At 37.3% G+C, this 288,358-nt stretch overlaps 1 long non-coding RNA gene and 3 pseudogenes across 1 annotated transcript; all 4 read right to left on the reverse strand.

Annotated features, from left to right (window-relative positions):
- Positions 1 to 8,672: 8,672 nt before the first annotated feature.
- On the reverse strand, positions 8,673 to 156,695 carry LOC121487200. Its single transcript, XR_005986790.1, has 4 exons — positions 156,575 to 156,695; positions 104,944 to 105,084; positions 43,725 to 43,841; positions 8,673 to 9,185 (listed from the first exon to the last, which is right to left on the reverse strand). It is a non-coding gene; the product is annotated as an uncharacterized LOC121487200 (long non-coding RNA).
- LOC121488409 lies at positions 110,424 to 110,548 on the reverse strand (annotated as a pseudogene).
- Positions 156,696 to 164,318: 7,623 nt separating the features above from the next.
- Positions 164,319 to 165,532, reverse strand: LOC121487196 (annotated as a pseudogene).
- Positions 165,533 to 214,584: 49,052 nt separating this feature from the next.
- On the reverse strand, positions 214,585 to 221,264 carry LOC121486956 (annotated as a pseudogene).
- Positions 221,265 to 288,358: the final 67,094 nt, after the last annotated feature.

Here is a 288,358-nt window from a genome sequence, read left to right on the forward strand (position 1 = left end):
CAGTGAAGTCCCTGGATAGCACCACAAATGCCATTCACACTGGGTGCCCCTGTTTGCCAAGACTGAGCAGGATGTGATTCCCAGCTGGAGGTGGGAGTGGGGGTTGGGAGAGGGGTCAGGGAGGGCCTGCCAGGAATGAAGGGTGGGGTGGGGTCAGGAAACCTTCAGGAAACACAGGCTGTCTCAGCCCATCTGGGCTGCCATACCAGAATGCCACAGACTGGGGGTCTTAACCAACAGAAATTAATTTCTCACAGTTTTGGAAAGTTTTCTCACAGGCTGGAAGTCCAAGATCAATATGCCTGCCAGTTTGGCTCCTAGTGAGAGCTTTCCTCTTGGCTTATAGAAGGCTGCCTTCTTGCTATTCCCTCACTTGTCCTTTCCTGGGTGCATGCTTGTGCAGAGAGAGACAGAGACAGAGATAGAGGTATGTGTTGGAAAGATGGGGCTAGTGTACTGAATTAACAACAGGCAGAGTACAATCTTATGAGTGAGAAACACAAGGCACCCACACAGGTTGGCAGGTAGCTCCCTTGGCATTGGAGTTGCCACTTTGGGGAAGTAAAAACTCTGGGGTTCTTTGGATTGAAGGCACAATTTCAATATATTTACACAAAGGAAGTCAAGTCACAAGATATATTACTTACAAGTCCCAGAAACAGGTGTGTATGTGTGGGGCAGGAAATGCAATGAGGGTGTAGGGTGGGAGGAAGGCAATCCTCTGACCCAGGTCATGAGTCAGCATGAGATAGACGTCAAGGTAGCAAGCACCTGTTATTTATAAGGCAGTAGGGGCAGAAGTCACTAACTTTTCACAGGCTTAACTCCCAAGTGGTTATTTTATAGAGTGCCCTGTGAAAAACAAAGCAGGAACTTATGGCAGGATTCCTAAAGTCCTTGTCTAAATGTCTGTGGATGTAAGGTTACCATACTGTAAAATGCCTAGGCAACAACAGAAAACAAAAGTTATTTTTCTCATCACAAGATAGAGATAGACAAGTAGAGGAGGGGGGGCCTCTTGTGTCTCTTCTTATGAGGACACTAATCCTATTAGATCAGGGCCCCACCCTTGTGACCCCATTTAACTTAATTACTTCCTTAGTGGCCCCATTTCCGCATAGAACCACACTGGAGGGTTTGGACTTCAACATATGGATTTGAGGGGGGGGGCACAAACATTCAGTCCATAATGTACAGGGTATTCCTACTACTTTCTCATATCACCTTAGGGACCACAGCCTCCTCGATTCTTTCCATCCCACATCTTACCTCCTCATCTCTCTCTGAACTTCCTCGTTCATACGCAACATTCATAACAGGCCAAAGATGCCTCATCACTGTGGCTAGTGGGAACTATGTTCCCTGGAGGAGCCCTAGAGAGCTCCACTGATTCGGGCCCTTCCCTAACTCTAAATCATGGGCTTCTGGAGTTGACATATTGACAACTATTAGGAGAGGTATCAAGGACTGTGTAAAAAAATAGTCATTTAATAAACCATCTATTGGCACCAAACTGGAACTAAGAAAAATAATTTTTCAGGTTTTGTGCATCCCTCTCTATCATTAGCTGTTGAAGCTCTACCATTGCCATTTCAGAGATGAGGACACTCTTGGAGCTGGGTCATAAACCTGTGCAGAAGTGGAGGTTACTGTAGTCCTAAGCTCACTAGGCTGATGTGAGGACTTCAGACTTAGAATCCTGCCTGGCACATAGTGAAGCATTCACTAGGTTGATTATTATACTCTCCTGTTTCCTTGGATAAGGAGACAAAGCCCAGTTGATCATTTTTGATGACCTTCAAGATAATTTGACTTGATGACAAGTAGCCCTGCCCTCTTGTAGGATGAGATGAGAGGCAACGAGGAGGAAGAGGTCCCTTTTCTGTACATCGGCCCCTCCTGAAGGGTCCAGACAAGGGCCAAGAGTGGGACAGTGATGACCACATCGCCTCTGAAGCCCTCAGGGGGTCTGAGCAGTTTCATTCAGATCTGTTTTCTCCTTGGGTGGAGGTCCCACTGTGGGTCTGATCAGCACTGCTGCGCACCTGCTTTCTTGTCCTGGCTGATATGGCCCTAAGAACCACTCCCTGACCTCATTACTGTGGGGCAACCAGGCTAGCAGTTGTGATTGGTCAGAGCAATGCCTCCTCCTCTCCCAACATAAAGGACCCTCATAGGTCCTAAAGAACATCTTTCTTACCAGTGGCTGTGCTCAATCCAGGTGTCTCCTAGGAATGCTGGGATTTTGTCCTAAATGCAACAGTGGCACCTCATAAGGCTATTAGTGGGTGGGTGGGGAGTTGCTTAGTGCAGACAAAAGGGGTTCTTATTCCACTGCTACTCCAATGAGTCAAGGGAGACCAGGCATCAGACAGGCCGGTGGGAGATGATGGCATCAAAGCCCTGAAGTTCAGTGTATACAGGGGCACCTCCCAGGCCCTGGGACACCAGAGACCAGGAGAGAGACAACACTGTTCTTTCAAGAGGGCCTCTGATAGTTCAGAATGAGAGTCAGGTAAGGCAGGTCTGGGAGGCTGCATTCCAGGCTGTGTCACCCGCTCCTCACCGCTTAGTGTGGTGGCCAGTGCTGGCTACCATCCACCGAGTGCTTGAAAGGAACCAGCCATGCATGAAAGATCTGTGCTCCTCCAGCAGGAGCGTCTTGGGTGGTGCCAAAGGTATTTTATACTTTCAGGCAAAAATCCAACCAAATATTGTATCTAAATGGAACTTGTCACCTGGTGTCTTAATTGTATACCCCTCATGACCATTCTCAGCACTGTAAAGTGAAGAGTGAGCAAGAGTGTGTGCTGGCTATTGAGAGCTCACCACACTCCAGACTTCTGAAGCATTATATGGTTATCCATATGCCAAGCTGAATAGGGCCATGGTCACCTTGAAAGTGTATAAACAGAGGCACAGAGGTTAAGCAACTTGCCCAAGGCCTCCCACCTACCAAGTGGCAGAGCTGGGGTTTGGAGTCCGGCTGCTTTTCCAGACAATGACTAGGCCAAACCACTTAGCCCAGTAGAATAGTCATTTTCAGTCCAAGTAGAGCTCGCTTCCTTTGCATCACCTTCCCTGTCCAGGCATGTTCCCATCCATCTCTCCTCATCCATCTTCCCTGCCACCGAACAAGTCCTTTATTACCTGAGCCCCAACGTAGTGGGGAGCAGCCTCCTACCTCGGGCTCCCCTCTTCTCCTCATTCTTCTCACTACTGCCGTGTCAGTCTTCCTAAGACATTGCTTTGATGGCATCACTCTCTTGCTCAGTAACCTCTAATGACTCCCGTTCCTCCAGGTTGGATTCCATACCCTGTGCCTGGCGTTCACAGCCCTGTGCCCCGAGTCTTGCTTTACTGCCTCATTAGTCCCTAGTCCTTGGTTCAATCACGTTGTGCTGAATGGGACTTACTTAAACTGGTTTGCTTGTCACGTGCTAAATATTCCCCACACTTTCCTGATTGCAGCTTTCTATTCCCTCTGTTCCTCCTGCTTGGAAAACCCTTTGCTTTCTAGTCGGGTCCATCCTTTATCTGCAGTTCACATCCCAGTTCCTCCATGGACTTCCCTGTCCACCCTGGCTTCGGATGAGCTCTCCCTTATTTTGTGGCATTTATTGTCTCAGGGGCTATGAATGCATGGTCTGCAGATGCATTCTGTTGGGCCAGCTAGTGCTTAGAGAAAGAAAAAAGGAATTTTAATACCTCCAGTGGGGCCAATACTCTCCAATTCCCCAGAAGCCCTATACTCCTTGATGTTTTTATGTCCAATTTTCTCTACCAATTCACAATAGGTTCTGGGGCTTGCAAACCCTGTCTGTTTTGAACAATCATGTGGAGCTTTGTACTCTCTCTTCTGCGGCCACTTTACTTATCCTCTTAACGTCATAAGGTCCATGCTGTTGGCCTTCAAAGAATATACTCACATCTTTCTCTCCTTTTAGCTTCTTGGTCAAGTACTAAGTATTCTAAAATAAAATATTTCCTGCATTAGGGGAATTATTACCCAAATAGTTTTTTTTTTTAAGATTGTTTATTTGAGAGAGAAGGGAGAGACAGAGAGAGAGAGAGAGAGAGAGAGAGAGAGATGCTCTTTCTCCCCTCTGAGCAGGGAGCTGGACCTGAGGCTCCATCCCAGGACCCAAAGATCATGACCTGAGCCACTCAGGTGCCCCATCCATATAGTTTTTGTAACACTGATACTCTATAGTGTTTCTGCTTTGTGAAAATTTTTAAAAACTGAGATATTCTTAAATGGCTTGTTTAAATCTTTTTTTTTTTTTTTTTAAAGGTGTGGGGTCTCAGCAAACCACAGGCCTTTGTTAACCTCCGTTTCATCCTTCATACAAGCAGGAGGATTAAAACTACTTTGAAGGGTTCAAGTGGTTCCTGAAATGCAGTAGCAGCTCAAATGGGGGTTATTACTCTTTTCACGAGGTAACCTTAGCGCCTTAGGTTCTCAGGCTCTTGGGGTGAAGACTGGCCCATAAATGTGGTCCTGGGGTCTTCGTCGTACGTGACCTTGTGTTAGACTCTCTCTAACAGGACCCTCCAGGGCTGAAGTCCCTCACGCAGTCCCTGCCGCAGGCCTGTGCAGCTGGCACCGCCACCACCACCTCCGAGACACAGAGTGCTTCCACACTTTGCCCTGGTCCCCCAGCCAGGGAATGACAGAGCCAGGCCTGAGAGGTGGTAGCGGCCGCTGCAGCAATGCCGGGAGCCTCTCCTGCCTTTAATTCCATTGCTCACCGCCCTGTCAGATACCAGCCGGGGCGATAAGGAAAAGGTGGTGCCCTTCCAGAATTTAAGGCCTCGGCTCAGAGGTTCCCACGCACTATTTGCAGGCCGGTTGCCAACCCGGGGAATGTTACCAGTTCGTGCTTTAATAAGGAGAATAAGGACAACAATAGGGAAGTGTTCATAAACACGAATTGATTTAATATGTAATAGTTTGGCTTTTTTTTTTTTTTCCTGAGATTACTGCTGTGATTTTGTGTCCGAGCTGTGAGAATACTTTTTCTGTCATTAAATGGTAGTGATAAGAGTGTTTTTGTTTTTGTTTTTTCCTTTTAGGTCTTTACTTGACAGAATTAAATTTTGGTGATTTCAGCTTTTATAGCTGAAATTCATGAAATCCATCAGTCTAGAGACATTATTAGTCTGTTGTGGCGATAGGATTACATAATGTCTGCTTGTTTATTCACGGTGACATGAGAAGAGATCCTGTCTTCTGGGCCAGCCTTCCCCCTTGTTGTCTCTCAGTGGCTTAGAGATACCCATCTGTTCAGTAAATCCTTGTTGGCTGATTCTTTTAAAGGCCACATGAGACCTCTGCCCAGCCCAGATTCCTAATAGTTTATCCTTGTTCTCCTTGAGAGATCTCTCACATTCTCCCTAGTTGAGTGATTCGTGGATCATCTTAAAACCAAAACTGTTGGCAAAACAAACATCTCAGACCCCTGCTCTTTCCTTCAAAGATTTTCCTGTTTCTTAGAACCAGCCTCCAGGGTTGAACATTCAGTTACATTTACAAGCAGCTCCTGTGGTGAAACAGAGCACCACTTAATCAGATTATAACCACGACAGTGATAACAATGTGACAATACACTCACAAATGATCACGTTAAAACATTTTTTTCTTACTTTATTAAGCCTTTTCTAGCTGCTTAAATTTTTTTCCTTAAAAAATTTGAGTACAGTTGACACACAATGTTCCATTAGTTTTAGGCGTACAGCAGAGTGATCCCACATCTCTGTCCCTTCTGCTATGCTCAGCCTAAGTATAGTCACTGTGTCACAACCCTATCACAGTGTCACTGACTAGATTCCCTATGCTGTGCCTTTTATTCCTTACTTACTCCTTCAGTAGCTGGAAGCTTGTCTCCCCCCATCCTCTTCACTCATTTTGTCCACCCTGCACCCCACCCCGTGGCAACCATCAGTTTGTTCTCTGTATTTACAGGTCTGATAATGTTTTTTGTTTATTCATTTATTTTGTTTTTTAGATTCCACATGAGTGAAATCACATGGCATTCGTCTTCCTTACTTGTTGTATACTTGCAGATAATCACACTGAAACATTTTTTTCTTACTTTAAGCTTTTTATAGCTGCTTTGACTTAAGAGAAAAAAACAAAAGCTACTGATGCCAAAACCCTGCATATCAGTGTGGATACTTTTTTGCATTTTATTCTTAATTTCTACCCATCCAAGATCCTATATCTTCTCATTGAAGTAATAAGCCTTGTCCCAAAGGCTTTCTCAGATTTTATTTAAGAATTAATTATCTATTATTCGCTGGTTCGTTTGTCATATTAAAAAAAAAAAATCAACCCACTAGTGGTTTGTTAGAGTTCTTTGTACTGGCTTGTGAGAATAATTTTTTAAAATTTCAGAAACTTTCTGAGCTGATTAACAACATTCTTAAAAGCTAAGTTATATAAGCTTATGATTAAATACATTTTATTTTATTATTATTAATTTTTTTCCTTTTTTAGATTTCATTTATTTATTTGAGAGAGAGCCTGAGTAGAAGGAGCCGGGAGGAGTAGAGAGGGAGGGTGAGGGAGAGAAAGAATCTCTCAAGTAGCCTCTGAGCTGAGCACAGAGCCCGATGCAAGGCTCAATCTCACAACCCTGAGATCATGACCTGACCCAAAACCAAGAGTCAGACACTCAGCCAACTGAGCCATTCAGGTACCCCTAAATAAATTTTATTAAAAACAAAGGTAATAAATACTCAAAACATTACTTTCAAGTTATTTCACTACATTTTACTATTATCCATGCATTTGAGGTTATTTTCATCTACTTTATCTGTAAGGAAATGCAAAATAATCATGCACTACTGTATATCTCTTCTTAGTTCCACATCCAGTGAAATCAAGTTGATAGCTTGACATTGGCCATGTTATGAGTATTTACACCATGGACATCAACAAATGCTACAAATCATGGCACTTTCTCTCCAGAGACCTATGCCTCCCAACATACCAACTGTCTACCATTCTCTTCTTCTTACTAGGTGAACCCAGAACACAACCCATCAGTGATGTTTCTCTTTCTCAGAAAAAGAAATTGATATTCTGAGAAGTTAAATGATCTGTTCAAAGTCTCAGTTGATAAACAGTAAACCCAGCACTAAAGCCCAGGGCTTCAAAAGCCTATCTAGTGTTCTTTTTACACTAGAGAATGAAGGACACCTCAGACCAAAAGAACTTTGAGTATTAGGATAAACTTCCCAGCTTAATAATGGCTCCAGAGAAAGTTTTGTCCTGAAGGCATCCCAAGAGATCAAAGATTTGATTCTGGTGACAGAAATCCTTAAAAACAAAAAATGCTATTGGCCATAGCTAATAGTCCCAAATTGTTTTACAAGAAATCCCTGGTATTTTAGTAAGGTTTGTATAACCAGTGGAAGTTGGAGAATGGGAAAGGGAGGTGCTGGAAGGAAGAGCCCTTTAGGAATCTGATAATTGGAAGCTTTTCTTTTGCTGAGTCTTTTAGAACATCCATCTCCTCCAACATTTACAGCTCTCACCCCCACATACCACATATCCATACATGGCACATATGGTAAAGTTAGAAACATGATTAAAAATATAGAAAATAGTAGGTCTTCCAAGGAAGACATCAGTCCATGCATTTGCATAATACCATATCTTGTGGCATTTTCAATACTACATTTATAATGTAGAACCAATCTAAGCATGCTCATAGTACAGCAGAGAAATATTACAGGCTTCCTCAAGAGTAATGAATATAATTTCAGCCTCCTAAATACAAACTCTCAGAGACCCACTGCTATTTTTTAAATCACTTATAGAACAGTGTTTTTAATATACTTAGTTTTTTTCCCATAAAATTGATAAAATGAATGTAATAACAGTTAATAAATTAATGCTTGCCTCATTGTTTCAGGATGTTATTTGCATGGCCCAGCTACTGCACTCTAAGGATCAGTGTTTTCTTTTTCTACTCTCACTGGCCAAGCATGTTCAGTTCCTCTGTAAGCACCATATCTATATTTCTGTGATGGTATTTCTCCCATTCAAGTACTAATCAGGCCCGACCCTGCTTAGCTTCCGAGATTAGACGAGATTGGGCACATTCAGGGTGATATGGCTGTAGACTGTGATGGTATTTCTGACTCAACATTTGACTTTAAATTTCATACCCAATTTTATTGGTATCCCATCCCTCAAATTTTATTTTCTATCATAGGAACTCAGACACATTATAAATATTTCCCTTGACAACCACAATATATACTGTTAATTAAGTATTTGTTTAGATGCAATGTTATTCTAAGTAAAAATGGGCAGGGAATATTCTCCATGTCAAACCTTAGACCTAGGTATTCAAATTATAATGATCCCTTGAAAATTTTAAGTATGAGTGATGCTTTCTGGTATATAATGAAGGACTGTGAATAAGCAGGAAATAGATACTGAGTACATCTACTGGCCTTCTGGAAAGTTGGGAATCACTGAGATGTTCACGTGATTCTCCTCTTCACTATTGTTGCATTCAAGCAGAATACTGAGAGGTGTAGGAAGCTTATGCTGTTTAGCTTAACACAGAACTTTGTTTTAAAAAAGATTTTATTTATTTATTTGACAGAGAGAGAGAGAAGAGAGAGAGAGCACAAACAAGGGGAGTAGCAGAGAGAGGGAGAGGGAGAAGTAGGCTCCCGGATGCAGGGTTCGATCCCCAGGACCCTGGGATCATGACCTCAGCTGAAGGCAGATGATTAACTGACTAAGCCACCCAGGAACCCCTAACACAGAACTCTCAATGACAAAGGGGGATCTGGGTAACCTTGACAGATTTTATATTGCGGTGTTCATATGTCATGTAGAAGATACAGAGTCCAGGCATGCTGTACCTCAATTAAAGTCAGTCTCTAATTGCTTCACTGCATTTGGCGAAGAAGACTCCTGATGCGATCCGGACTTCTCACCCTTTGCTTGGGAAGCCCATGGTAACTCAACGGTACTGATAGGTCCCCAGGAGCTTCATTCCTTAAATCCCTTTCAAACATGTACAGGAGACATTCCTGCAGCCTACTTAGGAAACTATTTCTTGAGGTATGGTCATCACATTTCTGAAAAATTATGGTGGCAGCTGATCCAAAATCTTGGCCTTGAACTCCAGCCAATGTTTTCTTGACTCCAAAGTGTCCTGCCAAAACAAAGTAATTGCACAGCTGACAGGACCTCTCTTGTTACCTCTTAGGAATGACCATAATTTATAGCCAGCAATGCCAATGGGGGTCTCCCAGTGAGTATACAGCCATCTGGGTACATTTCAGTGTCATCTCAGGGCTAACGATCTTCTCATACTTACCTTCTCAGGAAAGCACAAAATTCCTTGTCTGAGGCGAATGAACATCCCTGATAAGGAGTTCTGTTTCTACTGTAACTGTGCGCTCCTTTTTTCTCTCTTGACGTCTATTGGTTTCCTGACCTGACAGTTTGCTACCACTTCCTGAGACCTCCAATTCTTCACCTAGGTGCTGGTTTCAGGCTTGAGGTGGCCATGACCAAAGCTGTCACTGGTGAAACTTGTTAAAGGAAAGACATCTTATTTGGCTTTAAAAACAGGTAGGCAGGTGAGGTGGTTGTCAGAGGGGAGACGGTTAGAGGGCTGGACAGAACAGATGAAGAATATCAAGAGGTACAAACTTCCAGTTATAAAATAAATAAGTCACAGAGATGAAAAGTATAGCATAGGGAATGTAGTCAGTAATATTTTAATAATGTTATAGGGTGACAGATGGTGACTACAGTTATCATGGTGAGCACTGAGTAGTGTCTAGAATTATCACAGCACCAGTAAAGTATAGAATTGTTGAAGCACTATGTTGAGTAATGTATAGAATTGAAGTAGTAGTTTCAGTGCCCCTGAAACAAATATAACCCTGTAAGTTAATTATACTTCAATAGATTAAAAAAAACTAAGCTCATACAAAATTCAACTTAGCTATTTGACTTGAAGCTTGCAAAGCAGGAGGAAGCCAGAACGAGGAGAAAAAAGAAAGTGAGAAAGGCTATGAAGCAGAGAAAGGCTGGGAGACTGGTCAATAGGGCAGGAAAAAGCCATCCCCTGAGTGTGGGATTTCCCTTGCTGTGCAGGGGAAGACATCACCCAGTCTGTTAATGTTCTAAGTAACAACGGAGATCGCAATCCACAAAAGACTCCCTTCTGTGCTGAAAGACTGATTACATGATGTATAAAGGGCTGCGATATTTCATTGGTCATTCAATAAATTTTTTTTAATAGAGAATGTGTGTGTGCTCATGAATGTGAGGGGTGGAATTAGAAGGGAGGGAGCGGGCGGGGGGAAGGGCCAGAAAGAGAGGGAGAGAGGATCTCAAGCACGTTCTGTGCTCAGTGTGAGGCCCAACATGGGGCTTGATCCCGACCCTGAGATCATAATCTGAGCCAAAATCAAGAGTCAGATGTTTAATCGACTGAGCCACCCAGGCGCCCCTTTTCAATAAACATTTTGCTAGCTGTTGGGGACATAATGATGAAAAAATAAAAAAAAAGGAAACTTAACTAAACACAAAACATGGAAGCTTCCTTCTTCTAGAAGGAATAATTGTTGAATTTTTCTGAAAGAACATTCTAGGCTTAACTGTAGGGTCTGGGCTCAGGATCCTCTGGGCTATAGATTCTAAAATCTAGGAGCCTTGTAATGGGGCAGGAAGGAAGATGTATCCCTAAACCTTGTGAACCAGGGTGAGAAGATGAGAAACTAAAAGCCCATGGATGCCTAAATGGTGCCCAAGCTAGAAGACTCTGAGGGTCTCCAGGGTTTGTTATTGTACTTAAGAAGCTTGAATGTCCTCTGCTTTCTGATAGAGATAAATACATACAGAAGAAGCACTGAAGAAAGTTCATTATGTTCATCTTCAGGACCAGTCAATGGGAAGAAAGACTTGGGGACTGGTTCTGACAAGGAGGCCTGTAGTCCACCAAAGGTCACCAAAGAGAGACACCTAGTCATGGCAGATTTCTCCAAAACCTTCATTCTCTATCCCAGCATGGCTATTAAAACCCAAGTCCTCGATTCTGTAAAATGACTTCCCCTTCATGCCAAGGACAGTGGCACTTAGGCTCATGCTCTTACTGCTCTGAAGTTCATTCAGTTCCTTCTGCACTGGGGGCCCTGGAGCTTTCCATTGATTTTTTTTTTTTTTTAGAGGAATGTTTGATTCTTTCTCTCTCTTTCTCTCTTTCACTGTTTCCACTATTCCGTAGTGGGCTGTTTCCCAGGTAATCATATTTTCCATACTGGCAGAAATAAAGTCTTTGCAATCCGATGAAAGGTAATGGAAAACTAGACACAGTGGGTGCCTTTTCTCACTCTTAGTTGGGAGGGTCAAGAATTGGTGAAGTCCTCAATCAAGGTCTTTGAGGTGAGATGAGTTTCTGTGTGGAATGGTTTGCATTTCTCCCAAGAAGAGCTTTCTGAGAGGGCATCAGTTACATTTGCTGCAGGATTCCTGGGTGTGCTGCCTGGACCACCTGAAGTCCCTAAACCTCCGTTAGTTATACTTAACCACCTGGGGAATGGAGGCTCCTATTCATGCCTATGGTCTGGACTGCTGGTCTCTGCTTCTTAGGCTCTGACCCACTGGCTAGCCTTGTGTTTAGTTCTTTGTTACCCTGTGATTTCTCACTGCCTGAATGTTTTGAATCAATGCCTTGCTCCAAACTAAATAACTATGCATGTATATCCACCCTTAGCTCACTCACCCGATTCCCAGGTTTCCCCCAAGCCCGGTCCACTCTTGTGTTTTAGCTCCCAGGATATAAATACTTTCTTTTAGCCTATTCCCAGGATGGATGGGGCAAATCTTATGAAGATACTGCCTTGACAGTTCAGGTAGTACAGGTTCTAAGGAGGAGACAGAAATTGGGTGTGTGGCCTCAAAAGATGTGGATCTATCAAGACATCTAGAATTGGGGAGACCTGAAGTTAGCAGAAAGGAGGTCTTGCATAAACCTCTTGAATCCCTTTTGTATTCTGAGATTATTATCTCAGCTCTATCTTCATTTACACTCAATACTTCCCAAGTTACTGGGAAGGACAGACAAGTCCAGACCCCTTAAAACTTTGTATTCTTTCTCCCATCCATCTTCCTGTTGTCTGTGAAGAAGTCTATCACCAGAACTTTACTGAAGTTCATTGCCAACAAGAGAATTTGAGGTCTCTTATTGTGGTAAAAAGTACATAACATAAAATTTACCATCTTAGCCATTTTTTAAAAGATTTTATTTATTTATTAATGAGAGAAACAGAGGTGGGGGGCCAGAGACAGAGGGAGAAGGGGAGGGAGAAGCAGGCTCCATACAGGGAGCCTGACATGGGACTCCATCCCGGGTCTCCAGGATCACGCTCTGGGCTGAAGGCGGTGCTAAACCACTGAGCCACCTGGGCTGCCCCATCTTAGCCATTTTTAAGCCCAGTAACGTTAGGTATATTCACAGTGTTGTGAAACAGATCTTCAGAACTTTTCTATCCTGCAAATCTAAAACTCTATACCCATTAAACAACAACTCCTCCTTTCCCTGGTAACCCCAATTCTTCTATTTCTGTGAATCTGATGACTAGATACCTCGTATAAGTGGAATTATATAATATTTGTCTTTTTGTGACTCGCTTATTTCACTTAGCATAGTGACCTCAAGGTTCATCCATGTTGTACCATGTGGCAAGACTTCCTTCCTTTTTAAGGCCTAATAATAGTCTGTGTATGTATTCACATTTTGTTTTTATATTCATCTGTCACTGGACATTTGGGTTGCTTCCATGTCTTGGCTATTGTTAATAGTGCTGCTATAAACATGGGTATGCAAATAACTCTTTGAGACCCTAATTTAAATTCTTTTGGGTATTTACCCAGAAGTCAGATTTCTGGATTATGTGGTAGTCCTATTTTTAATTTTTTGAGGAACCTCCATACTGTTTTCCATAGCAGCTGCATTTTACATTCCTGCCAACAGTTCACAATGGTCCAGTTTCTCCACATCCTTGCTAATACTTATTATTTTCTGTTTTTTTTGATAGTAGCTATTTTTGATAGAGTGAGGCTGGCAATGTCTTTCTTGTACTTCTTCATAAAATCACTGGAATTATGGATGTTTTGAAAATATCTGATAAGCTAACTTCTGGTAGCTCAGTTAAACTTTCAGTAGCAGATGAGGATTCAAATGATCTTCAAAATTCAAAGAAACTGCAACAAATTAAGTTTTCTGATCAAGAGTGGAAAACATCCAGAACATTCATGTTTGTTTTCTATCCAAAATTATCACTCAATTAATGTTCACCACCAAATTCCACCTGGTTTCGTTACATAAACTTTACAGTGCTCTCCTTACAAGACTTCTGTGTGTTTTCCTAATGATGGAAAGACCACTTCATCTTGGCTTCTGCTTTTCTCCTGTGAGCTCATGCTAAGGTCATTGTGTCATGTCTTTTATACGTTTGAACTAGGCTAGAACTCCAATCCTTTTAATTCTAAGTCTTGGTCTCTCTTCAAACTGGGGCAGTTGGCTTCTACTGGAGGTCACAAAGGTCACCTTGGCTACTTCTAAGTAATGACCACAAGCAACATATTTTCATTGTAAATGACTTTCTTGTTCATCACATTTTATTTGAAGTTGATATTGGATCAAAACCTGGTATACTCAGCTCGGCAGCCTGCATTCCTAAGAGCATCAAGCCATTCCCAAGGAGGGATCTCATGGTATCTTTCTGCCTGGTGTGCCTCTCCTCTAAAGCATGGCTCTAAAATAAAAAATCATACCTCTTATATTACCTTTCATTTCCTTATTATCTCTTGAGGTACAGCCCTCCCCACATTCAGCACAGCAAAGTACATGGCAAGGAGAGAATTTATGACTCACAATTGAATATTTCATTTCACTGGGAGGTAGACTAAGGGCAACACAGTGTGCCAAACTGTGCTTGACGAAATACCATTAAACATTTCAGCCCAATACAACTGAATGCTTCTGCCCTTGAAACTCATTGGCTATTGGTGCTAATTACAAATAAGTTGGTATGGAACCATGATATTTTTGGTCATGTGACCAAGGTGGTGGTTCTCAAACCAGGCACACTGTTGAGGCAACAGATCCTATGAACCCTATTTACTCATACTTGAAAATACTTTGCAAAAGTACTCTCATCATAATTAAAGGACACAGTAAAGTGTGTAAGGGACTGGTACGGAAAGGAAATTTTTTTCATGATCAAGACTACGGTGAGCACAAACCAGAAATCTTTAAAAAAAAATTCAGTGGCAGAGAAGAAAGATTGGAAGAAACCGGGTCTCTGATGATGTTGATGATCCACCTGGAGCCACTATTTTAAGACTTACTGTTAAGTGACATAATTATTATGTAAGATAGGTGAGTGAGGGCTCTCTGTTATTTGCAACCCAAAGCATCCAAAACTATGAAGCCATGTGTAGGGTTATAACAAATGAACAATGGGAAGTTGCTAAAGGGTTTTAACAAAAATATAAAATGGTCAGGTATTAATTGCAAAAAAATGGTCCAGTTTTAGTGTTGAATGTGGTGTCATATGGGTTTAAGGAAAATTGCATGGGGTAAGTACAGAAGAGGACCAGATTTGAGGGGGAAGATCATGAGATATATCTCAGACATGCTGACTGTAATCTGCCTTTAAGTTTTCCTAGTGAAGATGCCAAGTAGGTAGTGAAATATATGGAACTTAGAAATGAAATCCTGTTTGGAGGGATAAATTTAGGAGTCATTAATATATATAGCTATTGAAGTCCTACATATGGATGGATGGGCTTGGGATGAATCCTTGAGGCACTTCAATATTTAATGCCAGGATAGAAGAGGATGAGTCTCCAAAGAAGACAGAGAAGGATATGCAAGGTCTGAATATCTTAGTCTATGAATTTCTACCTAAGAACCCATGGACTAAGGCCTGGACTTGATGATTTCTCAGAATTCTCCTACTTCTGAGATCTTTGATTCTAGGATAATTATGATTGCTCTGTATTGTGGCATCAATGATAAATATTGTTGAATCTTTCTTTGAATCCTGCCAATCTCAAATAATCCTGCCTTTGGACTCATATTACATATTATCTGTATTCCTGTTAGGGCACATACTACATTGTATTGTGGTTGTCTGTGACTATGTCTCATTTCTTTCCTTAAAGGCCAGAAATTACTTCTTATTTATGTTTTTATCTTTCTTCCCAAGTTGCTCAACCTAACTGGCAAGGTGTTGTGAATATAATAGGACCCCAATACATTCTTTGGTGAAATGAGTATTTAGTAGGTAATTTTTATATGGAAATTTTTTAATTGGAGTTCGATTTGCCAACATATAGTATAAGACCCAGTGTTCATCCCGTCAAGTGTCCCCCTCAGTGCCCATCACCCAGTCACCCCATCCCCCTGCCCACCTCCCTTTCCACTACCTCTTGTTCATTTCCCAGAGTTAGGAGTCTCTCATGTTTTGTCACCCTCTCTGATTTTTCCCACTAATTTTCTCTCCTTTCCCCTTTATTCACCTTCATTATTTTTTTTTATATTCTCCGAATGAATGAAACCATATAATGACTGTTCTTCTCCGATTGACTTACTTCACTCAGCATAATACCCTCCAGTTCTATCCACGTTGGAGAAAATGGTGGATATTTGTCGTTTCTAATGGCTGAGTGATATTCAACTGTACACATAAACCACATCTTCTTTATCCATTCATCTTTTGATGGACACCAAGGCTCCTTCCAGTTTGGCTATTGTGGACATTGCTGCTATAAACATTGGGATGCAGGTGTCTTGGCTTTTCACTGCATTTGTATCTTTGGGGTAAATCCCCAGCAGTGCAATTGCTGGGTGGTAGGGTAGCTCTATTTTTAACTCTTTGAGGAACCCCCACACAGTTTTCCAGAGTGGCTGCACCAGTTCACATTCCCACCAACAGTGCAAGAGGGTTCCCCTTTCTCCACATCCTCTCCAACATTTGTGGTTTCCTGTATTGTTAATGTTCCCCATTCTCACTGGTGTGAGGTGGGATCTCATTGTGGTTTTGATTTGTATTTCTCTGATGGCAAGTGATGTGGAGCATTTTCTCATGTGCTTGTTGGTCATGTCTATGTCTTCTTTGGTGAAATTTCTGTTCATGTCTTTTTCCCATTTCATGATTGGATTGTTTGTCTCATTGCTGTTGAGTTTAATAAGTTCTTTATAGATCTTGGATACTAGCCCTTTATCTGATATGTCATTTGCAAATATCTTCTCCCATTCTGTACGTTGTCTTTGAGTTTTGTTGACTGTTTCTTTTGCTGTGCAGAAGCTTTTCATCTTGATTAAGTCCCAATAATTCTTTTTGCTTTGTTTCCCTTGCCTTCATAGATGTATCTTGCAAGAAGTTACTGTGGCCAAGTTCAAAAAGGGTGTTGCCTGTGTTCTCCTCTAGGATTTTGATGGTTTCTTGTCTCACATTTAGATCTTTCATCCATTTTGAGTTTATCTTTGTGTATGGTGTAAGAGAATGGTCCAGTCGGTAATTAAAAATACTGAGTGAATTGTTAATTTTTTATACTGAATGCTTGAATGTGAACTAGAAAGTCTGATTGAACACAAAAGTAAATAAAAATCGCATCCTGGAGAGATCTAAGGGTTATGGGACATTTGCCTGAAGCCTTTTACCCAGTAAGCATCCAGCTGTCTATTTAAGATGGTAAGATCATTACTAATCACCAACTTCCAGATTTCTGATTCAATCTAATGATCAAAACAGAGCATAAAATAATTCTTATTCTAACCATCACTCTTATGTCCCCAAAGTTGATCATTTTCCTATTTCCTGTAATGCTACCAAGTTGGATCCTTCCTCAGCTGAGGAAGAAAGGAATGTTGCATTTGGCCAAAGCAGACTTCAAAAATGAATTCAGCATCAGAGACTGGTATAACCTTCAAGATAGTCAATATTATTAGCTCAGTCTTACTATAGTACAGTTTCATGACTGTTTTTAACTACTGTCTACTCAAAACAACACACTTAACATTCAGCTGAGTTCATTACAAAATTTAAGAGTTGGCACAAAATTGGTCTATTGTTATAGGGAAATTGGATAAAGCATAGAATGAAAGATTAAATGAGACATAAATTTATTGATAGCTTCTGTTTGCTAGGCTCTTTACATTGTTATTTCATTTGACAAGAAAAAGAAAAGTGTACTTGCACTTGTTTTCAGGTCTTACCTATATATTCTTAAGTAATTAAGAATTTGAAGTATTATTACACCATTCATAATAATCAATTTAAGATAAATTAATTAAATGACTTCCATGTCCCAGGTTTTAAAGAAATCTGGATAGGCCCTTCTGCTTTCACATATTGTATAGTCCCTCAAAAATTCCCTCTTTTTAAAGCCAGCAACCATTAAGTTACTCTTAAACCCACACTAAGTACTATTTAACACAGGGGACAGAAAGCCAGATAGGTCTGGTTTCTGGTATCAGTAGTGTCTTTGTTGTGGAGAGATGTCAGTTTCTAAATTCTTACTACACTGTACAGACCTGTGTACCTCAGGCAACTTTATAGCCCAAACCCCACTCCCTGGGGACTTATAGCAACTTGTAAATCCGTGAGGAATTTTTCAGCAAAGTTCTATTTCTTAGTTTATTCATGGATTAGACTTATAAGAGTAGATTCATTCTAAGACTCTAATGAGCAGGGATTTTTTTTCTTCACACTGAAAAGAACACTTGCTTCTCTTTTTCCAACATTCAGCTTATGATGGTTTTAGAATTTATGTTCTCAGTTATATCCCCCATTGACTTTGAAATCTTAGAAAATACTCACCGTGGTTCTTCCCAGAATCCAGCACTATTCAAAGCCTTTCTTTATGTAGTATTAGAAAATGGAGACCCACAAAACTATTTCACATGAGTTTGTTGCTCTGGTTTACTTCTAAGAACATTGGCTCTGCTCTTCCGACTAACCAGAAGTCATGACAGCGGTCTAATAACTGAGCAATGTCTGTTATTAGGGGTGGAGAACACGAAGAGGATTTCCATATTAAGTTTCTCAGAGCTGGGCTGAGGGTAAGTTCTTTTTTCTTTCACTGGAGAAGATCTGAGCTAGAATTTTTTTTAAAAGACAATATAAGTCTCCAGAATGAAGTCCATAAAACCAATCTGAGAAGTACTAACAGCCCCATTGCTCACTTGGTTAGATGTGCTAACATTACATCTGTGACTGGTCTGGGTTATTTCATTTCATTGACTTCTATGAGGCTATCAGTACATGGGCTTTAAAAAAATTTTTATTCAGAGCTGAATTTCCTTTTAGTTTTCAAGAGTTGCTCATTTCTGTCCCAATATTTCCAAATTTCATTCCTTTCTGTTTCACCTCACTTCAAATGCATTTCAAGGCTATCTTTTTCTTTTTGGATGATAGGACATAACATTTTTGAGTTTAAAGGTCCCTTAAAGTTCACTCATTATGATGCTCTTATTTTACAGATGAGAAAAATGAGGCACAGAGAAGGGAAGGGACTTGCTTGCCATGATTTAGTGGGATTTATCTTAGATCTTAGTTCTTCTGAGTACTGATTTAGCCACCTGCTTAAAGAGGCAATATAATCTGAAGCAGGGATCAGAACCAAAGCACATATATGAACAGTTTTTTCCCTCATGATATGACTCTATATTAGTTTTCTATGCTATGTGACAAGTTGCCGCAAACATAATTTCTTAAAACAATACACATCTATTATCTATTATACCATGACTATGTGTCCTTAGCTCCTAGAGGCTATCTTGCCCTCTTGACATGGGGCCCTTCCAACATGCCCATTTCCTTCTTTAAAGCCAGCAAGAGAGAAAATCTCTAACAAGATTGTGTCTTATATAACTTAACATAATCAAGGAGAGACATTGCATCACCATTGTCATATTCTATTGGTTAGAAGTAACTGACAAGTAGTGCCCAGACTCAAGGCAAAGAGATGACAGAAAAACATGAATACCAGAAGATGAGGATCTTTGAGGATCACTTTAGGGTCTGCACACTACAACCTTAAACAAATGATTTACTTGGCCTAACATCAGAATAAATTCAAAGCAAGCAGTATTTTCACTGTGGATCATGGTCAATTTGCAAATATATTTCTAGAGGTGTGTCTCCAAGATCCTCTACCTTGTTTAATAATTGTATCCTTTTTACCAATGACTCCATGAAGATACAAAAGATGAATTTTCCAAATTTATGGGTGAATGACATCAGTAGTAACAAATAATTTGGATGACACAATTAGGTTCCATTTTTATTTCCATGCTAATGTAATGGGGATAATATTTTTTATTTATACAAAATGATCTTCATATTTAATTTCCTTGTGTGTGACCTTCTAGACAGCCAGGGGCACCAATTTACCTTGTAAAAATTAAGATTTTTGCAGCAAGAATGCAAGGACAAAGATAATGCTGAACTTTAAATTCCAAAATGGAAGCTTTGCATTCACAGACTGAAAATATTTTGAAAGACAGGCTTTGGTAGGGGAGAATAGATTTTTCTAAACTTCTTTAGCTCTGAGTAACAGTTTTGATTATTGAGGACAGAGGGGACTTAGGTATGATGTCACAGAAGCCACTAAGGAAGGAAGGAAAAGTCACCCCTTGCAATCTCAGAGAGCTGTGGGAAGGAGAAAGGAGACAGAGTAGGATATGGAGGTCTAATGCTAGGGCCCTTAGGGTCCTTTTTCAAGGCTTCCAAAATTCAAGGGTGCAGAAGTATCCAGATATGTTTATGGAAACCCAGTAATATTGGAATAATTGGTCAGTTTCCATAGGTATAGCCTGTGGTAACCTGTAAACTTCTGGACTTGGTCTCACAATGGGCTGGGCATCCATAGCTTTCAGTATGGTGTATCACTGACAGACAGATGGACCTAAGGCACCACTTCCAGATTCCCGTGATCCATTTGTGTCACTCGCAGAGCCCAGAAATTCTCACATGCCCTGGCGAGGGCACATGGAAATGCTGAGAGGACTTGGGGTGGAAACCAAGGTTCATAGTGACAATGTTGGGCTCTTACCTGAACTCTGTGATCCTGGGGGAAAAAACCCTCATCCTTTTGTGATCTAGGAAAGGGTTCACTCCAAAGAACCATCACCCCCCCCCCCCCATGTGACCTAGATAAGATTCTCCCACGGTGCCTGGTTTATTTACAACAAGGCCATACACACACCCTCCAAATTCCCATTTTGGCTCATAAATGATTACATGAACTGCTTGTGTCTATTGACTAACCAGAAAAAAAAAAACTTTTTAATTGAACTTCATTTATTCATTTTCTTTTTTTAAGTTGGCTTTTTTATTTTATTTTTTTATTTAAGTAGGCTCATGCCCGGTTCAGAGCCTTGAACTCATGACTCTGAGATCAAGACCTAGCTGAGATCAAGAGTTAGACACTTAACTGACTGAACCATCCAGGTGTCCTCTAACTGAACTTTAGTTAGTTAGGACTCTCTTTATCCTTTGGTCCACCTTCAGCTCTCCTACGAATAGGCTGGCCTCAGGATGAAATATTCTCTCGTCTACTATTCCATCATACCACCCTATCATCCCACTTGCTCACAACCAGTTCTTTTTAGCCTTGTTTACTCCTCTATATAAAAGAAAATCTCTATTTGCTGATTTCTTTAGATGTTTCCAGGCAGACATTATACTCAAGATGTCCTCCCTATAATGATAGTCCCTACTCCTATTGCTTTTTTCCCTTTTGCAACAATCCTTCTGAATAAAATATTTCCTTAGTAAGTCTGGATTTGTTTCTATCTGATAACAGCATACTAAGTTTGTAACAAGAGTGAAATGATCAGGGCCACCACTTAGTTGCAGAGGCCAGTATGAGGACCCAAATGCTTAGGTGAGGTCATCAACATCTCTGGGATGAGACCAGACAAATTGTTCCACTGTACAGACCAGGGAGAAGGACCAGAGGGAAGACACTCGGATTTGAGGTCCCATTTCCATCATTGTGAAATCTCATGATTCTTTCCTCTAGCCAGTCATCATCTTGAAGAAGAGGGGCTGAAGTGTTCCAAAGGACTGAAAATTTACTCAAAAGAATCGAGTCAATTTCTTCAGGCTTAAGAGTCTTTTTTGAGACACTGTTACCGGAAAATTTATTTTTTTCTTGCCACTCAGCAGGGTCTTATGAGGGTGACTAGCAATGTTACCCAAAGTTTACAAAAGCCACTTTTTCTTAGCACAACTGACAGTAGTGTGTACAAATTTGTGACCAGCTACACTAGAATTATGAATCAAATAAAACAAGATGATGTTCCACAGCAGTAAATGTAAGATCCTGCCTTTGAGTTGAAAAACATGTGAGTACAGGATGCGAATATTTGGTTTAGGAACAGCACGGCAACACTCAGGAAGAAAAAATTAGGGGTTGTATTAGTCAGGAATTTTTTGGTTGCAACTTACAGAAACTCAACTGGAATTAGGCAAAGGGGCAAAAAAGAGAATTTATTGGCTCTCAGAATCCAAGAACAACCAGACGGAGGGAAGGAATATTGCTGCTGGGTTTTAGGGATAAATGGGGCAAGGGATACAAAAGCCCTGGGGCTCTCCATTCTAGTCTTGGCCTCTCTTTGGGTGGCATTCTCCTTTGGGTTTTATTCTCTCTCAGTACAGGCCATCTTTCCATGCTAGGCAGCATTATGACCCTTAAATGCTTGTGAATCTTACCTCTTCTGACTTTTGCTACTATACTTGAAAGAGGCTCAGAAAATTCTGTTGAAGAATTCTGATAGGACACCAGGAAAGGGCTCCTCTGTAGCCAGGGAACATAATCATGTAGGAAAGGGAAGCTTTCAAAATAGCCATTTAAATGTGCTTATGGGGAGGGGGAAAGAGGAGGACCATTCCAAAATTTCAAGAAGTAAAGGGAATTTCTGGATAAATAACCCCATACAGTCTAAGTGTAAGTGTGCAGCCAACATTAATATTAAGTCAGTGAGAGAATGTGTTTTTCAGAGAAGCTGATATAGCAGGAGGTTGGGTCTGTAGATGTGGAGTTTGGGGTGCAGCAACAGTTAGCACACCTGGAGGCTGGGGTTTTGTCATGGTGGTCATATTTATAGGAGATTACAGACCACATGGAAGGTGTTTCTAGGAAAGCAAGTAGACGGGTGAGGGAACTCAAATCATTCCACGGTTATTGCTGATGCAGCTATCCTAAGGACTCCTGAAAGCACTGAGGATGTTTAGGTTGGAGAGGAGAAAGCCAAGAGACATAGCAGCTGTTGTCAGCTGCTCCTATTCTTTATGGACTAATACATAGAAGCTTCAGGGCAACACACTGATTCAATATAAGGACTTCCTCACAATTAAAGCTGTCCTGGGATGGATGGGTGTACATGATGAAGTGGTGAGGTAACAATACATGGCAGTATGGGGTTCATTCATTTACTCTTCCATCTCTTCATTCACTCAGCAAATATTTATTCATTAACAAGTAGACAACACTGACAAATAGACAACATACTCTGTGAGAATAGCTCATCTCCATACTACTTACATCACTGTATTGGCACTAAACTAGTATTTTTTTTTTTTAAAGATTTTATTTCTTTATTCATGAGAGACACACAGAGAGACCAGAGACATAAGCAGAGGGAGAAGCAGGCTCCTGTGGGGAGCCTGATGCAGGACGCAATCCCAGGACCCCGGGATCACAACCTGAGCTAAGGGCAGATGCTCAACTGCTGAGCCACCCAGGTGCCTGGCACTATGTTAGTATTTGTTAAATGAATGAAAGATATGAATGAGTGAGGGGCATGGTCATTGTCTTGGGTATTAGAGAGGACCATAGGTCCTTCAAGGAACTGATAAACTAATAATTGAGGCAGCCAACCAAACAGTGATGATGCCCTGTGTATGGTGCTCTGATGCACAAATTGCTCTGAAAGGACGGAGGAGTGGTATTGGCAGAAAGTACTCCTGGGGCTCAGAGCAGGGCTAGCACAGTTAGAAACTTCTTATTGGAAAAGGTGAGCAAGGTGGAGAGGAATGGGAAGGACATTCCCAGGGGCAGAAAGAGTATAGGGAACAGGAAGAGGTGGGGCTAGGTGGGGCCTCCTGCTTCTGGGTTGTTCCCTTGCCTAATGGAAGCCCCACTGCAGGTCCTATGGTGGTGGGTTCTGTTCCTTCCATTTCTGCATTGCATTTCTTATTCCTGCCCTGTGATATGTGCTGAACTGGAGGGGGACAGCCAGGGAACTCGAGGCATGCTAAGGAGGCCTTAGGGTGGGGAGAAAGAGGATTTGGCTATCTTAGAAAGTGAGTAAAAAAGCTAGGGTATGTGTTCATCTTGGAAATGTTCTATTTAACAACTGGGTCATGCACATCTGTAACTTTTTTTTTTTTTTTACCATAAGTGACACTAATAAATGTTTTAAAAATGTTATTTAAAAAAAGTCTCTACCTTCACACAGGGAAAGAACAAAGATCTAGGATGCCAAGGTGCCCTAACCTCCGTAGAAGCCCTTCACTCAGTCCTTCCTCAGAGCATTCCTTCCACTGTCACCCCCTCCCTTATTTAAGCTGACCTTTTTTCTCTGTTGTGATGTGACGTCATGCAATATTTTCAGTCTCATAAAGGTGTAAATGATAGAACAAGTTTAATTTCTTACCCATTCAGGGCTCATTTACATTTTATTTTTTATTTATTTATTTTTTTAATTTTTATTTATTTATGATAGTCACACAGAGAGAGAGAGAGAGAGGCAGAGACACAGGCAGAGGGAGAAGCAGGCTCCATGCACCGGGAGCCCGACGTGGGATTCGATCCCACGTCGGGTGCCCTGGGCCAAAGGCAGGCGCTAAACCGCTGTGCCACCCAGGGATCCCTCATTTACATTTTAATAACAGAGTTAGCCAAAGCAATGTCATCCTCAATGGGAAATTTAAGTATCTTCAATAGAAGTGGGAAGATTTAGAGGATTTATGATAAAATTAACTTCTTTCCCTCTTGTTCCCAAGAGTCTTTTTTTTTTTAAAGATTTTATTTATTCATTCATGAGAGAGACAGAAAGAGAGGCAGAGACATAGGCAGAGGGAGAAGCAGGCTCCCTGTAGGGAGCCCGATGTGGGACTCGATCCCAGGACCCGGGATCATGACCTGAGCCAAAGGCAGATGCTCAACCACTGAGCCACCCAGTTGTCCCCCAGAAGTTTTTTTCACACTGTATATCATGGATTGGGAAACCAATTTTGTGAGTTACAGCTAGTATTTTAAAAAGAATGAAATAGAATTGAATAGGATAAAATAGATGAAAATATCAGAGTTCATAGCATGTGGTATGAATAATTGATGTTTCACAAAATGTTATTTATTTATTTATTTAAAATTTTATTTATTTATTCACGAGAGACATGGAGAGAGAGGCAGAGACATAGCAGAGGGAGAAGTAGGCTCCCTGCAGAGAGCCTGATGCGGGACTTGATCCCAGGACCCCAGGATCACAACCTGAGCCAAAGGCAGATGCTCAACCACTGAGCCACCCAGGGGCCCCAGAAAAGTACAATTTGATTTTGCCCAAATGAGTTGGCTTTTCTTAGACTAGGGAACAATCTTCGCTAGTCCATCTTGCGTGGTGGTAGGTTCTAAGCAGAATATTTTAATTTACTTTTTTATGTCTCATATCAGAGGAGTGAAAGTCTGTTTTTCCAAGTTTGCTCAGGGAAAGAAACAAAATGAAAGGCCTAACAATCTCCTGCATATCTAAGCAAATAGTTTTTTTGCCTGAGATATCCCCAAGGGAGCATTATAAGAGATGAAAACTTAATGTTTGTTAAGTGTGCCTTTGAGGATTAGAGTCATTAATAATGCATATCTGCTATCCATAAGAGTAAATGTGGATTTCCTATTGGACTTTTCTTTTTGTTGAAAGCAAGAGAACCGACATGGCTTGTTTAAATCAAATAAGGTCACTGAATAACTAATCTTGAGGAAGAAAAGCTAGATCTATTACCAGTATTGAAAAACATTCCCCTATTCCCAAAGGCCAGCTCTATCCTTGAGTTTACAACACCAGATAATGAGGCAGAAGAAGGCACAAAAGTGTTTTTAATGATTATTCCATTTTAGGATAACTGTACATGAAAATGATAGTCTGTACAAACATTTTTTCCCCCAGAAAATCTTCCTGTGCTCTGAAGAGCTGCACGGAGGATTCCATTTTACCAAGAGGATGACTGAAAATGTCAATTAAGGTGAAATAGATCCCACTGGAAATTCAGAAGGACAAGTGGGAGAGTTTTTGCCCCAGGGAAACCACCCAGAATTGTAAACTAGTTATTTATATGATAAAGTTTGCCCAGGGTCTGTGCCACCCAGATGCAAAAAAAAATAAACCTACAATTCTTTGGCCAAATTGATAATGAGTAATGATTAACAAAATGTTCTCTTCCTTGGCTAGACTCCCAGGAGAGAGATTCTGTTTTTCCCAGGTGGCTTAAAGACGAGTTTGCCTTTGTGTGTTCACCATGTTCCAGGAAGAGGGAGTGCAGAGTGAATACCTCTCCTGCAGGTGAAGTTCCTTGCCTTAGGTGGCCTTTATGGATCAGGCTGCCTAATTACATCATGATCATTTTGAAAGTAAAACTCCAGGAAGCAGTGGGCCAGTGAGAAATTCCTCTGACTTTTCGGAATGCTCAGACACACAGGAGTAAGTGGTTACCTTAATGTTCTAATATTTCACAAGCTTTACAACATAGCCTGGATGCTCTCCATATTATATCATCCCCAAGGAAACTGCAACGTGCTGAAAGAAGTCACCTCCAAGCCTTATATGTTATCTAATTTTAGGATGAAAAATTTTTTACTTAAAAGGAATGATAATTTGGGGGAAGGCTGGGAATATTCAATACTATTAGTATTTCTCTCACATTTGGCCCCACAGAATTTGAACAGACTTATTCATAATTTAATAAATAAATGTCTATAAGGAAGCAATGAAATTAAAATGGCATGCAGGGTCCCAAGTACGCATTGTATTAGGGAAATACAGACCACCATGATTATCAGAATGGAGGAGGATGGCACTCTTAACAATGCTGACTGAGAAATGGCAAACATGATCTTTTAAAATAGAGAGCTTTGCTTAGAAATAAATGGTCTGTCTTACATTCTTGCAAAGTTACAGGAATTATATCCAGTATGATCCAAGTTTCAATGGAAATGGTTTATGGACCAGAGAAGTATGTTTGGAGAGACAGTTGAAGAAAATTCAGTAAAAGCTATGAAATGTAAATGAAGTCTAAGAGGCTGGAGCCTTCTATGAATGCCTGTAAAGAGTTTTTTCCAAGAGGAGTTTTTTTGGTTCTCGATTCCTGTTTTCATTATTTGCAGCCTAATATATGCATTTCTCCTCTGTGTGAGCTGAGCATGTGTTTACTTGATTCTCCCTTGATTCTCTATACCACTTAGCAGAATGCAAGAGTTTCACAGATAAAGGTTGAAAAGAAGGATGAAAGAGAAGAAAAATGAAAGGATATAATGGGGAAAATGGAATGAGGGAAAAGAAAAAAGGAAAAAGAAACAAGTGCTTTTAGAGCCCAGAAAACAGAAGGAAGACAGAAATAGAGGGAGGCCTCATTTATCCTGTTTCAGTCTTGCTGTAGCCAGGACTGCTGTCTTCTTCCTCATCCTGGGAGAAGAGGTGGAGTCTCTTCTGTCTGGGCTTGGGATATGACCAGGAGTGGGGTTCTAGAATAAGCTGTACCCACAAGGTCTCCTAGGAGGGCCAGTCAGGTTGAATGAATTTTAGAGAAGAGAAAGAACAAAGGAGAAGAGAAAGAGGGAGCCCAGAGGCAGTATGTGGGAAAGAACTGGGCAAGTGAGTTTATTGCTGACGCAGAGCAAAGGCTTTGTAGGGTGTGCAAACTAACAGTAGATACATGAGGTTGGTCTTGGCACCGAATAGGTACCCAATAAATAGTCTCTGAGTGAGGTCTGATAATGGAATCTGGGGGTGGAGATGTAGGTGCTAAAAGCTTTAAGGGAATAAATGATTTTTGAGCATATTGGAAGAATTTATATTTCAAATTAATGTGCCAATTATACATCATTTTATTTTCTTCGGTGAAACAATTCCCCTAAGGATCTTGTTGGCAACATGTGTTTTTCGTGTGTGTGTGGTGCGTGTGTGTGTGCATGTGTGTGGTGTGTTCCACTGTGATCATCAAATGGACCACTTCTTAATTCAAGACAAGTATTTTCTTCTTGTGAACCGAAGGCCAAGCCAGCAGCTTATCTCCCTGCAGGCATCGCTGCTTCTGTGAGGGGCCACCTTTTCCTTCCTCCTCCTGTTTCCTTACTCCCCATTTCTACCATCACTGTCACTTAGCAAGGACTGGGACCGCCTTGTAAACTGTGGACACCCACCACTGCTTGCTGATGGTCACTGAAGGCCTAGACTTCTGTTGCTGCCATCACCTCATCTCCCCCCAGGATCCCCTTTCTGCTTTCTGAGATCCCCATCTCATTGTTGGGAGTTCTGCAGATTACTCTGGCTGGAACAGAAGGGAATGAATGAGAGTCTCAGCATAACTCCCTAACATCCTCAGTGGGAATTTGGGAGGTTTTAGTTTCAAAAGTAGATTGTTGAAAGTGGTAATGAGATCTCACCGTACTATTAGAGCAGTACTATGCTTCAGGAGAAAAATGGGTTAAGGAAGCATCTGGGGATTGGCTCAGAAACTAACCACAATATTTCTATGGCAAATTGGCTACTAATTTGTGAATTATCAACTTAGAAATGACTCTTAGAATCAAGACATATTCACTGAGAACTAACAGAACTAATATGGTCTAACTATTTCAGATTTTGTATAAAACTCAGACGGATCTAACTTGTCTGAATTACGGTTTCAAATAAAGTAGATTGAATACATCCTATTCTAGTAGGCTTGCCTTCATTACGGGCCAATTTGCCCATCGGGAAAGCAGCAATAAAGTCTGATACTCTGGTGGTACTAACACCTTCTGGATGTTTGTAGAAGGAACAACTTTGGGCCAAGTGAACAAGAAAAAAGGAAGTTCCTGAACCACTTGCAAAGGGTTGAGGCTGAAGAACAGATGTCTCTGGGCTGCCCAGACGTCTGCCACATGACCCAGCAGTACTACCGCTGCCGAAACCCCAAGTCTACAACTCAGGGTGGTCTGGAAGTGGAGGATTGTTTTCTTGAGAGTGGTTTCAAGAATGTAGCTCCTCACCTAATAAAAGGAATGTGCAATGATTAACTGAGTCTAATATTAGCATCTGCAAAATAAAGAGCAATTGGGCCTGCTATGAAAGAGAACAAACGTTGCACGCACCCGCTGCCAGGTAAAATCTGTTCTTTTTTGGTCATAAATCTTTCTTGGAAGCCAGAGAAAAATTTGACTTCCGTCAGAAACACTAGATGAACCAAAGAGAAAGAACATGCTGTTTTGGAGATGAAAGCATCTTGAGTTTAAAGCTCTCAGTGTCTTTATTGCCTGTTTTGCTGGCTTCTTTCAGATGGTGTCCTTGACTTGACCATGCCTTGCATTATTTTTCATAGGATGAGGCAGCAGTGGGGGAAAGGTAAGGATGGGACATTTGCTTCAGGCTTTAGCTTTAGTCAGAGAACTAGCATCTGACATTGAACTGCACTGTTCTCTAGGGGGGACCCTTGGTTACACTTTGTACAAAAAAACTTTGATAATTCTGAAGCATACATTGATTTTATGGCTTTCTTAAAGTCAAGGACATCACTAGTTGAGTTGCAGAAGTTGATTTGACTTGTTCATTAAATAATGTTAGCACTCTTGCTGAACCACAGATTCAAATTAGCAGAAGCCACCTTACCTATATTATCTCCTTTGTCTTTATGAAATCCTCTGAGGTAGGGCAGTGGTTCTCAGAGTATGAGCCTCACAATATTAGCATTACTTGGGAACTTCCTAAAAATGTACATTCTTGGGCCCTACCCTGGACTTACTGGGGTGACAATTCATGTTTTAGTTAAGTCTTCTAAGTGCTTCTGATGCACAATATAGTTTGGGATCCACCTTTGTAGGAAGCATTATTACCAAAGAATTTATTATATGCCATCTTATCCTGGATCTTTGAAGTCCCTTATAGTTAAAACTTTCAATGTTAAATCCTAGATTTCCAAGGATCTTTGGTATTATGCATGTAGTTGGCAGTCAATAAATGTTCCCTATGTGGCCTCTCTGAGGTACTAAGTAATTTTCTAATTTCCTCCCTTCCTCACTCCCTCCCTCTTCCTCTATCCTTCTTTCCTGCCTTCTTTCCTTCTCCTTATTTATTTTTTTAGTCTTGCCTTATATGACTTTAGGGAGCATTCTCTTCCCTTTTACATATATTTTAGATGGGGCTGACAATCAACTGGATCTTATCTCACCTGTTGCTTGGTGAGCCACTAAGTGGCTAAGCCACTTAACCCAGGCTCGCCATTCAAAATGCTCCACTTTCTGGACAGAGTGATTGGTTCAGAGGTTCTACTAGGGCTACTGAGAGTCTCTGGAGTAGGAGAGATCACCGTAAACTCTATGAAGGAGAGATTCCCTATCTGTGGCTTTGTGAAGACCAAGAAATCAGGTGACCTTGGAACTTTTGGAGGCACATTTGCTTCCATATGGAAAGAGTCTGCCTGGGAATGAAGCCAACTAAGAGGAAGACAAAGCCAAGGTCTGTATGGAGAGAGGGCAGGGAGCTGATGTCACCTTTGAAACTTCATGCCTTAAAGCTGGAGTCTGCTCTCTTCCCAAGGAGAGATTCATAATTAATTCAGCATTCCTTTTGAATACCTTAGCTTAGGATCTTGGGGACATTCATATCAATGCTTGTTTTCCTTATCACAAAAGTAAGTAGACATCCAAATTTTATCTTAGGTCTTAGATCTTAGAATTGTATCATGTAGAAAGTTAAAGTCCCTTGTTATCATTTCCATTTCCTGAAAATCATTGTATATAGTTTTGTGCATATTCCTTTAGATATTTCCATCAATATAATAATGAAATGGGATTTAATTAAGAATTTTATTAATGTGTATTTTGCCAGAGGCCCATAAAATTAAGCATAAAACAATAGGTATCAATACCTACATTCTAGAGTGAGGTTATCAGACTGTTTATGTAGGATTTGCAAAGTAAGTAATTCAAGTCTTCCATTATTAGCTCATATAAAAAGTTCTATTTTTGCGAAGGCTATGAATTAATGAGGAGATTGACAAGGCCAATAGAAGCACATTTCTGGAGAACATTTTTGGCATGGCGGGTATAACCCCCATGGGTCCCTTTAACCCTAAGTCAAGTGGGAGAGCAGACCTCAAGAAATCACTTTTATACATCCCTGGAATTTGGGGGGATATGGTACCTGGTAGCTCATTCATCATCCCTCATTCCTACTTGTAGGGCAGCAGAGGGAACAGATGAGACTGAACTCATAATGTGATTTGATTTGACTGTCTGCCAACTGTTTCTAATTTGGAATCATTGCAAAACATGAAATCATCCAAGTAGAATGCAACTATCTGGTTTGGTTGACACTTGAGAAACTTTCCTCCATCACATCCAATCACAGATTTCTCCTCCAAAACCACAACCTTTCTTTTACACTCTCCTGAGTCACTGCTCATATCCTGGGTTGTCTCCACTCAGTAGACTCAGGCACAGAACAAATGAAGTTGTTACTGTGTGAAGAGATTTTGTAAGAACCACTTATATGTATAATGACTTTAGTTATGAGTGTACAGACAACAGAAATCTTTACAATAATTTCCAGGTCTATGTACCAATTAACATCAGAATTTCTGGAACTCTAATTCATCTTCTGGACTGTGTATCTACCTTTCCAACCCCAGTTTTTTCTTCCTGTACCCAAATGAACTCTACTGTATAAACTTCTTGAATTCTGCCTATGGTATCTTCCTTCATTGAGTTTTCTCTTTCCTGAGCATCTAGCTTTTAGCTTCTACTCCTTTATAAATACTGTAAGAATATTGTTTATAACAACCACTTATTAACTTTAAAAAAGTGCATTTTTTTTTGCCACATTACCTCATTTTCTCCTCACAATATCCCTGTGACGTATTACTGTCTCTGTTTTGAAAATGGGAAGACAGAGGCTTGGAGGGATTGAATGATTTGCCCAATGTCACAGCAAATTAGTAGTGGACATAGGGCAAGAATTCAGATTTTCCTGCCTTGCATGGTCTATATCCTTTTACTTACAACCCCATCTCCTCAGCTGCCTGCTGTATGAAGCCACAAGATTACACTTATTTTTTTACCAGCTTCAGCTTTTTCTCTCTGCTCTATAACTCCATCATTTTCCTTCAAACTCCCTAAAGTTTCTTCAAATTCTTTCAGGAGTTTCTAGTAGTAGAGTTGTATTTCAAGTATTCTGACCCTGGTCAGACTGACAGTTGTCAGTTTACAAAGGAATTTTGGGGAACCAATTGCTTCAGCTAATCAATCCAACTTGAATATTTGAGACTTCAATTAATATTTCCTCAGAGGTGTTTTCTTTTTTTAAAGAAAAATGTTTCCCTTTGTAAAGAAAAGAGTTGAAATTCTCATTTAAGGAGATTTCTAAAAAAAAAAAACAAAAAACAAAAAAATCAAGACTTTTCTAAAAAAGCAAGTACTTGAGCAAATATCTGAAAAATGTTGGTAAATTAAAATTTACTTCAAAAATCATTATTTCATTATTATCCTGTATGTATGTAGCATTTATTTTTCTTCTTCCCATATTACTTTTGGTTCCTAGCAGGGTTTTTTAAAGATTTTTTTTTTTTAAATATTTTTTCATGAGAGATACACAGAGAGGCAGAGACAGGCAGAGAAAGAAGCAGGCTCCATGCAGGGAGCCCGATGCGGGACTCGATCCCGGGACTCTATCATAGGACTCCAGGACTACACCCTGGGCCGAAGGCCGGCACTAAACCACTGAGCCATCCAGGGATCCCGGTTACTAGCAGATTTTATTAAATCTTTGTTCTATGTAACTATGTCTTGGTCACTTTTCAGCTAAAAGGAGAAAAAAGGATAACCTTTAATATTATGACTTGCTTTTGATATTGTATCATTTAAAAATAGTTGACACCAAATAATAATGAAAATAAGGAATGAAAAAGATTAGTTTTACTTGTATATGGCTGCTTGAACAGACACTAAGTGACTTTTTATAGCTGATTTCAAAATTTAAATCTTTCTTTTTTTAAAAAATACAGTTTCAAGTATGTTAGTCTTTATCTTAATCTGTTTAAATATTAAGCTTCCTAGTTTATATGTGTACTGAAAGTGGCTTGGATTAACAACATTTATTCTTAGTTCTTGGAAAAAAATGACATCTTAATTTTATATGTCCAAAAACACAAATCCTCAAGCAGCATTTACAGTAAATGTTTACATAAAAAACCTCACTTGACCTTCAAAACAACCCAGGGAAATGTTATCATTATTTACAAGGTGAGAAGTATAAAGGTCAAAAGGCCCTTATTCTGTAAATATTGATTAAGATTTACATGGCTTATGAGAGGAAGGGTTCGATGGAGCTATTTGGCCCAATCTGCAAGTTTAAGAGGGATTTTCACTTTTGTTGCTACGAAGTGGAGATTTTATCTATGGAGACAGGATTTGCCTTTGTCTCTGATGCCAACTTTAACCTGGATTTATTCTATCTTTTTCAAAAAGCCACTTTGCTGTCATTTAAGAAAATGTGATAGTCACTCAGAGGAACTGGGCATCCCCAGATAAATTTGAATTACAGATAAACAATGAAACATTTTAAAATATAAGTATGTTACATGCAGTATTGGGACATATTTACACTAAAAAATGTATTATTTTTCTGAAGTTCGATTTTAACTGGACATCCTATATTTTTAATTTGCTAAATCTGGTAACCCTGCAAACTGACTTCCTAAGCAAGGAGCAGCTGGTGGCCTGGTCCAAGCTTTAAGGATAATGAATCCATTAATAACACTATGGGAGGGGACAAACGTAGAAGCTAACACTGGATTGTTTGCTTCTTACGAGTGTACTGAGTCTCGGTTCTCTCCTCTGCAAAACAGCAGATAACAGTGTCTATTTCCTTAGGATTGTTGTGAGAATTACATAAAGTAACCCAGAATACCTTTCACATGATGAATGCTCACTAGGCTTTGTTTTTATGTTAGTATTCTATATAGTGTCTCCCTGCCCTGAGAATGCAGTGATGATAGTACTTTGAATTATTCGTAATATATATTTATATCTGTCTATATCTAGATCTATAGCTATATGTAGAGTTTCATACTGGCCAGGATGCTTATATTTAGTAACTGCATTGTCTGATGAATCTACTTTAAAAATATTTGTTTCCATTTGTAGTGTGTTTTGTATTAAGTTGCCTACATTTACTATTATTGGTTTCAACTCTGGTTTAAGAAAAAGGGTAGTATTCAATTTAAAAATATTTGGTGATATATTTAACTTCATTTTTTTGTTAGCTTCATTATAGTATTTGTAGACTTTTAATGTATAATGTATTGTAAACTTATATATATATATATAGTTTTATTGTCAGTTGGAAACTATTTTTCCATTACATCTTAAATGTCTTGAATTTTGATATTAATTAGGAAATAATTTAGGGAAAAATGCAACTATTGTATGCTCTGAATAGTGCAGGTATTGCAGGTTTACCTAAGTCATTTTCTTGTATGTGTGTGTCTGCATACCTATACCTACACATATATCTAGGCATATATACAATAAATGTTTTTGGATTTGACTCTTTATCTTTTAGGTCATGGTTACCATATGATTCTACCTAGAACTCATAAATCTAGTAATAGCTACGCACGAGGGACAAAGGACCTCAGCATGATGCTTTTAGAAAGTCTTGTGAGGACTCTGTACTTATCAGTGTGCTAAGTGTTGTGGGATCATGCAGAACTGCATCAAATTTGTGGGGTTTATGATTTGTTTGAGAATGGAAGAATGGGGGATAAAACATACATAAAAGTAACCACAGTAAAAGCAGCAAGTGGTAAAGGACTTCAGATAAGTACTGATAATGTCTGCTATGGGACTAGATGTGTTTGTTTGTCCTATTGCAATGACAAGAGATAAATCCAACTGCCACATATGACATGACTTTAAGGTAAAACACTTTCCCACTGAGGGTTAATTTTCCCTTTTCTTATCTTTTCTTTTTCTCTTCTCCTCTCCTTTTCTGCTAGACACAAACTTGCCCATTAAGATCAACATGAAAGGTGATACTTTACAATACTGTCTGTTGCATGACATCCCTAAAGAGCATGCTTTAGTTTTTAAAAATTTTGATGGTTTTCAAAGCTTTCAAAATATTTCAGACTTAAAGTACATAAAATAATATTTTAATGTAAATGAAAATAAAATTAGATTGACTTTTCTATACAAAAATGAACAAAACTGTACTGAGACATTTACCCTCCAGTGCCTAAATGGATGTATTCAACTTGTTCTGCTGAGGTCTGTTGATGGTAGTGGAAGTCACCACACCCTTCAGCAAAGTAGTCTGTCAACAGGCATCAAGAGTCCCAACAATGTCTATATTTTTGTCTCAGTAATCCTGCATCTGAGCAACTAGCTTAAGAAAACAATAAAGGGAAGAGCTGGTCACACACATGTAAACATATAGATTTAAACCTATATGTTTGAAGAAACTTATAATTTTTTACCTTCATATTCATATTTGCAGTATTAGAAGAAAACAGGGCTGGCACCCACAGGGCAACCAGTGCAGTTGCATAGGGTCCCATAGCTCAGATAGGGTTTCTTGCTTGGGGTTTAATGCTCTGTGGTTGTCATTTTGAAGTTCTACATACTTTTATCTTCAAACTTGTGCTCTGTGAATGAACTCCAAAGGGACAATGAAGCAGGCACAGGGGGTTTGGAGCCTTGATTTACCTGTGCTCCTGTTTCCCACCACCTCTGTTGGATGGGTTCTCTGCCTCCCACTCCCTGAGAGTGCCCAGTTACTGCCGTTGTCTTCTAACCCTGGTGGGGGCACGGAGGTGGATAGAAAGAGGCTTGGGGTCAATTATATGTACCCTACACTGTGGGGCAAGGCCCCAGACACCTGTGAGCTCACCTGGAAGTTCCCTGTTGCAACATTAAATAGCGAATAAAAAACCCCTTATCTTGACCAGCTGAAAGATCACAATAGAAAAACTTTTTTTCTTGCTTTTGTGGACAAGGATCTCATATTTGTGTATATATTTGCACAGGGCCCTGTAAGTTATGTAGCTTCCTCTGGGAGAAAATGCTAGTAGGTGAAATTTTAGGAGGCTTGGGGTTCCAGTCCAGTTCTAGCAAGAAGCTATTCTAGATAAAATGGGACAAAGGCAAACAAACTCTTCCCCTTAGCCTCAGACCCAGGCTTCAGGAATGAAGCCAGGAAGGGAGAGAATGCAGACAGCCCATGTCATTCTCTTGAACAGGGTGAATGGCTTTTCCCACACTGGTAAGAAAAAGTCTTCAACTCTTGGCCCTGAGAATTATTGCCCTTCTGGGCTGTGTGTGTGTGTGTGTGTGTGTGTGTGTGTGTATAGGAGGGAGGTGTGGAAGGCAGTGCTTCCTGAGTTACTTTCTGTAATATTTCTTGTGACTTTGCTCTTTGTTTCCTTTTTCCCTCCATTTAAAGAAATCATCCCATTATTTGCGATGAGAATTGTCCCAGGTTTTCAGTTCTTGTGTGTGAAGATTTTTGTTCAGAGTAAGAAAAAAGAACTAAGGTAGATTCAGCACTCAAGGAAGACTCATCAATCTTGTCTGTAATTGGGTCTGCCATTGGTGAGTAGCCACTTGGGAGGAAATTGCTCACCCATGTGGAGTGAATGAACTCTTTCAGGCTGCCGGGCCTCCACAGAGGGCCGCACCATGGCCTCCAGCCAGACAGTATCCTCGTGGTGCCTGGCTCAGCTGCAGACTCAGGTTCAGACCAGAGAGCAGTTTGTTCCTCTGGTCCTGCAGATAAGCATCTGTTTGCTCTCCCTTTTCCTGATTCAGTAGGGCTGAGGTCCCTTTAGAGAGGCATTGACATTTAAATGCATGATGGCTGTGGTGATGGGAATAGGGATATGGACTCACCAAGAGCTTTGAGTCCCTTTGTTTGAAGGAGAGAAGAGCAAGTAATAGTAGTTTTTGTGACGTCAAGGTGAAAGCTGATGAGGTCATTCCTGCTTCCAGTCCATTAATCTCTGGACCATTTGAAGCCAACTGTTTATAAAGAAATGCCAGCTCCATTGGCAGTTTCTCCATAATTGTTCTAAAGAGCTGGCATTACATTTTCTCCCCTCTAACATATTCCAAATAATGCCTTGTTGCAAGAGAGCTCAAGTAAAATAGTTATCCAACCAAATCAACAATGTGAGATCACTTCTTTTAGCCATCAGAGGCATTGGAGATAAATAAATTGATAAGGAAGTGGAATTCCTGTGTTTATGCTTTTAGATGATTTAACTGAAAGAACATTTAGCTGCTGCTCCTTCCTGTTTTGAAAGAACTCTCTGCTTGAGAGGCCAGTGACTGAATTCACATCTTCAATATTTTGCATAAAATCCTTCAAAAAAGAAGGCCTCTTGAATGAATTTCATGGCACAAAAGCCCAAGTGCTTCTTAGCTATTATTGGGAATGGCATGGTACCTTGGAGAAGAGGGTCAAAAATCTCCCAGTAACCTTGGGCTATAGCGGAGCTATAACAGAATAAAGAATTAATGGCTTTGTATAAAACAGACTTTCTAGGCCCATCCGTTAGGAAAAATAGAGAACAATGCTCTTCTAGAAAGATCCAATCTAGATGAGAAATATTTACATTTGGGGCATAGTGAAGAGTCTAAGAAGGCAAAATCATGGTGATGAGTCCGTAATTTAGTTGAGGACAAGACTGTTGAAAAATATTCCAAAAGCACTTTGTTCTAAATCTCTTAGCAATAATCACCTTGGATTATGGTTGTGTGTTGACTTGTTGATCTCTCCCACTTACCTAAGTCCTCCAGGCTTAGTATTTGGAACAAATGCAATCCTTAAAGGCTTAGCAAATGGAAGAATGAATGAAAAGACTCATTTCTATGTGCTGAGGTATAGAATAAGGAGGAGCAGTCAGGGTGTGGTGATACCCAGAGCAAAACACTTGATGTGTTTTTAAGGCCTTTGCCTCAAACAAGCCATGATGAAAACTTTCAAGGGAAAAATGCTCCCTGAAGGGAAGACTATATTAGCAACACCCACAGTATCTTAAGCAACACTAAACACAGCTCTTGATAGATGAGCTTGGAATTTGGAGCATATATGCCCCTGGGAAATCAGCCAAAAACACTGCATGGCTATATATTTTAAATCTATAGTAACAGCTCAGACAAATTGAGGTTGTTCTCAACTCTGACCCTCACAGGGCTCCTCCTTGGTGAAAGCTGCTTTCCTTTCCCCCTGGTGTTCTCATTTTACACTCTAAAAGAGAGCAAAATGTTCTGCATGGAATTTTATCTTTAAATTTCTGTGGTCAGTGAGGAGAGCCCAAGGGCATGTCTCAGGAAAATGGAAGGACCCAGGTGTGCGGTCTCATCTTCACAGCATGTTATATTTAACACTTTAATAGTCTAAATCAAACACACTGAACTTGGAGCCTTTTTCTAACTTGGGGAAAAAAATCATGGTTTGACAAATTCCATACAGTTCATACTGAAATCAAGTCTGTTTACCAGAATCAAAGGCCATCGGCAACTGTCGTTAATATTTCTAAACTGTTGTCTAAATAGGCTCCTGAGATGACATGGTTGTCCAGAGTAATGTTCTTTCACAGGCCAACCTGACATGACAGGAACGTTCCTCAAAGAATGAAATTCACGTCAGGCATGAACATGTTCAGCTGTCTCCTTCATTGCTGTGATTGAATCTGTTGTAACGCAGGACTGTGCTTGCATACCTGGTTTACCCAGAGATCTTTTTGTGTTTGACAGTTGTTACTGTAGGAGCCTAACATCCTGCTTGCTCAGAAGAAGGCTAAATTGTCTTTCTCCAGTTTTGCATCATAGAGGCAAGAGTATAACTTGCTGGGTGTGGCTAGTGTTGTAGAAAAACAAAAGCATGAGAATCAGGAATCCTTTCCTTGCTGGCATCTTAGGTGGCATTGAGTTACAACCATGACACTGAACAGAATGGAATAGTAGTTTCTTTAGATCAATCAATTCTTCCAAGCCTCCAGTAGCCTCTATTTGTGCCTCATCCTGAATCCACTCCCTGGGGCTGAAACTAGATCCGCCTCTGGAGATGGGATATTTAGTGAACAGCCCTCTGTTGAGCAGCTACTTCTCAGTGAGGACATCCTTCAAGGTAGAGAAGAAGGAGCTAAGCAGAGGGGAAGGGTTGCATGTGATCATAGCATCAACATGGACCAGGCTGAGGAGAACTGGAAGCCCACCTTAACCAGGGCCTTCTCGGCCACTGCAAACCCCTAAAGGAAGGAATATTCGGGAGAAGGGTCTTCTCCCCTTGGCCTCTAGGCTAAAGCCCTAGTCCCTTGATACAACTTTCAAAGCCTTCCTCATATGGTTTTGCTTACTTTCCCAGCTTAATTTCTTGCCTTTCCAGCCTCAAACTTTACAAACTGACAACCCCCTTCTTCTGTACATACCATGCCACATTCAGGCTTTGCCATACTGCATCTCCTTTGTTTGCCTATTTTTTTCTTTACCTATTAGGATTCAAGTTAAGCATCATCCTGTTCAAGAAGTTCTTCAAGACCTCCAAGACTGGATTAAGTTCCTTTTTTGGGTCTCCATAATACTCCATGCCTGACCTAATGACATTTTTGTGTAATTATTTGTCTCTTCTCCTTTCTCTAACACAAGAGGTACCAATCCTTCTTCTGGAAAAAAGAACATATTCCCTCAGATGCTGGAAGTGCCACTGGAGATAGCCCTCAAATGTCAGCTTCCTATGGGGATTGCCTTTGTTGAAAAGAGCCACCTAAGCCAAGTTCGGTCCCTTTTTTGGGGTGGTCAGCATCCAGTGACGACCCAACATAGAGGTTAAAGGCTTGGCCCTTACACCTAGGTGGGTTCAAGTCTGAAGCTCACTAGAATTTCAGGACTCTGTAGAGAGAGTCCACTGATAACGCATCACAGTTCAACTTCTCCTTGTGCCTAATCCTGCTTCATTCTTGCCTTTCTATGGGTGTTGAACTCCCATATTAATTTTCTGCATGCTGTTCTCTACCTCAGAATTGGCTTCCAGTGATCTCAGTGTGTGACACCTACCTTCATTTGATCTGAGAAAGTTGAGGACAGAGATGCCTTGTTCATTTTTGTAATTCTAGCACACAGCAAGGTGTCTGGCACAGAGTATGCTTTCAACAAATGCTGGTGGGCAGGTTGAATAAATGAAATTCAAAGTGAGAGAAGCATTTGGTGTTGTTAAAAAAAAGAATGAAGCAGTCAATCAGGTTTCCTCTAGAAGGTTTCATCATACTGATAGCCTTGACAATTAAATAGGAGAAGCCTATTTAATTCTCCAAGCCTGGACTTGGAGTTAACATATTTGGGTGCAAGTCTTATTTTTCTCCGTACTTATTAAGCATGTGCATTGTTGGGTTCTAGCACCAAACAGAGGGCACCCTCAAACCTGGTGATTTGAGAAGAATTTAATAAGGGGACTACTTACAAAATGAAGGCCTGGTAAGAAGGGAGTTGGGGAAATAAAGGCCTAGCGCTTATTCTCCATTGCCCTCCTCTCTCCTGCTAGTGAGAAGGTTGGTCATTGGCCAAGCCTAGTGAGAAGCCAGAAGCCCAGGGGGCCCTTGCTGTGGTCCAGTGGCTTCGCAGGCACAGAGGATAGAGAAGAGGGAGAGAGTGAAGAAAGGAAGAGAATGAGTTTGGAGTGACAAACAAGATACTCGGCACAGGGACTACAGAGACTCGAGACTTTAACTGATTTGCCTCTTACCTGGGGAAGGGAGCTCCACCTAGCCCACTGGACAGGTAAGATAGGTGAACGTGCTTTGTTAACTTTAAACTGAAATACCGATATTACATATGGTTTAATTGAAAATATCCACTTAGTGTTTTCAAGAATAGGTCTTCACACAATCCAAATCTAAGAAAAGTTGCAGCAGACAGTGCTACTGATTCAGTAGCAGGAAATCAGTCCCATGCCTGCTGGCTATACTGCATTTGGATTCATGGGGACTGGGGTTTGGAAAGGCTAACTTTCTGAATCGTGACCTTGTGCCCTGAAATTTTAGTTCTTCAGTTCATACATAAGCATGTAGCATGTTTCCTTCTGTGAGTGGCTTCAGAATTATGAGCCACCAAGTGCTGCTGGTACAGTTCAGCATTATTTGGGAGAATGGTACCACTTGATTTATTTGGTCAATATTCATAAAAAAATGTATATCATACCTTCTGTAACTCCTGCCATAGCTTTCATCTTCCATCTAGTGGAAACTGGCAGGATTTCAAATCTTCTGGAGTAAAGAAAACGTGTCCAGACTCAATGTCATTTGTGGGAAGGGAATTCACAACAGTTGCATTTAGTTTTTAAAAACTGACAATTCTTTCATTTGATTTTGATTTATATTTTATTACTTTAAAATTCCATTTTATTATTTTGTTTGTGGATATGTGTGTGGCTATGAGACCTAAAAAGTTTGAATTTCCTGTGTCCCTTAGCAAAGGGCATTGTGGAATGTGTGCTCACAAAGCAGTTTCAGTTTCATCATTTAATCTCCTTCCCCCCTCCCCCTCCCTCTCTCCTTCTGCCTCCCTTCCTTCTCTCTTTCTTTCTTCCAAACATTCATGCTTGTGTTCACTTCATACATATTTACTGAAACCCTGCCATGTACCAGTCACTATTCTAGGGAGCAGAGATACAGAAATGAATAAACTGAGAAAAACTGCTGCTTATATTCTAGTGGAGGAGACAGACAATAAACAAGATATGTAAGTAAAATACATAGCATGTGAGATGTTGGTTTGGGAGAAAAATCAACTAAAAAAGGGAAATAGGGGGAGCTAAACTAATTTTTCAGTGATAAAGGAATGTATTTAACAATACAGGTTGCTCTAAATCAACATAAAATAAAGTTATACTCTGTATTATGAACAAAAAATTTTTGGTTCTAAATCTTTTAATGTAAAGACTGGATAACTCAGTGGGATTCTCTGAGTCCCACATATTTCTCCTGCAAAGTAACAGAATAGGGTGGGGCAGAGAAGGTAGAAACGCTCTAACTGTAGTGAAGTGATTTGGTATAATATAGAAATATAATACTCAAAATCATTCTTGACTCCTCTCATTCTTTCAGTCTGTTAGTAAATTCTCTTGGCTCTGCTGTCAACATATGTCCAGAATCAGAGCACATCTTTCACTTCCCCTGCTATCCCCTTGATCTGAACCACTATTATATCTTGTCTGGTTTATTGCAATGAACACCTCACGGCCTCCCAGCTCCTAACTCTACACACATCAGTTGGAGTGAGCCTTTAAAAAGTCGAGTCTTGTCACTCTTTTGTTCAAACCCTGCATTGGCTTCCAATTCATACACAGTAACTGTCAAAATCCTTACAGTGGTCTTCAAGGCCCACTTTGACCTTTCCTACAGCTCTTGCCCTTACTCACTTCCCTCTGGCCACAGTGGCATCTTCATTCTTTGCTGAATGTCAAGAATTTTCTGCCTTTAGGCCTTTGTTTTATCTTCTTCTATCTGGAATGCTTTCCCCAACTTATCCATTTCACTAACTCCCTCAAGTCTTTGTTCAGTTCTCTTACCAGTGAGGCCTATGTGGACTACCCTCATGAAACTTCTCAACCTCTCCCCTTTACCATTTGTACCCCTGACCCTCATCTTCTGCTCTACTTTCTTATTTCCATAGTACACATCACTTTTACATCACATTTACACATTTGATAACTAAAACAATTGACTTATTATGTTTGTGTGTTTCTCTGCCTGCTAGAAGTAACTCCATGAGGGCAGGTTATGTGCCAGGAACACTGCCTGGTCCAGAGCAGGCACTCAATAAGTATTTGTTTTTTTTTTTTTTAATTTTTATTTATTTATGATAGTCACAGAGAGAGAGAGAGAGAGAGAGAGGCAGAGACACAGGCAGAGGGAGAAGCAGTATCCATGCACCGGGAGCCCTACGTGGGACTCGATCCCGGGTCTCCAGGATCATGCCCTGGGCCAAAGGCAGGCGCTAAACTGCTGCGCCACCCAGGGATCCCTCAATAAGTATTTGTTAAGAGATACTTAATGTTCTCTCATGTGTGTGCGCATGCATGTGCACACATGCGCATACACACACAAATATACACACAGACCTCATATATACATTTTCTATGTCCTCATCTTCTCTCATGTTGTCCTTGGTCCAAACCACTTTCTCACATACTTTTTGGTCATATATCCTACAGTTATGGACTGAATGCTTGTGTTCCCTGCGAGGTTCATATGCTGAAGCCCTAACACTCTGTGTGGCCATATTTGGAGATAGGGCCTTGAAGGAAGTAATTAAGTAAAGTTTTTTGAGAGAGAGATTGGGGGAGGGGCAGAGGTAGAGGGAGAGAGACTCCCATGCAGGTTTTACGCCCAGTGCAGACCCTGATGTGGGGCTTGATCTTACAACCCTCAGATCATGACCTGAAAAGAAATCAAGAGCTTGACACTTAACCAATTGAACCACCCAGGCACTCCACTGTCTGTCAGTAATTAATAATTAATAGTAATTAGTAATTAAATGAGGTCCTAAAGGTGAGACCCTGATCCCATAGGATTAGTCCTTTGTAAGAAGAGACAACAGAGAGCTCACTCTATTTCTCTATTCTCACTCATGCACTGAGGAAAGTCCTGTAAACACACTTGAGAAGGCAGCCATGTAGAAGTCAGGAAGAGACTTCTCACCAGGAACTAAATTGGCCATGGCCTTGATCTTAGAATTTCAGTTTTCAGATCTGTGAGAAATAAACTCTTATTGTTAGGCTACTTAGTAGTTGGTGTTTTGTTATGGCAGTCCTAGCAGACTAATACACCTATCCATGTGTTTAGACTCACCTTAAAGCTCTCTTCCTCCATTAAGTCATTGCATATATTAATCCATAGGGACATCCCTTTACTGACTTTTGATAGCATTTTGAGGTAAATGACAAATTTTAGAGTTTGAATACAGTTTGTATTGACTCATTTTGTTTTACGTATATGTATCTGGTCTTCTCACAAAAGTATAAGCTGCTTTATGAGGGCAGAGGCTGAAACAAATACAAGTCCACGGTGCCAAGTTCCTTTGAGGAAAGCAACTGTGTTGTATTCACAGAGAGGATTATAGGATTATTTTATTGCCCAAGGTCACATAAATGGTCCTGAAACATAACTGGATACCATTGTCATAAATCCTAGACCAGGATTTCATTTTTGAGCAAGGGTCATTTTTGATAGATGTTGAATTCATAAATAAATGAAAGCTTTATAAAAAATATATGTGTGACAAAATGTAGTTCCTAAGGACACCAAAGCATGTCTTCCTGACAACAAACTAAAGAATATGAGGCAGGGTGTCAGAAATGAAATCCTGGATCTTATCTCATCTCTCAATTATCTATGACATCGTATACCCTCACCTTCATGCTGTGCAGGCAAGCTCATCAGTGACACCATGGGGCTGAAATAATGAGGAAGAGCAGGAAACTGGGGGAAGGAGCATGGACTATGCATTCATTGACCAAACAAGCAGGCAGCTGAAAGGAATAAGAGGATAAACACATTTAGATAATTACCCTTGTGGAAAAAAACAAGCAACAATCCTTTGGTGTGTATGATTATGGGAAAGGGAAGGCTGCTGTCCTGACTTAAATAGGAGCTTGCACAGACTTTGACTGGAGACGTTATACATATACTTTTCCATAATATACATTTCTAAAACTAAACAAACTATTACCAACTAAGATGGGGTTTTAAAAATTCCTTTTCTTAAGTTACCATAGTATGTTTGGTGGTTGGGTTCCCAAGTCAGCCCGCAAAATTCTCTTTGACCTGAAATATTGCAATTTTGGTGTAAAAACTACACCAAACTGAAAATAATATAATTTACTGCTGATGGTTAAGTTAAAAATATTTCATCTGAGAAAAAGGAGAAAGTGGATGCACATTTCTGTAGAAATTCTGGAGGAATTTTGAGTATCTCTCAGTCTTTGAATAGTGCTGTTGTTTACTACATTTATTTTTAGTTGTAAAGGCACAATTTTAGTTTTCTTTAATAGGTACCTGTCTAGTACTACTTTTTCACATATAGAAGTCAAGTAAGAGTGAATGAAAAAAACAAGACAGGAATTTTTATTAGTAAGTGAAGCAAGAAGAAGCAAAGAGAAAGGGGTTAAGGGAAAGTGTGATTGAATGTTCAAAAGAGCGTGCAAATGAGAGTGGGCTGGAGGGGTGTAAAATAAAGGTGGAGGCTGAGCAAGTGAATAGTCCTGCGCAAGCTGATGGAAAGAGCAATGTTTTGGAGTCCACCGTGACTTGGACTTGCATTTTGGACATACTATAATTTTGGACGAATTACTCCTTAACATCTCTGCCTTAATTTCTTCATCTGTAAAATGGATTAAATGAAGGATTAAATGAAGGAATGTAGAGAAAACTGAGAGTAGAGGAATCCCAAAATAAGAGTCATAAGAGTAGGAGTGGTGCTGCAGACCAGCAGGGTGGGAGTGTGCACAGAGGCAACAGGGGCAATGCAGGCTGGCTATGGTCTGGAATGCACTGGCACGGGAAAGTGAGATGGGAGAGGGTGCATGCTAGGAGCACTAAGGGAGGAGAAGAGTGTGTGCGTGTTGGGACTATTCTTACATGCCCACAGTGGAGGGAATAAATGCATAATGGAATGTATTATACTGTGTTCTGTTCTGCAGTGGAGTTTAGCATAGCCTCAATTCTTCTTTTTCATTGAGGAAATAGCACAATATCTCTGTAGTCTTTATCTGCAAGCAGAATTGGGTTGCTTGTGAATGTGAAAAATAAATTAGGGTTACAGCCCCAGGGCATCATTTCTGAGTAGTCTTGTGCAGCAGGGGAACAATAGTTGCATTGCTCTGTAAAGCATTATATCTATTTATTATCTCCCCAGGGGAATGTTAGAAGGCAACGGAGTCACAGTGAGGTTGCAGTTAACAGTAAGGACCTTTTCACTGTCTTCCCTAGGAAGGAGTGACTTCACTCTTTGTTTTCTGTCCAGCTTGGCCAATCTGCAGCCTTGCTTTCTCAGGATGTCTTCTTCATTTCTCTTTTCTTTTACCAAAGGGATTCTCAGTTGGGCTTTGGTGGAGGTCGTGCGGGGAGAGGATATAAAAAATACCAGAGAAGTTTTTTAAAAATCACATGCCAGCAGCCTGTCTGGGTGAGCATTAGTACCTGGTGCCCCCTTGAGAGAAAGAGTGAATCACATCCAGGTCCAACTCACAACTTGCAGTCAAATTTCTCAGTCACATGGCTCTTTTCTTATACCTGGACCTGTGCAAACTTCTTTGCAGTCCTCTTCATCTCATACCGTCTAAATTCTAAATAATCTCAGAAAGCCAGTTGCATTCAAGGAAGGATAAGCTTATTGGTTAGCTACTTAGATTTTCTAGGAGTAATTGTAAGTTTTATTTACTTATTTGAAAGAGAGAGAGAGAGAGCACACGCATGTGAGCAGGGTAAGAGGTAGAGGGGGAGGAAAAAGGAAAGGGAAGGAATCTCAAGTAGACTCTGTGCTGAGCACGGAGTCCAATGTGGGGCTCAATCTCAGGACCCTGAGATCATGACCTGAGCCAAAACCAAGAGTTGGACACTTAAATGAATGAGCCACCCAGGCACCCCTAGAAGTAATTGTAACTAACTTGGCAACTGTCTTAAAACTTCTTGGAAAAACTTCAGATTCACTATATGACAACAGTCAATCTTCCAATTTCTCCAGAATTAAAAATTTATAGGAAAGAATGGAGAACTGACTTGAGACTTGGTGTGACCAGCACTCTTCCCCGAGAAGGGAAAAAGAGATCAAAGGATGAGGAATCTGAAGGAACCTTCCAGGCCCCAGGAAACTGCTTAGGGGTCTACAGTTAGTCATGACAATCTTCCTACACACGCTTATGGATGTCCCACAGTTCAAGGCATGGCCTAGATATATTGTTTCCAGGCAAAGAAAAACTCCACTAGGATATTGAATAGAATATTCTAAGAATCTTTTAAATCAACAGCTCTGCTACTTGACCATGAGGAATGTGCCCTCCCTGGGGATGCCTGGAGGAGTTGGAATGTGCACCAACAGTGGGGCCTTACCTCATCCTCCTCCAGTCTCTGTGGGCTCTTGTTCTGCAACATGATAGCTGGACCTCCCTGCCCTCTGTGTCTGCACTCTGGGCAAAACTGTCAAGTGGACTAAACTTGCCTTTCAGTTCATCCATTTCATCCTCAATGACACTTTATACTCTCATGCTGCCCCCTGGCTGTTCAAAACTTATTTGGGGGGATGGAATATATATTAAACTAAATAGATAGCCTATTCAGAGATGTTTTATCTCAAGTCTTTTTAATTTTTAAAAAAGATTTTATTTATTTATTCATGAGAGACACACACACAGAGAGGCAGAGACACAGGCAGAGGGAGAAGCAGGCTCCATGAGGGAGCCTGATGCAGGACTCGATCCTGGGACTCCAGGATCATGCCCTGGGCCAAAGGCAGGTGCTAAATCACTGAGCCACCCAGGGATCCCTTAAATTTTTATGTAGAACTAGTTACCAACATTTGAGTCAAGAAACAAAATCCTAGATTCTCAGTCTTTCACGAAAAAAATTAAGTTTTAGCTTCAATAAAGCTATCCCCTTTAGATGGAGTTTGTGCTCTTGAGTTTGCTATAGTACTCAGGCCTCCCTCTTAATTTAAATGGAGATATTTTGCTCTAGTTTTAAAAAATGTATAGGCTCATAAATATTGTGGTTTGCTACTTCATAGTGTAGGAATATGCTGTGTAAGTAAAATAAGCATTTATCAGATTTGAACCCCAGCTTGCATGATGGAGGGCACATTGCTTAACTCCTGACATCTTTTTCTCATCTGTGATATGGGGGTAATAATACTTCATAAGTTGTCAAGAGTATTATATAAAATATTTCTATACAGCACCTAGAATGATGCTTACTCATAGAAAATTCTCAATTAAGGGCAACTATTTGGGGAATTCTTCTCAAAAAGTATTTCATGTGTTATACTTTTCCTAACCCTTTCATTTCTCCTTTATCTATGCTTGTTTTTTTTCAACTCATACACATAAATATTTTCGCCACTCATTCAACAAATACGGAATTCTATGTCAACTAGGGGCCAGTCAATGTGCTAGGTACTGGAAAAAGTAGGGTGCAAGGAGATGGGTTTTCAAAACAAGACACAGTCTTATGTCCCAAAGAATTTATGACCTATTATATAATAATGTTACATTGTGATCAATGCTACAATTGAGCTATACATTAGGCCATGATAACATAAAGGAGGCACAACAATAAATACAGCTGTAATAATCACTTCCATTTGTAAGTAAATGGTGTGCTCACAAATAGGCTCTCCTAAAAAAGGAAAATAAAAGCTCCTTGTAGTATTTGTCAATTTCCACGGTGTAAATATTCCCACCATGGGTGATTTCAAGCTATCAATGGTTTAACAATTGGCTATTTGTACAGAACTTTCACCATACAAAGCCTCTTCCTGTGTATCCTCTAAGCAAGCACAGTTTGGATTATTATCCATTTTAGAAAGAGAATTTGAGGCTCAGAGAATTCTGTGATTTTCCCAAGTTCATAGAGATAGTGAATATAATAACAGAGAATAAGGTTTCTGACTCAAGTCCAGAATTTTTGCTAACATATTTTCTTGCACAATATCCCTTAAACTTTTTCAGACATTCAAGGATTAAAAAAATTTACTACTTATCACCTTGTCAGGAAGCTAAAAGGGAGTATGTTCTACTAAAATGTGGGTGTAACTAAGATGAAGAATGTGATGCAGGGAATAGGGATCCTATATAAGAAAGAGGTGAAGGTAATCCCAAGGGAATCTTAACATATTCTAATAACTTGATGTCATATATAGGCTATAGCAGAGAGTCTAAGGTCATTCTAATATCCCTGATGTTTGGTGATTATGCATTTGTGTAATTCCCTTTCCTTGAGTGTCGCAGAAACTGTGATTTCTTTCTAACAAAGTCTGACAAAAGTGAGTGGATGCTACTCCTATAATTATATTACATTATATAGGACTCTGTCTTACTAGTAGACTCTCTCTAGACATTCTTGCTGCTGACCTAATGAAGTGAGTGACCATGTTGGAAAGCTCCATTGGGGAAGGACTTGTGGATAGCCTATAGGAACCAGAGGCAGCCTCCATCAGTGGAGGGCCCTTTACCTGACAGCCCAGTGAGAAGCCAAGCCCCCAGTTCCACAACCATGTGGAAATGAGTTCTGTCAACTTGAGTGAGATTAGATGCAGATTCTTCTCCAGTTAAGCCTCCAGATGAGAATGCAACCTGGCTGACTGACACCTTGATTACAGTCTTATGAGACGTTTGATATTATCCTCAATCTAGAAAACCCAAGATAATTAACAAACAGAATTAATAAGGGAATATAGTGAGTTTGTCAGAAATCAAGTTAAACATATAAAAAACAACATGGACCAGCAACAATCAACTAGAAAATAATAGAAAAATCTCATTTAAGAGCAACAACTTTAAATTGCTGAGGAATAAGTCTAAAAATAAGTTTGCAGGACCTTACGGAAAGAATTACCAAACTTTATTGAAGGACAAAAAAGAAGAACTGAAATAAAAAGCTAATATGTCATGTTTTTGATGATTTATAATACCTTAAAGGTATCAATTTTTCTCAAATTAAAAAAATAAATCAATGGGATCCAAGCCAAAATCCCCTTAAAAATTTTTATGCTACTTGAAAAACTGATTCTAAAAATTATGATTTTTTTCTCTACTGCTTAGGAAAATATAAAGACTTAATAAAACTATGTGATATAGTACCAAAAAAAGGACACCTATATTAATGGAACCATTAGGAAATTCACAAATAATTAAAAAAACATTTGTGGGATGTGGAGAAAAGGGAACCCTTGTGTACTATTGCTGGAAATGTAAATTGGTGCAACCACTGTGATCTTAGTAATTCCACTATTGGGTATTTACCCAAGGAAAGTGAAAACTTTAATTTGAAAAGATATGTGCACCCTTATGTTTATTGCAATATTATTTACAATAGCCAAGATATGGAAGCAACCTAAGTATCCATCAATAGATGAATGGATAAAGAAGATATGTATACATATACATATATATGTACATTCACATAACACATTTACATACATATACAATGGAATACTACTCAGCCATAAAAAGAATGATATATTGCCATTTATGACAACATGGATGGACCTAGAGGACATTATGTTAAGTGAAATAAGTCAGACAGAGAAAGACAAATACCACGTGATTTTACTTATCTGTGGAATCTAAAAAACAAAACAAACAAACAAAAATAGAAACAGATTCATAAATACAAAGAACAAACTGGTGGTTGCCAGAGGAGAGGTGGCTGTGGGGGGGGGGCATAGGTGAAACAGGTAAAGGGGATTAAGAAGTACAAACTTCCAGTTATAAAATAATCAAGTTATGGAGATGAAAAGTACAGCATAGGGAATATAGTCAATAATACTGTAATAATGTATGCTGATAGATGGTGACTACACTTATTCTGGTGAGCAATGAGCAATGTATAGAATTGTCAAATCATTATGTTGTACACTTGGAACTAATATGACATTGTATATAAACTATACTTTTAAAAATCTGTAAGAATTTATGATATAATCAACATGGCATTTCAAATTGGTAAAGAAAGGAAAAGCTAGTTATTAGCTGATTTTTGGAGACTGGGATATACATTTGGAAAAAATAAATTAGATCTCCAACTATATAATTCATAAAAATAAATTCCAGATCCATTAAAGATGTAAATATGAAAAAAAAATCTGACATCACAAGGAGAAAATACAAGAGAATATATTTTTTCCTAGGTGTAGAAAGGATTTTCTTAAACAAGACACAAAATAAACTAATTAGAAGAAAATATGATAAGAAAGTCAAAAAACCACAGAAAGACTGGGAGAAAATATCCAAAACATATAGAGAATTCTTAAAACTCAACAGCAAAAAAGCCAAATAACTCAATTCAAAAATGGGCAATGGGACTTGAATAGACATTCCCCCGCACCACCCCCCCAAAAAATCCCAAAACACTTCATTCCTGCTTTCCTGTTCAATAAGAAGATATCACTTAAGATAACGAGTCTTATTAACTTCATGGGGAAAGACAATACCAAGAGCTTGTATAGTCACCCTAATCACCTTACTGGCAATGTATGGCTTTAAGAATTTTAGAGATTTTCAGCCTTAGTCTGCAAATTGGTATTTCAGATTTATCAAGACAAAAATCCCCATGTGTCTGTTGAATATATATGTGCTCAATGTGGCTTTAGATTCTGTCCTTGGGGCTTAACATTGCCAGCAGTGACAGAATGGGGGAAGTCCTGTGAATTCAGTGAGCAGCTGGCCTGGGTCATAGTGGCTTAAAATTTCTCCAAAAAAGATCAATGAATGGCAAATAAACACATAGAAAGATATTCAGCATCACTAATCATTAGAGAAATGGAAATTAAACCTACAGTGATATACTATGTCACATCCATTAGTATGACTATTATCTAAAAAAAACAGAAAACAACAAGTTGATGAGAATGTGGAGAAATTGGAACCTTACCTTGCACACTGCTGGTGGAAATGTAAAATGGTTGAAATTTTCGGCTGCTATGAAAAACAGTATGATGATTCCTTAAAAAATTAAAAATAGAATTACATCTGATGCAGTAATTCCACTTCTGGGTATATTGGAAGTAGGGTCTCAAAGAGATACCTGTATACTCATTCAAAATATAGTCACAACAGCTAAAATATAGAAGCAATCCAAATGCCATCAGTAGATGAATGGATAAGCAAAATGTGGCACATATATAAAATGGAATATTATTCAACCTTAAAAAAGAATAAAATTCTGACATGTCACAACATGTATGAAACTTGAGGACATTATGCTAAGTGAAATAAGCCAGTCACAAAAAGTAAAAGTCAAATATTGTGTGAGGTACTTTGTGTAGTCAAAACCATAAAGACTGAAAGTATAATGGTGATTACTAGGAAATGCGATGAGGGGAAAATGGGACTTACTGTTAAATTGACAGAGTTTCAGTTTTACAAGATCAAAAGAGTCGTGGGGAGGGATAGTGTTGATAGTTGCTCAACAAAGTGAATATATTTACTACCACTAAACCACACACATAAAAGTGTTTAAAATAATAAATTCTATGTTATGTGTTTTTTTCCCACAATAAAAAAAAAAAAAAAAGAAAGGAAATTCATACGGGCAGAGTCAAAGGAAAGAGAAAAATTCGGAGAAAAAAATCTGCCACACATTTAACAGATAAAGAATTAACTTCTAGAACATATTAAAAAATGTTTATAGGTCAATAAGAAAAAAAAACAAGTAGAAAATAATGGGCAAAGATTGTGGGCAGGAAATACAGAGAAGAGCTATGAATGGTCAATAAACATGTAAAAAGATACTTAGCTTCACTAGAGAAGCAACAAGAAAGCTTTCCATTTATCAGATTGGTAGCAATCTAAAAACTATATTTCATTATCATTAATTTTTTTTTGCTTCATCTATTAAATGATAGTTCTTTTTGTGTGTGTGACTGAATTATTTTACTTACAATGCTGTCCTTGAAGCTCATTTGTATTCCAGCATGTGACAGGATTTCCTTCCTTTTTCAGGCTGGATAATATTCCATCGTATTCACATTTTGTTTCTCTGTAATCTGTTGATGGACACTTGGGTTGCTTCTGCCTCTTGGCTACAGTGAACAGTGCTGCTATGAATAAGTGTGCAACTATCTCTTCAAGACCATGCTTTCAATTCTTTTGGTTATATACCCAGAAGTAAGATGGCCAGATCATCTGGTAGTTCTATTTTTAAAGTTTTGAGGAAATTCCATGCTGTTTCCATAGTAGCTGAACCATTTTACATTCTGACCAAAGGTACACAGCGTTCCAGTTTCTCCACATCCTAATCAAATCTTGTTATTTTCTGTTTTTTTTTTCTTGTTTTATAAAGTAATAACCGTTCTATGGGAGTGAGTCAATATCTCATTGTGGTTTTGTTTGCAGTTCTCTGATGATTAGTGATATTGAACATCTTTTCAATCTTATCACATGCTTATCTGTCATCTGTATAATTAAAAATGTCTGTTCAAGTCCTTTCCCTAACCCTCCTTTCATTTTGTTGAAATACACATAATATAGAGTTTACCATTTTAAATGTATAGTCCAACAGTGAAAAGTACATTCATATTGTGTGGCACGATCGCCACCTTCCATATTCAAAACTCTTTTCATTTTGAAAATCTGAAACTCTATATCCATTAAACCATAACTCTACATTCTTTCCTCCTCTACTCCTTGGAAACTACCATTCTATTTTTTTTATTCTCTAGGATTTTGACCTACTGTAAGTGCTTCATAGAAAGGGAATCATATTGCCATTTTCAAACTGGATGATTTGATCTTTTGTTGTTGAGTTGTAGGAGTTAGTTATGTAGTCTGTATATTAATTCTTTATGTGGCATATGATTTGTAATTATTTTCTTCCCTTTTGTAAGTTGCTTTCTTTACTCTGCTGATTGTGTCCTTTGATGCATAATGTTTTTAAGTTGATGTAGTCCCATTTGTCTATTTTTGCTTTTGTTGCATGTGCTTTTGTTATTATATCTAAGAAATCATTGCCATGTCCAGTGTTATGAGGATCTTCCCCTACATCTTTTTATACAAATTTTATAACTTAGGTCTTATGTTTAGTTCTTTACTGCTTTGAGTTAATTTTTATATATGGTTTAAGATAAGGGTCCATTGGTTGAAGAGACTGTTCTGCCATCAAAAAGAATGAAATCTTGCCATTTGCAATGACATGGATGGAACTAGACGGTATTATGCTAAATAAAGTAAGCCATCATAGAAAGACAAATACCATATGATTTTCCTCATATGTGGAATTTAAGAAATAAAACAGACGAGCATAGGGGAAGAGAATGAAAAATAAGATGAAAATTAAGAGGGAGGCAAACCATGAGAGATGCTGAACTCTAGGAAACAAACTAAGGGTTGCTGTAGGGGAGGTTGTGGGGAGCGATAATTGGGCGATGGACACTTGATGTAATGAGCACTGAGTGTCATATGCAAATGATGAATCACTAAATTCTATCTCTGAAACTTAAAAAAAATAAAAATAAAAAGATAAATCCAATTTCATCCTTTTGCATATGGATATTCAATTTTCCTAAAACCATTTGTTGAAGAGATTGTCATTTCCTCATTAAGTGCTCTTGGCACTTTGGTCAAAGATTATTCAACCATATGAGAGAGTTTATTTCTGGGCTCTATATTCTATTCTATTGGTCTATTTTTATGCCAGTACCACACTGTTTTGATTACTGTAGTTTTGTTATGTGCTTTGAAATTAGAAATATAAGTCTTCCCACTTTGTTTTTCTTTGTCAAATTTTTTTTTTTTACTATCCCAGGTCCCTTGATACTCCATATGAATTTTAGGATGAATTTTTCCATTTCTGCACAAAGTGTCATTGGGATTTGGATAGATATTGCATTGACTCTGTGAATTGCTTTGGGTAGTATGAACATCTTAAAATTACAAAATTTTCCAATCTGTGAACACAAGATGTCTTTCCATTTATTTGTATGTTCTTTAATTTTTTTCAGCAATGTTTTATACTTTTCAGGGTATAAAAGTCTTTCACCAACTTGATTACATTTATTTCTAAATATTTTCTTCTTTTTGATGCTATCATAATGGAATTATTTTCTCGATTTCCTTTTTAGATTATCCATTGTTAGTGTATAGAAGCGAAATTAATTTTTTTGTGTATTGACTTTGTATCCTGAAACTTTGCTGAATTTGCTTATTAGTTTTTTTTTTTTTTTTTATGTGTGTGTGTGGAATTTTTAGTTTTTTTTTTTCAGGATTATTTAGGGTTTTCTACATAACATCATATCAAATGTGAACAGAGATAATTTTACTTCTTCCTTTCCAATTTGGATGCCCTTTACTTCTAATGGAAAGATCCTTGCCTTGCTTTTTTAGAGGAAAAGTTTTAGTCTTTTGCTGTTGAGTATGATATTAGCTGTGGGCTTTTCAGAAATGGCTTTTATTATGTTGAGGTACCTTCCTTCTATTCCTGGTCTGTTGAATGCTCAGTGTAAGAACTTTTGATAATTTTATGGTATCTGACACATTGTAAAGATGAGGTGAAGTTAATTTTTGGAGAGTGTTTCTGAAAATAATTTGGTATTATTTACTGAAACTAAAAATGTGCATACCTTACATCTCAGAAATTTACTTGTTGTCATCTACCCTAGTAAATGCTAGGACAAATATGCAAGGGAATATGTATAAAAAGTTCATTGCATTATTGTCAGAATAGCAAAAATATTGGCAGCAACCTAAATGGCTGTGCTTAGGGAAACAGCCAAAATTAAAGGTGAAAGCAAAAACATAAACACAAAAAACCCCACTGTGGAGCATTTATACAAAGAAATATTTTATGGCACTTTAAAAGACCAATCTCTTTCTTACCAGTATACCTAGAATTCAAAAATATATGTTTGAGTAAAAAAAGCCACACTGCTTGAAGCCAGTGTATATATTGACCAAATTCACATGTAGATAAGGTACAACTAAATCTCAGCATCAGCAGATGCAGTCCCTGTTACCAATCACTTTCCCTTGTCTAACTCTGTTGGTGTTACATGGGATAAGCAATACCATTCTTACTTGTTTATAATGAGAAAACTGAGCTCAAAAATGTTAAAATATGTGCTTAAGTTCACACTAGTCAGAGGGATTACCTCAGTTTTCCTGTAAAGCCTGTGCCCCTAACCCATTATTGTGTGTTGTTTTTATAATTTACAGAACTTTATTGTGGTCAGATGAGACAATATGTGGACAATCACTGTATGCTTATAAAAAGGACAGACATGGAGTGATGTCACTGAGATGGTGAAATAGGCTGTTCCTCACAAGAACAGATTAACAACTATTCAAGAACAAGACACCACTAAGAGAATTCTAGAACAAAGAATTAAGATGGAAATACTCCCCTGCACCATAAAGACCAAGGCAGACTGGTAAGAGAAGAAGTCTCCTCTGAGCCTCTGGGTCCTCCAGTGGGAAAAAAATCTGGGGTGGTGGAGGACAATCACTCCCCCTCTCCCAGCATTGGGGCCATTTTGTGGGAGTCCCTATTCTGATCTCACACCATGAAGATTGCAGGAAAATCTGTGGGGCCCAACCACTGGGAATGTAACTGATAGAGAAGGAGAAAGGACTTGCAACTAGCATACAGATCTTGGTAGACCAAATTAATATGTGCAGTGCCCAAGTAATAAACCTAACCAGCAGTTTTGCTCACCTGCAGAAGCAGTTGGGGATAAATTATAATCAGGGAACTTGGCAGGGTACGGATGTGCCTGATTCGAATCCTCAAATGTGGAGCTTTGCTGGCCCCAGAACCCAGTTTGCCTACACCCAGGCAAGGAGTAGAAACACAGTTTCATCCACTGTGGAGAATGTTTTCCAGCCACATCTGACCAGAAGGGCTTACAATTGGAAGCTGTGTAGCCCAGTGGTGCTGCAGCTGAGTAGAAGGGCAAAGGTGATTGCCCCCAAAACAAAGCCAATATGGGGTGTGGAGGTTTGTCATGCCATACACAGGCAAGTGGATTAGTTCATAGCTAAGGCTGAGGGAAGCACTTGTCCCCATCTCAACCAGAAAGATGGTCTGGGAAATTGAGCATAGTCTGGAGCAGCCCTGACCTTTCTTGCTTAGGCAAGGGAGCTGACACAGCCTCATCCACTGTGGAGATTCTTCTTGTCCCACCTGACCAGGAGCACTGGCAACAACTCCTGGAAGCTATGCAGCCCAGTGGCTCTCCAGCTGAGTGTCAGGAGAGGAGAAGTAGTTGCCCCCAGAGCAAAGCCAATACTGAGTGTGGAGGGTACCCATACTATGTAGAGACAGGGGAATAAATTCATAGTCAAGGCAGAGGGAAGCTCTTGGTCTCTCTCAACTGGAGAGACTATTTGGGAAATTTAAAATAGTCTGGAACAGTCCCTTCACCTCCCTTTCAGGCAAGGGGGCTGAAACATAGCTCCACTCACTGTGGGTAGTGTCTTCTGGCCCCATTTGACAAGAGAGTAGGGCTAGTCTCAACTTCTGGAAGTGGTGCAGCCCAGAGGTGCTTGAACCTAAAGAAGGGCAGGCAGAGCCAAAGCTCTGTTTGCAAAGCAAAGCTGGTGGCTCTGTTCAGTCATGGAGCTTAGAATATGAGCTGGCTTGAGTTAAGACAATAAAGAGGTTTACTGGCTTTAGAGCTGCTTCTCTTTCTGTACCTGGGCAGGGAACGTAATTCATAGCCCCATTCATTGCTGAATATTGCCTTCAACCTGTTTAACCAGAAAAACTAACTAGAGCATATGGGAAGCTGCGTAGCCCATTCAACAGCCTTACATACAATGGCACTTGAACAGAGGGTAGAGCATGTGACTAACTTGTCTGCATAGCAAAACCAATGGCCTCACTTGACTCAGGAAATTCAGTGCACACTCTGGCCTGATTCAGGTCCCCAAACAGCAAGCTACATAGGCCCTGGATCCCATTCTGTTGCCTGCCAGGTTAGTGAAGCTACTAATTCATAGTTTTATCTATTACTGAATATAGTACTTAGTCTCAGTTGTCTAGTAAGTCTGACTAGAGAATCCAAACAACCATGGAACCTATTTCACAGCCTCACTTGAGTAGGGAACCAAGCTAACAGCCCTATCCAATTGTTCTGAGCCAGAGGCACACCCCCCATTCCTGTCCTCTGAGTTCAAACAGTTGCCTCCTCCAAAAATAGACCATAATAGTAGGTTTCACCTGCCCAAGGACGTTATCAGCAGACATACCCAGAAACCCAACTGAGCTGACTGCTAAAAAAGAGTCTCTGCCAAAGGAAACCTGTAACTTTTGGAGGAGTCATCCAATTACTCACATGTGCAGATACCAATGTCAGGAATCAAGGATGATGAAAAATCAGGTAAAATATGACACCACCAAAGGAATCTAGTAAAGCGGCAATAATGTATCCCAAAGAAATGGAGATCTATGAACTATTAGACAAAGAATTCAGAATAATCCCCCCTTTTTTTCCAGAATAATCCTCTTAAGGAAGTTTAGTAAACTACAAGAAAGCATAGCCAGACAACAAAATGAAATTAGGAAAGCAATTCGCATAACAAAATGAGAAGATTGACAAGGAAATAGCAACCATCAAGCGAACAAAAAGCTCAGAAATCCTAGAGCAGAAAAATATAATAACCTAACTGAAGAATTCAATAGAGGGTTTCAAAAGTCGGTGACCATGCAGAAGAAAGAATCACCAGCAACCTGGAGAAATGGTCATTGGAAATTACCCATTCAGAGGAGAAAAAAAAAAAAAGGAATGAAAGAGTGAAGAAAGCCAATGGCAATAGTAGAAGATAATGAAAAGAAACAATATTTACATTATGGGAATTCCAGAAAAAGAAAGTGACAGAAATCATGTTTAAAGTAATAATGGGGAAAAAATGTAATAATGGCTGCAGACTTCCTGAACCTGAAGAGAAAAATGGACATCCAGATCCATGAGGCCCAAAAGACCCCAAATAGGTTGAACTTGAATACAGCTACACCAAGGCAAATTATAATTAAATTGTTAAAAGTCAAAGACCAAGAAAAGAAATTTGAGAGTAGCAAGAAAAAAAAAGTTACATTCAAGACCACCCTCCACTCCATAACACTATAGGTGGATTTCTTACCAAAAATATTTTAGGCTAGAAGAGAATGAGATGACATATTCAAAATACTGAAAAAAAAAAAAACAACTGTCAACCAAGAATTCTATACCTGGTGAAGTTGTCCTTCAGAAACTACCAGGTAGATCCACCAGATCTACCTTTAAAGAAGTGTCAAAGAGAACATTTTGAGTAGAAGTAAAATAATGCTAATTAAGATCACAGAAACATAAAACAGTAGGATAAATCTCCCTAGAAATGCTAAATCTATAGTCATATATTCTCCAGTATAGGAGTGTTATCCAGCTATAGCAGAATATACATTCACTTACAACTTTAGTTTAAAAGTTAAAAAAGAATATATGTAGTAAAAATCACCATAACTACAATAATCTGTTAATTAAGACCATATTAAAAACATGTTAAAAAAAACATGTAAAATGTAACAGCAATAACCTAAGATGTGAGGGAGAGGAGAAGTAAAAGTGTAAAATTTATGAATTCTATTAAAATTAAATTGTTATAAATTTAAAATAAGGTATAATAAGTTTAAGATATTTTATGTAAGCTTAATGGTAACCCCAAGGGAACATCCTGTAGTAATGAGACAAAAGAATATGATAAAGAAGTTAAAGTATGCTGACATCAAGAGACATCAAAACACACAAAAAAGATATCAGAATAAGAAACAAGAAACAGTGAATCAACAAGATGGTAGAAGATGATTAACGAAATGGCAAAAGTAAGCCCTTACCTATCAATAATTAATACAAACAGATTAAATTCTCCAATTAAAAGACACAGAATGTCCAAATGGATTAAAAAAGATGATCTGACAATATGCTGTTTAAAAGAGATTCACGTTAGCCTGAAAGACATACATAGACTTAAAGTAAAGGATGGAAAAAAAATCCAAAACATTTCAAGCAAATGGTAATCTCAGAAAGCCAGGGTAATTCTACTTACATTGGACTTTAAACTAAAACTGGCAAAAGGGGACAAAGAAGGTCATTATAAAATGATAAGGTGATTAATACATAAAGAAAGAAAAACAATTATAAATATTAATGCACTTAACATCAGAGCACCCAAGTATATTAAACAAAACTAACAGAGCTAAAAGGAGAAATAAGCTGTAATATAATATTTTTTTGAGGACTTTAATACCTCACTTCAAAAGTGAATAGATCATTAATATGGAAATAGTGAATCTGAGCACCACTATAGATCAAATGGACCTAACAGACATACATAGAACATTCTATCCCACAATAGCGGGGTATACATTCTTCTCAAGAACACATGAAAAGTTTTCTAGGGTAGACCATATGGTAGGCTGCAAAACAAGTCTTAGCAAAAATAAGAGGAATGAAATCATACCAAGCATTTCTCTGACCACAATGGCATGAAATTAGAAATCAACAAGAGGAAAACTGAAAAATGTATGAACATATGGAAATTAACACTCTCCTAAACAACCAATAGATCAAAAAAGAAACTAAAAGGGAAATATAGTTTCTTTTTTAAAAAGATTTTATTTATTTATTTATTTATTTATTTATTTATTTATTAGAGAGAAAGAGAGAGGGAGAGAGAAAGAGAACAGAGGGAGAGGGAGAAGCAGGCTCCCCGCTGAGCAGGAAGTCTGATGTGGGGCTCCATCCCAGGACCCTGGTATCCTGACCTGAGCTGAAGGAAGACTCTTAACTGACAGAGACACCTAGGTGCTTTGGGAAATAAAGTTTCTTCAGATAAATGAAAATGAAAACACAACATACCAGAACTTGTGGGATGCAACAAAAGCAATTCTAAGAGGGAAATTCATAGTAATAAACACTGACCTTAAAAACCAAAAAAAGATCCCAAATAAACAACATAACTCTACACTTTAAGAGAGTAGAAAGAGAAGAACAAACTGAACCTAAGGTTAGCAGAAGAAAGAAAATAATAAAGATTAAAACATAAATAAATGAAATAGAGGACAGCAAAATAATAGGAAATATTAACAAACTAAGAGTTGGTTCTTTGAAAAGATCAACAAAATTGGCAAACCCTTACCTAGGCTAACCAAGTGAAAAAATATAGGACCCAGGGGTTCCTGGGTGGCTCAGTCAGTTAAGCATCTGCCTTCATCTCAGGTCATGATCCCAGGGTCCTGGGCTCACATCAGGCTCTCTCTCAGCAGAGTCTGCTTCTCCCTCTCCTTCTGCCTGCCTCTATGCATACTTGTGCTCTCTTTCTGTCAAATAAATAAATAAATAAATAAATAAATAAATAAATAAATAAATAAAATATTTTTTTAAAAAAGATAAGACCCAAATCAACAAAATTGTAAATGAAAAAAGAAACATTACAACTAATATCACAGAAATTCAAAGGATCATGAGAGGCTACTATGTAAAACTATATGCCAACAAACTGGACAATCTAGAAGAAAGGGAAAAATTCTTGGAAACATAGATATTACCAAGACTGAATCAGGAAGAAACAGAAAATCTGAAGAGACCAATTACTAGTAAGGAGTGTGAATTAGTAACCAAAAACTTCCTGATGATAAAAAGCTGGGACCAGATGGTTTACTAGTGAATTTTACCGAACATTTAAGAATAATTAACACCAATCCTTTTCAACTTCTTCCAAAAATATCAAAGAGGAGGGAACATTCCCAAACTCATTTTACAAGGCCAGCATTGCTCTGATGCTAAAACCAGAAAGGACATCCTAGAAAAATTTATGAGGCAATATATCTGATGAATAGAGGTGAAAAAATTCTCAGTAAGATACTAGCAAACTGTATTTAGCAGTACATTCTAAGGACCATACACATAAGCAAGGGAGATTTATCCTGGGGAATGTAAGGATGGTTCAACATACACAAATCAATCAATGTGATATATCATAGAATGAAAGAAAAAAATCATGTGATCATCTGAATTAAGAAAAATCATTTGACAAAATTCTATATCTATTCATGGTAAAAACTCTTAACAAACTATACATAGAAGGGACATATCTCAGCACAATAAATGACAAGCCCACAGCTAACACCATAGTCAGGGTGAAAGGTTGAAAGCTTTTCCTCTAAGGTCAGGAAGAAGACAAGAATGCCCACTCTCCTCACTCCTATTTGACATAGTATTGAAAGTCTTAGCTAGAGAAATCAGGCAAGAAAGAGAAATAAAAAGTATCAGAATTGGAAAGGAAGAAGTAATATTGTTAAAATGTCAATACTACCAAAAGCCATCTATAGATTCAGTTTAATTCCAATGGCATTTTTACAGAAGTAGAAAAAACACTCTTAAAATCTGTGTGGAACACAAAAGACCCTGAATAGACAAATTCTGAGAAAGAAGAACAAAGCAAGAGGCATCATACGTCCTGATTTCAAACTATATTATAAAGCTATGGTCATCAAAGCAGTATGGTACTGGCCTAAAAACAGACAAATAGACCATGGAACAGAACTGAAAGCCCAGAGGAAACCCATGGATATATGGTCAGCTAGTATTTGACAAGAGAGCTAAGACTACTCAATGGAGAAAAATAGTCTATTCAATAAATGGCATTGGGATAGTTGGATATTTACTTGTAAAAGAGTAAAACTGGATCATATCTTACACCACTTAACAAAAGTTAACTCAAAATAGATTGAAGACTCAACTGTAAGGCCTGATATCATGAAATTCCTAGAAGAAAACATAAGAACAAAGCCCCTTGGCATGGGTTTTAGCAATATATGACATCCAAAGCACAAGCAACAAAATAAAAAAAAGCAGTGGTACTACATCAAACTAAGAAGCTTCTGCACAGTAAAAGCAACTATCAACAAAGTGAAGACAACCTGTTGAATGGGAAAAAATATCTGCAAACTATATATCTTAAATGGGGTCAATATCCACAATATATAAAGGACTCATATAACTCAATAGCAAAAACCCCAAATAACTCAATAGCAAAAACCCCAAATAACTCAATTAAAAAATGGGCAAAGGAGCTGAATGGACATTTCTTCGAACATTACATGCAAAAGGTTTATGACAAAATTCTCAACATCACTAGTCATCAGGTAAATTCAAATTAAAACCACAACGAGATCACCTCACATCTGTCAGAACTGCCATCATATAAAAGACAAGAGACAATAAATGCTCATGTGGATGTGGAGAAAAGGGAATCGTTGTGCACTATTGGTGGGATTGGAAATTGATACAGTCAAATAGAAAACAGTATGGAGGATCCTCAAAAACTAAAAAATAAAACTATTGTATGATCCAGCAATTCTACTTCTGGGACTATTTCCCAGAAGAAACAAAAACACTAACTTGAAAAGATATCTGCACCTCTATGTACATAGCAGCGTCACTTACAACTGCCAAGATATGAAAATGACTTAAATGTCCATGGATGAATGAATGGATCAAGGAGTCGTGGTACAAGGGGCAGGGCTGGATGGTGGAGGAGTAGGGTCCCCAAGTCACCTGGCCCCACCAACTTACCTAGATAACTTTCAGATCATCCTGAAAACCTACTAATTTGACCTGAGACGTAAAGAAAGAATAGCCGGGGCGCTACAGTAAGGGTTTGTGCCTCTAACAAGGTAGGAAGGTGGAAAAAAAAAAAAAAAACAAACAGAATCCAGTGGGGGAGGGGCCCCGTGAGGAGCCGGGCTAAGGGGGGCGGCGGGAGCCTCGGGGACAGGAAAGCCCGACCCCCGGAGACACGGGGACTTTGCAATCCGCCCCGGATCCTTCCCAACGGAAAGGCGCCCAGCAGGGAATTCGGACAGGACCGCAGGGTGGGGGGCCTCCAGGTTCCCGGGGTCACTAACAGAGGAGGGGTGTGGGGGGGTGAGGGGGGCTGAGTTTGGTAAAGGGTGGGAGCACCGGCGGGGCCTGGGAGCAGCTCAGGTGGCGGCTCCGGGGGAAGGGGCCGCACCCTGCTGCCTTGGGGGCTCCCGGGAGCGGGATTCCAGGGGCACAGGCCCAGATCCCCGGGCGCCGGGGGACACAGCCCCGATCCTGTGCTCCCTGGGGGACAGGCGGGGAGGGCCCAGGACTGCGAGGACCCTCCTGCTGGGGCGCCCCCGGGGGAGGTGGGGAGGGCCCAGGACGCGAGGACCCTCCTGCTGGGCCCCCCAAGCTGTGCGCATCAGCGCCCCGTCCCCGGAGCATCCAGGCCAGTGCGGACTGGACGCTTACTGGGGAAGCTGATTCCAGGGCTGGAGAGCTGGCTGCCAGGGTGGCCAGTGTGGTTGTTCCTCCTGGTGTCACCTTGTGCCTGGGACGCAGTGGGGCCACCAGGGAACAGAGGCCTCACAGGATAAACAGCTCTCACTGAGCCGTGCACCTGGCAGAATCAGCACAGCAGCCCCTCCCCCAGAAGACTAGCTGGAAGGACAGGGGAAGAGCAAGTTCTTGATTGAGCAGCACTAGAAAGCTCCAGGGAAGTTGAGGGATTTGCAGTATATAGAACCAGAGGATACCCCTCCTTTTTTTTTTTTTCTTCCTTTTTCCATTTTTCCAGTACAACTAGTTTTTTTTTTTATCAGACTGTAAATTTCCAACTTTTTTCTGTTTTCCCACCTTAACTACAATATTTTACCACCTCTTCATTTTTAAGATTCTTCCTTTTTGCCTTTCATATTTCTACAATTATAGGTCCTAGTATATTTTCCACTTCTAGACTCCCTTCAACATACTCAACTTAATTTTGGAAGATATACAAGATATGGGGGTTTTTTGTTTTGTGTTTATTTTCTCTGCCTCATTTTATTCTACAATGGTGGAAATTAATACCTTCTAAAACATGACCAGGATGCAACCCAGAACCAAGTTACCACTTGTGGTAACTGTGCCGGTTCATTCTGTGAGATTCCTCATTCCCATTCTGCCCCCCTCTTTTATCTCATTTATGTTTGGTGGTCAATGTTGGGGCCCTCTACAAGTATTTCTGGCTTATATAAATTTGGGACTGAGCATCTTCTAATATACAGAACTTAATATACTCAGAAACAAGAGAATCACCCTCTAGAACCACTCAGGTAGAATACATTCTCCCTCCACTACAACTTCTTCACTACCACCACCTGCCAGTCCGCCCCCTTTTTTCTTCTTTTCTTTTTTTTTTTCTCTTCTTCTTTAGGATTCCTGGCCTTTTATTTTTTAATACTTTGTTTTAATTTTTTTTCCATTTTAATGGCCCTTTTGTTTTATTTCATTCTGGTCTTTGTTTTCAATTTCTGGTCTCTGACCTCAGCAGAATCATCTAGGGTGAAATTTATGTAGGTTGTGGTTGATATTCTTGATGCAGTCTGCTCATACAGCCACACTGCACTGAGCAAAATGACTAGAAAGAAGAACTCATGACAAAAGAAAGAATCAGAAACAGTACTCTCCACCACAGAGTTACAGAATTTGGACAACAATATGATGTCAGAAAGCCAATTCAGAAGCACAATTATAAAGCTACTGGTGGCTCTGCAAAGAAGCATAAAGGGTTCGAGAGACTTCATGACTGCAGAATTTAGATCTAATCAGGCCGAAATTAAAAATCAATTAAATGAGATGCAATCCAAACTGGAGGTCCTAACAATGAGGGTTAATGAAGTAGAAGAAAGAGTGAGTAACATAGAAGACAAGTTGATGGCAAGGAAGGAAGGTGAGAAAAAAGAGAAAAACAATGAAAAGACCATGAGGAAAGGTTAAGGGAAATAAATGACAGCCTCAGAAGGAAAAATCTATATATAATTGGGGTTCCTGAGGGCGCCGAGAGTGACAGAGGGCCAGAAAGCATATTTGAACAAATCATAGCTGAGAACTTCCCTAATTTGGGGAGGGAAACAGGCATTCAGATCCAGGAGATAGAGATGTCCCCCCTAAAATCAATAAAAACCAGTCAGCACCTCGACATTTAATAGTGGAACTTGCAAATTCCAAAGATAAAGAGAAAATCCTTAAAGCAGCAACTTATATGGGGAGAAATATTAGATTAACAGCAGATCTCTACAGAGACCTCACAGGCCAGAAAGGGCTGGCAGGATATATTCAGGGTCCTAAATTAGAAAAACCTGCAGCCAAGAATACTCTATCCAGCAGGCTCTCATACAGAACAGGAGAGATAAAGAGCTTCCAAGATAGGCAGAAACTGAAAGAATATGTGACCACCAAACCAGCTCTGCAAGAAATATTTAGGGGGACTCTGTAAAAGAAAGAGGAAGCCCAAAGAAATAATCCACAAAAAACAGGGACTGAATAGGTATTATGATGACACTAAATTAATATCTTTCAGTAGTAACTCTGAATGTGAATGGGCTAAATGATCCCATCAAAAGATGCAGGGTTTCAGACTGGATAAAAAAGCAAGACCCATCTGTTTGCTGTCTGCAAGAGACTCATTTTAGACCTAAGTACACCTCCAGCCTGAAAATGAAAGGTTGGAGAACAATTTACCATTCAAAAGGTCCTCAAAAGAAAGCAGGGATAGTAATCCTCATATCAGATAAATTAAAGTTTACCCCAAAGATTGTAGCAAGAGATGAAGAGGGACACTACATCATGCTTAAAAGATCTATCCAACAAGAAGACCTAACAGTCATGAATATTTATGCCCCTAATGTGGGAGCTGCCAAGTATATCAATCAATTAATAACCAAAGATATACTTAGATAATAATACACTAATAGTAGGAGACTTCAACATGGCACTTTCCGCGAGTGACAGATATTCTAAGCACAACATCTTCAAAGAAACAACAGCTTTTTTTTTTTTTTTTTTGCTTTTTTTTTTTTTAAATTTTTATTTATTTATGATAGGAACACAGTGAGAGAGAGAGGCAGAGACACAGGCAGAGGGAGAAGCAGGCTCCATGCACCGGGAGCCCGACGTGGGATTCGATCCCGGATCTCCAGGATCACGCCCTGGGCCAAAGGCAGGCGCCAAACCGCTGCGCCACCCAGGGATCCCCAAAGAAACAACAGCTTTAAATGATACACTGGACCAGATGGATTTCACAGATATTTACAGAACTTTACATCCAAACATAACTGAATACACATTCTTCTCAAGTGCACATGGAACTTTCTCCAGAATAGACCACACACTGGGTCACAAATCAGTACTCAACTGATACCAAAAGATAGGGATTGTCCCCTGCATATTTTCAGACCATAAGGCTTTGAAACTTGAACTCAATCACAAGAAGACATTTGGAAGAAACTCAAACACATGGAGGTTAAAGAGCATCCTGATAAAAGATGAATGGGTCAACCTGGAAATTAGAAAAGAATGAAAAAGACTCATGGAAACTAATGAAAATGAAGATACACCATTCAAAATTTTGGGATACGGCAAAAGCAGTCCTAAGGTTGAAATACATTGCAATACAAGCATCCCTCAAAAACCTGGAAAAAAACAAGTACACAAACTAACCTCACACCTAAAGGAGCTGGAGAAAGAACAGCAAATAAAACTTACACCAAGCAGAAGAAGAGAGTTAATAAAGATTTAAGCAGAACTCAATGAAATAGAGACCAGAAGAACTGTAGAACAGATAAACAAAACCAGGAGTTGGTTCTTTGAAAGAATTAATAAGATAGATAAGCCACTAGCCAACCTTATTAAAAAAAAAAGACTCAAATTAATAAAATCATGAATGAAAGAGGAGAGACCACAAACAATACCAAGGAAAAACATATTACAGGCAGCTATATGCCAATAAATTAGGCAATCTAGAAGAAATGGACACATTTCTGTAAAACCACAAACTACCAAAACTGGAACAGGAAGAAATAGAAAACCCAAACAGGCCAATAACCAGGGATGAAATTGAAGCAGTCATTAAAAACCTCCCAAGACACAAAAGTCCAGGGCCAGATGGCTTCCCAGGGGAATACTATCAAACATTTAAAGAAGAAACAATACTTATTCTACTAAAACTGTTCCACAATATAGAAAGGGATGGAATACTTCCAAACTCATTTAATGAGACCAGCATCACCTTAATTCCAAAACCAGACAAAGACCCCATCAAAAAGGAGAATTATAGGGGATCCCTGGGTGGCGCAGCGGTTTGGCGCCTGCCTTTGGCCCAGGGCGCGATCCTGGAGACCCGGGATCGAATCCCACGTCGGGCTCCCGGTGCATGGAGCCTGCTTCTCCCTCTGCCTGTGTCTCTGCCTCTCTCTCTCTCTGACTATCATAAATAAATAAAAAAAAAAAATTCTTTAAAAAAAAAAAAAAAAAAAAAAAAAAAAAAAGGAGAATTATAGACCAATATCCCTGATGAACACAGATGCAAAAGTTCTCAACAAGATACTAGCCACTAGGATCCAATAGTACATTAAGAAGATTATTCACCATGACCAAGTGGGATATATCTCCAGGATGCAAGGCTAGTTCAACACTTGTAAAGCAAACACCATGATAGATCACATCAACAAGAGAAAAAACAAAAACCATAGGGCCCTCTCAATAGACGCAGAGAAAGCATTTGACAAAATACAGCATCCATGCCTGACCAAAACTCTTCAGAGTGTAGGGATAGAGGGAACATTCCTCAGAATCTTAAAAGCCATCTATGAAAAGCCCACAGCAAATATAATTCTCAATGGGGAAACACTGGGAGCCTTTCCCCTAAGATCAGGTTCAAGACAAGGATGTCCACTCTCACCACTGCTATTCAACACAGTACTAGAAGTCCTAGCCTCAGCAATCAGGGAGCAAAAAGAAATAAAAGGCATTCAAATTGGCAAAGAAGAAGTCAAACTCTCTCTCTTTGCAGATGACATGATACTGTACATAGAAAACCCAAAAGACTCCACCCCAAGATTGCTAGAACTCCTACAGCAATTCGGCAGTGTGGCAGGATACAAAATCAATGCCCAGAAATCAGTGGCATTTCTATACACTAGCACTGAGACTGAAGAAAGAGAAATTGAGTCAATCCCATTTACAATTGCACCCAAAAGCATAAGATGCCTAGGACTATACCTAACCAAAGAGGTAAAGGATCTCTACCCTAAAAACTACAGAACACTTCTGAAAGAAATTGAGAAAGACACAAAGAGATGGAAAAATATTCCATGCTCATGAATTGTTAGAATTAACATTGTGAAAATGTCAATGCTACCTGGGGCAATTTACACATATAATGCAATCCCTAACAAAATACCATGGACTTTCTTCAGAGAGTTGGAACAAATAATCTTAAGATTTGTGTGGAATCAGAAAAGAGCCCGCATAGCCAGGGGAATATTGAAAAAGAAACCCAGAGCTAGGGGCATCACAATGCCGTATTTCAAGTTTTACTATAAAGCTGTGATCATCAAGACAGTGTGGTCCTGGCACAAAAACATACACATAGATCAATGGAACAGAATAGAGAACCCAGAAATGTGCCCTCAACTCTAGGTCAACTAATATTCACAAAGCAGGAAAGACTATCCACTGGAAAAAGGACAGTATCTTCAATAAATGGTGCTGGGAAAATTGGACAGCCACGTTCAGACGAATGAAACAAGATGATTCTCTTACACCATACAAAAAGATAAACTCGAAATGGATGAAAGATCTAAATGTGAGACAAGAATCCATCAAAATCCTGGAGAAGAACACAGGCAACACCCTTTTTGAACTTGGCCACAGTAACTTCTTGCAAGATACAGCCACGAAGGCAAGAGAAACAAAAGCAAAAATGAACTATTGGGACTTAATCAAGATAAAAAGCTTCTGCACAGCAAAAGAATCAGTTAACAAAACTAAAAGACAACCTACAGAATGGGAGAAGATATTGCAAATGACATATCAGATAAAGGGCTAGTATTGAAGATCTATAAAGAACTTTTTAAACTCAACAGCAATGAGACAAACAATCCAATCATGAAATGGGCAAAAGACATGAACAGAAATTTCACCAAAGAAGACATAGACGTGGCCAACAAGCACATGAGAAAATGTTCCACATCACTTGCCATCAGGGAAATGCAAACCACAATGAGATCCCACCTCACACCAGTGAGAATAGTGAAAATTAACAAGACAGGAAACAAATGTTGGAGAGGATGTGGAGAAAGGGGAACCCTCTTGCACTGTTGGTGGGAATGTGAACTGGTATAGCCACTCTGGAAAATGTGGAGGTTCCTCAAAGAGTTAAAAATAGAGCTACTCTACGACCCAGCAATTGCACTGCTGGGGATTTACCCCAAAGATACAGATACTGTGAAAAGCTAAGACACCTTCACCCTGATGTTTCTAGCAGCAATGTCCACAATAGCCAAACTGTGGGAGGAGCCTCATGGTCCTTCGAAAGATGAATGCTTAAAGAAGATGTGGTCTATGTATACAATGGAATATTATTCAGCCATTAGAAATGATGAATACCCAGTATTTGCTGCAACGTGGATAGAACTGGAGGGTATTATGCTGAGTAAAATAAGTCAATCAGAGAAGGACAAACATTATATGATCTCATTCATTTGGGGAATATAAAAAATAGTGAAGGTGAATAAAGGGGAAAGGAGAGAAAATGAGTGGGAAAAATCAGAGAAGGTGACAAAACATGAGATACTCCTAACTCTGGGAAATGAACAAGTGGTAGTGGAAAGGAAGGTGGGTGGGGGGATGGGGTGACTTGGTGACAGGCAGTGAGGGGGGCACTTGACAGGATGAGCACTGGGTATTATGCTATATGTTGGCAAATCGAACTCCAATAAAAAATTTACAAAAAAAATTTTTTTAAAGAAATTGTGGTACAAAAATAAAATGAACTATTATTCAGCCATAAAAAATGAGGAAATAGAATCATTTGCAACAACATGGATAAACTCTGAAGGCATTATGCTAAGTGTAATAGCAGACAAAGAAAGACAAGTACTATATGGCTTCACTTACATGTGGAATTGTAAAACAGAAAACAACAAAAAAACCAAACTAGGTAAAATTGTAGTTATCAGAGGCAGAGGGTGGGGAGAAGGAGAATTGGAGGAAGGTGGTCATAAGGTACAAACTTCCGGTTATAAGATAAATAACACTAAGGATGTAATGACACATGATAACTATACATGATAACATGATAACTATTGCTAACACTGTTGTATGATATATAGGAAAATTATTAAGAGTTCTCATCACAAGGAGAAACATTTTAATTTTTTTCTTCTTCTCTGCTTGTTGTACCTATATGAGGATATAGGTACATTATGTTAGCTGAATCTATTATGATAATCATTTCATAATATATGTAAATTGAACTATTGTGCTAAGTGCCTTAAACTTATATGGTGATATATGTCAATTATTTCTCAATAAAACTGGAAAAAGTTAAAAGGCCAAGAAAAAAGGAATGTAAGATACAGGAAAGGAAGATGGAGGTGGAGTTGAAGGACCCTCAAAAACAACTGGATAACTATCAAATCATTCTAATTAAATATCCTAGAAATCAACCTGAAGACTGACAGAGCAAACTCCACAACTGAAGAGAGAGAGGCCACACTGAGAAGGTAGGCAGTGCGGAGATGTGGTTTAGGGGAGAAATGGATCATGGGTGCTGCAGAGGGGAGAAAGCCACGGCCTCAGAGAAAGGTGAGAGAGAGAGAGGTGCACAGAGAAGAATGCACAGGGAGAATGTTTCCCCAAAGCCCCTGGTTTGGAAAATGAGAGGGACTGGATTTTGTGAGTTCTTGCAACCAGCGAGGCTTCAAGCCTAGTGTTTTAAAGGTCAGCAGGCTTGGCTGGGATAGAACATGGGAGGCACTGTATTGCTCCTGGAGAGAAGGCAGGCAAAAACCTGGGGGCAGACAGCATAGAAATAGTGATATGAAAAATGCCTAGGGCACACCATGGGGAAATTATTCACTCTTCTCAGAGTGTATCCCCGAAGGCAGCATTCATGAAGAAGCCTCTATGGAAACAACGTGTCTGGTGTCATTTCCCGTTTCTGACCCTCAGCATAAACACAGAGCCACCTGTGGGAAGCAGCTCACTGTGGACACTGCTGCCTAACTTGCTTATACCAAGCTCCACCCCTCTGTGCTCTAGTGGGTCTGTCCTTCTCAGTCAAGGGGGTATTTCAGTCCCAGAGCAGTGGGTTTCTCCCTCAGAAGACCAGCACAAATGCCTGTCCACACCATGTGTCCCAAACAGAATTCTGCAGGGCCTCAGTTCTGGTGGAATTGGTGTCAGATCTCATTTCACAAGCAGACCAGAGCACATTAAAACTCACCATGTTCAGGCCAGCGACTAAACACTGTCCACAGCAGGCAAGGAGAACCTCTGCAGGTGACTGGCCTGAAGAATAGAGAAGCCATAAGACAACAGCATCACACATGCAGCACACATCAGAGATACTCCCTGAAGCCCTAAGCTCTAGAAACTACATGACTTCTTCATAAGGCTATTATTTTCAGGAGCAGGATATATAACTGTGTTTTCTAACATAGAGAAAAAAGCAGAGACTTAGACAAAATTCTAATATAGAGGCATTTATCCCAAATGAAAGAACTAGATAAGGTTATAGCCAGAGATCTAAGTGAAACAGGTGTAAGTTATATGGGTGATGGAGAACTGAAATCAACAATCATAAGGCTACCCACTGGGCTTAAGAAAAGAATAGAAGACACCAGGGAGATGCTTATCACAGAGATAAAAGTATTCAAAAATAATTAATTAGAAATGAAGAATGGAACAAATGAGATTGGAAACAAGCCTGACGCAATTAACAGCAGGCTGGAAGAAACAGAGCAATGAATGAGTGATACAAAACACAAAATAATGGAAAATAATGGAACTGAACAAAAGAGAGAAAGAATTATGGAACATGAGAATAGAGTCCAAGGAACTCAGTGACTCCATCAAATGTAATAACATTCATATTATGGGAGTCCCAGTAGAGGAGGGAAAAATGGGGCAAACATTTATTTTGAGTAGTAATAATACTACTACTTTCCCTAACCTGGGAAAGGAACAGACATCCAGATCCAGGAGGCACAGAGAACTCCCATCAAAATCAACAAAAACAGGCCAACATCATGACATACTGTAATTAAATTTGCAGAGTATAGTGATAAAAAACAATCTTAAAAGCAGCAAGACTGGGACACCTGGATGTCTCAGGGCATGATCCCAGGTCCTGGGATCGAATCTCACATCTGGCTCCCTGCAGGGAGCCTGCTTTTCCCTCTGCCTATGTCTCTGCCTCTCTCTCTCTCTCTCTCTCTCTGTGTGTGTGTGTCTCATGAATAAATAAATAATCTTCAAAAAAAAAAAAAAAAAAGAGCAGCAAGACAAAAGAAGCCCTTAATGTACAAGGGAAAACTCATAAGGCTAACTGGTGATTTCTCAACATAATTTTGGCAAGCCAGAAGGAAGTGGCATGGTATATTTAAAGTGTTAAATGGGAAAAATCTGCAGCAAAGAATACTCTATCCAGAAAGGCTATCATTCAGAATAGAAGGAGAGATAAAGAGTTTCCTAAAAAAAACTAAAAGAGTTATGAGCACTAAAGTAGTCCTGCAAAATTATTAAAGGGAACTCTTCAAATGCAAAGGAGACAATAAATGTGACAAAGGTGAGAGAGGGTCAGAGAGAATCTCCAGAAACAATGACAAAATAAATAATAAAATGGCAACAAATACACACCTACTAATAATTACTTTGAATGTAAATGGACTAAATTCTCCAATCAAAAGACATAAGGTGTCAGGATGGATGAAAAAAGAAGACCCATCTATATGCTGCCTACAAAAGACTCATTTGATACCTAAAGACACCTACAGATTGAAAGTGAGGGGATGAAGAAACATTTATCGTGCAAATGGATGTCAAAAGAAAGCTGAAGTAGCAATATTTATATTGGATAAAATAGACTTTAAAACATAGGCTGTAAAAAGACATAGAAAGGTATTATGTAATCATAAACAGGACAATCTTAAAAGAAGACATAACAATTGTAAATATTTATGCACTGAACATGGGAGCATCCAAATATATAAAACAATTAGTAACAAACATAAAGGAACAAATTGGTAATAACACAATAATAGAAGAGGACTTTAGCATCCCACTTACAGCAATGCACAGATAATCCAAGCAGAAAATCAACAAAGAAACGATGGATTTGAACAAGCTGGACCAGATGGACTTAACAGATACTTCATTCTAAAACAGCAAAATACATTCTTTTCAAGTGCACGTGGAATATTTCCAGAATAGATCACGTTTTAGGTCACAAAATAGGCATGAACAAATACAAAAAGGTTGAAATCACACCATGCAACTTTTCTGACCACAATGCCATGAAATTAGAAGTTAACCACAAGAAAAAAATCGGAATGACCACAAACACATAGAGGTTAAACAACATGCTACCAAATAATGAATGGGTCATTCATTCATTCATTCAAAAATAATAGAACAGATTCATTCATTCATTCATTCATTCATTCATTCAAAAATAATAAAACAGATCAACGAAACCAGGAGCTAGTTCTTTGAAAAAATTAATAACATTGATAAACCTTTAGCCATACTTCTCAAAAAGAAAATGAAAAGGAACCAAAACAACAAAATCACAAATGAGACAGGAGAAATCACAAACAACATCACAGAAATAGAAACCGTTATAAGAGAATATTATGAAAAACTATATGCCAACAAACTGGACAAAATGGAAGAAATGGAACAATTCCTAGACACATATAAACTACCAAAACTGAAACAGGGAGAAATAGAAAGCTTGAACAGACTAATAACCAGCCAAGAAATTGAATCAGTGATAAAAAAAAAAACTCTCAACAAAAGTCAAGCTAAATGGCTTCATAGGCAAATTCTACCAAACATTTAAAGAAGAGTTAAAGCTATTCTTCTCAAACTGTTCCAAAAAACAGAAAAGAAAGGAAAATTTCCAAACTCATTTGATGAGGCCAGAATTACCCTGATACCAAAACCAGATAAAGACTCTACTAAAAAAGAGAAACACAGGCCAATATCCCCAATGAACATGGGTGCAAAAATTCTCAATAGTTACTAGCAAACTGAATCTAAAAATACATTAAAAAATCATTCACCATGATCAAATGGGATTTATTCCCATTTTTATTTGATGCAAGAGTGGTTCAGTATTCAGAAATCAGTCTGATACACTTCATTAATAAAAAACATAATAAGAACTATATGGTCATTTCAACAAATGCAGAAAAAAGTATTTGACAAAGTAGAATAACCATTCATGATAAAAGCCTTCAACAAAGTGGGTTTAGAGGGAAATACCTCCACATAATAAAGGCCATATATGAAAAACCCAGAGCTCATATAATCCTCAATGGGAAAGAACTAAGAGCTTTTCCTATATGGTCAGGAAAAAGACAGGGAAGTCCACTCTATCATTGTTACTTAAATAGTACTTGAAGTCCTGGCCACAGCAATCATACAATAAAAAGAAATAAAAGGCATCTAAATCAGCAAGGAAGAGGTAGAACTTTAACTCTTCACAGATGACATAATACTCTAAATAGAAAACTCTAAAGACTCCATCCCAAAACAAGCCAGAACTAATTAACAATTTTAGTAAAGTCACAGGATGCAAAATCAACTTTCCTTTGCTGTTCAGAAGCTTTTTATCTTGATGAAGTCTCAACAGTTCGTTTTTGCCTTTGTTTCCCTTGCCTTTGAAGACGTGTCCAGCAAGGAATTGCTGAGGCCAAGGACAAAGAGGTTGCTACCTGTGCTCTTCTCTAGGATTTTGATGGATTCCTGTCTCACATTTAGATCTTTCATCCATTTTGTGATTATTATTATGTATGGTGTAAGATAATGGTCCAATTTCATTCTTCTGCATGTGACTGTCCAATTTTCCCAACACCAGGTGTTGAGACTGTCTTCTTTTCATTGGATATTCTTTCCTGCTTTGTGGAAGATTAGTTGGCTATAGAGTTGAAGGTCAATTTCTGGGTTCTCTATTCTTCTCTGTTCTGTGTCTCTGTTTTTGTGCCAGTACCATACTGCCTTAATGATTATACCCTTGTAATATAGCTTGAAGTCTGGAGTTGTGATGCCACCAGGTTTGGTTTTCTTTTTCAACATACCTTTGGCTATTCGGGATCTTTTCTGGTTCCATAAAAATTTTAGGATTGGTTGTTCTTGTTCTATTAAAAGTATTGATGGTATTTTGATAGGGATTGCACTGAATGTGGAGATTGCTCAAGGTAGCATAAACATTTTCACAATATTTATTCTTCCAATCCATGAGCATGGAAGGTTTTTCCATCTCTTTGTGTCTTCTTCAACTTCTTTCATAAGTGTTCTATAGTTTTCAAAGTACAGATCCTTTACCTCTTTGGTTAGGTTTATTTTATTTCCAGGTATCTTATAGGTTTTGGTACAATTATAAATGGGATTGATTCCTTAATTTCTATTTCTTCTGTCTCACTGTTAATGTACAGAACTGAAACTGATTTCTGTGCATTGATTTTATATCCCGTCACTTTGCTGAATTGCTATATGAGTTCTATCAATTTTGGGGTGGAATCTTCTGGGTTTTCAACATAGAATATCATGTCATCTGAAAATAGTGAAAATTTGACTTCTTCCTTGCTGATTTGGATGCCTTTTATTTCTTTTTATTGTCTGATTGCTGAGATAAGGACTTCTAGTACTTTGTTGAACAATAGTAGTGAGTGTGGACATCCCTGTCGTGTTCTTGACCTTAGGGGAAAAGCTCCCAGTTTTTCACCATTGAGCAGGATATTCACTGTGGGTTTTTTTTTTTTTGCATATGGCTTTAATATTTAGGTATGTTCCCTCTATCTCTACACTCAGAGAGTTTTAATGAAGAAAGGATGTTATATTTTGTTGAATGCTTTTGCTGCATCTATTGAGAGGATCATATTGTTCTTGTCCTTTCTTTAATCAGTGTGGTGTATTACATTGATTTATTTGGAGTTGTTAAACCACTCTTGCATACCAGGTATAAATTCCACTTGGTTGTGATGAGTTATCTTTTTAATGTATTGTGAGATCCTATTAGCTAGTATCTTGATGAGAATTTTCGCATCCATATTCATCAGGGATATTGGTCTTTAACACTCATTTTTGGTGAGGTCTTTGTCTGGTTTTAGGATCAAGGTAATGCTGGCCTCACAGAAGGAGTTTGGAAGTTTTCTCCCCATTTCTATTTTTTGAAATAGCTTCAGAAGAAGAGGTACTAATTCTTTAAATCTTTTTCTTACATGGTATGTCCATTGCTATAAGTGGGGCATTAAAGTCCCCTACTATTACTATATTATTATCAATGTGTGTCTTTAATTTTGTTATTAATTGGTTCATATAATTGGTTGCTCCTACATTAGGGGGATATTTATACTTGTTAGATCTTCTTGTTGGATAGACCTTGTTATTATGAAATAGTGTCTTCATCTCTTATTGCAGCTTTTGGCTTAAAATCTAGTTTGTCTGATAAAGGGATTACTTGCTCAGCTTTCTTTTGATGTCCATTAGCATGATAAATGGTTCTCTATCCCCTCACTGTCAATCTTGAGGTGTCCTTGGGTCTAAATGAGTCTCTTGTAGACAGCAAATGGATGGGTCTTGCTTTGTTATCCAATCTGATACCCTATGTCTTTTGATTGGAGTATTTAGGTCATTTACATTCAGAGTAATTACTGAAAGGTATGACTTTAGTGCCATTGCATTACTTGTAAACTCACTGTTTCTGTAGATTGTCTCTGCTCCTTTTGGTTTTTGTTACTTTGGGCTCTCTCTTTCCTCAATGGATCCCCTTCAATATTTCTTGCAGGGCTGATTATCACATATTCTTTTGGTTTCTGTCTGTCCTGGGAGCTCTTTATCTCTCCTCTCATTTTGAATGACAGCATTGCTGGATAAAGTATTCTTGGCTCACATTTTTCTCATTTAGCATCCTAATATATCATGCCAGTCCTTTACAGCCTGCCAGATTTCCATGGACAGCTTTGCTGCCAGCCTAATGTTTCTACCCTTGTAGGTTAAGGACCTCTTATCTCAAGCTGCTTTTAGGATTTTCTCTTTATCTTTCAAATTTGCAAGCTTCACTATCATATATTGAGATGTTGACCTTTTTTTTTTTTTTTTTTTTTTATAATTTGAGGGGTGTTCTCTATGTTTCCTGGACTTAAATGCTTGTTTCCTTCCCCAGATTAGGTTCTCAGCTCTAAATTGTTCAAATAACTGTTTGCCTCTCTTTTTCTCTTTTCTCTTCCTCTGGGACCCCAATCATTCTAATATTGTTTTGCTTTATGGTATCACTGATCTCTTGAATCCTCCCTTTATGATCTTTGTTTATCTCTCTTTTTCTCAGCTTCCTTATTTTCCATTATTTTGTCTTCTTTATCACTGACTCTCTTCTGCCTCATTTATCCTAGTAGTTAGTGCTTCCATTTTTTTTCAAAAAAGATTTTTTTATTCATGAGATACACACATTTTGAGAGAGGCAGAGATATAGGCAGAGGGAGAAGCATGCTCCATGCAGGGAGTCCAATGCAGGACTCAATCCCAGGACTCCAGGATCATGACCTGAGCTGTGGCAGATGCTCAACCACTGAGATACCCAGGTGTCCCAGTGCCTCCATTTTTTTTTTTAATTGTATCTCAGTAATAGCCTTCATGATTTCAGCCTGATTAGATTTTAGTTCTTTTATTTCTTCAGTAGGAGAGTCTCTAGTGCCTTCAATCCTTTTTTCAAGACCAGCTAATACATTTATAATCTTTCATTTTTTTTTGTTTTTTAAAAAATATTTATTTATTTATTCATGAGAGACAGATAGAGAGAGAGAGAGGGGTGGGCAGAGACATAGGCAGAAGGAGAAGCAGGCTCCTCATAGGGAGCCCGATGTGGGACTGGATCCTGGATCCCAGGATCACGCCCTGAGCGGAAGGCAGACGCCCAACTGCTGAGCCACCCAGGCATCCCTATAATCTTTCTTTTGAATTCTAGTTCAACATCTTATATCCATATTGAATAAATCCCTGACAATGAGTGCTGCCTCCTGTTCTTTCTTCTGAGGTGAGTTTTTCCATTTTGTCATTATGTCCAGAAAAGAATAGGTGAAAGAAAGAGAAAATACAAAAACAGCAACAATAACACCAGAAAAAATACATGTTAAACAAATCAGAAGAAAACAGAAACCAAACCAAACAAACAAACAAAAAAAAAAAAAAGAGAGAGAGAGAGAGAGAGAGAGAGAGAGAGAGAGAGAGAAATCAAATAAGAAATAGAAAAGAACACAGCAATAAACCAAATCCTGGGTGCATTTTGGCCTATTTGTTAGAGGAAACTAGATCCCAAAATAGGAAAGAAAGTAAAGCATAAATATAAAAAAGTAAAACTGAAATACAATGAAAACCAAAAATGAAAAAATATATAATGTAAATGTAAAAATGAAAATTAAAAATGACTTTAAAAAGAATTGATAAAAAAAGAAAAGAGCTGAAAAGGAAAAAGATATAAAATGGAAAGACTAAGGAATAATAAGAAAAAACTACAAATGCTATATACTGTTTTCCCCAAGAGCTGAAGTTCTGTAGCTCTTTGTGATTGGTAAACTCAGGATTAGTTGAAGTTCCTGCTGGTCTTGTGGAAGAGGGGCCTGTTGTGCTGATTCTCAGATGTCCTTGCCAGGGCAGAATTGTGTTCCCCTTTCCAGGAGACCAGTTCAGTGTATGACACTCTGGATTTCACTATGTGTCACTGTTTAGCTCCCTGAAGGCTTTCAGCACCAATGGGGGTGGGATGGGGACGAAAATGGTGATGCTCCAATCTCTAGCATGGGAGCTAAAAGTTCATTCCCCCCGCCCCCCCTCCTCAGTGAGCCCTCACAGATAAGCAGTAAATCTCTCCTGTCTCCCTGATTTACATTGGAACTCTGTGTTCACACAGCCTGTGACTGAGCTTTTTTTTTTTTTTTTTAATTTTTTAAAATTTATTTATGATAGTCACAGAGAGAGAGGAGAGAGAGAGAGAGAGAGAGAGAGAGAGAGAGAGAGAGGCAGAGACATAGGCAGAGGGAGAAGCAGGCTCCTTGCAGGGGGCCCGACGTGGGATTCCATCCCAGGTCTCCAGGATCACGCCCTGGGCCAAAGGCAGGCGCTAAACCGCTGCGCCACCCAGGGATCCCCTGACTGAGCTTTTTTATCTCAGGCATGTGACCCCATTTCGAGTCTCCAAACTTAATGGACTCCTATGGCTCAGGCCCATACTGTTCCTCCCCGGGGGGAGGGAGGGAGGGAGGTCTTGGCACGCTTCTGCCTTTTGCTGGACCCATACATGAAGAGCAGTTGCCTGACCCTGTAGAGGTTCGAAGTTTATTGCAACATTGTGCAGAAAGGTGGTGCGTCGACTTGCTGTTTGCAGCTGGCTTTCCTACTCTGATGCGTGGGAACTCTGCAACACTGAGGCATCCCCATTCTTTTTGTGACCCTAGAGATCCTGAAATCATGCTGCCCCACCTGGGATTCTGTCCCACTTCATCATTTGAGTACCTTTCAGGTAGACTTCGAAAAGTTCCGGTGTTGTGCTCTGCTTCTCATAACACTTTCCCATAGCTGGCTTATGGAGGCTCTTTCCCCCTGTGGTTTATCTTCTATATATTGCCTAGAGTTCATGTCTTTGCACCTTGCAAAAAGTGTTCACTTTTCTATTTGTAGAATTGCAGCAATTCTTTTCTCAGATCTCCAGCTAATTTCACAGGTGTTCAGAATGATTTGATAACTATCTAGCTAAGTTCCAGGGACCAGATGAAATTAGGGTCCCCTAGGCCTCCGCCATCTCAACCCCTCCATAACTTCTTGTTTGGATATGTCTCCAAAGGTAAGGGAAACAAAAGCAGAAATTGGGACATCAAAATAAAAAACTTCTGCACAGCAGAGGAAACAATCAACAAAACTAAAAGGCAACCTATGGAATGGAAGAAGATATTTGCAAATGACATAATCTGATAAAGGGTTAGTATCCAAAATCTATAAAGAACTTGTCAAACTCAACACACAAAAAGCAAATAATCCAATTTAAAAATAGGCATAAGACATAACTAGATATTTTCCCAAAGAAGACATCCAGATGGCCAACAGACACATGAAAAGATGCTCAGAATCACTCATCACAAGGGAAATACAAATCAAAATTACAATGAGATATCATCTCACATCTATCAGAATGGCTAAAATCAACAATACAGGAAACAAAAGTGCTAGTGAGGATATGGTGAAAGGGGAACTCTTGTGCACTCTTGGTAGGAATGCAAACTGATGCAGGTACTTTGGAAAACAGTGTGGAGACTCTTCAAGAAGTTAAATATAGAAATATCCTATGATCCAGCAATTGCACTACTAGGTGTTTTCCCAAAGAATACAAAAATGATAATTCAAAGGAATGCATGTACCCTGATTTATACCAGCATTGGTATAAACACGGTACCCTGTTTATACCAGCATTATCTACAGGAGCCAAACTATGGAAGCAGTCCAATGTCCATCAACTGATGAATGGGTGAAGAGGTTGTATGTGTGTGTGTATATATATGAATTGTTATGTGATATGTTATATATTATATATATATTATATATTTATATAAATTGACTCTTCAATTACTCTTCAGTAATTTTTATTTATAAAATAAATACAAATATTTATATATAAAGTATTATATAAAATAAAATAATTTTATATATATATTTTAATAACTTATTTATTTATTTTTTATTTATTTATGATAGTCACAGAGAGAGAGAGAGAGAGAGGCAGAGACACAGGCAGAGGGAGAAGCAGGCTCCATGCACCGGGAGCCCGATGTGGGATTCCATCCCAGGTCTCCAGGATCGCGCCCTGGGCCAAAGGCAGGCGCCAAACTGCTGCGCCACCCAGGGATCCCAATTTTATATATATATAAATAAAGGACTATTACCCAGCCATACAAAAGAATGAAGTCTTGCCATTTGCAATGACATGCTTGAGCTTGAGAGTATTATGTTAAGTGAAATAGGTCAGAGAAAGAAAAGTACCACATGACTTCAGTCATATGTGGAATTTAAGAAACAAAACAAATGAACAAAGTGAAAAAAGACAGAGACAAACCAAGAAACAGACCCTTAACTGTAGAGAACAAACTGATGACTACCAGAGGGGTTTGTGGGGGGGATGGATAAAATGTGATGGGGAATAAGGAATGTACTTGCTGTGATGAGCACTGGGTGTGGTATGGAAATGTTGAATCACTATATTGTACATCTGAAAGTAATATTACACTGTATGCTAACTAAGTAGAATTCATTTATTTTTAAAAGATTTATTTATTTTAGAGAAAGAGAGTGAGCAAGTGTGAGTGGGGGGAGGGGCAGAGGGAGAGTCCCAAGCCAACTCCCCACTGAACATGGAGCCTGACTTGGGACTTAATTCCATGAGCTCAAGATCATGACCCAAGCCAAAAGCAAGAGTTGGATGCTCAACAGATTGAGCTACCCAGGTGCCCCTTAACTAACTGGAATTTAAATAAAAACTTAAGTAAATACAGAAATAAAGAAAAAATTAAGCATTCTGTTTATGTGCTGGGAAAGGACAGAATAAAGAATATAAACAAAAGAAATGTAAAAAAAAAGAATGTAAGACAGCAAGAAGGGTCAGTTAAAAAAAAAAAGTTGAGTCTGCAAGTTGGAATATAGGAAGCCATCGTATTATTTGAGAAAATATTGTAAAATATCTTCTTAGTGCTTTGTTAAAACTCTGATTCTTTCTAGGTTAAATAAAGATCCTTGTGTATTGTGGGCTGACTCAATATTGCTTTTATTTGGGCCATTGACATGTGAGATTCATAAAGATTAGGATTTTCCTGAAAGATATAGTATATGTAGAAGATAGCAGAATTTAGAAGAGCTAACATCTAGAATCTGAATCCTTCCCAAAGAGAGGCAATTCCACTTCTCATTGGGAATAAAATCACCCTCAGAGTTATGGTAACTATTGATAGAAAAAGTAGTTTTGAAAATATTTATATTCACCAGAAATAAGAAATGCCTTGAATGCCAATGGCTGAAGGTGTAAGGAGATAGTAGCAGAAACATTTTATTCTAAGAGTCAAGAGTTTAACTTTATACTGTAGGGTAATTTTGACAGCACTTATAGAAGAGTCTACCACAGGGCAGTCTTGGTGGCTCAGCGGTTTAGTGCCACCTTCGGCCCAGGGCGTGATCCTGGACACTCAGGATCGAGGCCTGCATCCGGCTCCTTGCATGGTGCCTGCTTCTCCCTCTGCCTGTCTCTCATGAATAAATAAATAAAATCTTAAAAAAAAAAAGTCCACCACAAAGGGTGATCATTGATAGCAATAATCGTTCTTTGGTCTTTTTGATTTGTTAATCCAGAAATTTGAATTACAAAAATATGAACGGATGTAAAAAAGTAATTTCTTTTGTGATTTCTTTTAGTTATGACTTCACACTTCTAAAGGGAACAAAAATGTTCTATTAAACATTTTTATAGTTCTTACATCCTTTCACTGATTTGCACAACTCATTGGGAGGGGAAAATACAATTTTTACTTATCTTATGAGAAAATATGTTAAGAGATCAGCTGTGGGCAAAATACCATATAGCAATTCATAAACACTGAATGAAAAAAGGTCTCCTAGTTGTAGGAGTCACTGCAATGATACTGGACCCTCTAATCCAATTAATATATTCAATTGATATATCATTACTGAATAGTAATATTAATTTAGAGACAGTCCCTAGGAATAATAAGGAAATTTAGATTACTATTCCTGTGATTTACCTACGTTTCTCTAATTCTCATGTAAAAGCTAAATTTTGAATTTTGAGAATAAAACAATATATGTCCAATGCATTCATTCATTCAGTCACTCTTCAGTCAATTACCCAAGAGAGGGCAGCCCCGGGTGGCGCAGCGGTTTAGCGCCGCCTGCAGTCCAGGGTGTGATCCTGGAGACCCGGGATCGAGTCCCACATCAGGCTCCTTGCATGGAGCCTGCTTCTCCCTCTGCCTGTGTCTCTGCCTCTCTCTCTCTCTCTCTCTCTCTCTGTGTGTGTGTGTGTGTTTCTCATGAATAAAAAAATAAATAAATCCTTAAAAAAAAAGAAAGTTTAAAAAATTACCCAAGAGATTAATATGGTATCTATCATACGTCAGACACTGTTCTAGGCATTGAGGATACAGTGGTGAAGAGACAGAAAAGAACTTCATCTGTTATAGCTTAGAGCTGATGATACTGGACAATTAAATCTGAATAATGTAGAGTAAAGGCTATGGTAAAACAGATTTGTGAAACATGTTTTAGAGGTTTTTGGAAATAGTAGTGGAGAGGACTAAATATTTAAAATCACACAGGAAGATGATTTAGACTTGGTTATTGGTCATTCGTATGAAGACTGTTTCTCCTGAGGTAGAAATTGAAAATATCCATTACACTTATTTTAGAAGAAAGAAGGAAACATTCCCATCAATCCAGTGAGACTTCTGATTTAAGGGAAGAGAATTGAGATAGCTTCAAACTTGCACTATGCTGGTGTAAGCCTATGACACTAACCCAACATCAAGCAATTTTTTTTAACATCAAGCAATTTTGCATGCTAGATTTAAAAATTCCCTGCTCAGTACCTGAATGGTTATTAATGTTTAATACCAGGCAATGGGCACTTAAAAATACATTATAAAGAAATCTGGAAAACTCTGTTAATGTTTAACTATCAGTTATATATCCTTTTAAAAATCTTATGATCATATTTAGCTTGGAAAAAACAGACTCCTAGCTCTTCTTAAAAGAAGATGAATGTTGTAACTGCTTTCTTATGTTGGCAGTGCAGTGACAAAGTACTACATAAAGAAGCACTGACTGTCAAAAAACTGATACTAATTGCAAAATACTTAGAAATTGAGCAATGATGAAGAATTCTATTGACTTTATCTCACCAAAGTACTTCTGCATAAAATCTAGGAATTCTTAAAATTCAAAATTGGGGAATAAAAATGGAGATGTGGACTACCATGCAAAAATAAATACCATTACACAATTCTCTTTAAACTTGATCATCCTTTCCTTCAAATATATGTCTTGAAAATAAATCTGCATCATATCTAGGCGGGATAAAGTAAAATTTCAGGATTTGTGTCTTTCATATTTTTAACCTCCTATAACAACCATATTAATCTAAATCTCTAAGATGCCAATAACTGGGTTTAAGAGACATCATCACACTGAAAAGGTGGACTCTGTTGTAACTGCTTATTAAAAACAAACCAAGCCAAACTTGTGGTTTAAAAATTGGGACCAGATGATGCTTAATAAGCATGAAATGCTTTCGGTGTTACAAACGAGAACCAGGTGTGGAGAAAAGCAGCTTGGAGCTGAGCATGGCCACCTACAAGCAGAGCTCACCTTCCTCCCAAAGGGTGAGAGTCAGACAACTACATAGCCTGGCTACTGCCTTGTCTTCCTTAGGTGAGATGTCAAACTTCAAAGGAAAAACTGAGCATTCAGAAGTAGAGAACATGCGACGTGGATGGAACTGGAGGGTATTATGCTGAGTGAAATAAGCCAATCAGAGAAGGACAAACATTATATGGTCTCATTCATTTGGGGAATATAAAAAATAGTGAAAGGGAATAAAGGAGAAAGGAGAAAAAATGAGTGGGAAATATCAGAAAGGGAGACAGAACATGAAAGACTCCTAACTCTGGGAAAAGAACTAGGGGTGGTGGAAGGGTAGGTGGGCGGGGGGTGGGGGGGTGACTGGATGATGGGCACTGAAGTGGGCACTTGATGGGATGAGCACTGGGTGTTATTCTGTATGTTGGCAAATTGAACACCAATAAAAAATAAATTTATAAAAAAAAAGTAGAGAACATGAAGGCTGTCTTTTAAAAAATAGTATGTGTTCTGAAATCAAACTATCTAAAAGCAACAGAATGGAAATGAATGCTCAATGGCAATGCAATTCATAGAGATTCTGGATAGGGTGGCTGCTTCTAAGTGTCCAGGCATGAAGGGCATCAAATGATCAGCAAAAGATTCTGACTTTTACCTTCATAAACCTTTTTCTTTTAGTGAATGCCTAAATGAAAACTGAGTGATCTCTGGAAAGTTAATTCATTTCTCTGGGCCCTAATTTTCTCATCTAAGATCAATCTTCAGCAATAAGACTCTATGGTGTTGTCTCCAAAATGTGTCTGTTTGAGAGAACAATTAAAAGAAGTTTTCTCTTTTTCACTCAGATGTCAAGTCAAACCGTTCTATTTTATTGGTTCTGACTTTAAAGGAGCAGGATAAACAAATCTGTTGCCAAAAGAAAAATGTTTTGCTGTTTCCCCTTTATTCATACAAACTCATTCAAAGGTTTTCTTTTATTTATTTCTTTTTTTAAAAATCTTTATCTATTTATTTTGAAAGAGAGCATGTGCATGGCTTGGGGGGGAGGGGCAAAGGGAGAGAATCTTCAAGCGGAATGCCCTCTGATTGTGGAGTCAGACTGGGGGCTCAATCTCAAGAGAGATTGAGATCATGAGATCATGAGATCTCATGACCTGAGCTGAAACCAAGAGTCAGATGCCCCACCAACTGAGCCATCCAGGTGCCCCTAAAACAAAGTTTTCTAAGCTAAAATATCTCCCAGTTGTCCTTCAGCAGGTCTATAATAAATAATCCCCACCTGACTGAGAAACAGTAGGAGACAGACTGTGTTCTCAACAGGCTGTCAGTGCCACAACCTTGTGGTTGCCAATTTTCAGCATATACCAGAATCATCGAGAGGGCTTGTTAAAACACAGATAACAGGATCCTGCCTTTAGAATGTCTGATTCAGTAAGTTTGGGGTGGGGTCCAATCATCTGCATTTCTAAGAAATTTCCAGGTGATTCTCATGCTGCTGATGGGGTCTCACCCTTTAAGAACCATTGCCATACTGAACCTAAAGATGGCAGTAGGTTAGGTGAACAAACATGACATTATTATCTTAGAGCCATTGTTATTTCTATTGGATCTTAATACATAGCACTGTTAGGCACAACAGAGTATAAATAACTTCAAATATAAAGATATCTTTCAAACTATGTCCCTGCTATTTTCTGCATTTGAGCAGGAGTAATGACATACTGAAGAGGAGCCTATTGGCAAACTGATGGTGTTGACATTAAAGTTATAGTGGCTGCTATCCCCCAACTCCGTTTTCAGAACAGATTATGTAATTGGTGGGGTTCTTTGTTAAAAATTATTGAGAATTTCAAGATGATAACAGCAGAGCATTAAACCAAGGACAGGGCCCATCTAAGCACAGGTCCCTGTGTGACTGCATGTGTGATACCCAAGAAGTTGGCCTTATCTATTCTTGTCCTGAGGATTAGGCACTCTGGTTCTTTAAGAGCCAGCTGCTAGGAGTAAGAGAAAGGTTTTGAAAGGAAGTGGAGAAGGCTGGGACAACTATCACTTCCACCTGAGAGTCACCAGGAATATTTGTTATAAATTGCAAAAATTAAGCATCTACTGAATAATAACTCCCTTTCAATAATCATACTCAGTTTCTGCCAATAGGACTTTGATGGAAAAACAGACTATATGTTTAAGGACAAATATTTTAAGTCCTATGAGCACAAGAAAATATTGGGTTTATTTACCACTGTATGCCTAGGATCTAGCATGGTGCTTAAAGTAGATGCTCATTGTGTATTAAGTGAAGGAGAGAATTTATCTACAGTGGCTGTCCTCTGTATGGGCAGTGCATCCAGTCAAAGAATGAGAACTCTCAAAAATGAATGAGGATGTTTACTGACATCAGGTTAGAGAGCAGTGAGTTCCATTACCATATTCAGCACTCAATAAATATTTATGGAATTAAGTTGGATTGAATTGCAGAAGACAGCACAAACTGGTAGAGAAAGATGAATGAGGTATTTCAGACAGTTGAAACAGCATGAACAAAGACATAAATGCTAATGGAAAATATTTATAGGAAATATTGGAAATTCCATTTGGCTGAATATAGGATGGCCAGTGGCCAGATCCTGGAGTGATCTTAATTTGAGGATAAAGAGTTTCAGATTTTATTGTATTGGCAGTGGGGCCATTGATTTTGGGGGTGAGGAGTAATATAATAAATACTGTGTTGTGAGATAATCTCAGTGTCATGCATAGGATGAAATGGAAGATAATTGGAAGAGAGCCATAAAATTCTGAGAGTCTAGTAATACTCTTGGTGAAAATAAAAGCGTGATCAGTGTAGTGGCAGAGTGAATGGAGAAGAAAAAAATTACACAAGAAATTTAAGGCACCAGTTAGATTCATTAACTGTTCTTTATGAAGGGAGAATGGGAGAGAGAATTGAGGATGATTCTGGGGTTTTAAGCTTGGGTGGTCACACAGATGCTGGTGACCCAAATCAAATAGGGAAAGAATGCAAGAGCAGGAGAAGGAAGCTAGGATTAGGAGAGTTGGGTGGATAAACACAAATTCTATTTTGCAGCTGCTGAATTTAAGATACCAGCATGATATATAGGTTGAGGTGAGAAAGTAATAAAATTTGAGAGCAGAGGCAGGGCCAGAGATATATACTTGGGAATCATTCATATCAGGGCAACATTTACAACCTTGGGAGGGAATAGAGTTCCTCAAGAGAGACTAGAAAAAGAAGAGAAGACAGATGAGGACATGACTATGGGGGTGGGGGGAATTCTGCTGTTTTGTGAGCAAAAGAGAATGAGGACCTGGGAAAGAGTGGTCAGAGAGATCAGAAAGAATCATGGTGATGCAGGGTTTTGTATGCCCTTGCGAAAAAGAGTTTCAAGAAAGACGAGCAATGATCAATGGTATCAAATGATACCAGAACATCGAGGAGAATGAGGATTGAGATGTGGCCACTGGATTTGGCAATTAGGAAATCACTGATGACTTTTGAGAGGATTACCAGCAGAGACTGAATTGCAATATTTTTCTTAAATTATGGAGAAATTCTGCTTTAACTGCCTCCTACTTTCATGGGTATGTATGTGTGCATTCACATAAGAAACCCAGTTCATATGCATAACAGACTCAATATCAATGCACAAGGCAGACAGACACTTGCAAATATTTTATACAATTTTTCTTCTTACCATAGACAAGAGGGACACACAGTGCTCTTGAGTTAAAAGACTGAACGATAGCATTTAACACCTTAACCAGTAAACAGTTAAAAATTCTTTCAGTTCCATTCTAATTCAGAACGTCTATACAACTGAAACTGCTAGGCAGAAGCTGCCTTAAATGTAGGACCCTCAGCTTGAACAATCAGTCAGTGAGCGGCCTTTTTTTGTGAGCTGTCTGGCAGCCAAACATGTTTATGAGCTTTTAAAAAAGAACTGTGAAGGTGTAAAGGCCGAGGGCATACAGAGAGGATGTGTACTTGCTCTGTAATGCCATCATGGAGATCTCACTCACGTCCTAGGCTGCACTGCTATGGGACAGGAAAATCCTAATCAATTGTAGTTGCAAACACAATCGCTGAGCTTTTTTTTTTTGCACAAAGCTTTGTGTTCAAACACTGCTGAAAGTGTCCATGTAGTCGAAGGTTGCCAACTCGACGGGGTGAAATCTGTGCCAGGAGAGAGGGATTGGAGGGCCTTTTATGCACTTAGTAATTATACAGAAATGGGTATTTCATGCATTTTTAGAAATGGAGAGTGGGGTGAGGAGAGAAAGGCAGGCACTTAGTGCAGTGACAGCTCTGGTCACATGTCTTGGCCTCATAGGCACCACCACAGTCTCTTTGGGGGCAGCCTGTCCAGCACTGGCCCTGGTTGGCAGCAGGTATGAGAAGAAATGAGAGGGCAATCTGGCATTTTCATATTTGTTTATTTTAACCTCTCAGGCCTGCTGAAAACAACTGGAATCTTCTGAGTTGCTGAAAGCACATAGGCTTCTTTGATGGAGCTCTTGGCCCCTGCCACTCTAAAGCCAAAGAGGCTCATTGATTAAGTTGTCGGGTGACCATGCCCTCTGTGAATTCAGGTCAGACCAGAAGCAATGGTTAATAGCTGGCAGGTAACTGTCCCTAATACAATCTTTCTATAGCCTTCAAAACTTCATATAAAAGAGTATTCCATTGAAATCCAAGCCAAAAATTGGGAAAGGTTTGGGTCTGGGCATCTGCCTGTTATTTAGCAAAGGAAATGCTGGGAAAGTAAAGATAAAAAAGAAAGGAATGATTCAGCACAGCTATAGAGAATCCATGTAGATAGCCAAGGACAAGGGTCAAAGGTAAACCCAGAACCTTTTTTTTTTGTTTGTTTTTTAAAGATCAGAGTTTGGAGGATGATGGCCTGGGAGAACTGGTTCACTTCAAATTCAGGCTATTGATTGTTACCCTTGGTGATGGTCCCATCAAATAAGCTTGTGGGCCAGCTAGCCTTCACTGGACTGCCTTTTGTGTATCCACTTTTATTCCAGGGGAAAAGGGCCTGGGGTGGATTGTTAACTTGTAGCTTAGTGTGGCTTTGACTGAATCCAAAGACCAGTGAAAGATTTATGAGCAGGTCTGCTCCTTCAGTTCTCTAAGGTTTTTTTGTGATTTTCATTGACAAATTCCCATTGAAGAACTCATCAGGGTCCTAACAAATTTACTCTAAATCAGATCAAGTTTGTCACTATCAGAAAAAATTTACTGGGCTTGGATTTGGGGGAAATCTAAGAGTTTCAGTACCCAAAGGCCCTGGAAATCTGGAATTACCAACATTTAGTTTAGCAATGTGATCCAGACTAGACCAATGTACTTGGCCTTTCTCAATGATAAGGAGCTATATTATATTAAGCACTTGCTACTAGGCAGTGTGCTAAATGCTCTAGGGCATTACCCAAGTTTTTCTTCACAATATCTCTATGACAAAGGTATTTGGTTATCCTCCAGTTCTCTCTTTACAGAAATGGCTATTTGTGTGAATTTGAGACTCCTTTCTCTTCTGTAAAATAAAGACTTAGAATGATTAAAAAATATCTTTCAATTTTGATATTTAACTGGGTTTCAGGCTTTAGATGGTTAGAAACAAATTACTTTCTGGAAGTTGGAAAGAATCAGTTGAGAGGGGAAAAAGAGTGATCTCAAAAGCTTGAAACCATTTTCCAAATGTAGATAAAATCTGCCCTACTCTCAAAAGAAATTTCTTATACATCTCTAGTAACTAATAATATTAATAGAGGGCTTTGGCATTGTATTGAGAAATTAATTTTCTCACAGTTCTTGGGAGTCCAAGATCAAGGTATTGCCAGGTTTGGTTTTTCCTACTTTCTCTCTTTGGGTTATACAGATAGTTGCCTTCTTACTGTGTCCCCATTTAGTCTTTCCCCTATGTGCATGTATTTCTGGTAGTTTTTGCACAATGTTTTGCACAATGTTCAAGTTTCCTCTTCTTATGAATACCAGTCAGATTGGATCAGGGCTCACCCTAATCACCTCATTTTAACTTAATAACCTTTTTAAAGACTCTATTTCTAAAGACAGTCTCATTTTGAAGTAGTAGGAATAATGTTTCAACATAAATTTTGAGGCATACAATCCAAACTATAACAGGCACGTTGATCATCAAAATAACACCATGTATCAGCAACCCAAAAAGTACTTTTATACTTATTTACTGTGAGAAAATGGAAACTCAGAAATTTTAAGTAACAAGTCTAAAGTTATATAGCCAGTAAGTGGCAGAGCTGAGGTTGGACCAGGTTTTCAAATCCAATGCTAGTGGTTTTTGCATAAGACCACACTTCTTCTTGAATATAATTTAGGGGGTCTCTCTTACTTGAGAAGATGGCTAAAAAATTTCTCCTTCTGCATATGAAGTGATAAACTTCTGGCTGTTTAGTAGTCACTTACAGCTTGGACATTAATGAACAAGTTAAATAACATCTGCTTCTCATAGACTAGAATCACTGTTAATACAAAAGCCCTATATGATGGGATCAAGAAAGTAATATTATTTCCTATTTTCCCCTGAGGTCTATGATACCCTTCTTATGTGTGTTTCTAACTTTTTTTTTTTTAAAAATTATTTGATATAAAGAGAGAGCACAAGCAGGGGAAGTGACAGGGAGAAGGAGAAACAGGTATCCTACTGAGCAGAGAGGCAGAGAGCCCAATGATCCCAGGAACCTGGAATCATGATTTGAGCTGAGTGCAGTTGCTTAACCAACTGAGCCACCCAGGTACCCCCTCCCTGTGTTTTATATGAGCATAGAAATATTTTCCCCAAACTATTAAAAGTTGTCTGAATTTTGGATGCTAAATGTGGCCAAGTATATAGTCCAATTTATATTTTAATTCTTGGACTCCAATGAAGAAAAATAATTTAAGTAAAAAGTTACATCAAAAGAAGTGATGGGAAGAGAAAAGAAAAACGATCATTTGTTGATACAAGATCATTTCCCCCTACAACATAAGTATATTGCAGCATTTTTTAACCTTTTTGGGGATTATGGAAGCCCTTTGATAATTTTTTTCAGAAAAAATGCACATATACAACATTTTACTTATAATTTCTGGAAGTTCATGGACGTTTTAAGCTCATCCATGGATCTTGAATTTGAAATTTGGTGATGTTTCTTCTCACTTTTAAAATAATACAAAAATTGGGAGGAAAAAAAAAACTATAGTAGTGGAAAAGCAAGAAAATTAGGTTCCAGTTCAAGTTCTGTTAGAACTATTATGTTGTGTGATCCTCAACATTTTAGTTTTCAGTTTTCTCATTTATAAAAGGAGAAAGGATGATCTCTCAGGCCATGACAATTATAAAACTTGCATGAATCTAGATTGAATGTATTTCAAAGTTCAGCCTTGATATCTCTCCAGTCAATATGATTGAAAGGGGGTGGGGGCACATAAAGTTTTGCTTTGCTTCATGTTCCTAGAAGTGGGAGAAGATAAATAATTCACAATAAAATATTAAGTATATTACACCAGCAGATATTTGGGCCTGGTAGATGTAATATGCACATAGTTACAAATTCTTAGCGGAAAGCTTTGAATGTCAAGTGATAATCCTATTCCAAACCCCCCTTTTGCCATATAGCTTTCCCTTTGAGAATACCACAGAGTATTTCTTTCTCTTTTCCAATAAGGAAGAAAGAGTCTTGCTAATTCCCAACTGAGGGAAAGAATACCTAGGAAATTTCAATAGTTTTGGCTGGTTAAAATCCTGAGAGGACTGTGGCCCCTGGATGCAGCATCTCTGAAGTTGAAACTGCTGAGGCCACTAAAGGACATCTTAGATCTTCTCTTCATAAATCACAGAAAATCTCTCTTTCCAAATAACTCAGAAAACTCCCTGAAGTCTATTAAGCACCAAGTGTTCTCTACGGAGCCTGGGTAAGTTGACTCATCAAACCATCCCTTTGCTTCTCTCCAGCTACAAAATATGTCTTTCTATATCTGAATCATAGAAAGTAATTCCACACTACTTTAGTGAAATTTATCTCTAAAACTCTAAACCTGATCCTATTAGTTCTTCTGTAGAAAGTACTATAGAATAAATGACTTTAGAAATTTCTCACAGTTCTGGAGGCTAGGAAGTCCAAGATCAAGCTGTAGTTCCTTTTTTCTGACTTGCAGATAGTTGCATTCTCATTGTATCCTAAGTGTGACCACCAGCTGCCATATGGCAGAGACAGTAAGAGGGAGTTCTTGGGTATCTTTTCTTATAAAGGCGCTAATGCCATCATGAAGGCCCCACCCTTATGACCTCATCCAAACTTAACTTACCTCCCAAAGACTCCATCACCAAATACCATCACACTGGGGTTAGATCATCAACATGTGGATTTTGTGAGGACACATTCAGTCCTTAACAATGCTTGCATATGGTTTGAGGTATGGGTTCAGCTTCATTCCTTTGGCACGCAGATATCCAGTTGCCTCAGCACCATTTGCTGAAGAGAATATTCTTCCCCCCATTGAGCAGTCTTGGCACTCTTACTGAAAATCAAATGACTATAGAGGTTTAAGTTTTTTTCTGGACTCAAAATTCTATTCCAATGATTTATGGATCTAGCTAGCTGTATGCTAGTACTACCCTGTTTATTGTAGCTTTGTAGTTAGTTTTGAAATTGGAAAGTGTGAGTCTTCTGGGCAGCCTGGGTAGCTCAGCAGTTTAGCACTACCTTCAGCCCAGAACCTGATCCTGGAGTCCCACATCAGGCTCCCTGCATGGAGCCCGCTTCTCCCTCTGCCTGTGTCTCTGCCTCTCTCTCTCTCTCTCTCTGTGTGTCTCTCATGAATAAATAAATAAAATCTTTTTTTTTTTAAGTGTGAGTCTCCCAACTTTGTTAATGTTTTTAAAGATGTTTTTGGCTACTGACAATTGCATATAAATTTTAGGATCAACCTTCCCATTTCTGAGAAAAAAAAAAAAGCGCCATTGGGATTTTTATGTGTTGAATCTTCAAATTGCTTTGGTGAGTATTGCCATCGTAGCAATAAGTCTTCCAGTCCATGAACATGAAGTATTTTTCTATTTATGTAAGTCTTAAATTTCTTTATAGTTTTCAGTGTGCAAATCTTGCATCTTCCTAGTTACATTTATTCCTAAATATTTTATTCTTTTTTGATGTTATAGTAACTGGATTTTTTTCTTAGTTTCCTTTTTGTTTTTATTTTTTCAGCTTTACTGTTAATTTCCTTTTTGGATTGTTCATTACTAGTATGTAGCAACTCCTACTTTAAAAAAGGCTTTCAACATACATGAAAAGATTTGTAAATAAACATTCATTATACTTTAGTTAAAATAAATGTTTTAGGTAAGTAAATATAATGTTAAATGAGTATCTGTACTAAGTTGATTTTTAATTAACCAGTCAACTATCCTAACTGATCACATTGGATGAGAATGCTATTGTATATTTTAATAGCTTACATTTTAAAAAGGATTTAATTGATTATTTATTTATTTATTTATTTATTTATTTATTTATTTATTTGAGAGAGAGAGAGAGAGTCAGAGTGGGAGGGAGAGAGAGGGAAAGTGTGCAAGCACAAGTAAGGGGTGGGGGGAAGGGGTAGAAGGAGAGGCAGACTGTCTGCTGAGCAGAGAGCCCAATGCAGGGCTCAATCCCAGAACCCTGAGATCATGACCTGAGCCAAAGGCAGGCGCTTAACTGACTGAGCCACCCAGGTGCCCCAATGCCTTACATTTTTTTAAATACATTTATATTTTCAAAAAATATAACCAATACATTATTTAGGAATGTTATCTTTAACACTATTGATATGAGTAGACAATCAAAACTTGACTGGACTAAATAGTATTTACTCTAAGAACTCACAAGGTAAATGACTGGGAAGTAGTCTTTACACTGCATTTGTTGCCTTTGATAATTAAGGATACTCTTTAGATGATAACTGTGCCTTCTTCTCCTTTCCAGGCTTTAAGAAGGGAAGAGGCTCAGGATCTGGGTTCAGGTTCTAACTCTGAACTACATCTCAGCAAGTAGGTAATTTCATGATTCTGAACTTTAGTTTTTCTCATCTGGTAAATGGGAAAACACCAAAATGCTCTACGTAGTTGTGAAAATTAAATATGAGCAATCTTTTAGGAAATTACCTGGTATATAGGATGTCCTCAATATGAAAGTAATGGTTTTGAAAGATTTATTCAGTTATTATATATTTATTTCACCTATTCATTATCTCAGGTCCATCTTGGGGGCCCACAGCAAGTGTGCTAGGTCATAAAAGGCATTGCAGGCAGCTTCAGCTTTGCTCTCTTGTATCACCTGTTATGGGGAAAGCCAGATTCCAATGCCATGAAGATACTCAAGCAGCCCTATGAAGATGTCCACATCGAGAGGAACTGAGGCCCCAGGCAAAGGCCAGTACCAACTTGCCAGCAAACTATGTGAGCTACCTTGAATGTATCTACTAGACCTAGTCAAGCCTTCAAATGACTGCAACCTCACAAGAGACCCTGAGCCAGAATCGCTTAACAGCATATTCTGAATTTCCGATCTATAAAAACTGTGAGAAGAAATTATTATTATTATGTTAAGCCACTACATTTTAGGATAATTTCTTATATAGCCATACTAACTGGAACATTGGAATTTATTAAAATTCCAGGATTCTTTTTTTTTCCTCTCAAGGATATTCACTTTCTTTGAATGAGAATGGGGTAGAAATATAGAGGTAAGGGATGAAGTATCATGAACCTAGCCAGTCAGATGGGCCAAATCATCTCTGCCCATTAACAAAGTGACAGATATTTCAGACAGATATCATATATCCTCACATTTTGTGGCCGTGAAAAGCTATAAAGCTGTATTAAAAATAATAATTTGACTCAGTAAAGAATATATCTAATTAGTAGGTGTGTCAATACAACTGGCTGACAATGAAAATTTCAATTTAGAACCAATTGACCAACGTGGCTGAAAATGTAAATTTCACTTTAGAACCAATTGACCAGGGATCCCTGGGTGGCGCAGTGGTTTGGCGCTTGCCTTTGGCCCAGGGCGCGATCCTGGAGACCCGGGATCGAATCCCACATCGGGCTCCCAGTGCATGGAGCCTGCTTCTCCCTCTGCCTCTCTCTCTCTCTCTGTGACTATCATAAATAATAAAAATTAAAAAAAAAAAAAAAGAACCAATTGACCAATGTGTAGGAAGTTCTTATGCTCAAATTTTAAGCTCAAACCCTTAAACTAAGTTTTTTGGTTTGGGGTGAAGAGATCCCAGTTTCATATTTTATGTTTGGGTTTTTAGAAGTGCAGTTCTTAATGAGTTCTGTTGACTTTAATGAGACATATGATTACAGGATCTGGAAACAGGAGCACAGTGTATCACTTTTGGATGGTAAATTTCTGATGTCTTTCTTGAAGATTTTCCTATCACTGGAAAAGCTGACCTATTATGTATATACAAGAATGCCTGACTTCTTGCCTTCTATGAAGTGTTTATAAAATATTGTTCTGCTCCCAGATTTTAGGGGTTTGAGTCTCTGAAGTTCTGAACTTCATGCTCACCTTTGACTCTTCCCTCTCTGATGTGACATGCTTATCTGAGCGTATTTCTGAAAGGCCTTTTGGATATCAGTATAAAGGAGGAGACTCTTGAGTCTCTACTGTCTTCATTAGTAGAGTATTATTCTTCTTTATTGTTTTTCCCTATGGCTTTGAACATAGCTTGCAACTGAGTGATCCAGCTATAGAATCAGAATGCCTCCACTGGCATTTTTCAAGCCATTTATTATATTCCAATAACATCTTAATAAAACCATTCTTTATTGCACAGGAGCTCCTTTGACCTCTTTTGGGAACCTACTCTAATACTCCGTGGCTCTTGTTCATAAGAACATTCTTTTTCCTAATATCTAGTCTAAACTTTTCCTTCCTTAGCTGAAGGCTTTTTGTCTCCCATTTTTTTTTTGAAACTACAAGTGATTCCCTTTCCTCACTGAAGACTAAACTTTGTACCTAATGGCTAGAATGTCAAACAAACATTAATCTTGTCTCCTGCCTCTTTACAGATGGAGGAATGCCCAAAAGCAATTTAGCTTTAGACAGCAGAAGTATTTGTGTAGTGTTCTTTACCCTCTGATTCATCTCAAATCATCTTGGATTAAGCTTTATTTCTCAAAGATGCCAACAGCATAAGAATCTACCTTGAAACTTAATAATCACTCCATACTCCTACATTTCATTTTAAATTATGTCTCTCTCTTACATAAGCTACCTACTGTAAAAAGGATACTTATACATTTGCAAAGAACCATTTATATGCCTCAGCAATACATGTATCATTTGAAATTTTCTCTTCATAGATAGGGCCTACTCTAAGACCACTTAATATGCAAAAAATTCATACTTTCCAAAGAGCTATGTAAGGGGCAATTGTTCACATCCAGGCAAACCTCCCCACTTCCCCCACCACTCTAAACACACATACACATGGGCCAGTCACACTGAAATTCCACCTTTGGGAATGTAGCCCTTAGGGATAACTAGTTCAAGATTTCCATGTAGATCTCCTAGGAGGAGGACGACACTGGCATTTCTTGATATTCTCTCTTTATACTTTTATTTCCAAACTAAGGGGGAAGGAATTTCAATATAAAGAGCTGAAAATAGAATGAGCTAGTGCACTGAGGCAGGAGTCATTTATTCCTTTTAGTGTGAACTAGTTTGATCTATTCTTCACTCTTAAGGTATCATTGACATCATATTTTGAGCTAATGGGAATTTTAATGGGGAGGCATAATGGTGGAGGATGTAGGCAGGGGTAGTGATGATAATTAAAGAAAATTTTCAAGTAAGTGGGAGGATGGACCAGTGAAAATGTTTTAATAAGGAGTTGAAGGCATTTAGAGGGCAGAAGAGAAGGGCATCCATCTGCTCTCCATTTCAAGTTGACCTGATTGCATTCTCCTTTATTCTTCTACTACATCCACTAGAAAAATTCTAAAAGCTATGTCGAGGTTACTGGTTTGTTTGTTTGTTACCCTGACTGGACTCCTTGAGGACAGGAAACCAGAAGCAAGGCCTATGGGGAATACAATATGGAATGGGGCAACGGGAACATAATTTCATAATATCAGCTGCATAAACCAAAGCCAAATAAAAATTAAAAAGAAAGAATGCATTACTTAAGATTTCCAATGATTTATGGTAGCCTATCAGAATGTGGAGTGTACTGCATGCAGTTTTATGCTTATACAAATGGAGTTAAAAGGGATTGAGGAACATTGCTCTAATTTTGGGATGCAAAACTTATGGAAGAAAATAAAAGGTGTTAAATGGTCCAGAAAAGATAAAGTTTAAATACTCTTTTGAAAGAAATGGTGATGATGATGATGATGACAGCGGTGGCAGTCAAGATTTACTAATAAGTATTTGTTGTGTGCTAGGAACTGTGTAGAATTCTGTTCATAAATCATTATTTAATCCTCACAACACTCTTTGAGATTGGTGCTATTTTTATTCTTGCCTTTCAGATTAAAAAAAAAAAAAAAAACAACCCTGAGGTTTAGCGAGGTGAAGTAAGCTTGGAAATAGAGGAGGCAGAAATTGAACCTGGCATCTTAACTTGAGGAAAGGATTCAATTCCCCATGTAAGTGGAAATGAACCTATGTAGTTATTCTCTACCAGAAGACCTTGCTTTTTGGCTATTTTTCCAAAAGTAATACCATCAATACTCCTCTGTAAAATCTCTTTGTAGACAACATCAAATCTTGTGGAATGGCTGCCCACAGTTAACAAATGTATAGATTTCAAGTACCGGTGTTTTTAACATTAGCTTGCAACAGCAGGCTGCCACATTGGGAATTTATGTCACAGTTCTCTATTTATTACAGTCATCTGAGCTAGTGAATTTCATATTCTCAGCTCTTTATCTGGCAGATATAAGCATATTACCACTTGTCAAGGGTTATGATAAGTAGACAGATAATTTTGAGGAAAAAATTTAAAACACTGGAACAAACGTTTAACAACTAATTCTTTTTTTGTATATATTTTTTTGGAGTTCAATTTGCCAACATATAGTATAACAGCCAGTGCTCATCCCATTAAGTGCCCCCATCAGTGCCCATCATCCAGTCACCCCATCCCCCCCCCACCTCCCCTTCCACTACCCCTTGTTCATTTCCCAGAGTTAGGAGTCTCTCATGAACAACTGATTCTTAAGCCTGTGTTGCCACATAAAAAAACTTGAAAAAAAAAAAAAAAGAAAAGCACAAAAGCAGGAATCCTAACATTCCTGGATCAAATCTCAACTGCCATTAAAAATGGTTTGGCATTTCCTCATGAATATCTGTCAGAGTTTCATCACATTAGGTATTCTAATATGTTAAATAAAATTGAGGGAGGAGTCACAAAAATAAGAAAGAATTTTGTACAGTTTGATAATCTAAGTTGTTATATTAAATGTTTTCTATTTTGTTTACTATTTTGGCCACGGCTATAACGTTTGCTTAAAAATACTTTCAGAAAAAATGGCATCTGGTCCTTGAACCCAAAGAGCTAGTTACACTGTTTTTAGAAAAATCAGTTTGGTTCATATAATTTTTACTTATGGTATATTTTCCAGTAAAATAGCCTATTATGAGATTAAGGACTGTTTATACTTACTATCAGGAACCAAACGGTATTTGACCTATGGTAAGAAGGCAGTCATGCGGGATGCCTGGGTGGCTCAGTGGTTTAGCATCTGCTTTTGGCCCACGGTGTGATCCTGGGCTCCTGGGATCAGGTCCGTCATTGGGCTCCCTGTGTGGAGCCTGCTTCTCCTTCTGCCTATGTCTCTGCCTCCCTCTGTGTGTATCTCATGAATAAATAAATAAAATCTTAAAAAAAATAGTACAATCATGCTTTTTAAGAATCATGGTATAGCCTGGGCTCCTCTGAAAACAGCATGAAACTAAGGCTTGCATGTCGGTAATTTATTTGGGAAGCGATTCTGAAGAAAGATGGAATGTGAAACAGGGAAGGAGGAAAAGCCAAAACAGGGATGCATTATTGATTTGAAAACCATTGTAGGAAAAGCAGTATAGGTACTTGATCCTGTTGGGAACTTATGATGAGCCTTTTGAAATGTCTCTCATACTGTTGCCTTAAGTAAGAGTTGGCTAATGATGGCTTCTGGGGCAAAATCTGCCTGGGCAGCTATTTATGTAAATAAAGTTTTATTAGAACACAGCTACATCATTCATTTCTTTATTTCCTATGGTGTATTCAGGTTATGATGGCAGAGTCAAGTAGTTGTGAAAGAGACTGTATGGCTTGTAAGTCTAAATTATTTTCCATCTGGCCCTTTACCAAAAAAAAAAAAAAAATGCTTACCTTTGCCTTAGAAGATTAAAGGAGGATGAATTTATCCATTAGCTTTTCTCCCCCAGTGATCAAGGATCTTTTCAATGGAATTAGCTGTCCCACTCTTTTGGGTTGTTCTCATGTAGGAAGTAGACTCCTACACTTTGGCATTAGAGAAAGCCTGAATGCAAGAAGCGAAAGATGCCTTACATGGTCCAAGATGAGTCACTATCACATTAAAGACAGGACAATCTGGACAAAGTCTGTATGGAATTGGATGCTATAGGATGGTTGGAATAAGAGACTGGGTGAGAGAATATGAAGCATGCACAAAAGGTGTTCAATATTTAGTGAAAATGTTATGAGGATGGTTTATTCATTCATTCATTGCAAAATATTTGTTGAGCACCTATCATATGTCAGACTCTTCTAGATGCTAAGGATATGATGATGGATAAAACTGACACAAATGTCTGCCCTCATTGAGCTTACAGTCAGGTGTGTAGGAGCCCAATAATAAATACTCCATAAAATCATGCTATGTTAATAGCAATGAGTATACAAAGAGCCTTTGAGGGAAAGGCAATGACCCTGAGACCAGAAGAACACCTGATATATTTCAGAAATATCAGGATGAAGCATTATGGGAACTGGTGGGGAGGTAGATTGTGTAGGCAGACTATATTAAACAGAAAGGATTTGGGATTTTCTGAAGAGTGAGATGGGAAGCCAGCCATTGGAAGGTTTAAACAGAGAAGTGACATGATTGGACTTTTTTTCCCCTATAAAGTAGTAAAAAAATTGAGATGTAACTTACACATTGGTAGACTTAAACACAAGTGCACAAACCTTAAGTGTGTAGCTCAGTAAAATTTTATATACGTATCCACCCATGCAGCCAACACCTGGATTAAGATATGGAAGATTGCCATGAACTGAAAAGATTCCTTGCTCCTTTCAGTCCATGTTCCACTTCTTCAATGAGGTAATCAGTCTTCTGTCTTCTAATACCACTGATTAGTTTTGTTTGTCCTTTGAACCACATTTAAGGGGAACTATGCAATATTTTTTTTATCTGGCTTTTTGTGCTCAACTTTATATTTTGAAATTCATTCATGTTATTGCACATATCAGTGGTTTACTCTCTTTCATTGTGGTGTACTATTCCATTGTATGGATGAATATACTATCATTTATCCATTCTCCTACTGATGGGCATTTGGGTTGCTTTGGGGCTTTGGCTATTAGGAATAAAGATGTTATGAACATTTTATATATATTTTTGGTGAATACATGCACTAGTTTATCTTGGGTATGAACAGGCATGCTGAGTCATAGGGTGGGCATATGTTTGGCTTTAATACATATGGCCAAAAATTTTTGCTAAATGGTTGAACAAATACATTCTATGAAATACATTCTATCGACAATATATGAGAGAGAGTTCCAGTTACTAGACATCCTTGCTAATGCTTGATACTGTCAGTCTTTTTAAAAGACATTCTGGTAGGTTTGTAATGGTACCACAAAGTGGTCTTAGCTTGCATTTTCCTGATAGGTAATAATATTGAGCATTTTTAAAAAAGATTTTTAAAAATTTATTCATGAGAGACACAGAGAGAGGCAGAGACATAGCCAGAGGGAGAAGCAGAGTCCCTACGGGGAGCCTGATGCAGGACTTGATCCCAGGACCCTGGGATCGTGACCTGAGCCAAAGCAGATGCTCAACCACTGAGCCAACCAGGTGCCCCAATATTGAGCATTTTTAAACATACTTTTTGACCATCTAGAAATGAAGTAGCTGTTCAAGTTCTGTCCGTTTTAATGTTTTTTTCTTACTGATTTATAGCTCTTGATATATTTTATATCCAAAATATTTTTTAGCTACATGTGTTGAAATATAGTTTTCTAGTTTGGAGCCTGCTGTTTACCTCCCTAATGATTCATTTTAATGAACAGAAGTTATTTATTTTAATGAAATCCAATTTATCATTTTAAAAAATAGTTACTGCTTTATGTGTCCCACTAAGGAAATCTTTGCCTCATACAGAAGCAAAATCCTATGTTTTCTTCTAGAAATTTGGTTTATCTGTTATAGTTAAATTGATGGTCCATCTTGAATGAATTTCTATATATGATTTGAGGCTGGGAATATACATATTGTCCCCATTTTGATACTTTACTCTTCTAATACTATTTATTAAACATATTATTCTTCCCACACTAGATTATAATAGTGCCTTTGCTGTATATCATGTGGTAATATATACGAGTTTATTTCCAGAGTCTAACATTGCTCTATTTATCTAAGCTTTCACTAGTACCATATTCTCTTAATTTTTGTAGATTTGAAAGAAATCTTAAAATATGATAATGTAAATTCTCCAACTTTATCTTTCTTTAAAGTTGTCTTATTCTTGGTTCTTTGCATGTCCTTATAATTTTTAGAATCAAGTTGTCCATATTTTGTGATATTGTTCTTTTAGTGATTAATCTAGAAATTTTAAAATGTATTTCTTATAGCCCATAATCTTTTTGTGATGTCAACATAGAGTATTCATCAAAACCTGTCTTCTCTAACTAAACAAGATATCTACCTTCTCCCAAACACTGTGGCTTTGGAAATCTTTCTCCAACTTTCAGCATCCTAGAAGCTGTTCTCCAATAGGCCCCATGGAATCTTTCCTTGCACACATGTAGCTCAACACTCAGTTAAAGTCCCAGAATTTCCATGTATCTCTTGGGGGTTCCTTCTCTGTGATTCCTTTATTTCTGGCAAGGCCCTCTCTTAAATCCCAGCCACTTTAGCATTCCTGAACTCTCACTTTGGTTTCTTCAGCCCACCAAACTGCTACTCTTTGAAAAGTGTTAAAGAAAAGGTAGAAATCACCTCATGTAAGTCCCTTCTCTTAAAGTTTGTAGCACTGTGTTGATTTCGGTCCAATTTCTTAATATATATATATTTTATCAAGTTTTATAGTTGGATAGGTTCAATACCAGCTGCTTTATCATGGTCTGAACAGGAAGCCCTGATTTGGGTATTGAAGAGATTGCTTTGGCTTCTTTCTGGAGAAAAGATTGGGGGTGGTGGTACCAGAAAAGACTAGTGAGGTAAGTAAGGTAATTTTTGCAGTAATCCAGGTGAGAGATGATAGTGGCTTGTCCAGAGTGTTATCAGTGATGTGGTAAGAAGTGGTCAAATTTGGAATATATTTTGAAGGTAAAGATGGCAGGATTTTCTGATGGATCTGGTGAAGAATGTGAGAAAAATAATGGGGTCCATGGTGGCACAAAGGATTTTAGTCTATGGTACTGGAGAAAAAGGTTTTCATTTATTGAGATGGGAAGACTGCAAGCGTTGGAGGTTTGGGAGATACCTACTAGACAGGAAGAGTCAAATGGACAATTGTATATATGGCTCAGGAATTCAAGAGAGAGAGGAGGGACTAGTGAGACAGGAGATACAGATTATATTTAGTTATGAGACGAGATATAATCACCAAGGAAGCAAGCAGAGATATAAGATAAAACAAGTTCAAAGATTAAGTCTTGAAAAAACACATTAATAACTTAATTATAGCTTTATAAGCCTAATTTAATTTAGTAAAAATCATTTTATAGGCAGCCTAATGGGGAATGGTGGTAAATATTTAATGAGAGTTAATGGAGTATTTGAGACTCCATTAACTTTTATGTAAATTTAGGCATTACATGCTAATTGGGTGTTTGAACAAATTATTCACTGGTTCTAGGTCTCCATAGATGCATGAGAATACAATCAGAATATAGTTTTAATATATTTATAAAACTTGTTTTGTAGAACCTGTTTTGTGAATCACAGGGATATATACACACACATTAAAAAGAGTAAAAATCACTTATGTTTACTGATGCCAGTGGGGCATACAATATGACAGTAGGACTTAAGGGACTCCATGTAGTTCCCTTCAGACCAATTTTTATAAAGAGCTGCTATACAGGTCAAATGCACAATATGGTCTTTCTGAATATCAAGACATTTTATCTTTTGGAAGGGCATTTTATGGCTCAGTTGAACTACATTTTTAAAAATAATACATAGAATGAGAAGTGCTATTTTAATAATTTGAAAAGCTGAGTTTTTGTCTTTTAATTTATGAAATCAATCCAGTTCCCTGCATATTTCAGAGTGTAACTCCTTCCATTCTTTGTTCTGTCTTTTATCTCTGTTTCTTAAGAGACAATAATCTAAAACCATAGACAAAAGCCTGATACAGCCCATAATAAAAATGGCTTGAGTTTTTCCTCAGATATATTATCCAATTTTTCTCTAATGATAATGGGATGGATTTCAGATCAAACACTTTAACTGGGCAAATGAAGTAAAAATTTTTAGTGACCGCCTTACGTTCTATATTATCGTAGCCCAATTATTAGAGGTGGTCTGATAAAGGGGAGAAGGTGAACACAGCAGAGATAATAAGAGCTTGTAGGAAAAACCTGGTGTAATAGTGAAGTGTTTTCACAACTGTAAATTACACTGAAAATTGCTTATCAATCAAAATGTGAGAGCAACACCAAAAATATTAATCAAGTAGGAAGTGGTCATCTTAATGGTGAAACAAAGCCAAGAGAAATTAGGAAGCTTAATGTTACAGTAACTGTGGTTTTATAAGAGAATGTTCATACTCCTAAAAATACACCCTGAAATATATAGAGGTAAAGTGGCTTGATGTAGGACTCTCAAATGGTTCAAAAATTAATTTTATATATTTGTGTAAATATATATAAATACAGACAGAGAGGGAGAAAGAATAAGGAAGTGAGAGAGAGAAGTCTATAATTGATAAATGGGAGTAATATATTAACAATAGGTGACATTCTTACAGCTTTTCTAAATGTTTGAAATTATTTCCACATCCAAAGGTACAAAAATGGATACACACATGAACGCATAAATACAAGCACATACACACAAAGGGAAGTTAATCGTAACATTGCTACCTAAGCCATACTGCTTCATTATCATTCTTCCTTATGCTTAAATTACCTCAAGAATGTCTTTGGTATTTTTCAAATGACCAAGCTTCTCATGCTTCATCTCAGGCATTAAAGGATATTAGTCTTCCTTTGTCAGTCCGTGTTCTTTTCTCTGAAAGGCACAACTCCCATGACTTCAGAGAGGATGGATCTGGAAGACAGAGGCCACAGAACACAGCTGCTCAATGTGCTACTTGTCAAAGCTTTGATGGGGACTGGGCCCTTATGCATTCACACCTCCAAACTCTTAGGTCTGACTGAATTTTCCTTAGTCTGGTCCAGGTATCTCTGCTAATGGTCTAGCGGGTGAAAGTGGCTCTCTGCCTCCTGTATTGAAGTGATAGCTTTGAATGCTATGTGAGGAGTCCTCTTTCTGTGTTTTCTAGCAGGAGAAAATTTGTGCCAGATTTTAAGTTCTAAGGTTTATTTCCCAGTACATAGATGTTCAAATTATATTTGTTAATTTTTTTAAAAAATATTTTATTTATTTATTTATTCATGAGAGACATATACAGAGAGAAGCAGAGACACAGGCAGAGGGAGAAGCAGGCTCTATGCAGGGAGCCCGATGTGGGACTCAATTTGGAACTCTAGGATCACACCCTGGGCTAAGCCACTGAGCCACTCAGGCATCCCCATATTTGTTAATTGACTCTAAATTTGCTTTGAAAGAGCTGTAGAACTATAAAAATATTTACATAAGGTGTAATCCATCTGAAAATCAAACAATTCAATGCAATAAAGCAAGCAATGCTACTAAAGCAGAGTGGAAGTCAAAGGGGGATCAGCCAGCTGGCAGACAGCAGGATCTCTCAAACGTAAATGTGTATACAGTTCCCTTGGTTTTCTTGATAAAACACAGCTTCTCATTGGTAGTCTGAGTGCAGCTTGAGCTTTTGCATTTCTAAACAGCTCCTAGAAGATGCTGGTCCATGGACTGCACTGAATAGTGAAGTGCTATGAGGGCACAGAAAGAGGAAGGGCTCATGGTGGCCTGGAAGGCTTCATGAAGAGGAAGGTTCTAGATGGCTGTGGAAGGAGCAGAATTTAAGTAGATGAGGAGGGGATCCCTGGGTGGCTCAGCAGAGCATTTCAGGTGCAAAGATTTTCTTAACAAAGGCACAAGAGTGGGAATGAACTTAATTTGCTAGGAGAGCTCCTAGCCTGAATTTGGCTGCAAGAGAGAGTTTATGTAGTGGAGAGGAGGAAGTAAGTTTAGATTGGAAGTTTTGAATATTGGGCTAAAAATCATTGGCTTTATATTATAGGCAGCAGACAAGATGTTAGGGAAGAAGAGGGTGTGAGCATCCACATGATCCTCTTGAACAAAGAGGATGAACAAAGGCAGAACATGATTAGCTGTGTGCCACAAAGGTGGGTTAAAGGGAGCTTATAGGCACTCTACTGCAGAGCATCTGAGATAAGCTGAACTGTATCCTCTAAAAATTTCATGTGTTGAAGCCTTAAACCCCAGTACTTCAAAGTGGGATTCAAGAAATGATTGAGTTAAAATGGGGTTAATAGGGTGGGCCCTAACATAATACAACTGGTGTCCTTCTAAGAAAAGGAAATTTGAACATAGTTATATAGGAAAGAGAATGTGAAGATACAGAAAAAAAGACATCTATAAGCCAAGGAGAGAGGCCTAGAAGAAAAGGTACCTTGATCTTGGACTTCTAGCCACTAGAATAGTGAGAAAATAAGTTTCAGCTATTCAAGCCACTCAGTCTCTGCTTTGTTATGGCAACCCTAGCAAACTAATATAGCACCATTTTCTCTTCCTTCCTTTCCTTAATCAATCAACTAAATGTATGGCCCATCTGCCATACACAAAATACTGTTATGGGCACAGAGGGAAATAGAGAAAAGTACAGGATAAACAGAAACATAAGGCATAGATTTGCTCTCAAGAAGGTGCCATTCCTAGAGGACTTCTGGGGAAGACGGCAGAGTAGGAAGACCCTAAGCTCACCTTGTCCCATGGATACAACCAGATGACACTTACATCAGTGTTTACAACCCAGAAAACAACCTGAAGATTGGCAGGATAAACTCCACAACTGAATATAAAGAGGCCACAAAGAGGACAGGAGGGCAGAGAAGTGGTTGCAAACTAAATGAACTTGAGGGACTGTCTACAGGAGGGAGGGACACAATGGGAACAGAGAGGGAGAGCAACAAACGCCCACACTGGGGATCCCACACAGGGAAGATGAATTCCTGTAATAGTTGGCTTTGAAAACCAAAGGGGTTGAATTTCATGAGTTCTTACAACTAGTGGGATTTAAAACCTGGAATTGTAAAGAAATCAGTGGCTCAGCTCTGGGAAAGCTGGTAGGCTAGAGGAATCGGAGTTTCTGTCCCTAAAGAGAAAACACAACAGCCTGTGGAGATACAGCCATAGAAGCAACAGTCTGAAAAGTGCCTGTGGCATATGGGAAGAAGAGTTATTTACTAATATCAGAGCATGTCCCAGAAGGACAGAAATCCCTGGGGAACTCCTCTGGGAGCAAAGGAACTGGCAGGTGCCATTTCCCTGCCCCGCAGCCCAGGATAAACACACGGACACCTCCAGGACTTGCTATCTAACTAGTGAGCATTGCTGCCCTATACCCCCATGTTGTGCTTTTGCCAATCTACCTCTCCAGACAGCTTGCCTCAGTCCAGGTGCTGCAGGGCCCTCCCATAGAGGAAAGGAGACAGGCAAAGCTTGCTAACATTGTTGCACCTGCCTCACTCTTGTGCTTGGGTGGATCTGCCCTCTTCAGAACTGTCTTGGCCAGAACCCATACAAGGCAGTGTCACAGGCCTGGCAGTGTGCAAGCAACCCCTATAGTGGCCAGCACCTGGAGAGTGGGAAAGATAAACACAAACACAAGTCCGATGGAGGCCCCAGGAGTGGGCTGGAGGCAGACAACTGGTCTGACTGCAGGCCCTGCCTACCACTGAAAGCTTTTCAGGGGACAATACAGTGAAAGTGCCCTGCAGTTTGGTGCTACTACATCTCTGGCAAATTCCTGGTCTGACTCAATTCAAGTCCAAGGTGTCCTCAGTCTGTCTCACCAACACTGTAAGGATCAAACACTGCCCACAGCAGGCAAAGAGAGCCACTGGAGATGGCTGGACTGAAGGAAAAGGCAGCCAGATACAACAGCAGGGTGTAGGCATCACAGATAGGAGATACCCCCAAAGTGCCAGGTTCTAGTGAACAGGGGACTGCACAGCAGGGTACTATAGGATCTCTTCTGGGGAAGCGCATTATTTTCAAGTGCGGGAGATATAGCTGTCCTTCCTAACACAGAGAAACAGAAACAAAGAGTTAGACAGACTGAAAAGACAGAAAAATATGTCACAAATGAAAGAACAGGACAATATCACAGCAAGAGACCTAAGTGAAATGGTGATAAGTAGTATGCCTGATAGAGAATTTAAAGTAATGGTCATAAAAATACTCACTGGACTTGAGAAAAGAATGGAAGACATCAGTTAGACCCTTAGCAATGAGATTTAAAAAAACTAATCAAAGATGAAGAACACAATAAATGAAATTTAAAATACACTAAGTGGTAGTAGACTAGACAAAGCAAAAGGAATCAATGGCCTGGAGGACAGTAATGGAAAGCAATCAAACTGATCAGGTGTGAGAAAAAAATATGCAAACTGAGAATAGACTTAGGAAGTCAGCAACACTAGATCCCAAAAGGAGAAAAGAAAGAAAAGAGGGGATCCCTGGGTGGCTCAGCAGTTTAGCACCTGTCTTTGGCCCAGGGCACGGTCCTGGAGTCCCAGATTGAGTTCCGCCTCAGGCTCCCTTCATGGAGCCTGCTCCTCCCTCTGCCTGTGTCTCTGCCTCTCTCTCTGCGAATCCCAGATTGAGTCCCGCGACAGGCTCTCTTCATGGAGCCTGCTTCTCCCTCTGCCTGTGTCTCTGCCTCTCTCTCTGCGTCTATCATGAATAAATAAATAAAATATTTAGAAATAAAAAAGAAAGAAAAGAGAACAGAATTTTTAAAAATATTTTTTTTAAAATTTATTTGACAGAGTGAGAGAGAGTGCACAAGCAGGGGGAGCAGTAGGCAGAGAGAGAGGGAGAAGCAGGCCCCTCCCCCAGTAGGGAACAGAGCGCGGGGCCCAATCTTAGGACCTTGAGATCATGAGCTGAACTGAAGGCAGACACTTAACTGACTGAGCCACCCAGGTGCCCCAGGAGCAGAAAGTTTATTTGAAGAAATAATAACTGCAAACTTCTTGAATTTAGGGAAGGAAACAGAAATCCAGATCCAGGAGGCAGAGATTCCCCCAACAAAATAAACCCAAGGAGGTCCACACCAAGACATAGTAATTAAGATGGCAAAAAGTAAGGACAAACATTATATGTTCTCATTCATTTGGGTAATATAAATAATAGTGAAAGGGAATAGAAGGGAAGGGAGAAGAAATGGGTAGGAAATATCAGAAAGGGAGACAGAACATAAAGACTCCTAACTCTGGGAAATGAACTAGGAGTGGTGGAAGGGGAGGAGGGCAGGGCGGGGGGTGGTGTGAATGGGTGACGGGCACTTGACGGGATGAGCACTGGGTGTTATTCTGTATGTTGGCAAATTGAACACCAATAAAAAATAAATTTATTATTAAAAAAATAAAAATAAAATGAAAGTGAAAAAAATAAAAAGATGGCAAAAAGTAGTAATAAAGAGATAATTTTAAAAGCAGAGAGAGAGAGAGAGAGAGAGAGAGAGAGAGAGAGAGAGAAAACAGTTACATACAAGGGAACCCCTTAAGGCCATCAGATGATTTTTCAGCAGAAACTGCAGGCCAGAAGGGAGTGTCATGATATATTCAAGTGCTAAAAGGAAAAAAAAATCTGCATCCAAGAATATTCTAACCAGCAAGACTATTATTATTCAGAATAGAAGGAGAGGTAAAAGGATGCCTGGGTGGCTCAGCAGTTGAGTGTCTGCCTTTGGCTCAGGGCCTGATCCTAGGATCTAGGATCGAGGCCCACCGCAGGCTCCTCACAGGGAGCCTGCTTCTCCCTCCTCCTATGTCTCTGTCTCTTTGTCTCTGTGCCTCTCATGAATAAAGAAATAAATCTTTTTTAAAAAAATAAAGTAAAATAAAGGAGAGGTAAAGAGTTTCCTAAATAAAAATTAAGGGAATTCAAAACCATTAAATTCTCTAAGAAATGTTAAAGGGAACTCTCTGAGTAGAAAGAAAAACTATGCAATAGTAAGGAAAGTAGGAAGCACAAAAGCAGTAAAAATAAATTTATCTGTAAAAACCAGTCAAGGGACTCACAAAACAAATGGGTGTGAAGTAAGACACCATATACCTAAAATGTGGGGAGGAGAGGAGTAAACAATGGGTTCTATCTTAAGCAACCATCAGCTTAATACAAGACTGCTATATATAGAAGATATTATATACAAACCAAATGGTAAACACAAATCAAAAATGAGTAAAAGATATGCAAAAAATAGAGAGAAAGGAATCTAAATATATCACTAAAGAAAGCCAGCAAACCACGAAAGAGAGCAATGGAAGAAAGTTTTTAATTAGCAATAATTGTGCCTTGGATAAACCTCATTGGCTAGAATACTGCCATGCACAAAGCTGGCAATGGAAGAAAGGAATGGAGAAAAACTACAAAAACAACCATAAAACAAGTAACAAAATGGCAGTAAATACACATCAATAATTATTGTGTAGTGCCTGGTTGGCCCAGTCAATAGATCATCCAACTCTAGATCTTGGAGTCATGAGTTTAAGCCCCACTTTGGGTGTAGAGATTACTTAAACAAAACAAAACAAACCCCCAAGGAACTGGGAGGCAAGGTCATGTCCTAAAAACAAGAAAAAATTACTTTAAATATAAATGGACTAAACACTCCACTCAAAAGGCACAGGATGACAGAGTAGATTAAAAAAAACAAGACTCATATATAGGTTGCCTATAAGAGACTCATTTTAGACCTAAAGACACATGCAGATTGAAAGTGAGGGTTAGAGAAGCATTTTTCATGCGAATGGACATCAAATGAAAGCCAGAGTAGCAATACGTATACTGAACAAGATAGACTTTAAAAGTAAGACTGTAGGGATGCCTGGGTGGCTCAGAAGTTGAGCGTCTGCCTTTGGCTCAGGTGGTGATCCTGGAGTTCCAGGATCAAGTCCCACGTTGGGCTCCCTGCATGGAGCCTGCTTCTCCCTCTGCCTATATCTCTGCCTCTCTCTACTCTGTGTCTCTCATGAATAAATAAATAAAATCTTAAAAAAGAAAACTAAGACTGTAACAAGAGACAGAGAAGGACACTGTATAATAATAAAGGGGGCAATCCAACAAGAAGATATACCAATTATAAATATTCATGCACCCAACATGGGAGTACCCAAATTAGCAAACATAAATACTCTTGTATTCAAGAGTAATACAATAATAGTAGGGGATTTTAACACCCTACTTACATCAATGGACAGATCATCCAAAAAAGAGAATCAACAAGGAAAACAGTGGCCTTGAATGGTTCATTGGACTAGATGGACCTAACCAATATATTTAGAATATTCCATCTTAAAACAGCAGAATACACATTCTTTTCAAATGCACAGGGAACATTTTCCAGGATAGATCACATGTTAGGCCACAAAGAAGTCTCAACAAGTTCAGAAAGACTGAGGTCATAGTATGCATCTTTTCCAACTACAACACTATGAAACTAGAAATCAACTACAAGAAAAAATTGGGAAAGACCACAAATACATAAGGTTAAATAACATGCTACTAAACAATGAATGGGTCAATTAAAATCAAAGAGGAAATAAAAACACATGGAAACAAATAAAATTGAAAACACGGTGGTCTAAAATCTTTGGGATGCAGCAAAATCTGTTCTAAGAGAAGTTTATAGCAATACAAGCCTACCTCAAGAAGGAAGAAAAATCTCAAATAAACAACCTAACCTTACACGTAAAGGAGTTTAAAAAAAACCAAAACCCAAAACACATGGAAAGAGAGAACTAATAAACATTAGAGCAGAAAAAAATGAATAAAAACTTAAAAGCAATAGAACAGATCAAAGAAATCAAGAGTTGTTTCCCTTAAAGATCAACAAAACTGATAAATTTTAGCCAGACTCATAAAAAAAGAAGACTCGAGTATACAAACTTAAAAGTGAAAAGAGGAGAAATAATAACCAACACCACAGAAATACAAAGAATTATAAGAGAATGCTATGGAAAAATTATATGCTGACAAATTGGACAACTGGAAGAAATCCATAAACTCCTAGAAATGTATAACCTCCCAAAACTGAATCAGGAAGAAATAGAAAATTTGAACAGACCCATTACCAGCAATGAAATTGAATAAAAAATCTCCAAACAACCAAAAGTCCAAGGCCAGATGGCTTCACAGGCAAAATCTACTAAATATTTAAAGAAGAGTTAATACCTATTGTCTCAAACTATTCCAAAAAGTAGAAGAGAAAGAAAAGCTTCCAAATTTATTCTGTGAGGCCAATTTTATCCTGATATTAAAACTAGATAAAGATACCACAAAAAAGAGAATAGGCCAATATCCCTAATGGACAGAGATGCAAAAAATCCTAAACAAAATATTAGCAAACTGAATCCAATACATTAAAAAATAATTCACCACAATTAAGTGGGATTTATTCCTGGGATGCAAGAGTGCTTCAATATTTACAAATTAATCAACATGATATCTCAAGATAGAAGAGGAAAGAAAAAAATCATATGATCACTCAATACATGCAGGAAAACATTTGACAAAGTACTACATCCATTCATGATAAAAACTCTCAACAAGGTAGGTTTAGAGGAAACATACTTCAAAATAATAAAGACCATATGTGAAAAATGAATAATATCACACTCAATGGTGAAAAAGAGCTTTTCCTCTAAGATCAAGAACAAGACAAGGACGTCCACTCTCACTACTATTATTCACCATATTATTAGAAGTCCCAGCTATAGCAATCAGAAAAGAAAAAGAAATAAAAGACATCCAAATTGGTAAGAAGAAGTAAAACTGTCACTAAAGACTCTGCCAAGAAACTGCTAGAACTAATAAATGAATTTAGTAAGATTGCAGGACACATAATCAATATACAGAAATCCATTGCATTTCTATACAGTAATAAGAAGCAGCACAAAGAGAAATTAAGAAAATAACCCCATTTACAATTGCACCAAAAATAATAAAATACCTAGGGATGAACTTAAGCTTGGCTGAATAACATAAAACACTGAAAGAAATTGAAGATGACACAAATGGAAAGTTATTCCATGCTCATGTATTGGAAGAATAAATATTAAAATGTCCATACCTCCCAAGGAATCTACAGATTTAATGCAATCCCCATCAAAATACCAATAGCATTTTTCAAAGAAATAGAACAAATAACCCTAAAATTTGAAAGGAACCACAAAAAAACCTTAAATAGACAAAGCAATCTTGAAAAAGAACAAAACTGGATGCGTTACAATTCCAGATTTCAAGATCTACTACAAAGCTGTAGTAATCAAAACAGCGCTGTACTGGCATAAAAACAGATACACAGATCACTGGAACAGAATAGAAAGCCCAAAAGCAAACCCATAGTTACATTGTCAATTAATCTTTGACAAAGTAGATAAGAATAGGCAATGAGAAAAAGAACATCTCTTCAGCAAATGGTGTTGGGAAAACTGTATAGCTACATGTAAAAGAATGGAACTGGACCACTTCCTCACATTATACACAATAGTAAGCTCAAAATGGATCACAGACCTAAATGTGAGACCGGACACCATAAAAATCCTAGAAGAAAGCACAGGCAGTAATATCTCTAACATCAACTGTAGCATCATTTTCTAGATACGTCTTCTGAGGCAAGGGAAACAAAAGCAAAAATAAACTAGTGAGAATACATTAAAATAAAAAGATTCTGTACAGCAAAGGAAACATTAAAAAAAAAACTAAAAGGGAACCTGCTGAAAGAGAGAAATTTACAAATGACATAACTGATAAAGGGTTAGTATCCTAAATAAATAAAGAACTTATATAACTCAACACACAAAAAGCCAAATGATCCAACTGAAAAATGGCCAGAAGATATGAATAGACATTTCTCCAAAAAAGACATCCAGATGGCCAGCAGATGCATGAAAAGATGCTCATCACTCCTCATCAGGGAAATGAAAATCAAAACCATGAGATATCACCTTACATCTATTATAATGGCAAAAATAAAAGAAATAAATGTTTGTGAGGATGTGGAGAAATCAAAATAAAAAACAAGTGTTGGTGAGGATGTGGAAAAAAAGGAACCCTTGTGTACTGTTGGTGGGAATGTAAACTGGTGCAGTCACTGGGGTAGACAAAATGAAAGTTCCTCAAAAAATTAAAAAATAGAGTTACCATATGATCCAGTAATTCCTACTACTGGATATTTACCCAAAGAATACAAAACACTAAATTAAAAGGATATATGCACCCCTTGTTTTTTGCAGAATTATTTATAGCAGCCAAATTATGGAAGCAGCCCAAGTGTCCATGTATTGATGAATGGATAAAGAAATGAGGTGTATATATATATTTTTTTTTTTAAAATTTTTTATTTATTTATGATAGTCACAGAGAGATAGAGAGAGAGGCAGAGACACAGGCAGAGACACAGGCAGAGGGAGAAGCAGGCTCCATGCACCGGGAGCCCGACGTGGGACTCGATCCCAGGTCTCCAGGATCGCGCCCTGGGCCAAAGGCAGGCGCCAAACCGCTGCGCCACCCAGGGATCCCAGAAATGAGGTGTATATATAATGGAATTATCCAGTTACAAAAAAGAATGAAATCTTGCCAATTGCAACAACATGGATAGAGCTAGAGAGTACAATGCTAAGTGAAATAAGTTAGTCAAAGACAAATACCATATGAATTTACTCACATTTAGAATTTAAGAAACAAATAAGAAAACAGAGAGTCAGAAACCAATCAAGGAACAGACTTAATTATAGAGAACAAAAAGATGGTTACAGGGGGAGGTGGGTGGAGGGAAGGGTGAAATAGGTGAGGGGAATTAAGAGTACACTTATTATGATGAGCACTGAGTCATGTGTAGAATTGTTGAATCACTGTATTGTACACTCAGAACTAATATAACATCTTACGTTAGCTATACTGGAATTAAAAGGAAAAATTTAATAAAATAGAAAAAAAAAAGAAAAGAAAAAATACATTTGCAAAAGAGAGAGAGAGAGAGAGAGAAAGAAAGAAACCAGGATACAGATGCATTTCAATTTATAGGAAAAATGAAAATATAGAACCAGTAAGTTCCTCCAGCACTGAAATTATAGTTCTTCAGACACACTGCCATCATAGGGAAGTATGGAGGTAGACCGGGCAAATTTAAAGCAGCCTAAATAATTAAATAATATAGCCAGGTTCAAGAACAACAACAACAAGGTGCCATTTCAGTGAGTCACACATATATTTTAATATGAATATCTTTTTAATGCTAATAGTATATACTCATATTTGCTCATTTTATTCATCTACCACTTCAACAAATGTTTAATGAGTACCAATTTAAATGCCCAGCACTATTCTAGAATTATATATATATATATATATATGTATATGTACACACATCCCTCCAGAATATAGGCCCCTTTTATGTGTGTGTGTATATATATATATTCACACATCCATATACAAATATATGTGTATATGCACATACACATATATAATATTATAGACATTTTATATATACATTATATATAACATACATAATTTATCACGTGGTTACAAGTGCTATGGGGAAAAAGTAGCTTTGGGATATAGAGGGAGACAGGGTGAAATAGGTATGATTTTAGGCTGGATGGTCAGCAAAGACCTCTTTAATAATGTGGCATTTGATCAGAGACCTGTGGATTTATGGGAAAATCAAGCATATATTATGTTCCAACTTCTGTGTAGGATCAGAGCACCCAAGGAAGAACCCACAGTCTATGGGAAAGTAGACATTTAGACTGAGAATTCCAATATAATTAGATAAGCATTATATCAGGCCATACATAATTAAGTCCCAGATATTCACAGCTAATACTCAATAAATATTTGCTAAATGAATGAATGAATGTATGAATGAATGAATGAATGAATAAATAAATAAATAAATAAGGGGAACAGTGAATAAAATAGGAGTGCAGAGGAAGGAAGGAAATACTTTTGAGTAGGATAATAGTTTTCAACCTGAGTTCTGCCCACCCTGTGAGTTCCAAGAGTCTGGTTTATGGGCAACTGTGAGGTGATGGGGAAAAGTGAAGCTAGGTCAAGTGGGGCTCTGAGCTCTCTATCTGCATTTCAACAGATGCTTACCCGCTTTGCCTACTGGGTGCCCTTGGAAGATTATGTCTATGCAAAGAGAACTGCAACTTGTAAACATTTGAAAAGCCCTGGTCTGGCAAATCAGTACATGCTTTCTCAGAGCACTGAAAGAGGATAGAGTTTGAAAAATCAGCATTCTGGTGTTCCAATGCAAAGTGGGAGTTCACCCACATGACTTACCATTTAACCAAAGCAGAACCTAAAAAGAGCAAGGTTTTGGGAAGGTTGAGAGCAGAAAAGAGTTAAACTGCACATTGTTTACTTGTCTAAAACCTCATAAACCCAACAAATCCTGACTACGATTTAGGGGTTAGAAGAGCCTAGGTGAGCTTAAAGTTACTTGCTTTCCTGCCATAAGCCATCAAGACTTCTATTAGGGTTGCAGGGAATGTAAATTATTGAAGGCCTGTAAACATTCCTTCCATAACTTTTCACTTTATTTTATTTTTTATAGTTAACTGATCTTTTAAATTAAAATGAATTTTTTTTATTTGGAAATTTAGTTTTTATTGCAAATTTCTGGTAAAGGAAAGAGCATGTAGGCTGATCCTCATTTACACTTTGGTATCAAGAGAACTCTGTAGCTCAGTGGCCTACAACTTCAGCAGCCTTTGAATCACCCAGGGAGGCCTTTGATACCTAGAGTTGTTTGTATCCCACCTCCTAGAAGTTCTGGCTTAATTGGTCTAGGATGCAGCCCAGGCATCAGTAGCTTTTGGAACTCCCCAGGTGATTCCAACATGTTGATACACTGGATCCTATAAAAATTTTATGGACAAAATAGAAGGCATGACAATACATCTGAATTATGATGTAAAAATGCGATCCTATGTCATTAAAAAATAATTTATTTATTTATTTTAGAGAGACTGCATAAGTAGGGAGAAGTAGAAGAGGGAGAAGTAGACTCTGCTAAGCAGTGAGCTCCATGTGGAACTTGATCCTAGGACTCTGAGATCATGACCTGAGTCAAAGGCAGATGCTTAACCAACTAAGCCACCCAGGCACCCCAGGATCCTATGTCATTTTTAAATGCTCTTAACACTTTATCTCTGTTGAGACATTAATAATTCGGTATTATTAATGGGATGGAAATTCATACTTTTGTATGGACAGAGAATCTAATGTAATTTAAATTCTGGTGTAGTTAATATACTGTACTGTACTGGTTTTAGGTGTACAATATAGTGATCCAACAGTTCCATACTCAATGCTCATCAAGTGTGTTCCTAATCCCCTTCACCTGTTTCACCCATCCACTCAACTCACCTCCCCTCTGGTAACCATCTGTTTGTTCTCTATAGTTAAGAGTATGTTCCTTGGTTTGTCTCTTTTTTCCCCTTTGCTAATTTGTTTTGTTTCTTAAATTCCACATATGAGTGAAATCATATGGCATTTGTCTTTCTCTCATTGGTTCATTTGGCTTAGCATTATACTCTCTAGGTCCATTCATATTGTTGCAAATGGCAAGATTTCATTCCTTTTTATAGTTGAATAATATTCCATTGTGTATATGTATACCACGTCTTTATCCATTCATCAATCCATGGATGCTTGGGCTGCTTTCACAGCTTGGCTACAGTAAATAATGCTTCAATAAACACAGGGGTGTATATATCCTTTTGAATTAGTGTTTTTGTATTCTTTGGGTAAATACCCAGTAGTATGATTACAGGATGATAGGGTAGTTCTATTTTTTAATTTTTTGAGGAACCCCCATATTGTCTTCCACAGTGGCTGTACCAGTTTGCATTCCCACCAACAGTGCACAACGGTTCCTTTTTCTCCACATCCTTGTCAACACTTGTTTTTTCTTGAGTTTTAATTTAGCCGAAAATAAACACATAGAACAATGGAACAAAATAGAAAGCCCAGAAGTAAAGCCAGAATTATATGGTCAATTAATCTTGGACAATGGAGGCAAGAATATGCAATGGGAAAATGACAGTCTCTTCAACAAATAGTGCTAGGAAAACTGGACAGCTATATGCAACAGAATGAAACTGGACCACTTTCTTAGACCTTACATAAAAATAAATTCAAAATGGATTAAGGACCTAAATGTGAGATCTGAAACCATAAAAATCTTAGAAGAGAGTACAGGTGGTAATTTCTCTGACACGGGCTGTAGCAACATCTTTTTTAGACATAACTTTTCATTTTAAAGGAAAATGGCTTGTTTTGCAAAATAGGAAAAAGGGGCCAAAAGGGAAGTTAACTGTGGACAGTGTTAGTATGAGTTCTGAGAAACCTGGAATGAACCCATTATCCAAGCAATAACAACTTACATATCCCTTTAGTTTTACTTTATAGGTGCATTTTTAGATTCTGTCAAATATCCTTTTTATTATAGTGTCTGTAAGAGAGAAGATGCCACAAAACTCTTAACAGGTAGTCATTAACAAATCTGAAATCACTTGTGCTTATGTGATTGGTCTGTTTTTCAGATATATCAGTATCCAACCATATTTGGATCAAATCCTTTGGCTAAATGTGGATTTCTGGAAGTCAGAACAGAATATCTTTTGTCTGCCTATCTTCTCATTAAATAATAATAATAAAAAACATAGGCAGGATGAACCTTAACCAACACTAATCAGCGACCTCATGGTTCCTGAGAGCACAAATCTATGTAACAGGAGGGAAATGTATTATGTCACTATGAACAGGATGGTGTCAATTACCCAGGATAGGACTCTGAGATATGTATGCTCCCTTAGGAGAAATACTGTTTAGTGATCAATTCAAATTCTTTACAGATGCAAAAAATTTTTCCTGAAAAGAGAACACACCACATACAAAGTACAGCTTGTGTTGACTTAGCAATATACTGCCCAAGACTAACGAATATTTGGCAAAACAACAACAACAACAAAACAAAACCACACACAACAACCAAAAAACATCTTTTGCTATCAATGAAATATGCACCTTCACTTTGCCTTGCAAGTTCTGGTCATTCTTACCTGAGTTGAGTGGCAGGATTTGCATGACATACATTCCTGGAACTGACATTCATTCCTAGACTCTTCTAACTCTGTTTTCTCTTTGTCCGCAAAAACTGAGATTTGACCACAGAATTCTAGGTAGCCATGGAAATGATGAGTAATTTAAAGTACACTATGAAATATACTAACTCCATGGACACTCCTGGCCAAAGATTAGGTTTATACACTGTTGCAGTGTGTTACAGTGGTCTTGCAATAGTGAGAAGAAAAATCAGAGAAAGTCAAAGGTGGACAGGTACATCTAACCCAGTTGGGGTGTCTTTTCATATAGATTATAGTTTTAGGATAAATTATTTTGAAGAAGCAACTCTGGCTAGAAGCAATTTCAGGTGGAGGAACATTTACTCACAAACAGGGTTTCAGAATCATGATGGTTAGGTTAATCTGATTGCAGTCATTTGTTTTACAGAGAATGGAATTGGAGGTATAGAAAGATTACACAAAATCATATAGTCTGATAGAGACCAGGGAAGAAGTAGAAACCAATGTCTCCATGACCAATGTTTCTGTGTGTTTTACTACAGTGCTCATTTAAAATCCTTTCTCTGTAGCTTTACTGAGGAATCCCCAAATAGATGTATTAAAAAATGCTATTTATTTTATGTGTAGGCCATGATGTATTATGTTTGCTTGATAGATAAGACTAGTGGTCATTCTTCCAGGACCATTGAAAGCCCAAGATAGTCTCTTTGTAATTTAGATTCATTGCTATGTTTGAGTCTTCTGTTTTAGAAACACATAGAAAAATAAAAATGCTTATTTGCAAGGGATATGTCCAAAAGTACCTATGCTATAGTTAGAGAATATCTTATCTTAACCAGGAAAACTTACAAGTGAGAATCTAGCATAGTCGTGCAGCTGTGTCTTTATCATTTAGTGTCTTTGCTCACGTAGTACAGAGCTCCTGAGAACTTTATCACCAACTTGCTATGTGACCTTGCTCAAATCAGAAGATACCTTTATGCTTTATTTCCTCCCATCTACAAAATTGAATACCAAGTGCAGTAATGGTATGGGGAAGTTTATATAGATTTGAGAATGACATAAACTGATCTATGTTTGTGACTACAATATGCATAATTTAGGATATAAATGATCTAATCCAACCATCTTTAAGACGGCCTTAAAAATTTAGAGCAGCTCTTCCACCTCTGTCCCTGAATGCTCCATCCATAGGCTACATTCCATTTATAGTTCCAATTCCTTTCATTTTTTCTTCTCTTGCTCACAGATTTTTACATCCTTGTTAAGGCAATGCATTGCAAAGGAATGGTCCTTCAAGAAGCTTTGTTTCAATAGACCCAATAATAAGCAGCCAAGTGTTCTTCATTTCTTTACCTCCTAGAGTTCTCCTATTTTAGGGAGACAAGCTGAATGCTGCCCTACAGGGTAAGGCAGAAAGAGCACCAGTGCCACCACCTGGAGGCAGGGAGAATGAGGCACCGCATAGAAAAGAGAAGTCCCTACATGTCCAAGGGTGAGCATGTTTGCCTGATTCTTTGCCCTTTTCCTTGTTGCAATATCTTTCTCTATTTTTCTTCACTTCTTTTTGCCGTTCCTACACACATTTGTTAATGCTTTCTCAGTTTCACCACCACACTATTTTAGGAAAAGGTCCAGGGAATAGTAAAGGCCCTACCTTAAATTGGGAGATGAGGGAAATCAGAATAAGATTACTTTCCCTTTGGAGAACTTATCCAACAGGCTTCTTGCTTGGATGCAGGTTTATGTATTCTCCTGAATATAGAGGAAATGCCTCCCTGTGAAGATCTTTATGCTACCTGAGGTTTAGTTAAGCCCTATCAAATCATTAGCTCTGAAATCAGGGGGATAGGGTCACAAATTTTCTTATTCTGCGCTGAAAGAAAGACAATCTAAAATTCAGTTCCTGTCTGCCTTGTAACATGAGTTACGTAATGATACAGGGTTCTATACTATATGATATGGTTCTATAGACTACTTTAACCAGGGATGTAGGGTAATTGACTACAAATGTTCATTAGAGTAAGAAATAGAGACAAAAGCCTTCCCAAGTGGACCTTCTTGACTTCCTTAGAGACTTTCCTTTAGTTTCTAGTTCTACTATAGAACTAGGAGTTGTGTAGTGTCCTCAGCTCCTCAGCACCAGATTAGAAGTAAAAAAGAAGAAACCAACCCAATTTTCTGAATCAAGATTAGTTTTTATTTTAGTAGTTTAGATAGTCGTTACTGATGCAGAATATTCATTTTTAGTAAGTTGTTTTGGGAATGCATGGATCCCAAGGGTGCCCTGGAGATAACTCAGCTATTGGTTGTGGCAGAGAGAGGGTGGGGCAGATTGGAGAGGAAGTCTTACCGTTAATTAGAGGAGCTTTACTTCTATGTGCTTTCTACATTGATATTCTGAGATATATTTATTTTGAAGAAAAATTTTCTAAAGATTTTAAAAGACAAAGTATAGACAATTATGCCTATTAAAATCAATCCTAAGAATGACTGAAATATCTACCAGAAGTTGTATGATTGGTCTAATGCTTCAGCTTTGACACCCAGTGGTGATCCATTTTCAGCATCAGACAATGTACATGACTCTTATATCCCCTAGATATTTTAAATGGTTTGTTGGGATATGTTTTTTGTTTTTATTTTTGCTCAGTTTTTTTTTTTTAATTTCTTGATTGTATTAAGGGTTAACTTCTGTTAGGCTTAAGGCATTTAGAAGGAATTTAGTTGTCTCTTTTGTGGAGAAATTATAGTAAAATCTGAGATTCAGTACTCTTCTTAATCCTCATAGTTCAAAGCTTAAAAATAAAAATAATAAACGAGCTCTGAATATTTTCATTTTGATTTAGGCTCTCTCTTCCGAACCCTTCACAATACCTACTACAATGTTGGGTACATAGTAGATGTTTAACAGATAATATTGGGTTGGGCTGAATTTTTTAGATTCTAAAATTGGGAAATACTGAACTCAAGATTTCAGAAATAGTACTACATAAACCAACAATGTCCACTTTCATATCATAAACCTGTTTAAAGCATTCCTGATTATGGAAATTCCCTCTCTCTTCTTTTCATTAGCTTCTCCCTCCCTCCTCCTTCCCTTTTCTTCTTTCCTTCTTTGCCTCTCTCCCTCTCCTTCTCTTTTCCCTTACTCCCTCATAACAAGGAAATCAATGAACTTTTGGAGAATAAATCAGTAAGGAAAGACTTGTTTTACAGTTTATGAAGCTGTATTATAAAGCCCTAGAACCTGTCAGTGTGTTATTGTCAGAAGAGATAAATAGATCAGAAGATCTATTTGAACAGAAGGCTTACAGAAGAGACCCATATAAAGAGACTTAACTCATGCAAAAGTTGGCATTGTAGAGCACTGAGGAAAGCACAGCCTTCACTATTGTTGCTGAGACAACTGAATGTTCATATGGAAAAGAGAGAAATTTGATCCTGTAACATATCATACAGAAAACCTAAATTAGGTGATAAGCAAAACAATAAACATTTTAGAAATAGTAAGAAGAGATTTCTTAAATAGGATGCAAAAAATACTAACCAGAAATGGAAAAACTGCTCATGGAAAATCTCATATATAACTAGTGAGAAGAAATTGATAAAAACAATTTGGAAAACTAGTATTATCTACTAGAGATGAAGATGCACACACATTATGATCCTAGGAGCAGAATTGCTGGGTTATAATGTATGTGTGTCTTCAACAGAAACAGATATATAGTTACATGAGGATGCATGAAAAAAACCCGGCCATTATTCATAGTATCCTTAATTTCGAATTGATAATGTTTTATTGCTTGATCTGGTTGGTAGTTACACACACCTCTATTTTATAATAACCCATTAAGCTGTATCTTTATGCTTTACACATATTTATGTATCTGTATCATTTCTTGCAAAGTCAAGAAATAAAACAAATCACTAAAAAAAAAATTGTTCCAGCATCCAGTTTATATTGGTTTTATAAAAGCACGAAGATAAAATACTTTGTCAAGGGATCCCTGGGTGGCGCAGCGGTTTGGCGCCTGCCTTTGGCCCAGGGCGCGATCCTGGAGACCCGGGATCGAATCCCACGTCGGGCTCCCGGTGCATGGAGCCTGCTTCTCCCTCTGCCTGTGTCTCTGCCTCTCTCTCTCTCTCTGTGTGACTATCATAAATAAATAAAAATTAAAAAAAAAATACTTTGTCAAGTATTTTGTTTAAGTCTAGATATATTACATATATACACATTATCCTGATCTTAGTAATTTGGCAAAAGTGGAAATATATTTCCTTAACATGTTACTCTTAATGAACCATAGAACAGATCCACTTGAGGCAGTACATTGTTAAAAATGGAAGTCAAAATGCTGCTTTGGTTAGCTAAAACACCTTGGTAAATCAATTGGTTGCTTTCCTCTTCTTTAAAAAGAGACTTTGATATAGATGATCACTCAGGCTTCTCTGGCTCTAAATGTTTTAAGATTTAGTAATTGCATGAATAAAGAAACTCTAAAATATCTTGAATTCCTGTTCTAAAAGGCTTCTGTGATAATGAATTAATAACCACCTGGTAAAATACAAAGGAACATTACAAGTCATGCATTCCAAATTATATTCAGGGATAACTGATTTAAAAAACTAGAAAACTTATGGCTAGAACATGTAAAATCTTTAAGCAAAGTTTGTTAAGCAGTGCCAGTGCATAGTTCATGCTGGTGTTAAAAGGTGGCTTACGGATCCAGAACAGCAGAGAACTAGTTTAAAAGTTATTCTATTTTTGCTCGAGATTCCTCAGTATAGTACATTCTACTTCTAGAAGACAAGTAATAAGTACTGAGGTTATCCGCCTACTGCTCAGGTCTTGATTCCTGGAAATATTATTATTGTTGTTGTTGTTATTATTGTCTTTATTATTATTATTGAGAGAGACAAAGAAAAAAGTGCTGGAGAAAGGGAAGAGGGGGAGAGAGAGAGAGAGAGACTCTTAAGCAGGCTACTTCCAGCACAGAGCCTGCCTGACTCGGAGCTTGATCTTACAATCTTGAGAACATGACCTGAGCTGAAATCAAGAGTCTGATGATTAACCAGTTGAGCCACCCAGGTGCCCCATCCTGAAAATATCATCAAATGATCATCATTCATTCAATCTACGAATGCCTATTTAATTCCTACTATATGTTCTACTGTGGAGAATTCAAAGATGGAGAAAATATTATCCTTGCCCTCAGGTTACTCATAATCTGCCTATTATTTTGAACAAATGTTACCCAATTTTGATTAACATAGAACTTGAAAAAAAAGCTGTTGACAAACACTGCTTTATTAATGGATGTAACAGGAAAATGATTATCAACTGAAAGTTGGTAGAATAGTTTGACCAATTCGAAAATAAAGGAGCAATAATTATTAGGCATAGTCTGCATTAGAAAGTGGTTCTAATAGTGTCAAAAAATTCTTATACTATAATATTATGTTAAAAAGGGTGAAGAAAACTTGAGTATGCAGCATGATATCAACTATAGAACAGAACAGAAGAAAAGCACGTTTCAATCTCAATAGTGGGGATGCTTGGGTGGCTCTGCATTTGAGCGCCTGCCTTCAGATGGCCCGGGGCGTGTTCCTGGAGTCACGGGATTGAGTCCCCACATCGGACCCCCTGTAGGTAGCCTGCTTCTCTCTCTGCCTATGTCTCTGCCCCTCTCTGTGTCTCTCATGAATAAATAAATAAAATATTAAAAAAATAAAACTCAATAGTGCTTATCTTGGATTAAATTTATTTATCCCAAAGGGATATATTTCCTTTATTTTTTTTTTAATTTTTATTTATTTATGATAGTCACAGAGAGAGAGAGAGAGAGAGAGAGAGAGAGGCACAGACACAGGCAGAGGGAGAAGCAGGCTCCATGCACCGGGAGCCCGATGTGGGATTCGATCCCAGGTCTCCAGCATCACGCCTTGGGCCAAAGGCAGGCGCCAAACCGCTGCGCCACCCAGGGATCCCTATATTTCCTTTATAATCAGAAAATAGCCAGGGGAATTTTAAAAAAAGAAAACCATATCTGGGGGCATCACAATGCCAGATTTCAGGTTGTACTACAAAGCTGTGGTCATCAAGACAGTGTGGTACTGGCACAAAAACAGACACATAGATCAATGGAACAGAATAGAGAACCCAGAAGCGGACCCTGAACTTTATGGTCAACTAATATTCGATAAAGGAGGAAAGACTATACATTGGAAGAAAGTCTCTTCAATAAATGGTGCTGGGAAAATTGGACATCCACGTGCAGAAGAATGAAACTAGACCACTCTCTTTCACCATACACAAAGATAAACTCAAAATGGATGAATGATCTAAATGTGAGACAAGATTCCATCAAAATCCTAGAGGAGAACACAGGCAACACCCTCTTTGAACTCAGCCACAGTAACTTCTTGCAAGATACATCCACGAAGGCAAGAGAAACAAAAGCAAAAATGAACTATTGGGACTTCATCAAGATAAGAAGCTTTTGCACAGCAAAGGATACAGTCAACAAAACTAAAAGACAACCTACAGAATGGGAGAAGATATTTGCAAATGACGTATCAGATAAAGGGCTAGTTTCCAAGATCTATAAAGAACTTATTAAACTCAACAGCAAAGAAACAATCCAATCATGAAATGGCAAAAGACATGAAGAGAAATCTCACAGAGGAAGACATAGACATGGCCAATAAGCACATGAGAAAATGCTCCGCATCACTTGCCATCAGGGAAATACAAATCAAAACCACAATGAGATCCCACCTCACACCAGTGAGAATGGTGAAAATTAACAAGGCAGGAAACCACAAATGTTGGAGAGGATGTGGAGAAAAGGGAACCCTCTTACACTGTTGGTGGGAATGTGAACTGGTGCAGCCACTCTGGAAAACTGTGTGGAGGTTCCTCAAAGAGTTAAAAATAGACCTGCCCTACGACCCAGCAATTGCAATGCTGGGATTTACCTCAAAGATACAGATGCAATGAAACACCGGGACACCTGCACCCCGATGTTTATAGCAGCAATGGCCACAATAGCCAAACCGTGGAAGGAGCTTTGGTGTCCATCGAAAGATGAATGGATAAAGAAGATGTGGTTTATGTGTACAATGGAATATTCCTCAGCCATTAGAAATGACAAATACCTACCATTTGCTTCAACGTGGATGGAACTGGAGGGTATTATGCTGAGTGAAATAAGTCAATCGGACAAACATTATATGTTCTCATTCATTTGGGGAATATAAATAATAGTGAGAGGGAATATAAGGGAAGGGAGAAGAAATGTGTGGGAAATATCAGAAAGGGAGACAACATAAAGACTTCTAACTCTGGGAAATGAACTAGGGGTGGTGGAAGGGGAGGAGGGTGGGGGGTGGGAGTGAATGGGTGACGGGCACTGAGGGGGGCACTTGATGGGATGAGCACTGGGTGTTATTATGTATGTTCGCAAATTGAACATCAATAAAAAATAAATTTATTATTAAAAAAAGAAAAATACATGCATTTATTTAAAAAACAGACTCAGAATAGTGTAAAACTTTTCAAAAAAAGAGAGTTAAAAAAAAAAAAACCAAATCTGTACTTCCTGGAATTAATCCTATTGAGCTAGAGCACTGAAAAACAGAAATACACAGCACTTAGAATTAAGAACCATACTAGAGTTTATTTTTTAAAAAATGCAGCAGAGAGATTGAAGTATCAGAGAATAGGAGGAAAGGAAATGCAACTCTATGATTGGGAAAGGATTTTGCAGAAAACAACTTGCCAATTTTTCCAGTAATAATATTATTGTTTGTCTGATAATTATACTGTGTCTGCCAATGGCATTGTTCTCCAGTGACAGTGAGAGATAAAAAGGAGACAGATACGTGACACGCAGTAATGTGGGGAAACATTTTCCCTTGCAACAGGAAGAATAGAGATCTTACCTCCCTGAGTCCTGAGAATCTTTACTCATGCCTCTGCAGAATAAGAGTTTTAATTCAATTTTTAATTTTATGGCTGTTTTGGTTAGTCTTATTTTATATATTCATTGAGGTTTAATTAATATACAATGACATACACAGTTTTTACATATTCAGTTTTATAAGGTTTGATGAATGTAATAAGATCTATATAGAACAAGAAAGTTCCCTTCTTCCATCTTTCCCATCAATGCCCCTGGCCCACTCCTAACCACTTTCTGATTGCTATCACCAAGGATTAGTTTTGCCTGCTTTTGAATTCCTTAAAAATGGATTCAGACAGTGGATACACAGTAGCAGAACTTTGAAACTCTTGCTCAAACAAGAATCCTGGATGTCATCAAATTGTTCCTACAAACAAGTGAGAACTCACTACAATAGCAACTAAAATTCGCTTAATGCTTTTTTATTTTTGCTCAGTTTTCCTACATGGGAACCTCTGAACCTCAAGGTACTCCTTTCAGCATGGTAGAAACTGACCATGAAATCAGAAGACTTAGGCTCCATTCCTATTAATTCTACAAATTATCTCAGTCTTATTTGCTTCATTTCTGTTCTCTTTAGTTTCTTACTCTCTAAAATGAATATAACTCCAATAGCTCCTATGTACGTAAATAGTGGGATTAAGTTTTCTTTCCAGGCTTCTTCCCCTCTATTATATGTGAGAGTGGTGGTAAGCATGTCTGGTCCAGGCACACTCTTGCACTGGCCCACAGTCAATCCCCACTGTCTACTTGCTGCTGGTCAACTACTGTACCTCATAACTGGCTTCTCCAGGATATTGCCACAACATTATGCAATTTCATCCCAAGTATAGACTCAGTACCCTTTAATTCCTCCAAAGAATTGCCAAGACAGGCTGAAATATTTATTTATTTATTTATTTATTTATTTATTTAAGATTTTATTATGTATTCATGAGAGACACACACACAGAGAGAGGCACAGATATAGGCAGAGGGAAAAGCAGGCTTCATGTAGGAAGCCTGACGTGGGACTCAATCCTGGGTCTCCAGGATCACTCCCTGAGCCCAAGGCGGCACTAAGGGCTGAAATATTTACCAGAACTTTCCTAAAGTCTTGGAAATAACAAAAGTTCAACACAGATTACCTAAGAATTGGGACAGACTCAGATTCTGTAGGGAATGAAATTGACATAATTTTGGGATTTTTCTGTAAGAAAAATGATACAAAAAATATTTTACTTTGCATGTTTAAAAACAGGTAACCATGCATACACATTGCTAAGGCCCTCCCAACATGGAAAAACCCTGATAATTAGCTTCTTTTGTTTCATGGTGAATTTACCTTTGCTTATGATTCCAAAAGTCCCCACACCCACACTGATTACTTGTATAACTCCTGTCAAGCTTTCCTTGAAATGTGAAGCCAGTTCAGTCGTGATCAGTGGGCATGTTGGAGAAGCATCATCACAGGCTCTGTTTTCTTTCCTAGGATGCATCATGATAGGAAGGTCATTTCCTTCAGGGAAATGCTAACCCCCTACCTCCAAAATGTGGCCTGGGCCACTTATTATGGACATGGCAACCACAATAGTTCACAGTATATGTACCAAAGGCTGAAGCCTAGGGTGTTAAAGCCCTTCATGACACCAGGTTTGAGAAATCACTGACTTAGTGTATTCCACATTCATGTTTGATGCATTTCTTAATCTATCATTTAGGTGATGTGAAAGATGTCAACCTTGCTTGTTCTTCTTCACCATCAGCCAATTGCCCCTTTTCTATGAGCCAGTCAGTACTTATGCAAGGATACAGACAGATTTCCCAAGAACAAATAATATTTTTCAGCAAAAGGGAACTGAAAACAAATTTTAAAAATTGTCCAAATCCTTGATGTTACAGTCTTGTTAATAGACTCATTTTACATTATGAAACCAAGTTCTTAACATTTCAATCTACCAGGTTTTCCAAAGAATTGCCTATGAGGTATTGCCTTATATCTGCTTGACAACAACGCCTCCCAGAACAAAAGGAGGACTTCCCCTAAAGATAAAACCCATCTTCTCTTGAAATGCACTGGCTGCTTTAAATGTCCTAAAAGACAGTTCTCTAGCTTCAAAAGAAGATAGTTCTCTAGTTTCAATCTTCCCAGGGCACCTTCACATATTGTATTACAACACTCTACCTACTTCACAAGGTTGTGTGAAGATTAATTTTTTTTAAAGATTTATTTATTTATTTATGATAGACATAGAGAGAGAGAGAGAGAGAGAGAGAGAGAGAGAGGCAGAGACACAGGAGGAAGGAGAAGCAGGCTCCATGCAAGGAGCCCGACTGCGGGACTTAATCCCAGGTCTCCAGGATCCCGCCCTGGGCTGAAGGCAGGCCCAAACCGCTGAGCCACCCAGGGATCCCCGTGTGAAGATTAATTTAATCAGTGTCTGTGAAAGTGCTTTGTAGCTTTAAAGACTATAAAGATATAAGCTGTTATTATTAGAGAATTGTAGCCAAAAGCTTTTTCAGTTAAAAGTATCAGACTCTTCGTAATGCTCTATTACTTGTGTTAGTGGCCTTAAGAAGAACAAATCAACATACGCAAGTGATCTAAAACCAAAACTTTGACCAACACCTTCACTTTTGTCATCCACCAAAAGCTGGTGGAATAGCCCAACAACCAGAAGCAAAGGGGACAAATTGATAATCTGAACTTGGTGCTTTTAGCCAAATAATTAATTAAATAAGTAAAGGAAGACTTTCTAACATGTAAATATATTCAAGGTAAATATTATCCATTGAAAAAGCATAATTAAGTACACTTAGATAATATTTGAAATCATATCTGCAAAAAAAAGTTGGTAAAACTAAGTCAAAACTTTAAAACTATTATTAGTCCACAACACTGGCATTAGTCCCAGACTCTGCCGCTGCTTTATAAGGAGGCATCATTATATTTACTGTGTGCCCGCAATATACAGAGCAGTCCAGCAATTTAAAGGTGTGCCTTTTGTTGTGTTTATAGGTTTTTCTTTATTACCTAGTTCAAGGTCTTTCAAACCTCAGTCTTTTGTAAACTATCTTCAAGATATTTGCCATATTCTAGAGTAATTGGTAACTTTATATTCTAAATTTTTTTAAAAATTGACTCTTTTAAAAACTTTAATTAGTTTTATTTCATTTTAAGCAGTAGATCCCGAAATTTTGAGTTTGATGTGCTAGTTTTCTAATTTTTTTCTAATACACACTAAGTAGTGAACTGTTTATTAGAATTTTTTTTAAAGTTGAGCCATGTAGCATCTAAAGTAACCATTGGTACTATAATTTGTTTATGGACTACAATGTAGACAAAACTAAACCAGTTAATTTATGAAGAGGCAGTTGTAGACTTTGAATTGCCTGTAAAGATAATTGTAAATTATCATTTAGTCTAGCTTCTATTGTGGAAATAGAAGAATCCACAATCATAGTGGAAAATATCTAGTATACTGCTCTCCATGATTGATAGAAGCAGCAGCAGGGACACCTGGGTGGCTCAGTGGTTGAGCATCTGCCTTGGGTTCAGGTTGTGATCTCAGGATCGGGATCGAGTCCCACATTGGGCTCCCTGCAGAGAGCCTTCTTCTCTCTCTGCCTATATCTCTGCCTTTCTCTCTGTGTCTCTCATGAATAAATAAATAGAATCTTTAAAAAAAAAGAAGCAAAAACAAACTTCAGTGGAGTAACAGAAATTTGAATAACACGTTTTTAGAAACTTGCTTTATGGCTATATAAAAATGTGCATACACAACTGCAGAATATGCAACCTTTCAAAGCACACATGGAACTTTAAAAAATGTTGGTCATGTAATGTGCCTGAAGTAATCCTTAATCATTTCAAAGTATAGAAGCCATATATAGCAGGGTCCTTGACATATAGGAATTAAGCAAGAAACCAATAAAAAATATACATACATGTTGTTTGAAGCACTATTAAAAATGACTAAACATTCTATAGAAACAAAAGGGATGATTTAAACAGAATAAGGTTGCTCCCTAGACATCACTGATATTTGGCTGGTATCCACCTGCTGGTTTTGCCTCACATCTCCTCTGATTGTTCAATGTATTCTTCTTGACTGCTAAATGTTTGGGTCAGGCTGTCACTATTCTGAACATGACCCCATCTTTACAAACTAATGTGGGAGAAATCCTTTGGTGATGGCACAAGGTTGGGTGAAAAAGTCACTTTGTGAAACTCAAAATAAGATCAGTTGAAATGATCCTATTCTTTTTTTTAAAGTAATCTCTATACCCAATATAGGGCTCAAACTCACAACCCCACGATCAAGAGTCACATGCTCCACCAACTGAGTGAGCCAGGTACCCCGAAATGATCCTATTCTGTAAGATAAAGTACTGCATATATTCCTAAAACTATAGTTTACATTTATTTAACTGTATGGAGAGGAATCTTCTTTAATCTTTAAATATCCATGTGAGATAGACATTATAATTATTTCCACTTTGCAGATGAGCAAACTGAAGCTCAAGAGAGGTGAGTGACCTTGACCAATATTATATAGCTAGGAAATCATGGAGCTAGCAGTCAGACTACACAGCCTCCTAAGTATTATTACTAATGCTAAGATTGCTTGGCAGGACAGAGAAGAAAGTGGACAGTGTTTAGCACTGGGAAATATGATTGGGGTTGTTGGGGGTGGCTACAGGACAAGGGTTGAAGAAGTATTGTTTTCTTTATTCTGTGTAATTTTTGATTACTTAAACTTTATTTTTCAAGGACTATGTTGTAATTTTTTGAAAAGTTTACAACTAAAATGAGGGAGTAATAATTCAATCTAGTTTTAACAGTTTGTCCTTGTGACAGCCTCCAGTGGAAAGGAGATGACCAGGAAGGAGCTCTGCCCAGGGAGCTAAGGGTTTTAGCAAGACTAGTGCGGCTTTTTGAAAATAAAGCCCCCATCTGTATTAGAATTGCTTTGTATTTCTTTAACACCTAATCTGAGTTGCCTTAAAGGTTGAGTAAATAACTCATTTATCCTCAAAGCACCCTGTGAGTTCCCTGGTGTGGTCTGCCAGGGTGTGGGGTTGAGTGGTGATAGCCCAAGATTAGCTCTTACCCACATTTAGGGATTCTAACTCCTGGAGGGAAATCATTTAAACTCTGTGTGTCTCTAATCACTGTCAACTAAAAGTATCATCTTCATAATAGTAATTTCCAGTCTCAAAGGGATACTATTAATTAGTCTACATTTTTAAAGGGCTTGAGAATGCCAGATGCCAAGTGCTGGATGAATGGGAAGTTTTACCCAAATCATCTAGGTGGGAGTTCTGAGGGGAAAGGAGGTAGGTGACTTGCAGCCAGTCACATGAGGAGGCTAAGGGCAGAGAAGAGAACAGAATAGTCACTGTCCTGGTGCTGAGTGCCCTCCTTTAACCACACCAGACCACGTTCCCAGCCTCCAGTAATTAGAAATTACTTTAGCACATAAACAGGCACTTTATAATGTTTTCTTTTTACAACGGGCAGCACGCTTCTCCTTTCCACAGGGAGAGGGGAACCAGTTTTGGCTTCCCACTGTCCCCACCTCCTTCACAGCCCAGCCCAATATTCATCCACAGAGAAAGCAGCAGTCACATAAGAACATCTGCTCTGAACATGGCCCTGGCTCAAAAGGAGTTGGTAAAATGGCCTCCTTCAACATATGTTACCGCTGCCTTTGGGTGGCCTCGAGTTCTCAGCCACCGGCCACAGTCAGTGCCCACCCCCTCTTCCCTTTCCCATTCTCTCATCAACAAGTTTCAGAAAGTTCTTCATAGAAAGTCTTATTATTGACATGGACACTCTTGCTCAGAACACCCTTACCATACACCACTCCAGCCACTGGTGAGTGATAACAACCCTGTTTGTATTTAATTAGCTCTTGGTTTATGGGGTAGTTTGTGTTGAGGGCATGGCTGTTTTAGTTGGTTGTACAGTTGACAAAAATGTATGTGTATTGATGTGGGTCGTCTGTGTATGTCCTCTCAATGCTCTGGTCTGAAAGCTCAGCAGTCCATCATTACACTACCAAAGCAGGCAAATTATTGGAACTTTTATCCTTTGCTTTCATTCCATAAAACTTGTATGATAAAGCTGTTCTCAGCCTCTAAATTGCTTATCACCAGGTAGAACTTCTAGATGAACCACTGTTGCTGCTCTGTGTCACTATAAGAGAGGAGTGCAGCTGTGGAGACTACTCCCCAGGCAGCTGGCTACATGCCCTGACCCTAAGTGTCATCTACTTATTTCTTGAATGTTTGTTTCTCTTATTTTTAAAATCCTGTCTCTCATAGAATCCATGTCATGACTTATATTCATGAAAATATCTAAAATAGAAGCATGATTACAAAGTAGTGGATTATTTTTTAAACAAACATTACAGAATGTACTCATCTAAATGTGTGCAAAGTAATCACTTCTGCAAGTTGTACACATATTCTCCAAATGGTAATATTATGTAACATATTTGAGAAATTCTTCTTTGGAATTACCTGAAGCATTGTATGTAAAAAACAAAATTAAATGAAAATATTCTCAACAGTAATACATATTCATATTGAAAGCTTGATTTTGTTTTGTTGTGTATTGTTTTCTGAATTTTTACTTGTAATTCTAAAGCCTAAAGATAAACATGGTTAATATTTCTTTTCAGTCTTTTTTTCTGTATTTCTTTTCAGTCTTTTTTTCTGAGTAGTGACCTATTGAATAGATTCAATGGTAATGAATTTTCCTCCTCTAAGGGTAATTTTGAGCTTTGGAATCTAATTCCATTTCACTGAATTCTGCAAATATTAAGTGTTTCTACTGGTGAGGAGCTAACTGGAATAAAAAAGATTAATAAGATGTGTTTAAATTGATTTTTTAATAAAAAGCCATTAAATAGATTAGAAGGTGATACCAGACAGAATTACAAAAATATTTTGAACAATTGCAGCATCATTCGAATAGGTTGTAGTCTCCTAAGAGAACATATTGAAGAGGACAGTACAAATAGTTGTGCAATGCCTGGAATGTTAGAAAAATGAACATGGCCCACATGATATGCTGAATAAAACTTTTTGGGGTAACCAGTAGCAGCCACCACGGTTCAGAATTAGAACCAGACTGATGCTACGGCAAAAATTAGGTAAGGTGACTCTGTATTCCAGTTTGCCCGGGATAGTCCTGGTTGATGCCTATAGTCTTGATGTTATTAGCACAGTGCCTCTTTCCTCTCTGAAGAGCACTGGTTTCCAGGATAAATTAATTACCACCCTAAAAATAGAGACATTTGTTGTTGGTACTTCCTCCGTGCTTCCGAGCCCCTCAAAGCAACTCCTTAGTTAGTTAGTTGTTCTATCTGAACAATGGCCTATTTCTTGGTCCTTCTTTTTCCTTTATCTCCAACAATTAAAACATACATGTACTAATTTCCTAAAGAAATACAATGAGCTAATAATGAAACAAATATTTGATCTCAACTTTTTATCAAAGAAAAGCAAATTAAAACAATAATTGCTATGACTAAAAGTCAGTAAAAATGCAGGCACTCTGTGAGAGGCTGAAATTATTAAAAACCTAAAGGTGATTTGGTCATAGGTCCCGTATTATGTGGTAAAGACTGTAGAATTTGGAGCCAGACTGCCTGAGAGTGAATCCTACCACTTCCTAATGGTATGATCCTAAGAAGTACCTTCCTTCTTGGTGCCTCATTTTTCTCATTAGTAAAATGAAGATAAGAATAATTATTTTTCAGGGCACCTGGGTAAGTGGTTGAGCCTTTGGTTCAGGTCATTATCCTGGGGTCCTAGGATCAAGTCCTGCATCAGGTTCCCTATGGGGAGCCTGCTTCTTCCTCTGCCTATGTCTCTGCCTCTCTCTCTGTGTCTCTCATGAATAAATAAATAAAATATTTGTTAAAAATCATATTTTTCTCAGAGGGTGGTTTTAAGGAATAAATGTCATATCTATTACATCCAACATACACACTACATGAGTTCACTCCTAATGTATGGAATGATCATTTACCAAACAGTTATGAAACAAACAAACAAAAGTTATAAAGCAACACTGAAAATAGCAGCATGCATTCAATAATTTAACAAATGGGGTTTGCAGACTGATAGTAAATCAGACATTATATTCTAGACACAGAATATCCTTAGTGAAAGAGATAAATTTATTTCCTGTGCTTTTCCTGCCTAAAGGGGAGAAGAGACATCAAATGACTAATTATGACTAAAGTATAATGGGTAGTAGGCTAGGGGGACATGCACTGGGGAGGTCCACCTTAGTGCAGGGGATCAGGCAAGCCTCCCGCTGAAATAACATACAGGTTTTTTTTAAAATTTTTAAAAAATTTTTATTTATTTATGATAGTCACACACACACAGAGAGAGGCAGAGACACAGGTAGAGGGAAAAGCAGGCTCCATGCACCAGGAGCCCGATGTGGGATTCGATCCCGGATCTCCAGGATCGCGCCCTGGGCCAAAGGAAAGCACCAAACTGCTGCACCACTCAAGGATCCCACATACAGGTTTTAATTGGGAAGGTACATGGAAAACCCAGACTGATCATGAGACTTATGCCTCTATATTAAAAGACATATTTTAGTTTGGCTAAGTAATGTCAGATTAATGTGAAGATTCTTAATCTAAGTATATACACAACATATACAATCAGATCCTGTGGAGGTTGGGTGATCTTTAATTCAGGCTGGAACATAAGTTAGGCACCTAACACCTTGGTGCTTATTTGTCTGATTTTCCAAGCTTAAGGATTTACTCCCATTGTTGAAGCCCAGCCTCCTAGGTCTTATTCTGAGAGTATAATATCTTTTTTTAAAAAATTTATTTTATTTGAGTAAATTCACACACACTGTTACATTAGTTTAAAGTCAGAGTGTTATCTCTTATATCTTCTTTTAGCAGCTGAATTGTGAGAATTGTGTTCTGGATCAGTTATCTAAGGGACAGTTTGTTCCTTTTCTAAGCCTTCTACACTCTTCCCCTGGATCAACTACATTTCTAAACACTTTCAGAATTGGTCTCAATCCTTTACAATATCACATACTCATCCTTCAATGTTCTTTAATCTTATGCCATGAACATTTTATTGAAGGTTACCATCAAAAATAGCCATCTGAACCCCCACTTAATTTGTTGTAAATATATTAAGAATATAGTTCATAAATGACTCTGTATCTCTTATGGAAAGTCCTATGTATAATTTTATTTAGAAGTTAGTGCTAAAAAGTTTTCTCTCTCTTCTGTACACTGCTATACTTCTCACTCCCTGGTAAATATTATGGCCCTAGTGGCAAGTGGATTTAAAATTAAGTATGTGGGTCAGTCATAGCAACCACATTTATATTCTCCTTTTTCTTTTCTTTTTTTTTTATTGAAGATTTTATTTATTTATTCATGACACACACACACACACACACACAGAGAGAGAGAGAGAGAGAGGCAGAGACACAGGCAGAAGGAGAAGCACGGTCCGTGCAGGGAGCTGGATATGGGGCTGGATCCCAGGACTCCAGGATCACACTCTGAGCCAAAGGGGGCTGCTCAACCGCTGAGCCACCCAGGTGTCCCTCTCTTTTTCTTTAAGTTGGATTTTCCATCTTATAAATCTATCATATATTGTTAAAAGCCAACCGAATCCTTTGTGGTAAAAAGGATAGATATATCTAAACAAATATAATACATTGTTATCATACATCAACATATATGAATAGACTGAGCACAATCTTGAACAGTTTTAGTTATCATTAAGAAAAACTAGTAAGGATAAATCAGTGATTGAGAAAATGGAACTCAATAACCTTTGGTATAGGTAAGGCAAAGCGGGATGACAGAAGCCTTTCAAATCTGCAAGTTTGTGCTCCAAATTAAGGGTGCCCAAAAGTAGATTTTGTAGGTATGCCTTACAGAGGATGCTGATCTTCACCCGTGTCTTTGGAACTTCACTGTCCTAGAAGGAGGTGGGAAAGGTCCAAAACTGAGGAAGACTGAACAAGCAGTACTCATTTCCTTTTACAATGTGTTCTCAGAGCTCACAACTTAAAAATAGACCTCTGTAAGGCAGGATCCTTAAAGCATGCTGAATCTTGACTCTGCAAGTTTTGAGCCTTTTATATGTTTACACACTAGTAGAAATAAAATGAACAGCCTAAGGGTAACTGAAGCATAGAGATGTTTATTAGGCTTTATTAAAAGGGGAGTGGCATAGTAAATTATGGAGTAGGGATGATTTAGAACTTTCAGGATTCAGAATCATCTTGAGGATTGTCTAGGAATCCATTTGTAGAAGGAAGAAAGGAAAGAAGAAGACTCACATTTGTCAAACACCGTGTTCCAGGTCCTGTGCTAAGTACTTTCATATATACTTTCCTTTTAATTATCCATCACAGTCTTTCTTTAAAATAGGAAGTGGTATTTAAATGCTTTCTCCCCAAGAAATAGGAAACTACCTTGTCTTTCACCCTCCCCCCCCTTTTTTTTCTGTCACAGTACCATTTGCCTTCTTGGAAAATAGTAGAAACTCAAATCATAGGTTTTAAGCACTTGTGATTTTTAACCTAACTTCAATCAATGTTTTACAAGAAAGTTAAGAAATGAACTCTTCTCAATGTTAATTAAGAAGGAGGCTTTTATGAGGATAATATTTAATAAAAAAAAAAGCCCTTCGAACAGTCTTAGAGATACTGACTTTATTTTGGCTCTAGTAGATCAAGTTCTGCGGAACGGGTATAATTTGGAAAATGTGAGAAATAAAACAAAGATTGGGTCCATTGGAATCACCTTTCATCAAAGATAAAATCTGGCTTATGGTCTGAAACTAACAATTGTATTAAACCACATATCCATGTTAGTTACTCCTTCTCTTTCTGGTGCCACTATTATAAAATAACTATCTTCTTTTTCTATCTATCTTTCTATTTATGTATCTATGTATCTATTTCTCTATCTACCTACCTACCTACCTTCCTGTCAATCTATCCATTCATCCATATTATGAATAATGAATTAATAAGTTTTCCTCCTCCTAAAATTTACTAAGCAGAAAGCTCTTATCGAGGTGAGAGAAGTTTATATCTTCTCACTCAAATTTCAAGTGCCATTTTATAGTCATTCATTTTCAAAACTGTGAAAATTTGTTCACAGTATGTTAGGGAAATAGATTTTGTATAGTCACAGAAACATAGAATTATAAGACCTTGAAAAGAAGGATACTTAGACATATTCTTGCTCAAACTCCTGATTTTATAGGTAAAGAAATGGAAGCTAATGAACTCAAAAAGAATTATGAAAACCAGTGGCACTGAGATTTCAGAGTTCCTTTTCCCATACCACAGTCAAAATATCATTTTGAGTGCCATTTTGGCAAAACTCTCTATACATATGAATGCTTTTATTTATTTTCTAGTTGCACAGGATTGTAAGGTTTGAAATTATTTCAGACATTATCTAAGTCCAAACCTTTCATTTAGAGATGAGGACATCAAGCCCGAGAGGGATGAAATGCCCAAAGATACATAGCTAATAGATGGTAGAGTTGATACCAGAATCCAGCTTTCTGAACTCCTAAACCAAATCCTTTTCCATTCCACCAACTCGTATATTAGTTCCACAAAAAATGGGGAGATTAATGAAGCTGTTTCCAAGCACAAAATACTGTTAAGTAAATAATTTAAGTGTCACTTCAACAGCATGGATATATCACCAAAGCCTGAAGTAACGAGGGATTAGCAGGGCTAATTTTACTTATTATTTATCAGTCTAGGATTAAGGCTCCTCTTGGAATGTGGAGCTGAGCATTAGCGTTAAGCTTTTTGTTTTTTTGTTATGGTTTGTTAGGGCAAGCTAGACCACAAAGTCAAATAACCTTCCTCAAGATTATACATTAAGTCATCAGCTCAAACAAATCAGAACTTAACGTGCTCTTGTAAAGTCCAACCCTAGAAAAAAATGGTAAAGCAGAAGTGTTTTATTTTCAGTATCTTCTATATTTCCCCTGCTCTATCTTCCCTTTCCTTCCATTATTTTAAAATGAAATATATAGGGGTGCCTGGGTGGCTCAGTTAGTTAAGTGTCTGCCTTCAACTCAGGTCATGATCTCAGGTTCCAAGGATCGAGTGCCACATCAGGCTTCCTGCCCAGCAGGGAGCCAGCTTCTCCCTCTCCTTCTGCCACTCCCTCTGCTTGTGCTCTCTCTCTCTCTCTCTCAAATAAATACAATATTTAAAAAAATAAAATGCATTATACAGAACATGGATATATGTAAGAAAGGAAAGCCAAGTACTCGGGTCTAAAAGTAAGTGCTGGTAGCAGGTCAATAGTAAGAACTCAAGATCTATATATGAGTTTGTGGCCAATTTAAAACACTGAGTCAGAGGCTAGCCAGGCAAACAAATGGGCAAGGCAAAGGTGAAAAGGTCCAGGGAAATACCCAGGAAGCAAAAAAACCAATAAGAACTGAAAAGGCAAAATAAGGTGAAAGAGCATCATGAGGCTCTTGAAAGTGGTAACGGTCTTTACCTGAGACTCAGAAGCCAGTATGTGTTTTCTGTCAGGGCATTAAAGAGGGCCTGCTAGCATTTAGCTTGGGATTTACTGGTAGAAGTAGGTAGTGAATACTCTTGGCTGTGGTGGGTAGTATATAGTGGGGAGAAGAAGGCAGATACAGACGCAAGGCTGGGTAGTATTCTCATATTTATTCATTCACCAAATACAGATTTCTGAGTGCCTGCTAGATAGGTTCTTGGCATTTAGTGATGAATAAAATAAAGCCCTTAACCTTCCAAGTTTTCCTCACTTGTATAGGCAATAGATGATAAACAAATAAATGTATAATGTATTCATAAATGCCTTGAAATGAAAAGAGAGTAGTGGTGATGACGATGGCACTGGTTGAAATCAGGTGGTCAGGGAAGCACTGATATGAATCAAATGGTCAGGGAAGGCTTCTCTGAGGTGTCATTCGAGCAGACACCTGAATGAAGTGAATAGAAGGCCCCACAAGTGTCTTTCAAAAGGCATTTAATGCTCCCAAACTTGTCTATCTTTTGTACATATCACTACAGTTCTAGCCTGTTGTCTATTAATTATTTTATCTGTTGGACAGCCCTGCTCACTGATGTCTAGGATGATAAACAACTAAACTACTAGCTCTTCCATTTGATGGTGCTCTTCACACCATCCATTTAGATAGTGGTAGGTGATTCTTGATACTTCCCCTCTCTATAGGTCATTAAATCCTGATCATAATTATCACATAAAAGGATCAGGTAATGGGCAAGACAAAATAAGGGTTGCAAGCCCTGAGTGTGCTGGGATAAAGTAACCCCAAAGCAGGCTGTTTTCTGACTTTTATATTGCCTCCTCTACTGTCACTGCTCGGGAAAGAGGAAAAGAATTTTCTCTCAGCCAAGATTTTACCAGAAAAACAGAAACTACTTTGAATATCTAAAACAGGGGGGCCTAATGCAGGGAAGTAGTTATATAAGTGGTAGAGAAGGGAGAGCCAAACCAAACCACATGGGGATCACTAGGGAGCTAACCCAGAAGTTAGCCTTTACTCTCCCTAGTCTGGAAGAAGGTGGTATGCCTAAAGAGCTGAGATCACCTGACCAGAGGGGAATATGGTGGTCCCATTTGCTAGAAGGCACACCATAAAGGACATGCAGCTGCTGCCAGAAAACCACTAAAGGCAGAGGGCAGGGAAGGGAAAGTGTACTTTGGGATATCCCTGTACTCCTTGTCGTCTAACATCCATAAGTACTTTCCATAGTGCTGGTCTAACCGAGCCAGGTGCTATGGAAGCCTGGGAAGATATAGTCTGCAGGGAGGTGAGCCCCTCTGTAATGCACAGAGGAAGAGGAGAGGAAGGGCAATAAATAGATTTGAGGGCCAGTAGGTTCAGGACTGTCAGAAGAGCTGTAAAAAATGTACTTAAATGTTTATGAGCATCCATGGGCTAAGTGCTGTATTAGAATCTCTACAAACATATTCTCATTTAATTATCATAAGAGCTTTTTATTTGAAAGTAGGAATGATTATTATATCTTTAAAGAAGAAAAAATGCAGGACCAAAAGATTTGTGGAATTTGTTTGTGGTCGGACACTAAGTATGGTGAACTAAGGATTCAAATACACCTCTTACTCATGTTAACCTCGCGCTCTTTCCACTGTATTCCTGATCTCTCAGGAGATTGGTGGTTGGTGGGGAGGAGGCACATCTCCTTCCTAACTACTACTCACTTTCCCTTTTCATCTCTCCTGTGGTACCTAGGTCATTTTTGAGTAACATAGGCAGAATCTCTGTACTCCATCCTAAGACTAGAGAACACAGAACTAAGATATCTAATTCAAATTGAATCTCATTTCAGATATAATTGTTGAGGTTGGAAAAATGACCATATTGAAACTGTGTCTCTGGAGTAGATTTAAATACTAACTGCTTTCCTTTTCTACTTCAAAGGTGAGTGTAGATGCCTACATCTATATTTTTCAGAGGGTGGTGATGGTGCTGTTTGCCTCAGGCCATGAGGTAAGAGACTAAAAGAGTGAGGGTGAGGCTTTTCCTCTCCAGATCTCAGGTGGAGCTTCTAGGTTGACAGCAAAATTCTTTCATTTATAAATGGACTATGTTTGCTCTGGAAGCATCTGAGAGGATAAATATGGGATCCCACAGAAGCCACAATGTTATTTTTACAGTGTCTTTTCTCATTATAACTTCAGTCCAAGTCTCTACTCCCTCCCCACCCCCCAACCTCTGTTTTCTGGAGGGGAGAGTTTGTTTTTCATATGTGAATGTATCCCCATGTATGTTCTTGTTTCCAAAAGCTCACACCAATAACTTTATATGGAGGACTACTAGAGTATTCCTGAGTCTTTGCCCACACAGGCAGGGAGCCAGAAGTCCCTCAGACAGCCCTTAGCCAGTAACTGATACCAGAGAATTGAAGGCACAGTTTCCTTGCCCAAGAATCATGGAAGCCAAGGAATTCTGCTTTCTCTTTGTCACTCATCAATCCAGTTAAATAGCTCGTAAAAATATTAATAATTATCCCCTATAATCTGATAAAGTTTTACTCACATTAACCCATGTGAATACATTTAGTCAAAAAAGGAGAATTCTCTATAAACAGAATACTGTACTTCTATTTAGAATCTATAAAAAAAATACATGAACATATACCTTGAGGTATAGACTGCTTATATTTGTTTACTATTTTTTAGTTGATGAGAGGATTGCCTCATTACTACAGAATTCATTCAACCTTACAGTCTCTTAAAATGTCTGTCTCTATGGAGAATTCTAGATGGCAATTAGAAATACAAGGCCCAGAGTTTGAGCGATAGCTAGAGACTAAACCATAGTTCATTCTAGGAGTGAAAATATAAACAGATCATAGGAGAGGGATGAGACTGTGATGTTAAAGAAGGCTTTCAGTTAGGGGGCTGGCTATAGATTAAAAGAGTAAGCAGACTATCTAGGACAAGGTGGTGTCACAGAAGATGGAAAGAATTGTTTTGAGAAAGGTGCATTAAGAGGGCTTGTTTCTTCATGAACACATGCAGTATTATCCTGCTTCTATCACATTGCTACAGTTGCTGCACACATTGCCCCATTGCTGCTATATCTCCCAGGAGACTTTCATGTTCCTGATTTTATTCTTGTGCCCAACACTTTTTGTTTACATGACATTGTATCTGATAGTAGAAAGCTTTATCATCACCTTTTATGCATTAGTTTGGCAGACAGTCTTCTCTTTTAAATATTATCACAAGCCCTATTGAGTGATAGATATGTAAAGCTTCATGGTTCTCTTCTTCCTCTTTACTTTGGGTAGTTGATTCTTGACATTTGCATGCCAAGCAGCAGCATCCATTGTAGCAGTAGCAGCCAGAGAATACACAGATTAAATAAAAAACAAAAATCAGCTATAGAAAGAAGCAGGCACTTGATATAAATTTAAAAATGTACTCAATATCTATGTTTCACTGTTGATTTGCACCAAATGGATAGGAATATTTTCAGGTGCAGTTCTTACTGGGCTGCTATATTCCAGTCCTGTTGTTGCCCTTAAAAATGTTCACATTTGCAAGTTGCTGCAGATACCATCAGATCTAATTATCCCTAGGGCCCAAAGATACTTTTCTTTTTCATCTTTTATCTTGATCATGGAGGTGTTTTCACAGAGTTTATCCTCAATGGTAAAATACATTCCAATTCTTTGAGTCAGAGCAACGTTTTAACATGCACTCCAACATCAGGGTTGCTGGTTTACTACCAGTTTTGCCTGGAGATGGAAGATTTTTAGAGATTAATTTAAAATATCTCAAGATCACATGAATACAGGACAATGAAGACTAGTAATGATTAAAAAGTGGTTTTCTAGGCTTTGAAGAATTCTCACCCAAAAGATCAAAGCCATTTGCTATTTTCACTTCACAAGAGGAAACAGTCCTAAGGATTTAAATTAGGCTTAAATTAGAAGGAAGAAAGTACTGACAGTGAAGACGGATATACATTAAAAGTGTTCCAAAGCTGGTTGCATACTGGTTTCCACTGTGGAAAACAGTATGGAGGTTCCTCAAAGAGTTAAAACTAGAACTACCCTACCATCCAGCAATTGTACTACTACTAGGTATTTACACAAAGAATACAAAAATACTAATTCAAAAGGATACATGCACCCTGGTGTTTATAGAAGCGTTATCTACAATAGCCAAATTATGGAAATAGCCCAAGTGTCCATCAACTGATGAATGGGTAAAGAAGAAGTGGTATATACATACAATGGAATATTACCCAGACATAAAAAAGAATGAAATCTTGCTATTTGCAATACCATGAATGAAGGTAGAGAGTATTATACTAAGCAAAATAAGTCAGGCAGTGAAAGACAAATACAATATGGTTTCACTCATTTGTGGAATTTAGAAAACAAAACAAATGCAAAGGGGGGAAAAAGAGAGAGAGAGACAAAAGATACTGTACCTGAGAGCTGCTTGGCAAGCTGAGGCCAGGAGACTCCTACTTCCCTTTCCTGTTCACAGAACACTAATATCTAACTATGGCTTTGTGATACTATGCAAGGCTGGCAGCAATCATGAGATGCCAGAGAAATTCTTAAGAAAATACATCCGGATCTACTTTTTTTTGGTCAAAAAGAAAGAAATATGACTAAAAAAAGAGAATAAGACTTAAACAATTCTAGAACAAAGAAACTGAAACACATACAAAATAATGCCCTTCAAATTCACCCTTACCATTTATTCCCTATTCCAGCAGAGTGGACATCACTCAGTTACCACCAGGGACAGCCATGAGCCAGGATAAGACAATACTTTAACTGTTAGGTTACACTTTGATTTGGTCTCAGAAATGTGAAACACAACTTAGAAAGTTGTTTTTAATTATCATATTTCACTCCAAATGACTGCTAATTGTTTATAAAAGATTTTAAAAATCACCCTGAAAGGATGAAAAAATTTCTACTACTGAAGACATTATCTGGATCTATAAGGCACTATGTGGAAGTGCCATATCTAGGTAAACAAATCCCCAAAGTTGGAATTACTTGGATATTTCATGTAAATGTGGCTTTTTTGCCCACATTATCCAGATGATTCATTGAGTTTCTTCTGTAATTCATGGTGTGTTCTGACTTTCTCATGGTTAGTAGGTTTTAACAGGTATTCAATTTTTCCATATTTTGTCATTTAAAAATACATCACATACATCAGAGCATAGAGGTTCAACTCCTCTACATGACTGAAACACAGATAGAAACATAAACATGACAGAAACATGAAATTTCCTCCTAAGTCTATGCCTTCATATCTATAGAAATAGAACATTGTACCTAGACTTTTAGAGCCTAATAAAAATGGGGAGCAGGTTTAATTGGGGTCAAATGTATTCTTCATACTCATGACTATTATACAGTAAAAAATAATATGAGTTGAAGATTCACACTATGCAGTACTTAATACCATTTTGTGGTATTTGTGCAATTAATAAAAAAAAAACATGCATAGTTGTTTTTTTATTCTAGGGCGTTACCATACAGTTTTATATTAGTTTCAGGTGCACAATATAGTGACTCAACACTTCCATGTAACACCAGGTGATGAGCTGTCATCACAAGTGCACTCCTTAATCCCCATCACCTATTTAACCCATCCCTCTACCCACCTCCTTTCTGATAACCATCTGTTCTCTATAATTAAAGTCTGTTTCTTGATTTGTCTCTTTCCCTTTTCCCCTCTTTGATCATTTGCTTTGTTTCCTAAATCCCACATATGAGTAAAACCATATGGTGTTTGTCTTTCTTTGTTTGACTTATTTTGTTTAGTATTATACTCTCTAGTTCCATCCATGTCATTGCAAATGGCAAGATTTCATTATCTTTTATGACCAGATAAGATTCCATTATATATAGTGGAATATATATATAGAGAGAGTATATATATATATTTTATATATATATACACACACACATATATATAGAATATATATATAAAGTATATATACAGTAAGTATATATATAGAATACCTTACAAATTTTAGCACTGTTTGTTCTAGTTCTGTGAAGAATGCTGTTGGTATTTTGATAGGGATTACATTAAGATCGCTTTGAATAGTATAGACGTTTTAACAATATTTGTCCTTCCAATCTGTGAGCATGGAAGTCTTCCCATTATTTTGCATTGTCTTCAATTTCTTTCATCATTGTTTTATAGTTTTCAGAGTACAGGTGTTTCTCCTCTTTGGTTAGGTTTAGTCCTAGGTATCTTATTTCTGATGCAATTGTAAAAGGGAATATTTTCTTAATATCTTTTTTTGCTGCTTCATTATTGCTGTATGGAAATGCAACAGATTTCTATACGTTGATTTTGTATCCTGTGACTTTTCTAAATTTCTTTCCTAGCTCTTGTAGTTTTCTTGGTGGAGTCTTTCAGGTTTTCTATGTAGAGTTTTTTTTTTTTTCTATGTAGAGTTTTATATCATCTGCAAATAGTGAAAGTTTTACTTCTTTATTGCCAATTTGAATGTCTTTTATTTCTTTTTATTGTCTGGTGGCTATGGCTAGGACCTCTAGTAATATGTTGAATAAAAGTGGAAAGAGTGGATACCCTTGTCTTTCCCTGACCTTAGGGGAAAAGCTCTCTGTTTTTCTCCATTAAGGATGATGTTAGCTGTGACTTTATCCTATATGGTCTTTATTATGTTGAGCTATGTTCCCTATATTCCCTACTTTGTTGAGAATTTTTATCATGAATGGGTGTTGTACTTTATCAAATACTTTTTCTGTATTTATTGAAATGATCATATTATTCTTATCCTTTCACTTTTTGATATGAAATATCACACTGATTGGTGGATACTGAACCATCCTTGCAACCCAGGAATAAACCCATTTGATTATGGTGAATGATTTTTTTAAATGAATATTTGTATCAGTTTGCTAGTATTTTGTTGAGGATTTTGGCATCTATGTTCATCAGGGATATTGGCCTGTATTTCTCTTTTTTAGTGGTGTCTTTATCCAGTTTTGGCACACAGGGTAATGCTTGTTTCACAGAATGAATTTGGAAGTTTTTCTTCCTTTTCTATTTTTTGAAATAGTTTTAGAAGAATAGGTATTAACTCTTCTTTAAATGTTTGGCAGAATTCACCTGTGACTCCATCTGGTTCTGGACTTTTGTTTATTGGGAGTTTTTTGATTACTGATTCAATTTCTTTGCTGGTTATTGTGTTGAAGAACATTCGTAGTTTTTTAAATGTTAAAAATAGTTATATACTGATGGAGTTTACCACATTGTCTTATAAAAGAAGAGAGACAGAAAAAAAGAGGCAAAGAACCCCAAAAAACAAAAAACGAACCACCAAACACAAGTCCAAGAGGGCTTTGTGGTATGTATCACAGCATTTACAGAAGGTTTTACTCATTTAACAAAGTAAAGAACACGGAAAGGCTTGCAAAGTGGAAGTACTTCTATTACATTTCTGTTACCAGGTTTCTGAAACTCTTTATCATAGCTTGAGGAAACATAAATTTTTATTTGACTAAAGAAAAAATAACCATGATATGGCAGTACAAAACATTTCAGAATTAGTAAGAGCCATTTCAGTAAAAGAGTCTTGTAGAGGTAATTTATTACTTTCCACTGACTTCAAGAACAGCCATTCCTGAATCCTTCCTAAATGAGGCAGTTACATTTTACATGAACATATCTATTTTAGTAAAAGTGATTCTAAAACTTATTTGGTAATGCATTTCAATCACAAATAATATCAATAAATGGTGCTGGGAAAATTGGACATCCACGTGCAGAAGAATGAAACTAGACCACTCTCTTGCACCATACACAAAGATAAACTCAAAATGGATGAAAGATCTAAATGTGAGACAAGATTCCATCAAAATCCTAGAGGGGAACACAGGCAACACCCTTTTTGAACTCAGCCACAGTAACTTCTTGCAAGATACATCCACTAAGGCAAAAGAAACAAAAGCAAAAATGAGCTATTGGGACTGAATCAAGATAAAAAGCTTTTGCACTGCAAAAGATACAGTCAACAAAACTAAAAGACAACCTACAGAATGGGAGAAGATATTTGCAAATGACATATCAGATAAAGGGCTAGTTTCCAAGATCTATAAAGAACTTATTAAACTCAACAGCAAAGAAACAAACAATCCAATCATGAAATGGGAAAAAGACATGAAGAGAAATCTCACAGAGGAAGACATAGACATGGCCAATAAGCACATGAGAAAATGCTCCACATCACATGCCATCAGGGAAATACAAATCAAAACCACAATGAGATCCCACCTCACACCAGTGAGAATGGGGAAAATTAACAAGGCAGGAAACAACAAATGTTGGAGAGGATGTGGAGAAAAGGGAACCCTCTTGCACTGTTGGTGGGAATGTGAACTGGTGCAGCCACTCTGGAAAACTGTATGGAGGTTCCTCAAAGAGTTAAAAATAGACCTGCCCTACAACTCGGCAATTGCACTGCTGGGGATTTACCCCAAAGATACAGATGCAATGAAACGCCGGGACACCTGCACCCCGATGTTTCTAGCAGTAATGTCCACAATAGCCAAACTGTGGAAGGAGCCTCAGTGTCCATCGAAAGATGAATGGATAAAGAAGATGTGGTTTATGTATACAACGGAATATACTCAGCCAATAGAAATGACAAATACCCACCATTTGCCTCAATGTGGATGGAACTGGAGGGTATTATGCTGAGTGAAATAAGTCAATCGGAGAAGGACAAACATTATATGGTCTCATTCATTTGGGGAATATAAAAAATAGTGACAGGGAATAAAGGGGAAAGGAGAAAAAATGAGTGGGAAATATCAGAAAGGGAGACAGAACATGAGAGACTCCTAACTCTGGGAAACAAACTAGGGGTGGTGGAAGGGTAGGTGGGTGGGGGTGGGGGTGACAGGGTGACGGGCACTGAGCGGGGGCACTTGATGGGATGAGCACTGGGTGTTATTCTTTTTTTTTTTTTTTTAAAGATTTTGTTTATTCATGAGAGACAGAGAGAGAGAGAGAGAGTGAGGCAGAGACACAGGCAGAGGGAGAGGGAGAAGCAGGCTCCATGCAGGGACCCTGACATGGGACTTGATCCCGGGTCTTCAGGATCAGGCCCTGGGCTGAAGGCAGTGCTAAACCGCTGAGCCACCAGGGCTGCCCCTGGGTATTATTCTATATGTTGGCAAATTGAACACCAATAAAAAATAAATTTATAAAAAAAATCACAAATAATAAACAAAGCCTCTGATGCTTTTATCAAAACCTATTTTTGCCTTTGTTATTAATGGAATTGATAAGATTTGTTGTCCTCTGAATATTCTCCTACTTTTAAAAGACCATTAAGTTGTTCTTCAGTTTTATTACATCCCCATTTTTAATAGGGTTAGTACTTTATCCTTCAGGTATAATTTTCTCATTCTTACAACAATATTCTTGCTTCTTTCCCAGGCTTCACTCATTTTAAAATAAAGATGGTTTTAGTGACTAAGTTCCAAATTGTTGTTAACAAATAAGGAATTGATATTATTTGTCTTTTCCCATCAATTGGTACCATTATCTAGAGGCTAGCCAAGATTTAGGAAGTGCATTTTGTCCATAAGTTAATGACAGAATAATTGGATAAAGCAAGGACTAAATGCACAACTGTGGTTTCATTTGTACTGTGTCAAATAAAATCAAGTAGAAACAAGAGGGTGACTCAAGGACAGTGTTGTTGGAAGAACCTAAGTGTTTAGAAAATTCTTACTGCTGGAGCTGAGACTCTGAAAAGTTAATGTGAAACATCAGAACATGTCTCTGTGCTGATGGAAGTGTTCCAATAAAGAGGGGATAATAACAGAAGCAAAATGAGCTGCTGAAAGGGTTTGGGATCCAGGTGAAGGAACTGTATTTTGATTCAGCAATGATATAAATTCAATGTAGCTAAAAAATGCAGAGTTTGGTGCTGAATGAAGTTATAATTTGTATTTGATGGTGGAATGCTGATGGTGATTGCTTCTAATATCTCTACAAATGTCATCTCTGAGAATTATGGGAAAGTTGGGGGGTGTAGGAGATTAGAAAGTAGAAGAAAAAAAAATGTTAGCTAGTAGTAATGTAGGAGAACAGGGAAAAGAATGAAAGGCATCTGTCATAGGATTGCCCATTAGAGGTTAGCAGTCACAAATTTAAAGTGAGATCAATCAACAGAGTTGTGTTCTTGAGTGGTCAGGGAAGTCTCCATTTTAGCTGTTAATGCTTTTGATTATTATTAATTGTGAGGTATTACTCTTTGCCCATTGGCTGTTTGGATAACCTCTGGTCTTAGAGAGAGAATGTCCAAGCCTCTGCTGTCTGGAATCACAACCTTGGATAGTATTACAGCTGATAAGAGATAATAGAAATCAGAGGAGGTGCCTGGAGAAGAGAGAAGTAGTTTCCTCTTAACTGGACTATGTTCCCCATGAGTTGAAGATAAGACAGCTACAGGGAGGCCAAGTTACAGGTCAAGAAGCAGGAAGGAAGGGTCTTAGCATGAATAGCCAGCCCCATCTTATCCTAGACAGCAAGGCACCATCCTATTGTTGATTCTGGGAGTAAAATGGTTTCCTTGGTTATTGAAGCCTGTTTATTCAGTTAGGCCAAACCAGCAAGTATGTTCATGCTATAGCAAGCATATGACAAGCCTTTATCAACACCTTCTATATAATCATATTCTTCTTCCATCTAGCTGCACTATTTCTGCTTTTTTATCCCTCAGCCCCCATGGCTGCTTGCTTTCTTCTACATCCAGCCCCATAATTGAGGGGCTTCTCAAAGGCTCATCCTTGGTTCTTTCTTATGATATGTTTATACTTTCATTCCTAGAAAGGAGAACCATTCTCTTGTAGTTTGCTCCTAAGCTCCTACCCTGTGTTATCAAATAGCATTTGGACATTTCCATAAGAGATCAACATTAATTCATCATTTATCCAAACCAAAACTTACTATTCTTCCCCCTGGGTTCCCTATATTGCGTTACAGAGCTACTGCTCTTACAATCTTTTGAACTGGGACCTTCTCAACATCATGACTTTGTGATTTTCCTTCTTCATCATATCCAACATACTTCTAAGTCCCACCCATTCCCTGTATGCAATGTCATTTTTTTTTATCCTCTTTTCTCTATTCCCTCTGTCCTCAAGACCTACAGCATCTCTGTCAAGGACTATTTTATAGCTTTTGTCTCCCAAGCTCCAGTCAGTAAGCCTTCACACCACCACCCATGCCATCATTTATGTATTCCACTGTTGCTGAATAAAGTTTAAACTCCTTAACATGGCATTTATGATTTTCAGTCATCAGTTTCTAGTCTATCCAGCCTTAATTTACACAATACATGTATCCTCACCACACTAGTGGCACAACAAACTGCACATTTGTCCAAACATGCTCTATTCTCTTTTGTCATAGTTTTTTCTCATGTCATTGCTGCCACAGTTATTTTTTTCTTCTTTCATAATCCTTCCCCAAGTGGCTATTCCTAACCCTCTAGATAAACTGAGGGATGGCATTATAGCACACTATTTCCATCTATATCTGTAATATAAATATACAAAATATGTAAAGCATGAAAAGTGTAATTGGCTTAAAAATACTATGTGAATAAAAATTACATACATACATGTAATGTTTTCAAGTCCACTATATTTTAGTTTTCCACTATAAAGGAAATACTAGAACACTGAAGAAAATTTGGAAGATATGGATAAGAAGGAGAAAGCTATAGCCCATAGAACAGTCAACATAATACAACCGAAGTTATGATATTGGTGAATTTCTTTCTTTAGATGTTTCTAATTCAAATCATATGCCCCAAATTCCACCAGATAGCTAGCATAGTGTTGAATCATAAAAAATTACCCCACTAATCAGGTAATTTTTTATTTGAACTCTGAGAGAACAAAGTTGTGCTAATTGGTGCTTTGATATTACTATTTTAAAAAGATGACTAAATCATTTTTGTCCAAAGCAATCCAATTAAATCCACAGATTCCAAAAAAGATAAATTTGATCAAAAGTTTGAAGGACTGGGGCACTGGGTGGCTCAAACCGTTAAGTGTCTGCCTTTGGTTCAGGTCATGATCTTGGGATCCTGGGGTCGAGCCCCATGTGGAGCTTCCTTCTGGGCAGGGAGTCTGCTTCTCCCTTTCCCTCTGACCCTCCCCCCATTTGTGCTCCCTTTTCCTCTCTCTCTCTTTCTCAAATGAATAAATTAAAAATATTTTTTTTAAGTTTGCAGGCTTGACTTCCTCAGTTTTCTTCATGAAGATATTTTTGACTGATGTATTAGTCTTCTAGGGATGCCATAACAAAACACTATGGGCTAAGTGGCTTAAACAATAGAAATTTATTTTCTCACTGTTTTTGAGGCTGGATATCCAAGATCAAGGTGTTAACATGTTTGTTTTTTCCTGAGGCCTCTTTCCTTGGCTTTCAGATAGCACCTTTTTGCTGTGTTCTCAGATAGCTTTTCCTCTATGTGCATGTATCCCTGGTATCTCTCTTCTTATAAGGGCACTAGTCATATTGGATTAGGGTCCCAACATTTACAACATCACGTAACCTTAATTTCCTCCTTAAAGGCCTGATTCCCAAATATAGTCACACTGGGGGTTAAGGATTCAACATTTGAATTTTGAGAGGATACAATTCAGTTCATAGCACTTTTTATCTGGACGATTTAACACATGACAACATATACTGATAGGAATCCCATTTCTTCTTTGCTTTGTTGATAACAGGAGATGTGGGGGGGGGGAGTAAAATACTGCCATAAGTCTAATGTGAAGTTGGAAAATTTGGAACCTTTCATATGGCTGAATATTCACATTGAAATTTTGCTTCAAGTAAGATTGTGAAAACTTTTTTTCCTGTTTGCATACTCTTTTTTTTTAAGTTCTTTTTTTTTTTTTTTAAGTAATCTCTATATCTAATGTGGGACTCAAACTTGTGACCCCAGGATCAAGAGTCACATGCTCTTCTGATTGGCCAGACAGGCACCCTTTTCTTTCCTGTTTTCAACAAAAGAGATATCAAAAAACCCTAGTTACATTAGCTGGGTTACAGTAATTCAGAATGATACAAAAGGGAAGTAATATCAGGTCTGGTGTGGAGTTAAAGCTTTTTCTATTCAGTTTCCAACCCATCTGGAAGAATAATATCTTCCTTCCAAGAGATAATTTTAAAATTTTTAAAGAGATTTTATTTATTTATTTGAGAGAAAGAGAGAGAGAATGAGCATGAGGGATGGAAGGGCAGAGGGAGAAGCAGGCTCCCTGCTGAGCAGGGGACCCAACTCCGGGCTCCATCCCAGTACCCCAGGATCATGACCTGAGCAAAAACAGACCCTTCACCAACTCAGTCACTCAAGCACCAACCCCCAAGAGATAATATTATTTTTAAAATTTAATTAAAATTATTTTTTATAGAAGGATTAGGGAGAGAGGAAGGACAGAGAGAATCTTAAGCAGGTTTCTTGTTCAGAGTGGAGCTGATGTGGGGCTTGATCTGAGAGTCCTGAGATCACAATCTGAGCCAAAGTCAAGATTGGACACTTTACCAACTGAGCCACTCATGTGCAGCTCAAGAGATAATTTTTATATTGGATTGGACATAGAGATAAAATCCTGCTCTGATATGTCTAAAGCGTTGACACTTCCAAAAGAAAGTCCTAGTGTGTTCTCTCCTTGGGTTACCGATAAGCTCTGAATATGGGATCCAGCAGGAATCTGTTTACCCTTCCACTGATTTCTGAAAAGTAAGTAAAGTGCTCCACACAAGAGTGTTGGTGAATGTACTTTGTTATGATAAATGGAAGTGTTGATTATGAGGATTATGGAGAAGCAAAGCCATACACTGCTTGTCACTGGACAGAGGAAGCCAGCCAAGAATCCAGATAGCAAAGGCTCTCAAAGAGGGCAAAAGACACGTCAAACACCCAGGTGATCAAACTGAAAAAATAAATTTTACAGCACAGCATTTGGTTCTTGTATTTGTCGGTTTGAACTGTGTATGCCCTCAAGTTAGAAGAATCCATCAGAGATGACAACAGAGAGGAGCAAATGTGGGCTGGAGCAGTGACCAACTCTTTGTTACAGACTTAGGACTTAGAAAAAGTCTATATATGTGGAATTTGCTTGGAGGGTCTAATAAAGGTGGTCAAATCAGTGCATTCATAGTTGCTATGAGATAAAGACAGGAAATGTTGTTAAACACCCCAGAGTTCTTCAAATCTCACTTTACAGCTGAGCTCTTTCCTTCAAAAATCTTCCATGAATTAAATATATGTATACATAGAAAAACCTAAATTTTATCTCCATCATTTCCTACCAGCTCACTTAGAGAAGTGCTACTGAGCAGTTAGATGGTCCCAAAGCAGGATTTGGAAAGAGAAAGAAGAAAAGCCAGGAAAAAGGACAGCCAAAAGCCAGATAATCACCCAGAACCAACTGTAGATAATTATAATGGTCTTTGACAATGTTGCCTGCAATATTAGGTCTTCTTAAGCCACTTATTAAATGGTATCACAATGATAATATCATTAAGGCATTCCTCAGCAGAAAGCTTTGTAGGTAAAGAATTTTTTCTTTTTCTGTTTCTTTTTATAAATGGAGAACATGGACTTCATATTTTCCCTAAAAGATAAAACATGTGATTCACTTACTATTGTCCTGTTTCTAAAATAACTCTGGTTGAGGGTATAAATAGCATTCTACCCATTGTAATCACAATATTCTTTAAGTAGTCACTTTCAGGTGTAGAATTGCAGATGAGATAGCAGCCAGGGTCACACGGTGGTTTTAGTTTATCCCCTTTATTTATTTATTCATTTATTTTTTTTTAATTTTTATTTATTTATGATAGTCACACAGAAAGAGAGAGAGAGGCAGAGACATAGGCAGAGGGAGAAGCAGGCTCCATGCATCGGGAGCCCGACGTGGGATTCGATCCCAGGTCTCCAGGATCGCGCCCTGGGCCAAAGGCAGGCGCCGAACCGCTGCGCCACCCAGGGATCCCAGTTTATCCCCTTTAACATGCAATTCCAATTGCAAAAAATAAGGAACTCCTAATGGTATGTTCAATAATAGTGGTATGGAAGCACTGCTTCAAGATCAGGCCAGGTTTACAGTAAGAAATTAAATCACTGAAATATTTTATTTTTCATAGGAATTGGGCAAGTAAAAATAATTCACTCTGACTTCTAATTCCACTAAGAATGGCTCTATGTGCCATTCTCTTCTGTTTGAGCAGGAAGTGGAAAGAGGCTGTGAAGACTGTGGAATTTGGGGAGTCTTGTGAATTTCTTAGAGAGTCAATTTTTTTTTATAACAATAGAGTTTGTATCCCATAAAGTTTCATTGTGATATAAAATTAAGGTTATTTGCTACTGATTTTTATAGAGCATTAAATCCTGAAGCCAAATGTCTTTTGACTTCACAACGACATCAGTGGGCATTTGCCAAGTTAAAGAAGATAACCATCATTGTGAATGGATCACAGAATTCCAATCTGAAAGATTATACTTAATATTCTCTTATATTTGAAAAGTGTATAGGAGCAGTAGTTATATATCACCCTTTCCAATCCTGGTATTACTGATTTATGACTTTTTTCTTAATAAGGTTTCCCTAGGGTTTATTAATTTCATTAGCCTTTCAAAGAATCAATTTTTACTTTGTTGATCCTATTATATGTTAGTCTTCTGTCCCTCATTTTTTGCTCTTTTCATTAGTTTTTTCTATTTTTGAGGAGTTTAAGTTGCTATTATTTTACTAACTTATTGAGATGGATCCTTAGATCACTGATTTTCAGTCTTTGTTCTTCCTCATATATGTACTTACGTCTATGTATTTCCCTCTAATGTATGACTTTAGTTAAATTCAACAAATATTTTCATATCATTAAATTCAAAATATTTTCTAACTTCCATTGTGATCTTTTCTTTGATCCAGAGGTTATTTAGAAGCATATTTTGTATTTTCCAAATTTATGGGAATTTTATAGTTATCTTTTTATTATGCCTTGATCTGTGGTCATCCAGTATATTTTGTGTGATGCCATTCTTTTGAAATTTGTTGAGTTGCTTTACGGTTCAGCAATTTTGAAAATTTTCCATGTGTATTTGAAAAGAATGTGTGGCTTGCAGTTGTTGCATATTCAATTACATACATTTTTAACTGGGTTGTTCAAAATTTTTATATCATTTTTTTGGTCTTCTGGTTCTATCAGTTACATAGAGGTATATTTTTTAAATGTTCCAGTGTGAATGTGCATCTGCTTCTTATTTTTTATAATTCCATCAATTTTTGCTTTATACATTTTTAGGCTATATTATTAGGTGATACAAATTTATGTATTATTATAATTATCTGTTAAATTACACCACTTTTCCAAAATATTTCTTTTTGACTTAAAGTATATATATATATTTTTTATCATATTAATGTAGTTCTTACCAGCTTTCTTTTGATTAGTATATTAGTTATTTATTCCTGACTAACAAAGTACCCCTAAAACTTGGTAGCTTAAAACAACCAACATTTATTGCTTCTAATAGTTTAAAGGGAGCCAGGGACATAGAAGAAGCTTAGTGTCTCAGGAGGTTGCAGTCAAGATATCAAGTGGAGCTGCACCTTCATGAGACTTGAATGGGGCTGAAGGCTTGAATGGGGACAACCTACTTCCAAGATGGCTCACTCACATGGCTTTTGACTGCAGGCCTTGGTTTCATATTGGCTGTTGACAGGAAGCTGTGGTTCCTCATCACATGGACTTCTCCAATAGGCTGCCTGAGTGTCCTCATGATTTCGAAGCTGGCTTCCCACAGAGCAAGCAATCTGAGGGAGAGAGGCCAAGGAGGAAGCCACAACAAATTTTATGACCTAGGCTAAATTGCACACTTTCACTTCTGCCACATTCTATTCATTAGAAGTGAGTCATTAAGTGCAACTTATTCTCCAGAAGAGGGGAATTAGGCCTTACCTTTGAAGGGAGTAGTTTCAAAGAATCCAAGGGCCTATTTTAAAACCACACTGTTTAGTATTTGAGTGGTACATTTTTTAAAAAAGATTTTATTTATTTATTCATGAGAGACACAGAGAGAGGCAGAGACACAGGCAGAGGGAGAAGCAGGCTCCATGCAGGGAGTCTGATGTGGGACTCGATCCCAGGACCCCGGGATCACGCCCTGAGCCCAAGGCAGACACTTAACCGCTGAGCCAGCCAGGCATCCCAGTACATTGTTTTTCAGACTTTTAATTCCAGACTTTAGGTTTGGCTATATTTTAGGTTTGGCTCATAATGTTTAGAATACACACATATTTTATGCAACTCTGTCAATCTATGTCTTTTAATTGTAGCAATTAGTCCATTTTTACTTAACGAAATTACGGATAACTTGAATCTAAATTCTATTGTACTGTTATTTGGTCCCACCTGTGTGTGCTCCTTTTTTTCTCTTTTTTTTACCTTTGGATTAAGATGATTTGAAGCAAGGCTTCAGTTCCTGGGAGGACTGGTCTACTTCTGATTCACTATTATACCTAAGGAGCTGTCTTTCAGAATCCCTGCTGCAAAGAGACTCTGAACTCTAATTATTTTCATGTGAGTCAATGGAAAGTTATGCTCACTTCTACCTTTCTCACAGGTACCCTCTTCCAGAACAAGCAGACACTGGTGGGGAAAAGAGGCCCCCACCCTGGGTTTCTTTCTTTTCTGAGATTTTGTCTCTTTAATTATTCACTGTCTTATTGGCTCTACTAAGCTTCCCAACAGAATACTTTAAAAAACTATTTTCTAGTTGTTCATTTGGGAAAGTTAGTTTTCTTAGCTTGCTCTCACTGGAAGTAAGTCATTTAATGCTTGGTGGAGTATTATTATTATTCCCTTTTAATGGTGAGGAAACTGTCCTCAGACAAGCCAAGTTAATTGCTCAAGGTTATATTTAGAAAGTGGCAAGCTTAGAATTTGAACCTGTATCTTTCTGTCACTAAAAATAAAACTCATGCTATAATTTATATTAGCTTAAAGCCATTTTGGCTATTATCCTCCAAGTAGAACACATATAAGAAGATTTAATACTGACAAACATATTTCTCATCAGTTATAAATGTATGTTTTCAAAATCGGAAGTCTATTTTATAGCAGTCTTTAATTAATTTTGCTAAAATATAATTTGACTTTTTGAAGTATGTTGATTTATAGTTTTATAATTCCTTACCAGTACTGACTAGAAATCAAGAGTTTATAAAATGGTACTTTGTCATAAAAGTGTAGTATGACTCAATAAATAGTTATTTAAAAGTGTAAGTAAAAATTGAATCTCAATTTTTGAATTTCTTAACTGCTGTTTCTTCATTCCTTATCTAGGATTCATTTTAAAGAAATTCAGTTTTACTTCAAATATCATTTATCATCCATTAAAATACCTCTGTAAAACAATGAATTACTTTTCATAAAAGCCATATAACTATTAAGTTCCACCATATGTTGCTTGTCTTTCAGGAAAATGACATATTTTGGAAATTTGTATAGATCCCTAAATAGTCAACAAATATGTATTTTATGACATGTATTGTTATCCAGATGATTAAGCTTTAACATACTATTTAAGAGTGAAGTTCTTCTTTCCTTATAAGATATATATGTATTTGAAAAAATAACTTCTCTGCTAATTTTGGCTAAGAAACCTGAATACTTTCTCTAGCAGAGAAGCGAGAATATTTCCATCTGCCTCTGCAGTGATGAGGCTAAATTAAAGTTGAAATCAGTATTTTAGGAAAGGTAAAATAGCAAAGGCTAAAGAGAACATATTTCTTCAACAAAGTAGACTTATGGCCCAAGAACCAGAGTTTCTGAAGTTATTGAACAGTTTTTGCATCAAGTGTGCCCTAGAAGGATGCCTGGGTGGTGTAGCGGTTGAGCATCTGCCTTCAGCTCATGGCATGATCCCAGAGTCCTGGGATCAAGTCCCACATCGGGCTCCCTGCATGGAACCTGCCTATGTCTCTGCCTCTCTCTGTGTGTCTCTCATGAATAAATAAATAAAATATTAAAAAACAAAACAAAAAAAAGAGTGCCCTAAAAAGCATGCGGCCTCTAAATAGACTTGATTTTTTTTCTCATGTGTTGGTGCTATCCAGGAGAAAAGGAAATAAGAAAGAGGGAGGCCTTTTAGGCCAACTGGTAAAAGCTGTAGGATCTGATTTAGAATTTCTAGGTTGGACAGTTTAATCTTACCAGGGTACAGAGACAGGGGATTTGGAGCAAAGTCCCAGATGGCCTTTTGCTACACCTCTGTTACATCTATTAGAACCAAAGCTCTGTGCTTGGTTGTTGGAAAGACATGGCCTCTGAGGCAGTGGGAAAATCTTCACATCAAGGAAGAGGATGGAGGGGTTCGGGGGTTCACTGAAGTCAGTCTAACATGCTCTGGATCAACTGTGTGAAGGCTATAAGTTTGTACAAGTCCTGGAAAGTCAAAATTACATGCTATATTCTTCCTGGTTTCAAATACCAAGTGAACAGGAAGAGGAAAAAGAGGACAAAGGATTTTATGGGAAAGTATCTCAGTAACTGCAAAGATAGTCCTTTTCAATGGAGTTTTTTGTCTCAAAGCTGTAAATTTCTTGGCTTCTAGAAGCTTGAAGTAGCAGAGAAGAGGAAATGCATCAGGGTAAACTGTCTTTTTGGGGGCTGCATAGGCAGATCACATGGGAGCTCACCTTGGACCTAATTGCAATCCTTTGGGAGAGAGTTGGCCTATAGCCATCTTAACTTGATCTTATCCAATAGAGCCAGTGATGAGGCAATGGACCCCATGTGTGGTGACTGCTGGGTTCCTAGGGCCTAAGGGTTAGCTCCCTAGCAGTCAGTCGGATTGTCAGTATTTTATGAATTGCCATTTGTTGTTCGTAGTGGGAGAATCTTGGAGAAACTCAGAAGAAAACTGCCCATGAGAAAAAGAATCAGTATTGGGAATTTGACAGAGGGCAGCAATGTCAGATTACATCTCCTCTAGTCAGTAAAAACTTTATTTTAGCTATCTCTACCTCTACAATTGACTACTATGAAGGGGTTAGGCTGGGTGGGGGAGAAGGAAAGTGTAAAGCTGGGAAATAGAGGTAGGTTATATCCCCTGTCATCCTGTAGGTGTCTTGGCTAGAAGTAGTACTAAACCAGAGGAAGGGAGAAGCTTTAGCTTTAAGTAAAGTATAAAATTGTGATTATAATATTGGACTGGGCATTTAATTACTGCATTAAGACTGACCAGAGGATTTTTTATATTTAAAAGGTATCAGAAAATTACAGGCCATGGCTTAGTGCTCTCTCATGTTGCAAAAGAACAACTAGCTATTAGCCCATCTAGCTACTGTGAAAGGAAGCACTGACGAAAATATAGCTGCTTTATGATCACATCTTTTTGTATTTTGCTCTATCAAATACTGGTTACAGCTCATCCAAATGTCTCAGCCTCTACCACGGTGTGAGAGTCTATGTAACCACATGAAGAACAATTTCCAAATTGCCATGGTTCTTAGTTCACACCTGCTCCTGCAGGTTATCACTTACCCATCTACTCAACCAAGGTGTCCTTGGGTCACATTCAGTTTTCCAGGGTCTCAGTACAGGTTGCTCCTTTTCTATTGTTTGAGTATCCTCTGCACAGTCCATGGCCTGTAGGCCCTGAATGAGGCTCTTACCCACTGCCTTGGAAGACAGGGATCCTGAGTGTAGTAAACTTAAAAGTGGCCTCCCAAAGATATCCACATCCTAAATCCTGGAAACTGCAACCATTACTTTATCTGAAAACAGTCTTTGCAGACCTGATTAGTATGATCAGGTGATTGAGAGGGGAAATTATTTTAGATTATTAGGGTGGGACTTAAACACAATCACATGCATTTTTATGAGAGGAAGAGAGAGAGGCAGATTTGACACAGAAGAGAAGGTGATGTGAAGATGGAGGCAGAGAGGGATTTGAAGATGTTGGCCTTAAAGACTAGAGTGATGCAGACATAAGCCAATGAATGCTAGTAGCCACCAGCAGTTGGAAGAGGCAAGGAACACATCCTACCTAAGAGCCTCCAGAGGAAAAGCTATTCTGCCAACATATCAGTGATACTAATCTCAAACTTCAGGTTTCCAGAACAATTAGAGAATATATTTCTGTTGTTCTAAGCTACTGAATTTGTGGTAATTTGTTACAGTAGCTTTAGAAAGCTAATCCACTGGAAGAGCATTGCTTCCTCCTTCTCTGCAGGTTACAGGTAGACAGTATGGGGCATGCTCCATTCTGGATTCAATTTAGTTATCTGAGCCCCAAATCAGCACTGTTTATGCCCTGACTCTTAGATGGACTTTCATTTCTATCTTAATTCTGGCTGAAGACCAACCAGTCAGGCTCAAGGTGGAAGTGAGGAGAGATGAACAGATGAAAGGAGGCTACTTCTTTGTCTCTATTGCCCTAGTCTGCTCTGTTCTCTTAGGCACCTGCCCCCAGTTCTACTTTATCTTCCAGTAAAACACAAAACAAGACACAACTCTATATAACTCCAGAAGTACATCCCATTAATAGCAACTGGTGCTTGAGGTAAGGCTATCATCTGTCACTTCCCCAAGAAGCATTAAAGTTTGGTCAGATCCAGGCATATCACATGAACCATCTAGGCATATAAAACTTCTTATTCTAGAGCTTGGGGCGTGGTAGGTCTTCAGAAAATGGTGGCATCGGTGGGAGGAAAACTCTAAGAGTTAGTAGGACTAGGTTTTGAATGCCCAATTTTGCCTTTTACCGGAACTGGTATTTTTCCCCATCTGTTGAATGGGGGTAAAATTACTCATTTCAATGAACAGTTTTAAGAATTTAGTGGGCATAGGGCCTGGTACATAGTTGATATTCAATAAATGTAAATTTCCACTCAGCAACCCCTTCACATATTGAATATTCCCTTACTTCTCTACGGCATTTTACATGTAAAGGCTTTACCATATTATTGCAGAACAATGTGGATGTTATTATTAACATTAAAGATAGAAATAATCTTTAAATGGTAATTAACAATCCTATTTATTATACTATGAGTTTATTTAGGACAGGTATTTTTTTCATCTCTATATATTATCTAGCACATAATAGGCTTCAAAAGTGCCTGTTGACTAATTTAATTAAAACACTTTCAGCAGCAGGATTACTTTTCATTAATAGCTCTAATCAAAGATACAAATTAAAATTAGATTCAGATACAAGGTAACATGTTCATATTTCTATGAGAACTGAAGAGAAAGATGTGAACAGTAGCCTAGAACAGACTTAGTCAGAAAAAAAAATAGAACTGGTTAGTTGAGCCAATGTGTAGACCTATGTAAGGTGGGAACAAAGTACTTTAGAAATACCAAGTGATTTTGGTGACCCAGCTCTGACTTATGCTTATTTCATGAAGTGACCTCCAAGGGAAGCTTTAAGACTATTTACTCAATCTTCTACTCAAACCTATTTGAGAAAAAACTCAACCCAGTGAAATCAAAAGTGATTGATAAATGAGGTAATCATTCCTACTTCAAAAGGAATTTTCTCTTTACAAAACTATCAGGTTCATTTGGGGAGGTTCCTTACATTGTTTAAAATATGATTATATTTCCAGAAGCTCTGGAACTTTTGAGCAACACACCCATGGTATAAAATAGAATCACTTTTGATTTATGTTCAATACTCTGCAATTTGGTATAGTTCTCCTAATTCATCCATTCATTCACTTTCCCATTTGTTTTAAAATATGTTAAACAAATTTGATATTTATCAAGCACCCACCATGGGAAGAACCAGTATGACTGCATGGTTGGAGCAGTCTCAATAGCCCAAGTAACTAATGAGGCTAATCTCTCAGTCCACATGGCATCATATGCCATACAGGGAAGCTCACACTATAAGTAAAAAATTTCTGAGTTGGACCCCAGCATTACCAGTTACAATAACTAGTTGTGGTACCATGGAGAAATTACCTACTCTGAGTGTAATTTCTCCATCTACAAAAAGGGATAATTCCTGAGGCTGCCATGGTTCTTGAGATAATAAAGTGTATGATGCTTGATTTTATAGCTGCCATCAAAAATGTTAGTTCCTTCTTTACTTCATCCAGATATCCTTCCCATCTCTATCCCTTCACCTCCTACAACCTACATTTAGCTTTCTCAGACTAGACATACTAAAATCTGCATTTCATCAGAAAGTATTTCAATGGCAAGAAATAGCATCAGTAATAACAATTGCTAATATTTTATTGAGATCTCAGTAACTGCATTACCTCATTTAATTATCATAATAACCCTTTGATTTGAAATGACAGTTAATATTTTTATTTTAGGAAGAGGTTAAAGTAATTTGCCCAAATGAAAATCTCTGTGTTCTCTATCTATTCCCCTACTCACAAACACTGACATAGTCACAAAGAATGAGAAAATGTTTCTACCATGTAGACAGGGTATTGTGACTACTCATAACCAGAATGTGAAAGTGACAGTTGTCTTAAGCATTTTTTTCTGAATTCTACTTTCCCTTTCAGAAACCCCCAGTCTCACAGAGCCTGAAACTTTCATTCTACCCTGAGAGAAACTTCTGAGTAGAATATTAATGTGACCCATCCATTCATATACAAATATTAGTCAATTCCAAAGGAATTTCACACTATAGGTGAAGATTATTTAAAAATGCCTCTGAATTATCGAGGAAAATGAATTTTTTAAAAATTTAAGTAATAAAAAAAAATTTAAGTAATAGACTTTATTTTTCAGAGTTGTTTTAAATTTACAGAAAAATTGCAGGTTCCATATCTCTCTTCTCCTTACCCCCACCCCAGTTTCCCCTAGTATTAACATCTAGCATTGAGGGGTACATTTATTACAACTGATGAATAAATATTGATATATTATTAAATAAAATTCATAGTTTACCTTAGGGTTCACTCTTTGAGTTGTAGAGTTCTATGGATTTTGACAAATGTATAATGTTGTATATCCAATATTACAGCATCACACAGAATAGTTTTACCACTAAAATTCTCCTGAACTCCCACCTATTCATCCCTCTCTTCCCTGGAAACCTGATTCTTTTACTGTATCCATGCTTTTGCCTTTTTTGGTTATCTTATAGTTGGAGTCAAACGGTATGTAGCCTTTTCAGATTTTTTTATTTAGCAATATATATATAACACCTTCATGTATTTTTGTGGTTTCATTTTATTACTGAATAATATTCCATTGTAAAATATACTACAGTTTGTTTATCCATTCACCATTAGCCTTGGTTACCTCAAAATGTTTGGAACTATGAATAAATCTGCTATAAATATTTTCCTACATCAAGTTTTTGCACAGACATGACTTTTCAACTCCTTTGGGTAAATGTTAAGAAGTGAGATTGCTGGGTTATATGGTAAGACTGTGTCTCATTTTATTTTATTTCACACTACAATAGTTAATTTTATTTGTTCAACACTCATATTGCAAGCATTAAACCAAGCATGGGCTTTGATTCTGTAAGCCCAGATTCACATATTTAGGAAGATAAAAGCAAACTGTGATCCATATATATGGGTGAAAAACTAAAGGCTCACAGTTAATCACATCATGGTTTTAAATTTCTACAGCCTAGAAGCCAGATGTCACAGATCTTTTAGGTCCTTCTGGATGTCCCACAAGGTATCTGCACTTTTCTTGAGCTGGGCAACCTCATCATCCTTTAGCTTCCGGTTGATCACACTGGAACACCCCGAGCTTCAGGATACACGGAAGACACAGGAAGACTCTTCTCAATACCATACATGCCCTTCACCATTGTTGACACTGAATAAATCCTGGAGAGATTTTTCAACATGGATTCAATGAGATCAGCCACACTTACTCCAATAGCCCAGTTGGTATATCATTTTAGCTTGATGACTTCATAGGCACTTTCAACCACCATCTTATACACTTCCTTCCAATTTTCACTCTCGTTGTCTGTTCCTATTTCTGGATTCAGTTCTTGAAGAGAAACACCTGCCACATTCATTCCACTCCACACAGCCACACTTGAGTCGCCATGTTCTCCCCAAATCCATCCATGGTAGCTGCTGGGATGAATGCCAAGTTTTTCAGCCATAAAATAGTGAAATCTAGCAGAATCCAGATTACACCCACTTCCAATCGCATGTTGCTTGCGTAATCCACTTAGTTTCCAGGTAACATATGTAAGAATATCCACTGGGTTGGAAACCACAATTATGATACAATTAGGACTGTACTTGACTATCTGAGGAATAATGAATTTGAAGACATTAACATTCCTTTGCACTAGATTGAGGCAGCTCTCTCCATCCTGCTGTCGGACTCCTGCAGTCACCACCACAATCGTAGAATTGGCAGTCACAGAGTAATCTTTATCTGCCACAATTTTAGGCGTCTGAAGAAATAAGCTCCTATGCTATAGATCCATCATTTCTCCTTTGAGTTTATCTTCTAAAACATCTACAAGGGCAAGTTCATCAGCCAGAGACTTTCCCAGAATGCTGATGGCACATGCCATACCAACTTGTCCAACATCCACTACAGTGATCTTATTGTTTGGGATTGCTGCCTCTTCTTCTGCAATTGGTGCAATCAGTATTTCCTTAAGAGTTGCCATTGTACCCAAGACAACTGGCTGTAAGAGTCGCAGGAAGAAGACAATGTTAGCTGCGTGCGTCTCCTCCGGCACCACTGTGTCTCATTTTATATAAAACTGCAAGCTGTCTTCCAAAGTGGCTGTAGCATTTTGTATTCCTGTTACAAATGAGAGTTCCTGTTGCTCCATATCCTTACCAGCACTTGGTATCATCAGCATTTTGCTTTTTAGTTAGTCTAATTGGTATGTAGTGGTATCTCACTGTTTTAATATGCAATTCCCTAATGATATACGATGCTGAGCATCTTTCTATATGCTTAGTTGTCATCTGTATATTTTCTCTGGTAAATTTATGTTCAGATATTCTGCTCATTTTTCTAAATTGGTTTGCTCTTTTCTTATTGTTGAGTTTTAAGAGTTCTTTGTATATTTTGGATACTAGCTTTTTTTTTTTTTAACAGGTATGTGTTTTGCAAATATCTTCTCCTAGTCTATAGCTTGTCTTCTCATTCTCTTCATAGTCTTTGCAGAGCAGAAACCTAATTTTCACCAACTTGTACTTATCAATTTTCTCTTTCATGGATGGTGCTTTTGGTGCTGTATATATATATATATATATATATATATATATATATATATATATGAAGTCATTGATAAATCTAAAGTTACTTAGATTTTTCTCTTGTGTTATCTTCTAGTTGTTTTGTAGTTTTTTTGCATTGCATTTAGGGTTAAGATTCATTTTGAGTTAATTTTTGAGAAGGGTGTAAGGTCTGTATCTAGATTCCTTTTCTTGAATGTGGATGTTCAGTCATTCTCACATCATTGTTGAAGCAACTATCTTTTCGCTACTGAATTGCCTTTGCTCTTTTGTCAAAGATCAGTTCGCTCTAACTGTGTAGGTCTATTTCTGGGCTCTCTCTCTTTTTAAAGATTTATTTATTTGAGAGAGAGAGAGCATGTGTGCAAGTGGGGGGAAGGACAGAGGGAGCAAATCCTCAAGCGGGCTCCCTGCTGAACACGGAGTCCAACCCAGGGCCCCTCCCACAACCCATGAGATCACTAACTACCTGGACCTGAGCCAAAACCCAGAGTTGGATGCTCAACTGACTCTAGGTGCCCCCCTGGGGTCTCTATTCTGTTGCATTGTTCCCTGTGTCTATTCTTTTCATAATACCACAATATCTTAATTATTGTAGCTTTACAGTAACTCTTTAAATTGGGTAGTATCAGTCCCCTGACTTTGCTCTTCAATACTGTGTTGACTATTCTGGATCTTTCGCCTTTCCATTTAACTTCTGAATCAGTCCATATCCAAAAAATAACCTGCTGGGATTCTGCCTGGAATGGCATTTAATCTACATATCAAGTTAGGAAGAACTGGTATTTTAATAATACTGAGTTTTTCTATCTATGAATATGGAATATCTCTCCATTTATTTAGATCTTTGATATCTTTTATTGTTTTTGTGCTTTTCCTCATATAGATCTTGTACATATTTTGTTAGATTTATACCCAAGCATTTCATTTTTGGGAGTGCTAATGTAAATAATATTTACATTTCAAATTCCAAATTGTTCATTGCAGGTATATAGGAAGGCAATTGGCTTTTGTATATTAAACTGGTATCCTGTAATCTTGTTATAATTATTAGATTTGGGATTTTTTTGGGGGGGGTTTTCTACATAGATAGCTGTGTCATCTCTGAACAAAAACAGTTTTATTTCTTTCTTCCCAATATACATGCCTTTCATTTTCTTTCTGACTTATACCAGGCAGTGCTTTCAGTATAATTCTGAATATAAGTAGTAAGAGTGGACATTCTTGCCTTGTGCTTGATCTTAGTGGGAAAGCATCTAGTTTCTTACCACTAAATATGATAAATGCAGGGTTTTTTTTTCAGATGTTCTTTTTCAAAATGAAGGAAAGTGAATTTTAAATAGGCTTTCAGGCATCTGTGAAGGATGTTTTATGGATCAGGGTGACTCTCAAATCATACTTCACTGGACTTCTGTTATATATGAGAATGGTTAGGCAGGTAGAAGAAACATCTCTCTTTTCTCAGATAAACATAAAAAACTTCCAATCTTCTTCAAAATTTCTATTCTTTAGCAAAGGCAGATCCACTGGTTCATAAAATGAGTTCTGTTGCATTAATTCCACGCAAAAGCCTCTAATGAATATTTCCTGACACCTCTCTGCTGCAGAAATACAAAGATAAGCAGGAAAAAAAATCCCAGTACTTTAAGAGCTTACTGTAGAATGGGGATGGGATATATACATTTGTTTCAAGTTCAAGGAAAAATATTTTAGACTTTGGAATAGTACTTACAAAACACTTTTTACTTATTTTTTTATTTTTTTAAAGTTTTAATTTAAATTCCAGTTAGTTAATACACAGTGTAATATTAGTTACAGGTATACAATAAGTGCTTTTTAAAACTTTCTTCTTGGTTACTTCTTAAAGCAATCTGTAGGGTAACTGATATTTTTATTTCCTTCAGATTTGGACTGCTGCAATAAATTTGCTAAACAGATGGTCTTGAATCTGGTCTCTAAGGTTTACGGAAAGACCAAGCAGATTCTTGTTATGAGGCCTGTTGCTATCAGAAAGTTAAAAGCCATATTCAGGAAAAAGGGAGAGAATGAGATTCTGGAGACTAAGGAAAAAGAGTAATTTAAAATATCCTAACTTTAAAAATTGAAAGAAAAAAAAAAACGCTCCAGTTAGGCTTAGGAAGTTTCACATGCTTATAGTCATTTGTTCTAAGAGCACTTTTAAAAATAAATTAACCAGAGTCTTCGAGGTCAGCTGCTGAACTAAAGATTAAAAATAAAATATGATTTTGTTTTGTTTGTTTTTTGAGCAAGGAACTAAATGTGCCTCACATCTTAGAAGCTGTCAGGGGGAAAAATTCCTTGTGAAGAAAAAATGCAAAAAGAAAATATTGGAATAGAGCCTTTCCATAAATTGAATATGTTTGCATTTGTTGAAGTTCATAAGATTTTACAGAGTAACAGATAATTTAGAACTGTTTGTTCTAAGAAAAGAGGAGGTGGTAAGATGTCCTCCAAAAAAAAAAAAAATTCCATATGTTAACATGTGAGTCCTTGGAAAGTTCAAAGTATGTCTTATCATTTCAAAAGCAACCCCACTGGGCAATGGCCTCCCAGGACATAAAAGGAACAGATAGCTCTGAGGAAAAACCAACCAATCAACCAACCAACCAACCAACCAGATACCAATGCCAGTGCTGAAATGTTTGTTTTTAAATAAACAGACCAAAAGTTAACAACAACAATGACAAAAACCTAGGCATTTGAATATTTTCTTCTCAACAGGGACTAGAAGTGGGTACACTTCTAGTGGGGGCGTTTATAAAAATAATCTACATTCTTTAGGAGAAAATTTTCCCAAACCATTTGGTAAAGGAAAGATAACCAGAGTGAATGCAAGAGTCAAGAAAACTAGACTTAGTACAGATTATATCAAATATTATACTTTATATTTTTATTTTCCTTGACTTGATTTCTGGGAGTTTTGGGGATCTTTTTCCACTGCTTATTGCAGATAGTCCTTTCCTTGACTTTGTGCATTTTTCACACACACAAACACACACACACACATACACACACATGTGCTTATTGGTATTATGTTGAAGACTTGTGTGGGACTTTCTGTAGATATTCAGAACTTATTTCTCCATGGCACTCTGTAAAAGGGGTGTGGCAGGAGTGGCTTCCCCCACCCATTTTACCCACCCCTTTTACCATACATATCCCACTATTTTTCACCTCTTTTCTGGGGAGTGTTATATATCCACTTTCCTATGGGGTACAAGGCAATACCATATTTGCTTACTAACAAATCACATATAATCCATAGCAGAGGCTAGGAGGTAGCAGAGGTAATAAAGAGTAAAGAGGGCCTAAAGAAGGATTTCTCTTAAAAATCTTCTAATGATTAGGAAACAAGCAAGAACCATGGAGAGGGTAAGCTTTGAAAATAGAAACTAAAGGAACAAGACCATTGAGTAGCCATTGGTAGAGGGCATGGTGGAAGTGGAAACTAAACAGGAAAGAGAAGACACTATAAGCCCCACTTCTCTGTGGACATTACAAAGGGTTGGAATTCTTAAAATTCTATTTTGTATATATAGTTTTATGGACTGAATCAGCACATGGTTGACTAAAAGTAAGGATTGTAATTACTAACTAATGATACCAGCTCTCCCTTCTACTAGTGTAGAAGCCGCAGTCTAATTCAGTTCAGGTTGCTATAACTAGATGCTGGAAACTGGGTGGCTTAAACAATAGAACTTTATTTCTCATAATTCTGGAGGCCAGAAGTCTAATATTAGGATGATTTTCTTCTTTAATATACTTTTTATATTGGAGTTCAATTTGCCAACATATAACACCCAGTGCTCATCCCATCAAGTGCCCCCCTCAGTGCCCGTCACCCAGTCACCCCGACCCCCACCCACCTCCCCTTACACTACCCTTTTCATTTCCCAGAGTTAGGAGTATCTCATATTTTGTCACCCTCTCTGATTTTTCTCGCTCATTTTCTCTCCTTTCCCCTATAATCCTTTTCACTATTTTTAATATTCCCTGTATGAGTGAAACCATATAATGCTTGTCCTTCTCCAATTGATTTACTTCCCTCAGCATAATACTATCCAGTTCCATCCACGTCGAGGCAAATGGCGAATATTTGTCGTTTCTAATGGCTGAATAATATTCCATTGTATATATAGACCACATGTTCTTTATCCATTCATCTTTCGATGGACACCAAGGCTCCTTCCACAGTTTGGCTATTGTGGACATTGCTGCTATAAACACTGAGGGGCAGGTGTCCGGGCATTTCACTGTATTTGTATCTTTGGGGTAAATCCCCAGCAGTACGATTGCTGGGTCACAGGGTAGCTCTATTTTTAATTCTTTGAGGAACCTCCACACAGTTTTCCAGAGTGGCTGCACCAGTTCACATTCCCACCAACAGTGAGAGGGTCCCCTTTATCCACATCCTCTCCAACATTTGTTGTTTTCTGTCTTGTTAATTTTCACCATTCTCACTGGTGTGAGGTGGGATCTCATTGTGGTTTTGATTTGCATTTCCCTGATGGCAAGTGATGCGGAACATTTTCTCAAGTGCTTGTTGGCCATGTCTATGTCTTATTTGGTGAAATTTCTGTTCATGTCTTTTTCCCATTTCATGATTGGATTGTTTGTCTCATTGCTGTTGAGTTTAATAAGTTCTTTATAGATCTTCAATACTAGCCCTTTATCTGATATGTCATTTGCAAATATCTTCTCCCATTCTGTAGGTTGTCTTTTAGTTTTGTTGACTGTTTCTTTTGCTGTGAAGAAGCTTTTCAGCTTGATTAACTCCCAATAGTTCATTTTTGCTTTTGTTTCTATTGCCTTCGTGGATGTATCTTGCAAGAAATTGCTGTGGCCAAGTTCATAAAGGGTGTTGCCTGCGTTCTTCTCTAGGATTTTGATGGATTCTTGTCTCACATTGAGATATTTCATCCATTTTGAGTTTATCTTTTTGTATGGTGTAAGAGAATGGTCTGGTTTCATTCGTCTGCATGTGGCTGTCCAATTTTCCCAGCACCATTTATTGAAGAGACTGTCCTTTTTCCAGTGGATAGTCTTTCCTGCATTGTCGAATATTAGTAATCATAGAGTTGAGGGCCCATTTCTGCGTTCTCTATTCTGTCCCATTGGTCTATGTGTCTGTTTTTGTGCCAGGACCACACTGTCTTGATGACCACAGCTTTGTAGTACAACTCGAAATACGGCATTTTGATGCCCCCAGCTCTGGCTTTCTTTTTCAATATTCCCCTGGCTTTTTGGGGTCTTTTCTGATTCCAAACAAATCTTAAGATTATTTGTTCCAACTCTCTGAAGAAAATCCATGGTATTTTGATAGGGATTGCATTAAATGTGTAAATTGCCCTGGGTAACATTGACATTTTCACAATATTAATTCTGCCAATCCATGAGCATGGAATATTTTTCCATCTCTTTGTGTCTTACTCCATTTCTTTCAGAAGCATTCTGTAGCTTTTAGGGAATAGATCCTTTACCTCTTTGGTTAGGTTTATTCCTAGGTATCTTATGCTTTTGGGTGCAATTGTAAATGGGATTGAATTTCTCTTTCTTCAGTCTCATTGTTAGTGTATAGAAATGCCACTGATTTCTGGGCATTGATTTTGTATCCTGCCACACTGCCAAATTGCTGTAGGAGTTCTAGCAATCTTGGGGTAGAGTCTTTTAGGTTTTCTATGTACAGTATTATGTCATCTACAAAGAGGGAGAGTTTGACTTCTTTACCAATCTGAATGCCTTTTATTTCTTTTTGTTGCCTGATTGCTGAGGTTAGGACTTCTAGTAATATGTTGGTTGAATAGCAGTAGTGAGAGTGGACATCCCTGTCGTGCTTTTGGCCATAGGGGAAAGGCTCCCAGTGTTTCCCCATTGAGAATGATATTTGCTGTGGGCTTTTTGTAGATGGCTTTTAAGATGCTGAGGAATGTTCCCTCTATCCCTATACTCTGAAGAGTTTTGATCAGGAATGGATGCTGTATTTTGTCAAATGCTTTCTCTGCATCTATTGAGAGGATCATATGGTCCTTGTTTTTTCTCTTGTTGATGTGATCTATCACACTGATTGCTTTACAAGTGTTGAACCAGCCTTGCATCCTGGGGATAAATCCCACTTGGTCATGTGAATAATCTTAATGTACTATTGGATCCTATTGGCTAGTATCTTGTTGAGAATTTTTGCATCTGTGTTCATCAGGGATATTGGTCTATTATTCTCCTTTTTGGTGGGGTCTTTATCTGGTTTTGGACTTAAGGTGATGCTGGCCTCATAAAACGAGTTTGGAAGTATTCCATCCATTTCTATCCTTTGTAACAGCTTTAGTAGAATAGGTATGATTTCTTCTTTAAAGGTTTGATAGAATTCCCCAGGGAAACCATCTGGCCCTGGACTTTTGTGTCCTGGGAGGTTTTTGATGACTGCTTCAATTTCCTCCCTGGTTATTGGCCTGTTCAGGTTTTCTATTTCTTCCTGTTCCAGTTTTGGTAGTTTGTGGTTTTCCAGAAATACATCCATTTCTTCTAGATTGCCTAATTTATTGGTGCATAGCTGCTCATAATACGTTTTTAAAGTCATTTGTATTTCCTTGGTATTGGTTGTGGTCTCTACTCTTTCATTCATGATTTAATTTTATTTATTTATTTTATAACAAAGATTTTTTTAAAAGATTTATTATTTATTTATTTATTTATTTATTTATTTATTTATTTATTTATGATAGACGAGAGAGAGAGAGAGAGAGAGAGAGGCAGAGACACAGGCAGAGGGAGAAGCAGGCTCCATGCAGGGAGCCCAACGTTGGTTTTGATCCCGGGACTCCAGGATCGTGCCCTGGGCCAAAGGCAGGCACCAAACCGCTGAGCTACCTAGGGATCCCCTCATTCATGGTTTTATTAATTCAAGTCTTTTTAATAAGGTGGGCTAATATTTTATCTATCTTATTAATTCTTTCAAAGAACCAACACCTGGTTGATCTGTTATACAGTTCTTATGGTCTCTATTTTATTGAGTTCTGGTTGAATCTTTATTATCTCTCTTCTTTGGTGTAGGTTTTATTTGCTGTTCTTTCTCTAGTTCCTTTAGGTGTGAGGTTAGCTTGTGTATTTGAGTTTTTTTCCAATTTTTTGAGGTATGCTTGTATTATGTATTTCCCTCTCTGCTTTTGCTGTATCCCAAAGATTTTGAATGGTTGTATCTTCATTTCATTAGTTTCCATGAATCTTTTTAATTCTTCTCTAATTTCCTGTTTGACTCATTCAACTATTAGTAGAATGCTCTTTAACCTCCACGTGTTTGAGTTTCTTCCAAATGTCTTCTTGTGATTGAGTTCAAGTTTCAAAGCATTATGGTCTGAAAATATGCAGGGGACAATCCTAATCTTTTGGTATCAGTTGAGACCTGATTTGTGACCCAGTATGTGGTCTATTCTGGAGAAAGTTCCATGTGCACTTGAGAAGAATGTGTATTTAGTTGAGTTCAGATGGAAAATTCTGTAAATATCTGTGAAATCCATCTGGTCTAATGTATCATTTAAAGCCCTTGTTTCTTTGGTTATGTTGTGCTTAGAAGATCTGTCATTTGTAGAAAGTGCCATGTTGAAGTCTCCTCCTATTAGTGTATTATTATCTAAGTATATATTTGGTTATTAATTGATTGATATACTTGGCAGCTCCCACATTAGGGGCATAAACATAACTGTTAGGTCTTCTTGTTGGATAGACCCTTTAAGTATGATATAGTGTCCCTCTTCATCTCTTACTACAGTCTTTGGGATAAACTTTAATTTATCTGATATGAGGATTGCTATCCCTGCTTTCTTTTGAGGGCCATTTGAATGGTAAGTTGTTCTCCAACCTTTCATTTTCAGGCTGGAGTTGTTCTTAGGTCTAAAACGAGTCTCTTGCAGACAGCTAATAGGTGGGTTTTGCCTTTTTATCCAGTCCAAAACCCTGCATCTTTTGATGGGATCATTTAGCCCATTCACATTCAGAGTAACTATTGAAAGATATTAATTTAGTGTCATCATAATACCTATTCAGTCCCTGTTTTTGTGGATTATTTCTTTGGGCTTCCTCTTTTTTTTAAGAGTCCCCCTAAATATTTCTTGCAGAGCTGGTTTGGTGGTCACATATTCTTTCAGTTTCTGCCTATCTTGGAAGCTTTTTATATCTCCTTCTCTTCTGAATGAGAGCTTTGCTGGATAAAGTATTCTTGGATGCCTGTTCTTTTCATTTAGAACCCAGAATATATCCTGCCAGCCCTTTCTGGCCTGCCAGGTCTCTGTGGAGACATGTGCTGTTAATCTAATATTTCTCTCTTTTCTCTTCCTCTTTGGAATTTGCAAGTTTCACTATTAAATGTCAAGGTGTTGAACGGGTTTTATTGATTTTGGAGGGGACCTCACTATCTCCTGGATCTGAATGCTTGTTTCCCTCTCCAAGTTAGGGAAGTTCTCAGCTTTGATTTGTTCAAATATGCTTTCTGGCCCAATTATACATAGATTCTTCCTTCTGAGGCTATCATTTATTTCCCTTAATCTTTCCTCATAGTCTTTTAATTGTTTTTATCTTTTCCTAAGCTTCCTTCCTTGCCATCAACTTGTCTTCTATGTCGCTCACTCTTTCTTCCACCTCATTAACCCTCATCATTAGGACATCTAGTTTGGATTGCATTTCATTTAATTGATTTTTAATTTTGGCCTGATTAGATCTAAATTCTGTAGTCATGAAGTCTCTTGAATCCTTTATGCTTTTTTTTTTTTTCCAGAGCCACCAGTAGCTTTTTAATTGTGCTTCTGAATTGGTTTTCTGACATTGAATTGTTTTTTTTTTTTTTTTCTGACATTGAATTGTAATCCATATTCTGTAACTCTGTGGCACAGGGTACTGTTTCTGATTCTTTCTTTTGTGGTGAGTTATTCATTCTAGTCATTTTGCTCAGTGCAAAGGGGCTGTATGAGTGGGCTGAGTCAAGAATATCAACCGAGAACTAAGTAAATTTCACCTTAGATGATTCTGACGAGGTCACAGACCAGAAAATGAAAACAAAGATCAGAACAAAATAAAACAAAAGGACCACTAAAGTGAAAAACAAATTTTAAAACAAAGTAGTAAAAAACAAAGGGCCAAGAATCCCAAAGAAGAAGGAAAAAAAAAAAGAGAAAAAAAGCAAAAGTAAAGAGGAACAAAAAGAAAAAAGAGAAGAAAAAAAAGGGGGTGACCTGGAGACGGTGGTGACAAAGTTGTAGGGGAGGGAGAGTGTAGTCTACCTGAGAGGTCCTAGAGGGCGATCCTCTTGGTTCTGAATATATTAAGTTCTGAATGTTAGAAGATGCTCAGTGACCAGGATGATTTTAAAGACCCTATTGATTAATGCATTCATGAAACTTAATGAATTTTAGGGTAAAACTAAACTAGATCCACACCTGATACTTTAGAGTAAAGCTATCAAAAGATAAAGACAGAGAGATATCTTGAAAGTAGCAAGAGCAAAACAGCTCATTATGTTCAGTCTTTAATAAGATTAATAGCTGATTTCTAATCAGAAATAGTGCATTCTAGAAGACAGTGGGAAAACATATTCAAAGTAGTAAAAGAAAAAGATAGTCAACAAAGTCAAGAAAGAATTTTGTACCCAGCAAAACTATCCTTCAAAAACTGAAGAAATTAAGACACTTGCTGATAATAAAAAACTGATAGTATTCATCACTAGAAGACCTGTCCTATTAGGAGAACTAGTCTTTCAGTCTTAAATGAAACAGCATCAGACAGTGAGTCAAGTGCATATGAAAAAATAAAGAGTACAAATAAAGGTAACTACATAGGCAAATATAAAAAATAATATAAATACTTTTGTTTATAATATTTCCTTCACTGATTTAAAAATGTAACTGAATAAAGCAATAGTTAAAAAATGTATTGATGGAGGTGTCTGGATGTCTTAGTTGATTGAGCATCTGACTCGATTTTGGCTTAGATCATGATCTCAGATTTGTGGGACTGAGTCTCGTGTCAGGCTTTGCACTCGGTGGGGAGCCTGCTTAAGATTCTCTCCCCCTCTCCCTCTGCCCCTCCCCTGCTGCTCTCTCTTAAAAAGAACTGTATTGATGAGCTAATAAAAATTTAATTTGATTGATCATAATATCACAGAGAAGAAGGGAGGTGCCAGAGATCTATTAAAGCGAAATTTTTATATATAATTGAGATTAACTTGTTATTAATCTGAAATAGATTACTTTTAATTAAAATGTTAACTTTAATCTTCTAGGAAACTCCTAATAACTAAAAAATATAATAAAGAAAATAAGGGAATTAAAGTGGTACACTAGAAAATATACAGTTGACACAAAAGAAGGCAGTAATGGAGGAACTGAAGAAGAACTACAAAACTCCATAGGACATGCAGAAAACAATAAATGAAAGATTTAAAACTACCTGATCAGTTATCAAATTAAATGTAAATGGACTACACACTCCAATCAAAAGGCAAAAATTGGCAGAGTGAATAAAAACACATATCCAACTATGTAGATATTATAAGAAACACATGTTAGAGTCAAAGCCATAAAAATGTGGGAAATAAAAGAATGGATAAAGATGTACCATGCAAACCATGACCAAAATAGAGCTGGAGTAGCTAACCTAACATCAGCAAAATAGACTTTATGACCAAAATAGTTACTAGAGACAAAGAAAGACATTTAATAATGATAAAAAGGTCAATAATCATGAAGACATAATAATTATAAATATATATATATATATATATATATATATATATATATATATACCTATCAATAGAGCCACAAAATGCCAGAAGCAAAATCTAAAAGAATTCAAAGGAAAAGTATATAATTCCACAAAAAAGTTGGAGACTTTAATATTCCACTTTCAATAGTAGAATAATTAGGGAGATTAGAAGATAGAAGACTTGAACAACAATACAATCCAACTGGATCTATAGAATGCTCTATGCAACTACAGAAGAATATAGATTTTCCTTAAATGTACATGGAATATTTGCCAGAACAAACCATATGTCAGGACATAAAGCAAGTGTCAATAAATTTAAAAGTATTGAAATCATACAAAATACGTTCTCTGGACATATGAAATTAAATTAGAAATCAATAACAAGGAAACAATTTGGGAAACTTGCAAATGTAGAAGTCAACACATTACTAGATAACAAATGGGTTAAAGAAAGTTCACATGGAAAATTAGAAAATACTTTAAGATGAATAAAACATAACAAAACATATGAGGCTAAAGCAGTGCTCAGAAGGCAATTTATAGCTATAAATGTATTCATTAAAAACCAAATGATCTCAAATAAATAACTTAGCCTCTTTCCCTAAAAAAAAAGAATCCAAACCAAATAAAAAGGCAGGTAATAACAAGATTAGAAAAAGCATTGGGTATTATACACAACTGATAAATTATTGAACACTACATTTGAAGCTAATGATGTACTTATATGCTGGCTAACTGAATTTAAATTTAAAAAAAGAAGGAAAAAAGGGGAAAAAAAACCTTGAAAATTCCTAAAAAAATTAAAAAGTAAAGTACAGAATAGAAGAAGAACAATAAAAAACAATAAAAATAAAAGTTAGTTCTTTGAAAAGATCAACAAAATGGACAAATCTCCAACTAGACTTGCCACGAAAAAAGAAAGACTTAAATTACTAACACCAGAAAGAAAAGAAGAGTCATCACTACTAACCTTACAGAAATAAAAGTAAATAGAGAAAATGCTATGGGGGATCCCTGGGTGGCGCAGCGGTTTGGCGCCTGCCTTTGGCCCAGGGCGCGATCCTGGAGACCCGGGATCGAGTCCCACGTCGGGCTCCCGGTGCATGGAGCCTGCTTCTCCCTCTGCCTGTGTCTCTGCCTCTCTCTCTGTGACTATCATAAATAAATAAAAATAAATAAATAAATAAAAATAAAAAAAAAAGAAAATGCTATGAATAACTGTTTGTGAACAATGTAGATAACCAAGATGAAAAAAATATATAGAGATTTAAAGAAATGCATAACCACAGAAACTGACTCAAGAAAAACCAGAAAGTCTTAGTAGGCCTACAACAATGAAAGATTGAATGAATTCTTTAAAACTTTCCACAAAGAGAATCCAGGCCCAGATGATTTCACTGGTGAATTCTGCCAAACCTTTAAAAAAGATTTATTTACCATGAATCTTTCATAACTTTCCCCCAAATATAAGAGGGCAGTATTTCCTGATAGAAAAACCAGACAAAGACTTTAAGAGTAAGTAAAAGTATATGTCAATATAATATCCCTTATGGCTACAGTGCTCAACAAAACACTAGCAGACCAGATCCAACAGTATATAAAAACAATTATGGCGATGATCAAGTGGGATTGAGCCCAAGACTGCAAGATTAATTTAACATCTGAAAATCAATCAATGTAATACAAAATATTAATAGAATAAAGTATAAAACCACATGAACATCCCAAAAGGATACAGAAACAAAATCCAACTTCCTTCTATTATAAAACATTTATTAAACTAGGAATAAAAGAAAATTTCCTCAACCTGATAAAGGTCATCTAGAAAAAACCTACAGTTAACATACTTACTGCTGAAATACTGAATGTTTTCCTCTCAGGTCAGAAAAAAGATAAGGAGTTTTGCTGGTGACACTTTGCTGGTGACCAACAATGCATTGGAAGTTCTAGCCATGGAAACCAGTGTAGAAAAGGGGATACAAGTCACCCACATTGAAAAGAAGTAAAACTATCTCTATATGCAGGTGACATAATACTGCATATATAAAATCTTATAAAAAGAAATACTAAAAGTAGAGTTTAGCAAACTTGCAGGGTACAAAATCAATAATAAAAATCTGTTTTATTTCTATTCACTAGCAATGAACAACTTGAAAATGAAGTTATAAAACCATTTCATTTATCATGGTATTAAAGTACTTAGGAAATAAATTCAACAAAAGAAGTGCAAGAGTTGTACACTGAAAAGTACAAAATATTATTGAAACTAAAGAAAATCTAGGCAAATGGAAAGAAAGCCCATGTTCATGCATCAGAGGACATAATTTTGTTAAGATGGTAATATTTTTCTAATTGATCCTATATGTTTACATATTGAATGCAATGCCTATAAAAATGTCAGCTTTATTTTTTGCAGAAATTAGCATGATGATCCTAAAATTTATATGGAAATTCAAAGGTCCTAGAATAACTAAGCAATTTTACAGAAGAAAAAGAATGTTAGAGGATTTATAGTTCCCAATTTTTAAACTTATTATAAAGCTACAGTAATCAAGACAGTATGGTTGTGGCATAAAGATAGACATATTGCCAAGACTAGTGACTAGAGAGAAGCAATATTTCAAGAAATGGTGCTAGGAAAACTGGATATCCACATGCACAACAATAAATTGGAACCCCTCCCCATACTATAAACAAAAATTAACTCAAAATGGACAATTGATCTAAATGGAAGAGCTATCCTTTATCCTAAAGGATATCCTAAAGATAAAGTAAATATTTGTGACCTTGGATTAAGCAATGGTTACTTAAATCTGACACCAGAAGTACAAGCAACAAAAATTATTTAAATTGGATTTCATCAGAAGTATAAATATTATGAAATCATATATCTGTTAAAGAAATTGTATCCATAATAAAGAACTCTTATATCTCAGCAATAAGACTAATAATCAAATTAAAAAGGTTTTGAACAGACATATTGTCTGAAAAGACATACAAATAGTCAATGTGCACATGAAAAGATGTTCAACATTATCAGTAATCAGGGAAATGCAAGTCAAAACCACAATGTGATACCTTTTTACCTTACTAGGATGGCCAAAACTTTTAAGAAAAACAATAACAAGTGTTGATGAGAACATATAAAAGTGGAATCTTCAGAGGCACCTGTGTGGCTCAGTGGTTGAGTGTCTGCCTTTGGCTCAGTTCAGTCTGCTTCTCCCTCTGCCTATGTCTCTGCCTCTCTCCCTGTGTCTTTCATGAATAAATAAATAAAATCTTTAAAAAAAATAAAAAATAAAAAAATAAATGAAAAAAGTGGAATTTTCATATGTTGCTGGTAGTTGTAAAATGGTGCAAATACTCTGGAAAACAACTGAAAGTTACTCTAAATGTTAACTGGCAATTTTACTTCTAAATATACTCTCAAGAAAAATGAAAATACATATTCACACAAAAACTTGTACATGAACATTTATAGCAGAATTATTAATAATAGCCCCAAAAGTGTAAATTGTTCACACTTCCATCCATCCATTGGATCCATCCATCCATCCATTGGATCCATCCATCCATCCATTCCTTCCATCCATCACACTTCCATCCATCCATTCACACTTCATTCATCCATGAAATAATATTTGTCAGTATAAAAAAATTAAGTTTGGATAGATTCTATTGCATGGATAACAGGAAAGCATTATGCTAAGTGAAAAAAAGACCACATTCTGTATGATCCATTTATAGGAAAATGTTCAAAATAGGCTAATCCATAGAGACAGAAAGTAGGGAGTTATTGCTAATGCGTATGTGATCTATTGTTAAGGTGATAAAAATACTCTGAAATTAGACAGTAGGAATGGTAACAAAACCATCTAAAACCTACTAAAAACCATTTTATTGTACAATATGATAGTGTAAATTGTGTAGTATATTAATTACATCTCAATAAAACTGCTAAAAAGTGGTCGATTCATTAAGAGCACACAACAGTTTTAAACCTTTATACAGTTAATAGCAGAGCTTTAAAATACATGAAGCAAAAACTGATAGAACTCAAAAAGAAATAGATAAATCAACAGTTCTAGTAAAATTTCAGTACTCCCTCTCACAGTAGACAGACCAAGTAGACAGACAATAGTCAGGATATAGAAGACTTAATATCAAGCCACTTGCCCTAACTGGCGTTTGTAGAACAATCCACCCAACCATAAAAGAATAAACATTCTTTTCAAGTGTATCCAGAACATTACTAAGTTTATGGGACATAAAATTACTCTCAACAAATTTAAAAGGATTCAATCCAGCATAGAAGGTATGTTCTTCGAACAAAATGGAATTAGAGACTAATAATAGAAAAATGTCTGAAAATTCCCTAATAATTGGAAACTAACATCCTTCTAAATAATCTATGGGTCAAATAATAAATTAAGAGTGAAACTAGAAAGCTATTTTGAACTGAGTCAAAATGAAAACAGAGCATCTCAAAAGTTACAGAAGTAAATGAGTATTTAGAGGAAAATTTACAACACTAAAATGCCTGCATTAGAAAAGAAGAAATGTCTCAAAAGCAATGACCTCTTTCACCATACAAGACTGGAAAAACAGCAAATTAAATTCAAACTAAACAGAAGAAAGGAATTAATACACATAAGCACAGAAATGAATAAAATTAAAAAATAAATGAAATCCACAGCTTGTTTTTTGTGAAGATTAATAAAAATGGTAAGCCTCTATCTAGATTGATCAGGAGAAAAAAGAAAGAATACAAATTACTAATATTAAGTAGGAGAGAGAGAGGACATCACTTCAGGTCCTACAAAGGACCTGATAATGAGGGATTAGTATGGATGACTCAATGCCAATGATATGACAACTTAGATGAAATGCAAAATGTTGTTTTAAAGACACAAACTACTAGGGTTTGATCAGAAGAAATACATAATAAATTCAATGGCCCTATCAAATAAATTTAACTTACAATTAAAAACTTTCCCACAAAGAAAACTCCAGGTCCAGATGGCTTTACTGGAAAATTCTACCAAACAACTAGTAAATATATGATAGCAATTCTCTTCCAGGAAACTGAAAAAGGAGGAACATTTCCCAGCTTATTCTATGAAGCCATCATTACCTTTATGGCAAAACCAAAGACATTATAAGAAAAGAAAACTACAGACCAATATCTCTCATGAACATAGATACAAAAATTCTTAACAAAATTTAGCAAGTCAAATTCAATAATACAGTAAAGAGATCGTTTTCACAATCAAATGGGGTTTATCCTTGAAATATAAGGTTTATTTGATGTTTGAAAATCAATCTCTATAATTCACCATAATAAAAGACCACATGATCTTCTTTATGAGTGAAGAGAAGTCATTAGATAACATCCCATATCTATTCCTGAAAAAAATTTTCAGCATTCCTATTTCAATAAAAGGAAACTCTTCAATCTGACAAAGTCCATCTATGAAAAATCTACAGCTAATATCATACTTAATGGAGGAAAGACTGAAAGTCCATCTTATCACTTCTATTCAACACTGATTTGGAGTTTCTAGCCATTCAATTAGGCAACAAAAATAAAAGTTATTCAAATTGGAGAGGAAGAGATAAAACTTGATTTGCAGATGACATGATTGTGTAGAAAGTCCTATGGAATCTATATAAATTAATTTTAAACTATTAAGTATGTTTAGCATGATTGCCTGATAAAAGGTCAATACCCAAAATCAGTTTTATTTCTATGTACCAGCATGCACAATCAGACACTGAAATAAAAATACCATTTCTAAAACATTAAAGGATCAATATGACAAAAAATATGTAAAGTCTGTACACTGAAAGCTATAATAGATTTCTGAGTGGGGAAGAAATACATTGTGCCCATGGATTGAGAAAGTTGATACTCATTATGTTTATTTATTCCCAAACTGACATATGTGTTCAAAACAATCTCAATTAAATCTCCAGTAGGCTTATTTGTGTAAATTGAGAATGTGATTTCAAAATTTATATGGAAATACGAAGTACTTAGTATAATCGTAATACTTTGAAAAGAAGAACAAAGTTGGAGGACTTTACACTATCAGATTTTATGACAATTCTAGAGTTATTTCAGACAGTGTTAAAGATAGAAATGAAGATAGAAAATATGGTTAAAGATAGAAATATGGCTTAAAGATAGATCAATGGAATAGAATAGAGAATTCAGAAATAAACCCACATATATATGACCAATTAATACTCAGCAAAACTGTTTTCTTAAAGATTTTATTTATTTATTCATGAGAGAGAGAGGCAGAGACACAGGCAGAGGGAGAAGCAGGCTCCATGCAGGGAGCCCAATGTGGGACTCCATCCTGGGTCTCCAGGATCACACCTTGGGCTGAAGGCGGCGCTAAACCACTGAGCCACCTGGGCTGTCCCACAAAACTGTTGAGGTAATTCATGGGGAAAAATAATCTTTTCAATAAACAGTGTTGGATAGACATGTGCAAAGTCCAGCCAACTGACCAACAGACCAACCAACCTACCGACTAATTTCTGTCCTTCATACTATATAAAAAAATTAATTTAAAATGGATTATTATGAGAGAAAGTGGATCAGTGTTTCCCTGGAGGTCTGGGGAGAGATGGAAAGGAGTGATTTTAAAAGCACAAAGGAGGGCAGCCTGGGTGGCTCAGTGATTTAGCGTTGCCTTTGGCCCAGGGTGTGGTCCTGGAGACCCAGGATCAAGTCCCGTATCAGGCTCCCTGCATGGAGCCTGCTTCTCCCTCTGCCTTTCTCTCTCTCTCTCTCTCTCTCTCTCTCTCTCTGTGTGTGTGTGTGTGTGTGTGAGATTAATAAATAAAAATCTTTTAAAAAAATAAAAGCTCAAGGAAACTTTTGGGAGTGGTGGATATGTTATCTTTCTTGATGATGGCAATGGTCCCACAGGTATATATATCAGTAAAAACTTATCAAATTGTACACTTTCAATATGTGAAATTTATATGTCAGTTTAATCTCAATAAAGCTGTGAAAAAAATTTAATGGAATATTTCTGTGTCTTCTCTCTGTTAAATTCCATAGTTTTGGCCTTTCCCACTTTGCTATTATACAATGGAAATAACCTCCTACCTGCTTTCCAGATCTTCAATCTCTGAGCACTTTTAAACTCTACCTCACTCTTGTATCCCCTTTAGAAGGCTCTTAGTAATTTTACACTGCAAGCTCATCCTGACTTGAGACTTGTTACCAAGAAGTTGCCTCCTTGATTTCTACCACTCCTCTCTCCACTCTCCCTCAGCTCCACCCTAAGGATGTGGTGTATACTGCTCCCCAGGATGGAGACAGAGTCCTGCGCCTCTATAATTTTTGGGTAAGGGACAATTTTCTGTCTTAGAATGGAAACTGTGCACAATGGTGGGTATGAAATGGATGACTAACACAGGTCATGTTTTGACATCCATGTTTTCTAAATGGGGATCTAATTTTGGTGTGTATATTCAGGATGTTATTATTTCAGGGAAATATGATAGGTTAAGGGGCAGTATCTAAAACACAAATACAGGAGGCAGAAGAGCCCAGTGAAGGGAAAAGAGGTGCCGGGTTACCCCAAATGGGAAGAAGCCTGTCAGCAGACGTTTTCAGGGTGTATTCTAAGAAATAAGTCTCCTTAGCTGCCATCAGTCTAACAATGTATTGTTCACTTGCTTTGTGCCAAACATTCAGAGGCTCTGTTCTTACAAGAACAGAAGAATAGAGGGATCCCTGGGTGGCGCAGCGGTTTGGCGCCTGCCTTTGGCCCAGGGCGCGATCCTGGAGACCCGGGATCGAATCCCACATCAGGCTCCCGATGCATGGAGCCTGCTTCTCCCTCTGCCTGTGTCTCTGCGCCTCTCTCTCTCTCTCTGTGTGACTATCATAAATAAAAAAAAAATAAAAAAAAAATTAAAAAAAAAAAAAAAAAAGAACAGAAGAATAGGGCATGACTTTGTACTCAACAACAATTTTGGTATCTCAGAGGAGAAAAGTAACAAGCCAATTCCTTAGGAAAAATTATAGTCAAATAATCTCAACTATAAATTTTTTTAAAAGAATTTATTTATTTATTTATTTATTTATTTATTTATTTATTTATTTATTTTTTGAGAGGCTGAGAGTGAGAGAGGGTGAATGGGGGGAAGGGCAAAGGAGAGGGCAGAGAATCTCAAGCAGACTCTGCACTGAGCATGGAGCCCCAGTTTGGGGCTCCTTGCAAGGCTCCATGTGGTGCTCGATCCTGGGACCCTGAGGTCATGACCTGAGCCAAAGCCAAGAGTTGAACACTTAATGGACTAAGCTATCCAGGCACCTCTAAATCAACTGCAAATTTTAAGCATTGTTCACTATGGCTAAGTGCGTAATTAAATACAATAAATTACAGGTACTATACATCTTAATTTCCAATTAGTGACTTACCAGAGCTGCAAGGTGAATAAACCTGAACAACCCAGGTATTGCTATAGATGCTTAGACCCGGTGTATACCGGCTAAATATTGCTGTCAAAATTAGGGTGCAGAACATGCAGACATTTAAGATGCACCTCTCACAGAAAGTTACATTAGTCAGGCTTTCTGTGCAGTGGATTTTGATTTAGAACTATTGCATTGTAAGCATTTTCACTGGACTATGATTTCATTGAAGACAAAAAAGGTCTTCTATCTCTGAAGTTACAGTGTCCTGGCTGGATACCTAATAGGCAGACTAAGCATATGTATAAAAAATAGGAAAAACACAAGGATCAAAAAAGGGAAAAAAAATCTGAAAGGCCTTGATATTTCTAAAACTTATCAAAGTGCTTATGTTGGATTATCAACATAGTAGTGTGGAAGAAAGAATTGAAAACTTCCCTACACATTGTATATTTTAGTATTATTTTTATTTTAAGTTATTTTTAAAGTGTGCATCACAGGGAGGGAGATGTAGAATAATCCTTTCAGTGCTTAGGGCCTTAATTTGGTTCTAAGTGTCTGCTCTAGCATCTATCCATTAGTAAGTGCTCAATAAAAATGTGAGTGAATAAGTATGTGTTTCCATATACTTAGCCTTATGATGAACAATGGCTTAAGAGATGTATTTCTTTGGGTGAGCCATTCCTGCATGTGTGATATATCTTACACTGAAAACTTAAATAATGGATATTTTCACTTAATTCAATCTCTTAGAAAGGTACTAAAATTGATATATGAATAACCTGACTCCTTGTTCTTTATTAATGATCTTAATACAGACAACCCAAATTCAGGTATGAAACAGGGTCACCAAATGGATTGAATATAAATCACTTCTTCAGAAGAATCAAAGACATGGTGACTTTTTCTTTAGAAATAATTAGGATACCTGGGTGGCTCAGTGGTTGAGCATCTGCCTTTGGCTCAGGGCATGATCCCAGAAGGGGTCCTAGGATTGAGTCCCACATCAGGCTCCCCAAAGGGAGCCTGCTTCTCCCTCTGCCTGTGTCTCTGCCACTCTCTCTGTGTCTTTCATGAATAAATAAATAAAGTCTTTTTAAAAGTAATACAATAAAACAATTAGCAATAAAATATCAGCGATAATCCCAAATTTAAAATTAATTCAATTTAATTTCTTGCATCTTTTTTAAAAAAGACTTGAAGGGCTTCTCAGTAATTTTATTTATTCCAGAGCAATATATAGGAGAGAAAAGTTTTTAGCATTGACCATTTTGACAGATTTGAAGAGTCCATACAGGCAGAAACCAATTTTCCACTTTTAAATTAATTAATTTGGCTTCATATACTGAACTGACTAGACTGTAGATTTGGCATTGTTTATATACTCCTCTAGTTTTCCTACTCTGCAGCAAGAGGTAACGTGCAAAAAAGTATATGTAGACTGTCCACGGAAAATCAGCTTTAAAGCACAAACCCTAGGGGATCCCTGGGTGGTGCAGCAGTTTAGCACCTGCCTTTGGCCCAGGGCGCGATCCTGGAGACCCGGGATCGAGCCCCACGTCGGGCTCCCGGTGCATGGAGCCTGCTTCTCCCTCTGCCTGTGTCTCTGCCTCTTTCTCTCTCTCTCTCTCTCTCTGTGACTATCATAAATAAATTAAAAAAGAAAAAAAAACCCACAAACCCTATCTCAGGTATCTGATTCATAACCTCCTAGAACATCATGTTTCAAACAATGGGTCATTTACACATTAGGTTAAGAGATCAATTTTATAGACGAGAACAGTATAAATAGAAAATATCAGAGTGTGAAAAACACTGTACTAATGCTTCTTAGTCTCAAACATATGTACTCAAAATGTATGTCTTAGTTCAGACTAAGACAACAGACTAATACTTACTGAGCCCTGCCCAGTAAGAGGAAACTTCTTAAATGGTACTCTGGAAGATCTAATGTAAAAGACTTGAGAAATATTTTATGGTCTTATTGCAGAGCTATCAATCTTTCATGGCATTCAATATCTTGGTGAAAACTGAAATATTCATCCATTTATGAACTCCCAAATATGCAATAGGTAATAAGGTGATCTAGATTATACTGTGACTAAAGTTCTGAATGACTACTTCAATTTTTCCATTGTGATCTAAACATTGGTTTCATGTAGCAAAGATAGGGATAAACTGATGTCCCAGAAAGAACTGTTCTGTCATTCCAAACAATGCCAGAATTTCATTATTTTTTCCTCTTAGATTTGCAAGAGGGATCCATTCCAATGTTGCTGGACTCACTGTATAAGACAGAATGCACTACTCATGAGTGATAGGAAAAAAATAAATTCTATTTGGAATTAATTCTTCTCTCTCTTCCTGCCAACTTACCTTGACTTACGGGGAAATACTAAAAAGTTAGAGAGACATGTAGTGGAACCTGCCTTTAAGGGGATAATTAATTCCTGGTCTTTGATTCCTCAGTTTCTGCTCATAATCAAAGGTAGAGAAAACAGTTTTGGGTGCTCTGCACATCCCGCACCTGCTCCATGTGTGAGTTCATGCTCTTAATTAACTTTCAAGAAACTTTACTATATCCCTTTGCTAGGGTGGATGCCTTGTAAAATTTGTCTTCTGAACCTTTCTCTTCTTTTTTCATGTCCTTCTCAGTCATTCCAGCTATCCCTTCTCCAACATGCAGAACTTTTACATGGCCCACCACTGCTGTCTCAGGCATGGTGTTGAATGTCTTCTATCACCTGTCCTTGTTTACAGTATCTGATTACATAAAGACCTTTTCCCCTCCCGTCAGAACTGACCTGTCTTCCTCTGTGTCATTATTCTTAGACCTCAGTTTACTGCTAGGTGATAATGAGGTTTTCAGAGAAATGTTTTTTCAGATAAATGACTAATGAATATGCTAATGAGAACAGGTCTATTTAATTTTAAGGGCACCGATCAAATGATCGGTTACTCACTAGTTACTCACTAGTGTTATTATCTACTAGTTCTATAGCAAGAAGAGCTAAAAGTGTTACATTTGTTGTAGCTGGTAGAAAATGTAGAGGGTGTTTCATGGGAGAGTGGGAAAGGCATTGATGCTAAGAGGGGAAGTGACTCACCCCATTAGGTGGTTCCATTGGAATCTTAGCCACTCAGCTGACAGCAGAGCCTCACTAACTATGCAAGAGGCAGCTTGATGTAGTTGAATCAGGAGGCTTGGATTCTTTTCCTACTTTATAAACCTATGTGTCTTTCCAATTCCTTTTTTACTTCTTCATTTTTTTACTTCTTCATTTAATTGAATTAATTATCAATTAATAATAGTCAGTTGACTATCCTGACCCTTCCAGCCCTAAATTTCTGTGTTCAATGTGGCTCCAAGTGGAAAACTTTTTTACTGACTCTTCACTTATATGGCTCTTTACTTACCATCATGTTCTATCTACAGACACCATGTTGCTGCAGCTTTTTTGCTTGAAAAAGGCATTTTGCTCCTGATTAGGCTGATCATTTGTGTTAGTGTGCTGGTTCAGTCTTGGTCTATACATGGCCCGATGTAATTAATAGTAGCACTCACTTTTGTTTTCTAAGTGTCTGGTATAGATGATAAATTGTATGGCAGCCCTACTTAGGTGAGCAGTGCTACAGAATTGCTAGTAAGATGACAAAAATGCACTTCAATAACTTTCCTTACCAAAGTAGAACTCTCAGCAGATCTTTACTGAAGTATATTTCCTGTTTATGTATAAACTCCCTGATTTGAAGTTCAGTTCAAGGTAACTAACACCTATGCTTTTATACAAATCTTTTTTTTATTACTCATTCTTTTTTTAAATAAATTTATTTTTTTATTGGTGTTCAATTTGCCAACATATAGAATAACACCCAGTGCTCATCCCATCACGAACTAGGGGTGATAGAAAGGGAGGTGGGTGGGGGGGTGGGGGTGACTGGGTGACGGGCACTGAGGGGGGCACTTGATGGGATGAGCACTGGGTCTTATACAAATCTATTCCATGCTGGAGCCTCTTGAAACTGGGTTCCTTCTTCCTGGGTGAAGCACAACAAACACATTTTCTACAACTCCCATAACCAGTTCTGCCTTGGGACTTATGATATTTAGTCTACAACTCAGTAAGCAATAGGCTTTTTTCCTGGAAAGAAGAAAAAAAAAAGGTCTCAAAAAAGTAAATAAGGTATTTCATTTGATTTTTCCCTACCTGTTCCAAAATTAAAATGCAAATTCCTGTCTTGGGAAGGAGATGGTAGAAATATCATTTGCTTTCAATACTAAGGCCTCTAAGACCACAAATGGGGAGGCAAAGATTAAAATAAAACCTGAACACAGTCTTTTATCTGTCTGTGCATTTCTATCTTAGAGAGGCCAGTGGAGTCTGGCTGAGTATTTTGAAAACCTGATTATTATTATACCTTGCATGTGGTAGAAACTTACTATTCACCCAAACACACCAGGCTTTTGCTCACAGTACATTTTTGTTTAATGGAAGTTCAGTCATATTTGTCATAGTCCCTATCCCAAGCCCGGGCACTTCTAAACAAGGACCCCAAAGTTGCTATTCTAAGGAATGTCTTACCTTTTTTTAAGAAGTTACTTGAGAGTCATCAGCCTCTGACAGACCACTAAGAAAAATAGACACTTACTCTGGGGTCTTAGGAGTTAGAATTTTATGCTAGTCTGGGAATAAGAACAACTTGATTCAATCCTGGCTTGTTAGTGTTTAGCCTGGGAAATTTGGTGAAGTCAGAGTGGCAAGATTCACAGCAGTTAAGAGGATGGGAACTGGATGGTGCACTCCCAGCTCTGCCATTCACTGAGGTATTACTTGGGCATGTTACTTAACCTCTCCATGCCTCTGTTTTTTCATCTCTAAAATACAGATGACAATAGTTTCTACCTCACAGGGTTATGTGAAGCATAGAGTTCTTAGACAAAGCATGTTGGAGCAGAACCTGACACAGAATAGGAAGAACAAACAGACAGCATCAACTACTTGAATCTTTCTAGGTGTTCTTCTCGATGTTGGCTCTCCCTATTCTCTCCCTTCTTCTGGGCTTCCTTTGCACTCAAATTATACTGTTTAATACTTGTTTATGTATTTCCTTTTCCCCAAAGAATGCTGCCTCAGTAACTAGTCCAGTGCCTGCTATGTACTAGAGGCTGAATATTTCTTGAAAACCCGAATGAATTAATATATAACATAAAAGAGTTGGACTGGATAATTCTATAATTTACTTGAGCTCTAAAATTCTGACTCTGTGACCCATTCTAATGGAATCCAGAAGCTTTCTGAATCAAAAAGAAAATAAATTTTAAAAAAATGTGATGAAAATGGTTCCTATGGTAACCAAAAGACTAAGTGAAGAGAAAGTATGATTATACCTGAATCACTCTGCTTGCTTCTGAACTCAGGGAAAGAGAGAGTAGAGATGGGTGTTTCAGCAGCAGTATAAATAAATAGACAAATTAACTTAAAAAAATGCATGTAGGCAGGAGTGCATGTGGATTTCTATGAATCTATCCAAAGAATATGGAGTTTGATTTCACTGGATTCCCTTAGATGTTGAAGGGATCAACTCCATATCTAATTCCCCAATAAAAAGAGACACTTGAATGAGTTCCATCAAAATACAGTGGGAGGATCTTACACTCTTGAGTAATGAAATCCTATCACTGGGTCTTTGGGCTTGTGGATAAAAAGTTTTGGAAGTATGAAACATGGAGAGAGAGGCAGAGAGTGTGAGTGAGTGAGTGGACTATTATCTGATTGTTGTCTTCCTTTTTGATGGTTAATTGTTAATTGAACATTACTACTTTATTGTCCCTAAAAATCTAAGACAGAATGAAACCTGCTCACATCACCAAACCCAAGGAAGGGTTTCAAACCATAATCTGAAAGTGCAAGATTCACTGTGTGTAATCTGCTGGTGCAAATGCCTTCTGAATGGCTTCACCTCTTACAGGAGAATCTTGAGTTCAACAAACATTTATTGACTATGGGCTCTGGACAAAGACACATAAGACAGCATCTCTGCTTAGATAAAGATCTTTGTTCTTTCTTTCCCCCTTCCTCAGTCCCTTCCGTTCTCTCTTTCTCTTAAGAGAAAGAAAAAAAAGAAACTTAGAGAAAGCCATCTAGAGAACCAAAATGACTGACTTCCAGTTCTAGCTTTCACATGGATATTGACTGAGGATTGTCTCTCATTTACTATCGCCATCTTTGAATTCTCTGAGCATTTGTGTAGGTACAAGTGAATGAAATAGTGGATGGGAAAGGGCTTTGTATTAGTCTGGGTCCTCTATGAAACAGTCATCTAGACATAATTCAACCTGTGAGAGATGGAGTTAATATGTATAAGAGAAGAAGACTTTGATGTCTTCCCAGTGAAAGAGAGAGAGAGAGAGAGAGAGAAAAGAAAGAAGAAAGAAAGAAAGAAAGAAAGAGAAAGAAAGAAAGAAAGAAAGAAAGAAAGAAAGAAAGAAAGAAAGAAAGAAAGAAAAGAAAGGAAAGAAAGAAAGAGAAGGAAGGAGGGATGGGTAGGAAGAGTCCCAGGGTACAGCTCAGTTTTAAGAAAGTTTCTGCCAGCCTATGGGGAGTCTTTCAGCCAAAGTTACTCCTCAGATGAGTCCTGCAACTTGACAGAATGGGCCTGCCATAGTGTGCCTGCTATATGAGTCATGGCCTAGGAGTGGCCAGTGGGAAGTGAGTATGGGGATGGGTCCCCAGGGCCACAGCTTGATCTTTTCTGCCACACTCCTGAAGAAGAAGCTATGAGGGGACACATTTTTATGGCCGCTACACTATTTCCTGATATTTTGTCCTAACCAAATTGTACTCCAAAGCACTAATTCCCGAGATCTACACTAGACAGTGAAATTAAAAACCAAATAAAGGGATCCCTGGGTGGCGCAGTGGTTTGGCGCCTGCCTTTGGCCCAGGGCGCGATCCTGGAGACTCGGGATCGAATCCCACGTCAGGCTCCCGGTGCATGGAGCCTGCTTCTCCCTCTGCCTATGTCTCTGCCTCTCTCTCTCTCTCTCTCACTGTGTGCCTATCATAAATAAATAAAATAAAAAATTAAAAAAAAAAAACCAAATAAAACTTGGTACCTGGGTGGCTCAGTTGGTTGGGCCTCTGACTCTTGGTTTCAGCTCAAGTCATGATCTCAGGGTTGTGAGATTTAGCCCTGTGTCAGTTTCATGCTCAGCACTGAGGCTGTTTGAGGTTCTCTCTGTCTCCCTCTGTTCCTCTCCCAGCCCCAGCTGGCCCATGCATGCACTCTAAAACAAACAAACAAACAAAAACAAACAAACAAACAAACAAACACACAAAATAAATCAAACCAAAATAAAACAAAAACAAAACCAATGTAAATCATAAAAAGGATAAATAATAAACTTCTTATACAACTTATTGAAATGACTATTCTGTATTCTTAATTGATGTCCTTCCTTATCTTTTTTGGCATTAAATTATCTATTTACTTTTAATAAAATGAAAGTGATACTAGAGAAGTGGTATGTTTAATGTTCTTAACCTGGCACATTTAAAAGTGGGCATCTCTATGGAAGTTCCAACAAAATTGTATTGGTTAGGTCAAAAAGACAAAGACTGGCAGCTCTAAGATAATTGTAAGCTATAAAAGCAAAGTTCAAATGAGAAAGTTAGTAGTTTTTTTTTTCTTTTTGGAAACAAGAGGAAAATAATCAGTTCCAAACATTCACAGCCACTGCACCTGACTGCTGGCCAGAGACCTCAGAGCCCCTAGAGGTATGGGGAATCTGGAAGGGCTGTCTCTAGTCTGACTGAAATCATGCAGGAGGAGGCAAATGCAGAGGGATGCTTTCGTCAAATGGCATAAAGCTTGCCAAGGAGAACTAAGGAGGGCTTGATTTTATTAATGTGGCATTCTTTTACTAAGGACCCAGCACTGGATCATATAAAAGTAAAAAATCCAATCAGAGATATAGATTATTTTCATATTTCAGGATGGAGACAGCTAAATAGCAAATTTTTCTAAGTGCTCAGCAAGCCCAGGCATATTTCTGCTTGAGTAGAAAAATAAAATCAAATAGCCTCTGCTCTTCTAAATCCACATATCTGCACTTTAACATGACAGTATTGCCAAGAACTAGTAATTAGTTGGAAGTATCTGGTCAAAATCAAATAAAACTGAGTCAACCAGCTCCCTTGAATTCACTTAGTCTTTTTCAGACTTTATAATATTAAATTACTTATGCAAAGTTGTTCTTAATAAAACAAAATAAAGGATAGCTTGAGGATATCCTGTCAGACTTTAATCACTGTAGATTAATTATGTTTTCCAGAAACAAAACACATTGTTTGAGATGTCTCCAAGCTTGGCAACACCTGAGCTGGCACGTCAAAAGGAAGATCGGTTTAGGCAGGTAAATGTTTTCAGATTACTTGTGGTTGAATTTTTGCCAGGCTCCGTTCTCAGCAAATAGAAATTCTGATCTGTGGGGCCAACACTGCTCTACTGGGAAGGAGGCACTGACAGATACCATCAACAGGTAAGTTTGTGTAAAGACGAAGAAAGCCGTCAGGGGAATACTTCCAAGTGTTTACCTACAAAATTTTACTTGGCACTGCCAAGCTGCTAGTCACCAGCCATTTCTGGGCATTTTTTTTTGATGGCATAGCTTGGATACCATGGGATTTCTCTTCCTAGAAACTGGGTGAGAGGGCGATGGGACAACAGAGAGAAATTTAGAAAGCCACATCTCAGGGGATATATTAGTATCTATGATTGATAAGGTGTAAACTAACCACAGATTAATAGTATTTATACAAGTAAGTTTTTTAGAAACTTGATTTGAATGTGGGCTGTTTTTCACTATTTCACAGAGAAAATGTTGTGTAGAGAGATTATGGACAAGTTAAAGAAGGTACTCCTATATAAAGCACTTAGTTAAGCATGTGGAACTTATTACCCAGAGAGTTAGGACAGGAAGAAAATATAAACACACTAAAGAAAATTTTTGATCCATATTGTGAATAAAAAAATGATGGACATTCAAATTCATCTCTAAATTTTTCATAAGGGTACCAAGGATATCAGACCATGGGGAAGACTAAGATGAACAAAGGTGAGGCTGTGTATGGCAAAGGAGAGAGTCATTGCAATATAGCATTTTTCCAAAAATTTCTTTCAGCATCCAAAGAGGCATAAATCTGAGACTGGGAAGACTACTCACTTCACAGAATCTCAATTGTTATTATTTTTAGAGAAGTTGCAAATGCAATTCTTTCTTAGCCCATAGATTCTTAAATGTTGGACTGTACATAGAATGCAGGCGATGGTGTGTGGCCTATGAATATGGATGGGAATAACACAGCCGTTTTTCATGTCTAACTGAAATTTAACTTTTCCTTAAATTATAAAAGTAGGCAACAAACCACGGTAGTATAAATACTTATGACTTTGCACCAATACTAAAAAATATTTTCATATCATAATTTCAGTAAGTGTAGGTATCTTGAACTACCATTTATACTCCTCACATTTCAATTATAGTAGATTAGAGACCTATCACTAGATTTTGTATTTGATATATGAATGACAACACACATATTACTATATCACAAATTTGTTTTTTTACTTATTTTCATTACTATATTCAATAGCATTATTTCCTTTGTAACCCATTACTTACTATGTTTCTCAGACTACCAAAGGTTTCCATTACACAAAAATTACAAACTCTGGCCTGTGGGAAAAGCAAGGAGGCCTGAGAATCAAAATGCCTGGATTTACCCCCATATTAGTCATTAATCCATTTTTTTAAAAACTTTTTTTACAGCAGTTTTAGATTTACCAAAAAATTGCCAAGAGACTTTACAGAGCTCCCACATATTTGGCACTCAATTCTACCTATAAGTAATATTGCTAAGGTATAGATATATTTGTTATACCTTGTTGATGTATTGTTATTACTTTAAGTCCATACTGGATTTCCTTAGTTTTTACTTAGTGTCCTTTTTCTGTTCCAAGATGGCATCCAGGATGCCTTATTATATGTAATCACTATGTGTCCTCAGATTCCTCTTGGCTATGAAACAACTCATTTTTCAACCCAAGTCATTTAATGTCATGGTTCTTATGTTTTATTGACTCTACAAGTTCTTTCTCAAGCAAATATATGTTCAGTTATTAAGGCATTGCTTAATTAATTGGTGTCCTAGTCTTTGAGGAATACAGAAATCACATCTGACACTTATTTTGTTGAGCTAGCATGAGGTTTGGTTTTTTTTTAAATTCTTAGGTCTTCTATTATTAGCATTATTGTAGTTGTTATTTTGCTTGGTACAGAAACAGCTAAATAAAAGGTAAATATTATGTACAAGATGTACTGAAGTATTGAATTCATTCATGAATTTCTAAATTCTCTAGCAGTGGGGGATCTGTTTATCAAAATGCCTTGTATTGAGAGATACTTATAGCCTATATTTATGGAAATAAGTCCATAATTAATTGTGCAGTGAGGCATGAGCTTTTTTATTTTAAATTCTTCTTTGTTTAGTCTGATTTGACTTCTAATATGAATGTGAATTCTTTTAGGCAGGGCAAATGTGCTGCAATTCGACCATGGATTTGCCCTACCCCAACCCATTTGCAAGTTTCTACTATATTAAATACTGTCCTACTTTACTCCTGAAACTAGCGTCTGCAGTCTTTTGATTTTTCAACCTGTTGTGTGAGCTCCTTGTTGCATTCCTCTTAGTAATTTTCTGTGTTTTGTAGGTTACTGAATAAAATTCTAAGTTGTATTTTGCTAACAAGGATTGCATACCCAGAGAAAGGTCTTTGTGGGGGTTGGGAGGAGAGGTGCAGGTGGGCTAGTTACTTGATGTATTTTTTATTATGTCTTGTCTTTCCAACCAGAGTATGAGTACTTAGGATGTAAATGGCACATTTCATTTTGCATTTCTAACTTCTTTCCCTCCTTTCTGTCTGCTACAGTTCATGCCACATACAAGAGGCTCAATATAAGATGTTTTACAAATTATCCTTCACATTTTTTAATAGACTATTTTTAGAGCATTTTTAGGTTCACAGCAAAATTGAGCAGAAGGAATAGAAATTTACATATACTCCTTACCTTTCACTCTCAAAACTCTACACCAAACTGGTAAATTGGTTGCAGTTGATAAACCTACATTGACATATCATTATTACCCAATAACCACAGTGTACATTAGAGTTCACTCTTGGTGTTGTACATTCTATGGGTGGAAACAAATGTATAATGACATGTAACCACCATTATGGTATCATACAGAATAGTTTCACTGCTAACCATTGGCAACTACCTATCCTTTCACTGTCTCTATAGTTTAACTTTTTCCAGAACATCAAAGAGTTGGTATCATACAACTGTAGTCTTTTCAGGTTGGTTTCTTTATTAATATCTATTTAATTTCTTCAGTGTCTTTTCATGGCTTAATAGCTCATTTCTTTTTGGCACTGAACGATATTCCATTGTCTGGATGTACCATACTTTGCTTATCTATTCATCTACTGAAGGATATCTTGATTGCTTCCAAGTTTTGGCAATTATGAATGAAGCCGCTATAAACATCCACGTACAGGTTTTTGTATGGACATAAATTTTCAACTCACATAGGTAAATACCAAGCAGCACAACTGTTGGATCCCATGATAAGAGTATGTTTAGTTTTGCAAGAAAGTGACAAACTGTCTTTCAGAGTAGCTGTACCATTTTGTATTTCTACTACCAAAAATGAGAGTTCCTGTTGTTCCACATCGTAACCATCATTTGATACTGTTAGTGTTTTTAATTTTGATGTGTAGTGGTACCTAATTGTTTTAATTTTCAATTCTCTAATGACATGTACTGTTGATCATCTTTTCATATGCTTATTTGTTATCTGCATATCTTCTCTAGTGAGCTGTCCAGATCTTCTGCCCATTTTTAAATTGGATTGTTTGTTTCCTTACTGAACTTTAAGAGTTCTTTGTGTATTTTGGATACCAATCCTTCATCAGATATTTGCTTTGCAAATATTTTCTCCCAGTCTGTGGCTTGTCTTTCCATTCTCTTATAGTATCTTTCATAGGATAGAAGCTTTTAATTTTAATAAAGTCCAGTTTTAATCAATTATTTCTTTCATGGATCCAACTCTTGATATTCTTTCTAAAAAGTCACTGCAATACACAAGGTCTCCTAGGTTTTTTCCTATGCTATCTTCTGGGAGTTTTATAATTACACCTTTTACATTTAGGTCTATAGTCCATTTTGATTTAATTTTTTTTTTATAAGATTTTGATTTAATTTTTGTGAAAGATGTAAGATTGGTGTCTAGATTTTTTTTTTTTTGGCATGTGGATGTCCAGTTGTTCTAACACCACTTGAAAAGATATTTCTGTTCCATTGCATTGCCTTTGTTCCTTTGCCAAATGTTAGTTGACTATGTGGGTCTTTTTCTGGTCTCTCTATTATGTTCCATTGATCCATTTGTCTATTCTTTCACTGATACTACACTATCTTGATTGCTGTAGCTTTATAGTAAGTCTTGAACTTGAATGGAGTCAGTCCTCTGTTTTTCTCCTTCAATATTGTTTTCTGGGTATTCTGGGTCTTTTGCCTCTCCACGTAAACTTTAGAATCACTTGATATCCACAAAATATTTGCTGAATTTTGATTGGGGTTGTATTGAATCTATAGATCAAACCATGATATGCAAATGCTTAAGCCTTTGCTTGTGTCACATCTCCTGATATCTCCTTGACCAAAGGAAGTCATGTGGCCAAACCTATAGTCAATGGAAGCGACTATATCAGGAATGTAGATACCAAAAGTGTAATTCACTGGGGGTCACAAATTAACAATCTTCCAAAGTACTATAGTGTTAACTCCCCTTTTATCAATTACAGAGAGGTTTTACTAGCTTTCCTTTTCAGATACAAAAATTAAGGTTCAGAAATAAGTTCTCAGGACCATTCAGCTAATTAATACTAGTAGCAAACATTCATATTGTATTTTCTCTGTGCCATGCAGTATTCTAAGCACTTGGCATATAAATTCAGTTAACCTTCCCTATCCAAGGTTTGTTAATGGTCCCATTTTATAAATGAGAAAACTAAAGCACGGGGTGCTAAACAACATGCCCAGGATAACATAATAAGCAGCATGACAACAGTTCAAGTTGTATGCATCTCCACTTGAAGCCTTATTCTTATGCCTGATGCTATTCCTGTGTTACCCACAGTATACAATATGTATTTCACTTATAGTGTGAATCTTAGCTTCTTCCCTGGGACCCTGGAGTTTTGTCTGAGAATACTGAATACTGAAAATCAAGAAATTAGAGCCTACTAAATATGCCATTACACAGGATTTTGGCCCAAGTATCCAGAAATAAAGGGAGTCCTATATCTTACCCAAATATAATGTATGTTTTCTCTTTTTAAAACACCTTTGTGAATAAGGATTAAATAATACTAGTTTGTGAAATAAACAAATCCCAAATGCTATTATTTGACCCAACAAAGGTTTATTTCTCACTTATAACCCACTGAGGGTCAGTAGTGGGACTCTGCTCTCCCTATGCTGTGGTCATATTACTTTCAACTTGTGGATTCTTTAGGTTGCCTTAGTATCATCCTGCCAACAGGTGGAATAAGAGAAAACACATATGAAAAAGTTACATTCTAAATTTTTTCACTTATATTCATTCATGAGTAAGAAATAGTTATATAGGGGATCCCTGGGTGGCGCAGCGGTTTAGCGCCTGCCTTTGGCCCGGGGCGCAATCCGTTATATAGTCTACAGTGTTAAGGGTCTGGTAAATGTAATTGAGCCATGTGCCTAGGAAGAATAAACAGATTTGGTGAATATCTAGTCAGTCTCTGCAAAGCAAGTTTTTTTTCTATTTACTTAAGCAAGTATAAAACATATTTCATATATAATATATGAAGAACTGCTTTACCTCAGCACCCTTTCAAAATAGTACTCTGCTCCCTTAGGGAATCTATGTTTTAAGGTATTTTTGGTTTGAATCTATATTTAGATGACTTTAACAAACCTGTAAAGACTCAGGAAAATGCTGAGGAGGAAAAAGTTTTTGTTTCTAATAAGACTTAAAAGGATTGCATGTGACTTTTTTCCATATAATTTTAGAAAGGGATCATAAATAAAACATGAGCTATTGCTAGCAAAATCATGAGTGAAATGAAGTTGCACAATGCTTTCCTTTCCTTTTTTCTTTTTTGGATTTCTCCCTCTTTCCAGGCACCAGGACCCTCATACTGGCTGTCAAGCACCACCACCTCCTCTCCTCTCCCAGAATTTACCAGCCTATGTCTTGTCAGGGCTTTCTGTGGTGCCTAATCAGAGAAACTAATTCATAGTTAGATATTGACAGCTGATTAGCTAAATGTGACATCACTTTCAGAGATATTTGCAATTCAACAGGCATTCCTGGCAATATAGCACTTAAGAAAATGAAATTTGTCCATTCTGTTGGACTTAAAGGCGTGCAGCAAGCCTACCAGGCTTTTTAGATATACCTCATACCTCATAGGTATTCACTGAGAAGCTATAAAGCGAGTCAACTCAGACATTCATGAAGGCTTATGACACTATCCAGTAACTACTGCTGGGGCTAGTAGTTCATATCCTGCTTTCTCAGCAATTCTATTATAATAGTTAGTCATTTGTCAGTCATCTTTCCTTTCTAGCTATTGTTAACAAGTACCTGAAAAGAATGAAAGAGACCCATGAGCTACTGAAGTAGCTTCTAGTAACATAAATTCAGGCCCTCATTTCTACTGAAGAGGCCTTCTGATATGATAAAATGTCATACAGAATTTTATCAAGTTGAGTAATATGATTTCTAACCCAAGGACATAACGGAAATAAAAAAATACAGGTTGCAAAAAGAGCATTTTTATAAAAATCAAGAACAACTTGAGCAACCTGCAGTGACAAATAACATTGACATGGAGGGAAGAGAAAACAAAATAAAGCAAACAAAACAAAACAAAACAAAACAAAACAAAAAAACAAAACAAAAACAAAAACAAAAAATACCAGGCAGTGCAGAGGCATTAGGGTGGAGGCAAACATCCTAATAACTCCTGAGAGCAAATTTTCAAAACACTTAAGTGAATTTATAGCTGTTTTACAACACTTAGAACAGATGGAGATATGATTAGTATTCTCTAGTTAAAAAGACATACTTCGATTTCTATTACACAAATTCAAGTTAAAGAATTTGAGCAGGGTTTTTCTTTTTACTATATGTCAATTATGTTTTAATAAAAAAGTGGAAAAAGATTTTAAATGGGGGCAGTTAATTAGTATCTTCTGAAAGGAAATCCTCTGGGAGTGGGGCAGGTGTGAAGTGATATTGAAAAATTGAAGGTGGAGACCTCTGTAGCTATGCTTTATTGGAAAGCCATGAGTTACTGAATAAAATATGCAGCAGTTAATTTGGTCTCATTGTGTTTCCACATAGTCTTCACTCTTTCTGATGGAGAAAGTGCAGGACAGAGTTTTCCATAATCTGTGCTAAAATAAAAATACTTCTCTCAAAGCTAGGGTGCCTATTTTAGCAGTACTTGGGGATACTGATTCTTTACAACATATCCTTTTGGAGAAGACTAAATATTGTGTTGGTCCAAAGAATATTACACCAGAGGCCACAACCCTTACTAAGGCCACAGTGATGGAAAAGGCCAACATGAAGAAGCAAACAGCCCTAATGTAGTACTTGTTATCAGAAATCTTATTTGCCTTAAAAATAATTGACAACTGAAAGAAGCTGCCTTTAGGTGTGCCCATAAATGATACAGAAGGTTCATTTAAGGTGTTTTCAATGAGTAGGTTTTAAATAGTTGTTTAGTTTTTTGCCTTATTGGTTTTAATTACCATTAATGGAATCTGCATTAGGAGATAACACAGTGGCTAAAGTTTTGGAAGAACTCTTTTCTGTGTGTTGGGGTAGTGGGTTAACATTGTAATACATGAAAGCAAGGTTCTGGCTATATCAGGGCTGAAAAAAGTGAACTGTAATGTCTGTCGATAAGTGGTTTTATTAATACAAACCAAAGTGACCTCATTCCTTCTTAGCATCTGATAGGAGAGATATTATGGACTAGGTTACCAGTCTTCTCATTTGTCTAGATTATTTGGCCTTAGAAAAATAACTTTTGGGGGATCCCTGGGTGGCGCAGCGGTTTGGCGCCTGCCTTTGGCCCAGGGCGCGATCCTGGAGACCCGGGATCGAGTCCCACGTTCGGGCTCCCGGTGCATGGAGCCTGCTTCTCCCTCTGCCTGTGTCTCTGCCTCTCTGTGTGTGTGTGTGTGTGACTATCATAAATAAATAAAAAATTTAAAAAAAAAAAAGAAAAAAAGAAAAATAACTTTTGCCCAGGATTACATACTGCTTAGAACAGTGTTTCTTAAACTGAGGTCCATTGGGTTGCCCACATTAAGATACACTTAATGTGTTCTCAATAATAATCTTATGAAGTATTTGGGCAACTCCCTAATAATTGAGCACTCCTTGGCTGTATCTAAGAAAACTGTATAACTCAGATTTTTTCTCCTATGCTTTTCTTCTAGAAATTTTATAGTTCTAGGTTTTACATTCAGGTCTATGATCTATTTGGAGCTATTTTTTGCTGATGGGCAAAATATGAATAGAAGGGTTTTTGTTTTTGTTTGATTTTGTGCATGAATATTCAGTTGTTCTGGCACCATTTGTAGAAAACACAGAAAGATTGCCCTTTCTCCAATGAATCCTTTTCACCTTTGTGAACACCTTTCACTGTTTCAAGAAACAGTTATCCAAACATGTTATTTTTTAAAATTTAACTTATTTTATTTAAATTCAATTAGTTAACATATCATTAGTTTCAGATGTAGAGATCAGTAATTTATCAGTTACACATAATACCTGGTGCTCATTCCATGATGTGCCCTCTATAATGCCCATTACCCAGGTACTCAATCCCCAGCCCACCTTCCCTCCAGCAACCCTCAGTTTATTTCATATAGGTAAGAATCTCTTATGGCATGTCTCCCTCTCTGATTTCATCTTACTTTACTTTTACCTCCCTTCTCTTATGATCCTTTGTTTCTTAAATTCCACATATGAGTGAAACTTTCTGTTCAGTTTCATTGGTCTAGATCAATTTATCTATCTCAGTGAAGAAAATCTTAATTATTGTCTTAATTACTGTAGCTTTAGTATAAGTTTTGAACTCAGATAGTGTTAGACATTCAGGTTTTTTCTTTTTCAAAGTTGTTTTGGCCACTAGAGATCCTTTACATTTCCATATTAATTTTTTCCATATGAGTCAGCCTATCAACTTTTATACAAAAATCTGCTTGGAATTTGACCTCAATAGCTTTAAATGCATAGACTAATTTGGAGAACTGGTATCTTGACAATATCTTAATGGGTATCTTAACAATCTTTCCATTCATGAACAGGTATATTTAGGTTTTCTAGTCAGGTTTTCTTACTCTCAGAAATGTTTTACAGTTTTCTGCATACAGGTCTTACACAATATTGGTCAGATTTAAACCTAAATATTTCATATTTCTATGCAATTATGATATTTTTATTTCAACTTTTTTTTTAATTAACTTTTATTGGTGTTCAATTTACCAACATACAGAAAAACACCCAGTGCTCATCCCGTCAAGTGTCCACCTCAGTGCCCGTCACCCATTCCCCTCCAACACCCATCCTCCTCCCCTTCCACCACCCCTAGTTCGTTTCCCCGAGTTAGGAGTCTTTATGTTCTGTCTCCCTTCCTGATATTTCCCAACATTTCTTTTCCCTTCCTTTATATTCCCTTTCACTATCATTCATATTCCCCAAATGAATGAGAACATACACTGTTTGTCCTTCTCCGATTGACTTATTTCACTCAGCATAATACCCTCCAGTTCCATCCACGTTGAAGCTTTTAAAAAAGATTTTATGATTTTTTTATTTCAACTTTTAAAAAAAGATTTTATTTCTTTGAGAGAGAGACAGAGACCATGAGCAGGGGCAGGGAGGGGCAAAAGGAGAGGGAGAAGCAGGCTCCCAGGACCTTGGGATTTTGATCTAAGCAAAAGGTAGATGCTTTACTGACTAAACCACCCAGGTGCCCCTTTACTTCAACTTTAAATTGTACTTTGTTAGTATATAGAACTACAATTGACTTTTCTTTTTTCTTTTTTTTAAAGGTTTTATTTATTTATTCATGAGAGACAGAGAAAGAGAGAGGCAGAGTAACAGGCAGAGGGAGAAGCAGGCTCCATGCAGGGACCCCGATGTGGGACTTGATCCTGGGTCTCCAGGATCATGCCCTGGGCTGAAGGCAGGCACCAAACCGCTGAGCCACCCAGGAATCCCCTACAATTGACTTTTGTATATTGATCATGTATACTGGTCTTGCTAACTTAACCTCTAGTTTTAACAGATTTTTCTGTAGAGTCCATAGGATTTTCTACATAGATAATTGTTTATCTGTGAAAAAAGACAGTTTTATTTCTTCCTTTCAATACAGATGGCTTTTTTCTCTGTTACTGCACTGGTCAGATTTTCCAGTTATAATGATAAACAGCAAGGGATGAGAGTGTGTATTATGTCTTGTTTCTGATCGTAGGGGAAAAAATTAGTCTTTTACCATTAAAGTTTGATACTAGGAATAGTTTTGTAGATGCCTTTGATCATGTAAAAGAAGTTCCCTTCCATTCCTACTTCTCTGACAGTTTTTATCGGGAATGGATGTTTGATTTGTTAAGTGCTTTTACTGCATCTATTCAGATGAAGTGTGGGTTTTTTTAGTTTCCTAATATGTTAAATTACTTTAATTGATGTTCACATGCTAAACTAACTTTGTGTTCCTGAGATAAACCCCACTTGGTCATGATTTGATTTACTAAAAATTTGTGAACAATTCTTGCACCTATGTTCATGCGGGAGATTGGTTTAAAGAGTTATTATCTTAAAACATCTTATTTGGTTTCGGATCAGAGCAACAATGGCTTTGTAGGATGTTTCGGGAAATATTTACTTTTCATTACGTTTTTTGGAAGAGTTTGTGTGGAACTGATATTTATTCCATAAAAGTTTGGTGAAATTCTTTAGAAAGTCATTGGGGCTTAGACTTTTCTTTATGGGAAAGTTTAATACAAATTCAGTTTCCTTACTGGATAGGGCTTATTTGCATTATCTATTTTTTTAATTGAGCTTTGATAGTTTATACTTACAAATAATTTCATTTGTGTTTTACAATACATTGACAAAGTTGTTTATAATATTCTCTTATCTTTTTGATATCTGTAGGGTCTGTAGCAATATCACCACTCATTCTCCAAATTGGTATGCCTTCTTTTTTTCTTGACAGAGTTTCATAAATTTTATCAGACTTCTCAATCAATTATTGGTTTCATTGATATTCTCTATTGTTCTTCTTTTAGTTCATTCCCACTATGATTTTTATTATTTACTTTCTTTAATTTTAGTTTGCTCTTTTTCTAATTTACTCAAGGTATAAGCTGAAGTTATTGATGGAGATCTTTCTTACTTTCCACTATAGGTTTTAAGTTCCATAAATTCTCCTCTAAATAGATACTTTAGCAACATTCCATAATTGTGTTTTTTATTTCTAATCAATTCAATTTGACCGATGGGCCAAAGAACAGTACTTAAGTTTTAAATATTAAGGGATTTTCCATACCTCTTTTTTAAATTGATTTTTATTTTATTCCCATTGAAGTTAGAGGACATACTTTGTATGATGTGAATCTTTCTGAATTTATTTTACTTTTCATATTATCGACTCTATTCCCTATGCTGTACTTTTCATCATCTATATGACTTATTTATTTTATAACTTGAAGTTTGTATCTTTTAATGCCTTCACCTCCACCTACTTCCCCCTGGCAGCCACCAATTTGTTCTCTGTATTTAAGAGTCTGGATTTTTGTTTTTTTTTCTGTTTGTTCACTTGTTTTGTTTTTTAGATTCCACATATAAGTGAAATCACATAGTATTTGTCTTTCTCTATTTTGCTTATTTCACTTGGTGTAATACCCTTTAGGTCCATCCATGTTGTCACAAATGGCAAGATTTCATTCTTTTTTAAGGCTAAGGCTAATATTTCATTATATATATATATATATATATATGCCTTATCTCCTTTATTCATTCATCAATCAGTGGTCATTTGGGTTGCTTTCATATCTTGGTTATTATAAATAATGATGCAATAAAGATAGGAACACATTTCAAATTAATGTTTTCATTTTCTTTAGGTAAATACCCAATAGTGGAATTAATTGGATCAACACGGCAGTTCCATTTTTAATTTTCTGAAGGCCCACCATATTGTTTTCTATAGTAGCTGTACCAATTTACATTCCCACCAACATTGTAGAGGGTTCCCTTTTCTCCAGTTCTCACCAACATGTTATTTCTTGTCTTTTTGATACTAGCCATTCTGACTGGTATGGGGTGATATCTCATTGTAGTTTTGCTTTGCATTTCCCTGATGATTAGTGAAGTTGAGCATCTTTTCATATCTGTTGGGCATCTGTATATCTTTTTTTTTTAAAGATGTTATTTATTTATTCATGAGTGACACAGAGAGAGGCAGAATATAGGCAGAGGGAGAGGCAGGCTCCCTTCAGGGAGCCTGATGTGACTTGATCTCAGGACCCCAGGTCAAGACCTGAGCCATAGCCATACTGTTTGGATTTACTATAGTTTGTAGTATATATCTTGAAATCCAAGACTGTGATACTGCCAGCTTTGTTCTTTTCTCTACAGATTGCTTTGGCAGGGGGGCAGCTGGATTGTGCAGCTGGTTAAGTGTCTGACTCTTGGTTTTGGCTCAGGTTGTGATCTCCGGGTTGTGAGACTGAGCCCCATGCCAGGCTCCATGCTCAGTGCAGAGTCTGATTAAGTTTCTCTCTCCCTGTCTCTGCTCTTCCCCCATGTGTGCTCTCTCTCTCTCTCGAATAAATAAATAAGTGAATAAATAAATAAATAAATAAATAAATAAATAAATATTTTTTTAAAGATTGTTTTGGCAGGGAACCTGGCTGACTCAGAAGAGCATATAACTCTTGATCTTGGTGTTTGAGCCCCACATTAGGCATAGAGATTACTCATAAAAAAATAAAACAATTTTTTATAAAAGATTGGTTTGGATATTTAGTCTTTTGTAGTTCCATTCAAATTTTGGGTTATTTGTTCTAGTTCTGTGAAAAATGCTATTGGTATTTTGAGAGGGATTGAACTGAATCTATACATTGCTTTGGATAATGCAGAAATTTTAACCATGAGCACAGGTCTCTTTTCCATGTGTTTGTATCATCTTCAATTTCTTTCATTAATGTCTTATGGTTTACAGGGTATAGGTCTTCCATTTGCTTCATTAAATTTATTCCTGGTTATTTTATTCTTTTTATAATTATAAGTGGGATTGTAATTTCTCTGTTAGTTTATTATTAGTGTATAAAAATGCAACACATTTCTGTATATTCATTTTGTACCCTGCAACTTTACTAAATTCATGTATTAATTCTAATAGTTTTTTGGTGGAGTCTTCAGGGTTTTCTATATATAGGATCATGTCATCTGCAAATAGTGACAATTTTATTTCTTCCTTACCAATTTGGATGCCCTTTCTTTCTTTCTTTCTTTCTTTCTTTCTTTCTTTTCTTTCTTTTCTTTCTTTCCTTTCTTTCTTTCTCTTTCTTTCTTTCTTTCTTTTCTTCTCTTTCTTCTTCTTTCTTCTTTCTCTCTTTCTTTCTTTCTTTCTTCCTTCCTTTCTTTCTTTCTTTCTTTCTTTTTCTTTCTTTTCTCTTATCTGATTCCTACAGCCAGGACTTCCAGTATTATGCTGAATAAAAGTGGTGACAGTGGACAGTCCTTGTCTTACTCTTGATTTTAGAGACAATGCTTTCAGTTTTTTAGAAATGAGTATATTAGTTTGTAGATTTTTTGTATGTTCCCTCTAAGCCTAGTTTATTGAAAGGTTTTATGATGAATAGATGTTGTATTTTGTCAAATGCTGCTTTTTATGTATCTTTTGAGGTAATCATATGGTTTTTATTCTTCTTGTTAATGTGATGTATCACATTGATTGATTTGTGAATATTGAACCACTCTTGCATCCCTGGAATAAATCCCACTTGTGGTAAATTATCCCTTAAATGTATTGTTGAATTCATTTTGTTAATATTTTGTTGAGGAGTTTTATATCACTGTTCATAAGGGATGTGATCCTGGAGTTTTCTGCTGTGTGTGTGTGTGTGTGTGTGTGTGTGTGTGTGCGCACACATGTGTGTTTGTGTGTTTCTTTTTCTTTTTTGTAGGGTCTTTGTCTGATTTGGTTTCAGTCTAGTGCTGGCCTCATAGAACAAATAGGAAGTTTTTCTTCCTCTTCTGGCTTTTGGAATAGTTTGAGAATAGGTATTACCTCTTCTTTAAATGGTTAGGAGAATTTACCCATGAAGCCATGTGGTCCTGGACTTTTGTTGGAGAATTTTTTTGATTACTAATTCAGTTTTATTACTAGTAATCATTTTGTTCAAGTTTTCTATTTCTTTGTGATTCAGAGATGGAAAATCATATGTTTCTAGGAATTCATCCATTTCTTCTAGGTTGAGTTTGTTGGTATATAGGTTTTCATAGTATTCTCTTATAATTCCTTGTATTTCTGTGGTTGTTATTTCTCTTCTTTAATTTCTGCCTTCAAGTCCTCTCACTTTTCCTTATGAGTCTGGCAAAAGGTTTATCAATTTTATTTTTTTAAAGAACCAGCACTTGGTTTCCTTCATGTTTTATATTGTTTTTTTAGTCTCTATTTCATTTACTTCTGCCCTAGTATTTGTTATTTCTTCCTTCTACTAACTTCTGACTTTTTTGTTTTCTTTTTCTAGGTCCTTTAGGTGAAGGTTATATTTTTTAACTGAGTTGTCTTGTGTCTTGAGATAGGCCTGTTATCACTCTATCTTAGAACTGCTTTTGCTCTGTCTCAAAGATTTTGCACCATTGTGTTTTCAATTTAACTTGTTTCTATGTATTTTTTTTATTCAATCTTTGATTTCTTTGTTGACCTACTGGTTGCTTAGCAGAATGTTGTTTAGACTTATGCATTTGTATTTTTTCCAGTTTTTTTTTTCTTGTAATTGATTTCTAGTTTCATACCATTGCAGTCAGAAAATATGCTTTATATAAATCTTAAATTTACTGAGACTTGTTCTATGGCTTAACATGTGATCTATCCGGGATAGTATTCCATGTGCCCTTGAAAAGAATGTGTATTTTCTTGTATTTGAATGGAATGTTCTGTATATATTTATTTGGTCCATCTAGTCTAATGTGTTGTTCAAACCATTGTTTCTTTGTTGATTTTCTGTTTGGATGATCTGTGCATTGATATAAATGAGGTGTTAAACTCCTAATATTATTGTATTGCTGTCAATTTCTTCAAGTTTGTTACTATTTGCTTTATACATTTAGCTCTCCTCTGTTGGGAGCATAGGTAGTTGCTATTGTTATATAGTCCTGTTGGATTGATACTTTTATCATTATGCAATGTCTTTTGTCTATTGATACATTTTTTGTTTTAAAGTTGATACATTTTTGTTTTAAAGTTGATTTTGTCTAACATAAATATTGTACCCCAGCGTTTTTCTTTCATTTGCATGGAACACCTTATTCCATCACTTCACTTTCAGCCTGTATGTGTCTTTAGGTCTGAAGTCAGTCTCTTGTGGGCAGTATATAGATGGGTCTTGTTTTTTTTTTTTTTTTTTTTTTGGGGTCTTGTTTTTTATCCGTTCAGTCACCCTATGTCTTGTGACTGGAGTATTTAGTCCATTTACATTTAATTATTGATAGGAGTGTACTTATTGCCATTTTGTTAACTGATTTCTGGTTGATTTTGTAGTTTTTCTCTGTTCCTTTCTTTTTCTCTTGCTCTCTTCCTTTGTGGTTTGATGGCTTTCTTTAGTGTTATTCTTTGATTTCTTTATCTTTTGTTATTGAATTTACTGAGATCTTGTTTTATAGCCAGGAATATGGCCTATCTGGTAAATGTTCTGGGTGGACTTGAAAGGAATATATATTCTGCTGCTGTTGAGTGGAGTGTTTGAAAACATCAATTAAATCAAACTGCCTGGGGCATCTGGGTAGCTCAGTGATTGAGTTTCTGGCTTTGGCTCAGGGTATGATCCCGAGCCTGGGATTGAGTCTCACATCAGGCTCCCCACGGGGTGCCTGCTTCTCCCTCTGCCTATGTCTCTGCCTCTCTCTCTCTCTCTGTGTTTCTCATGAATAAATAAATAAAATCTTTTTAAAATAAATAAATAAAGCTGTTTGTTAATATTATTATTTTTTTTGTTTGTTAATATTATTAAAATCTTCTGTGTCCTTGTTGACTTTCTGTCTACTTATTCTATCAATTATTGGATGAAGGATATTGAACTCTCCATTTGTGGAGTTGTTAATTTCTGCATGTATTTTGCAGTTCTTTGGTTAGGCAAATACATTATTTAGTATTGTTATTCCTCCTAATGATTTGACTGCTTTAATATTATGAAATAATATTCTTTTCCCTGGAAATATTCTTCGCTCTGAAATCGACTTTCTCTAATGTAATTATAGCTATTCTAGATTTTCTTTGACTAGTATTAGTGTGGTATATTTTAGCTATTTGTGTCTTTATCTTTAAAGTGACTTTTTTGGGCAGCCTGGGTGGCTCAGCAGTTTAGCGCCGCCTTCAGCCCAGGGTGTGATCCTGGAGACCCGGGATCCAGTCCCGCATCAGGCTTTTTGCATGGAGCCTGTTTCTGCCTCTGCCTGTGTCTCTGCCTCTCTCTCTCTCTCTCTCTCTGTCTCTCATGAATAAATAAATATTTTTTAAAAAAAGATTTAAAGTGACTTTTTTGTAAGTAGTATATAGTTGAGGATTGCTTTTTAAGAAATTCAATATGAAAATCTTTGCCTTTTAATTAGTCATGTTTTAAGAGTTTTTTAATTATTTTATTTTACTTCTTTCATTAGTTTATTAGCTATAACTCTTTGTTTCATTATGTAAGTGGTTGCTTTAGATTTTATATTCTACATCTTTGACCTCTCCCAATCACACTCTCCTTTCAAGGGTATTATACTATTTCACATATATTATAAGAATTGTTGTATAGTATACCTTAATTTCTCTACTCCTGACTTTAATGCTATACTTTATTTATTATACATATGTATCTCACAAATAATTGTTATCGTTGTATTTAATAAAATATTTAAATAATAAGAAAAATCTGACATATTTATCATGTAGTTTATCATGTAACTACCCTGATGCTATTCATTCCTTTTATAGATCTAGATTTCTATCCAGTACTATTTTTCTATTATTTGAAGATTGGCTAGTGACCAATATTTCTTTTAAAAGACACTTTTATTGGGTATAGATTTGTAGCTTGACAGTTGTTTTTTTTCTTTTAGTACTTTCAAGATGTAGCTCAACTTTCACATTGTTTCTGATGAGAAATCTGTTGTCATCCTTATCTGTGTTTCTCTATACATAATATATCATCTACTATGTAAACATCTAAAAACTAAATATATAAAAGATTTTTTCTTTTTTACTGTTTTTTTTTTCTCACTGGTTTTAAGCAATTTCATAATATACCTTAGTGACGTTTTCTTCATTTTCTTGTGTGTAGGATTTATGGAACTTCCTGGATCTATGAGTTTATAGTTTTTCATCATATTTGAAACATTTTGGACATTATTTACTCAACTATAGTTCATGTCTCATTCTTCTTTCTTTGTAAACTCTAGTTATACATATATTAGGCTGCTTGGATTCATCCCATATCCCACTGATGCTTTTTAAAAATTAATTTAAATTTTTTTTTGTTTTCATTTAGAGAGTTTCCATTATTTTTCTTCATTTATCTTTTTACTAAAATACTTAGTCTGCTGCCAATCCTAAACAGTGTAGTTTTCATTGTGGACATTGTTTTTACCTCTAATTTGGGTTCTTTTTTTATATCTTCTCTGTTTCTACATAATATTTGAATATTTGGAACACAGTTAAAGTATCTGCGTCATCTGAGTTGATTTCTGCTGATTGATTTTTGTCCTCCTTATGGAATGTATTTTTCTTACTTCTTTGTATGCTTGGTAATCTTTAATTAAATGCCAATTAAATTGGCTTTGTGATTTCACATACTTGGTTTCTAGATATTTTTGTATTTCTATGAATATTCTTTTTAAAAAGACTTACTTATTTTTATTTGAGAGAGAGAGAGAGAGAGAGCATGAGCAGGGGGAGGAAGGGCAGAGGAAAAGGGAGAGGGACAGAATGAACCCTAAGCAGACTCCCCACTGAGTGTAGAGCCTGATGTGGGGCTCAATCCCAGAACCCTGAGGTCATGGCCTGGCCAAAATCAAGAGCCAGACACAACCAATGGAGCCACCCAGGTACTCTTCCTATAAATATTCTTAAACTTTGCAGTTAAATTAATTGGAAACAGTTTGATTATTTTAAGTTTGCTTTTAAGAGTTGTTAGGCATTACCAGGAGTATTTAGTCTAGGACCAATTTTAAATTTCTTTCTCTTACTAAAGCACCTCCATTTTGTTATTTTCCACCTTTTTTTTTTTAATTATTTATTTATTTATGATAGTCACAGAGAGAGAGGCAGAGATACAGGCAGAGGGAGAAGCAGGCTCCATGCACCGGGAGCCTGACGTGGGATTCGATCCCAGGTCTCCAGGATCGCGCCCTGGGCCAAAGGCAGGCGCCAAACCGCTGCGCCACCCAGGGATCCCTATTTTCCACCTTTTATGAATCATCAGGTTTATCAGTCTGGCTGGTGCAAAAAGGCATTAATCTGACCTTGTCTAAGTGCTAGGCACTGTTCCCTCTAATATTCTCTCATCATTCTTTTCCTGGCCTCAGGTGTTTTCCAAATATATATTCCAGGTAGTACTCAGTTAAATACTTATCTCCAGAATTATTTGTCTGCTGTTTGGTGTCTGTCCTATGAACTCTAGCCTCCTTGGTCTCCCTGGATACTTAGCCTTGTCTCTTCAACTCAGGGAATCTGTTGGGCTCTATTTGGTCCCCTCTCCCAACTTGTACTGCACACTGTCAACTCTCTCAAGGGAGTGAGCTAGGACAATAATAGAGCCCACTTCATTTGTTCTCCATCTCTCAATATCACTGCCCTTTTTTTCCCCCTGACCTATTGTATTCTGAGAATGGTAGTTTTGTTTGTTGTCTATTTTTGTTGCTGTTGTTATTTCAGATGGGAGAGTAAATCTGGTTCTTGTTACTCAATCTATTACGGAATCTCAGGTCATTATATTTTTATTATGTTGTTTTTATTTTATTATAGATTTATAGATCATCATTTCTTCATGGTTAGTGCTTTTAATGGCCTATTTAAGCAACCTTTGAATATTCTGAGGTATCAAATATATTCTCTTTGTTTTCACTTTAAAGCTTTATTTGTTTTACCTCTTGCATTTAGTGTGCAATCAATCTGGAATTGATTTTTTTATATGGTTTAAATAGGGGTCAAGAAACTTTTTATTGTATGGATACGCAATTGACCCCTCACTACTTTCTAAAAAGACCATACTTCCTGCACTTCACTGTAGAGTGTTGCCTTTGTCACAAATCAGGTGGCTGTACATCTATTGTTCAGGTTATAGACTCTATTCTGTTTCATTTCTCAGGTTTCCTATAATGCCACACTTTTTAAATTAGTATAGTTCATAGTGAGTATTAATATATGGTAGTAAGGCTTTCAGTTTTTAAATTTACTGTTCCTAAAAACTTCCTTGTTTACTCATAAGCCTTTGCATTTCCTTATGAATTTCAGAATCATTAATTTCTGCAAAAAAATGTACCTGTTGGGATTTTACGTGGCTTACACTGAATTGATAGATTAGTTTGGGGTAAAGTGACATCTTTATATATAGGTTCTTTTTGTCCATGAACGTGGTATATTCTCCATTTATTTAGCTCCTCTCAACTTCCCTCACTAATGTTTTGTAGTTTTCAGTGTAAAAATATTGTACATTTTTGTTCTGCTTGGTATCTTAAAGGTCATCCATATTAACAAGGATCATTAACTCATTTTCTCCCCAAATATTTTCTAAGCTTTCAAAATGGTAAGAAAAACCAGACATGAGTCTGTCTACATGAAGCATATAGTGTAGTGATAATAAAAATTTTTATCATCTTCACAGTGCAAGTAGTAATTCTGTATCATTAAAACAACCGTATAACATGTTAAACTAATACTGAATTTTATAGATGTCATGAGTTTATTTTTGCTTTTACATTTGTTTAGTTTTTTTGAGGGGCAGGACAGGAAGCACATTTGCTTTACTGCCTATGCTGTATATTTAAACAAATACAATAAACCTTGTTTAAAAATGTAAGATACATAAAAGCCTCTGTGCAAGTTCTGTATTATTTTAAAATTCCTATTGGCTAATGAGAGTATTTCCACTATAGAATTGGAGCTATCTGGAAATTCACATGATAAATTTTTTGAATGCAGGATACCTGAAACATTATTCCATCTTACTTCATGAGACAACTGAACAGTCTCAAATCAAATGTTTGCAGGTGAATAATGATTATAACTATTGTTACATTTGCAAAGACCTTAATATGCTTATCCACATATGTACAATCAAGTCCTCAAATGTTAATTATATAAAATCTAAAGGAAGAACAAATGTAAATAATTTTGAATCTGCATTTGTGTGGTAATGCCTAAATATATCTGTTGATGTTGGTAAGGAAATCATGGAGTATTGTACTTAGGCCACAGAAACTTCAATATCACTGATATTGCATTCTATAAGATGATGCAGCACTGGATGAACATCAAATGATCTGCCCCTGTCTTTGTCAAATTTGTGAATTTGTGAATCTGTTGATGTTGGTAAGGAAATCATGGAGTATTGTACTTAGGCCACAGAAACTTCAATATCACTGATATTGCATTCTGTAAGATGATGCAGCACTGGATGAACATCAAATGATCTACCCCTGTCTTTGTCAAATTTGTGAATGAGGATGTTATGAAACAGAGAGCCAGTACCCTGAGAGTGTTCTTGTCAATCATCCTACAATTGTCCCTGTCATTAAGTGTGGAAGACATTCTGATAGTCTGTGATGTACTTCCAGATGCCAGTGAACTTGCTGAAGGTCATACCAGCCTTGTTCTCTCAAACAAAGACATGCTTGACCTGACAGTCAACTGATTAAATGGAGTCCATGTGCCACTGGATAGTGCTTGCTGAAGCTTATTGTTCATATCACCCACTCCTGTCTTCATCAACCCTCTAGAAAGTGTTCCACAAGGAGCTCTGGTCTGGCAGCACTGCATATATAGCAGGCCTGGCCCTGGGGCCTGGGCAGTAGGGTAGGCGCCATGGGCTCAGGTACAGATGTGGGCTGAGGTGCCAGGGGAACATGAGAGGTATTTAGGTTTTATTATATAAAATCAACAGATTTGATTAACATCATGGCAAAAATAATTTAAGTTGTGGGATCTACAAGAACTTTTTCTTTTGCAAATTGTCTATTACTAAAATTCGAAAAACTTTAAGAAAATGGTTTTTGCTTAATTCATGTTAATTTTCAAATTGAATGTTAAATATGTAGGTATAATTGTGCAAAGTAACTCAAGGAACTTTTCAGAAATAGCCTGTAAATCTTTGATCAAAGAATTTAGTTACTGATGGGGTTTCTTTCTTCCTTAAGGTAGCAAAAGAGAATCTTTTAGTAAAAACTCCTTCATTAGGGGATCCCTGGGTGGCTCAGTGGTTCAGCACCTGTCTTTGGCCCAGGGCATGATCCTGGAGTCCCGGAATTGAGTCCCGCATCAGGCTCCTGGTATGGAGCCTGCTTCTCCCTCTGCCTCTCTCTCTCTCTCTCTCTCTCTCTCTCTCTCTCTCTCTCTATGTCTATCATGAATAAATAAATAAAATCTTTAAAAAAAACCTCCTTCATTAAATGAAGTATGAGAGGAAATATTATGACATATCAAAGATAGAAGATAAGCTCTAAGTCTCATAGTCCATGAGAACTTAACTGGTGGTTTTTAGTCATTTGTATTTGGGTCATTGCTCATGCCTGGTTAAAACATTGATGTTATCTTGGTAGTGTTCATCTGAGAAACAAAAAGTGTACAAACACAAGAGCTATTTGGGACTGAGCTCAAAACCAGCGGATTTTAAGAGATTTTTTTTGTTGAGGGTTTGTTTTTGTTTTTAATATTTGGTCTAGCAGGATCTCTGGAACTTTATTCTATGAGCACTTTGGATGAGGGAATCAAGTGTAAAGTAAGGCAAGATGCAAGGTATACCTATATAAATAATATTTAGGTGAAAGTGAAGAACTTAATTGATCAGATTTTTCAAAATAGACATATTTGACATCATGTAATTTAAATACTCAGATTTACTACCAGTTTCTCTTCTTTTCCTACAGATATTTGGCATCAGTAACCATGATGAAAATCTCAAACACCAGGCACTGCATTTCATGAACATGTGTTGAACTGAAATAAATTTTGCTTATAGATTTAGAGAAAATCTTGTTTCTTATCAAAACAATAAAAGTAGTACTGTTAACTCTTGAGAAAAAGCCATGTTAAAAATGATTTCTGTAAAGTCATCTTACTATATCATCTATAGGCTCATTATGAAAGACCTAAAAATGTGATACCTTTGAAATCAGGGGAAGAAGAGGTCCTGCTTTTTTCATGATGTTATTCTTCAACAAGTGTGTGACTAATAGAGAAGGTATGTGACTCTTGGGGCATCCCTGCAGGTACACTGAATGAGTAAATTCTTAGCAGCATTATGACATCACCAGGGAGCGTGACTTGGGTCAAGAACTTGGCAGGAGGCTTTGGGAACAGCAGAATCAACAGCAATCAGGATTGGCAAGCCAACATACTGGCCACCATAAAACTGAAAAGAGAGCTTATTGTACCTCATGCACAGCAGCAGGTTTAACAGAAAAGTAGACATGTTTATAGTCCCAGATTTACAGCATGCCTTATAAACACCTTATTACTTAGAATCCAGTCTGCTGTCCTAGAAACTAAGAATGTGACTTTGTTAAGCAGTAGGATTTGTTGACATAAATGTCTTGACTAAGTTTGCCATTGTGGTTAACCAAAACGCATTTACTCCTGGGAAAGTAAACACAAGCAAACAAAATGCCTCTTATACTACAATACAGTAAGTTTCAAATTGACCAAACTTAATGCTATGACATAAATATGCTTAATGTTTATGGAATTTTTTAGAAACCTTTTGCCATGTTGGGCTTACCATCCTGTTTAAGTCTTACTAAATGGGAATGTGTTTTCAGAATTACATGTGCTTAAAGACTTCATCAGAAATATTCAGAAAACCTGCCATGAATACTGGGGCTGACCACGCAGCAAATAAAATGGGTCATGGTCTCCTCAGACATTAATGTGGATAAATCAGTTCTGCACCATGTAATAGCTACACACTGAAATGGTTACCAACAATTAAAAATAGAGAACTAATGGAAAATAATGCTGAATAAATATTATAAAACCACATGAAAATACATTCAAGGAAGGCAAAGTATCTGGCTGGAACCCACAAAGTTGAAAAAATTCCTAGGGAAAAATGAAATTTCAGACTGATCTTCTGCTGCTTAAAAAAATTCATCTAAAACCCTTAGTTTGGGGGTAGATTTTTGAAATGTCAGGACCATTGGAGAAGAACATAATAAACTTAGCAGGTTTCCTATCCTTTCAGGCTTATAGTCTGCCCTCTTCAAACTTCAAAAATTCTATAACCAAAAAGTTCTTTATGTCAGATATAAGTGGGTAGCCATGATTACATAGTTTGGATTTAAAATAATGACCAACTGTTTTGTAAAAGAAGTTATATTAATAAAGATCTACAGAAAATTAAGAAGATGATGTCTCTGTGATTGACAGAATAAAATGTGAACAATATACAGTTGTTGATTTATCAAATCCTACAAAACAGATCCTATAAATGATAAGAACAAGGAAATCTTTCTAACTGAACCATGTAGTTGGCTTCATAAGTCACAGCTAAAGAAAATGACCAAATGTAGCCATGAAAATATTTTTACAAGTTTAAGGTATTGGAGATATTATTCTGCAGTAGCATATTAAGGAATAATATCAGGGATTTAGTTGACTAAGCTCCACAAGTCTCCTCCAAATCAAATGTAGGCCATATGAATAGAAGTTAAAATGTTCAAAATTAGAGAGTTGATGGTTGCAATCAAGATAGGAATTACTGTTCATAGTTCTGGGTGCACAAATTAAAACTGACATTGACAAACTAAAGGAAACGCAAAGGAGAGTTATTTGAAGAGAAATTAGGACCACATATTCTTACATTATAAGAAAGTTGAAAAAGATCAGGATATCTAGTTTGTCAAAAATTTTTTTTCAGAGAAATATGAAAAATATCATTGATTCAACTACATGGAATACAGTATAATCTAGTTTTGTTCTAGGTTCAACAAGAAGAACTTAAAAGGAAACTAGCAAGAATGAACTTGCTATTTCTAAATAAGCAAAGTTGTCAAAAAATAGGATGGCCTTCTTTGGGAAGATGGACACCACTGGAAATATTGAAAGGTTGAACAACTCATTGGTGGCTTTATAAAAGAGAGTGAAGCTCTGGAGGGAAGGAGAGATTGGACTATATAGACTGATTTTCAAATGGTTCAATGGAACCTTAGCATCTGCATTGAAACAAAGAGATTGAGTACTATGTTAGAGCTTTGCCCTTCTTTTTTCTCTCCTTTATTCAAAGCAGTTTTGGTCAAATCTGTTTTATATATGACATTCTATCCAAGATTTAATTTTACAAAAGGCTGTGCTAATAAAAATCTCACAAACCATTAAAAAGATGATTTCTAACATTACTTCTGATGTTATTACATGATTCAAATGTGGAAAACTTCCATCTTTATGGTGTACCCACTGTCATGCTTCTAAGACCAGAAGAAATCTGTTTAATGAAATGCTGGTACTCAGAGGACTCAGAGGATGATATGTGAAGGAATAGCAATGGTTACTACCAAGACTGTGGCTTGGGCAGAAGAGATTAATTCATAGCAGACATGTGGTGAAGGTAAATTTCTAGGAAAATCAGAAGAAAAAACCTTCAGTTTAGAGATGTGATATATTGGAGTAATTTCTAAAACCACATGAATATTGTTCACAGTATCGTGAAAGAAAAAACATCCCTGTCCTCCAAGGAGTTTCTCAATGCTGATGTTCCTTAAATCAGACTTCATTTCCAGTGAGGTACTAATTTTATGAATTACTTGTAGAAATCTTCTCTGAGGACAGGGAAGGAGGCTGATTTCATTATTTAGGTATCTTAGCATGTTAAGGCCACTGGCATAAGTCCAGAGCAAAGTATGCATCCTTCTTTGGCCATCCTCTTCTATTGAAGAGCAGTTGATAATTTAGAAGTATTATCCCAGACATGATCTCATTTTGTCTCTCAATGATGACCCAAGGTATATAGGATATGCATTTTCACCTTCAATTCCCAGATGAGAGAACTCAAATCAAAAATAATCATGACCAGCTGAGATCACACAGCTATTACATGGGGGACCAGGATGAAATCTTTCTTGATCCCAAGTTTAAAACTCTTTTGTAATATTTTCAGCACATCAATTCTTCAACTAAGGAGCTCTGATAAAGCTCAGAGTTCCCTAAAACTTTGTCTTTCTTTTTACAATTTCTTTGTGCCTGACATATAGTAACTGATTTGACACAGCCTTAGCTTTGGATGCCTAAGTGGACAAAAATCTCCACTTGGATTCAAATAGTAACATCTCTATTAAAAATCAACAGTTCTCTAGAAATAAACAGGTCTATTAAAAAAAAAACTTAATTCAGTGACTCAGCAAATTGTGCTGTGATAGCTTTCAGTAATTACTTTTTATTTTTGTTTTTGTTTTTTTAAAAATGTCTATGGTAAGAGAAGCATGCAGAAAAACATCAGGTTTTGCATGCTCTTTTATTTTCATTACCTCTTCTACTACTTGAGAATGTCTGGCCTTCACTAGCTTGCTGAATGTCTGGCAGGTGGACCAGTCTTGGCAAAAGATCTTGGATTGTATTAGCTGAAAACAAAGGCCCCTTAAGAAGCTAGATTTCCCCCTAAATGGTGCCCTGGAAAATGGTTCATTTTTCTTGACTGTTCAATTTCTAGTTTGAGTTTTCAAATTCCAGAGTGCCAGGGTCTTAGATGCAAGGATTTTTAGTAAAAAGTAAATTCTAATTTGGCCCCCACAGGAAGCAGAGGAAAAAGCCACAATGATTTTCTTATCTGTTTTTATACTTGGACTTCACTGCCTCCCCCAAGAAGAGGGTAGATGGTGTCTATTAAGAAACAATTTACTCTTGTAGCCAACTCAGAGCAATTTCCACAAGATCAGTCCTATTCTCCTGGGTTAGTGTAGCTGAAGATAGAGTTTCTCAAAGGATAGTTAGTCCTTGAATAGAGATTAAGACCATGTATGCACAGGACATGGCATAAAATAGTTCCATTTTCAACCACATACTATATCCTTTTCATGGAAAATCACAGTGCATATAGAAAATCCTATAGTTAAGAAATAACTGTTCTTTGCTTAGCCCAATATTTCTGAAAGTTAGTTGGTTATTGTGTTGATCCCTTGCTTGCCCTTTCCCTGTTCTTCCTGTATTGGGGAGAGGTAGAAGAGAGTGAGTATTCTGACAAGCAGTGTTTTTTTTCAGGCTTCCATTGGCAACAAGCTTCCTGCTGAGTTTGGCTAATGTCAGGCTTTGGTGGTAGATTAGAAGATAGGAAGAAGGGAGAAGCCATGGTATTCCTGCTGCCCTGTCCCACACACAGCCTCAGTGGATTTTTCTGCAACAATGGTATTTCCTTCATAGTTTCAGCCTTCCTATAATAGTGGTTCCAACTTCTATTGGGTGATCCTATATCCACTTTCCTTTACACTAAAGGTAGTAAGCGATTCTGCTATTGCTAATCTATGGGATGCGTTGCAAGTGGTGGGCCAAGTGGTTTCCAGAAATGCCCCTAGAATTCTGCATGCCAGGACTCACAGAACATGCTCACTTGTCCTGTTAGCAGAGCACTAGTTGCACAGATTTCAGAATAGTGGGAATATTGGCTATCTGCAGCATGGAATCTGCCTCTGTCTCACATTTCTGGATCTTTGGAGGTCTAGTTAAGTGCCCTGGCCAGCCTGTTGGTAAGCAGCATGGCCTATCCAAAGGACTTTCTGCAACCGGGTCCCTACAGCTGGATTTGTTTCCACTACCTGGAGAGAAACTTCTGTAATCCCCACTGACATCTTCTCAGCATTTGTGGGGTTTCTAACAAGTGCTCATCTGTCCAAAACCATAGGAAAAAATGGATTGTATACACCAGTTCCTAAGTTTTCCCCACAAGAATCCCACATTGAGATTGATAGTTCCTTTTAGGGCCAGTGACCTCTCCAGACAAGTCTGAGGTAATATATCAAGTCACCGATTTCTAAGTAGCACTGACTTCTATAGTTTGGCACTCTTTTGCAAGAAGTAGTATCAGGTATGGTAAGCTAACTATGTCCTCCCAAAGATGCCTACACTTTCCAAAGATGCCCAGAACCTGATATGCTAACTTACATGGCAAAGCGGACTTGGCAGATGTGATTAAGTTTAGGGTTTTAAGATAGGAGATTATCTTGTACTATCAGGTGGGCCCAATAACCATAAAGGTCCTTATAAGAGGGCAACAGAAGAGTCATGGTCAGGAAAAAAGATGTAATGATAGAAGCATAACTGGAATAATATGAAGCCATGAGTCAAAGAATGTGGGCAGCCTTTAGAAACCAGAAAAATAAAACAGATTCTTCCCCAGAGCCTCCAGAAGGAGCACAGCCCTGCTGACTCATTTTAGACTTCTTCTAGGCCTGCATATAATAAATTTGTGTCATTTTATGCCACTAAGTGTGTTATAATTTGTTGTAGCAAGGATGCTACAATACCCTAGGGGTGATGAAGGTAAAATAAAACTTGAATTCAGTTGAAGATTCTGAGGTTCCTTCAGCACCCTGACACAGTCTAAATTTCTTCAAGAGGATTACTTTGGATTGGTCTCCCCATCTATCTGTTCTAGTTGGGCCTGATTTCTCACTTTCAATTCAATAATACCTTCAGGTACTGGTCTTTGAAATAATAGTTTCTATAATCCTGATACCTGCCAGGTGATTTTTTTCTCCTTCCTTATAACATTAATATATTTGGTGAATAGTTAAAATTTAATGTACAGTCTAAATTATTGTCCATATTATCAAACTTGCATACTATCCAATGCAGGGCCACAGAGACTTTGGGATACCTCTTTCTATTAGAAATCTTAGACTGCAAGGATAGTCCACTTGAAGAGCAGAGGAGAACATTGAAAGATAACAAAGTATTTTACAGTTAAAAGCAAAGGCTTAAAGACCAGGCCTTGGAAGGCAGGAAACAGGTGAGGAACCAGACCTGAAGCAATACACATGATAATCATATTGATACCACCTGAATTTTCCCTTTTCCCTCTCCTTCTCTCTCTATGTGAGTCATCTCAGTTTTCTGTCTCTCCCTCTCTCTGTCACTCTCTTTTCTCTCTTTCATATGCCTTGTCTTCCTTATGAATGCCAATGTGTGCTATCCTTCTAAAGACAAGAGATCGTCTACATAATCAGGGACACAGCTGCTGGCAATAGTTTCTGTTCTCACATGGTCATAGAGGAAGGTACATTCTTCTCTGGACAGGACACTGATTGAGTCATATGCCAAAATTTGGGATCATGTAAGGAAATGGCAGATGCTATTTAGACCGCATGTTACTTCCTTATACAGAAAATGTTTAAGTCTGGATTCTCAGAAAAAAATCACACAGTAAGACCAGAAAAACTTAAACTTGAAATGACAGAGATATTCAAGTAGTCTCTTTTTCCTTGGCTCAAAATTCTTATATACTGTGTGTGTGTGTATATGTATGTGTGTGTGTGTGTGTGTGTGTGTGTGTATGTTTTAAACAGGGACATTTGAAATTCTGATTTGTACAAAAGATTTATTCACAAGCATTCAAATTCAGCACTGCCAAGAAAAATAGCCACCTAATTTTCTAAGATTTTAATAACATGAATTTCCTAAATATGAAGTAATTTATAACCACATCGCAGAATCAAAATAAATATTTATTAATTTATTCACCAACTTTTTATAAATGCTGTAACTAAAATTTTAAAAATACAAGTTTCAGTGATACATTCTGAGATTGTGGGTATTAAAATATTTAAAAATATGTAATGATCATTATAAAATCATTACATCAGAAAAAAAGAGAAAAAGTAGAGATAGTAAGACAGATAATTTATTTATTAAAAATAAAATTTTTATCAAGTCATCTTTTTTGATCACAAGTCATCTTTATTACTAGCTAAGTTGGATTTAAGAACATGGCTTGACCTGTGGCTTAGTAAGAGAGAGAATTTAAATTCTATTTAAAAAAACTCTTAGGTTTGGTATGAAAAAAAATATTTGGGAGATAGTAGCCTTTGGGATCTTAATAACGTAAAAATTGTGAGAAGATCATCAGGCTAATGGAAGAATTTCCCAGTAGAAATTATTGTGGATCTGGTTTAAGAAACAGATCTCATGATTATATATTATCATTGTGTTGTTACTGGAAAAGTTTAAGGTACTTAAAAATGTGTGTTGCCTCGGATAATTTAAATAATTTTCCTTTAACATTGTTTATATTATTATTTTCCTAAGAATATTCCTTCTTAACAGACATTCTAGAGAGACACTTTTGTTAAGCCGTTATCCAAATGTAGATTCAATCAATCAATAGGTTTTAGTCCGAATTCACAAATTTCTCATAACTTGGTATCTTTATGTATGGAGAGATAAAGAAGCTTGTATTAAGGGCTAAAAGATCAACAACAAAGTTAATGAGTACTACAAAAATCTAATCTTGCTTTACACAGATGGATTTACATAAATAGTTTCCTTTCTTGACATTATTGTGGATTTACCGAGCATCACAGAAGCACTACTCCAGTTTGCAAAAACTTTTACTAGCTTAAAATTGCTTATACTTTAAGGAATTGTCCTCTTCTTAAATCTGGATCCAGAAAATAGCAGTATACACATGGAAGTTATGACGTATTTGTGACACCTAAGCTGCTCAGAGTCTGTGCTTGTGGCAATGGCAAATAGTAAGCACTTATATAACAGTCACTATGTGCCAGGCCCTGTTCCAAAGAAATTAGGCTTCCCACAAGCAGCCAGCGTAACCCCAACCACTTAAAATATCCCTAAAATCAGTTACTGCACTACTGGCTGCCAGCATTTTACAAAACTGTATTTTTATATTTGCAATGCAGTATAGTGAAATATTATGAGCTCTGGAGTCAGTTTGGTTCCATTGTTTATTATTTAAATTCATAAAAATTAACCTATATGAGGCTCAGTTTCCTTATCTTAAGACTGGATGGAACACTTTCCTTCTTCTTCCCACACAGACGGGCCAAGACAGATCTGAATGGGACCACCAATGGTGTTAGAAGTGGGGATCAGACCCTCCAGGGAGAAATTTGGCAGAAAGTATCAGCTTTAGTTGGCCAGAAGCACACTCAGAGGAGTTCTTATGGAAGATAGTTACCAATGCAAGATTTACCACTTGATGATACCCCAGGGCTCATCAGAACCCTGGGTAGCTAAAATAACCAATTCAGCACTTGTTTACTGCACGATCATTACACTAGGGTAAGAAAAGTGTTGGGATTCAGAGACTTGATAACACACACACACACACACACACACACACACAGATACAGATTGAATTTCCTCATTAATAACAGACTTTAGGTGAGGAGACAGCTAAGAGGATTTGCTGGCACTCACATTCCATTCTTTTAGGACAATCTACACTAGAATGGGGAATTTATAAGTTGGGAAAATATCCTAGAAGATGTTTGGAAAAGGTAGGATAGTTTGGGTTTAGAGTTCACATTCACTGAGTAACAACAAGATGACTGATTTTCTTTTAGTTATTATTTTGGAACTATTGAAAAGAAATTCAAGTATAGGGATCCCTGGGTGGCGCAGCGGTTTGGCGCCTGCCTTTGGCCCAGGGCGCGATCCTGGAGACCCGGGATCGAATCCCACGTCGGGCTCCCGGTGCATGGAGCCTGCTTCTCCCTCTGCCTGTGTCTCTGCCTCTCTCTCTCTCTCTCTGTGACTATCATAAATAAATAAAAAAATAAAAAAAAATTCAAGTATAAAAATTTCTACCATGGAAAACTGTCCTTACAGTAATTTTCATAGCATACCAATTATGTTCATGGTAATTTTGTCTTTATTGTCATTCATATCTTGACACTATCTTAATAATCTTAATAATTCATACCTTACAGACAAATATATAAATAAAATGAAATTTTAAAATTCAAACTCATAATAGTGAATACATTCAGATAAAAAATACTGAAGAGGCTAGATATCCTGAAAAAATTTCTCACTAAAAACACACAGAGTGCTGAATGAAATATTTTACATGTCTCTTTAAATTTATGGCTTATTGAAACTCACAGAGAAAGCGGAGTGGGAAACTGATAACCAAATGTTTAGCTGCTCTAGGCATTTGACAATTTCTATGCCCAGAGGCTTGGGTACTAAAAGTGAGGAGGAGAGCTAGTAAGTAAGAACCCAGACCTCAGATTAATGCTGGGACTCCTGAAGCCCTTATAGCCTCAGTAAAAGTTTGTCTTGTATCTATTCCAGTTTGATATTAGTTTGTGAGGATTCCTGTAGTTTTCATTTGAATGACTTCAGTTCCTGTAGTTTGCATTTGAATGGTTTCAGTTTATGTCCACTTTTCAATTTGACCTAAGGAAGCACTACTAGGTTGAGTGTGCCTGTGTTTGAGAAGCCTAAAGTCATTAAGATAAAACCTAACATCAAAAAATCGGAAGCCAAGTAACTTGTGCAGAAGGAATACACAGAAAACTTGGGGTGGTTTGGTTAGAGTATAATTAGGGGAGGGTGTGCATAAGGTAGATTTTTCTGGTTTTCAGAAATTGTAATTTTCTTGATGTGCTATTTCAATTTTTAGTAGCAAATGTGTATGTAGAGGATCTTATTAAAATTGAGACTTATTTGAAAAAAAAACTTTATTACTTTATTACTTTTTATACATTTATTTACTTTATTACTATTTATACATTTATGCTTTATTACTATTGCTTTATTACTATTTATACATTTTTGTATGTCTGGAATATTTCATTATTTTCTTTAAGTTCTAAAAGGCTCGAAAAGCATGGGAAACTACATTTTTCCCCTTGAGGATTATATGAACTAATTCTCACTTACTTAGCTATTTAATGAGTGAATTTTTATTTTAAAATTAAAATTAAATTAAAATTAATTTTTTTATTTTAACAATTTTTAATTTAACAATTTGACACATAGTGGTGTAATCAACATTAAATAATCAGTTCTAAAGGATAGCAAGTGTGACGCGGATAAGCCCAACTATTGGCTATCTAAAAGTAATTTCTTCCTAGGTTATGACAGTTTCACAATCCACTCATTCAACCAGCATAAGCAGGTGTCACTAATTAAATATGTATAATGCATGGTTGAAATCTATCCAACATCCCCCACTTTTTACTGTCTTTCTGGTGATCTTCAAGAAGACTCCTTTGGCTATTTCCCATTCATGGGATAAATCCCATTCCTGTGCAGATGTCCCACTCTCAGAACACAAAGGCTTGTGCACTACTAGATTAAGACAACATATGTTCTTCCTCAATCTGGCTTTGGTTGGTAGAGCCACCTAGCAAAACTTGATGCATATATTTTTTTCTTTTTAGAGAGAAAGGTGGGAAGGGGCAGGGGAGAAAGAGAATCCCAAACAGGCTCCATGCCCAGCGTGTGAGTCCATCGAGGCTTGATCCTACAATCCGAAGATCATGACCTGAGCCAGAATCAAGGGTTGGGATGCTTAACAACTGAGCCACCCAGCCCAAAACTGGATGCATCTTCACAGATCCAGTGTTTTCTTGGACCATTATCTAAAATAAGTAAGAATGGACACCAGAATATTAGCAATCCTGAGGAGAATGGATATACATTTGTTTTCTTAATAAAGAACAGCAACCTTCATTATGTGACAGGAAAAATTTTAAATACTTTTCAGTTTATCATGTAATCCTCAAAACATTCCAGGAAAAAGATAATCATTTCCATTTTATAGATGAGGAAATTGAGGCTCAAAGTTATTAAGTATTTTGCCAAATTAAGATGTTGATAGAATTAGTTGCGGAGTCGGGATTTGGACCAGGGCAGTTTATCTCCCCAAATGCAGGGTTCAAGGCTTTTTATCTTCTCAGCCATTAAGGAAGATAGCTTTGTCAGGCAGATATATAGGGATATTGGTTTCCTCATCTTCTCTAACCTCAGGGTAAGCGCTAGGGAAATACCTAGCTTATATGAAAAGAATCTTTTTGTCCTGGTTTTGATCTATTTCCCTGGCAGGCTTCTTAAGTTTTGTCTTAACACGTACATTTTCCTTGCCAAAGCACACGTGGTATGTTTGAACATATGGTCTCATTTTTATGATCTTTTAACCTTTACATATTTTAAATACTTCATGGTGGGGTTAATTATTTGTGGTGACCAAGATTGGCAGATGGTCTGATGGGGCCATGTTTGGAATCCCTAAGGAATGAGAGGATTGATAGCCTGTGGAACGTACTTTCAAAGATAAATATATAAATGTAAAGAAGAAATTTTTGAGACACTCATAAATGAACAGAGCCTCATGATATCTCATGATAAATCAATACATTCATTTTGGGATTATCACTATATTTTGAGATTAGCATTATTGTGCTTCCAACCATTTTAAACATGAATAAATATTGGGTAATGTGAATTGCTTAGAAAATGATCATTTAACTATCTTTTGTCCTTGGATGTTCTGAACACACAGTTGGGTTGGAAGGGTAGAAACAACTGAAAACAATAATTGACTAAAGGACTTCAATTTTATTGAGCCTTAAAAATATATTCCTTACATATCTAGATGGTGAGATCTCTAATGTCAAAGAATTACAATAGTAATTTTTAAAGCAGTTTATTTTTATTTTTATTTTTATTTTTTTTTATAAAGCAGTTTTAATTGCAAAATGTGATAGTAAAAAGTTCTCATCCTTCTAGAAACCCTTTGACAAGTTTAGAATGAAATAAACAAAAGTAACAAAGCACCAAGTGGAGCCAAAATTAGGAAATGTATGCTTTACAAAGACCTGACACAAATTAAACCTTATATAGTATATATATGTATATTATATATTTACTACTGCTGAGCTTCAACAAACCAAGTCAGTGGACATGCATCTGTTTTTAGAGTAGTAAAGAGATCAGATTCTTAGGTACAGTTTTCTGAGGTTTGCATCTGGTGAACAAGGTTGTGGCCCTAAATCCTGGATACTTAGAAGGCTTCTTTACTTACTCTATAAACAGGGGGCAAATTTTCCCCCAGGGAACATTTGACAATGTCTGGAAAAGTTTTTGTTTGTCACAACTGGGAAAGGGGGTGCCTTTGGCATCTGATGGGTAGAGGCCAGAGATGTTTTTAAACATTCAACAATGCACTGGAGAGTCCCCCACAATAAATTATCATCCCCCAATTTAGTGGTGCTGAAGTTGAGAAACCCTCCCTGCCATAAACCAAGATCACCTGAGCTGGTTTTTATATATCCAGGCTGCTTTGTGATTGGATCTTAGAAAAGTCTCTCACACTGTGAAGCTAATTGAAAAAGTCAATCTGAATACAGTGTCTGGGGCAGAATATAGTCTCGGGTTGATTAATGACTGTCCTGAAATCTAAATTTCAAATCTTGCTAAATTTGTTAACTGTCAGCAAGGCCCTCTTTGAATAAATCTAATGTATATTTTATTCCACATTTAAAAGTACAAATACTTAATAGTTTAATATACTTTTTGCTGCCTAAAAGTGATAGCTGTATTAACTTACTATCTGAAATGTATAACAAATACTTGCCTGACAAACAGCAATTCTGAGTTTTGTAGAACAAGGTTTACATGAGGAACAGGTGGAATTTAGATAAAGCTATCTCATGAAAAATCATCACTAAAAATTTCACTACTTCAAGGAATATGCAACCACACATTACATTATTTGTGGCCTTTGACTGCAGGACAGAAATTGATAGTTGGCTCATTGGCCCAAGCTGGATGTATGCTCCCTAACACTGATGCTTAGACGTTGATTGTTCCAAGACACTCAGGATTAATAGAAATGACCTCCAGATTAAACTTGGTTAGGTTAAAAAGGAAATGCTCTTCCTCATCAGCATTTCCTTTCTATTCCTGTTTCTTATCTTGTTTCTCAATTATTTGATATGTCTCTTAAAGACGCGGGTACATTTCTCCTTTTTCAGTGTCTTAGCCTATTTGGGCTGCTATAACAAAATACCACTTACTGAGTGGTTTATAAACAAGAAATTTATTTTTTCATGGTTCTAGGGTCTTGTAAGTCCAAGATCAAGTATTGGCATGGTTGGGTGAAGGTCCTCTTCCTGGTTCTAGCTGGCATCTTTTTGCTGTGTCCTAACATGGTGGAAGGAGCAAACGATCTCTCTAGAATCTCTTTTCTAAGGCACTAATCTTATTTGTGAGGGCTCCACACTCATGACCTAAGCATCTCCCGAATCCCTACCTCCTGATATCATCATCATCTTTAGAAATTAGGATTTCAACAAAACAAATTTGGGAGGGACATAGACATTCAGACCATAACATTCAGTGAAAAGGAAAAACAATTGATCCTATTAACCAGATAGAATTCCTTTTTTTTTTTTTAATTTTTTTTTAAATTTTATTTATTTATGATAGGCACACAGTGAGAGAGAGAGAAGCAGAGACATAGGCAGAGGGAGAAGCAGGCTCCATGCACCGGGAGCCCGACGTGGGATTCGATCCCGGGTCTCCAGGATCGCGCCCCGGGCCAAAGGCAGGCGCCAAACCGCTGCGCCACCCAGGGATCCCAGAATTCCTTACATTAATAACATTTTCACCAAATTTATTTTGGGCTGATGTTCTATAATCTTATTTGTCCACTTTTAATCAATAAATAATTTACCTTGTCAAGTATATTAGGAAATACTATTACTGAAACACAGTGTGTGGGAGATCTGTTGAATGTTCTTTTCTTTGTTGTTGCTGTTGTTGATTAGGGATTATTGGTGCTTTAAGATTTTTTCCACAGTGTGCTAGCCTGGAGATATGATTATGGACCACCCCCCTCTGATTTATCTGACATGTCATGATGATTGTGGAATACGTAAACAGCCACAAGGAGAATACCAGAAGCTAACATCACCTGGACAGTAAGGGGGGTTCTCTGAAAAATAGTGCTGGAGGTTGGGGGGAGAGCATTTTGGGTAGATAAAATAGCCTTTACAAAATAAAATCTGTGAGATAGGAGAGAGCCTGGTATTTTCAAATACTGAGGGATTTCATGTGTGGTTGTGACCAGGGAGAAAATGAAGTAAGAAAAGATAAGCATATCCTCTAAAATCCAACTAGTGGGTGCAGATGAAAATCATTCCATTTCATCCCCTTCCATGTCTGCTGTAGTGTGGGATGGCCACACGTGGTTTTATCTTCCCTAATTGACTATCCATCATCCTATAATAAGCAGTAACACAAATCCTAGCCTGGTCATCCCTAGAGAATCCCTTCCAGGTCATCTGAGGGCAAAAGAGAACACTGTGTTTTGACAGGGAAAACTCCTCTGTAGAGAAAAGAAGTAAGGAGAGAATGTTAATATGTCTCCATATGTTTCCTCCTTGTCCTCATTCTCTCATCTCATGGAAAGTGTTCCCTCTTTCCCTTAGATTCTATCTTCCACCCTATAGAAAAACTCCCCCCCCCCCTTTTTTTCTTTTCTTTTCCCCCTTTTGGCTCAAATCATAGTACTGAAAATGTAAAACCTGCAGTTTTGGGTATGTTACCAAAGGAAACAGTTTTACTTAAAATCTTGTTTTTGCCAAAATACTTTCAAAGTAGCTGGAGAGTTGTCAAACCACAGTGGCTCTCAGCTGTGTTTCCTTCTAGCATTTCCCCAGGTTCTCCCAGCACAGCACTCAGTAATTGGATATTATTTGAGGAGGAGAGGAAAAATGCTGCACGAGACAGTTTGTAGATTTAAGAATTATACTCTGGGTGCCGAAGGCCAGAGATCCAAGCGTGCTTAGCTGCCAAACTCCAGGGCTGCGTGACTGTGTGTCATTCCTGGATGTAGCTTTCAGCAAGGAGACCTAGAGGAATCATGCTGGTAACCATCAATATTTAGACTGTCATTCCAAAGTCTTTAGATTGTTTTCTGCTTTAGTCATGTGGCTTTACCAAAAGAATCTGTTCTGATAAACAAAAAATTACTGAACACATCTTGAAATGACATGCATTTTGTCCTTGCAGGTACTGACAGCCTTCCTCTGTCCCTATCCATCTCTTCTAATTCTAGCTAGCATTTTTAGGTTTTAGGTACCAGTAGAATTATTGAAGAGTAAGCAATAAGCCTTTGCTCTCCTAACAACTTTATTCCACCACCCTGAAGGAGGTACAAACTCATTATTCAAGGACTTCTAGAAGCAGAGGCAGTAGTTACATTTACTTAACTCATCTAGAAACTGAAGTTCAGAAAAGTAACATGACTTTTTTTTTTTAATTAATTTTTATTGGTGTTCAATTTACCAACATAGAGAAAAACACCCAGTGCTCATCCCGTCAAGTGTCCACCTCAGTGCCCGTCACCCATTCCCCTCCAACACCCGCCCTCCTCCCCTTCCACCACCCCTAGTTCGTTTCCCCGAGTTAGGAGTCTTTATGTTCTCTCTCCCTTCCTGATATTTCCCAACATTTCTTTTCCCTTCCTTTATATTCCCTTTCACTATTATTCATATTCCCCAAATGAATGAGAACATACACTGTTTGTCCTTCTCCGATTGACTTATTTCACTCAGCATAATACCCTCCAGTTCCATCCACGTTGAAGCAAATGGTGGGTATTTGTCGTTTCTAATTGCTGAGTAATATTCCATTGTATACATAAACCACATCTTCTTTATCCATTCATCTTTCGATGGACACCGAGGCTCCTTCCACAGTTTGGCTATTGTGGCCATTGCTGATAGAAACATCGGGGTGCAGGTGTCCCGACGTTTCATTGCATCTGAATCTTTGGGGTAAATCCCCAACAGTGCAATTGCTGGGTCGTAGGGCAGGTCTATTTTTAACTCTTTGAGGAACCTCCACACAGTTTTCCAGAGTGGCTGCACCAGTTCACATTCCCACCAACAGTGTAAGAGGGTTCCCTTTTCTCCGCATCCTCTCCAACATTTGTTGTTTCCTGCCTTGTTAATTTTCCCCATTCTCACTGGTGTGAGGTGGTATCTCATTGTGGTTTTGATTTGTATTTCCCTGATGGCAAGTGATGCAGAGCATTTTCTCATGTGCTTGTTGGCCATGTCCATGTCTTCCTCTGTGAGATTTCTCTTCATGTCTTTTGCCCATTTCATGATTGGATTGTTTGTTTCTTTGGTGTTGAGTTTAATAAGTTCTTTATAGATTTTGGAAACTAGCCCTTTATCTGATATGTCATTTGCAAATATCTTCTCCCATTCTGTAGGTTGTCTTTTAGTTTTGTTGACTGTATCCTTTGCTGTGCAAAAGCTTCTTATCTTGATGAAGTCCTAACATGACTTTTCTAAGGACATGTCAAAACTGCTTTTTTTCTTTATAATATGCTCCTAATCCATTTGGTTGCAAGATAGAATAAAATATAGCAAATAAAATTATAATAAAAATAATTTTAATAACTATATAAAAACTGTAATTATCAATAACACTAATTAACAATAGATTAGACCTCAGGGTTTAAGTGCTACTACTTTAATCTATTTTTACTAGAGGTAAAAATTAGGGTCCTGGCAGAAAACAGATTGCATACTCTGAAACAGAAATAGAAGAGAGTTAAATGGAGTGGACAGGGTCAAGGCAACCAATGAGAGGTGGTAAAGCACCCAGGACTGGTAACAGTGAAAAGAAGTTTTCAGTTCATCATTCCTAGGCCTAGAGGACCAAGGGTAGGAGCAGTGTGACCAGAGCCTGGTGAAACCTTTTAGAATAGCAGAGGGGCTGCCTGACACGGACATGAGCGGGGGGGGGACCTACAGAAACCCATGACCTTGCTTTTCTCATCTATGTTCTCCTGCAAGTGACTCCCATTGGACAAAACCAACAAGAAGCACGGGTGATGCTGTCTGGAGTGCTTGGATCTCTTCTCTTTTATATACTATTTATATGCTGATGACTGCCAGGTTTTTATTTGTATTTTTTTTTAATTTAAGTTCAATGAATTGAATTTCAAGTTTCTACTAGGTATCTCCTAACTGAACACTGAGCTCTGCCCCTCCCTCCCATCTCTAGTCCCCCTACAGTCTTCTTTATCTCAGCTGTTACTTGTTTCCTACCAGTTGCAGTTCAAAAATTTTGGAAATATCCCTAACTCCCTTCTTTCTGACCAGCAAAAAGACCTTCAGCAAGACGTAAGACCCTCCTTCAGCATCTATCTGGAATCCTACCACTTCTCACTGTTTTTATACCACCACAGTCTGAGTCTTAACCACCTTTTGCCTGGAATATTATGCTGGACACACTGCTTCCACTTTTACCCTTTTTAGATTCTGTGTAGCAACTAAAGTGAAAGTTTGAAAAACATGAATTAGATCATGCCAGATTTCTATTCAGAATGTCTAATAGCCTCCCTTCACTCAAACCAGAGAGAGTCAAATTCTTAAAATGGCTTACAAACAAGATCTGCCCATCCACTCTCTTAATTCTCTGACAGCATTTCCTATTACCCTCCCTGCTCTTTTATCCATTCTGCTAACACCAAACTCTGTACCATGCCTAAAACAAACTGGGTACGCTTTCACCTCTAAACAGTGTTTATACTTGCTATTTACCCTTCCTGGTACACTCTTCCTCCAAATATCTGCATGGCTCAGTCCCAAATCTTCACATTTTGTTCAAATGTCACCTTCTCAGTAAGACCTTCTCTGTCTACCTTATATTAAAATGTGCCCCCCGCCCCACCCCCCACAATTCATGTGGCTCAGCAGTTTAGTGCTACCTTCGGTCCAGGGCCTGATCCTGGAGACCCAGGGATTGAGTCCCATGTTGGGCCTGCTTCTCCCTCTGCCTGTGTCTCTGCCCCCCAGCCCCGTGTCTCTCATGAATAAATAAATAAAATCTTTAAAAAATAAATAAGTAAAAATAAAATGCGCCTCCCCCCCAGAATTCTCAACCAATCCACTTCTCTATTTCACTTTTTTCCATTGCACTTATGGCCATCAGACATTTTATATTTAGTTTAGTCTTCTGCTGTTTATACCACCATCCCCATTGTAATAAAAGATCTGTCAAGCTCACAAGACTATGAAGAGACATGAGCAATTGTCAAAGGTAGAAAGAAGTCTACTCTTTTGTCTTCTTCACAGTACTTGACTTGTTAGTAGCTGGCACAGTGATATATAAATGCTCCCAAGCTTGAACCAGAGAATTTTAAATATATTCAGTGTAGCCTAGTGACAAGGAATTTAAATTTGAAATCAAGGCAACATTTGAGCCCTTTCTGTTACAGGGATTCTAGAGATTTGCTTTGAAGCTGGGAGAACAACAGAGGGGCTTCTTTCGTAAAAATATGGTCAGTAGATTATTTGAAATCACTCAGGGCCAGAGGTTATCCCAAGAACAAATTATATACTACAGCAATGTTGAAATCTGAGCCAATGTCACAGGTTAGAGTTCAAGAACTGTGAGAAAAGATAGGTTTCATAGCAGAAGCCATGGAGGATTCAATGTATTCTCTCTCATCTTGGCAAATGTTTACACAAAAACACTCCCAAGATATATTTTATGTTTCATTTTAAAGATTTGAATGTATAAGATCTTAAAAAGTGGTAGAGAGTATATAAAGCGTCAGGTAATCTGGAGACCAAAACCAATAAAATGATAAAATTGTTGAAAAATAGTTCTGACTTTTTCTCCACTACTGTGTTAAAGAAATATCAATAAGCTGATATTTGCTGAGTAAACACAAAAAGCTTCACTCAATTTCAGCAGAATGGAAAACCCAGAAATTAATTAACATTGGGGGTTCTCCCTATGCAAAGAACAGAATTAGACATTAGCCAAGTAATATAATTTCAGGTGCTCAAGAAAAGAAATCCTTTCTATAAGCTTGCTGATTCCTAAAGTCCTATATTCCACAATCTAACTCTTTTACTTAAGGATTTAATCCTGATTAAACACAACTACCCTCTGGGTAAGATCCCTCACCAGTTATTTATTCCTCAGAGTAAAAAAAGAATTTGAGATAGGTTTTGCCAAAGGGAACAGTGGTAGGATACAGGGATCTTAAGAAGCCTGTGATTAGGAAACAAAGGATTAAGAGACTCAGACAACAAACTCCACCTATCTCATAGTTTTGCCTGGATTCAGCATCACTACATCTGGTTTAAAGACTCTTCATCTCCAAGATGAAATGTCTTTTTGGGTAAGCTGTCATTTCAGAGACCCAGGTCACTTTTCATTTATCTGGACACAGGTTAGGAAATGGCAGGAGAATGGTGCCTATCAGATATGTGAATTACATAGTCCTCCCTTTATTCCCTATTTAACCTCATACGTCTCATTTGTGTCTCAATTAATTCAGCACAACCAATGAGACCATTAGAAATTTAGGGAAGAAATTGATAGTAATGACTAAAATCCATTCAGTACCCTCAGTACATGAGCAGATTTCAATTACTGAGCCTCTTTTTCCAATTATTCAAATTCCCACATTGGAAGACAACTCACATTAAGGTGTATGTTCATTATGTTCATCTTCATAGCAGTTCCCCTCTAGGAAACCCAGGTTGTTTGATCAATACGAGATATTGAATTATATTAAGTGACTTATTAGAAAGCCAACAGAGTTTATGTAGGATAATGGAATTTTCCACTCTAAGCCATTAATGAATATAAGTAACATGAACAAAGAAGACAGAAATAGTACTCTAACAAGAAAATGTATGCAGCTATGAATTCTAAATTTTATAGAGTATCTTTGAATAATGAAGACTTTGAGAAGAATGATTTTCCTACCTACTACCTCCCTCTCCAAACACAACACACACACACACACACACACACACACACACACGCATACACACACACAGACATTGAGAGAGAGAGAGAGAAAGAGAGAGAGAGAAAGAGAGAGAGGAAGAGAACAAGTAGGAGCTGTATCACAGAGAAGTGAGTGGACAAATTCCTGAAAAGTCTCTTGATGGCCCAGGGGAAAGGACTAAAAGGTACGTGAATGAGAAGCTGAAATAACTAAGAAAGTCAGAATTTTGTTTTTTCTGGCTTAGAGCAACATAAGAGAAATACCTCAGGAAGAATTACCCAGAACTAATTGTCTATAATAAATAAAAGTTTGGCAAAATAAAAGATGAGAATAAAAGGAAAATACCACTCCTCAAACCACTGGATACTTTTCCATAGTAGCTAAAAAGCATCACATTGATTGTTGGAAGAACTTCTGAATTTTGAGTATTTCCCCAACATAACCACAACTGTGGGCTGGGAACAAAAGATGGCTGGAGAATAGTGAGTTAAGTAGTGTGTTTTCAGATAGCCAAAGACTTAATAAAGCTAAATTGAAGGAATTATTCTAAAAATGGAGTAATAGTCCAATATCGTCATGGATCTGGACATGCCCCCCAGAGAAACAAGAATAAAATATGGCAAAAGATGTTTAACAGACTTCCAAAGAAAGATATTAAAGACAAAATGTGTGAATGGAATCAGGGCACACCTCCAGCTCTTCTTTCTCACCTCCACCCTACCACTGCCCTCCTCTAGGTAAATAAAATGCCAAATATAGAATTGAGTCAAAAGTTGAGGGAGATTACAAAGAAAGACCAGATAAAGTAAAAAATTGGCAAGGAAAAATTATCCACATACTTAGAAAAGAGATGGAAAAGTGAAAAGCAGCCACTTTACCAAAACAATACAGAAAAACAAAACAAAATTAAAAAAAAATGTAAGCAAATATTTTGCAACCCAGAAAAATAATTCACTCTGAAGACAACCAGTAATAAAAAAAACTTTATGAATTAAATAAAATTAAAGAAAAGATGACATTTTTGAAAGAAAAAGCCCATATTGAAATAATGACAACAAAATAAGGTAAAAATGAAACTGGAGAATGAACTGGAGGCAAAAATATTAAAACCAATTAATTATTTATAAGCAGCAATTAATAAATGAGGACAAAAAAAGACTAAAGCTGATGAAGAGCTCTAGAATATATTACAAAATGTAGTTAAAATAGACAAAATTATAAAAGGAAGAGGAGCTATGGCCATAGACAGCAGAGACTAATCATGTATAGATAAATTGGTGTCCTTGAGGTAGAGGATACAAAAACAATGGAACAGAAAAAAATTTTCAAAGATAAAAATGAAAGAATTGAATTTGCCATTTGCCAATGCAGTATACTGTTCTAGAATAATTTCACAGGAAAATGATCACTATTGAGACATAGTCTACTGAAAAGATTGGTCTTAAACTATTAAACAAAATACTCCACAGGTAAAGAGCTTAAAAGTCATCACTCCTGTCGTTACAACAAGAAACAGTTGAGCAAACTACAAATCAATGACTCTCCTTGGGCCAACTAGAGAAGGAGGTCACAGGGCAAACTACCAACCACACCCTCTGCAGTGACAGGCAAATAAATACAGAGGACCACAGCTGAGATCAGTTTACCTGGAAAAGAGACTGGAAAAGTCACAAACTGGTAGGAATATTTAAGAGGCAAGTCTGATGAACTGCTGGCTCCTGAGTGTGTACTCCCATGACTGAAAAATTCCTGGGCACAGTCTAAGGGAAAACCTTCATGTTCATGGCTTTTACCTCTAGGAATCCCACCAAGTTCTCAGGTGAAAAACAATAAAAATCTCTTAGCGTTTCTGGCAGTGGGAGGGGAAAAGTAGCCATTTGAAACATTCACCTTAACAAAGGCCTATTCTTCAAAAGAAAAGATTACCATAGCTTTATTCCACTTAGGGGAAGAACAATTGCCCATTTCAAGCCCACTCTACACTTCCAGACTCACCAAAGAGAGGAAAAAGCCAAGAAACCCTTGCGAAGGTTAAAGCCCAGGGATATAAACCTACAAAAAGCCAGATTTAATCACAATATTATAGAACTTTACCTCCAGATAATTGCCATATTGACAGGACACAGTATGATAACAATGGATTATAGATAAAAGAGCTGCAAGTAGCAGACTTTATTCATAAAAAGAATTCTTAGGGAAACCCAAAGGTAACAAGAGAGACAAAAGCAAGGACACTAGAGGAAACTGAAAGCTCTGGCATCTACAGCTAGAACAAACATTAGACATAACTCAATTCCTAAGCAGATTAATATGAAACCTCACACTAAAGGCATATTTACTGGTTTCTATCACCTGGTACATCATGTCCAGCTTTTAACAACAACAAAAATCCCGACTTATGCTAATAGGCAAGCAAGGAGTAAATTCTCCAAGAAGACATAATCTTTAACCTGTGGGTACAACAGAGCATACAAATACACAAGGCAAAAACTGATAGACCTCTAGGAGAAATGGACAAACTATTATAGTTGGAGACTCAAACAACCCTCTTTCAGTAATTGATACATCAAGAAGGAAGAAAATCAGTAAGGAAAGAGTTGACTGTTAGAACACCATCAATCAACTGGATTTAACTGACATTTATAGAATCTTCCATCAACAACAGAAGAATCCATATTCTAAGCTCACATGGAACATTCACCAAGATAGACCATATTCTGGGACATAAAAGAAATCTTAAAAAATATAAATTACATAAAGTGTTTTCAAACCACAGTGGAATTAACCAGACATCAAAATAAGATAGCTATAAACTCCCCAAATATTTGAGGATTCAACAACAAACTTTTAAGTAACATTTGGATCAATGAAGAATTCTCAAGAAAACCTAAAATTGGAGTAGCTGCATTACCTCTCTTAACACAAAAACCTAAACACATGCACAGTCCTAGTCGTTCTCCTCTGATTAAACCCCAAATGTTACAGAATTTAGTATGAAAAGCAGTTCCTAAAGAACATAATCTTAAACATAGATTCCTAAATTCATTCTGGGGTTTTCAGTTCTCTGATATGGTTGGATTTAAAGGCATTAGTGACTATTTCCAGTGGTAAAGGCAACTCTGGTAGTTGATGGCATGCAGTGGCAAAAAATTACTCAAATTATTACCTGCAGATGTCTGTAATAATGTGCCCATAGAGAAGGCAAGGTTTTGGGTTACAAAATATTTTCTGCACAGAAAACGTTAGTGAAAATAAGTATGATGGAGTTTATCGATTGCTTCTAAGTGTGCTGGAGAATTTAGGGAAAGAAAATTATGAAAACAAGGCTTTAAGTTCCCAGCTTAAGGTACTGCTTCTATGACTACTCTGAAAGAAACTCCTATCTCCTATAGTTGCAAGGTTGATATTTCTGAAAACCAAACCCAAAGTCCAATCCTATGTATAGCTGAATTACAAGACAAATTGAATCCTCAAACTCATGGAGTCTCATTTGTTAAAGTTAAGATGCTGACTGGGAAGAAATGGGATTCTGAAAATTATTATGGGATAGTTGGGCAGATTCTAATAAAGCTGGGGACTCTGAACTCCTAACTTACTTCAAACTATTTGTTAAAGATTTTTATTTATTTAAATTCATGAGAGACACACAGAGAGAGGCAGAGACATAGGCAGAGGGAGAAGCAGGCTCCCTATGGGGAGCCTGATGCGGAACTTGATCCTAGGACCCGGGGATTGAGACCTGAGCCAAAGGCAGGTGCTCAAACACTGAGCCATTCAGACATCCCCAAAATATTTTTGCCAGTACAAGCAGCCCTATCACTCTGGCCACACCGACTCAAATTATCATTATTCCTGGGGACCCAGAACATCATTGTGTTCCTATCAGATGACCCATGGGAATTTTGGCTCAGGTCTACTGTATGGTGAGTGAGCCCAGTGGGTCCCTGGACTCACTTTGTGGTTATTTCCTAAGTTTTGGAATGCATAATGGAAGAACATTACTCAGCCATTGGCAGAGGTGCCATAGTGATTCTTTGATGCATGCATGAAATGGAGTTATTAAGATAGAAAAAGTCAAATGTAAGCCATCAGGACTGCGTCTATCTATGAAAATAGAAAACACCTGGGGCATCTAAGTGGCTCAGTTGGTTAAGCATCTGACTTCAGCTCAGGTCATGATCTCAGGGCCCTAGGACTGAGCCCCACACTGGGCTCCATGCTCAGCGGGGAGTTGCTTCTCCCTCTCCCTCTCCCTCTGCCTCTTCTCCCTCAAATAAATCTTAAAAAGTTAGTTTGAAAGTAGTTAATCCAAAGCAATGCTGCATTCCTAGAGGATTGTAGAGATTATATCTCTCTTCAACTTGACTAGTTGGCCTGTGCAGAACACAGATGGATCTTGAGAATGACAGACAACTTATAATTATCATAAATTTAATCAGGTAATGACTCCAATTGTAGCAAAGAAAATTGTGTCATTAGCTAATCCAGAATCATCCAAATTCAGATATCATGTGGTTGGCAACTGGGTCTAATTCTCATTCACAGGTGGAGGTAAATGAAAGTTCTCATCTTATGGGGGCATGGGGGCATAGAATGGAGGGGCAGGCAGGTATATGGCAGGAAACTCTATCTAAAGACACAGGAAACACAATGTGAGTCCCTACGTCCTCATAAATTTTGTGGGCCAAACTCCCAGATCTAACAAAAGACGTACCAAACAACTAAGAAATTTGGAATCACTGCCACTATGCTGTAAATTCCAGCCAGCTACCAGATTCAGAATTTTCTTCATTGGTATTTAAGTAAGAATGGCAACTGCCATCAGGACTTGGGGTGGATTTAGATTTCATAAGTGGACATGAGAACTTTCAGCTGGCTACCTATTTGGCCCTGCCTCATTAACCTCACAATAGTATCTCACATTGTATACAGTTGAAATTCTTGAGCCTATCTGTTGTGTTGTGGCAGAGTTTAATAGCTATAATTCAAGTAAAGTTGTTATTCATAAAATTGATCCAAATATCAATAGTTCTTTTATATTTAAACAATTAAATTGTTTAACTTCCCATTCATCGAACTACAAGTGCTACTTTAAGTAGAAATTGTGAGTTGCTCTAGATTTTCACTAAATTAAAAATTGAAGGCAACAATCCTGGTAAAGTAGACTAAAAAGTTTACCATTATGCCAGGCTTCTCTGTGGTGGTTCCAATGATGACAAGGCATTTTGCTCTCATCCCTTTGGTTGGAAAAAACAAATGTAACCCAGATGTCATTTGGGACTGCCCTAACCCTCACAGAGTGTGCCAAACTCCCAATTCCAGAACCTGGAATGTCCAGTAGCCTCCCAATGACCTCTGCAAGTATCTGACAAACATTTAGTGGATCTTTTGTTTTCACTCCAGCATCAGTTAGATTTAGCATCTTGCATAAATTTAACACAAAATTTTTCTTGATTCCTGCTTGTGTAGGAAACTTAACACATGAACCACTTTATGATTTGTAGATTTAATGAAACGTTCTGAGATTACCATGAAGAAATCACACTAAAAAAATATACTGCCACCTTCTCTTTGATATCCCTCTTTCCTTGTCTCTCTTTCCATTTGCTCTCCTGCTCTTTCACTTCCCCTTTTCCTTCTGTTCTCTCTACCTTCTTCATGCTGTTTCTTCCATAAGTACTTACTCACTACATATGACTGTATCTCTGCCTTTTGTGATGGTACCTATAATCCACATTGTCGTATACATTGCCTTTCAAGGCAAATTCTATTGAATCTATTTTTGTCTGCTCTGATGCACAAATAATGTATGTGAATACAATTACTGGGAAAAATGCCCAGTTAATCGCCCAGAGAAATCTAAATTTCTACTACAAAGAGAGTATGTCATTAAGAAACTAGAGAAGAAAGCTCAATAAAAATACATGTTGAACCTCTCAACAATCACAAGAGGCTCAGATCTTTAAAATATAAAGCATTTCCAAATATTTTGTGATGGTCAGAATCTATGAATTAATAAATCTTGGCAAAATCCTTTAGAATAAACGACTACATATTACATGTTGAGGGCAGACTAGGGACAGCAAAGATGGTACCATCAGAATTTGCCTTTCTGAGTCAGAATCACTTTGCAGACTGCTAGTCATCCCTGTCATAGGTTGAGTTCCCAGGGAAAGGACAATGAGATGAAAATTTGTGTATACAAATTTATTAAAGAAAAACAAACAAAGGCGTGTTTTTAAGCAAAGCTCTGTAGAAGGTAGCTTTTTTTTTTAATCTGTAGAATCAGAACCTGAGTTATATTCCACTCAGTTGGAAAGGGTTTCCTCATGTTAACTTTCAGGTACTTCTGGCTTGAGAACAAAGTGGCTCAACTTGTGGCCAGTCCTCCAGGGGAGAGTCACAGGGCAGGCTCTTGCAAGCAAAAGCACTACAAAGCCAGGGGAAAGAGCAGTGTGGTAATTTAAAATTTTTAAATCTTCATGAAGTCTCCAATGCTCTTCCCACAAAAGGGAGCCAAATTCTTCTTCTCTTAAATATGGGCTTGCCCTAATGATTCACTTCTAATGAATAGAACGCAGCAGTATTCACTGTGTGAATTCCAAGGCTAGCTTCAAAAAGGTATTATACCCAACTGATTCTGACTCCTCTTGGGCTAGTTTTTCCTTTAGAACTGAAGTACCATGTAATAAGAAAGCCCAGGCTACATGGAGATGTCTGGCTGACAGCTCTAATTAAGATTTAAGCCTGTAGCCAACATCAACCATAGACATGTGAATAAGGTTGATTTTCAATGATTCCATCCCTCACCCTTCTGGCTGATGCCCCAGACATCATCAGCAGAGGCCATTCTATTCCTGCTATGCCTGGTTCAAACTCCTGAACTAAATACATGAACATAATAAGTGGTTGGTCTTCTGCCACTGAATTGTGGGGTAATTTGTTACACAGCCATAGGATCTGGAATAGGTAGAGAGAATATAAACTGTGAAAAGTTTCTTAAGGACTATGGGTGGAGTACTAAAATCTGTGATAGTGCTAATGATATTTTTGACCAAGGGACTGTGAATACTACTTATACCTCAGGTAATTGGATAGAGCCATGGGATAGTGTGATTCAGGGGAAAGAACACTGGCTATGGAGTCACAAGACCTGGGTTCATATTTCAGATTGGCCACAAGTCTCTGAATCTCTTATAAGATTATTTTATCAGTAATATGCATGTAATTATCCATATTTGATACAATTGACTTTGAAGACTGAATAAGACAAGATATGCAAGAGTATGTGAGATACGCATAATGTGTGTAGAGCCTCAGTGAGTCTATTTTCTTCATCTACTTTCTCCATCCACTTTAAAGAGACCAATGCTATTTCATCCAATTCTTGCACAGATGAACAGCTGAGTTTGCTAATAGAAGAGAGGCTCAGACTGTTTCTTTGACTTCAGGCTTTTTCTAATCTAGAGAATCTTTTACTACTCCATTAATAATCTCAAAAGACACTTTCATCAACTTATTTTTCCAATACTAAAATAGATGGTTTGTGCAGGTAATGTCTTGAGCATTTACAGTCCTCCTTTTAGGGTGCCATTATTATTAAATAATGCAGCAGTCTCCATTATAAAAACCATCTTGACAGTTGGAAGCATTGTCAAAACCATATTTGGTAAACCAGGAATGAAATGCATCCTTATTAAGTTATTCAACAATTTTAAAGTTTGCATTTGGAACCATTCACAGAGTTCTTTTTAAGCTATTAATTTCACATGAGGCAAGAAGACATGTCTAGACAAATGTTCCTCAAAGGAAGTATTTTAAAATAAAGCCTTTTCTGACATGGCTATATAGTCTTGTGCCCGAACATTTTACTTTGAACTTGCTGTGATATTTGCTTTCTTGAAAGCAAGCTAATGTTCTGTGAATTAACCAGACTTCAGAGAATTCTGAGTTTTACGACAAATTTTCAGGAGTATAAAAAACTTAGTTTTGTTAACAGAAAACCTTTTGACAGAATGTTTTTATGAAGACATTTTTTATTTAATGGGATTTGTGGGCCTATGGACATAAAAATAATGGGGAGACCATACGCTGGTCTTAGAAGAGTCCAATATGAATATAATGAAAATTCAAAGTAAGAACCTTTGTGATTTTTAGTGGCATATCATTTGGTTATTGATAAAAATGACCTGCCAAGATCATGAAATTTTAAAATCTTACTCAGCTTCCATACATTACTGGTTTTCTCAATAAACTGTGTTTGGCCATATCGATATGATTCAAATTGTTGATGATACAAAGTAATTAATTCATCTGAACTTAAGAGTGTTATAAAACTGATATCTATTTTTTTTTTTTTTTACTTCTAAGGTGCTTTACAGGCAAAAACACTGGAGTTAGATTCATGGCTATCTCCTGCCTAATTATTTCTCTCTTCTCCAGGACTATCTCTAGAGAAGTACCTTCATAAATTACTTCCATACATATCTTCATACCATGGTATGAAAGGTGACCCACAAAGAGGCCCCACTGCCATCATCCCACAGGTGAGATGAAGATAGCTATATATAGGAATTTTTGAGCTATGAAGAATTTTGGCTTTCTTATATCTCTGCTAACTTATTCATTCACTCAACAAGTATTTACCAAGTACCTATTGTGTGTCAGGCACAGTTTTAAGCACTGAGAATATACAAATGAACAAAATAGACAGAGATCCCAGCCTTTATGAAGTACATATTACAAGATGGGGAGACAGATGATAAGCAAACAAAAAATGTATATGTCTGATAGTGTTAAATAGCATAGAGAAACATAAGACAGGAAAGTGAGTGTGGAGAGTAGGAATTACTATTTTACATGGGGTGATATAGGACAACTTTACCTGTAAGGTAACATTTCAGCAGAGAGCTGAAGGAAATAAGGAAACAAGCCACTCAGATACTTGGGGAAAGAGCAGTCCAATTAAAGACAGTATCAAATGCAAAACCTTTGAAGTGAGAGCTGGATTGACAAACACAAGATACACCAAAAAGGCCAGTGTGGTTAGAACAGAGGGACAAGAGGTGATCAGGGGTGTTGATATCACAGTTAAATTCATATGGTGAGCACAAGAATTAAGAGTCATTGAAGACCAAGCAAATAAGATATCAAGAATAGAATTATGGAAATGTCTCTGATTAGTGGGTGGAAAAAGACAAGGAGATAGTAAAGGATATTAATACAAGATGGCAATGGGAACCCAGGAGAAAGCAGTGCCACAAAGCCCTGGAAAGAGAAATTAGTAAAAAAGTCTGTTCAACAGTATCAACGGAGTGTCAAGTGTTCCATATTCTGCATGAAAACAGAGACTGTGTAAAGGTAAAAAGTAAAGACCACGTAAAAGCCTTTCAAATTGGTAATCAGAGATTACAAGAGATTTTTAAGAAGAGTTTCCCTTGAGTGGTAGGAGTGGATATCAAGTTGGGAATTAAGAAGAGTAGTAAGAAAAGCAGGTAGCATATGCAGACTGACTTCTCTGCCTCCTTCCTCATGTCCCCTTCCTCATCCTTCTTTTTTTTTTCTTCCTGGATCAGTTTAGTCACAAATGGAAAAAGGGAGCTAGCATGACACTTTAAAAGCACACACACACACACACACAAAATAAAAATAAAATAAAAGCACAAAAATATTTGCAAGAATAGGTATTAGCTTTCCCTTTTTGTGAATATGTGGCCAGTGAAATCACTGCAGAATTCATAATCAGCCTGATGCTCACAATCTGTTTCAGCTAGGGAACATATAGTAGTGATTTACAACAAAAGGTTTATTGGAATGAGACACAATCTCTCCTTTAGTTGGCTCTTAAAACTAAAATTAATTTTTGTTAGAAGTTTTTTATCCATCCCCCACTCCTTATTCCATTGCTATTTTGACAGGAAGATTTTAGTTATTCCAGTTCACTCAGGCACACTTATTAAGGCAATGGAAGCAGTATTTCTAAGCAGTTACAATGATAATGGATTTTGGTGAAAGGGATTGGCTGAATCTTTTTGGTTATAAAGATACTTTGTAGGTCTTTTTAAAAATTGTATAATTGCTTTAAAAACTTGGCAGATATATGCTAAGCCAACTGGCAGGCACTTTAATCTTGTGCTTTGTACAATTCCTAGGGCAATGCTGACATTCAATAAATGTTATATATTAATATTAATACTTTCCATGTTTCCTTCATTATGTTTTTATACCTTAATTAAATGATTACATTGGAAGCAAACCAGATGATCAGATGATTATAAAATGTCTCACCCCAAAAGTCAAAGTTCAATGTGTTAAAATCCAATGCCGCTCTTCATAATCAACCAAAGAAAGCACATTTATGGCATCACATATAAGATGCAATTTGCTTTTCTCTCCTTAAACTAGGGGCCAGAATGAACATCAGATGATGTTTTTGGCTAGTTGGCCTTCCCATGATGTGCTATTAGATTATCTTTGAGTCAGCTGTATTTTGCTTTCATACAAACAGTAAGAAGCTGAACTTGAAAACTTCACTAGAAAAGAAAATTTTTATGGTAGAAACTAAACTGGTGCTATAGCTTCTCAGGAACTGTCCCATCATAACCTAGATCACAAACCAGAGTAAAGGGAAGATTGATGCCAAATGGATCAATCATGCTAGTAAAGTTCTTGGTAGAGGATATTAAGAATTATATAGTATCTCTTACCAAATAGGAAGTACTAGAAAGATCTGTCTAAAGAAAGGGAAACCTTTCCATTCCAAATCATCTAAATCAATGTTAAATGTGAGGAAAGATGAGGGTGAACACAAGAAATAGTTTACAAAATTTATAAAGTCTAGAGGGAGACCTCAAAGCTAATGGTAGAACACCTTCAAGACACCATTTAAAATATTCTTCTAATTGAATTTTCCAACTCTTTTAGAAAAAATGATGTGGCTTGCATTTTGCTTTGTGACTCATCAGTTATAGCATTAATTGTGTTTTGTTTTTAAAAAACTGTGGTTTTCAAAAAATATCTGCATTACAATGTCAAGTGGGGTATTCTCAGACTGACTTAGAATGACCCTTTAAAATGCAAATATTTTCTCCTCATACAAGGAGATAAACAGGATCTTTCAGATCTAACAAAATTTTGCTATAAAATGTATTACACTTTTACTGTAAATGGATTAATGATGCAATATTTTATTGACAGCAGCAAATTAAGAGAAGCTGATTAATAGTGGAGGAAAACCAGGAGAAATTTGCTATGTGAATGCAAAAGTCTTTGTACATCAGAGATGTCTGATTACCACTGTGAAGAAGGGATGGGTCTTCACAGAGGTATTTGGGTGGGAATGGGAAATAGTAGCATTAAATTGTTCTTTGAGGTCTTGCCTCTTCTTTCTTCAGGTAAAATACATACCAGAAACTACTGATTGAAGAATTATTTTGGAATTCTGATACATTCAAGTTCTAAGTATTGACTGATATCTGTGGTATGGAAACCAGATTCCTTTCTTCCTTTCCCAATATCCCCTACTCTATGTAACACTTTCAAATTAACAATATTTGAGGACAATCAGTATTACTTTTAAGATCTAAAGGATTTCTCTTCTTTAAATTAGCTTTAAGAATCAGGAATAAATGTGCCTTTTTTCCTTTCAAAAATTAACTTAATTTTACTAGAAGATGTTCATATATACTTAGAGTTGATACTGATTAGGAGCAAGATCTCCTCTAGCAATGGTGAAATATCTTCAGCACAAATAACACATATTAGAAGAAAGCTAGTCAATCCCTCTAGGGGAAACCAATATGTTTGCTTAGGGCATTAAGAGAAGGAGGAAGTTGCCATCTACATATCACTATTTTTCTGCTTCTGCCTCCTAAATAGATTTACATGGCTTTTGTCTTTATGATTGTTGTGGGAGTTGTGAGGATTAATTAGGATGTGAAATTTGTTGAGACTGATTTCCCTTTAATAGAAGGATAAAATAATTTAGCTCATTTATAGTTCCTAGCATTTTTATATCATGTTCTACATGACTATAAATTTATTGGAGAAAAGCAAAAACTATGGATGCTCTTGTTATTTCATTACTCTTTTAAAAATATTTTCTCTGTTTTAAAAGCCATTTTCAGGGGATACCTGGGTGGCTCAGCGGATCGGCACCTGCCTTTGGCCCAGGGTGTGATCCTGGAGTCCTGGGATTGAGTTCTGCATCAGGCTCCCGGCATGGAGCCTGTTTCTCCCTCTGCCTGTGTCTCTGCCTCTCTCTCTCTATCTGTGTCTATCATAAATAAATAAATCTTAAAAAAAAAAGCCATTTTCAGAAATACTCCTTACCTTTCCTTGTTTTAGGGTTTCCCCTAAATTTAAACTTTAGAATTTATCATGGAAAAAAAAAAAGAAAAGAATTTGTCATGGATTCAGTTCTGTGGAGGCATTAGCTACAAGTGCAGTGAGGCAGTGTGGTTATAGGTACAGCCAATTGATTGTTTTTAACAATCTTTTTAATAAACTTTTTAATAAACTGGTTTCCACCTCAAATTCTTATTAAAAATAGTTGGTAAGGCAAAAAGCAATCAGGGCAGAAATTTTAGTGGACAACAACGATTGCCATCAGATCAGAAAGTCTTTCCTTCTCAAAGTTGTTATTTGTAAGTACTGTGAATAACAAATGTTCTAATCAATCACCTCCCAAAGGAAAGTCTACATATTTAGGCTCCCAATTCCAGACATTCTTTCTTCAACATCTTCTTAAGTTGATTCTGGTACCAAACCAAAAAAGATTGTGGGTTCAAACTAGTAGGAAGTAATTAGGCGTTGATGGACTGTACCGTCTGCTGGCATTATGGAGGATGAGAGCCTTGGATCTGAGATCTTAGTTCCCAAATTCAGTATGGCAGACCACCCACAAGATCAGTCGTCTGACAACCCTCAGGAAAATGCCTACTACAAGAGACCCTGAGCCAAGGAACAAACTAAGCTAAGCACAGTTTCCTTTAATAGAAAATCTCTCTTTCCAAACACACACACACACATACACACATACACACACAGAGGCAGATATACATGCAAACACACACACACCCATATGGATGTGCAATTTATAATTCATCCAATATGCTATCTTTAATTGCTTCCCAAATATGGTCAAGCTAATATAATGCAACATATTCATAACATTGATTTCAGAAAACAGGTTGCATGCTAGCATCATGGAGAGTGATGCACCATGCTAGGAGAAGGATGTCAGCATGATTAAGAAAACATTTTCTATTTTCAAGAAGCTTAGAGTTTAGCATGTACCAAAGAAGAAATTTTTTCAGGGAGCCCCAGTGGCCCAGCGGTTTAGCACCACCTTCAGTCCAGGGCATGACCTTGGAGTCCTGGGATCACGTCCCACATCAGGCTCCCTGCATGGAACCTGCTTTTCCCTCTGCCTGTGTCTCTGCCTCTCTCTCTGTCTCTCTCCCTCTCTCTCTCATAATAAATAAATAAAATCTTAAAAAAAGAAGAAGAAATGTTTTCCTACATTGTTAAAGATAATTATGTATAAAATCCAAAGTAAAATTAAAATAATTACTTTAAGGGAAGTACAAGGTGTTAAAAGTACTTAAAGGTGGGTGAGATAGGTCTATTTGGCTTTGTGATCCTTATGAATACAGAATACATAACTGTGAAGCATAGCAAGGCACTTAAAATGCAATCTTATGGGGTACCTGGGTGGCTCAGTGGTTGAGCATCTGCCTTTGGCTCAGGGCATGATCCTGGGGTCCTGGGATAAAGCCTGCTCCTCCCTCTGCTTATGTCTCTGCCTCTATGTCTCTCATGAATAAATAAATGAAAATTTTAAAATGCCATCTTATTAAACTAATATATCTGTTTTCTATATGTGTATAATGCCATGCATAAAATACTTTAATAGATATTACCATTACTATAATAATTCCACTCATATATTGAATGTACAATGTATATTAGGCATTCTGTTTTTTGATTAGATGTCCAAAATATTTTTGAATGAATATAGTGCTGGAAATGGAATGCCAACCAAGGAACTGGTTGATTTCAAAACCTTGCTCTTTTCATCACAACATGCTACCTTTCTAAATTAGTAGTCTCAATCTAGAAATCATCTAGGGAAAGTACTGGTACCATGTCCTAAAATTCTGATTTAAGTGGTCTGGGGTATAGCCTGGGCATCAGAATTTTTTAAAGCTCCTCAGGTGATTGTAATGTGAAGCCAAGGTTGAGAATCATTGCTCTGAACATACTCTTTTAAGCTAAAACTACAGAGGCTCCTGTTTGCTAGACAAGAACTTTTAACAATTTAAATAAGAAACACCATTTTAGCACAGAGTTTTAAGATGAATTTAGAACATATATATGAAATTAAATACTTTTAAACATCATGGCTTTATAAATGCAAGGAGTAGGTGGCGCAATTAAAAGGTTCTTTAATGTTAAAAAGGTAATACCACAACCAAAAGGTGAAAAGAACCAGTGTTAGTGAAGTATAATTGCTTTATATGACCTCCTGTATGGAAATGTATGTGGTAATTAGGCACAAGGAGGGCTTTCTGTTATTTGTTTTAAGAATTTTACAAATGTGTTTAGCAATGCATTTGTCAGATTTGAAAAGTTTCACCTAAATTCCAAGGTCCCTTCATCCATACTTGAATGTGATCTAGAAGTTCCCTGCAGACCTACCCACAGTTACTCCTTTTTATCCAATGCAGTATGTTTGGATCATATATGAAGTAACTTCATACTAGTAAATTTATTGTCCAACCTGCAAAAAAGCCACATGAAAGGAAGGAAAATCTGAGATCTGTAATGTGGTCACTGCTAACTCAGCCAAAACTAACTTTTTGATATCTTTATGTTCTTAACATCTGCATTTTGCTCAGTCTCCAGAGTAGTAGCAGGGGTAATATAGGAGACAGATGAGAAAAAATGGAGGAAAAACAGCCCTCCAAAAATAGTATAATAAATTATCATAATGTATCTTCATTAATCATGCTCAGCTATGGTTTCAATTATTTATTTTTCAGTGGAGGTTTCAGGGTGAATGAGTGAGGCTTTCTTTCAAGCTGCTTTATGATTCTTTAAATATCTGGGATGGAAAAAATTCTCAGGCCTTAGCACTGTCCTAATTGAAGTCTCATTCCTCCTGAAGCCAATAAAAAGCAGCAGAAGAGAGGTATCCCATATCTTGGAACCTACGAATCTCTTTCAATTGATACAAGGAATCAGGTCATTGTCATCTCTCAACTAATTAACTAGCCCTATTTTTTCTCACATTATAGAAAGGACATTTATTCTAAGGAATACAAATAGCTTAAGTAAACTCTTTCATAAAATTATGCTTTGGTGGTAGAAATATCTGCCTGTACCAGCTATACCAGAGTTACTATACAGTAGAGTGAAGCTGCTAATTCCAGGATCAATATAAATTATCTCTTCAGTTTTCATGGTTTTGCACCAGACTTCAACTTCCAGTCACAACATGACTTGAATAGTTTGAAAATAAGCCCTCTCTCCCTTGCCAGCTGAGGGTGGCCTTTTCTGGAAGCCCACAAAAGATGGAATGTCTGAGATCCTAAAGCTTTCTCTCTGGAGTTTTAAGATAGTCCACACTTCCTCAAAGATGATGCCAAATTCACCAAATTTTCATAAGTCTGACCCAAATTGTAGACAGTGCACAGGGCCAATTACCAAGCCAAACTCATCTGGTTCAAATGTATAATTTCATTTGTAAAACTGGCTGCATCTGGCAAAGGGAACAGTAGAGCTGGGCGTTGATATACAGCATGTGAGATCAAAGCTAGGGATACACACAGGCCTAGCAGGAAAGGAGCTTGAACTGTCCCTGGAGCTCCAGGGTGACTAATGGGGAAAGTCAAGCAGTAGCCAATGAAGATAATACATATTTTCACAAAATTGCTTATTTTCTTTAAGTTTGAGAAAGCTGAACAGACAATAACTGACACTATTATTACATCCAAATACTTCACAACTTTTATAAATTGGAGTTCTGTTTGAAATGGCTAAGACTTAAAAAAAAAAAAAAAGAAGAAGAAGAAGAAGAAGATACAGCCATGAATCTAAAACCATGGCCTTGGAAATGGTATGGGGTATTCTGGGGTAACACAGAAACGGGACCTGGTGATTTGGACAAAAGATAGGTTCAGAAGCTGAAATCAGTGAGAACTTAGAGTTCTACTTCATTATATCGATGACCACAGGTTCCCTTCACACTTTGGAATATAGAAGCAACAACTTTTCTCTACCTCTATTTATTTATGTTTAGTGTTTCCAAAATTCACACTCCTCATGACAACATCCACAAAAGAAAAGATGAACCTCTGTACCTTGGAATATGCAATTGCTCAGGTTAACTCTTCCTCTTTTTTCTCTTTGTTATCATTATCATCATCATCTTAGGCATTGGCTCAATGCAGAGGAAGATGATTGAGTCAAGAAGCTAAAAAGTAAGGGACAAGGTTTTTAAAATAAAGGATCACCATTGGTATTTACACAATGAAAATGAAAACACTCATTTGAAAAAATATATATATACACCCTTATGTTTACTGCAGCATTATTTACAATAGTCAAGATATGGAAGCAACCTAAGTGTCCATCAATAGATAGATAAAGAGTATGTGGTAAATATATATGATGGAATATTACTCAGTCATAAAAAAGAATGAGATCTTGTCATTTGTGATACCATTGATGAACTTAGAGGGCATTATGCTTAGTAAAATAAATAAGACAAAGAAAGACAAATACCATATGATTTCACTTTTATGTGGAATCTAAGAGACAAAGCAGGGGCACCTGGGTGGCTCAGTCAGTTAAGCACCTGCCTTTGGCTCAGGTCATGATCTCAGGGTTTTGGGATCAAGCCCTGTATCAGGCTCCCTGCTCAGTGGGGAGTCTGCTTTCCTACTGCCACTCCTCCCTGCTCATTCTACCTCATTCTCTCTCTCTCTTTCTCAAATAAGTAAATAAAATCTTAAAAAAAAAAAAAAAGACAAAGCAAGCAAAAGAAAAGCAGAAACAGACCCATAAATACAGAGAACAAACTGATGATTGCCAGACAGGAGGGGTTGGAAGGATGGGCAAAATGGGTAGAGTGGGAGGTTCAGACTTCCAGTTATGGAATGAATAAGTCTTGGGGATGAGCATAGGGAATACATAGGTAGAGCATAGGGAATACATTTAATGACATTATAATGTAGTGTTGTATGGTGACAGATAGTAGCTACACTTGTGAGCACAGAATGTATAGAGTTTTGAAATCATTATGCTGTACACTTGAAACTAATGTAACACTGTGTGTCAACTACACATCAATTAAAAAAATAGAGTGAAGAATTTAGACTTCATTCTATAATAACAGGAAAAAAGAAGAAGAAAGAAAAAGAAAGAAAGAAAGAAAGAAAGAAAGAAAGAAAGAAAGAAAGAGAAAGAAAGAAAGAAAAAAGCAAAACTTGATGAGAACTTAATCCTAGGGAACATAGGACCTAAAGACCTAAAGTCAGAAAGAAACCAGAATAGTTTACTTTTAAAAAGGAAAGGAAAACAAGAAGAGATATTATAATGAAAACAACAGAAATTTTGCTGGAGGGGTTGAGGTTCAGGAAAATCAAGTGTTAAAATTCAAGGATGATGATGCCCAAGACTACTCAAAAGTCTTGGAAATTTGACATTCTCTGGAGATCATGGCAAGAGTCGTTTTAGTGCTGTGGTAGAGACAGGACCTAGGGCAGCCCGGTGGCTCAGCGGTTTAGCACTGCCTTCAGCCCAGGGTGTGATCCTGGAGACCCAGGATCGAGTTCTGCGTCGGGCTCCCTGCATGGAGCCTGCTTCTCCCTCTGCATATGTCTCTGCCTCTCTCTCTCTCTGTGTGTCTCTCATGAGACAGGACCTAGTCTTTAGTGAATGGACAAGCAGACCAGAATTTTTTTTTTCCTCAAGATACCTTGCACTTTTTATTCATTTGAATTGTTTCAAAATCCTTCAGAACACTATACATGGCATGATACTGTCCCTCCTGCTGATTATTGGGGTTGCCAGCCTCCTGTCAAATGCATATTTAAGTCAATTTTTCCCTTTTTTTTGTATATTTTTTTGTTGGAGTTCGATTTGCCAACATATAACACTCAGTGCTCATCCCGTCAAGTGCCCCCCTCAGTGCACGTCACCCACAGACTGGAAATTAAACAGTGGTAGCAATATCTATTCCTTGGCCTGTTCTCTCGAGAATGCTATTTGGGAAGAAATGGGAAACAATCACTGGAGGAGAATAAAGGGTAGAGAGTGGATTTTTATTTTTAAGAATTTATTTATTCCAGAGAGTAAAAAATTTAGTAGAGAGGCAGTGGGAGTAAGGAGTACATTGCAAGATAGTGAAAGGGAAATTCCTGTTTTGAGATCATTTGAGAATTTCATGTAGAAATTCTGAGAGTTAAAAGAGGAATTAAGGGGGTTCTTAGCTAGTGAGCTATGTTTCTCTAAGAAGTGGGGAACCAAGCCATTTCCTGTGGTGGTATAAGTAAGAGAAAGTTATAAATATAGATCAGCCAGTGGAATGGCCAATACTGGAAAGAGGTGGACAATTAGGTGTAAGTAAAATGATTTTTTAGTATTATGGAGTCTCTAAATGATCTTAGAAAATGTTAAGTATGTAATAGAGCCAAAGAGATAGAACTAAGACAGACAGAGCTAAGCTAAGGTACAAAATCTCTGATCATTTTTTACTCAAAAAATGCCTTCATTTCCATTCCCTATCCTTAACCCAGCAATTCTGCTTCCAGAAATTTATCTGACAAATCTTCCCATACACACTCAAAGTATATTCACTGAAGCATTCATTGCCTATATTAGCAAAAGACTGGAGATAACATGAACTTCCTTCCATTAATAGAGATCTGGTAAATAAATTACAGTGCGATGCTATAATGAAATCCTAAGCAGTAATTAAATTAAATGAGGCAGATCTACATGAACTGATATGCAACCACTCCAAGACATGTTAAATGAGAAAACAAGACCCAAGATGCTGTGTATTGTTTGCCACCATTTGTGTCAAATTAAAGCAAGGGGCATGTACATACACTCACACATGTGCATAATATCTCTGGAAGGACAGAAAAAGTTTGGATATGGTGATTGCCTCTAGAGATGGTGCTATATTGTTTGGGGGTAAAGGTGAAGATTTACTCTCATCTTACCACATATATTTTATATTTTTTCATTTTTTATTACATATACATATATACATACCTGGACAACAAAGTTTAAAAAATTTATATGCCATCATTGTATACTGTCTCCATTAGTGGTGAGAGCTAGTGGGGCAACATACTCAAATACATTTGCGCTCTCTTTTACCTGAGTCTTTCTGGACTAGTTAATTTTTGTTACAATAGATGAAATGAGGTAGTTCAGTATATGCAATACTTTTTATGTCCTGAACCAGCAAGACCTGGGGTTCAAAAAAGATAAGGCTATTTCTAATAACAAAGCTACATAGAAAAGACATTCAAGTTGAATTGTCCTATTGACAAATGCTAAGCTGAAAGCATACAATAGAAATACCCATCCATCTTCTTCAGAGCTTAACAAATAGAATGAGTTTATAAATGTTCAGTTACAATTCTACTGAAACTTAAATATAATGCTTTATGTAATAAACTTTTCTCACTTATTAAGATTTCTTATGGCTTATGGAAAAGCATTTCATTTAAACATCTCTGTGGGTATACTTAGTTATGGGAAAATGCACCTCATAATAGTGAAAATCGTCAGTACTTTTCTTCATTTATAGCAAGCTAGAGACAGTATTCAGCTGCTTTGTATATAAACATCACCTACATTTCAGCCTTGTTTCTGAAGAGACATATGCAAGACTCTAACCCATACCTTGCCAAATAAGTCTGTACAGAATCCAGAGTCATGTTTCTTTTTCAGAGTCATCTTATTGGTGGGATATTCCAAAAGGTTTATTCAGAGCATTATGATATAGGCTGTAGGATAGAGAAAACACAAATACACCTGGAGATACCCTTTAATAAGTGTAATGTAGAACACAATAGCTTTTGTAATGCTCAAGTCTGGGCAAGTACCAATCACTGCCAAATCCCACGTTGTCTGGGCTGATTTATATTGTGGTTGTGGTGGGGTGCAAGGAAGAAAAACAGAGAGAGAGAAAACTAAAGAAGTAAGAGAGAGATTGAATTTTTATAGCAAATTTTGGTCTCAAGTGTTTTCTTCTCTGATTGGAAATCAGATTATTTTGAACCATATCAGCAGGCTCTATAGCCAAATTCACATAAGGCACACATGAGCTTGGGCTGCCAGCTCAGAAGATGAGCCATGGGATCAAAGAGAAACATGGACATCACTGCTTTTCCTAAATACTCATGTGCCTCTAAAGCCTCCTCCCACTCTTGTGCCCAGCACATTCTTCCAAGTTTGATTGAAATGTCCTCTATATGGTACTCTCCCTGCTTCTCCAGTCATCATACTTTGTGTTACTACAATTCAGTGTTTACACATCTATTACAGCACTTTTTCACAAAATTTTGTAATAATTAATGTGTATACCTATAATGATAAATATGTGCTTCACTGTTGGACTATGAAGTCCAATGTTTTCATCTCTACATCCCCAGCAGCTGACAGTGACTTGGCAGGCCACAATCCCTCTCAGCTTCAGTCTCATGTATAATAGCAAAAGAATAATTTCAGTCTTGAAAGGTTGTTGTAAGGATTAAAAAAATACATGCACATGCAGGGTTGAGAAAGGAAAACTCAGAGGAAACACTTAACAAAATGATTAGTAACCATATTCTACTCCGGGTGGTGAGTCTTAGGTGCTTCCTATCACAGCTTTAGGAGCAGAGAGAGCATATGCAGAGAGAAGATGAACCTGACCTGCAGTGAGAAGCAGGGATGGGAAATGGAGTGAGGTCATCCATAGCTCTCCCAACAGCTTTCTTTTTTTCTTTTAAAGATTTTATTAAAAATAAATAAATAAATAAATAAAGATTTTATTTATTTATTTATTCATGAAAGACACACAAAGAGAGGCAGAGACACAGGCAGAGGGAGAAGCAGGAGCCTGATGCGGAACTCAATCCTGGGACCCTGGGATCACACTCTGAGCTGAAGGCAGGTGCTCAACCACTGAGCCACCCAGGCATCCCTCCATATAGCTTTCTAAGTTCCAGTCTTCCTGAGGTCCGCTTGCATTCTTCAGCATTAAAGGAATGGGCTTCAAGTATAACATGTTCAGGAAATAAAAGTTTTCATTATTTGTTAAGTGATGAATAGCTTCCAAAGAGAAGAACAAAAAAAGAAGTAATAAACTAGGAGGAACATATACCAATGTTGTTTATATCATTACTTTTGGATGTCTTGTGATGATTTATTATGAGATGCCCAAGGCTTCCCTGAAACCTATCCACAAACATAAGACATGTTAGTCCTGTCCACACTCTAGATTGCACATTATGACTTCTAGTAGTTGGTATATAAACACACTCTGACTTGCCAGCCAGATTGCAGTATCCTAGAGGGGATACTTTATCTTCTTCCTTTCTAGTCCCTATAGGGCCTAACTTACCATTGAACACAAAAATTGATACTCAGTAACTTTATCAATATTTATTCAATGAATGAATGCAAGTTAAATTAAACCCTGATACATGCATTAGATTTTTATGTAAGATATGCATGAGAAATCTAGAGACCAATAAATCGAAGATGGACATTTAAACCTCTTCTCAATCTGCATACTCCTTTTAGGTGATTTAATACATACCCAAAGCTTCAACCACTACATAGGTACTATGGTGTTCACACCTTTGTCTTCAATACAAGCCTGTAGCTTGTGCTCCAAAGTCTTATTTCCATCGTCTGCAGTAGCTGAATTTAGTGGCCTACAGGCATCACTCTCTCAATACCATCAAACACTAACCTTGAAATATCTCCAAATACCATGTTCTCCTCCAAACTTGTCCAACTACCTGCATACTTGGTCTCAGAATATGGATCCTACCACTTGCTACCCAGTCTACCTAGCTGGAAAACTGTGGTTCATTCTTGACTCCTTAATTTCCTTCTGTCCCTATACTTGGGAAAGCAATGTGGTAAACATAAAACAACAGGCTTAAAACTCTGGCCTAGATTTTGGTTCTGCCACTTATTAGTTATGTTATCTGGAAAACACTACTGTTTTGTGATTAATTATCTTTGTAAAGTAAGACTGTTTTTTTGTTTGTTTGTTTGTTTTTTATGATAGTCGCACAGAGAGAGAGAGAGAGAGAGGCAGAGGGAGAAGCAGGCTCCATGCACCAGGAGCCTAACATGGGATTCGATCCTGAGTCTCCAGGATGCGCCCTGGGCCAAAGGCAGGCGCTAAACCGCTGCGCCACGCAGGGATCCCCAAGTAAGACTGTTAATGCCTAATTTAGAAGAGCATTTAACAACTAGATAAATGTACATAGAGTTGCAGACTCCAACCCCCATTGAGTGCCTGGACATGATTTTATTGTGTCATAGAGTAGACAATGGCTTGTTTATTTTTAAGTCCCCATCAGATTTTAAGCTATTTGAGGAGACCTTATTACTTCTCTCTGATACTTTGAATTAAATGAATATAGCATAGTTTTTCCTAAAAGCTTTGAAACTACATGTTAAAATAGAATAAAAGACACAAGAAACCATGGCAGAATAAATAAGAATCTATCTTATTAAAGCTTCATCTGTATGTATTGTTTGTATATATTTGGTATATATATATATATACATATATATATATATATAGACACCTACTTTTTAAAAGTATTTGCAAAAAGGTAGAAAACATTATAAGAAGGGAAAAATATGCAATACCTTTCAGAATGGAGGAAGACTACAAAATATCTTGATAGACAATCTAAATCAGACAGAAATCCTGTAGACAATCAAAAACATGGTTAATATGGAATGTTTGGTCTGGCTAGCTGGGGGGACAGGATGGTGGGGAAAGGCACAGCCAAGAATTGCATTTTTGTGACTCACTGCTCCTACAAAAACGGTGGCTTCTGAGAAATACAATTTAGAAGAAAATACCTATAATAAAACGTGTGGTGCCATACCAAAAACAACACTCACTTACAGGGGGAAGCCCTCAATTAATTTTACTTAGAAAACAGAAACTTGAAATCGCTGAGAATCTACCTAAAGATTTCAGGAGGTTTATGTAAGTTGATTTGTTCATTTATTGGTTCATTCATTTGTTCATTCAACAAATATATATTAAGTACTAACTATAAGCCAAGGCTGTGATAGGTATGGTGACAAACAAGGCAGACACAGTTCCTATATTCAGGGAGTTTACACTTTAACAGGAAAGACAGACAATTAAACAAGCAAAAACAATAACATGTACAGAATATATTCTCTATTGAGCACTATACTAGGGTGCTTCGGAAACAGATGGGAAAAGCATTTAACCAAGATGGGGTTAGAAGGAAACACTTTCCTCAAGGTGAATAAAGATTGTAAAAATTATCAAGTAGTGGGGACAGTTTATGCAAAAACTTAAGGGCAAGAAGTACCCCAAATGGAGAAAACTTAAAGTTCAAGATGAAACAGGGATTAGGCTGCAAGGGAGAGGGTGGTGGAAGTTGAGACATGAAAGATCTAATTTTTTTAATGAACTGAATTGAATTTACATTCAATAAAATGCATACATTTGAGGTCAAAAGAATTCTGACAAATGCATACATATGTAACTTACACTCTAATTAAAATATAGAACACTTCCATCTCCTGGGAAAGTTTGCTAGTGCCCCTGTATCTATCTCCTCTTTTGCTTCCCCCACCTCTGACTCAGGTAAAAATTGCTCTGCTTTTCATCACTTTAATGGTTCGGTTTTACTTATTCTACAATTTCATATAAATAAAATTTTTTTCATATGAAATCCTGGGTTTTTTTACTCAGCGTATCTGTGAAATTCTTCCACATTGTATGTATCAATAGTTTATTTCTTTTTTATTGCTGAGTAGTATTTGATTTTGTGATGTACTATGATTTGTTTATCCACTCATTTGCTAGAATTCATTATTATTCAGGTTTTTTGGCCACTGTACATAAAGTGGCTATGAACATTTATGTACAAGTCTTTTTCTGAAAGTAAGTTTTCATTTCTTTTGCAGAAATACCTAAGAAAAGATTTGCTAGATCAAATGATAAGCATGTTCAACTTTAGAGAAATAGGCAAATTGTTCTTATAAGTGGTCATGCCATTTTATATCTCACCATAAATGTGTGAAAATCATTGCTTTTCCATCTTTGCCAGTACTTTATATTACCAATTCTTTTAATTTTAGTCATTCTATAATTATGAAATGATATTTCATTATGATTTTAATTGTATTTCCAGTAATGACCAGTAATGTTAGGCATCAATTTTCACATGATTATTGGCCATTTGTATTTTGTCTTGTATAAAATGTGTTTACTTCACTTGCCACTTTTTATTTTGTTTTGTTTTGTTTTGTTTTGTTTTGTTTTGTTTTGTTTTTCACTTGCCATTTTAAAAATTGGGTTATGGTTAGAGGCCCTATGTGGCTCAATCCGTTAAGCGTCTGACTCTTGATTTCAGGTCAGGTCATGATCTCAGGGGTGTGGGGTCAAAGCCATGTAACTCCTCCTCACTCAGTGGAGAGTCGGCTTGAGATTCTCTCCCCTTACCTCTCCCTCTGCCCCTCCTCTCACTTGCGCTCAACTGCATGCAATTGCATGCACTCTTTTCCTCTAAAATAAATAAATAAATCTTTTTAAAAATTGAGTTTATTGCTTTATCATTAAGTTGTAAGAGTTCTTTATATTCAAGTGCTTTATCAGTCATTTGTGTTACGAGTACTTTCTTTTAGTACGTGGCTTGTCATTTCACTTTCTTGAGTTTCTCCTTTGAAAAGCAATTGGTTTGAATTTTGGGGAAGTTCAATTTATTGATATCTTTTTTTACGGTTACTGGTCTTTCTGTTTTCCTATGTTTGTTTCTACAAGATTTATTCATCTTTGAATTTAGGGATACAATCCATTTTGAATTAATTTTGTATATGGTGTGAGGTAAGAGTTGAAGTCCATTGTTTTGCATATGAAAATTAGATTACAATTGTTTCAGAACCATTTATTGAAAAGACCGTTAATTTCCCATTGAATTACCTTGTAGAAAATCACTTGTTTCTACTGACTTTTTCTGACTATATAATACATTTCTATGTTTTTTAAAATTTTTTTAAAGATTTATTTATTTATTTATTTATTTATTTATTTATTTATTTATTTATTCATGATAGACACAGAGATTGAGAGAGAGGCAGAGACACAGGAGGAGGGAGAAGCAGGCCGGGAGCCTGATGCGGAACTCGACCCCGGGACTCTAGGACCGCGCCCTGGGCCAAAGGCAGGCGTCAAACCGCTGAGCCACCCAGGGATCCCCTCTATGTTCTTTTTTGATTGAATAACTAGATATTTTGGATACTGCATTGTAGAGAATTAGGAATCTACTATCTTACTCACTTTTTACATGGCAACAAGTTCAGATACTGGCTAATCCCTCAGAATTTGTATGGGCTTGATTTTATGTTTTATTTGTGAGGAACTGTAGAAAGCCCAAGGTATTTTGCCAACCCCTCTAACTTAAGGGGACTCAACTGCCAAACTCAGTTGCTTTATGGATCTTGTTAGAGCTTGGTATTGGAATTTCTTAGGATAATTCTATAGTAGGCTTTACTCTAGGGTATTGTCCTTACGCCTAAGATGCCTTTCTGGTGTCTCAGTTGGATGCCCGGAGTGTTTAAGAGGTGTCAGAGAAAATGTCTTTACTCTAATAAGGCTGGAACTTCAATGTCTGCAGGCATTGCTTCACCTCCATGATGTCTGTTCAGCTCTCAAACTTATAACAGGTGGTATCTATTGAGCGTTGGGTAATTTGCCCTGAATACATACATACAGCTTACCCTCATGGACTTAAGGTCCATCACACAGATTTCTGGGACAGCTCCATTCCACATCATGCCCCATCCACCACATTCTAACTACCTCAGTATTTCAGAACTGAGCAATCATGAGGCTCACTTTGTGAGTTTCCCTCCGCAATGATCACAGGCTTAAACTGATTGTTGTGCATTGCCTAAAATGCAGTTGCTTGACATGTTTTGTCCATTTTTTGAGATATTAATGGCAAAAAGATTAGCTTGGTATGATTTACTCCATGACAGCTGGAAGCTGAAATTCTATTTAGATATTTAAGCAGAGAAGTAGAGTAACCTATTTGTACTTTAAAAGGATCACTCTGACTGTAGTCACAAGTGAATTGGTAAGGAACAAGATTAGGGATAGAAACACAATATGCGGGAGTGGCACAAACCTTGGGGAGAAATTACTTCTTTAATAAATATATATTTAGTGCTCACTATATTCTAGGCATTATTCTCATTTTAGTATTATCTCAATCATTACAAATCCTGTCATCTAAGTACTATTATATCTCCATTTTATAGATTGTAAAACTAAGGGACACAGAGGATAAGTGATTTGACCAAGGTATATAGTAGAGCTGGAACTGAACCCAGGTTGGCTGACTCCATACTCCATGATCTTTAACACATACTTTTTTTTTTTCATTAATAAAAGGACCATGAAATTCTCTGTGAAAATGCACTTTGGCACAACTGCTGAGGGAAAGAGCTGAAATGAATTAGGAAATCATAAACTTATAATATAAAAAAATGATGAAAAATTGCCATTCTTGCGTCAAAGAATGAAACAAAATATCTGTTATTTTGAAATAACTCTAATTGAGAGGTCAGAAAAAATGGCAGCTGAGGCTAAAATCAAAATATTCAGAAAGGTTGTGAGCTCAGAACATCTGGGTTTAGGTCAACATGTCATGAGTACCAAGTTGAGGATGTCTTCTGAATTTTGGTGATAAATAACCACTGAGATTAAAACATGCCATAGTAAAAAAAAAAAAAAAAACATGCCATAGAAATTATGTTCTTAAAAATGCTGTTTACATTCATCTATAGAAAACTGTCTCGGGACACCTGGGTGGCTCAGCAGTTGGGCATCTGCCTTTGGCTCAGGGTGTGATCCCAGGATCTGGGATTGAGTCCCACGACAGGCTCCCTGTGGGGAGCCTGCTTCTCCCTCTGCCTATATCTCTTGTGAATGAATAAATAAGATGTTTTAAAAAAAGAAAACTCTGTCCAGCTGATAGCCCAAATATATGACATAAGCCATATGCTTCTTCTGTTGATATGAAAGATAATGATATAAATGCCACTAAGAGTAGTGACTGGTTTGCTGGGGAATTGATGTTTTTTATTAGTGTTTTAACTTCAGATAATTGGGAAAACTATGCTTAGGCATATTCTCAAAAGGAGTTCCACTGGCATATCTCCTTGTAAAGATGGGTTTATTTGGAGGGGCACTAGGATGATAAAAACATGGCTAGTATGAAAAGAGAATGAGATTCACCACTTCTATAGATTTCCAACTCTACTCAAAATATACGTGAATCCAGATCTTCATATAAGAGACCCTGTAATCAAAATAGCACAGATTTTGATGAGAGATTAATCCAGATTCAAATTTTGTTTATCTAATATTGACCAAGTTAAGTGAATTTTCTGAATTTTGGTTTCTTCATCTATTAAAAAAGCTTTAAGGACAGTAGTGGGTTGAATTGTAATCCCTACATGTTTACGTTCTAACACCTAGAACCTGTTAATGTGACCTCATTTGGAAAAAGAGTCTTTGCAGATGTAATGAAGTTAAAGATCTTGAGGCATAATTCAGGATATTCTGAGTCCAGTGACAAGTGCTCTCATAAGAGACAACACAGAGGAGAGACACATAGGGAGAGGAGAAGGCCATGTAAAGATGAAGGTAGAGATTGGAATTATTCAACAAGCCAAGAAATTCTTGAGCCATGGGAGGCTGGAAGAGGCAAGGAAAGATATTCCACTGAGAGTCTTCAAAGAGCGCACAACCCTGCAGATCTCTTGGTTTCCACCATTTGTCCTCTAGAATTATGAGAGTACAGGTGAGTTTAAGCTGTCCAGTTTATGGTAATTTGTTACAGTAGAAAACAAATACAGTGACCTCACAGGATCTCTGTAGGGAATGGAGATAGACCAGTACATAACTCAAGTAAAGATTTAATGAATGTTAACTACTGTGGTAATAATAAATGATATTTCAAACAAAAAGCAATGTTCTTGAACTTACCAAGTTTCCCAACACATTTTTTTCTGCCACAGAAGGACATATTTATGATGGATCATTTTGAGGTGTTGAAGATATGCATGGTCATAAGATATCTCATGGAACCAAGGACCAAGAGTCTTTTATTCTAATATAAGTTTATAAAAAAATGTTTATAAGGTTGAGTGTCCAGGTTATTTCCAAAAATGTTCAAAAGAAACTAAAGAATCTCAAAGTGTAGGGTTATCAAGAAACTTCACTTTTTTTGGCAGCTGATAGAAAATTCACATGCAAGAAGAGGTCTACCTTTATTGAAGACAAGATTTTAAAAGCCCATTTCAGAGGAGACGCTATGCTTCCAGCACCTGAATAGAAATAGATGTGCTTTAGGTAAGATAGGAGGAAAAATTTATTAATGGCTCCAGAAAAAATAAGAATGAACTGGAAGATAGAAAATGCTCCAAGCTCAAATTCTAACCCCTCCTCCATAATATCTTTAGGAAAACTCTAGATTTAAATATGACTTGAGTTTTCCTTTCTTCCTCTTTCCCATCCCTCTTGCCTTCCCTCCCTTCTTTTCTTCCATTGCCAAAAGGTAAAAAGTGCAGAGAGACTGGTCTTCAAATCCAGAGTAACAGAAAATCAAGAGGGTGTGTGAAAGTAAGAATGCAAAGACAAAATGATACATGTGTTAATTAGCCTTCCCTTAGATCCAGCCACTTCAAAGACAAGTTAGGGTACAAGGGAAAGATTTGTGCAAAGAATTGCTGAAGATTAAGCTAAAGTTTTGATGTTCATTTTCTTTTTGTAAAACTCCTTTCACCAAACACACAGTTCTGAACTGAAAACATTTTACCAATAAATTTCAAGATACCTGAAATGAAAATATTTTCCTAAGGTGGAAAATTACGTTCTGAGGTGGAAATATTTTTCACATTCAAAAATCTAGTTATAGAATGTATTTTTTTTAGGGAAACATATATGTCTTGAAAGATGGTTATTTTTAAGTAATAAGACTACTGCAATTGAAACATGGTTATAATTTTGGTTACAATCAGTTGCAGTAAAACTAATTGATCCAGTTAATAAATGTCTAATAAAGATTGAATTATCAGCAAAATTATGTGCTATATGTAACATGACATCTTTGAAATTTCTTTTTTTTTTTTAAATTTATTTATTTGTGGGGGAAGGGAGAGACTGCATGTGAATAGGGGGAAGGGCAGAGGGAGAGAGAGAATCTCAAGCAGATGCCCTGCTGAGCATGGAATCTGACATGGGCTTGATCTCAGGATCTACGGTCATGACTTAAACCAAAATCAAGAGTCAGATGCTTAAGCAACTACACCACCCAAGTGCCATTTGAAATTTATTTTGGGGGGCACGTGGGTGGCTTAGTCCGTTAAATGGCTGCCTTCAGCTCAGGCCAGGATCCCAGAGTCCTGGGATTGAGCCCTGCATTGGGCTTCCTACTTCATGGGGAGTCTGCTTCTCCTTCTCTGTCTGCCCCGCCTCCCACTCGTGTGCTCCTGTGCTCTTTCTATCTCTATTACATAAATAAAACCTTTAAAAAATTATTTCTTGATCAATCTAAGGGGACTGAACATATTAAATATATATCATATTATCAGAGATATAGTACATAGTAAATTTTCTGAGTCTGTAATAAACAAAACACAATTCAGGTGACATAGGGTAAATATATTAGAATTGGGAGAAGCTTTATGGCAGAGAAATAAATTTGAATTAAACATTGAAGAAGATTGAAGGCTATCAGCAGAGTTAAACTTCATAAAGGCAAGTTAGTTAAACTCCCAGGATTATAAAGATGAGGGTAGGGAAGGGAGAAAGGGATATTAACGTTTTCTCACCTCACTGAGGACTACATTTGGATGAGAACTCATATGTTTGAATACAGTAATTGTATTCATCATTCACTTATCAAATGGGGGAAATAGCAAAGGGGTAAATGAAGGCCTAACAATTAGGGAGATAGAAGTAAAAAGAATAGGAGGTATATTCTCTGATACTCTTTAGGCTCACAAACAAGGAGCTAAACTGCAGTGGTATACTGAGAAATTGGAAAATATTTTAAAATGAAAATATAGCCTCCTTAGGTTGAAATTTTGCCCGAGTGGGTAGATTGGTTAGTCTGGACCCTTTGGAGACTTTTAAGCATTCCAAAATGCCTCCAATGGGTATAGAATGCCAAGAATGTGCACAAATTTGGTATTTAAAATTCTAGACTTGCATTTGCTAATCCAATTAAGTCTAGCTTTGCCAGACACAGGGGCTGATCTCCACCTCGAATCATGTAGCTGAAACAGAAAGACTCAAAGAATCTGTCTGAAGAAAAACCCATTTTAAGGCCTAAAATGACTGTAAACAACTAAGGTCACTAACATTTCTTTGAAATTGATCATTGCTACCACCTTCCACCCCTTCCAAAAAAGATTACATAAAATGGACAAAATAGGAAACTGTCAGTGTTGCAAATGTATTTTATTTTTTGAACATTTTTATGTTTAAATTTATATTTATCCTTTACTCATATATTCCCATTCTTCTTGGAAGCACCTATTTTATCTATTCCACTTAATCATGCAATTTTTTATTCAAGTTTATTTCTAGTATTTAAAAAAAATATTTCTAATGAAATCATTAACTCTCTCATATGATAGTGTGTGTACCTTATCATCCCAACAAAATGGTAAGCACCCTAAAAGAAGAGGCCATATCATGTACTTCTTTTATAACCTCTTGTTGCCTAGTACTGTCATGTTAGACCGTGACTAATGTGTTGATTTGATTTTCATGAAATCAATTCCTACCTAGCATTTTTATATTAGCAGATGTTACTTTACACTATTAGGAAATTTGCTTTGTAGTAGACTATATATGGAGCTTTTTAAATAAAGGTGGAAAGATAGGTTTGTATCATAAAATTCTGAAATCCTTAATTTCCTGTTAAACATGGCAAATTGAATGCATATTTAATCCCTGCAATGTCCAAAAATCAATACAAAAAGAGTTCTAAGAGTATAAACCCCACAAAAAAAGAGTAGAAAAAATAAAGAAATAAGATATTTAAACATAATTTTGGGAGATGGAAAAATAGATAATTGAGTGGTCCCTAATTTAACAGAGCAGATGTTAAAAATTAAGTGCCCACAGAAAGTAATGCCAAATAAGAGCAGGATAATTTATGCTGCAAAATCTAGAAATGGTCAGAAATTAGACACAAGATATCTATGAAAACAGGGAACATCCTAGAATGGGACTAATTGAGAGTGTGAATAAAGTCCCTCGCTTCATGCGAATGAATGTAATAACAGCTTAGAGATCAAATATCAAACTTCTTAGCAATGTAAAAAGCTAAATGATAATAGAGCAATGCCTTTCTAACTAAGGGCAAAAAAAGAGATCTGTAACTTACAGTTCAAAACAAAATTATCAATGGAATAAATATATATCCATATATATAAGGTAAAAAAAATATTACCTTTGATGACATCTTTCTTGGACAGCTGATGGAGATGTGGTATAACCTCCCCTCCATATTTCTGTCTTTTAAACTATGTATCTCTATTACTTGGATTATAAAATTACATTACAAAACAGTAAAATCAAAGAAATAAAAAGCAAAACAAAATTAAGAACCAAGCCCACAAAGTTTTGAAATCTCCAAATATTGAATATACTATGATTTAAACTTAGAGTAAAATAATCCATGGGTTAAATGGGTTTCTTCAAAAGGAAGGAGGTTTTCCTGATTTTATAAAGAACTGCCAAATTCCTGGCATTTCCAGAGAAAGGAGTACCATGATAATCAAAGTTCTGATCTAACACATAAACCAGATGACATTATGTCCAAAGCTTCCAGTCCAATGATTTTAATACTCCAGGTCAAGCCACAGTCCTTAAAATGACCATCACCATTCCAGAAGAGCTGCACCCAACCTCTCTGACCTCATCTCCAAATCCCCTTCCTCATTCTACTCTAGCCCTGCAGTCTTCCTTGTTTCTTGACTACATCAAGCATATTCTGCTGCAGGGCCTTTGCATTTGCTGTTTCCTCTGCTTGGGATAATCATCTCTCTGTCTGTGGACCTCTCTTCACTTCTTCCAGATCTTCTTTATGACAATCCCCTGGTCACTGTGTATAAAATAACACTTCCCACCTCTCACACATACATATTTCCCTTTAATACTGTTTTATTTTACTTCAGATCCCTTTATCGCCAAATGGGTTGATAAGAATGCATTGAGGATTGGAGCTGAAAAACTACAAAAAATGAGAGAACTCCAGGGAAGCAAAGGAAACAAAGTCAAAGAGGTAAGCATGTACAAGAAATAAAGGGACAGTGAAAAGACCCATCTGACTGATTCTGGAATTACATTTGAGAGATGAAGATGAGACAAATTAGTAAAACAGTTGTGATCAAGTTCTGGAAAATCTTTATGTCTTATATAATGAGATACATTTGGAAGTTTTCAATCAGGATTTAATATGAAAATATCTTAGTGATGTGACCTAGTACTAATAAACAGGATAGCTTAAGAAAGAAAGAGGTTGGAGGCCTAGCAACCAATTAGCAGGCAGCTCCTCAAGTAGAGGTAATTTCAAATATAACAGAAAGGATAAAAAGAATCAGGACTTCAAGACTCACTATAAAAAAGAAAAAAGAAAAGGGATTAATCAAAGAATTAGGGAGTTTAAACTTTAGGTATATTAAAGTAATGATAATGATGCCAAGGACTGGAATAAATATGTCAAAAGACAGAGTAATTTTTTATGAGAAAGTTGAAAGTGTGGTTCTGGTTCTAATTGTATTTTGGGGATGACACTGAGGTTTTAATGAAGGAAATGATTACTGTAAAATACAAACACAGAAAAAAATCCTGTCAGTAAATAGGGATTATATAGATAGGGAGATTTATCTGTTTAGAAATAATTATGGTGAGAGAAGAAGACTTCTGAGAAAGACAGTAAAGAGAGTAGAGTACTTCATATTGCACCTTGGGAAATGTCATATTGGGAAATTCAGGGCAGAAAGAAGAGCCAAGAAGGTAGAGAAGAAACTGTTGAAGAAATGAGTGAAAAAATAGGCCATTGTAATGTGGAAGTTAGAAAAAAAGAAAATTCCTTTTTTTAAAAGGATTTTTAAAAAGGTATTTATTTGAGAGAAAGAGAAAGCAGAGTGAGTGAGACAGAACATGAGTTGTCGGGGAGAGGGGCAAAGGGAGGGGGAGAAGCAGGTGCCTTGCTTAGCAGGGAGCCAACTACAGGATTTGATCCCAGGACCATGGGATCATGACCTGAACCAAAGGCAGATGCTCAACCAGCTGAGCCACCCAGGCACCCTAGAAAAAGGTGACTTTTTCTTAAAGAAAGTGATGCTAGGTGATTTCAAATGCACAAAAGTCCAAGGGAATTACTGAAAAAGTCTTTGAGATAATCAAGGTTTAGCATCCTGAAAAAACAAAACAAAAATGAATTGCAGCAGACCCTTAACATTGTCTAAGACCTAATTTATCAAGTTTCCATGATAACATATTATTCTTCAACTCTAAAAATTGGGGAACTCCATCTACTTGATGGAGTTGTTATAAGAAATATGTTACTATACTAAAATATAAATGTCAACTCTGTGTTGAGATCAGATTCTAGACAAGTGGATAGACAGTCATTACAAAAATGTTCTGTGTAATGAACCATCTGAAACTCAGCAGCCTAAAGGAAACATATATGTTTCATCATCATTCTCTGTCATGAGTCTGGGGGTTGACTGGGCTCAGCCAGGCAGTTTTTGCTCAGGGTATCTTACGTGGTTATAGTCAGACAATGGCTGGGGACTAGAGTCATCTCACAATTCTTGTAGTTAATGCTTTGGGCTGAGATCTCAGCTGAGATACTGGTCAGAATACCTACATGTGTACTCTCCATATGGCCTGGGTTACCTCATAGCATGGGGCTGGGTTCCAAAAGAAAGCAACCCAAGAGGACGACAGACAGATCACCTTATAGCATCTGGCCTTGGAAATAATGCAGTGTCACTGGTGCCATATTCTATTTGTTCAAGCAAGTCATTAAGGTCAGGCCTTACTCATGGGAAGAATGAGATTCCACTTCTTGATGGGAAGAGGAGCAAAGAATTTGTGGGTATGTTTAGAACTACTAACGTAAGTGACTTTCTCTTAACTACAGCCCTACATGTTTAATGTAAATTCATGCCTTAGAAGAATTACCTGAGGTCTTGAGGACCTGGCTGGTATGGTTGAAAGATTGGTTAAATATAGGTGGAACTGAGCATGTTAGTAAATATTTTGAGGCTAGAGAAGGGGTTTACAAATATAGAAAGGAAGATGAAAATTCTTAGGCCCGTGTGTTAGGTTCTGGATGGGAACTGAGAGTATTCATGTGATGAAAACTCATTTTTAAAACACACACACATGCAAACATATACACATATATAGGTAGATTTAAAAGCACAGATTTATGTGTATGTAAATACATACACAAATACGTTTCCTACCTCTCTCTGCTGAGTGGATCTAGCAACAATAACCACCCCAATAACAACAAGCACATTAAACATCAAGATCTTCAGTTCTAAACACCATCTTTTGCTAAAAGAAACCAGGCCTTCTTAGAGAAACAGCTAAATTTCAAGGCTGGGGTGAGAAAGTATAAAGTGAGCCTGGGATTGCTTGTTATGCCAGGAAAAAAGGTTCCTAAAAGAAAAATGCAAGCATGTCAACTGATACAGATTATCAGTTTAAAGTGGCTGTCACAAACCAAATCTGAGATAATTTTAACACCAAAATAATGATAGTTTTATATATATATATATATATATATATATATATATATATATATATATACAGATTGAGTTATATATATATATATATATATACAGATGTATATACAGATTGAGTTATATATATATATATATATATATATATACAGATGTATATATATATATATATGAAATCCATTGAAAAAACAAGAATCTATGCATCCATACTGATATAAATTAAAGAGAGAGAAGGAGCATAATGGGGGATACCTGGGTGGCTCAGTAGTTGAGCACACTCTGAGCCTTTGGCTCAGAGTGTGATTTCAGGGCGCAGGGTCGAGTCCCACATGGTGCTCCCTGTGAGGAGCCTGCTTCTCCCTCTATGTCTATGCCCCTCTCTCTGTCTCACATGAATAAATAAATAAAATCTTTTTTTTTTTAAAGTAGCATAAGGGGATCTCTGGGTGGCTCAGTGGTTTAGCGCCTGCCTTTGGCACAGGGCACTATCCTGGAGTCCCGGGATCGAGTCTCCCGATGGGCTCCCGGCATGGAGCCTGTTTCTCCCTCTGCCTGTGTCTCTGCCTCTCTCTCTCTATGTCTATCATGAATAAATAATTTTTTTAAAGTAGCATAATGGTTAATTTTATGTGTCAACTTGACTGGGCCACAGGGTGCCTAGATATTTGGCCAAACATTATTCTGGGTATGTCTATGAGAGCATTTGGATAAAATTAATATTTGAATTGGTATACTGAGGACAGCAGATTGTTCTACCTAAAGCAGATGGGCTTTATCCAATCTACTGGAGGCCTAACTAGAAAAAGAAAAAGGACTTGGACAAGAAATTACACCATTAACAATTAGATTCAAGCCAAAATTATACTATGAGCTCTCCTGAGTCTCCAAGCTTACCAAACGCAGATTGTGGGTCTTCTCAGCCTCTATAATATAAACCAATTCCTTATGATCTCTTTATATCTGTGTGTGCGTGTGCATGTGTGTGTGCATGTGCATCTGCGTGTCTTGCATCTTATTGGGTTTTGTTTCTCTGGAGAACCCAGACTAGAACAGAATTTTAAGGATGATTTTTCTGAATTGGTTCTAGGCTTTCCAGAATTACATCTCTAACCTGATTAAATTTAGGGACACTAATGACTCTATTTCCAGAGGTTTAAATGGTACCAATAGTCCATGATACTATTGGATACTCCTAATTAACCATTTATAAGAAGCAAGGGGCTAGGAAACTGTGCATATGATACTTTTGAACATTTCTGGAAAACTAAGAAACATATTGAGATTGCTGTTTGCTCTCAGTTAGCTGGACAAAGTATTGAAAGAAAAGGATGGTCTCAGGGATTCAAATTCTCAGCTTAAGCATAAAAATCTGAAAGCTTCCATGGGTACCCTGAAAAGAGATCCCTATCCCCTATAGTTGTAGGACTGAGATTGCTGAAAATTAAACACAAAATCTCATCCTGCATCTGGTTGAATTACACTACAATTTGAACACCCACTCTCACACAGTGTTTACTGTTAAAGTGGGGACAGTGATGAAGAAAGAATGGGATCCTGTAAGTTGGAATAAAGATATGTAAAAAGACTGATGATGCTAGGGACATTGAGCCCCTAAATTCTGATGAGTGTTCTTTGGCAGTGAAAGCAGCCTTTCTAACGCCTTACTCCCAATGAAAACAGCCTTACCACACTCAGGAGAAATGGCCTCCCCACTCCAGTAGCAGTAGCTTCCCCACTACTAGTGGTAGCAGCAGCCTCTCCACCCACTCCACCCTCACCCTTTTTTAAGGGGATTAATCCTGCTTTGTCTAAGGAAACTGTAATGGCCTTCTCTAATGTAGCTGCCATGCAAGACAATGCTGATTCTCTTCATGACCCATTCCCATAAAGCCTCTTTGTTTTTTTTTTTAAATCTATAACTAGACTCATTGCAGCAGGCCCCTAAAGGTGAGGTATGAAATATAACTCATGAGGAAGTATATACTATATTCCAAAAGAACTCCTTAAGTTTTCTAATTTATACAGACAGAAATCTGTAGAATATGTGTGTAAAACAATATTGAGGGTGTGGGATAATGTTGCAAGGAACATAAATTTGGATCAGGCTAAATTTATTAATAAAATCTCACTAAGCATAGATTCTGCATTTAATGCTGCAGCTTGGAGTCAGGAAGGGCTCTCACTGTTTGGTTGGCTGAAACATGGACTTAAAAAAGGTAGTCTATAGTGAACGAATTAGAAATGCCAGACCTGCCCTGGTTTAATGGAAAGGGATTCAAAGGCTTAGAAAGATTGGAACGTAAGAGTAAATTTGTAATTTAATATCTATTCACTCACACTGGGAAGGTTTAAGTGGCAGGACTTTCACCATTACTGTGAGAAATAAATTGGTAAGGAGAATCCTGGCATCCTTAAAGAACTCTATGATAGTTCTTCTCTAAAGGTCAGACCTTACAGTGGGAATTATAGTCACTGAATTGAGAAATCTAAATGTAATGAGAGTAATTGGGTTTCAGAGAGGCAGGGGTCAAGTGGAGGCACCCAATCACCAAAGCAAGGTTGGCATGGTTACAGTAATGGGCGACAGAATCAAAGCAGCTATTAGAATAGTCTGACTTATATGCAGCTATGGCATTGAGTATTTGATTGTGGTGTTCCTAAAAGTGGAACAGATCTAGAAACTACTAAATTCTACTTGATTTGTATAAGCAGAAAAATTCTAGGTCAAGTGAACAAAAGTTTAAACATAAAAACAGAGCGACATTCTCTCAATCAGTTCCCAAACTTGAGCCAGTTCACCAACCCAAACCCTGAATGATGGCGAAGCCTGACAAAAATTTATACTGCCAATATTTCTCCTACCTCTCCCCAAAGAGACTTACATCTTTTTATCAGGGTAACTCACTGGGGAAAAGGAAATAATCAAAACTTTCTGGGACTACTGGACACTCGCTCTGAGTTGACATGAACTCCAGGAGACCTAAATGTCATTGTAGTCCACCAGTCAGCATAGAGTCCTATGGAGATCAAATGATCAATGGAGTATTACCTCAGGTCTATCTCACAGTATGCCCTGTGGGTCCCCAAACCCATACTGTGGTTAATTCTCCAGTTCCAGAATACAGAGTTAGAATAGACATAGTTAGCCACTAGCAGGATCCCCGCATTAATTCCCTGACCTGTGGAGTTAGGGCTATTATTGTGGGAAAGGCCAAGGGAAGTCTCTAAAACTGTTAGGCAAACAAAAGCAATACCACATCCACGGAGGGATTACATAGATTAATGCCACCATCAAGACCTTGAAAGATGTAGAGGCAATGATTCCCACCACATCGTTATTCAATTTGCTTATTTGGTCTGTATAGAAGAACGATGGATCTTGGAGAATGACTGTGGATTATCCTAAGTGTATCCAATTGCAGCTGTTGTATCAGATGTAGTTTCATGCTTGAACAAATTAATATGTCTCCTTTTAGCTTATATACAAATGCTTTTTTTTTTCTCCCTATAGGCTCATGATCACCCTGGAGAATAGCACCATATCCAGAACCCAGTGTTAGTTGTTGATGCCAGCAGATTGGACACTGAACTCTGGCAGTGGCCAGATTGACCTTGATATGTGCAAATCAATGTTCCTAAGCCCATGTATAACCTTCATCCCAGCCACCATGGCCACTTTGTTCACGAGTGGTCAGGGTGATCAGCCAACTACCAGGTGGCAGATTGATTGCACTGGACCACTTCCATGATGAAAAGGGGATCATTTTATTTTACTTGGATTGACACTTTGGATATGGATTTGCCTTCCCTGGATGCAATGATTCTGCCAAAACTACCATCCATGGATTTACAGCTTTTTCTACCATCATGGTATTCCACATAACATGCATCTGATTAAAGAATTCACTTCAAAGCAAAAGAAGTGTAGAAATGGTCCAATGTTCATGGAATTCACTGGTTTTACCATCTTTCTCACTACTCTGAAGCAGCTATTTTGATAGAATGGTGAAATGGCTTTTTGAAGACTCAGTTACAACACCAGTTAGGGGGACAGCCCAGGTGGCTCAGTGGTTCAGCGCTGCCTTCAGCCCAGGGCCTGATCCTGGAGACCTGGGATCAAGCTCCATGTCAGGCTCCCTGCATGGAGCCTGCTTCTCCCTCTGCCTGTGTCTCTGTCTCCCCCCCCTCCCCCTGTGTCTCTCATGAATAAATAAATAAAATCTTAAAAAAAACCCACCAGTTAGGTGGAATACCTTGCAGGGCTAAAGCAAGGTTCTCCAGAAGGCTATATATGCTCTGAGTCATCGTCCAGTATATGAGTCCAGGAGCCAAGGGGTGGAAGTGGCCGTGGCACTTCTCTCTATCACTTCAAGTGACCTACCAACTAGTAAAATTTTTGGTTCCTCTCCCTATGATATTATGCTCTGCTGCCTAGAAATCTTAGTTCCAAGGGGAGAGATGCTTCTACAAGGGGACACAACGATTTCATTGAACTGAAAGTTAAGACTGTCATCTAGTGCCTTTGGGCTTTCTCATTGTGAATAAACAGGCAAAGAATAGGCAGTTATGGGGTTTGCCTGAGTTGCTCAGTGGCTGAGCGTCTGCCTTTGACTTGGGGCATGATCCTGGGATCCAGGACTGAGTCCATATTGGGCTCCCTGCACGGAGCCTGCTTCTCCCTCTGCCTGTGTCTCTGCCTCTCTCTCTCTCTGTCTCTCTCTCTCTCTCTGTCTCTCATGAATAAATAAATCTTTAAAAGGAAAAAAGAATAGGCAGTTACTATGCTGTTTGGGGTGACTGATCCTGACTACCAAAGAAAAATTGGCCTGTTACTCCACAATGGAAGTAAGGAAGAGTATGTCTGGAATATTCAAGACCCCTTTGGGCATTTCTTAGTATTACCGTTACCTGTGAGTAAGGTCAATAGAAAACTGCAACAACCCAATCCAGGCAAGACTGACTGACTAATGACCCAGACTCTTCAGGAGTTACGCCACCGGTAACTAACCATAACTAGTTGAGGTGCTTGCTGACGGCAAAGGTAATAGGCTGGGTAGTGGAAGAAGTTAATTATAAATATCAACCATGACCATGTAAGCAGTTACAGAAATGAGGACTGTAATTGCCATGAGTTTTTTCTCCTTATTTTGTTATGAATATGCTTGTATAAAAAATCTTTCTTTTCCTCCCTTATGTCTTTAAGATTTATTGCTTGTATCATATCTACTCTAAGTATTATTAACCTTGTATAGTAATACTTTGTTAAGTTAGTAGTTATTAAGGAGAAGAGTGAATATCACTCAAGGATTCTAACTCCTCTTCTGAGAAAGGGGTTAATGTGGTTTTGGTTGTATGCTGGACAGGTATACTATGTTAGGTGGGATTTTTGACCTTGTTCTTGTCTTTGTTTGGAGATTCAGTATGGCTTAAGGAGATGGGCATGAGTTCCAAGTTGACAAGGGTTGGACTTATGATGATTAACTTTATGTGTCAATTTGACTGGCCACAGTTTGCTCAGATATTTGGTTAAACATTATTCTGGGTGTGTCTGTAATGATGTTCCTAGATAAAATGAACATTTCAATCAGCAGAATGAGTAAAACAGACTGCTCTCCCTAATGGGTTATGGCTTTGTCCAAGTTGTAGAACTTGGGATTTGGACTTAGACTAGAATTTATACTATTGGCTCTTCTGGTTATCAGGACTTTGAACTCAGACTGGACCTTATTAGCTCTCCTGGTTCTCACGCCTTTAGACTCCAGTGGGAACTATATATACCACTGGCTCTCTGGGTATCCAGATTGCTGACTTCTCAGCCTTCATAACCACATGAGTCAATTCCTTGTAATAAGCCTTTTTACATGTATTTGTTCTTGTTTTCATCTGTTTGGGCTGCTATAACAAAATACAAAAAAACAATCAGGATCATAAAAACCAGGGAAACCATAAGGAATCATTATGGGTTGAAGAGCCTAAAGAGATATAACAACTAAATATAGCTCATGATCTGAATTGGATGCTAGACCAGAAAGGAATAAGAGGTACAATAGTACAGTTGGTGCAATCCAAAAAGAGCCTGTGGATTGGGAAACAGTGTTGTATGACTATTGATTTCTTTGTATATTGGTATTTAGTTATGTAGGAGAGTGATATTGTTTTTTTAAAAATACACACCAGAGGATTAAAGAGAAAGAGAGAGGGAACAAATGTGGTAGAATGTTAACATTTGGAGAACCTGTGTGAGGGAACATGGTAGGGTTGTGTTTTCTTTTGTTTTATGGTAATTTTTCTCCCAGTTTGAAATTATTTCAAAATAAATAATATAAAAAGAGGTTCTTAGAAATGTATATCTTCTACCAAAGTTTCCTGATCCACCACCAAATTAATCTATATCTTTATTTATCTTTATTCCTTTCTCCTTATTCCACCACTAAATCATCCATGCTTTCCCCCACAATTTCTATTTATTCTTTTCAAGAAAATCCTGAGATTTATTAAGCCAGACACAGGAAAAAAAAGATGCAGTCTCATTCTTGGTGAATTGTTTTTATGTATATCCTCCCCTTTTCCTCATCTTAACTTTGAGAGTAGTGCCTGAATCTGAGCAGAGACTGTATACATCTGCAACCAATTTCTCATTTTCAACAACTACATAGGCCAAATTCATTATACACATTTAATTCAGGGAACTCCCAAATATTGGGGGCTGAAGTATGACCAAGTATACCTACAGTACCACTAAGCAAAAAAATCATTATAATATAAGAACATGCCACTGACTCAAGGAACCTGGCTTCAAAAAGCGAGAAACTAAAATATGGAAAAATATCACATTCTTCTCAGATGCCCCTAAGTCTAAAACTGGTGATGTCCGGTGCATTTGCCATGACCACAAAAAATGTTCCTTTCTTCCAGAAATGCACATTCATTTGATCCTTATGAAACTGCAACTCTCCAATTCAAATCAGAACCCAGACCGTGGGCTTAAGAGACTGTTTTGATAACAACCAAAAAATTCAGAATGTTTTACAGACACCATACTGGGAAAGATCCAGTAAAGGAAATAACTTTACTCAACAGGAGATCCCTCAGGAGGATCCATATTATGATTTAGTCAATACCAATCAAGAAGGTGGGTGGTAGCAAGTGAGGTTCTTTACCTAGAAGCCAATCGTGCACAGAAATAAAGAAAACAGTTAAAGCAGATTAGAGGCTAGACAAATTCACAATTATATTTTGTCACTGGATCATATTCTACCTAAAGCTGCACCAAATATTTTTAATTCCTAGTACTAAAAAAAAAGTAAGGAAGTAAAAGAAGAAAGAGACATTGGCATAGAATATAAAGAATTCTTTCTCTAAGTAAATGGTGCACATTTTCTTCATATTTTCTCTAACATTTTTACAATTGGGAAAACACCCCAGCAGGCTACAAATATTTATGTATAGTCTAACCTCTTCAAGTGTTTTCCTATTACCAGGCCTGATGTTTCATAGCACATGATGAGTTGGTGGTGATTCTTTAATGGGTCTTTTCCAAAATTAAGTACCAAACCTCTCTGGTGGTTTAGAGTTGAATGTGCATGTGCTTCTACCATCCTTATAGCATACTGTCATAAGACAGAACAAATATTTTTTAAAAATTAAAAAAAATGTTATATCTACATTTTAGTTTATACTAAATGGTAAAGTTGGTACCATAAGTCATTTGGCTTTTTAGGTTTTCTAGATAGTTATATTTCTTTTTAATTAAGATTTTATTTATTTATTCATGAGAGACAGAGAGAGAGAGAGGCAGAGACACAGGCACAGGGAAAAGCAGGCTCCATGCAGGGAGCCCGACGTGGGACTCGATCCCGGGTCTCCAGGATCATGCCCTGGGCCGAAGGCAGGTGTTAAACCGCTGAGCCACCCAGGTGTCCCTGGATAGTTATATTTCATTCATTAAGACACTGGATTTACTATCTATATACGTTATAGAGAAAAGACTAAGAATTCTCATCTCAAAAAGCAGCATCTCCTATAAACCAGTTACAACATCAGGTGGAAAGATACTTCTATGTCAAACCTGTTTCACCCAAAGTATTCATAAAGATGGCAGCATCCTACCTTTTTGTGCATAGTGCAATTCTAAGTCATTATAGCCAAAAGTATTGGGTAAACCTAAAAAAAGGGGTGTGAAGGGAGAAAACATAAGGAAATAAAAGAAAATTGAATATGTATTTAGGTCATCACTGATGAATTTAATGACTGATGGGAGTTTCTAGTTTTTACTGGCATTATGTCAACATATGTTGTTCATGTTTATCATTCTTGGTGACAGTGGGGGCATCTTCCACTCCTGCTGAAAGAAGTCTGGATCACCAAGAAGGGTACTATAATAGTCATCATGATGCTGGCACAGTTGTTGTGATAGACAGATTATACTATCTGGCAGAAACTATAATACCAGCAGTAAAACAGGAACACATTGCTAGCTCCCTGCAGCTTTCCAGAAAGACTAGGCACTTGTGGAAAAGTTATGTTTACTCAGAGAAGCTCATTCTTCTATGACCAGGGGAAAGATCATAAAAGTTTAGTTTGTGACTCTTGGTCAGCCAGCCTAACCTAGCTTTACTCCCCCACTACTACACCAGCCATTCATGACGAGGCACCTTAATAATAATCATAAGCTTTACACACTTATACAAAATTTTCAGGGGAACCTGGGATCAACATGTAAAAAGGAATGTATATTGAGAACACCACCATAAGAATAAACAGTAGACTGCCCACAATCTCTATGAAGCTGTCCTCAAGGAGGACCAGAATTTATGCTGCCTCTTAAGGATAGGAGGTAAAAGGGGAAAAGTAGAGGAAATATTCTAGATGAGGGGAACCATGTCCAAATGGTAGGAAAGTAAAAAGTTTAGGCAACAAGTGAGTAGGGCTGTTTGATCAGAGCAAGGATTCTTGTAGGTAAGTAGTAAAAACAAAGAAAAGCACTGTAAAGGATATTGCAAGTTTAAGAATTTGAACTTTAGTCCTTGCTGTTAAGTGTTACCAAAGGAGACTTCATTAGAAATTGAGGAAAACCACATGTTGTGATGATTTTACCAAGGCTGTATGAATGATAACTTTGGGCCACCTTTTCTTTTTTTTTTCTTAAGATTTTACTTATTTATTCATGAGAGACACACAGAGAGGAGAGAGAGGCAGAGACGCAGGCAGAGGGAGAAGCAGGCTCCATGCAGGGAGCCGACGCGGGACTCGATTCCGGGTCTCCAGGTTTACACCCTGGGCCGAAGGCAGTGCTAAACCGCTGAGCCATCTGGAGTTGCCCCTGGGCCACCTTTTCATGTGACATAAATAGCATTACCTCTCCTAATAGTGACAGAATCCTGTTCTGTTTTACACAACTGGATGTTGATAGAGCTACCACTTGTGTCAAGGTCTTTTGGGCATGCCTTTTGAGCCCTCAAGTTAGTAATCTCTGAGCAGACATTCCAGACACTTAGAATAAAACCAAAGCAATCATAAATGGCATCAATCCAATTTATATAGCACCTTTCCTCCAAAACGCTTTCAATACTAAAGAGAGCCTGGCTCTTCACAACAAGGTCATACTGAAACTCACTAAACTGCTTGCTTAAGAGGAATGAAATCCTTGAACACATGCATCTGTAAACTCCACCATTCCCATTATAGCTTTACAGGGTAGTGTCACAGATCAGAAAGTGGCCAGCATCAGAATATTTCCAACTCCTAAGTAGAAGCATAAAGGCTGCCTGTGGCAAGTGCTGCTCTAAAGGTCTATAGCACTGACCTAGGTAGGGAATGCATGCTGATAACCCTTGGCTAGCTCCTCTGAACCAAAGAAATGAACCCCTATATTTGACCTCTGGCTTTCCACATAGCCTTGACAGACTTATACTCAGCAAATAATCTTTTTAAAAAATCACTATTGTATAATACTCTTCCACATTTCTACAATGCCCGAAAAACCAAGTTCAGACACATTAATCAGAAGCTTGAGGCCTGAGGTCTTTCCTAAATACTCATTGCCACTAGTTTCATTAATTCCACTTCCCCTCTCTTCTATACAAGACTGTCTTCTCTCTATCCCTAAATGTGTTACACTCATTCTCACCCAACTATGTTCACTAATGGTAGATCTCTTGCATGAAACATCCCTCTGTATAACTTATTCAATCTCCATGAAGTCATCCATATTTATATAAAGCCCTTATTGCTTTCTGATTTCTAGCAGCATCTACAACTCAAAAATGTTATTCTGGGACTTAATTATGTATGTTACATTCTTATTTAATTCCTTTAAAAATTAGATTACAAACTTCCAGAAGCAAAGGCTTATTTTTGATAAATTCTTTTATGTTCCTCACAATGGCTATCAAAATATAAAATATAATTAGGTGCTAACTAGAGACCTATTCAATGGAATTATCATGAACATTCCTTGGTCCTTGGTCTATGAGATCAGTAGTCAGAAAGGCAGAGTTTTATAAAGGAAATAGTATATAGGGCTGGTGCCATAAAGACCAGAGCTCAAATCTCAGCTGTACAACTTACTAACTGGGGGACACTGAAGTGTTCTCTCTTTGGTTTTGTTTCCTTATATGTAAAATGGGGATTATTATGAGAATTGAATGAATGAGCCTCATATTTCATTGCACATAGTAAGTTCTCAATGCAATAACTAATGATTATAATAATTGTAAATAAGAGGCAGAGGTATCATTTTGATAAACTAGTTAGCCCCTCTGACAGTAAAAATTTGATTAAAAAGCCAGTATCATCTTCAACTTTTCACATCCGGAAGAATCAATATTTTAAATAGATCAACACCTAATGTGAATTTATATTAGGAATAAGAACAATTTCTTGGACTAGAACATTCTAATAAGGTAGTCAGCATATCCTTTTCCTATTGAAACACTGTATAAAAAGGCAAATTATAATTAGTTTGCTGAACATGAGTTTAGGAGAAGGAAAATAAACAAATAAATAAATAAGTTTTAGCTAAGTGATTATAATGGCTTGTGGCAATGGGCTATGATCTAGTTGCACTAGGGAAGTAACACTGCCAGGAAAAGGGAAATTTGAGGGCATTGGTTATAGTAACCTATATTCTATATAGTTTTGAACACATACAGCCAAATTATTACCTTTGAACTCTAATTTTCTGGTTCTACTGCTGGTATGTCTAGGGTTTGGGCTGATTAGTCTCCATTTGCATCAACCACTCTCCTCCACCATGTCTATTCTCTACTTTTCTCTTGTTGCTTTGTGCCCTAAGATACTGATCCCTTCAGACTGCTTTCTGTAAGTTCTCTTGCTGTATGGGTTTTACATCTCCCCAAAAAGATATGTTGAACTTCTGATATCTATGAATGTGGCCTTATTTGGAAATAGGGCTTTTGCACACATAATCAAGCTAAGATGAGATCATTAAGGTGTCCCCTAATCCAAAATAACTGGTGTCCTTATAAAAAAATGCCATATGAAGAGACAGACACATAAGCACACAGAGGAATAGTATATAAAGATTAGAATTATGCTGCCACAAGTCAAGGAACAACCAGAAGCTAGGAGAGAGGTTTGGAACAGTTTCTTTTCTAGAACCTTCATAGGCTCTAATGACACTTGATTTCAGATTTCTGATGTTCAGAAGTGGGAGTAAATTAATTTCTCTTGTTTCTCCAGTTTATGGTACTTCATTATGATAACCCTAGGAAACTAATATACTGCCATAATAAATTACCTGGAGCAGTGGGTCAGAGATTTTACCTAATGGGAGAGGCAGCCCATGACAACAGTGAGCTCTGAAACTATCCCCAAAAGAACTAACTCTATTTAAAACAGAATATAGGAAAGTTCAAGCCTAAGGGCACTCTTGAAAATAATGGGAATTTTGATGGTAAGCAATTAAAAGGAGAATTGAAGTTTCATAAAAGCAACAAACTAAACCCTAAGCCAGTTTATTTACCAGAGAGAAGTAAAAAGAGACAGCTAAGAATGTTCCCGGGTCAGAAAAAAAAAAAAAAAAAAAACTCACACTGGTCTCAAAAACTAGCCTTCCCCAAATATAATTGAATCTAACTATGGAGCAATTATGCCTTGGACAATTCTTGGGGAAAAAAAATAGAGCAATCTGCTTGAAATGAGTGGAACCGAATAGCTGAGTGTGATATCAAATGAGATAGCTTACCAATAAAGATCAGGGAAAGAGATAGTCAAAGAGAACCCTCCAAAGCCACTGTCATCCCAGGGTGACTGTGCATATGCTTAAGGAAGTACTCTCTGCAGACTGTCATTGAGGTTTCACACTGCAAGGTAAACAGACTTCACTGAAATAGTTTGGCCAAGTCCCTAAACAAATAAATGAAAAAAACAACAAAATAGAGAAGCCCTGTAGGGGATGAAGGGAAACCATGTATGAATTGCTATAATATACTACCTAAAATGTCCACTTTCAATAAAAACTGAGATATTAGAAGCAACAGGAGAGTAGGTCCATACACAGGAAAAAAGCAGGCAGGAGAAATATCTTATGAGAGGGCCCAGATGTTAAACATACAAAGACTTTAAGACAACCCTATAACTATTTTCAAAGAACTAAAGGAAACTTCTCAAAGGAGTAAAAGAAGCTCTAGTGACAATGTCTTATTAAATAAAGAATATCAATAAAAGGTGTAATTTCTTCAAAAGAACCAAGCAGGAAGACTAAAGTCAAAAGTACAAGTATTATGAGAAATTCCTGAGAGAGCTTGCAAAGTAGATTTGAATGGGGAGATTAAAGAATTGGTGAATTTATTTTTATTATTACTTTTTTAAATTTTTATTTATTTATGATAGTCAGAGAGAGAGAGAGAGAGGCACAGAGACACAGGCAGAGGGAGAAGCAGGCTCCATGCACCGGGAGCCCGACGTGGGATTCGATCCCAGGTCTCCAGGATCGCGCCCTGGGCCAAAGGCAGGCGCTAAACCGCTGCGCCACCCAGGGATCCCAGAATTGGTGAATTTAAAAAATGATTAATAGATATGCCTTCTGAAGAACAGAAAGAAGAATGAAGAAAAATGGTTTTTGATAAATATGGGACACCATTAAGCACATCAACATATGCATAATCAGAGAACCAGAAAGAGAGGAACAAGAGAATGGAGCAGAATACTCAAGGAAATTATAGTTTAAAAACTTCCATTTTTTTTAAAGATTTTATTTATTTATGAGAGAGAGAGAGAGAGAGAGAGAGAGAAGGGAGAAGGAGGCTCCATGCAGGAGCCCAATGCAGAACTCAATCCTGGGACTCCAGGATCACGCCTTGGGCTGAAGGCAGGCGCTAAACCCAGGGATCCCTCCCCCAAAATTCCCAAACTTATTGAAAAATATTAATTTACACATCCAAGAAATTCAACAAACTCTAAAAGAGTTTAAAGGATAAAATGAAAAAGATCTGCATGCAGACACATCATAATCAAATTGTATAAAGCCAAAATCTTGAGGCAGCACCAGAAAAGAGAGTTAATCTGTGCAAGGGAGCCTCAATATGAATGACAGATGACTTCTTATCATAAATAATGGAGGCCAGAAGGCAGGGGGAAGAAATATTAAATAAGCAGAAAGAAAAAAAGTCAACCAAGAATTTTACATTCAGCAGAACAATCTTTTTAAAAGTGAAAACAAAATAAAGACATTCCTACATAAACAAAAACTGAGAGAATTAAATGTTAGCAGACCTATATTACAAAGAAGTACTAAAGGAAGTTCTTCTGGCTGAAAGAAAGTACCCCAGGTAGTAATTTGATTTCATATGGAAAAGCAAAGAGTGCTAGTAAAGATAATAATGTAGCTACAAAAGAAAGTATTTTTGACTAATTTAAAAAGAAACTTTATAAATAAATATGCATAATGTTAAGCCTATAACATACAGAAATGCACTTATTGACAATAACAACAAAAAGGAGGTAGGTGGGACATAACATCAGATGGTAACTTGAATTCATAAGAACTAATGGTAAATAAAAAGTCAACATAACAAACTCTATAAATACATACTTTTTCTTTTTTCTTTTCTCAGCTTTGCTCAGTGGTGCTTAACTCTAGGAGCTTTAAAAATCAGTAGGGCTTAACTCTAAGAGAGTTGGAGGGTGATGGGAAACCGAGTCTCTGTCCTTAAAGGGCCAGCACACTAAATGACTCCGCCTGAGACACAGCACAGAAGAAGCAGGTTGAAAAGAACCTGGGTTATATAGAGAACAAACTGGTGGTTACCAGAGGGGAGGTTAGTGGGATTATGGGTGAAACAGGTTAAGGGATTAAGAGTGCACTTATTGTGATGAACACTAAGTATGTATAGAATTGTCAAACTGTACACCTGAAACTAATATAACATATACTGGAACTAAAAAAAATTTTTTAATTTAAAAAATAAAGAAAATCACAGAGTATATGTGAAAGGGATTTAATAACTAGTCTTAGTATGTATGCCAGGGGAGCAAGGATCTGTAGATTTTTCCAGGAACAAAAGTACTAGTAGGCTTTTTTCTTGAACTCTCCCAGCTTAGATAATGCTATGCATGTAGGAACCAGTTCTAACATTCTCCATCAACCTTGTTAGCCTGGCATGTCTCACTCTGATATTCCTCTGCAGATCCTCCCCACCCAATCCATCTACCTCAGCAGGCAGCAGGCAACCCTCAAAGTGGCTCTTATCCTGCCATGCCTAGTAGTCAGCACTGACAGGACCATTACCTCTCCAAAGTGACTTTTGCCCTGAATAGGGGAAGAGATAACCCCACATACCAGCATGCCCAGAGTTCTTACAGCTGGGACTTTTAGCTGGCTTTTCAGGGAGGAATCCCTGACATCTGGTGTGCCTGCAGCTGTCACAGAGGCTAACTGCAGACAGCTAGTCACAGTGCCTGATCCACCCACTAGGAGCCCGAAGCAATCATGCCTCAGCCACAACAGGAGGGTGCATGAAAGAAAGGTATCTCCACATAGGAAATACTTCTGGAGTGCCTGGTTCTGGTGACCAGGGGGCATTGCACTACAAGGCATCACAGGAACTCTTCTACACAAGATCACTACTTTCATAACCAGTAGACATATCTGACCCACCTAATACAAAGACACAAACACAGACAGTAAGACAAAATGAGGAGAAAGAGGAATATGTCCCAAATGAACCAGTAAGAGAAAGTCATAGAAAAAGAGCTAAATGAAATGTAGATAAGCATATGTTTGATAAATAATTCAATGTAATGATTATAAAGATACCTGACACTTTTGAGAAGAGTGGGCAAATTCAGTGCAAACTTTAACAGAAATAGGAAATATAGGGACATCTGAGTGGCTCAGCAGTTGAGTGTCTGCCTTTGGCTCAGGGCATGATCCTGGAGTCCCAAGATCGAGTCCCACATCAGGCTCCCTGCATGAAGCCTGCTTCCCCTTCTGCCTGTGTCTCTGCCTCTCTCTCTGTGTCTCTCATGAATAAATAAATAAAATCTTAAAAAAAAGAAATAGGAAATATAAAAAAGGATCATTCAAAGCTGAAGAATACAATAACTGAAATAAAAAATACACTAGAAGGAATCAATAGTAGATTAGAGGACGTAGAAGAATGGATTAGTGATCTGGAAGACAAATTGAAAGCAACCAAGTCACACAGCAAAAAGTAAAAAAAAGAATAACAAACAAGGAAAATATGTTTAGGGACCTCTGCAACATCAAACTAACAACATTATAAGGATCCCAGAAGGAAAGGGAGAGACAAGGGGATAGAAAACATATTTGAAGAAATAATAACTAAAAACTTCCTTAATCTGGGGAAGGAAACAGAGATCCAACTCCAAAAAATCACAGAGTCCCAAACAAAATGAGCCCAATAAGGTCCACATCAAGTACATAATTAAAAGGGCAAAAATTAATTAATAATTAATTCTTTAATAGAATCTTAAAGGCATCAAGAGAAAAGTAAATAGTTATATACAAGGGAAAACTCATAAAGCTATAAGCTAATTTTTGAGCATAAACTTTGTAGGCCAGAAGAGAAGAGCATGAATATATTCCAAGGGCTGAAAGGAAAAAGCCCTAGGACCAAAAATACTCTAAACAGCAAGATTATCATTCAGAATAGAAGGAGAGAGAAAGAATTTTCCAGAAAAACTGAAGCTAAAGGAATTCACCGCTGTGGCAGTCTTAGTAGAAATGTTAATAGAAAATGACATTACTAGAAATAAGAAAATTATGAAAGGAAAAAAATTCACTGGTAAAAGCAAAAATATAGTAAAGGTAGTATATTAATCACTTATAAAGCCAGTATGGAAGATAAAACACAAAAGTAATAAAATCAATTATATCTATAAAAATTAGTCAAGGTATATACAAATAAAAAAGTATTAAAAATGAATCATATACATAAAATATGAAAGCGGTAGTAAAAATTTATTGCTTTTAGAATGTGCTCAAGCTTAAGTGACTATCAATTTAATATAGATGGCTATACACATAGGATGTTATAAAAATACCCCATGGTAACCACAAATCAAAAACCTATAACAGATACACAACAAATAAAGAGAAAGGAATTCAACCACAAAAAAGAGAGCATGACAAGATGAAAAGAATAGGGGTACTTGAGTGGTTCTGTCCAAGTGTCTGCCTTTGGCTCAGATCATAATCTCAGGTTTTGGGATCTAGCTCTGCATCAGGCTCCCTGCTCAGTGAGGAGCCTTCTTCTCCCTCTCCTTCTGCCTGCCACTCTCCCTGCTTGTGTTCTCTCTGTCAAATAAATAAAATAAAATCTTTTTAAAAAAAGACAAAAAGAATAGAGAAGAACTGCAAAAGCAACCTGAAAACAATGAACAAAATGAGAATAAGTGTATACTTATCAATGATTACTTTATATGTAAGTGGGCTGAGTGCTCTAGCCAAAAGCCATAGGATGATTTAATGGATAAAAAAATAAGACCAATCTCTATGCTGCATTGAGAGACTCACTTCAGACCTAAGGACACATAAGCTGAAACTGATTGGCTGTAAAAGATATCTCATGTAAATAGAAGCAACAACAAAAAGGCTCGGAAGCAATTCTTATAGAAGACAAAACAGACTTTAAAACAAAGACTATAGCAAAGGGCATTACATAATGATAAAGGTATCAACTGAACAAGAAAATAAAATAATTGTAAATATCTATGCTCCCAACATAGAAGCCCCTAAATACATAAAGCAAATATTAACAAGCATAAAGGGAGAAACTGACAGTGATACTAAATAAGAGTAAGGAACTTTAACATCCCACTTACATTAATGCATAGATCATCTACAAGAAAACTAGTAAGAAAACAGTGATTTTGAATAATGCATTAGACTAATTTAATTTGACAAGTATAAACAGAAAATTCCACCTAAAAACAGCAGAATATACATTCTTTTCAAGTAAACATGGAACATTCTCCAGAATAGACCAGATGTTAGGCCACAAAACAAGTGTCAATAATTTTAAGAAGGCTGAAATCATATCAAGCTTC

Source organism: Vulpes lagopus, chromosome 3, assembly GCF_018345385.1.
Source record: "Vulpes lagopus strain Blue_001 chromosome 3, ASM1834538v1, whole genome shotgun sequence".
Classification (NCBI taxonomy): Eukaryota; Metazoa; Chordata; class Mammalia; order Carnivora; family Canidae; genus Vulpes; species Vulpes lagopus.